Below are 273,268 nucleotides of genomic sequence, written 5' to 3' on the forward strand. Positions count from 1 at the left end.
CCGGCCCCACATCCTGGGTGGTATCACTGAACCGAGGTCTCCCACATTGCAGGTGGAATCTCTACCCTCTGAGCCACCAGGGAAGCCTGCAGCTGAAGCAAGAGCGGCTCCGTTGTCTCCCTCCCACCCTGCAGTTCTGAGCTGGCTCAGGGAAGGGAGATTCAGACAACTGAACGGGCTCCTAAGGGGCAGGGGATGCCAGCTGGAGTCTGGTGGACCCAAGAGAGACTTTCCCTGAGAGGTGGGATTTGTAGGTTTGTGCCCATGGGGTGCACACAGGTGGCCCATCAGGAGGCCGGTTCCTCTTCAAGAATATGAGACACTGAATCGTGTTGTCCTAAATTCACACAGTGAAGTCCTAACCACCAGCATCTGGAGGTGGTCTTTACAGGGAATCAAGTTAGCATGAGGGGCTTAGGGTGGGCCCTAATCCATTATGACTGGTGACCTGATGAAAATGGGGAATTAGGAGACAGATACTTGTCTAGGGAGGGTGCCATGTAGAACTGGAGACAGCCATCTACACGCCTAGGAGAGAAGCCTGGGACACATGCTTCCCTCAGGGCTCTCAGAGCAACCACTACCTGCTGACGCCTTGATTTCAATTTCTAGGCTCCACTGTGAGAATAAACGTGTGTGGCTGAGACCCGGGTCTGTGGCTCTTTGTTATGGCAGCCCTGGGTCTCTAAGACGGAGGCAAGGCCATGGCTGTGTTGGGCTGTGAGGGGCTGTGGTCTCAGGGGAGGTGGGCCAGGCTGTGAGAGTCAGGCCCTGTGGGGATGGCCAGGGCCAGGGAGGCCCCTGCCATGGTGCCTGAGGACTGGGGGCCCGAGCAGGGCTCAGGAGACCCTGGTCAGCGGGGCCCAGACGGTCAGCAAGGCTCGCTTCAGCCCCTTCAGAGGGGACACATCCTGTGTGTCAGGCACACAGGCCCGGCCCCTGCCCTGGGTGCCGGGGCCCCGTGGAGGGTCTCCAGCTCAGGCTCCCTGCAGGTCCTGTGACTTCCTGAGGGCAGGGCGGCTACAGCAGCTTCTCTGGATGTGGAGTGGGGTGCAGTCTGATCCAGGGCCATGGTTGGCTCCCCCTGAAGCTTCCTCAAACTATGGTCCCAAGTCTGGACTTTCCCCTGTCCCTCCCTGCGCTCGAGCTGATGGTGGAGGGACGCGGCCCAAACTGGGCTCAGGGATCCTGATCCAGCTCAGGGAGGGGGGCCCTGACCTGGGACCCCGAGCGTAAGGGACACGCCCTCCCCGCCCCGGCCCCTCAGACCTCTGGCTCCATGTCTTCCCCTCCTTCTGTCTCCCCCGCCCCCGTATCTGCTTCTATTTCTGTCTCAGTTTCTGTTTCAAACACATACAACCTGTTTCCCAGCAGGGATCCACCCTCTCCGCCCCTCTGTGGCCAGTTCTTAAATTGCTGGTCTCAAGGGCAGCAGGGCAGTGCTCAGCCAGAGCTCTGGGTGCACGATCTCTGGTAAGGGGCTCTGGGGAGCGGGGCGTGGGGGTGCGGGAGACCTGCAGGCGGAGGACCGTCCAGGGTGGTGGGCGATCCTGCTTCTCTGAAGCACTATTCCTCCCACTCTTTCTCCACCAGGTCCCAGCGGGAGGACCCTAAACCACCATGAGCTTGGCTAGGGTGAGTGACTACGAGGGATGAGGGGAGAGTGGGCCTGGGGTCTCATTTGCAGTCTGTCCCTGCTCCCAGCAGCTCAGCCCCAGCCCTGCTGACTGCTCTGCGCACAGCAGATCTATACCACCCTCCCTGGGTGCTGGGGTGGCCTCTGGGGTTGTCGCTGTGGTGGCCACTGTGGAAGGTGAAAGGGTGAGTCCAACTCTTTGCGAACCAGGGACTGTAGCCCACCAGGATCCCCGGTGCATGGGATTCTCCAGGCAGACATACTGGAGCGGGTTGCCATTTCCTTCCCACTGGGGAAGCAGAGGGTCAACACATGGGACCTGTGCCATCAAACCGCCCAGTCTCACAATGACCCTGGTCGAACACTCTGCTGTCACCATCCTGAAATTCTGGATAATCGTTGGCACACATGCTATGGTTTCCTGTTGCTCTGAGCCCTTTCCTTCTGAAGCAGGTCCTGGCTGTGGGGCTGGGGCTCCTGCTGGGAGGTCGGTTTGGGGGGCAGCTCAGTATGGGGGCCTCTGTTGGGACTGAGGAAGGAGCGATGGACCAGGGTGAGTGTAGGAAGTAGAGTCGTCATGCTCCTGGGGGAGTCAGACATGGAGCATCTGCGGTGTCAGAGGAATCAGCCACCCACGGGGCTCCTTCTAATGCTTATTCGTATTTATTGAATTTCTTTTGTCTCAGGGATCTTAGTTGCAGCATGTGGGGTCTAGTTCCCTGGCCAGGGTTCCAACCGAACCCCCTACACTGAGTACTGGGAGCCTTGGCCCCTGGACCACAAGGGAAGATCCCCCAACCCCACCCCGATCCTTAGGATAGCCTGGAAACCCCCGAGTGGTGGGGCCTGACCACATGTTCCTGGAAACTGAAAGCATTTCAGAGTCTATTCTTTCCCTTTGGGGTGCCCTCCGCCCTCTGTACCAATCCCCCGTCTCAATTCTGAGGGTGACCAGATGCTCAGGGGCTCTGGGCCATGGAACACTGGGATCTGGGAGTGGTCATCAGGGGTGACCCAGGCTGAGTGCTCTGACCCAGTGAGAGGACGATGCAGGCAGCTGAGCGTCCCCCAGACCCGCGAGGTGTTTCCCTGCCCAGTCACATGTGATGCGGGGCTGACAGGATGGGCCCCCGGACACAGGGTGTGCAGCGGGAGCCCTGCACACGCTGGGAGCCGCACTGACCCCCAGGGCCAGGACGGCAGCGGGGACAGGCCAGATTCCCGCCGTTATGTGGAGTCTCCCGAGGGGTCAGTGGGGCACCTCCATGACGCATCAAGTGTCTGTAGGGGAAGGGGCTGGGGCCGGGGGTCTGCAGGCTCAGAGGTCGGGAAGACTGGCCGCTGTCACCGTCAGCGGCTCAGACAGGACAGGACAGCGCCAGTTCCTCCCTGGTCAGCTCTCAGCGGGGCCACGGAGGGCTGGGCATCTGGGCACCATGCTGACCCGCCTACTCCAGGGCAAGGGGCATCCTTGGGTGAGTGTGTGTGCGTGTAAAACAGGTTCGGTGGTTACAAGGGCAGAAGCCTGAGTTTCACTGTTTCCTCCACAGAGAGTCCTAAGTCACCTGGCTTTACTCAGGGTCCAAATGGTAAGAAGCTCATCTCCACGTATAGCTGGGGGCTTGGGAGGCCTGGGTGCTGCTGGGTAAAGCCAAGAACATCTCGCCCACTTGGGACCCAGCAGGGAGAAGAATCAAGCTTCTTTTACTCAAGTCCCTCTCTGTTCACAGCACAGGTGTGTGGATTATTTCTGTAATAAGACGGGAAATCAACGAGAAGAAGCATAGGTGGGTCAGTGTGGCCCACCCCCGAACCCTCCCCAGGTTGAGGGAGGTGGGGTGGGGTCACAGTCACGGTGATGATGAGGGTCACAGCTCAGCGCCCAGTCCTTACACTGGACAAACGCACACCTGTGTGGCAGGTGAGTTCACAGGAAGGGATACGGAGGCCCGGGGATGCTGAGGGAGGTGTCCGGACCACAGGGCAACGAGGGCAGGGCAGGCATGCCAGACGCATGGTCCCCGGGTTGAAGGTTAGTTATTGGGGTGACTGGGCAGAGATGAGAACTAGCTGGAACTTGGAGTTCAGGTGAAAGTGAGAGAGGGTGGGGGTGTTTCAAACAGAGTGCTTTTATCTCAACAGGTGGAGGCAGCCCAAGGAGAGATGGAGGTGAGTTTGGCCCTTGACCCCTGCTAAGGGTAGTCCTCAGAGTTGGATCAGCCAGAGGATGGGGTCTGGGGCCCTGGCCCCCTTCAGACTCAGCTGGATGCACGGGGGGCGGCAGTGGGGACCCCTGACCTCAGCAGCGAGGCGGGAGTGCAGACCGCACACCTCCTCTCCCCAGGGCGCACTCATCGAGGACATCGTGGAATACCTGGATGTTCGCATTCAAGAGAACCTTCCAGTGAGTTGGAGCCACTGTCTCAGCGCCTTCCTTCCTCTCCCTCTGGCCTCTCTTGTCGTTGGTGCTGGCACGTGTGCACAGAGCTCCCTGGGGTGGGGGATATAGGGGGTCCCTGAAATCTCAGGTGGTGCAGCCTTGCTGACATCGGCCTCCCCACTCAGCACACGGGGGCCAGAGTCCTGGACTCAGCTTCCTGCCTGATGAGCCCCGTGGGCCTGGTGCTGGGTTCAGAGGCCAACCACCTACAGGCAGGTACAACCAAGCATCAGGGTTTGTTCTTCAAGGGGAACTGAGGGGCCAGGCCCAGTCTCTGGGAGGAGTCCTTGTGTCTGCGGAGCTGTTGGCCGGAAGGCAGGCAGTTTCCTTTCGTGGGTTTCTGAGTCCCAGCGTCTCCCAAGGGCTGGGAGGCCTCGGTCAGGGCAGGATCAGAGTCTGCCTTCCCCGGGGTGGGTCCCTGAACAGCGCCCCATCCCTGCAGGAATCCCAGCAGGAGTCCAGCCCCTTCCTTCTGGAAGTGCAGCAAGGACTATGCCATATATTCCACAGACCCTCGGTCTCCGCCTGTCTGGAGGTTCTGAATCTGGAAGACAGCATCTGGGTCAGCGCCGCGTGCCCGTTCCTGGGCGTGTGGCAGCGTTGTCGCTCACAGCGATCCGGGGCAGAGGGGGGTGCTCTGCTGTCTCTAACCCGACATTCCGAACAGTTACTGACACAGACCATATAGACGCCTGTTGCTCTGAGCCCTCTCGTTTATTTCTTTTGGAAAGTTCTCAGCTGGACTTCAACTATTTATTGTCTCTCCATTTCTAAAAGGGTTTGTGCACAAAGATTTCTCTCTCTCTGTCTGGTTCTCTCTCGCTCTCTCTATTTTAACTTTTAATTTTGTGTGGGAATAGAGACGATTAACACAGCTGTGATAGTCTCAGCTGGACAGCGACGGGACTCAGCCATACATACACATGTACCCATTCTCCCCCACACTCCCCCCGTCCTAGATCCCGTTCCTTACGCAGCAGGTCCTGGCTCTGGGGCGGCGTTCCTGCTGGAGGACAGGTATGGCAGCAGCTCTGTGGAGGTCCCAGGGGGCCGTTCTGGGCTGAGAGGACTGAGGAACCAGAGTCAAGGGACAGAGGAGTCACTTTAGGAATTACAGTCGACATTCTGGTGAGGGAGCTGCACATGGAGGGTCTCAGGGTCAGAGGAATCAGTCGTCCCTGGGGACCCTTTCTACAGCCTGGGGACCCAGAGGTAGAGGCGTGTGGTGTTTTTCTGGAAACTGAAGGCATTGCTCTCAGGGCCTGGATCAGGAGCTGAAGCCACGCTGAGCTGAGTCTATTCATTCCCTTTGGGGAGCCCTTCGCCCTCTGTCCCACTCCCCCACCTGAGTTCTGAGGGTGACCAGATGCTCAGGGGCTCTGGGCCATGGAACACCGGAATCTGGGAGTGGTCATCAGGGGTGACCCAGGCTGAGCGCTCAGGCCCAGTGAGAGGACGATGAGGGCAGCCGAGTGTTCCCAGGACCCGCGAGGTGTCTCCTTGCCCAGTCGTGTGTGATGCGGGGCTGACAGGATGGGCCCCCGGACACAGGGTGTGCAGACGGGATCCCTGCACGCGCTGTGAGCCACACTGACCCCCCAGGGCCAGGAGGGCAGCGGGGACACGCCAGATTCCCGCCGTTATGTGGAGTCTCGGGAGGATTCGGTGGGGCACCTCCCACCTTTGAGATAGAGTCAAGTGTCTGAAGGGGAAGGGGCTAGGGTCCGCGGGTCTGCAGGGTCAGTGGTCAGGAAGACACCCAAGGGCCACTGTCACCGTCAGCGCCTGAGACAGGTGAAGACAGCGCCAGTTCCTCCCTGGTCAGCTTTCAGCGGGACCACGGAGGGCTGGGCATCTGGGAACCAGGTTGGCATCTGGGAACCTGGACCTGCCACTCCAGGGCAATCGTCCTCCTTGTGTGAGTGTGTGAGTGTGTAACAGATCCGCAATGGTTGGTGAGGTCTCATCAGCCTCGTTGTCGCTGTCATCTCCACAGGACTTCGAAGATTCCATCGATATCCTGCAAGGCAGAATGGTAAGAAGTTCATCCCCATGGATGGTTGGGAGGATCGGTAGCTGAACCTGAGGGTGTCCTGACCCACCTGGGCCCCAGGAGGGAAAGGACCAGGCCTCTTCGTCCCAACTCTGTCTCTCTTCACAGCACCAACTTGTCGACAACTTCTGTGAAACCCTTCTATGGAAATCTAAAGATGAGGTGGGTCAGTGAACTCCCCCATCTCCAGTGTAAGTGGAAGGGGGTGGCTTTGTGGCAGGAAGGAAGAACATTTCCAGTGCCTGAGAGTGGGCTCTTGTCTAACACTTGGAAATAATTCTCTGTGGAGACGGCATGCTGACAAAGCAAGAGAGTTTATTGAGAAAGGGCGCCCTGGTGGAGAGCAGGAGGGTAAGGGAAGCCAGGAGGACTGCTCTGCCTGCTGGCTCGCAGTCTTGGGCTTTATGGTGATGGGATTAGTTTCTGGGTTGTCTTTGGCCAGTCGGTCTGACTCGGGGTCCTTCCTGGTGGTGCATGCCTTGCTCAGCCAAGATGGATGCCAGTGAGAAGGATCCTGGGAGGTGGTCAGACACGTCGCGTCTCCTTTTGACCTTTCCCCAACTCTTCCAGTTACTGGTGGCTTGTTAGTTGCCTGTTCCTCACTAGGACCTCCTGTCCTAAAGTTACTCATGCAGATGGCTATGGTGGTGCCTGGCCAGGGTGTGCAGTTTCAGTCACTGTGCCTCCCCTAACAATTTCATGATGATGGTGATGATGAAGGTGATAGCTCAGAGCCCAGTCCTTACACTGCACAAAATTCACCTGTGTATCCAGTGACCGCACAGGTGGGGGATACGGAGGCCCAGGGCTGCTGGGGAGGTGTGCAAGTCACAGGGCAGAACGACAGAACAGCAGTGTCAGATGCGTGGTCCCCAGCCACCGGGGGAAGAGGGGACACCAATGAGCACAGACTCGGGCTTGGGATTGAGACTCAAAGTGAGAAAGGGCAGGGGAATTTTAAACTGAGTGATATTTTCCCAATAGGTCTGCTCGGATCTTACTGAATTGGAGGTGAGTTTGGGTCTTGCCCTTCCCCTGAAGTTGAGTCCCCACAGTTGGGATCAGCCAGGGTACTGGGTCTGGATGTCTGTCTTCCTTCTGACTCCTCTGGACCTGTGGGAGGCCCAGTGGGGCCCACAGACCTCAGCTGCAAGCCCCGTGGGCATTCTCCACATTCTCTTTCCCCAGAGCACATGCAGCGCAGATGTGGCTGACGCTGTGGATGCTCAAGTTAACAACAACTCCGTGAGTTTGAGCTGACATCTCAGCTCCTCTTGATTCCCTTCCCCACTGGTCTGTCTTGTCATTGGTCCTGCCACAAATGCACAGAGCTCCCCGGAGCGGGGGTTGGGGGGGCCCTGAGAGCTCCAGAGGGGCAGCTTTGGGGCATCAGCCTCCCCACTCAGTGCTCGGTGACCAGAGCCCTACTCCAGGGCAAGGGTCCTCCTTGGGTGTGTGAGTGTGTGTGTGTATGTGTGTGAAACAGGTCTCGGTGGCTACAAGGTCAGAAGACCGACTTTCACTGTTTCCTCCACAGGGAGTCCCACGTAACCTGGATTCTCTCAGGGCCCAAATTGTAAGAAGCTCATCTCCATGTATAGCTGGGGGCTTGGGAGGCCTGGGTTCTGCTGGGTGAAGCCGAGAACATCTGGCCCACTTGGGACCCAGCAGGGAGAAGGATCGAGCTTCTTTTACTCAAGTCCCTCTCTGTTCACAGCACAGCCGTGTGGATTATTTCTGTGATATGATGGGAGATCAACCAGAGAAAGCACAGGTGGGTCAGTGTGGCCCACCCCTGAACCCTCCCCAGGTTGAGGGAGGTGGGGTGGGGTCACAGTCACGGGGATGATGGTCACAGCTCAGCGTCTAGTCCTTTCACTGGACAAACGCACACCTGTGTGGCAGGTGAGTGCACAGGAAGGGATACAGAGGCCCAGGGATGCTGAGGGAGGTGTTAGGACCACAGGGCAACGAGGGCAGGGCAGGCATGCCAGATGCATGGTCCCCGGGTTGAGGGTTAGTTATTGGGGTGACTGGGCAGAGATGAGAACTAGCTGGGGCTTGGGGTTCAGGGTGAAAGTGAGAGAGGGTGGGGGTGTTTTAAACAGAGTGTTTTTTTCCCAACAGATGGAGGCAGCCCTAGCCGAGATGGAGGTGAGTTTGGCCCTTGTCCCCTGCTAAGGGTAGTCCTCAGAGTTTGATCAGCCAGGGTATGGGGTCTGGGGCCCTGGCCCCCTTCAGACTCAGCTGGATGCACGGGGGGCGGCAGTGGGGACCCCTGACCTCAGCAGCAGGGCAGGAGTACAGACCGCACACTTCCTCTCCCCAGGAGGCACTCATGAGGGACATCCTTGAATTCGTTGAAGATTCCATTCAAGAGAACCTTCCAGTGAGTTGGAGCCACTGTCTCAGTGCCTTCCTTCCCCTCCCCTCTGGCCTCTCTTGTCCTTGGTGCTGGCACCTGTGCACAGAGCTCGCTAGAGTGGGGGATGTAGGGGGTCCCTGAAATCTCAAGTGGTGCAGCCTTGCTGGCATCGGCCTCCCCACTCAGCGCATGGGGGCCAGAGCCCTGGACTCAGCTTCCTGCCTGATGAGCCCCGTGGGCCTGGTGCTGGGTTCAGAGGCCAACCACCTACAGGCAGGTACAATCAAGCATCAGGGTTCGTTTGAGCTGACATCTCAGCTCCTCTTGATTCCCTTCCCCACTGGTCTGTCTTGTCATTGGTCCTGCCACAAATGCACAGAGCTCCCTGGAGCGGGGGTGGGGGGGCCCTGAGAGCTCCGGAGGGGCAGCCTTGGGGCATCAGCCTCCCCACTCAGTGCTCCGGGACCAGAGCCCTGCCTTCAGCTCCCTCCCTGGGAGCCCCGCAGGCCTCCCGCAGGGTTCAGAGGTCAGTCCACCTTCAGGTACAATAAACCACCAGGGTTTATTATTTGAGGGGAACCAAGGGGCCAGGCTCAGGTTTTGGGAAAAGTCTTTGTGTCTGTGGAGCTGTTGGCAGGAAGGCAGGCAGTTTTCATTCATGGGCTTCTGGGTTCCAGAGTCTCCTAAAGGTTGGGAGGCCTCGGCTGGGTCAGGACATTGTCCCATTGCTTCCCATCCCTGCAGGAATCCAGTCCCTTGCTTTGTGAAACACAGCAAGAGTTTCGTCGCAGAGTCTGTGAGCCCTCCGGCTCCTACAGTCCCCCATCTGGCTCCTACAGTCCCCCAGGCCCGAACCAGCCCTTTGACTCCTCCACTTCAAGGAGTTGGTACGACTGGATACTTGAGCGATTTTATTATTTTAATTTTTTTTAGTTTTACTAATTTATTGCTGCCAACCCCTCTCCCTCCACCCTCGTGCACACATGCTCAGTCATATAACCCCATGGACTGCAGCCCGCCAGGCTCCTCTGTCCATGGACGTTTCCAGGCAAGAGTACTGGAGTGGGCTGCCATTTCCTTCTTCAAGTGGGTTGCCATTTTCTTCTCCATACTTGAGCGATTTAAAGAGCTCCTGCAGTGACTGCAGCAGACGTTTCGGAAAGCCCTGAACTGGATTAAGCGGATAGCAGCTGCCTGCCTACCAGGCTTGCGCAAAGCGGCTGAGGCCATCTGGAGAGTGTTAAAGGGTTTTTGTTCCTCTCTGGAGCAGTTCTTCAAGAGCCTCATCCAGGTCTAGAAGCCCCAAGGGGTCCCCAGGGAGCTTGGCCTCATCTAGAAGCCTCGATTTTCCCTTCTCACAGGGCATCCTCTGATGCACCCTTTACCCTCCTGCTCAGCCTTGACCCATCCTCACAGGCTGCCTCACCTCCTCCCCTTTAGGGAGGAGTGCTGCCTCACCTCCTCCCCTTCAGGGAGGGCCCCACCCAGCCCGTCTAACTCTCCCCGCCTGGATTCTCCTGCACCAGGTCTGACCTGCCTGCCACTGTAGTGCTGACGTCCTAATAAAAGTCAGTTGACCGAAATGGAGTGTCTGTAGGGATGGGAGGCTGGGGGTCCGATGGCTACAGGCAGAGGTGGTGAGTCAGATGGACCCAGGTGGGGGTCCTGGTGCTGGGTGAACAACACAAGCCACTGGACCCTCTGATCTGTAACTGGGAATGAAGGAGGAAACAGACAGAACAGGCTCTGTCTTGAAAGCAGGACTCCGTCTTGGGCCAGACTGAGCTGTGCCCAGTATCTATGGAATCAACATACCAACTGGAAAGCCAGACCCCCCTCCCCCATGGAACAGCCCAGGACTCATACCTAGACTCTCCAGTCACCTAAAAGAATACCCTAATTATCTGTATAACCAAATAGAATCGTAAATTCTATTATGCTTACTGGGGTGTGACCACAGGCCTATTGATAATTGTCCACTGTTAACTGCCTGGGCTTAAGGCATATGGGTTTAAGGCATACGAATCACAGGTTAACTTTGATTGTATCTTTCTTTTCCTTTGTTCAGACTAGTTTCAGAGAATTTGGGGAGGTGGGTTTGAGCACGTACATTTAGGGTATATAAGGTTTTCACAAAAACTGGTCGGGGTCCTTGGCTAAGGGGAGACTCTGCCTTGGGCCCGCCGGTGTAATAGGCTGCACTCCACTATCTGCATCGTCCTGAGTGAGTTTGTTTCCTGGAACGCGTGTCTACAACAGGAACGCTGGTCGTGGACTGACTGGTGGGGAGGACTGGACCATCACACTCCTAGGGCTCAGAGAGCTCGGGGGAGGGGCTTTGACCCCTCTTGTCTTCTCCTGACCTCTCTCTCCTGGCCTTCAGCACCCCAGCTGGGGCCTCGGGAGCTCTTTGGTCTTTTTCCAAGATCAGAGCCCCAGGAGCCAGGGGAGGGGAAGGGAGGGCGCCCAAACCTGGGCCAGGAGGGAAAGCAGGGTAGGAGGGTGGGAGTGGGCCTCTGGGCCTGTGGTCTCCCTCACCTGGGCCTCAAGGCAGAGACTGGGGGGCCCAGGAGCAAGGCCTGAGGGCCAGCCTGGCTCACATCCCCCTCCCCCAGGACACTACCCCACCTCCCCAGCCCTGACTTCCTGCCTCAGGGAGGTACACACAGAGCAGCTTTCAGGGGTTCTCTTTAGCCCAGTCTTCCTCCCAACCCCAAAGGGCTGCACCCCCCCTCCAGGCTCAGAGCTCTCCCTCCCAGCTGTGCCCAGGAATCACCTCCACTTTCCCCAGATTCGGGACTGGTTCTCCTTCAGCCACTTGAGCTCTGGTTGATGAGTTCACTTCCTTTCCACAAGTATTTGCTAAGGAACAGTTACTTGTCAGGTTGATGGAGGGGCAGTAATTTACCAGAAGTCATGTGATTTGAAATCTGTGCACCAGAGGAAGAGGCCAACCAAGTGGGCCTGATAGGCAGGAAGGTGAGGAAATTTAGAGCAGCTTTGCTTTTTAAAGATTATGGGTGGTTGTGCTGTTCTGTGTTTAGTCACTCAGTCATGTCTGACTCTTTGCGACCCCATGGACTGTAGCCCGCCAAGCCCCTCTGTCCATGGAGATTCTCCAGTCAAGAATAATGGAGTGGGTTGCCACGTTCTCCTCCAGGGGATCAAACCCAGGTCTCCTGCATTGCAGGTGGATCCTTCACCGCCTAAGCCACCAGGAAAGCCCAAGAATACTGGAGTGGGTAGCCTATCCCATCTCCAGAGGGTCTTCCTGACCCAGGAATCCAACCCGGGTCTCCTGCATTGCAGGCAGATTCTTTACCAGTTGAGCTACAAGGGAAGCCCCTATGCGTGGCTAGGGGCCCCCCAACAGTCAACCCAACTTACCTGCAGGCAGGTTTAGTTTTTCAGTTTGAATTAATCACCCGCTAAGTGCTAGCATTTTGTTTGAATTAGTTACCAACCTTCCACAAGAACAGGTTTCCCGTATTAATCTAACACCTGGGGTTTTAAGTTTTATTCAATTTTAATTAAACAGCCAAATACACTGGAGGATATTGTACTGAACATGGGGGTTAGTGGTGGACTCCAGAGAAGAAATCACTCCAGGGTGAGACTGGTTGGCTTTGCCCACAGTTGGCTCTAAGAGCTGTCTTCTCCCCCTCCCCACCAATGCACACACACACACACACACCCTGACAGACATACACACAGTCACAGTGAGCCTTTTCAAGGGGGAGGAACTCTCCCTGGATCTGCTCCCACTCAGCCTACTCTTGAAGGGGTGGGGGAAGCAGAGGGCATCACCACAGACCCAGTGGAGAGGGTAACAGGTGGCACTTAAGAAAAACATAAAGAGGGGCCATGTTCAGAAGGCTGTTTTAGTTTGGGTATTTTAAAATACATTCCTGAGGTCTGGACGAGATGCTTCTGTGCAAGGGAAGAATTACCATGCAGGGTCAGTGGAGCCAGAGGGAGGTGACTGGGTGGGGTGGGGGTGGGGTGGGAGCAGGGCGCATGCGCGGCAGCCGGGAGCAGCCCAGGGAGATGCGCCGGGATCGGCCCCGCCGAAGCGGGAGGAGCTAGTACAGAGTCTCTCGGGCGTGGGTTCTCAGGTGCCGCAGCAGGTGGGAGTTGCGGCTGAAGCTGCGGCCGCACTGTGCGCACGAGTAGGGCCGGGCCCCGGTGTGCACCAGCATGTGCCGCAGCAGGTTGCAGCTGCGGCTGAAGACCTTGCCACACTCCGGGCACTCCTGGGGGGGCTCCGCCGGCCCAGATGCGGCCTCGTCCCCCGCCCCGGCGTGGGTGGCCAGGTGCCGCTGCAGGTGGGCGTTGCGCCGGAAGCTCCGGCCGCACTGCTCGCAGCCGTAGGGCCGCTCGCCCGTGTGGCTGCGGCGGTGGCGGGCCAGGTTGGAGCTGTTCCGGAAGCGGTGCCCGCAGGTGTCGCAGACGTGGGGTTTCTCCCCGGTGTGGATGCGCTGGTGGCGGGCCAGGTGGGCGCTCTGGCTGAAGCCCTCGCCGCACTCACTGCAGCGGCAGGGCTTCTCGCCGGTGTGGCTGCGCCGGTGGCGGGTGAGGTCCTGGGTCTGGCTGAAGCTCTTGCCACACTGGGCACAGTGGTGGGGCCTCGGGCCGCCGTGGGTCAGGAGGTGGCGGGCGAGGCCGGCGCGCCGCATGAAGCGCTTCCCGCAGTGGGGGCATCCGTAGGGCTTCTCGCCCGTGTGCACCCGCTGGTGACAGACCAGCTGGGAGCTCTGACTGAAGCTGCGGCCGCACACCTGGCAAGAGAAGGGCCGCTCGCCCGTGTGCACGCGCCAGTGGGCCCCCAGGTGCTCGCTGCGCCGGAAAGCCTTGCCGCACTCGCTGCACACATAGGGCCGGCGCTCGGGCCCGGGGCGCAGGCTGCCGGAGCACTCGGAGCACTGGTGGCCCTTGTCCTTGGCGTGGATCCGCAGGTGGCGCTTGAGGCTGGAGCGGCGCTGGAAGGTCTGGCCGCAGTGGGAGCACAGAACCACGGTCAGCTCGGGGGGTGCCGGCGGCTTGGTCTCCGGGGCGCCGCCGGGGGCCTTCTGGTCCTGGGCGTGCGCCAGCAGGTGCTGCGTGAGGCGCGCGCGGCGCTGGAAGCCCTGGCCACACTCGGCGCACAGGAAGGCGGGCTCGGAGGAGTGCGTCTGCAGGTGTTTGTTCAGGTGCGAGCTCTGGCGGAAGCGGTGGCCGCACAAGTGGCAGGTGTGCGGCCGCTCGTCCGTGTGCGTGCGCATGTGCAGCTTGAGGATGGAGCTGCGGCCGAAGCCCTTCCCGCAGCACAGACACAGGAAGGACCGCGCGCCCGGGTGCGAGTGCAGCTGGTGCGCCTCCAGGCGGGCCAACTGCGGGAAGCTGACGCCACAGTCTGTGCAGATGAACTTGACCTCCGGCTCTGACTTGGGGACGCCTTCGGCTACTTTGACCTTGAGAACGTCACTCCTGCCGGGAGGGGACATTTCTCCTCCGGGGCCGCTCGTCTCGGGGCCAGACCCTAGCGACTGGGCGTGGGGCTCTTCAGCCACCCTGGGGCTCTCTGCCTGAGCGTTTGCTGAGGCGGTCGAGGGCCAAGACACCCCTTTCGGCTCTTCTGCCTTAAACGCCTCTTCCAGGGTTCTGCCTCCAGTTCCTAAAAAAAGAAACAGAAAACTGGACAGGTCAGGCGTTCTCAGAGGGCCTTCTGGGAATCTCTAGAACCTCAGTGCCGGGAAGTGCAAAGAAACCCAGAATTCTGCAAAGTTTGTAGGTGGGCAGAGGGTGGGTAAAAAACCAAATAACATACAGTTTACCAGTTGTAAGGTGTATAATTCTGGTCCTTTAGGCCTGTTTATAATGTCAGGCAACCATACCACTATGTCATTCTCCCAAATGGAGACCCATATCGGTTAGTAAGCCTTCACATGACCACTGATTTTATTTAATTAATTAAAATATTTATTTATGTATTTGGCTGTGTGGGGTCTTAATTGCGACACACAGAATCTTCATTGCAGCACATGAACTCTTATTAATAGTTGCCACCTTGTGGGATCTAGTTCCCTGACCCAGGCCCTCTGTATTGGGAGTGCAGAGTCTTAGCCAGCAGACCACCAGAGAAGTCCCTTATTTTATTTAACTTTAGCTGTTGTAATTAATTTTATTGAAGTATAGTTGATTTACCATGTTGTGTTAATTTCTGTTGTACAGCAAACTCGTTCAGTTATATATATATATATATATTCTTTTCTCTTATGTTTTATTACAGGAGATCCAGTAGGACATTGCTGTTTCTCCATTCTATTAATATATGTAATAATTTGTATCTGCTAATCCCAAACTTGCAATCTACTCCTCCCTCCCTCTTGGCAACCATGAGACTTCTCTCTCTGTGTATTTCATAGATCAGTTGATATGTGTCATAGTTTAGATTCCACATATAAGTAATACCATATAGTATTTGCCATGACCACCTTTTTTTTTCTTGGCCATGTCAAATAGCTTGGGGGATCTTAGTTCCTTGACAAGGAATTGAAGCAGGGCCCGTGGCAGTGAAAGCCCGGAGCCCAAACCACTGGACCACCAGGGAATTCCTGACCACTTATTATAAAAGTTCAGAGTTGGGGGGGTTGATGCTTAGATGCAAAGAGCCTTAAAATTATATCTATATAGATACAGACATATCAATATAGATCTATATCAATATATATCACCTCATCAAAATAGCTCATTTTTAGCCAAAGAGGCCAAAAAGTCAGGGGCCACCTTGGACATACAAAAAAGCCTTCAGTGGTCATAAACCCAGGAAAAAGCTGTCTCACCCAGAGGATGCACAGGCCAAGCCTTCTTTGCTGGGACGTCTTCAAAGGTCAGGGACTCCTGTGACAAAGGGATGGCAGAGATTGTCAGTGAGTGAGGAACGGGGCTCGGGGACCTAAGAGAGATGAAGAGCTCTCCAGGTTTAAATTAAGGAAGACAGGGGTGTGCTGAAACCACGGAGTTGGAGAATGTTCCAGGCCATGAGACAGACCTGGAGTGAGGGGACCCATCCAGCTCACCAGCACTGCTGCCAGCTCCTGGTCTCCCGAGTTCTCCTCCGGCCACAGATCGGGGCCCTGGAGGGCTGACGGCAGTGAGGGAGAGAGAGAGAGAGCTGTGAGAAGGCAGTTCTGCCGCCATGTGGCCTCGGGGTTGTGCACCCATGGCCAGGGCCCTGGGATGCTCCGCCATTCCCATCAGCTAGGAAGGCTGCCCCCTTTCCCTCCCTGCCCCCAGCCACCTGGCCCCGCAGCTGCCCCCAAACTCCAGGCCTCCATCTCCCTAGGGCCCCGGCTCCTCACCGCTCTCTTGCAGGGCCTGCAAAGTCCTCTTGGGACCTGGGCTCAGTGGCTGCCTTGAACTCAGGGAACGTCTCCAGTCCCCCATCTCAGCAGGCTTGGAGGGTCCTGACTGGGACGGTGGGAGTGCCTGCGATGGCTCCAGGGCTGGAGACCCTTCTGAGGGCGCTTCCTTCTTGGGACTGTGGCTGGAGACTTGGAAAGAGGCCCCCTGTTCCTCCAAGGTGCTGTCTGCATGGGGACAATTCTTGCCAGCATTAAAACTGAAATCCTGTTCAGAACACACCATGTCAGGGCACAGGCAGGACAGTAATCCACGTCCTACTAACTCCCAAGGGCAGTGGCACAGTGTAAAGGTGACGGTCAGACAGAGAGGGAGGGAGTTAGGAGGTCAAGAAGGAACTGGCAGAGGAAGACAAGTGGGACCTTGGTCCCCCAACCAGGGGTCGAACTCCCTGCTGTGGAAGCACAGAGTCTTAACCACTGGACCACCAGCAAAGTCTCAGCTCAGTGATTTCTTAACAGGGTGATAAAGTCCCCACCTTTCCGCCTGCTGTCCAGCCCACCAGGCAGCCCCTCTTACCAGTGGCCCCACGTTGCTAGACTCCCTCCGGACACCCTCTAGCAGCAGTACCACCTCTTCACCATCCCTGAGCGGCTGTCCCTGCAGCCGGGCCAGGAGGTGTGGGGGCAGCACACTCAGGAACTGCTCGAGCACCAGCAGCTCCAGGATCTGCTTCTTGGTGTGCAGAGCCGGCCGCAGCCAGTGGTTACAGAGCTCCCGGAGCCGGCTCAGGGACGCCCTCGGCCCCATGTCCTCCTGGTACTGGAAGCACCTGAAGAGCTGATGAGCCACCTCGGGCCGGGGCCTGGCCTCTGGCCGCCCGGGGTCCTCCTGGATGGCAGCCTCCTCCTCTTCCTCCAGCTTGACTGCTCCGAGCTGCTCCGGCTCCCCCGCAGCTGGGCCGGGTTCTGCAAGCATCCTTCACCTTGGGGACTCCTCACCACGGTTGCTCTCGTGTTCAAGTCTCTCCCTCCCAGCTCCCACACCCGGGGTGTTAAGGGATGCCTGCAGATGTGGTCTCCAGAGGAATCTCTTCTCGAACGGGTCACAGGTAGTGCCTCAGCCTGACCAAACAAGGCAGAGAAATCGAATTGTTCAGTACTATCCATTCCTTCCTGAAGCACTTAGAACTTTACCCAGGGACCAAAGTTGGCAACCCCGAAACCGGACAGTCTGGCTGTCCCTGCCTCTTGATATGGTGCCACAGGGAGTACCTGGCACCACTGAAGAGGGAGTCCTTGCCAAAAATGTTCCATCACAATCCAATCCAGCCTTTAGACCCAACTTCCGGTTAAAGGGCATTGCAGGGAATAAGAACAAGTTGGCGGAAAGGCTAAGTGGGATAGTGTTCAAAGGTACAAACTTGGGGAGGGAGGAGGAGAAAAAAATTAATAAATAAATAAAGGTACAAATTTGTAACGTGTAGTAAATAAGCCATAGTGATCTAATGCACAGTATAGTGAGAGGGTAACAGGCAGGAAGGCCAGGGGTCTCCAAACAGAGGAAATAGGCTGCAAGTGTCAAACATTTTTATCTCTCTTAAGCGGCAGGAGGAAACAAACTGGCGATATTTTTTTTTTCCTTCTCTATACAAATTTAAAAGGAGGTTTCTCTTAAAATGCTGTGTTGCCATGACACCTGGTTTCACCTGAAGCTAACTATTCTCAAACTTATTTGAGAGCTATTATTATTGGATCTCATCTCTGGCCCCAGATTAAATTCGTCTCCTCCGGAGGCCAAAAATCCCGGCATCTTATCGTTCAGCAACAACCTTTCGATAGCAAATACAGATAATAATGTTGTACTGTAATACATTATGTAATATGATACACATTACTACATCAGTCATATTATAATATATAAATGAAATGCTGTTTAAAAGTTACTCAATGTTACATGTCACATTTATAAAACAGGGCCTTCCCTGGTCTAGGAACTAAGAGCCCACAGGCCACACAGCAACTAAGTCCCGGCTCTACAGCTAGACAGAAGCTTGCGCTCAGCAACTACTGAGCCCATGTGCCGCTACTAAGACCCAACACAGCCAAAAATAAATAAATAAAATATTTTAAAAACAATTATAAAACAAACAAGTCAAATGATCCATTGAGTAAAGGACCAAACAGGTCCGAAAGACCGGACATGCCCAGAAACAACTGGTCCAAGTTCTTCTAAGTCTGTTATAAAAAAATAAGTGCCTGTAGGCACATTGCTGTAGAGAAGACTAACAGCTGATGTAAGGAAATGTGTGAACCTTGACTGGATCCTGACCTTCAAGAAAGGGGGTGGTGGTGCTAAAAGTTATTCTGGGGAAATAGCTTTGGGGAAATAGTTGGGGAAGTCTGAATCTGGTGGAGCCCTGGGGGATAAGGGAAAAGACTAGCAACTTTTGAGATGGGATTCCAGCCTTGCGCTATGTTGGAAGTGTCTTCATTCTTAGAAATTGTTAAGGATTTGGAAGTGAAGAGGCATGAGGTTTCAGCCACACTTATGGATCAACAAGGCAAAAGTGGCAAAATTATAGCAATTGTCTAATCCGGGAGGTGGGTGTATGGATGTTCATTGCATTGCTCTTTCAACTTCTCTGGAAGTTTGAGAATTTTAAAGATAAAAGGGTGGGCGGTGGGTGTAGTTCATATATATGATCACTCCTTAACCAGACGTCCTGATTCTCACTTTCTGGTGCTGGAGGTGGCTCTCAGTGGTCAAGGCCAAGGTCACCCAGCTGACCAGGGCAGGGCTGAGCTCCCACCTAGTGTCCCAGTCTCCTTCCCTGGGTTCCATCCCGGGAGACAGGCCAGGATAAGCCAGGGAGATGGGGTTGGTGGGTGGGTTTCCACATGAGAGACTGAGCTGACTGCCCGCAGAGGTTTGTGACACATGTGTCCCCGAGGTAGGCCAAAGCAGAGAGGCATCCAGTGGGTGCAGCCTGGGGAGCTGGGTGATGAGTGGAAGACACAGACGTTTCCCTTTCTTCCCTAGTTTTTTTTTTAGATCCTGGATTCTTCCTTTGTCCACTGGGAAGTATCCATCACAACACCCCTGTGAGTCTAGCTAACAACAAAAAAAAGTGCTTCTAACTTGGCAACAGGGGGCACTGGTTCTGTAAGACTCTTCCTTCCTTTGGGGCTAGTGGAGACCTACCTAGGGGGAGCTGACCCAAGTTCAGCCCCACCCCCAGAGGACTCAGTTCAGTCCTTCAGCACAACGCAGCCAGGAGGCTTACACTTCCAAACAAGCTTGTTCTTTTGTTCCAGAGCTTTGAGGCACTTTTATTTTATGTTTTGGCTCAGCCATGTGGCTTGCAGGAACCTAGTTTCCTGACCAGGGATTGAACCTGCGCCCTTGGCAGTGAAAACGTGGAATCCTAAGTCACTGGACCACCCTGGAACTCCTGAGTCACTTTTATGTTTCAATCCAGGCAGGGATTACTTTATGGATATGGAAACCCAAGTTCCAACATCTCTCTGCCCTCCCTGTTCTCCAGCCTCAGGGCTGCGAAAGAGCCTTTTCCTGTTCCCCTACCCTCACATGAACATCCAAGGCAGAGAGTTGGGCAGAAGCCCTCTTGTATCACTTCCCACCAGGTAAAGGCAGCAGAGCGGTGCCCCCACCTGCAGACAGTACACGCTGAGCACACGTCTAAGTGCTGGCTGTTCTCATTGAGTAAAAACACAAACAACCATGGCTAACAGCTCATCCTATCATGACCATGTTACAGCCCAGGACACCTAGACACAGAGGTACAGACATTCTTTCAAGAAGGCAACCCAGCCTTGGTGATGGAGACAGAGAGAGGTCGGCCTGGCCAAGAGCTTTGATAGTTTAAGCCTTCTTCATTAGGGGCTGAGGGATCTCTGAACCTCCTTTTCTGGTGGGAGGAGTCGGGGCTGAATGTGGTTAAAGAGCACAGGAAACTGAGCCTAGCACTTCCCAGCTCAGAGGAGACGGTCGTGATGCTAAAGCACAGACCCAGGCCCGTGTCCTGGCCACCTGACCAGCCCCCAAGCCTCAGCCTCCCTCCACCCCCTCCAGCATCTTCCCAGCTTCCCTTCCTCTGCCTCATCTTACCCACTCCTTCCTGCCACTCTCCAGGCTCCCTCAACCACTCCAGAATCTCCCAGCTTTCCCCACTTCCATCCTCTCCCCCAGAGCCTTGTTCAACCTCCGTTTTTTCCTGCACGTTGGCACACAGGGTTCCTTCCACTCATTGACACCTCTCTTCTGGGATGCCACATATACCTTGCAGTTGTAATTATTAGGAAGGCACGCAAACATGTCTGGGGCAGAAGAGGTCTTTACCTTTCAAGAAAATGGGTTTTTGTTTTGGTAGCATGAGCAAAAAAGTGATACAGCACCCGTCACATGTGATCAGGAACACAGTATTAACAGATGGCGTGTACCGAGAGCTTCTCCGCATGGGTTCTCTGCTTAGGGTCACTTCATCTCACTCCATCCCAAGGGTAAACTATAATTTCTCCATTCGACAGAAGCGAAGAACACGCTCCGAGAGGATGGGTGACTTGCTCAAGGTCACACCAGGGGAAGCGAAGATTTGCTTTAAGAAGAGAACACTGATCTTACGGTGCAAAAGCTTAGAAACAGAAAAGGACCCAATTCCCCTCCTGCCGTGTGCAATCTGCCGAGCCTTAATCAGAATATTACAGCACAAATCTGAAAAACTAAGGGCATTCAAATTTCCAACCCTCAGGGCTTAACTCCTGGGACGCCACAAGCTTCAGGTGAGGTCTCACCAAAAGGTTTGAAAGAGATGGAATTCAAGGGACTTTGGCCTGAAGAGTCTCTCCCGCCCCCAAGTCTGCAGGACAAAAGCTCTGTGAATATGCGCATCTGTGGGGGGTGAGCTGGGTTGCTGGAGGCGGGGTGTGGGGCTCTTCAGCCATCCTCTGGTATTTGACCAACTTAACTTGGAGCCTAGAGTAGCGGAGAGGCTTAAGGTAGACCAGCTCGGGTGGAGGTGCAGTCACAAGACCCACCCAGACAATGGGGGTGCCCAGAGCCGGAGTCCTTGGCCAGAAACTTTCCCTTGCTCCCTGGATCCCTAGTCTTTATTGGCTGCGCTCCCCTCTAGTGCTGAGCTGAGGTGAGGAGCCCAGTCAGTCCACCTGAGGGAACGTGGAGCCTGCCTTCCGCTCCCCAGAAGGCATAGCAAGCCCACGTCACAGGAAGTCCTGTGACCCTCCCAAATGCCCCCACTGACACAGGCCCCCCGGTCTTCCCAGCCCTGGACTCCCCAGCACTGGGCTCCCCAGTACAGACCAACCACATCCTCCCAAGACTCTTCCAGCACTCTAATGCCTCACCCCACCACCCCTCCAGAGGCCTGGAGCCCCCTTTCTCTCTCCAAGCTACAAGGAACCCCTTAAATCTGTCCTTGGCAGCCTGCACCCCAGGCCTCCCTGCAACTCACCACTCGTGGGGGTGTTCTCTGAGGGCCCCTAGGGCCAGAGTCAGCCTCAGCCAACCTGGAGAAGGACTCCGGGAAAATGGAACAGGAAGTTCCCTGCCCCAATCCCATCCAGGTGGTGAGGGGGGCTTCCTTGAGTTAACCCTTAACCTCCCAGTTTGGGAGTGGGGTGGGGAAAGGGCGGGGCCAGGGAAATAGACAAAGCAACCAGTTAGGATTCCAACCCTGGCCTGCATTTGAGAGTCTAACTACCCCTCCCAGTAAGAGCTGAGCCCCACCTAGTCAGGACTGGCTCTGTGCCCCTTGAGGGTCTGTCAGCCTGTATGTTTGGTGGCGAACAAGAGCTGCCATTTAAAAATGCCTGCTGGGGTTTCCGTGGCCGTCCAGTGGTTAAGACCATGTGCTTCCACTGCAGGTCGGGCAGGTTCAAGCCTTAGTCTGGGAGGTTCCCCTTATCTCCAGGTATGGCCAGAAAAAAAAGCCTGCTGTGTGCGTGGTTCTTTGGTCGGCATTTCATTCATGCAGCAAATATTTGCCAAAGGCCTGCTGTGGGTGTTGAGGATACTGAGCTAAATGTGAGGGACAGTTCCAGATTTCAGGGGGTTTACGTGCCAGGGCACAGGAGCAAACCACAGGTACTAAGAAGAAAACAGAGCAGGACCATGTGTTGGGGAAGAGAGGTCACAGGTGGACATTGCCACCTAAAACTCTCCCAAGAATCTTTAGGGGTGGCTTGTGTCCCCTCTTTATCAGTGACTAAGTGGGGCTCCCAGGAGCGCAAGAGGCCTCACCAACAGCCTTGAGTCCAACTCCAAAGTGAAGCCTTTCCCTTTGCTCTAGAGGGCCTTTTTGGGTCACGTCCTTGGCCCCAGCGGGACGGGCGCCTCCTTCTGGGGAGTCCGCGGTGTCCGGCTGGGCGTTCAGGGCGCCTCCTGTTTGGGGGGTGCTGGGCCACGTTCTCAGTGGCCGACGCTGCGCTCGCTCTGGTTCCCCGGGTCGGGTCTAGTCTCCTGCACTTGCCAGCACCCGGACTTCGTTCCTTTAACTGTCTAGTGTGGATCTCACAGGACGGCGGGCGGTATCCCTTCTCTGCTCCGCGCCTAGCGCCTGGCACAAGTGAGGATGGACGGAATGCCTGAGGAACGGCCGGGCAGAGCCCCCGGTCCTGCGAGGTTTACTGGCACCGCGCACCTGGCGCCCCGCGAGGCTAACTCCCCGCACCTCGCGGGTGGGCGGGGGTTGTCGCTCCCCCACCCGGGGCGGGGCCGTGAACCTCACCCGGGGCGGGACTATGAAAACCCACCCCGGACGTGGAAAGGAGGCCCCGCCCCTGGGCGTGGCCGGGCGGTGGGGCGGAGGTGTGTCCTGCACCCCTCCCACCTCGGCCGGGCCGCCACGCCCCCACCCGGCCCCGCCGCCCCGGCCCCGCCGCCCCGGCCCCGCCGCCCCGGCCCCGCCGCCCCGGCCCCGCCGCCCCGGCCCCGCCGCCCCGGCCCCGCCTCCAGGACCGACCCGCGCGCCGAGCGCTGCGGCCCTCGCTGACTAGGCCAGGTCCGAGCCCTGCGACCGGGAGCAGCGGGCCCCGTCCGGACGCGATGGGGCAGAGCTGCAGGAAGGACGTGGCCTCCTCGGGTAACGATCCCACGTGGTGGTCTCCGTGCCTGGAGCCTGGGTGAGAACCTCGGGGAACTGGCCGGGAGCGCAGAGGCCAGACTCGGTGATCGCTGCTGACAGTGACTTCCAGGCGCTCGACTCAGGTGCACACCTTCCCTGGAAATCTGTCAGAAAAGCAGAAATCGAGTTGACCCAACCACCAGAAACAGCGTCCCAGCAGCAAGGCAAGTGAGACAAGATCAACACTAGCTTTTGGCCTCCTCCACCCCTAACTCGCCGCCCAGGGATGGGCTCTGGCTAATATCCGTGCTCCTGGCCCACCTCGCGCGCGCGTCATTCATTCGGGAAAAATTTGCTTCCCTGAGTGCGTCCAGGCATGGTCCCTGACCTCAGGGACCCACTGCTGAATACAGACACGAGTGCTGCCCCCTTGAGGCTTACAATCCGGGCAGGACCAGATCACTGAGGCCAGGATTCCTTTTGACTTTTATTAGTTCAAATTACTTTGCAGGAAAAAAATAGGGGGGGGGGGGGCGGTGGTGCTTAGGGGAACTCTCTGGCTGTCCAGTGGTTAAGACTCCGCTTTCACTGCGGGGCGGAAATTCAGTCCCCAGTGGGGGAACTAAGATGCCGCAAGCCAAAAAAAAGAGGCTTAATGCACATTTAAGTCCCTTCAAATTCATCCTCATCTTTGAAAATACACTCTCCTGTCCCAGAATGTTAGCCGCTAAGAGAGGAAAACTCTTGTGAAGTTGCTGGCTTGTTACTTTACTCCATTTAGTAAACGATAAACGCATCCCGAAAGGATTTTTAATATACGTCTACCTGTTTAGTGTATATATCAATATCTTCTAAAATTATCTTGAAAGTGAACACAAACTATTCTAGTTGTTACCTTAGATTTGGGGGGAAAGTAAATGGTGTCTAAAAACAAACAAAACACAAGCCCCAACTTATCATTTATTTATAAAATATGAAAAAAAAATGTCTAGTATTATCCAGGCCAACAAAAGTCCTCGAAAATACTGACTGATGCGGTCTTCATCTTTTCTGTTATCTCTTCAGAGATTGCAAAAGAAAAACAAATTTCTTGTATTTTCGGTTTCCATAGGATTCCTCCATTTAGAATAATTCAGGGTAAAAGGAGAAAATCCTTCTCCAGCTCTGGGAAGAGCTACTGTTAAAAACACTATGATCCCTTGATTAGGCCCTGGCTTATCCAGGGGCTTGAGCTTCCCTTGTGGCTCAGCTGGTAAAGAATCCACCTGCAATGCAGGAGACCTAGGTTTGATCCCTAGGCTGAGAAGATCCCCTGGAGAAGGGAAAGGTTACCCACTCCAGTATTCTGGCTTGGAGAACTCCATGGCCTGTATGGGGTTGCAAAGAGTAGGAAACGGCTGAGTGACACTCACTATACAGTGGCTTAAGTATGTTTCTAAACTGCATTAGTAACATCTTAGCATTTTCCTCTGGGCAGCTGCGATCTTGAAGGAGTAATTAGGAATGTTTAAGGCACAGTCAGACCCCTCACTAAGGACCAGCCCTGGACAAAGGCACTGGGCATTCTGATGAGAGCAGGAGTGAGCCCTGCCTGTTCAGGTCTGTCTTGAGTGTCTGTAAACTAAAGCGTCCCCCAGGCTTTTCAGCTTGTGTCTTTGGCAGGAGCCAGCCGTTGGCTCTGCGAGCTCCAGCTGCAGTCAGCTCTGCCGATTGCTGCCGTGTGACTTGGGCAGGTCATTTAATTGCATCCCTGCACTGTGCTGCTCAAAGCTCTTCCGTGGCTTTCTGTGGCGCTCAGAACTAAGTCCAGACAGCTCGGCCTGGGGTTCAGCCCAAAGCCCCTTCCTGCCCGGATCTCATCTTCTGTCCTCTTCTCCTTTGCCTTTCAGCTTCTGAACACGCCAAACTGATCCCACCTCACTACCCTGGCCTCATTATTTTTATATATATATAAGAAATTTTGAGATACATCCTTTTATTTATTCTGGCCGTGCTGGGTCTTCCTCGTGGCATTCGGACTTCTTTTGTTGGGGCACACTGGCTCTTGAGAGGGGAGGGGTTGGGGAGGGGAGCAGTGCTCAGCAGGGCAGGCTCAGTTGCCCTGGGGCATGTGGAATCTTAGTTTCCTCACCGAGGATTAAACTCCACGTCCCCTGCATGGGAAGGTGGATTCTTAACCACTTGGACCAGCAGGGAAGTCCTCCTCTTCATTCTTTTTTTTTTTTTTTTTAATGAGTTGGTTTAATTTCAGGTAGTACAGAAATCAGGACAGAACAAAGACTTTAGAACACACTTTGGCAGGAATCTGGGCTAGGTTTACTATGATCTCACAGCTAAAGCAGAAAAAACGGAGAAGAACTAAAGAGAAGGTGAGCCACTGTATGATTTATTTATTTTTAACAAGACTATTCTCTTAAAGGTACAATAGGTTCCAAGACAACATTTCATCCTAGCTATGTGTGTATTAGTCGCTCAATCGTGTCCAACTCTGCAACCCCATAGACTGTAACCTGCCAGGCTCCTCTGTCCATGGAGTTTTTCAGGCAAGAATATTGGAGTGGGTAACCATCCCCTTCTCCAGGGAATCTTCCTGACCCAGGGATCAAACCTTGGCCTTCTGTATTGCAGGCAGATTCTTTACCATCTGAGCCACCAGGGAAGCCTCTTCATTCTAGGTGGTGACAGATGTTATGGCAGGGAATCCAGATGTTTAAACGTGCATGGGATTAAGGATCGTCATTGCCTCAGACACTACTTTTTCCCAGATTTCTAAATTCCACCTGTGCCCAGGGGGCCCTTAGCTTTTAGCTCCTCAAGTTTCTTCTGCTTTTTCTGTATCAGTCTGAATGCTTTATTTTCCTCATCTATCTTCTTGGCTTGCCTTTGTGGCTGCTACCCCTCCCCAATTTTATTTTAATTAATTAATTTACTTTGACCACAACATGCAGCTTGTGGGATCTTAGTTCCTTGACCAGGGATCGAACCTGTGCCCCCTGCAATGGAAGCATGGAGCCTTAGCCATCTCATCAGTCTCCGAGTTCCATAGGGCTGATAGCCTGAACATTGCTTACATCTGTGTTTCTCTACCTCCGTGCCACTACCAAGTCCAGGTCACCATCATCTCTTGCCTGGATCATAGCAATGGCCTAACTGGCTTCTTTTCATTCACTTCCTTTTTTCATCTCCCCCACCCCATACACTGCACAGCATGTGGGATCTTAGTTCCCCAACCAAACCCTCACCCCCTGCACTGGAAGTGCAATCTTAACCACTGAACCACCTGGGAAGTCTCCCTCCTTTTTTCTTTCAAAGTGAACTTTTAGGTGAACTGCACAAACCTGTGCGCAAACACAAAATGAATCGCGTGATGAAATTCCACCAACTGCACACAGCCCTTGAGCCAGCATCCCAATCGAATCAGAATTCACTGGCACTCTGGTGCCCCCTTGTGGTCACTTCCCTTCCCCCATAATCTCGACCTTGACTTCCAATCACAGCAGATTTGTTTGGTCTCTTCCGGAACTCCGTGTAAATGAAGTCGCACAAGAGGAACTCTCCTCTGACCTTACTCCACAGTGGGGGACTCATCCACGTGTTGCTGATTCCCTGAAGATATCCCCCCGCCGTGGTGTTTATTCATTCTGTCGCTACGCGAGGGGAGGGGGGGTTCAGTTTGGGGCCACACTTAATAGTTCTTGTGGGTCTCTGGGAACCATACAGGTGTGTGACTGTGGGGCGTGTGCCCAGGAGGGAGTCGCTGTGTCACAGGACCTGTGGATGTTCAGGTTCAGGAGGTCCTGTCCCACCTGTGCAGGGGGCTGGTACCGTGTCCTCTCCCGCTGTCTGCAGATTCATCTCGTGCGTTTCTCCTCCCAGTCCTAGGACCAGCCATTTCTCCATGGAGCCCTGACTCCTATCGTTACTGATTCTTTTCACATAATAAAGCATTCACAAAAATAGGATTTTTAAAAGAAGTAAAACTAATGGAAGTTCTACATTTCTTTTCACATCCAGTCAAGTTAAAAAAAAAAAGAAATAGAAGAGATATTTGTGAAAGCACACGACATGTAGAGGAAGGAGTCTGCCAGCGGAGGGTAGGGGGCAGAGACTGCATGCAGCAGGAAGAAGGGCTGGAAACATTAGCTGAAAAGGACATCAAGGGCGGGCGTCTGCGTGCCATTGTCATCTGCTCCCAGGAGTGGCCTCCAGGAGGGTCCTCTGATGCGTAGCCAGTCACAGCACCTCCTAAGTGCCCCCATCCCTGCTTCAGTGTCTGTCACTTTTGTGAGTGAATGTGGGCTGAAACTCTACCCAAGACTGGGGGGCACTTTAGGGTATCTGACAGCAGGATGTAGCCACAGCAACAGCGAAGGGTATTTGGGGATAATGACAGTGACCTGGTTTCCTAAAAATGCAGCAACTTCTAAGGAGAAAGTAAGTTAATTTACTCTAATATCTACCTGCAAAGAGCCAGGTGGAGTGACTAGTGAGCTCAGTCTCAGTAGACAGTCCCCTTCCTACCTGTACTGTAAGCTGTCTTTAGCACCCAGGTAGAGACAATGTTCTGGAAGGTGGGATGTGGGTGTTTGGGAAACATCCAGTCAACTCTACTTTTCTGGGGGATTTTCTGGCCCTGGTGTTCATGGGTTGCCTGGCTGAAGCTGAAGCTGCCAGACTTGACAATCATGGTAAGAAATGCTTGGAGCTGCTGCCTAGGGAGGAGCCTCCTTGTCCTCCTGGAGCTTGCCCGGGGCAGGAGAGGGCCACATGTGCCAACTGTGATGGGCAGGCTTCTGAGCCAGCATCACAGCTAAGATCCAGGAGCCAGGTTTGGGGTTGGCAGTCTCTCTGCCTGCCTTGTTTGCAAGATCAGAGGTTAGGGCTTCCTTGGTGTTCCCATGGTTAAGAATCCATTTTGCAGTGCAGGGGACACGGGTTCAACCCCTGGTCCAGGGAGATCCACAAACCTCAGGGCTAAGCCCAGTGCCACAACTACTGAGCCCATATGCAGCAGCTACCGAAGCCCACAAGCCCTAGAGCCCATGCTCCATAAGAAGAGAAGCCACCACAATGAGAAACCCACACACCACAACTAGGGAGTAGCCCCCGCTCTCCACAACTGGAGAAAGCCCCTGCACAGCAAGGAAGACCCAGCACAGCCAATACTAAAGTATTTTTAAAAAACCAGATGTTAGTCTGTTCACTCCCTGGGAAGAAGCAAAGGTCCCACTGTAAGAGCTGCTGGGTAGTTTCAGTTGCTGCAAGGCCAGGGCATCAAGGAGCGGGTGGTGAGTAGACTGTGATGAAGCCACACAACAGAATGCGCCACAGTTACAAAACAGCAAGGCACTGCTTGAGAACGGCAGAACTCTTGGCACATAACCATCTGTCCAAATCTGCACCAAGACTTAACCGAACTCTAGCATGGCTTCCAGAAGCATAAGGCTATGATGACTCCAGCCCCCCTTTCGAATGCCTGCCAGAGAAAGCTCCACGCTGTAGAATTTACTATTTGTTCGAGCCAACACCTGACGATGGGCCCCTCACCTCACTTTCTGAGAGCATTTACTAAACAAGGCTTATAATGTGAACATATGTCTCTTTCAACCCAGAAGCATCCCTCACAGCCCTGAGAGTCATACCTTTGAAATGTATGCATCAGAAAGAACAGGGCCTGTCTCCCTTCCCCTTGGGAGGATGGACTCCGGACTCCCACATCTGCCAGCTGGCAGACACACATCCCCCAAATGCATCTTCACTGACCGGTTCTTTGTGATTTTTCACTTTTCTGACTCTACTGACCTCCCCCCTACACCCCAGTTCTCCCTTTGAAACACCCGGTCACCTCTGCACATAGGATGGAGCTCAGCTGTTTGCCCTGCTGTCTGTAGATACCGCATAAAACCTCTTTTCACCACTTACTAATGTCTGGTTGTGTTTGTCTTTGACAGACTGCATGCTTTGCTTTCTCTTTCTATGTTTTTCATAGAAAACTGAACATCTCTTAGATATATGTCACCTACGTAGAGGGGGCAAGTCAGCAGCATACACTCTCATTTTTGGAACAAAACCCATCAGACGTGGAGGGGCGGAGATCCGTGACCCGGGAGGCTGGACTGAGCGCTGGGCGGGAATTCGCGCTCGTGGGTCCCCGGAGCCGGCGCTCTCGGGCAGAGGGCCCTCGCGCAGCCAGCCCCATTCTCCCCACGGGGAACGCGAGGGCTCCCGGGCGTCCGCCCCTCGGTCCTTACCGCCCCAGTTGCCCACCTGCCCCTGGTCCACAGGCGGGCTCCACGAGAGACCCAGGAAAACCGGAAGTTGAAATGGGCAGCCAGACGGGAAACGCGGGCACAACTAACCAAGGTCAGATAGCAACAGGGTAACCCTCCAGCCCCGGCGCTGCCTTCGGGGGCGCGGACGAGAGCGCGCAGGTAAGGGCGACTAGGTTGCGCTCTGTGGGCGGGACCATGCGGAAGATAGCCAATCACAGTGTCTCCCGCGGGGCGGGGCGGGGCAGAATCGTTGCCTGAGCGACGCGATCCCCGCGTCGGTATTCCGCTGGCAGCGCAGCTGGGTTGCGCCGACTTGTGAGCGTTCTGGGCCTCGCGTGGCTCCGAACGCGTTCTCCAGCGGCCACCTCGCAGCCAGGGGATGGAGTCGCGGGTTCCCTCTACGCCTCCGGGGGTCAGCGGACCGCCGGCCGCCTGAATACTCACGACCTGGTCTCCAGCTACCCTGAGAGTTCTTATTTTTTTTTTCTTAAAAACTTTTTTTTTTTTTTAATTTATGGCTCCACCTACCTAATACTTATCTGTTCAGTTCAGTCGCTCAGTAGTGTCTGACTCTTTGCGGCCCCATGGACTGCAGCACGCCCGACTTCCCTGTCCTTCACCAACTCCCGGAGCTTGCTCAAACTCGTTTCCATCTAGTCGGTGATGCCATCCAACCATCTGATCCTCTGACGTCCCCTTCTCCGCCTGCCTTCAGTCTTTCCCAGCATCAGGGTCTTTTCCAATGAGTCAGTTCTTCGCATCTGGTGGCCAAAGTATTGGGTTCAGCTTCAGCATTAGTCCTTCCAATGAATATTCAGAACTGATTTTCTTTAGGATGGACTGGTTTGATCTCCTTGCAGTCCAAGGGACTCTCAAGAGTCTTCTCCAACACCACAGTTCAAAAGTATCAATTCTTCGGCGCTCAGAGTTCTTTATAGTCCAGCTCTCACATCCATACATGACTACTGGAAAAACCATAGCTTTGACTAGACAGACCTTTGTTGGCAAAGTAATGTCTCTGCTTTTTAATATGCTGTCTAGGTTGGTTATAGCTTTTCTTCCAAGGAGCAAGTGTCTTCTTTTTTTTCTTTTACAGTGGTTAACATTTGATCTGATATTACTCGATTATTCCTGTTTTTCTTGACTTCTCTCACATCCCTTTATTTGCCTTATCATCTCTCTTCCCTAAGGCTAAATAAATCTCTGCAGCGCCCTGTCTCCAGCCTGGTTTAACCATCTTAATGAGTACATGTTTGTTTTTGTTTTTCTTATATCGAATGATTTTTTTCCCCCTAGTTTTTATTATCCTGGCTGTTTTTGTAAGGTCCTCTTTAAGACCCGAATCAGCTCGCAGGCCAGTCTGGAGGGAATTCACAGAGTTATTGGCTTGACCAAAAATCCATTTTGCCCAACCCAGTATTTACTAAAGATGGCATTTTCTTACTCAAGCTCACTGAAGTCACAGGATACCGGAATTGGCATTTGTTGAACATTTCCCACGCCTGAAGTTCCAAAAAGCCCCTTCATCCATGATAATTATCTTATAAACAGGCTCCTGAGATAAGTATACCCCTAACCTGAGTGGCCTGTAATGAGACAGCAGATGTTTTCTGCTGGAATTGTATACAGTTCTTAAACTGCTTGTTGGTTTTAGTCATCTACATCCAAACATCAGGATATTTCGCATAAAAATCTAATTCTTTCTTGGCTTTTCTTGAAAAACCCTCAAGTTTTTGGCATTATCGAACCCCAACCACCCCCTTTAAACAAAATGTGGTTTTTTGAGACCCTTGAAGTCCCTCTCACTCCAGTCTTATACCTCAAGCACTGATCGTTCATTGTACTACCTGGTTGTGAAGTGAAAGTCGCTCAGTCGTGTCCGACTTGGTGACCGCATGGACTATACAGTCCATGGAATTCTCCAGGCCAGAATACTGGAGTGGGTAGCCTTTCCCTTCTCCAGGGCATCTTCAATACTACCTGGTTACTGAAGGCATTTAGGTTTTTGACTGCTTTACTTATTGACTCATTCTGCCCTGGTGCTTTTCTGAAGTCTTTCAGGGACTGCAATTCTTACACAGCAAATATTGATAATCCTTCCTCCCAGACCTGCTCAGGCCTAGCAAGCCCTGGAATGGTTTCCTTTCATTTCCAAGGAGTTAATGTCTGTCATATAGTACGTACTCAATAAATATTTTCTGAACAGTTAAATAAATGCTGAGACTTCATTTGGTCTAGTTTAGGTGATCCCATAGTGGCATCCAAACCTCTGGGCTTTCCCAGTATCCCTGAAGTAGCCCCTTTTGCCTGATAGAGAAACATTTGCCCAGGAATCAGGACACACACACTCTCTCTGCCCTGGGTATACTCCTGGGTCTGCCATATGTGAGACGGTCCACCTCAGGGTGAATTCCTTTACTCTGGACACTGACATGATGAAGAAACACTCCCAGACTGCACAGTTCATCTTTTACAAGGCCCACTGTGCCTTTTCCCTCAGTTTATAACCATCTCTGGCTTGAAAACAGTATTGACTCTTGATACAACTTTGTTCTCTTCTCTTTACCTTGAGGATTAAAACACCTGAAAATACTGACCAGAACCAAACTCCGGGGGTAATTTTTCTTTCATTAAAGTGATTGTAGAATCCCTCAGAATTCTAGGACTCCTAAAACAAGTTGAACTCCACAAGCAGAATTGCAAACCCAAAATGCTGCAAGGGCCAAGTGGGGAACCAAAGGTGGTAAACTGATAGCAGACCCCTAATGGGAGGACTGTGGGTATAGGGTTGCTCTGGTTCTGCTTTCTCAAGACAGTCAATCTTATGGGGACTCTCCAAGGGGGTGATACAGGGGCCAGTGGTGTCTGTCTTCCTGGGTGACGTGGATGCATCTCGGAGGACTCTGATGGGCAGAAGGCAGGGGGCCTGGGAACGTTTCCAGGAGGAATCTTCCTGGTATTTGACTACAGGGCTGACCCTCACCCCTTTCCTGACACCCGGTCTCCTGCGCCCTGTTAAGGAGGGATGGGTGCTTTGCCCCAGAAGGTGAAGCATAGTCTCTGCTCTCCATTTTGGGAAACTTAGTTCTCAGGGTCCGAAGGAAAGACAGAGGCGGAGGGGTGAACTATGAAGCCACCAGGATTGTCTGAGGGTTTGGGACCCCGTACTGGGTCAGGGGTGGCTGGCTCAGGCCCCTGTGTCACTTCTATCCCTAGCCTTGAGAGGGAGCTGGGGGTGGGGGGAAGGTGTCTTAAAAAAAAATCAGATTAATCCCACATCTTTCCAAGGTGTAAGGTATGTGGGGTAGGAGTGGGTAGAGAGTTGTTCCCAGGTCTCTCTGTTTCCTAGGATTGCTCTTAGGCAGCGAGACCTCCATGCCAGCCTTGAGGTGAACTCAGGACCTGCTGACCACTCTGGGAGCCTTAAATGAAATCCAAGGATGCCTCCACGGAGACACCGATAAGATCTTCAGAAACTGTGTACTGAAAAGGACCACCGTGTCCCTCCACTGGGCAGTGTCCGTCCTGTAAGGACAGCTGCAAATTTGAAACGCTCTCAAATATCAAAATCCTTTGACAAAATCTGTTTCCGCTTTGGCGCCCCTGCTTGGCTGGTTTCACGAGTACAGGCAAGGTAAAGCGGTCGTGAGCCAGCAAGGAGAATCTGGGGAGTCATCTCCCGGCCGGCCGAGAGCAGGTGCAGCCGGCCTCGGGACCCCAGACCCGGAACCCTCCAGGCTGGGAACCCTATAGGGCTGCAGCTGCGCGGGGAACGGGATCTGGGAGGGACTTCCTGTCGTTCCTAATCCCAGTCTCCACCCGGCTCCCTGCGCCCGGTGTAGGCTGCGGAGACTCCCTTCCCCGGGGGCGGGGGCCCCGCCGCCCGTAGCGCCCCCTCCGCCTCCAAGTCGGTGAGAGCGGGGCTGGGAGGGCGCCTGGATCCCGAGAGCCGCGCGGGTGGCCGGCTGGCAGGAGGGGCCGGGGTCAAAGGTGGAAGGCTACGGGCTGGCGGGGAGAGGAGGAGGCCTGGACCGGGTTCGGAGAGAGGAAGGACATCATTCGTGCGGGACCGTGAGCAGGATGGACGCCCGGCCCGGGCGGGTGGTTGCAGCCGCAGGGAGGGCTGCTGAGAGCGGGCGGCTCAATTTCGGGATCCCAGGTGGGACCGAGTCAGGTCGAGCGCAGGGTGTGTGTGTGTGTGTGTGTCCGGGGCCGGGAGACGCTGGGGCCTCGATTCCTCCGCCGAGCTGGCTACGGCGGGCGGGGCCCCATTCAGCACCTGTTTGGTAGCATCTCTGCAGATCTTTTCGCTCCTGGTGACGGGAGATACAGATTCCAAATTCCCCCAGCTTTCCCTAACCCAGCTGCTCTGAGATTCGGAGTTGTTGCTTCAGCGATAAAGGGGATCACAGAAAACAGCATTCAGTCAGAGCGAGGAACCAAAAACAGCTTAGAGAGGGAGGCCGTTGGAGGGCGTCCGGGGGGCTTTATGTCCGTTTGGGGCCAAGGATGGGTCTGGGGCCGAGAATGGGTCTGGTCCCGCGTGGGGATTTCGGGGCTTTCAGGGGGTGTCCAAGAGAGACTGGCTGATTTCCTTCTGCTCCTCCAGGCTCCTGGCCAGAAGCTGGAGGGGGCTTGGCCAACACGAGCACCAAACGACTCAACGGTGCTTTCTGGCTCTGAGATTTAAAAAATGTCTGCAGACGACAGAGGCATCCGAGCTACCCAGGACAAGGAGAGAGGCCGAGAGGTACCAACCGGGTGTTGGGAGGGGAAGGCATGCACTGGAAGGATTGGAGTGGGAGGGGATTTTCAGGGCGGGGCATTTGAAAGAGTTATCTCTGAGGGAGCAAGGCTGGTAGATGGGTTCTGGGGTATTGAAGAGAAGGAATGATGGGAAATACCTTCCACCTGGGAATGGCCTTCTATGGGACTGATTTGCTTTGCCTGGTGAAATCATAGTCAGCAGACCAAAAGCTACATAAGATGGTAAGGGAGTTGCAGGGGGGGTCCTACAGGTGGGATTTGCTCCGGGCAAATGAGCACATGGCAAGCCTCACCCCTCTGCCTGGGTCCCCAGCTCCTCTCATTCTGGGCCTGAGCACTTAGTCCTTCCTGTACCTGTGTGTGTGTGATGAACAACCTGAGGGAGGACCAGGGTCACCAGCCATGGTGGAACCTGAGTCAGCTGCAGCCGAGTGTGTGACCTTGCACAGGGCCCTTGGCCTCTGGGAACCAGATGTGTCATCTGTAAAGTGCGGATCATGTGCCTGTGGGGAGGCTGGGAGAAGTTAATAGGCAGGGGAGTCATCTGTGTACAGCTCGTCAGCCTGTAGGAGCTCATTACTGCAGCTTGTAAACCAGCACCACCCATAGCAACTAGATCCTGGGTCAGAGAAATGTGTCACTCCTCAACTAGGATTCCAGTGGCTGCAAGTGCAAAGACAAATCAAGTGTTTTTTTTTTCCTGTGTTCATATCATAGAAGCACAAAGAATTTTTTTCTGCTGCTCAGTATCCCTTCCGTCATGCCTTTGTAACACCCATAGGTGGGCCTCATAGGTCCATAGCATTCTCTGCTGATGTTGGATTCTGTCGGCTCCTACTAGAGAGTGATAATAATAATTACCAGCACCGGTCTTTGTTCATCCAGAACTTTCTGGAGAAGGTAGCTCTTGTGTGTTACCAGTGTGGAGGCAGAGCAGCTGGGTCTCAGAGGTTGCCTGGCCCAGGCATTTTGACTCCGGGCTTGAGGTGTTTCTTGTCCAGATCCTAACCTATACCCAGGTGGGCGGGGAGGTGGAGGGATAGACTTAAGTTCCCAGCAGGAGCCTGGCTGGTGCCCAGTGCTGTAGGTGAGATGAGGCCTCACAGGACCTCCCAGTGCAAGCCAAGTGACTTTCCCCAGTGCTCTGCTCTGCTTTGGGCTGAAAGGCTAGTGACCAGAGGTTATGAATTTCAGCCCCGGCAGCCTGACTCCAAAGCCTGCCCCTCAGCCTCCCAGAGGGCTGGGCCCTGAGGCTGCTGTGAAGGGGGCAGAGAGGGCCCTGGAAGTCCCACCGTGGGAGGCAGTGCTGAAGGGGACGAGCCTGGGAGTTTTCTTTCCATCAGACCTAGGTGGATGCAGGGACTCAACACATTTAGAGGTACCCCTGGACTTTTTCCAGATTAGAAACTCCAGCTTCTCTGACCAATTGAGTAAGGTCTGAAATGGGCCAAGGCCACAGGCCTTCCTGTCACTTTCAAGAAGTGGTTGCCCTGGAGGTGACTTGTGGGTCAGCTCCACTTGAGTTTCAGTCTCAGTCAAGTCACTCCCAGCTCTGTGACCTTGGACCATTGTCTGATCTCGGTGCCTGGGTGTGTTAGGTTCCTGTGTTTGCTGTAACAGGGGACCACAAAGTGGGTGGCTTAAAACAACCAGAATTTATTCTCTCACACATATGAAGGCCAGAACTCCAAAATTAAGGTGTCGGCAGGACCCCTCCCAAGGCTCTCGGGGAGGATCCTCCCTGCCTGTCAGCTTCTGCTGGCTGCAGGTGTCCCTGGGCTTCTGACAGCATCGTTCCAGTCTCTACTAACAACTTCACGTGGCTTTGCCTCTGTTTCTATGCTCTCTTTTTTTCTTGTTTTGTTTTGACTTGTGGGGTCCTAGTTCCACGACCAGAGATGAAACCCTGGCCCTTGGCAGTGAAAGCTTGGAGTCCTAACCACTGGACCACTGGGAAATCCTTGTGTCCTCTCCTTATATACGGACACCAGTCACTGGATTTAGGGTCCAACTGATTCCAGGATGATTTCATTTCAAGATCCTTAACTCATTACATCTGTGCCGAGTTGCTTCAGTTGTGTCCGACTCTTTATGACTCTAAGGACTGTAGACTCCATTACACCTGAAAGACCTTTAATCCAAATAAGGTTCCAAGTCGACATGAATTTTGAGGGAACACTATTCACCAGACCCAACCACGCTGTTTCTTCATATATTCAGTTCAGTTCAGTTCATTCGCTCAGTTGTGTCCTACTCTTTGCAACCCCATGAATTGCAGCATGCCAGGCCTCCCTGTCCATCACCAACTCCTGGAGTCCACCCAAACCCATGTCCATTGAGTCCGTGATGCCATCCAACCATCTCATCCTCTGTCGTCCCCTTCTCCTCCTGCCCTCAGTCCCTCCCAGCATCAGGGTCTTTTCCAATGAGTCAGCTCTTCGCATCAGGTGGCCAAAGTATTGGAGTCTCAGCTTCAAAATCAGTCCTACCAATGAACACCCAGGACTGATCTCCTGTAGGATGGACTGGTTGGATCTTCTTGCAGTCCAAGGGACTCTCAAGAGTCTTCTCCAGCACCACAGTTCAAAAGCATCAATTCTTTGGTGCTCAGCTTTCTTCACAGTCCAACTCTCACATCCATACATGACCACTGGAAAAACCATAGCCTTGACCAGACGGACCTTTGTTGGCAAAGTAATGTCTCTGCTTTTTACTATGCTGTCTAGGTTGGTCATAACTTTCCTTCCAAGGAGTAAGCGTCTTAATTTCATGGCTGCAATCACCATCTGCAGTGATTTTGGAGCCCAGAAAAATAAAGTCAGCCACTGTTTCCACTGTTTCCCCATCTACTTGCCATGAAGTGATGGGACCGGATGCCGTGATCTTCGGTTTCTGAATGTTGAGCTTTAAGCCAACTTTTTCACTCTCCTCTTTGACTTTCATCAAGAGGCTCTTTAGTTTTTCTTCACTTTCTGCCATAAGGGTGGTGTCATCTGCATATCTGAGGTTATTGATATTTCTCCCGGCAATCTTGATTCCAGCCTGTGCTTCATCCAGCCCAGCGTTTCTCATGATGCATATAAGTTAAATAAGCAGGTGACAACATATGGACTTGATGTACTCCTTTTCCTATTTGGAACCAGTCTGTTGTTCCATGTCCAGTTCTGTCACTTCCTGATCTGCATATAGGTTTTTCAAGAGGCAGGTCAGGTGGTCTGGTATTCCCATCTCTTTCAGAATTTTCCACAGTTTATTGTGATCCACACAGTCAAAGGCTTTGGCATAGTCAATAAAGCAGAAATAGATGTTTTTCTGGAACGCTCTTGCTTTTTCTTAGAGAATAACAATCCACACTGCTCTGGGAGGTGTGAGGCTCACGTTGGGAAGAGGTGTCTGCCCCGTGGGCACCTGCAGGGCCATGCCCAGCCTCCCTTCCTTCCCCCACGGTCCTGCCCGCTGATGGGTGTGAATCAGGGTGTGCAGGTCTCAGGGACAGAGAGGGGAGCAGGGCAGCCTTGCACTTGGGCGTACGCTCCGCCACCGCGGGGTCTGCCTCTGTGTCTCCCATCCTCCGTCCCAGTGCTGATGCAGCTGTCATTCCTAGACTCCAGGTCATGGGCATTCTTGTCAAGAAATGCTCTCTGAGTCAGAGGGGACAGTGCCTCTGGGAGAGGCCCGGGAGTCACCCCACATCAAGATGGAGCCAGAGGAGCTGCACCATGAAGGGATGTCGCAGGAGGCCAGAGCTCAAGGAGCGCGGGGCTGGATGCCCCTAAGCCAGGGCGCTAAGGAGAAAGTGTGTTTCCTGCCTGGAGGAGGTGAGACAGAGAACAGGGAGAGGGGCCCCTTCCCTGCTCCTAGCCCAGGTAGGGAGACCCAGGGCTCTGCCCCACAGAGGCTGCCCCACTCACCCTGAGCCCACTGACCCGCCTCTCGGGTCAGGTTGGGGGTGGAGTTGGAGGCCGCGGGGGGGGCCCTGGTGGACCTGGCATTCGCTCACTCCCGGGAGCAGGAGGGCCAAGCAGGGCCAGGTGGCCGCCTAAGGACCTCTCTCCCCTCTCAGCCCTCCCAGCCCCCCAGATCCCTCTGCTCTCCCGCGAGGGGAGGACCAGAGACCGGCAGATGGCCGCGGCACTCCTCACCGCCTGGTCCCAGGTAAGTGTCCACGTCCAGGGCTGGAGGAAGAGCCAAAGGACGTGGAGGGACAGCGTCTGTGACGGAGCTGTGCTTCGGATCCGAGCGCTGAACCTGAGGGTGGGGGCCAGAGATCCTGAACTTTGGAAGTGGTGCCGGAAGGGAGTCTTGTTTTTGTCCTTTGCTGTCCACAGTCGCATGGTTCTTGCCCCCAAAAGTCTTCCTTAGGCAGCTGCCCTGCTTCACCAGCAGACCCAGGTCGGGCCTCACCCCAGTCAGCAGGATGGGGGTCCAGGTCCATCCTTGTCCTGGCACCACTGAGCGCCTCCACCACATCCCAGTGAGTCCCGGAGAGGGGGCATGTCCTGGAGAGGGGGCCTTCTGTGTTGTTTCAGATGCCGGTGACCTTTGATGACGTGGCTCTGTACCTCTCCCGGGAGGAATGGGGGCGGCTGGACCACACCCAGCAGAGCTACAGGGAGGTCCTGCAGAAGAGGAGCGGGCTATCCTTGGGTAAGGGCTGGGGAATCAGAGCTGGGCCCGTCTACCACCACCTCCTCCCCCTTTTCCAGGTCTTGAATCCCCTCTTGTAGTTCATCCGGACCCTGCTGTCCTGTAGAACCTTTCTAGTGGTGGATGTGTTCTTTCTGTGCCGATGTGGTAGCCACAAGCCAGATGTAGCTAGTGAGTCCTTGAAATGCAGCTGGAGCCACTGAGCTCTTTTATTTTAATCAGCTCAGATTTGAGTTGAAGTAGCCACACATGGCCAGCGGCTGCCATGCTGGACAATGCCCACCTAGAGACTGCTTCTCTCTAGTTCTTCCCTAGCTCCTTCCAGTAGCTCCCCTTCCTCTCCTCTCCAAGCCCAGCTTCAGAGGTGTCTGAGCAGAAGCTTGGTTCTGGGCTGGGCTGCAGGCCCAGGGAATGGGGAACTGTGCCAACTGGTCCCTCCAGGCCTTTGATTCTGAGCTGTCACATCCCCCTCCCAGGCAGCATCCTCTTCTCAGAGGGGCCTTGGTTCCCTCGGTTTTTCTCATGGTGAGTAATTAAGTCCCAGGGCTTTGACTCCTCAGTTTCAGGCTGTAGTTTTCATGACAGAATTTTATGAGGGTTTATGGGAAAATCAGAGCATTCATTCATTCATTTGGTCAGTCAGTCTGTCTGCCAGTGCATGCGTGTCTGTTACACACCTGCTGGTCCTGGTGGAGCCACAGACTGGGTGATTCCACCCTCTGACTTTAGTGGTGGGCCTCAGGATCACAGCAGTGGCTCTGCTTACGCCTGTAATTATCTCAGGTTTGCTCGCCACCCGATGTTGGGACTCTCCAGGGCCTCGGCCAGCAGGTCCAGGCAAGTCCTGGGAGATCAGAGGGAACCAACCTCCACTTGCAGCCCCATGGTGGGCCTCATGAATGCCCTAAACCACCCATTGGTCCACATATTCCTTCCCTCCCATGGGGCTTGGATCAGGTCATGAAGCCCAGGGCCCCCTCTGCTGTCTTCCTGACTTGACCAGAATTCCTAGGCCCTCAAACCTGGAGGACTTGACAAATAGGCCGTTGGTCCCTGATTTCTGGGTGGTCGGTGTCCCTGTCTCTCTCACCCCAGCCCTCCTACCAGCCTCTCTCTGCCCACTGCCCCTCCCCCAGGAGCCCTGTTTGTGGTCCTGGGAAGGTGCAGGAGAGGAAGACTGCATCTGGATTCTCACTGAGGGGGCCACTGCTGGGGGCTGTGTGACACATGGGTGGCCAGCCCTGAGAAGAGTGGATGATGCCTGGGAAACTGCGTCCTGAGAGGGTGTGGCCATCTGGTTTTGCCCTGCGTTTGCAGAGCTGCACCCCCTCTTTCACTCCATCATCTCTCTGGGGGGTGGGTGCTGGTATCTCCCACTGTGCAGCCCAAAGGGCCCTGACTGAACGCAGCATCTCTTTCCAAGCAGGGTTTCCCTTCAGCAGACCTTTCTGGGCCTCTCAAGTGCAGGGCAAGGGCGAGGCCCCCGGCTCCAGCAGGCAGTTAGGACATGAGGAGGAGGAGAAAAGAGGTGCGTGCAAAGGGGAGAGGTGGGCAGGGCAGTGGGGTCTTGGCTATCACTCTCCGATGCTCCAGGTCAGCACGGGCTGTTTCCTGTGGGGTGCAGACACACAGCCCCTCTTGGGGTGGGGCCACCTGCCTCCCCTCCAGTGTGGAGGTGGCTCTTGCTTCCAGGGTGCCCCGCAGGTGCTTGCCCTCATCTCCATCTCCAGGACTCCCCTGGGGCCCTCATGAAAGCCTCTCTCTTGCTGGAAACCCTGTTTATCCAGGAGCGGTGGAGGCAGACAAGGAGGAGCTGGCTGTGTCCCTGGGAGCCCTTGGCGATGTCAAGTCCTTCAAAAGCAGAGTGGGAAGAGCCCAGGTAGAGGCCCCGCGGTGCGGGCAGCGAGCAGCCAGCGGCCAGAACTCAGGGCCAGCCAAGGACGATGTGCAGCCCCGTCCCGTGGAGGAGGCACAGCCAGAATCAGCCCCGCCTGACACCGACCTCCCGAAAACCCAGGAGGGCCACTTCCCAGAGCAACCCAGAGAGGGGGGCACGGCCGCCCCCAAGAGCGGCGAGGAGGGCCTGGCGCTGGACAGCGAGGCTGGCAAGAAGACCTACAAGTGTGAGCAGTGTGGCAAGGCCTTCAGCTGGCACTCACACCTGGTGACGCACCGGCGCACGCACACGGGCGAGAAGCCCTACGCCTGCACGGACTGCGGCAAGCGCTTCGGCCGCAGCTCGCACCTCATCCAGCACCAGATCATCCACACGGGCGAGAAGCCCTACACCTGCCCGTCCTGCTGGAAGAGCTTCAGCCACCACTCAACGCTGATCCAGCACCAGCGCATCCACACGGGCGAGAAGCCCTACGTGTGCGACCGCTGCGCCAAGCGCTTCACCCGCCGCTCGGACCTGGTCACCCACCAGGGCACCCACACGGGCGCCAAGCCGCACAAGTGTCCCATCTGCGGCAAGTGCTTCACGCAGAGCTCGGCCCTGGTCACCCACCAGCGCACCCACACCGGGGTCAAGCCCTACCCGTGCCCCGAGTGCGGTAAGTGCTTCAGCCAGCGATCCAACCTCATTGCGCATAACCGCACGCACACCGGCGAGAAGCCCTACCACTGCCTCGACTGCGGCAAGAGCTTCAGCCACAGCTCGCACCTCACCGCCCACCAGCGCACCCACCGCGGCGTCCGGCCCTACTCCTGCCCGCTGTGCGGCAAGAGCTTCAGCCGGCGTTCCAACCTGCACCGGCACGAGAAGATCCACACGGCGGGGCCGAAGGCCCTGGCCATGCTGATGCTGGGCGCGGCCGGGACTCTGGCGGCACCCCCGCCTGCCCCTACCTAGGAGGCTGGGAGGGAGGGGCCGGGGCATCTGCTGTGGGGGTGTGACCTGGGAGACCCAGGAAGGGAGGCGGGGAGGTGCTGGCATGGGGGTGGCAACACGGAGGAGCTCGGATAAGGACCAGGCATGCTCGCCGCAAATTAAAGGCCTTGGAATTCAAGCGACAGCCTATAGCTTCCTTTCATGGGGCCCTGGAAGCTGATCCTGGACTCGTGGGGGAAAGTGGAGACTCCCAGGGCAACTATGCATTCTTACTCAGTCCTCTGAGAAGGCACCTTCCTCCCCAGCCTTCATCTGGCTTGGGAACCATTCCAGAATCTAGAGGTTTTCAACCTGAAGCCAGCCGGCCACTTCTGCTGCTGTTGTCATTAGGTATTCCTACTGAGCCCTGGACCCTCCCATGGCTCTTTTCCTAGGGAGTCGGGAGCAGGGCAGAGTCAGCATGGGAATTCTATGCTCAGTGTCTTCTGCCTACCTTGTCTCCTGTCTCAGGCACTGGGGCCTGCATTTTGTGGCTGCACATTTTCACCTGCATCCTGGGGTCCCAGCTTCAATCCAGTGAGGATTTCTCACTTACCAGGGACCCCCTACCTCTCCTGGTCCTTTCTGAGGCTGATGCCATCTCCCTCTCCTACTTCTCACCTCCTTGGCCTCTGCACAGTTCAGTCCAGTCTCTCAGTTGTGTCTGACTCTTTACGACCCCATGGACTGCAGCACGCCCGGCTTCCCTGTCCATCACCAACTCCCGGAGTTTACTCAAACTCATGTCCATCAAGTCCGTGATGCCATCCAACCATCTCATCCTCTGTCATCCCCTTCTCCCACCTTCAATCTTTCCCAGCATCAGGGTCTTTTCAGATGAGTTGGTTCTTCACATCAGGTGGCCAAAATATTGGAGTTTTAGCTTCAGCATCAGTCTTTCCAATGAATACAGGACTGATTTCCTTTACGACTGACCGGTTTAATCTCCTTGCAGTCCAAGGGACTCTCAGAAGTCTTCTCCAACACCACAGTTCAAAAGCATCAATTCTTCGGCACTCAGCTTTCATTATAGTACATGTCCTTTGTAATTTGTCCTGCCTGAGTCTGCCTGACTGTTTTACCCTTCAGTTCAGTTGCTCAGTTGTGTCCGACTCTTTGCCCTTGGCCTTGATAAAATGACAGAGTGCCTGATGAACTATGGACGGAGATTCGTGACATTGTACAGGAGACAGGGATCAAGACCATCCCCAAGAAAAATGCAAAAAAGCAAAATGGCAGTCTGAGGAGGCTTTACAAAATAGCTGTGAAAAAAAGGGAAGCGAAAGGCAAAGAAAAAAGGAAAGATATACCCATTTGAATGCAGAGTTCCAAAGAATAGCCAGGAGAGAGAAGAAAGCCTTCTTCAGTGATCAGTGCAAAGAAATAGAGGAAAACAATAGAATGGGAAAGACTAGAGATCTCTTCAAGAAAATTAGAGATACCAAGGGAACATTTCATGCAAAGATGGGCACAATAAAGGACAGAAACTGTATGGACCTAACAGAAGCAGAAGATATTAAGAAGAGGTGGCCAGAATACACAGAAGAACTGTACAAAAAAGATCTTCATACCCAGATAATCACAATGGTGTGATCACTCACCTAGAGCCAGTCATCCTGGAATGTGAAGTCAAGTGGGCCTTAGGAAGCATCACTACAAACAAAGCTAGTGGAGGTGATGGAATTCCAGTTGAGCTATTTCAAATCCTGGAAGATGATGCTGTGAAGGTGCTGCACTCAATATGCCAGCAAATATGGAAAACTCAGCAGTGGCCACAGGACTGGAAAAGGTCAATTTTCATTCCAATCCCTAAGAAAGGCAATCCGAAAGAATGCTCAAACTACTGCACAATTGCACTCATCTCACGCTAGTAAAGTAATGCTCAAAATTCTCCAAGCCAGGCTTCAGCAACATGTGAACCGTGAACTTCTGGATGTTCAAACTGGTTTTAGAAAAGGCAGAGGAACCAGAGATCAAATTGCCAACATCTGCTGGATCATTGAAAAAGCAAGAGAGTTCCAGAAAAACATCTATTTCTGCTTTATTGACTATGCCAAAGCCTTTAACTGTGTGGATCACAATAAACTGGAAAATTCTGAAAGAGATGGGAATACCAGACCACCTGACCTGCCTCTTGAAAAACCTATATGCAGATCAGGAAGTGACAGAACTGGACATGGAACAACAGACTGGTTCCAAATAGGAAAAGGAGTACATCAAGTCCATATGTTGTCACCTGCTTATTTAACTTATATGCATCATGAGAAACGCTGGGCTGGATGAAGCACAGGCTGGAATCAAGATTGCCGGGAGAAATATCAATAACCTCAGATATGCAGATGACACCACCCTTATGGCAGAAAGTGAAGAAAAACTAAAGAGCCTCTTGATGAAAGTCAAAGAGGAGAGTGAAAAAGTTGGCTTAAAGCTCAACATTCAGAAACCGAAGATCACGGCATCCGGTCCCATCACTTCATGGCAAGTAGATGGGGAAACAGTGGAAACAGTGGCTGACTTTATTTTTCTGGGTTCCAAAATCACTGCAGATGGTGACTGCAGCCATGGAATTAAGACGCTTACTCCTTGGAAGGAAAGTTATGACCAACCTAGACAGCATAGTAAAAAGCAGAGACATTACTTTGCCAACAAAGGTCCGTCTGGTCAAGGCTGTGGTTTTTCCAGTGGTCATGTATGGATGTGAGAGTTGGACTGTGAAGAAAGCTGAGCGCCAAAGAATTGATGCTTTTGAACTGTGGTGCTGGAGAAGACTCTTGAGAGTCCCTTGGACTGCAAGGAAATCCAACCAGTCCATCTTAAAGGAGATCAGTCCTGGGTATTCATTGGTAGGACTGATTTTGAAGCTGAGACTCCAATACTTTGGCCACCTGATGCGAAGAGCTGACTGACTTATTGGAAAAAACCCTGATGCTGGGAAAGATTGAGGGCAGGAGGAGAAGGGGACGACAGAGGATGAGATGGTTGGATGGCATCACCGACTCAATGGACATGGGTTTGGGTGGACTCCAGGAGTTGGTGATGGACAGGGAGGCCTGGCGTGCTGTAGTTCATGGGGTCGCAAAGTGTCAGACACAACTGAGCGACTGAACTGAGCTTGATGAAATTATATGAAAACTTCAATCCCTAACCACTGGACCGCCAGGGAATTCCCTGGCCCACGTCCTTGCTAAAGGCATAATGCCTTCCCCGGGCCGGGCCGAGGACTTCGGCTGATTCAGCACTGCGATAGCCTGAGAATCTCCTCCGAAACTCGTGTGACCTCGCGGAGTCCGCGGTCTGGAGGTCGCCTCATATCCAGGAGGACCGGTTCCGTAAGGTCCCGCCCTTCCCACGTTGGCCTTTGCCAATCAAGTGTTGAGGCGGAGCTAAGGGGTGGGCTCCAGCAAAAGTGACCAATCACGACCGAGGTTTGTTCTCTAGGCACTCCCTCCCCTTCACGCCCCCAAGCCGCACGGTTGCCTGGCAACTGGTCGACGTTTTGGGCTTTGGAACTTTGCCTTTTCCGCTCGGCACAGGCTCCAGGCTACCACCGAGACCCGAAACCTCCTTCCGTCCTAGAGAGGGGGCGGATAGAAGGCGAGGCCCGGGCCACAGCAGCTTCCAGCTTAGCTTCTCGCGCAGAGCTGAGACTTGCTGCTGCCCAGAGACCACATGAGGCCCTGGTAATGGCTGGCCTGTGCACGGTACCCGGCGAGTCGTGGCCCCGGCACAGAAGCTCAGCTAGAGCCCAGACGCCTCCAGCCGGCATTCTAACACCTTCTGAGCCTTAGAGCAGGGCCTAACTGGGCTGCCTGAAGAGTCGGGCGTGGAAACGGCCTGAAGGAGACCTTGATTATTTTGCTTGGGAGCCGGGAAAAGTGAGGCAGTCCATGCTGGAGGGGGGACGTGGTGATGAGTGGCGCGAAGGGGTGGATGGTAAAGGGCGAGGAAACGTTAAATAGGGGCTTTGCTGCATTCACTCCTTCATTTTTCAAATACGAAATGAAAACGTGCCTTCCAGGTCCTTTGCTAAATATCGAAGAATAAGCGATGAAAAAGCCAGACAAGATCCGTGCCCTCAAGGGGTTCCACTCTAGTAAGGGGGACCAGCAAGCAGTGTAAACGTATAAATGACATATGCATTACTTGCAAGTAGTGACAGATGCCAGAAAGAAAGGAACCGGGTGAAGTAAGGGAGGATGTTAGGTACTGGTTGTCGGAGACGGCCTCTCCCAGGAGGGAACGTTCAGGCTTTGGGGTTAGGACCTTCCAAGCTAGGGGAAAAGAATGAATAAAAGCCCTGCCCTGAGGAAAAGATTGATGTTCCAGGAGTTGAAATGACACCAGTGGTGGAAGGGAGGGGTGGGGGTTGGTTAGAAAGGTGAGACTTGCGAGAAGCTGTGGCCTGAGATTTCTCCCTGGTGTCTTGTGTGAAGGGTGGAGGACCGGCAGTTATGAAGATGGTCCGACCGTCCGCATTCTTATGCTCCTCGGCCATCCTGAGATGTGTGATCAGGCGGCAGGTTTCCTGCCTGGGTTGCAGAGGCAGGATTCTGTGGCTTGTGCCTGTCACCGCCTGGAGCTAATGCCAGTTTTTCTGTTCTCAACTAACAAAGCTCCAGGTGAGCCATAATGATTAATCTCCAACAGGCCACTGATCAGAACAAGCTGGGCTCAAATCTTCCAGGGAAAGTGGAAAAGTTGCCTGGGAGGTCCTTAACTCTTGCTATCTCTCAGGCATGAGTCCTCTTTCCTGTGGCATGACCGTTTGACAGGCTCTTAGTGATGCATAATTCCCTGAGAATAACCATTCTTTATTGAATGTTTCCTTGTGTTAAAAGTTAGTATTGGACTAAGTGGTCTATGTGTATTCTCTCATTTATTTAATCTTTATAACAACCCTATGAGGTAATGAATCAGGATTCAGTTCAACTGCAAATAATAGAGACCCAAAATAAAGATGATCTTAAAAAAGACCGAAGTGAATTTCTTTTTCTTTTTTTTTCGAAGTGAATTCCTTAAGACAACACCTGGAGGTGGGCTGGAGATAGCTTATGGCAGGACTGGCATGGCAACCCTAATCCACAAAGTCAGTAGAGACCTAGACTCCTCCAAGCCTGCTGCCCCACCACCATTAAAGTCTCACCTCACCGACCCCAAACAAGCAGTGGGACTTAACCGTATGTGCCAATTTTAAAAATTTTAACCAAATGGGAATATTATGTACAACTTCATGTTAATAAATCTGAAATTGTTGATGAAAGGGATGACTTTCTAGAAAAATCATAATAACAAGATTTTGTCAAGATCACATAGAAATTCTGAATATCCAGTATCCCATAGAGAAATTATAAAAGTAAAAAATATGTATTTTTACCATTTTTTTTTAAGACTGAAAGAAAATCTGATTTTAGCTTGGGTTTAGATTTGACAGGAAAGGCACTAGGACCATTGTCAATTTTCCAGTACGCTGTGTGAGAAGACAGACTCAGGTCAAAGGATTTGAACATTATTTGCTTGAGACGGGGAAATTAGCTACCCCTGCATAAAGTGCACACTATGTGTGCATGCATGTACTTAGTTGTGTTCGACTCTTTGAGACCCCATGGACAGTAGCCTGCCAGGCTCCTCTGTGCATGCAATCTCCCAGGCAAGAATAAACTCTTAGCAGGCAGTAATGCTAGTTAGGGTTTACATTCTGGTTAAAATAGAGATCCAAAATAAGAGTGGCTTAATCTCAGTATCTATTTCTCTCTTACACCATCATCTAGGCCTAAATCCACCCACAATAATCAGGAATCCAGGCACTTCCATCTTCTTGCTTTGACACCTCTAGCATCAGTGTCATCTGCATGGGTCCATGCCCCCATGTCCAAATTCCTGCTAGCAGTTGGGAAAAAGAGAGTAGGAAGACAGAACCCCTTTCTAGTAAGATAGATACAGCACATCTGCTCATGTATCATTGTCTTCAATATAACTACATGGTCATACTTCAATTCAGGAGACTGGGAAATATATATTCAATATTCTTAAGGGGCATATGCCCACTGAAAACTTACTATTGAAAGGGAAAACTCATACTGAGGAACCACTAGAGGTCTTTCTTCTTCAAATGAGAATAGATGCTCCATAATACAAGCATGGAAATATATATCAGCGACAAAAAGTATTTTCATTACCCAAGCCAATGATGCCTGTTGTGCTGAATTTTTTCAATACTTATTTCTTTTTATTCATTCATTTATTATTTTTAGCTGCACCAGGATCTTAGTTGTGGCACGTGGGATCTAGTTCCCTGACCAGGGATCGAACATGGGCTCGCTGCACTGGAAGTCCAGAGTCTTAGCCATTGGACCAGAGGGAAGTCTCTGTCCTGATTTTTATCACTTTGGGAGTTCTGGACAATGCTCTAAGACAAAGAAAAATAACGAGTATAGATTTTAGAAATGAATATAACTTTTGTGCAAAGAAAAATTTACTCTTTACATATTTTCTAACTAGAAAAATAAACTAAAACTATCAGAAGGAAAAGAAAATGCAATAAGATGGGTCAGCTTCAATATATATATATACGAATAATTTAGCAACTACAAGCAATGCCGAATAGAATATTTGGTAGGTGTGCCGGCTATTAATTTATTGTCTCTCAGACCCCCCAGTAAACCCTTTTGGTCCTGCTTTGTGATAACGGAGCCGGATTCTTAGACGTTTCTTCTTTGCCAGCCAACTAGATGTTAGTCTTTGTCAGTAGAGGGCGTTGAAAGAACACTAAGGCCACAATGGAAAAAAATGTCCTGTGCCGTTTTCCACTGGGGCCAGTAGGGGGCGGCGAGGGAGCCCAATGACATCCACATCACCAGTCTTAATAGAACAGCCTGGGCTCATGCCGTCCAGTAAGTTGCTCAAACAAATACAGAAAGATGTATGCAGTAAAGATCTACAAATACAGAAAAATGGACACAACCTAAGTGTCCACGAGTAAGAGACTTTAACTGGAATATGGAAATTTCATGCTTTGGAATACTGTGCAGCTTGCAAGATGCGTTTTATTCATAAATGCTGATTTGGAAACATACCTTCGATAGACTTTTGAGCCAACGAAACATTACTTAAATAGAACGGTTCCAGATTTATATTAGAAATATTCATAGAAGTAGAACACTGAAATATTAATAGTGCTTATTTCTGAATGACCTTACTAGAGATCCTTTCAATTATTTTTATCTTCAGTTATTCAACAAATATTGTGCCGGGCACAATATTTTAGGTGATGGAAGTAAAGCAGTGAAAAGTCTGATCTCATGAAAATTATAGTCGAGTAGTGGATTCAAATACTATACAAATACATCAGGTAATGATAAAAGTTAGGAAGAAAAATAAGGCAGGTCAGAGGCATAGCAGCGAGGGGAGGTAGGGGGCAGGAGCTGTTTACATAGGGTTAGGAAAAACCACTTTGATGGAGTGCCACGTGAGCTAAGTAAGGAAGCTAGCTTTGTGGATATGGACACCTTGACAAGTTTATTTTCTTGCCTACACTAAGGATGCAATTCATGCATAATCAAACAACAACCAGACAAGAAAGGATTTACCACTTCAGAAAAATATTTTGGAGCCTCAAGCCGAGTAAGAGGGTGGGAGCACGACAGATGTACAGTTTTTCCGATGCGGTCCCCCTGCTTCAGATTCTCCCCAGCGCGGAGAGCCCCGCTGTCCTTCAGTCAAATCTATCGGTGGCCGAGGGCGGGGCTCCTTTGGGGTGATCGTCGCCGACGGCCGCGTCCGGCTGAGAGACCCTGGCCGACTCTCAGGAACAAAGAACCGCCGCCGGAGGTCCCCCGGCCCTCACTGAACTGCTTCCCCAGCAAGCTCCACGTTCCACTAAGAGCGGATGAAGACTTGGGCGGGACCCTAAAAGCTATAAAGGAGTTTCCGAGCGCCGAGCTTCAGCTCCTGGACCACCGTCCCCTCAGTCCTCGACCCACTCTGGAGCGGGAAATGCCGAGGACGGAAGGAAGAGTCCGCGTCGGAGTATCCCTTCCGGCGGAGCTGGCGTCCCACTCGTAGCTGGGATAAGCCATGTATCTGCCCGCCAGGCCAGTCTTGGCTTCCCCTTTACGCCCTTCACGGGCCAGAGGAGCACAGAAAAACTGAAAAACTGAAACGGAAGACAGTGCGAGTCTCCTCAGCCTGGGGGAATGGGTGTGGCTGCGCTTGGGTCACTGTCTTCTGATTGGCCATCCTTGGGAATTCTGCCCATTCATTGGCCACCCGTCAGAAAGAAGGCGGGTAGAGTGGGAGAACGGCCTCCTGGGAGTGTAGTGCTTAGTGCGTGCCTCGACGCGTGCGCTCTGTCGCTTCCCGGCGGGCCCCGCACGAACTTCCGGCGCCCGGAGCAGGCGGCGGAAACTGGGATCGCCTGGGCGGCTGTGGGCGGTGTGTGTCTAGAGAGGGGCGGGACCGGCGACGCGGCCCCGGGCTCCTTAGGTTTAGTACGGGTCTGTGGGCGGCCCGGCCCGGCCCCCATAGGAGGCATAGGCCGAAGGGGTCGGTGGAGGGGCCGCTTGGAGGTGCGGAGGGGAAAGCCTGGGGCGTCGCTTCTGCCGCCCGCCCCTCCGCCTCTCATCTCCGGGCAGGCAAGGCTCCTGGGACCCTGGCGGGGCTCCGGCCGGGTCCGCGCTCCCGACTGCCGAGTCCTGCTCAGCGACTCTGGTGAGTCCCTGGCTCTCTCCGAGCGGAGCCTCCTCCTCGGTCACCGGAGGATGAGCGTGGAGAGCGTACCTTTCAGGGGTGTTGTAAGCAGTAGGAGAATAAAGTAAAGGACGTGCTTCGCGTGTAGTAGAAAAGAATTGGAAACGATCTGAGTGCCTCGCTCAGCTGGGGTGGGTACTCATTGAGAAACAAGTATATCCGTACTGCAGGAGCTCCTGGAGTGGCTGATGAAGAAGCATTGTTAGGTAGAAAGGCAGATTACTAAATCGTGTTGCAGTAAGAACTGATTTCTGTAAAAACACGCACAAAGCACTCCCCTCCCCCCCCCCCCCCCCATTTCTGTGAATACATTTCCAGTAATTGCCCCGGGAAATATTTGGGAGGTCAGCTCTCAAGACTGTTAATGGGGGAGCAGCTGCATGTGGAAGGGAAGAATTTCTCTTTGATGTATTACTGTATTGTTTAAACCCCCCCCCCTTTTATTACAGTGGTTCATAATCACTTTTTTTCTTGAAACGAAAAGCAATTAAAGGGCTTCCCTGGTGGCTCAGTGGCGAAGAGTCCGCCTGCCAGTGCAGGAGACAGGGGTTGGATCCCGGATCCAGGAAGACCCCACAGGCCCCAGAGCAATTAAGCCTGTGCGCCACAACTCCTGAGCCCACATGCCACGACACATATAGCCCCTGTGCCCTAGAGCCTGTGCTGGGCAACAAGAGAAGCTAGTTCAATGAGAAGCCTGCTTAGGGCAACTAGAGAGTAGCCCCACCAATCTCCACAACTAGAGAAAAGCCGGCGCAGCCAAAAGTAAAATAAATAATTAAAAATAAAAGCAATTGTAAAAACCCAAAATACACACGTTTCAGGACTGTCGTGTAGAGTTGCAATAAGGTGTAAGTATGTGTCATGTTCATGTGTATCTATGGATAATGGATGGCTCCAGGTGGTGTCTGTCTTATGGAATTAAGTTTTCAGATTGAGAAAGATAATACAGCACATATATTGTATAACAATAACACTACCAGGAGAATCTGGGACAACACTCAGTAATCAAAACATTAGTTTAAAAAAAAATTTTTTTTTTTGGGAAGCACCACCAAGTTTGCAGAATCTTAGTTCCTCAACCAGCGATTGAACTCAAGTCCCTGGCAGTGAAAGCATCAAGTCTTAACCACTGAACCACCACAGAATTGCCAGTTAAAAGAATTTTTTTTTAATTAAAGAATAATATACAGAAAATACATCAGAAGTTCAGCTTGAGAGAAGGAAATGGCAACCCACTCCAATATTCTTGCCTGGAAAGGTCCATGGACAGAGGAGCCTGGCGGGCTGCAGTCCATGGGGTTGCATGACTGAGCATGTGTGCATGAGGGTGGAGGGAGATGGGTTGGTAGCAATAAACTGGTAGAACGAAAAAAAAAGTTCAGCTTGATGAATTTTTATGAACTGAACAAATAGATTAATATTTCTGCCATACAACATATGAACATTTACATTACCTGGGATAAAAGGAGATTATAAATATGCTCGTCTCACGTCAGTATACCAGGTGGTGAAAACCTGGGAGTTTGGGATTTTGGAACTGAGGATAAGGGGCCATGGGCCTGTATAGGTAGAAGAGAGAGAGAAGTGTGAGCTAAAGATCAGAGGAGTGCCTAGAAAAGACTTCAGGGTCAGGTGGAATTGGAGCTAGAGCCCCTGGACGTCCTTCCAGGCTGGTGCTTGCTCATATTCCACCCCACCCCCACTTTCTTGCTCTTTCCCCAGGAGTGCCCGTCCAGATGCCAGCCCCACTGGGGAACCCTCTGGGAGACTGAAGACCCAGGCTGAGGCTGACTGGCCCTGAGCCCTAGGCCAGGGCGATGGCAGCCCCCCCAGAGCCTCAGGACCAAGCCCCTGAGGAGGGAGAAGGGCTTCTGATCGTGAAGGTAGAAGATTGCTCTTGGGAGCAGGACCCTGCCCGGCCAGAGGACTGCGGGGACCCAGAGGTGTGCCGCCGGCGCTTTCGGCAGTTCTGCTACGGGGATGTGGGCGGGCCCCACGAGGCCTTCAGCCAGCTCTGGGAGCTCTGCTGCCGCTGGCTGCGGCCCGAGCTGCGCACCAAGGAGCAGATCCTGGAGCTGCTGGTGCTGGAGCAGTTCCTGAATGTGCTGCCCGTGGGCGTCCAGGACTGGGTGTGCCAGCGGTGCCCGGGCAGTGGCGAGGAAGCTGTCGCCCTGGTGGAGGACCTGCAGAAGCAGCCAGTGAAAGCTTGGTCACAGGTGAGAGGCCCTGTCCCACATCCTGGGGGCACCTGGATGGCACGTGAACCGAGGAGAGCTAGCTGTCTCCCTAGAGATGAGTCCTCGACGGGTCAGAGGCGGGGGTGGGGGAGGACACGGAGAGCCGAGGGAGTGTCCACGGGAACTTGTCATAATGTGTGGCCTTTCTGAAAGACACCGTCCAAGTGAATCTGGTTTCTTTTTGGTGACTTTGGAGGGTAGCAGCAGGACCAGAGGGGGCATGTTCCAAGAAAGCAGCTTTTAGCTCCACAGGATCTGCAAACGTTTATTTGTGTTCTTGGGAAGCATCTGGGGAGATGCTTATGTGTTGCCGGGGAGTGGGGTCCTGCCCTTGACAGGAAGGTCTCCCACCACAGCCCCTTGCTAAGTGGCTCTGTGATTCTGGCCTTTGGAGGCTGGTCCTTGCCTCGTGCTTGGTTGGGGACATAGCACTGCCTGGTCTGTCTTCTGGTCTTCCCGGGGGGGCCCTGTGCTGACCACCTTGCCCACCCCCAGCCTCCTGAGGAATGTGTCCTATGTCTCCTTCCCAGGGATTAAACTCTGTCTCCCCGGTCTGGTCTCGATGCTGATGAGCGTGTTGTGGTTCCTGCACAGGATATGCCCTCAGAGCGGGTGGAACCCAAGGCTGCAGTCCAGGGGTCCCAGGCCCAGGGGCCTCCCCGGAGGGCGGGGACACGAAGCCAGCCACCTGTACCCTGGGAGCCGCACAGCCGTGGTGGTGAGTAAGCTTGAAGGTGGCAGAATGGCTGGTCAGGGGCCTGAGTCCTTCCCAGGCGTTGCCCTAAGGGAGCAGGTAGGGTGTTTCTGTTCCAGGAAGGCAAGGGGTTTGTGTGTGTGTGTGGTGTATGTGTATGCAAGGCATGTGTGGTGTGTGTGCAAGGCGTGTGTGTGTGTGCAAAGTATGTTGTGCATGCAAGGCATTTGTGTGTGGTGTGTGTGTGTGTGCAAGGCGTGTGTGTGGTGTATTGTGTATATGTGTGTGTGTGTGTGGCATGTGTCCTGTGTGTGTGTCTGTGTGGTGTGTGCATAGCATGTGTGTGTGTGGCGTGGGTGTCTGTGTGTGTGTGGAGTGGGTGTCTGTGTGGTATGTGTCTGTGTAGAGTGTGTGTGGCATGTGGGGTGTGTGGTGTGTGTGTGTGGCGTGTGGGGTGTGTGTGTGTGGTGTGTGCATGGTGTGTGTGTGTGGCGTGGGTGTCTGTGTGTGTGTGTGGCATGGGTGTGTGTGTGTGGTGTGTGCATGGTGTATGTGTGTGGCGTGGGTGTCTCTGTGTGTGACATGGGTGTCTGTGTGTGGCATGGGTGTGTGTGTGGTATGTGTCTGTGGAGTGTGTGTGGCATGGGTGTGTGTGTGGTATGTGTCTGTGGAGTGTGTGTGGCATGTGTGTGTGTGTGTGTGGTGTATGTGTGTATCTGTGTGTGGCGTGGGTGTGTGTGGCTTGCATGTCTGTGTGTGTGTGTGTGTGAGAAGGACAGCATGTGAGAGCCCTTGCTGCTGGCCTGGGCTGGGCTCTCTGAGGCTCCCTTCTTCCCTGCAGCCCAGCTTCCAGCTCTTAAACAGGGGAACACCAGAGAGACGACAGATACCTGCTTTGCCTCTGGGGTGAGTTACCCGTCCCTTTGTCCCTCTGACACTGATGAGTCCCTGAAATGGGTCTCTCCTTCTCACCAAGGCCTCCTCCATCCATCCTTTTCCTGCCAGGACCCATCCTGTTCCCATCCCAGCGCCCTTCCTATCTCCACCCATACCTGCCTGGGGAGTCCTGAGCAAGGCAACTCTGAGCTGGGCTTCCTCACCTCATTCTAGGGACCTGTGACACTTGGAGACATTCCCTTTTATTTCTCCCGGGAAGAATGGGGGTCTCTGGACCCTGCCCAGAGGGATCTCTTCTGGGACATAAAAAGGGAGAACTCTCGGAACGTTGCCCTGGGTAAGCATTGGGCACAGCAGGGGCCCGGGTGGGATCCCAGGCATAGATTGTTTAGGCCTGTAGTTTGTAAGTGGAAGGTGAGGTAGATCGGTCAGGTCTGTAGTTAGTAAATACCTCTGCTGCGGAAGCCTGGCAAACCCCTTGGGTGCTCCAAACGGCTTCTCTGCCGTCATTTTCTCATGTCCCCGTTGCACGGAGGCTGGTCTGCTGGAGCGCAGGGCTGTCAGCCTGAGCGCCCAGGCGCTAGCCCAGAGCCCGGTTCCCGCTCCGCTGTGGCCCCGGAACCACGTGGCACTTAAGAGGCTGCCTACTACCCGCTTGCAGGTTTGGGGCGCAGGAGCCACAGTGAGAGGTCCCAGCTGGAGGAGGTGGTGACGGCGCTCCCGGACCAGGCTGCTGGCGACGAGACCACAGCCTGGAGGCCAGAGGAGGCCGAGGCCTGGGAGGGCGGAGCCCGGCCGGGGGCGCTCCGGGGGCGGGGGGCAGGGGCGCGGCGGGGCCGGCCGCCCACACGCCGGCGGCAGCTCCGGGACCTGGCGGCCGAGAAGCCGCACAGCTGCGGCCAGTGCGGCAAGCGCTTCCGCTGGGGCTCCGACCTGGCGCGCCACCAGCGCACGCACACGGGCGAGAAGCCACACAAGTGCCAGGAGTGCGACAAGAGTTTCCGCAGCTCCTCGGACCTGGCGCGCCACCAGGGAGTGCACACCGGCCAGAAGCCCTTCTCCTGCGCCCAGTGCGGCAAGAGCTTCAGCCGCAGCGCCTACCTGGCTGACCACCAGCGCATCCACACGGGCGAGAAGCCCTTCGGCTGCAGTGACTGCGGCAAGAGCTTTTCGCTGCGGTCCTACCTGCTGGACCACCGGCGCGTGCACACGGGCGAGCGGCCCTTCGGCTGCGGCGAGTGCGACAAGAGCTTCAAGCAGCGCGCCCACCTCATCGCCCACCAGAGCCTGCACGCCAAGATGGCCCAGCCTGTGGGCTGAGGGCGGGAGCGGCACCCCCCCATCCGAATCCACCATCTCAGCGGCGGGCTCCCCACTCACAGAACCCGCCGGCCCTGCCCTCCTGGGACCCTGGCTGACGCCCAGGGCATGCAGTCCCCTGTGACCTCGCTGCCAGACTTCTAATGCTCTGAGGTTTTTCTTGCCCCTGGTTTTCTGGAGCCCCAGCACATTGCAGGCGGGTGGGCTGAGAACAGGGGAGAGGGAAGTCTGAGGACTCAGGCAGGGCCTGGAGCCCCATTGCAGAGCCCCCCTCAGCCCTGCTTGGCCCCGTGGCTCTTTGTTCCCAGCCTCTGGGCTGGGTCCATGGGCCAGGCCTTCGGTCCTGCCATCCTGTGCCTTCCGGTGGGAGGGAGGCTAAGCCTCAGGGTGCTGCTGGGGTTGGGTGAGGGATCAGCCCACACCTGTGATGTGGATCCTGGGCTCCACCCCTTTCCATCGCCAGGCTCTGGCCTGTCCCAGCAGCCCAGAAGCTGCCCGCCTCTGCTCTCAGCCAACCTGCCTCCGGCTGAGTTCCCGAGAGTCACCCTCCACCAGCTGGGGAGGGCGGTGTGGGCTGTAGGGACAGAGGCCCACTGTGCAGACTAAGAACAGGCTGGCCTAGGCCCGCTGCCCCACTGCCCCCCGCTCCCCTGGGGTCTCGAGGTTTACGGTACTTCACGCTGCTCTGTCCACACGTTGTTGTTGACTCCTGAGGCACTGCAGTCCCTGCAGAAGGGCATTCACAGGGACTGACCACAGGCCCTCCCAAGGAGCTGGCCCAGCTGGCCTTAGAAGGGCAGCAGAAAGGTGAGAATAAACATGAAAACTTCCTCCGAGCTGCTCTTGTTCTTTAGGTGGCCGCTGGGAGTGGGGTGGGGGTGGGGGGGGCCTGGGCCTCCTGACCTGGTGGTCCTGGTAGCCCGTGGTGCTGGACAGTCATCGGGTGGGGCCACCGTTTCAGCTTCCAGGCGGCCTGGGCCCCAGGGGCATCCCCGTGTCAGCCAGTGCCTGCCCCGTCTGAGGATAGCTCGGTGGGACAGCTGGCACACCCCTCCTTACCCACAGGAGAGTGGGCGGCTAACTGGGAGCTAGGGTTTTCACTGGGGCCCTCCCTCTGTCCCTTGATGAAATCAGACAGCTCGGACCCCGTGACTAGTCAGGGCAGGGGCTTGTGCTGCCCACGGGGGCCCCGGAGCTCTCAGCTGGACCCTGTGCTCAGACCCCTAGGGAGGGAGTGCTGCTGAGATGGAGCAGGCCCCATGCATCCTTTCACATCTGACCCTCCCCTGCCTGGCCCGGGCCCGGGCCCCTGTGGAGCTGGTGGGTGTGTGCCGAGATCACCTTCTACCCCGCCAAGGCCTTTGCAGTTCAGCAGGTGGTGGCCTCGGGGCCACCTGCGAGACTGGGGGTGAGCCGAGGAGGCAAGATGTGTTGTCCCCCAGTCTGTGTGCCTGCTTCTCTGGCCCCCATGTAACCCAGGCTTCAACCCGAGGTCGCTGGATGGACCCCATTTCCCTGATGAAGCCATGGGGCTCTCCCTAGAGAGCAGGGTTCAGCCAGGGGTTCCTGTCTCTGGGGCGGTGCCCTTCGCTGCTCCCCATGCCCCCAGGCTGGCAGTTGCTGTGTGGGCAGGCTCCCATACGTGCCCTGGATGAGTGAGTAGGGGTTGGGGGTGGCGGGGGCAGGGAATGAATTTTTTTGGTGCTGGAGGCGGCTCAGAAGGGAGACACCAGAGTGTAACGAGATCAGATAGCAGGTGGGCCAGAAGCTAAGAATAGACTGGGCACAGGCTCCTGGCGCAGGTGGGGGTGTGTTAGTGCCAGGCAGGAAGTAGCCCATGGGAGCCAGGGAACAGCAGGGCCTGGGGGTGTCCAGGACCCAGGGTTCCAGGGCAGGGGTCAGAGTCCAGCTCCTCTCATAAACAGAGCTGATGGGATAAGACTCGGAGAGAGGCCGGGCCTTGGGACCCAGAGCATTGGCACTGGAGCTGTTTGAAGGAAGCCCCCACGTCACCCCCATGGCTTTCTTGGTGGCTGGGATGCTGCAGGTGGCCTCGCAGGTGGCTGATGCTCGGGAGAGCCTGGGAAGAAAGGTAGGCACTGGCTGGCCTAGCCCATCGCTGGCTCCCAGTTGAAGCCCACCCTGGCCCAATTCTGGCCTTGCCTTCCCAGGGTAAGTATAGCGTGAAGGGCCCAAGGGTGGCCCTGGCCCTCTGCAGCCCTGAGGTGTCAGCCTCTACGGTCGCTCTCCTGGAGGGCGTGTTCCAGACCCTGGGCTTTGAGAGCTGCCAGAGGCAGGAGTCCTCCATCCAGGTGAGCCCTCCCCTGCCCCCTCCCCCTCCCCCGACCTCTGCCCTCAGCCCCGCCTGGGGCCTCCTTGCACTCAGACTGGCACTCACTTCTGCCCTAGGGCTTCCGTGGGGAGCTGACGAGCTTCCGGGAGCGGCTGGATGCCCACGGGGGCCCGGTGGGCTGTGCTTTCGTGGCCTTGGTGGCCCCCCGCCGGCAGCTGAGGCAGTCGCAGCAGCTGGTCCGGGAGCTGAGCTGCTGCAAGGCCCTGTGGGGCCACCCCAAGGTCTTCCTGCTGCTCTCCAGTGCTCCCGGGGGTGAGCTGGCCAGCCGGGGCTCCTGGTGGGGGCCGGACAGCGTGGGGGTGGGGGTGGGCAAGAGGGCCGAGACCTTCCCTCCAGGCCCGTGTACTGCTGCTTCTCCACCCAGCTGTCCCTGAGCCTGGGGCCTTCCTCGCCAGCCTGGGCGAGCTCTGCGGCCGCCATCCTCACTGGTCACTGCTGCAGCTGCTAACAGAGGTGAAGGCCCAAGAGGGGCGTCCTGGAAGGGGGGACGACGGCGCCGATGTGTTCTCTAAGGGGCCAGAGAAACCACCCAGAGGGAGGGCCGCCAGGAACTGGGGAGGCCGTGACCCTGGCCCAGGTCCGGTCTCATCCCCACCTGAACCCATTACCCCCCATTCATGCCACAATAAGGCTTGTTGTCTACACACAGCCTCTAAGCCTCGCCTCCCACCTCCTCCCATGCCTGTCCTAACCCACTGAGGGCACCCCAGGTTTTCCAGCATCTGCTCTGCTCCGTGCCTGTGCCCAGGCTGCTCGCTCTGCTTGGAGTCCTGCCCCCACCCGCCCCTGGTCATCCCAGCCTGGTACAGACCCTCCATGCGTCGGCTGTGCCCCTCATCACCCAAGGGCGGATGCTTGAATTCCCATCCACCCCTGTTCATGCTCACCCGGCTGTGATGGTCCCATCAGACCTGTGGGTCCCTGGGGATCAGGTCTGGTCTTGAGGCCCTAAGTTCTCACTGGGCAGCAGGTGGTCATTGGCTGACCCCAGAGGTGAGGGTGGGCCCCAGCTCTGCTCCACAGTTCTCCCTAGGTGGTGCCCACCCCATGGGCCTTCCCGGATGGGCCCTGACCCGCTCTGGGAGCACCCTGCCTCTGTGCTGGGCCAGGGGGCAGAGTGGCTAATGGCTCAGCCACTGTCTCCCTGCGGCCACCAACGTTCTGGAATTCTGTGACCCTGAGCTTGACTAGGACCTCCCTCGAGCCTTCCCTTTCTTTCATGTCTCCTCCTCCCTCCATTCTGGCAGGGAATCCCAAAGAGCCTGGCCAAGCTGTGCCCTGGAGCCAGGGCGCCCCCATAGCCCACCCCCACAGAGCAGCCGCCTGAAGAGTCCTCTGCCCCTAGGTCTTCTCCAGGACAGCTCAAGAGTCGGCAGGGGCTGCCTACTGCCCGGTGCTTCGGAGCTCCTTGCGGGGGGCACTGTACCTAGGGAACGTGGAGCCCTGGGGGCCTGAGGTGAGGGGGCAGGGCGGGGGTCCAACCACATGGAAGCAGTTTTGAGTGGGATGGAGGCGTGGGGAGACCCGGGCAGGGACAAGGAGCTGGGAGGTCCTCCGACTGCGTTGAACCCACTTAATCCTGTCTGCAGCCAGAGCCCGGCCCCAGCGCTCAGTATGACATGTCCGGGGCCAGGGCCGCCCTCCTGCTGGCTGTGACCCAGGGCCGGCCGGGGGCCCAGCATGATGTGGAGGCACTGGGGGGCCTGTGCCAGGCCCTGGGCTTCAAGACTGCCCTGCGGACAGACCCTGCAGCCCAGGTGAGGGGAGCCCAGAACCACTGGAGGAAGGGTGCCCCCACGGGGCCCTGGGGACTCTCTCCTGGGCCTCGTACCAACCGTGGGCAGGAAACGCACCCCCATCCTTCCTGTTGTATGCACGCATCTGTGCAAACCCCCTTCCCTAGCCCCTGGAAGTCCAGTCTCTCGGGCCCCTGCCGCCTCCCACACTGGCCCCTGCTCAAGGCTCTAGCTGGACCCTCAGGCTTTTCCTAGGAGGGTCTCTGGTTCCTTCCTAGACAGCTGTCAGCTCACTGCTCTCCCCTCACGGCTCTTAACTTTTTGGTGCAACTTCTCCGTGGCGATCCGAGAACCAGCTGCAAGAAGCTGGACCCACATCTCCTCCAATGAGTCCATGATAGGCTTTGCAGCAGGGGGGTTGGTTAGAAAAAGGTCTTGCTCCCCCCCGGCCTGAGGCTGGCAGGAGGTGGGAGGTAGTGTGGGCCGAGGACTACAGAAACCACCCAGAGGCGGGGAGCCAGGTACTAGGGAGGCCGTGACACTGGCTCAGGCCCAATCTCATCCCGTCCCCAGGCTTTCCAGGAGGAGATGGCCCAGTTCCGGAAGTGGCTGGATGCCCACAGGGGCCCCGTGAGCTGTGCCCTTGTGGCCCTCATGGCCCACGGGGGCCCTCAGGGGCAGCTTCTGGGGGCTGACGGGCAAGAGGGGCATCTGGAGGCACTTGTGCAGGAGCTGAGCTGCTGTGGGGCACTGCAGGGCCGCCCCAAGATCTTCCTGCTTCAGGCTTGCCGTGGGGGTGAGCAGGCCCCCGGCCCACCCTGGAGGCCCGCCTCCTACTGCCCTACCTCCCCTCATCCCGCGCTCAGCCTCCCAGGACTTGCTGTTCACCTCCTCCAGAAAGCCTGAGCACTGCCCTTCTCCTGCCCGCCTCCCAGCCTCTCCTAGAGGTCATGTCCGTGAGCCTGAGCCTTCACCCTCAACATGTGTCAGTCAGTGCTCTGAGTATTTCCAGCCTGGCAGGCCGGCCCAGAAGCTCTGGGGGGTGGGGGCTGGGGCCCTGGAAGCACCCCGGGGTGTCTTCAGAGTGAAAGGACCCGACTGTCCCCTCTGTCCCCAGGGCACAGGGATGCGGGAGTGGGACCTGCAGCTCTCCCCTGGTTCAGACGCTGGCTGCGGGCACCTCCAGCCACCCCCTCCCAGGCCGATGTCCTCCATGTCTGTGCTGATGAGCAAGGTGGGTCTGCCTACCTGAGGGCTTGGGTAGGGCTGGTGGGGAAGCTGCCAGGAGGGCATTTCCGGGGCTCTGAGCTGGGATCCTGCTGCCACCTCCCTCCTCTCTTTGCCAAGAGGACAGAAAGGGAAACCTTCCTAAAGGGTAAGGACCTTTGAAAATTGAGAGTTTTTTCCCCTACTTGAGCCCGAAACAGCCCTGGAGACAGGAAGGGAAAATAGCTCTTCTCAGGTCACACAGCTGGTAAGTGGCAGGGCTGAGATTTGAAATCAGATCTGTCTTTTCTGCCCTGCCCTCTTTCTACTGCCTTGTATGCCCTTGAGCCAGACTTGAGGGGGCCCTCCGGGCAGATGGAGTCCCAGGATGCTGGGTAAAAGGCGTTGCTCCCTCTTACAGGCAACTCCTCCAGGGGCCCCACTCCAGGGAGCCCTAACCAAGCAGATGTGCTGATGGTCTATGCAGCCGCTGAAGGTAAGGTCATCACGAAACCCAGTTACACAGAGCCCAACCTCCTGGCCAGAGATCTGAAGTGGCGTTAGGGACATCTGGGGCTTGGCTGTTGGGGTGCAGCCACATTGCAGTTAAACCATCTTCCTTCCATATTTATTATTTGTGACAATAGTAACATGGAGCGCACAAACCGAGGGCTGGCTCTGCTAAGCACTCGACTTGACTCCTCTCCTCTAGGTTGTAAGGTCCATGCGGGCAGGACAGTTCTGTCTGCCTCAGGGCCTGGCACGTAGTGGGTTCACAGTGAATGTTTGTTCCACATTGAATCCATGGTATATCCACTCCACAAACATTGAGCAACAACTTGATCCAGAAGCAAGAAGGTGCTGCTCCCTACCCCAAGCCCTGGGGTCCTGTGTACTTGCCCCCACTTCCACTGACAATAGGCCCCTGGGGACTGGAAGGCAACTGGGAGGGGACCAGTTGTGACCTTCTGGCCCTGGTCCCCTGACCTAGGCTGTGTAGCCTATCGGGATGAGAAGGGCTCAGACTTTATCCAGACGCTGGTGGAGGTCCTCAGAGCCGACCCCAAGGCAGACCTCCTGGAGCTGATGACTGAGGTGAGTTGCAGGGTAGGGAGGGTAGCCTGGGGAGAGGGGCTGGATTCAACCTTCTTCTCAACTCCAGTGTTCTGATCACCTCCTATCATCCTTTTGCTGAGGGAGGAATTCCTTTGCCCTCAGAAACATGAGATGTTGAACATAGAACACCTGACACCAGACAGAGACACGGCCAGCAGTTATTAGCCACATATGCTCACAGCTGGGGGCAAGGACACCTCTGGCCATGCAGGCCACTCGGGGTTGCTTTGGGGAGCAGAGAGAAGCAGCAGGGGCTGTAGACTCAGGCCTTGTAGACACAGGACGTGGGGTACTTGTTGCAATAATTTCACAGGTTGGCAGGGAACTGAAGCCCTTCAGGATGATAGCGGGGGTGGAGTGTATCTGGTCTGGTTGGTGGGGGAACTAGCCGCGAGGAGGACCTTCCCTGATGGGTGGGGGGCACATCTGACAAGAGCAGAGGAAACCGCCAGGGCCTATGAGCCCCAAAGATGTCAAGGCAGCACTTGAAACTTCAGGCCTCACAATACACTGGGTGCCAGGCTGGGCGCGGGCGTGGGGAACCTGGCCGTCCCAGGCACAGGATGAGTGTGGTCCACACAGGTCAATCGGCAGGTGTGTGAGCTGGACGTGCTGGGTCCGGACTGTGATGAGCGCCGCAAGGTCTGTCTGGAGATCCGCAGCTCCCTGAGGCGCCGGCTCTGCCTGCAGATCTGACCGCCCCCGCGGCCACCCAGGGGTGCTGACAGTGGGGGGCCGCACACCAGCACCACCAGTAACCCCGTCCATCGCTCGGTTCCTCTCCCAAAAACGGCGCGATAGCACAGGAAGCTCGGCTGGCATGGAATAAACGTGGTGATCGCTGGACACGTGAATAGCGCTCGCATGCAGGGAACTAGGACAATAAGCGAGATGATGTATGGAGCGCCGGGCACTTCGGAGGCCGGGCCCATCGAGGGAAGAAGGGGCGGACTAAGAAACCCCCACGTGGGCTAGGCAGCGCTGGATGACCTGGGAAGGGGCAGCCCCGGGTCCACAGCACTCTCCCAGCACCCCCACCCCACCTGCACCGCACGCTGGAGCCGCGGACGGGGTCGGATGGCAGGTTTAGTGGTGCTGCGATAGGGGAAGCAAAGGGGCTGCGGGAGCAACGGACAGCCCCGCCCCAGCGTGGGCCTGGGGCTCGTGGGAGAAGAGATCAGGAGTCCTCGGGACAGGAGGGGCTTGGGCAGCTTCACGCGGGCTCGAACTCTAAGTTGCATGGCCACCTCAGCGGCGCTCAGTTGCGCTGCTCAGCTGCGGGCTCAGAGCCCGGCTCACCGGGAGTCCCGGGGGGCGGGGCGCCAGACCAGTGTGCGCATGCTCATTCGGGGGCGGCATTGCGCAGGCGCCTGCAAAAGGTTTATGAGAAAAGCTGAGCGACTGTCCTGCGCAAGGCCGCGTGGCCTAATGGATAAGGCGTCTGATTCCGGATCAGAAGATTGAGGGTTCGAGTCCCTTCGTGGTCGTTGCAGGGTTCAGTTTTCTTCCTTAGACTTAAAAAATTTTCCTTGTCTCCCAACTGCTCCTTACGCAAGCCTAGGACCCTCTGGTTGTCAGCCACACTCCCTCCTGCCCCTGAGATGCACCCCTGATGCTAAGGGGCTCGGGACCCATGGTGAACCCTTGGGCACTGTGGGGAGACCTACGCTGATCAAACCCGGGCGGACTGCTGACCCTGGAACCCCGGCCAGGAGTCCCAGGAGCCCAGGGGCGACTGGCTGCATGAATATAGTTCAGATGACTAGAACTGCGACAGATGAGGGGTTGGACTTCTGCGGGGTGGCCCACCCTCAACGGGTCAGGGGCATTTAAAAATATAAAAGAAAGAAAGAAAAAAAAATACAAAAGAGTATTGTGATGAAAAAGTTTTGGAAATAGATAGTAATGATGATGGTTGCGCAATACTGTAAATGTAACTGATGCCACTAAAGTGTACACTAAAAATGGTCAAAATGGCAAATTTAATGTTATGCATATATTTAAACACTAAAAAATGTTTTAAAATTAAATAGATTATTTCGATTTCTTGCAGTGAATATACCCTTAAATGATTAGTGTGAATGTATATTTAAAATTTAAATGTAAAGAATATGCCCAGGATTGAGCCATCATTTTACCCAGAAAAAATGACTGTCCCTGCGGAACCAAGTTCTCGCCAAGGACTTTCTGGCTAAGTGGAATGACCAAGGCGATGGGACCTTCTCCCCCCAGGGAAGACGCTGGGGGAATGGCAGCTGAGCCTGTACTCCAATGGAGGGCGCAGGTAATCTTGAGGTCATGGGGAGTGTCACTGTCTCCTTTTTCAGTTCCGTGATGTTTCAGTGGTTTGCTAAGGACTCATAAACAAAAGAGAAGTTTCACTAAGATAAACATTTTAATTATTTCCCCCACTTTTACTGAGATGTAATTGACATACAGCCCTGTATAAGTTTAAGGTGTACAACATAATGATTCAATTTACATACATCACAATCATTATCACAATCATGGTTTAGTGACCATTCATCATCCTTGTGATGAGAATTCGGGATTTACTCTCTTAACTCTAAAGATGAGCTGTTCTAACACAGCAGTGTTAATTGTCTTTAGTATGTTGTATACTGCGTCTCTGGTACTTCTTTTTGCTGGAAGTTTGTACCTTTTGACTACCTTCATCTAATTCAGCTCGCGCTTCCCCCGACCCCACTTCTGGTAACCACAATGTCAAATATCTTCGAGAGGGGAAAGAATGCCCATCTTCTGATAGGAGAGTAAACGCCGGGCTCTCTGATATTACAGTTCCACACTCCACACACTGAGCTAGCTGGCCATACACAGAGCCATCACGGAGGGTCCTTAGGACCAAGACCTAAGGCCACTGGGCTCTGCTAAAAACCGCCTAGACTTGGGACTAGGAAACACTCTCGGTCTAAGAGGCAAGGTGGGGAGAAGGATGAAGGTCATGACCGACGCTTTTCCCAAGCTCCCGGCTGTTCCCTCTCTCCCCTTCAAGCCCACATTTTGCCTTAGCGAACTCCTTCTTGATGCTAGTTCTCACGGGACGTAGATTCTCCTAAAAGAAGGGGGAAAGAGCTCGTCCGGGATTTGATGCCTAGACTTTCTTCACCCTAAGCGAGGATAGTATCCCAGTCAAGACAGCGGAGCTAACTGCTACCCTACGTCTTTGAGCAGCTTCCTTCGCGTATGCGCGGTCTCCCCGGGGTCCCGCGATGCTCGGGGGCGCGCAGGATCTGAGCGGATATACCGGTAGCATACAGTTGTCAGGAGGACCAAAATCAGGCCAAACTGGAGCGGGGACGCTGTACGGAACCGCTGGGAGGTACCAGAGAGACTGGTCTAAGACTGTCGAACAAAGCCCTTCATCAGCCCCGGTGGCCTAATGGATAAGGCATTGGCCTCCTAAGCCAGGGATTGTGGGTTCGAGTCCCACCCGGGGTAGAAGGGGTTGTATTTTAAACCTTCTAGAGGAGGGGGGGAAAAGTTAAAAGAAGTCGGCTGTCTACTTACCCGAATCGGAAATTAAGCGCCCCCCGGGGGGCTACTCAACCAGCCGTCTCCCTGAACTGAAGTCTAGCAAGCTTTAATTTTCCCATGAAGACATGCACATTTTCAGATGTCAAAGGAGGGCTTGCATTCTTTACGTTTTAACAACCATCCATTCTACTTGATATAGAAATATTCATTTTTCTAGATGTATTAATTGCATTGTGGTTACTTATATTTTTTTAAAGTCTTTATTTTTTATAAACCTAGCCAGTTATTTAGAGATTAAATTATGTGACAGCCAATGTGCTTTAAAATAGTGGGCTGGGTAGTGACTGCAGTTAATAGTATTGTACTGTATACATGACATTTGCTAAGAGAGATCTTAAGCATTTTTATCACACACATCAGGTAATATGTGAGGTGATGGATGTGTTGAGTAACTTCACTGTGGTAAATATTTTACAATGTAAATGTATATATCAAACCGTCATTATATACCTTCAATATACATCATTTTTATTTGTCAGTTGTATCTCAGTAAAGGTGGAAAAAAAGATAATGGACTGGATCGAGGTATACACAAAACAAGTTTTTCTATGAGGTGATGTCTTAACTGAACATATTATATTATTTTTCTCTGCTTTAGTTCTTGCTTGAAATAGTCCATAATGAAGTTTTCTCTTTTTTTAATCCATGCAATCTATGTGTTCATCCTCAAGGTAATAATCTCCCAAACTTCAGGGCATGGTGGAGAGTAAAATTAGAAACCTCTTCTCCTACATACCCACAGAGGAAATGATCGCTGAGGCTTTGTCATATGTGTATATGCAGAGATATTACTTTGCCGTCAAAGGTCCATCTAGTCAAAGCTATGGTTTTTCCAGTAGTCATTTATGGATGTGAGAGTTGGACCATAAAGAAAGCTGAGCACTGAAGAACTGATGCTTTTGAACTGTGGTGTTGGAGAAGACTCTTGAGAGTCCCTTGGACTGCAAGGAGATCAAACCAGTCCATCCTAAAGGAAATCAATCCTGAATATTCATTGGAAGGACTGATGCTGAAGCTGAAGCTCCAATACTTTGGCCACCTGATACAAAGAACTAACTCATTGGAAAAGACCCTGATGCTGGGTAAGACTGAAGACAGGAGAAGGGGACGACAGAGGATGAGATCATTGGATGGCATCACCACCTTGATGGACATGAGTTTGAGCAAGCTCCGGGAGATGATGATGGATAAGGAAGCCTGGTGTGCTGCAGTCTATGGGGCTGCAAAGTGTTGGACACGACTGAGCAGCTGAAATGAATTGATATATCTCGTGGGCTTCCACAGTGACCTAGTAGTAAAGAATCTGCCTGCAATGCAGAAGCTACAGGAAATGCAGATTCGATCCCTAGGTTGGGAAGATCCCCTGGAGACAGGAATGGCAACCCACTCCAGTATTCTTGCCTGGAGAATCCCATGGCGGTCCATAGCATCACATAACTGAAGCGACTATATATATAGTATATATGCACATAGTTCTCTTTTCCTTTTAAAAACCATGAACGAGACTCTTCTGATCCTCCAGCTCTGGGCTTACTTTTCCTACTTTCCCAGGTACCTGGGGTCCCGTCATCCCTTCTCCAATCAGGAATTTCATCTCATTGCAGCATCTCTCACCATCATATGTGGCCCGCAGAGAACAGTGACCACAGAGAGATCCAGCTGCCAGTGTTTCCCTCACTGACGTCTCTCCCTGCCTTATGAAAGGGAGTGTCCTCGGGGCACTCTCAGTGGGGCGGTGGGTGTGCTCATCAAATATGACAGACTCACTGCAGCATTTCTATCTTGCAGAGTCTGAGTTCATTTCTTTACATGATGCCAGGGACATTCTTGAATCTTAATCCCCCTAAACATAGGCCACCACTGAGTTCAGTGCTTAGCCAACCAACCAAGAAACATTCAGCTGCATGAATAACATTTAAACACAGGTTTTAGCCACTCCTTTGCAGTCAGCCTGCTCCCACGTTTCAGGAGTGTATTATCCTCTGCCATTTAATAAAAGATCTGTCTGCTAAATAAAATTAAGAAATAAACACAGGCTTGCTGGGAAGTGTGCCCAGAGTAATAACTTCACTAGATCCAAAAATCCCATCCCATCCTCTTTATTCTAACATCCTCAGATCCATTCCCACACACATTCCCTAGTTTTCTGCTGGCATAATTCTTTTGGCATATGAATGAGTTCCTCCCAGGCCAGCCTTTGTACTTGCTCCTGCAGTGTGCTGATCTAACTGTAGTTATGGGACAACCAGTGTTAGAGGGTAGCAAGGCTGGCTGGTGTGGGCTTTGAGGAGAACTCTCCTCCCCTTGCAAGACAACTGCTCCAGATGCAATTATTATGGGATATTCAAACACAGGAAGGCTACTGTCCCCAGATATCAGAGAATAGTCTGCTTTCACTGGCAAGGGAAACTCCAAGTGACTCAGGGGTTCAAGATCTCAACTTGGTCCAAGACGACCTAAACTTCCCCAGGCTTTGGCTCCACTCCTTCATAATCAATGCCATGTCTTTCACAGAAAAGATCTCTCGAGGCTGTGAACTCAACTTACAGTGTCATCCCACAATATACATCATTCACTTATGTGTTTGATTTTCAGCATTGTCAGCTTTGCAGCTATATGATTATTTTAATGGCTGACAGAAAATATCCCTGGATCTCTGGGCATGACTTAGGCTGAAAGTTTAAAGGCCTGATCTTGTCATTTTCTTTCTTCAAACAAACAGGCGCACCCAGGGGAGTCCTTCTCATGTCACAGTCCTTGTGGTCATCTCTACTGCTGCAACAGTCAAGTGCAGAAACCACGTGGTCCCCCAGGGCACCTGCTTCTGTCGGCACTTCATCGTAATCAACCAAGTGATAGGCGGCTTGCTCAGGTGCTGCTCCATGTCAGGAGTTACCAGTATACCATTTCCCACTGGCAAGGAGCTCAAGTCCAAATTCATTACTGAACCACAGCCCAGGAAGCAGTCAATAAACCCATTTGTTGGTGGGAGGAGGGTGGGAGTAATGGGAAGAGGTCGTTAAAAGGATACAAAGTTTTAATTATAAGATGAATAAGTTGGGGAGATCTAATGTACGGCATGGCAACTGTAGTTAATAATACCCTATTGTATACCTGAAATTGTTAAATGTAGACCTTAAGTGTTCTCAACACATACACACATACACAAAAGGAAATTTTGTGAAGTGATGGGTGTCCGGCTCGGCGTGTGGGATCTTAGTTCCCCACAATGTTCATGAGCTGAACACACACCCCACGACTCCCATCCCTCACCTTGTCTTTAAAACCTTTCCCTGAAAGCCATGTCTGGAGTTTGAACCTTCTGAGCACTAGCTGCCTAGACTTCTTGCTTGGAGTCTGTAATAAACTCCTTAACCATGACTCAGCATCAGTAGATTGGATTTACTGCACGAGGCTGAGCCGACACAAGTTTGGTTCCGTAACAATCTCATTCTTAGAGTGTTTCCAACCATTTTAGGACATATTTCCTAGAAAAGCTGAGACAGGGATTTTTGTGTCATCAGTTCGACAAGGGAACACTCTGAGGAGGCATCTGTAAGGGAGAGGAGGACGCAGGATAGACAAATGGGCTCGTTCTTAAATTTATCTCTCCGGCTTCATTGTGGGAGCCAGTTCTTTACAATCAATCATAATCTGTCCCTAACTTCCCCCAGAAAGACAGACTATAACAGAACTCTGATAAGTATAGTCGGGTCCCTCTCTTTTGGATGAATAGGGTACCCCAATCCAGCCACCAAGAAAGACATGACCTGGCAAGTGGGGACACACGGGGTGGGGGGTGGGGCTCCTGGCTGGGGCTCACCCCTGGATACAGACGGAGCACCACATAGGTCCCCACGCAGGGCCAGAGTTAGCTGAAAATCCATCTCCAAGTCTCCTCTTGTTGCTGTCGTTCAGTATGTAGAACTGAGGCTGATCTCATAAGAAAGTGGGTTCAAGTCCTAGTTTGGGGGACAATTCTTGGCCTTGCCGGGATCTCAGGAATTTGAAGAAAATTCCTAGAGGAAGATCCCACGTGCGGTAACTAAGACCTACTGCAGCCAAATAATTTTTTTTTTAAGTTCCTAGAAAAGGATCTCTCTGTATCACACTTCCAAATTCCAAAACACAAATAATGAAACAAGATGCTATGCTGAGACAGCGTGCCAGTCTCCCTGGTCTGGCAACTTCGAACTCAGGAAGAAGCCCCGTGGAAAGAGGATTAGTTTATACGGACCTTCCTGTTCTCTAAAATCACTTTTGTTTAGCTGTAATGCCCTAGGGGCAAAAGCTGCGCCCAACGTGGGGCTCGAACCCACGACCCTGAGATTAAGAGTCTCATGCTCTACCGACTGAGCTAGCCGGGCTGATGCAAAGTGAAAGCTACAGTTCTCCTGAACTTCGCTGAACCTAAAACTGGTAGGCACACGCTCTGAATCCCGCGCACACCGTCTCCCTCGGTTAGGGTGTGGGAGGTGCCGGGTTCCAATCACGCACGATTTCTCATTTTCAAACTCTCAGCCCCTTTCAGGAGAGGTAGCATTAAGCCGGTCAGGAAGGCTTGATGGCCTCGCCGCCGGGACAAGCCGGGAGACCTTCCCTCCCCGGAGGGTGGGGGTGGGGTGCGGGGATGTGGACCCCTTGCTCGTGCAAAAATTTGGAGCAGCTGCCCTTCCGGGGGAAGTGAGCACCACCCCCCAGTTCGGACCCCTACATCAGGTTACAGATCCGTGAGGGTTTCCTGCGGCCGAGCCCAGACCAGGAAGGACCCGGAGAAGCTCGAGGGTCACCCGGGACCGGCCGGCTGGGAGGTGACCGAGTCTCATTCTCCTTGTGTCGCATGTTGGGTGAAATTTCTGCCCTGGGGTCCACCATGAGAGACCACATTCGCCGGGCCGCACGGTCTCTGCCCCCTGCTCCTTGTCACCTGCCCCCTCCTCTAGCTGCCGCGGACTGGGTGGCCTTCCTGCAAGCCGGCGAGGAGGGGCGGAGTTCTGGCTCCGCCGCCCGGGGGCCCCAGCGCGCGGGAGCCCCCTCACCCGGAGGTTCGGCCGCGCTGCGCCGCCTCCTCTCCTTCTCCAATCGAAACCGAAACCATCCCCAGGATCTGGCTGCGATTCTCAGCCCGGGATCCGAAGGCGGAGCCGCGGTCTCAGGCCTCCAAGGACAGACAGCAGAAGTCGCTACAGCACCGGCTCGTTGGTCTAGGGGTATGATTCTCGCTTTGGGTGCGAGAGGTCCCGGGTTCAAATCCCGGACGAGCCCAGTTTTGTTTCTTTTTTGTTTTGTTTTTTTCCCGCCCCCTCAGACATCGGCTAGTTTTCGGTTTGAAGACTCCGGATCTCTGCGGAGTCCTGAGCAACGGAATCGCGGTTCCCGCCGGCCGCGATCCGATCGTCCGCGCTGGGTCCTGTTCCGCCAAGCGGCCGTCGCTGCGCTGGGTCGCAGCAGCGGCGGCGGCCTCCTCGAGCCCTGGGCCTGGCCCTGGGGGAGGACACCGAGGTGGCTCAGTCTCGGCTCTCGGGAGGCCAGACGGCCACTGGGCTGGGTGATGATCGGGCTGGGCGATGATGTGACTTGCTGCGTGTGTTTATAGTCTGGGTAATAAACTCAAATTTTATGACCCAAGTAAAGGACAAGCCCACGTTTCAATGTCTTTCCTATTTGAGGGGCTGCCCAAAGGGTCTTCCACGACCCAGGGAAGGAAGGAAAGGCAGAGGAGACTGCCCATGGGGCTGCGGCAGACCACTAGTCTCCACGGGGTCCCGGGGGCGGGGTCCAGACACGGGGTCTCCTCTCCCCCTAGAAGAACCGCGGTGTTTTCATAGGTTTTATTATTATTTTCTGAGGCCAACTGGTCCAGCCACTGAGAAGATGGCTTATTACAGTTTCCAAGAGGAGGTGGCACGGCTCCGTGTGGGGAGGAGGGACGGGACGCACCAGCGTCGGAAGGGAGAAGAAAATGAAGGCAAGAGACTTTCTCGTGGTTTCAGGGAAGGTGAAACAGGGAAGGCAGGGAAGACAGGCTGAAATGGCTGGCTGAAATAAGTTCAGTGGGCTCGGGGGTACAGGTGCTGTCCCTGGTTGTCTGCCTCCTGGCCTTGAGGTGATTCTGCAGGTGGATTGTGGCCCAGAGGGTGAGAGTTTGATAAAAACAGGTGATCGTCGGCTGTGGACCCTGGATTGGTTGGTTTATCTTTGAAAAATGCCTGCTGGCAGAGAAATTGCTTGCTATCTCGAACAATTGACCAGATCCATGGGTCTGGAAGACCCCCTGGAGTAGGAAATGGGAACCCACTCCAATATTCTTGCCTGGAAAATTTCCATGGGCAGAGGAGCCTGGCGAACTACAGTCCATGCGGTCGCAAAGAGTCTGACAGGACTGCAAAACCGAGCACCATTGACCAGGAGGAAGGTTCAAGAGGGAGGGGACATATTCACTTACGGCCGATTCACGTTGATGAATGGCAGAAACCAACACAATACTGTAAATCAATTATCCTCTAATTAAAAATTCAAAAATAAAATTTTAAAATGTTAAAAAAAAAAAAAATGAATTGACCAACCTTGGGAGAGGCGTCTGCTGCAGAGTCAGCAAGGCTCCAGGTAGCTAAACAACAGAATACAGAAAAGACATGGCTGATACAGGAAGGGACTGAGACTTTGGTTGGAATCTGAGGGCCCCCAATCTAGGAGGCTTTCTGATCCCAGGCCCAGAGTCGGACCTCCCCAGGGTATTAAGGCACAGAGCCCCTGCCAGGAAAGCTGCCACAGGGCCAGAGCTGCCCAGCACATGCAGAGGGGGCAGGGGGCTGGTGAACCCCTTCTCTGATTTAATTGCCCTGGTTTCTCTGGTTAAGCCTGGAGTCTTGCATGCTCGGTGCCCCGTTCACGCCTCCTGACTCTCAAGTCCCCTAGTGAGTACGTTTCCTGAACAGAACTCCAGTTCAAAGGCCTCTTTGGCCTTTGACGCCTAGTGGGCATCAACCAGGGTAACCAGGCTCCCTAACCAGCACTTTCTTCCCCTACAGACAGAACCTTTCAAGACTCCCATTCCTTGACGGGAAACCACTACTGCCTCCACCAGCAGGTCCGCTCCTCTTTGTATCAGGGTGCCCCTCCCTCCGACCTGCCTCAACCCCCTCCCCACTTGGGCACCCTAGGTCTGCTGTCCTCTACAGCGAGCCCCAAGTCTAGGTCCTGCCTGCAGCTGGGATCTGACTGTCATCTGTCCAGGGAATGGGAAGTGGGCACTGCAGAGGAAGCTCCCTATGGAGCTTTTTGGCATCAGATTTGGCATCAAATCTCCAAGGAGCCCCGTTTGCTTTTTCTGACCACTTTAGGGCTGAAACAGAACCCCTGGCAGAGCGGGTGTGGGTCCTGGGCCTGTGAGAATGGATCATGGGGCAGGTGCAGTTGGTGGTGGACCCAGACCCGCTGGATGTGAGTGGCCAGAACAGGCTTGGGCCCTGAGGTCAGGGGTCCGTGTGTGTTCAGTGGACAGGGAGGCACCATGACCCAGGTCACACCAGTGGCAACAGCATCTTGGGGCATCTTTTCTGAGCAACTTCCTCCCTTATCCTTTTACTTCCTACTTAAACCACCACCCATCGCTGGGGCCTCTTCCTGGCTGCGGTCTGCGCTGGGATTTGAGTCTGGGACTCCGGCGGTGGTTCTCCGGGCCGGACCAGCTGTGAGATTGGCGACCCCTCGGCAGGTGTTTCCAGTGGGTGCTGGGGGAGCCAGGTGGTCCCGGAGGCGTCTAGGAGCCGGCGACGTCGAGGACGGGATCCAAACTCTGCTCCCAGCTTCGCTTTGCAGCCCAGGCCTCAGCCCGGTGACAGAAGGCGAACTGGGGGCGTTCTGCTGAGCTGACCGCCTCAGTTTTCCTTGTACAGAGAATGAGAGGGGAGGAGCCGAACCCTCCAAAACCTGCATCGGGACGCGCCAACTTAGAGCCTCAGCATGGGGCAATGCGGAACGTCCCATGTCCCACCCACCCCCACCCTACCCCTGTCCACGGAATCAAATCCTTCTACTCATGACACTCATGGGGAAAAGGGAACCATCCATGGACGAGGCAACAGGGACAGTCCCGGACCAGGGAGGACAGAGCCACGTTGAGCTCAGCAGGAGGGGATAAGGTTCCTGTCGTGTGGCTCGTTGGTCTAGGGGTATGATTCTCGCTTAGGGTGCGAGAGGTCCCGGGTTCAAATCCCGGACGAGCCCTGCTTTTAATAAATGGCTGTGTCCCAGGGACACACTGTTGTCACATTCACCGGATATGGATATTCCCACCTCAGCTGTCATCCTCATCCTTCCAAACAGTGGTCTGGGTTGCTCAGAACTACAGGGCCACTCCTGGTAGAGAGAACATGGAACTCGGTTCTCCCCTGACTCCCAAAGGAGCATCCTAGTGTAACTTGAGCTTTTTATGACCGTGGACATGTTGTCCTGCAGATGCAGAGATGATAGTAGCTGGCTCGCTTGCTCCCCTAAATAAACCAAAGGAAAAAGTGTGGTGGGTGGGTTTGGTCTAGAAGCCAGGTTCAAATCTTTAATGGACCTATTTCTAGGGTTCCTTTGGTTAAAGAAGTTGAGGAATCTGGTGAGTTAGCAGATCCACTGTAAGGAGTGGACACTTTGGGCTGGGCTTATGAGAGCTTGGGCAGGCGACACGGTGCAAAGTCACAGGCTGCGTGACTTCACCTTTGGTGCATTTTGTTCCTAAACAGAATGGCAGGAATTGCTTAGAGATCCTGTCAAAAAGACGCCCAACGTGGGGCTCGAACCCACGACCCTGAGATTAAGAGTCTCATGCTCTACCGACTGAGCTAGCCGGGCACATGTGATTGGGAGGCTACAGCCAAGCTTCAGAACCTGACTGGCTGTGGATCTCCCCAAATGACTGGGTAGGGTACGTGCATGGGTCAGCAGGGATGCGGGGTCCTCTCAGGGCCTTCTGTGTGTTTAGACTGCCCAGAATTCTCCACATCCCCAGCAGGAGAGCAGCCTTGCAGGGGCGTGAGAGTGGGGGGAAGCGGGAGGGGTGGGGGGAGTGGGGGAAACGGGGGGAGTCAGGAAAAGTGGGGGGAGTCGAAGGGAGTAGGGGGACTGGGATAGAGTGGGGGACATGTGGGGTGAGATGCCACTCTGACAGAGGGACGGACAAACAGCTGCTCAGCAGCTGCCAGGAGCCCTGCAACTGGGACAGAACCGAGGGTGGACTTGCCCAAGCTGATCCCAGCACTCCTGGACGAGGGGACCGATCGAAATCAGGCAATGACAAGGGACCCACCACTGTATTTGCACAAGCAAACCCATGAACTGAAAAAAATTGTTAGACCTGCTGGGTTCTACTGGGTTCTATGTTCATATAACACCATCCATGCTTCCTGCGCATTATCTAAAATAAACTTTTTTTTATTTAAAGTTTTATTTTGCCCCAACCCTTCTCAGTCTGTCCTTTTGGTGATCTTGAATTGTTGGAACCAGGGACCTAGTGGTGGATTGCTGGAAGGGGTTGGAGACCCCAGGGTGCCGGGACACCTACCCTGTTCACTCCTGTTTCGGCCAATCTCCCAGGATTCAGAATCAGAAGTGAGGTGGCCCTGGAGGAAGAAAGCGGATCCTTGCCCCACATTCCTGAGACCTGGGTAGGTTGAGGATGAGGCCACCCTGCCACATCCCCCTCCCAGTTTGCCCCTCTAGAGCAGAAAGCAACTTCAGATACACAGTGGACTGGGATGAGGGCAGAGGTCATCTGCTCCTTCCCTGCCCCAAATTCTGGAGACAGGGTGCCTCAGAGAATCTTCTAAGGATCCCCTGAGATTTCAGACTCCACCAGTCCCCATGTGCAGAGCTGCCCTGCATCCTGAAATGCAAAGGGAGATTAGGAGGCAGCAGGAGCCTGCAGGCAGGGAGCACCATAGAATACTGTGGGGCCATCCTTAATGTTGTTGGATGTGCACATGGCATTAGATTATTTTAAAAGAGAGGACTTTATTTGTAGAGTTAAGGCCAAAAACTTTTATGGGTGAAACAATGTCGTACACAGGTTTCAAATATACACAGAAATAGGGGAGGCTCCGGTGTGTGTGGGGGGCAGTGAGGGGTTATGTGATTCTGCTCCATTTTTTCCCCAAAACTTTACAAGTAAGGTTTATTTTGAAAACTTTATTCTTTGATCAAAGAATGGAGAGGTGAAAGTACATCCTCTTCTAAACTTTATTATTATTATTTTTAATCCACCAGAAACTTTCAGCAATTTCTTTTCTCTTTTTCTTTTTTCAGTTACTATTTCTTCTAACACTATTTAGCCCCATCTTTCTCCTCTCTTAGGTCTTCAAGACTCCAATATTATATATTTTGTTAAAGCCCCACAAAGTCTTGAGGTTCTGTTACTTGGTTTATTTTCTTAAGTTTATATTCTCTGTTCTTCACATTGGGTAACATTTATTGTTCTATCTTCAACTGATTCTTCTGTCCTGTTGATCCTGCCATTGCCTATCAATTAAGTTTTTTGATTATTGTATGTTTCAGTTCTAAGGTTCTCAGTTGGTTATTCTTTATCTATTTTATTTATTTGAGACTTTCACTTTTTAAATTTGTTTTAAGTGGCTTGTAATTGCTCTCTGAAGCATTTTTACACGACTATTTAACCACTTTAACCCTCCTTGGCCGATGGTTTCAACATCTGAGTCAGCTTCTCTTGATTGCCATTTCTCCTTCAAGTTGACATTTTCCTGGTTCTCAGTTTGATCAGTGATTTTCAACTGTATCTTGGATAGTTTCGGTATTATGTTATGAGACTCTGCTGCTGCTACTGCTGCTAAGTCACTTCAGTCGTGTCCGACTCTGTGTGACCCCATAGACGGCAGCCCACCAGGCTCCCCCGACCCTGGGATTCTCCAGGCAAGAACACTGAAGTGGGTTGCCATTTCCTCCTCCAGTGCATGAAAGTGAAAAGTGAAAGTGAAGTAGCTCAGTCGTGTCCGACACTGTGACCCCATGGACCGCAGCCTACCAGGCTCTTCCATCCATGGGATTTTCCAGGCAAGGGTACTGGAGTGGGGTGCCATTGCCTTCTCTATGAGATTCTAGATCTCATTTAAATCTTCTGGGTTAGCAGCCTTCTTTGACAAGGCGCCCCCCGGTAGGGAAAGAGGGGGCCACCCTGTTGCTGTCTGGTGAGGGCAATTCCCACAGGATGGGACCTGCTGGGTCCCACACTGCTGGGCTGGAGTGAGGGTTCATACTGTCCACTAGGCTTCCGCCGATGGCCCCTGGCAGGAGGCAGGAGGGGCGCCTCCTATTGCTACCCCCGTGGACAAAGAGAAGGTTGGGGGGAACGTTCATGTCCGTCATTAGAAGCTGGATTAAAGCAGGGCGGGGGAGCGGGGGACGCTGCTACTAGGTGCTGGGCCGACGGCCCTGACGTCTCAGGTCCCAGGAGGGGAAAGGGGGCGGGGGTGAGGAGACACTTCGGCCAAAGTTAAGGGGTCCATTTCCTCAGGTGGATGCTCAGGGCAGTTCTGCCCAGCCTCCCTACTATCTCCTTTCACCCCGTGGGAAGGGGGGCGGTCCAGGGGGGCTCCCCGACCCCGCACCGGTCATTAACAACAGCAGCAGCACAGCTGGGAGGCCAGAGGTTCTCCCGGCCGGAACGCACCCGGGAGCCTGCCCAGACCCGGGCCGGGAGGAAGCGCCGCTCTTCACCCGCGGCAGCGTTGGCGCCGCGCGCCCCCTGGCGGCAAGGCGGGGGAAAGCACCTGCCAATTCCGCGGCACAGGGCCGCGCGCGGGGCTCGGCGTCCCAGGCAGGAGCGGTGGCCGCCGGCTGTGCCTGGGGATCTCTCTTCATAATTCCCACCCGCTAGGCTATTTAACGTGGAGCCCAAGTTCAGGACTCAGATTCTGGACCTCTAGCCCTTCCGCTCAGGCTAGCGGGCTGAGTGGATGGGACGGGCGGGTGATGGTACATCAGACCACACTTGGTGTCCACAGGAGGCCCTGGAATAGGTACACTGGGAGTTCTGGGGATAAAAAGATGGGCTCGTCCGGGATTTGAACCCGGGACCTCTCGCACCCTAAGCGAGAATCATACCCCTAGACCAACGAGCCACGGTAACCCTTCTCTTGCTCATTCCATGTTATCGTCACATCACTTCCCTGTCCAGCCTCAGGGCCAGGGCTTCCCCCTTCCGAGCCGCTTCACAAAGGGCTCCGGTGAGTTCAGTTCTCTGCCGTCTAGAAGAGGAGAGCGCAGTCCCGCTGCCCCTGTGCGCACCAGGCGCCGGAGCCTGACCCTCTGTGCATCCGGGACTCCTTTCTGCCTCCCCGAGTCCTGGCTCGACTGGCGACGCAGGCCACCATCACTGAGGCCTCCACCCAGAGGAACTTGAGGGTCCTTTCCTCTCTCTATAACCAAAGGCTGGGGACTGGGGACAGAGCTGGAGCCGCGGTGCCCGGATTCCTCTGGTCCCCATGAGGCCTCGAACGACACAACTGTCACTCTCCTCCGTGGATGAGAATTTAGATTCAGGGAAATGTGGGCCTTGTGAGGCTCAGGGGCCAGGCACACCGGTCACCCCAGAGGAGCAACTAACGCGGCCTGGGCCTTTCCCAGGGCCCTCCCGCGGGAGCCTCCATCCCTGAGCGGGTGGCCTTGTCCACAGGCCACCCGCCACCACCACCATTCCTGGCCCCCTGCCGCGGAGGCTCTGCCCTCGTCAGAGCTCAGCAGAGGGCCCACTCTTCCCTATACACCCAAGCCCAGGCCCTAAAACGTTCAGAAGAGCTCACGGCTAGATTCTGCTGGGACTTGTCAGACCTGAGATACCACTCTCACGTGTCCCTGTTGACCCTGCAACCTCAGTGACCCTCCTCCCCACTGTGCATTCTGACTCATCCCACACACTCCATGCACCAGGCCGTGTGCTGAGAACTCTGCAGGGACCAGCTCTGAGGGCACCAGCCCCAGTGGGAGAGGCCATGACCTTTGAGCAGAGAGACACACACCTGAAAAGGCAGGGAGGCTGGTTCAAGTGCTGACCCGAGGGGCGGAGAGAGGAGGGGGAGACTTGGGACAGAGCAGAGGGGGTGGGGTTGGCTGGAGTGGGTGCTGGAAGAGGGGCTGATGCAGGGGCCAACGGTGGAAGGAGGGCAAGACCCCTTCCCTTGTTGTGGGGGAAGGCCCAGGGCCTGCTGGGTCTCGCTGGCCTTTTAAGCCAGGGATCGTGGGCCCAGGCTCCACTGGGAGCGGGGACAGTGTGTTGGGTCTTGCAGAAGGTTTCTATTGCCCGGGTTTGGGGCAAATGGAGCTTCAGCTTTGGGCGTTAGCATTTCTGACCTCCTCCAACGGACCTTCAAAGCTAGAGCTGTCTCTTGGTACTGTGGGGTGGGGGGGGAGGCAGAGAAGGGGTCCCTGGAATGTCCCAGGCTTCCTATTCAGTCTAGTCCTTCTGACTTTTCAGTGGCAGCAGCTTTTCTAGATTCTGGGACTTTGGAGGGAAGAAGAGAGAGGTCAGGAACAGAATCCCACCCAGGATGGGTTTTCCAAGCTGAGCAGGAATGGTAAACAATGTACCCCCCATCCGAGAGACTTTCTGGACAGACAAACCATCATGGGAGGGACCCAGGATCGGTTTCCGATTCTTCCAAGATATTCCCAAGACACCGGTGGTCGTGGGCAGAGCAGTGGCTCCCTGGAGTCACAGATTCGAGGACCCTACACAGGGACAAACAGAAGCAGCCCACGAGCCCTCCCCTCTGCCAGGAGCCAGCACACAAGATCCCACCCATAGCAAGGTCATGAGGAGGAAACCTGACAAGCAAGGCGGATCAGGATTCCAGGGATTTCGAAAAGCTGCGCTCACCTTAAAGATGGTATCTGTCTTTCTGATGCTTGCTTTAATAGACTACTCCCTAATTTCTGTGGCACAGGCAGAAGGCCTTCCCCAATCTCTTTTCAAATAAGAATCAACTTAGAACTTTAATCAATATGTCTCCTGGGTGGTGGTATCTTATGAGATTATCCAGGATGAAAGGAGTGTTTCAATTTAAACTCCTTTGCTGGCATTTTAGTTTGTTTGGCAAATGCGTTTATGCTCTTGGCACTAATATACATGATTGCTCATAATACCCTAATCATAAAACAGCATAAAGAACGTGATCACACAAAGGCCCTAATAGGCATAGAGCCCTTCAGGGGGTGAGGAAACCCTATTAGAAAACACAAGAAAAATTATTCTAAAAGTGGTTATTGGGTCAACGTTTGCTTGCTGTGTTTTTGCTCTTAATGTGCTAAGGTTATGCAGTGGAAACCATTGTTAATATAGTTAAAGATTTAGAAAAATAAGAGCTTAGCCCTAGTGTGGTAACAATGAGATGGTTGTTAATTATTAGCCAGGAGTGCTAGGCAGGGGCTGCCTCACCGAAGCCAGCCACAGAGTCTGTGTGGGGTAAACCTCTTAGATAAATTCAACTGACAACTTCTGCAGAATTGACCTTTGTGTTGACAAGGTTATATTTCTACTATGTTGTGACATGCTGTACTGTTGCCCTATGAGACTGCAACTTTTCTGTTAAGATCACCACAGAAATGGAAAATAGGTTTACAGTCACCTGACTTGCATAAAATGTCAATAGGCCCCAAGGCCAGAAGATAATTTGCAAAGACCTACTATAGAAATAGAATGCAGAAAACATCCTGTTCTTCCTAAAGGACAAACTGATGTAATGTTAAACTAACCCTGTGTAAGCATGAGTAATCATCTCATACCTTGGATACATTCTGAGTGAGGGTATATAAACTGTAGTCAAAAAGTAAAAGATAGACTTGGCTTCACAGAGGCTGGTCTCACGCGTCTTCTCTCGCCGACGCCGTTCATCCTGAGGGTACCCCTGGATCCTACCGAGGCTGGACCCCGGCAAGTGGTGCCACGAACAGGGACCCGAAGGTAAGACCCCAATTGTTCAGTCTCGGAACGGCTAGGACCCCACTAGGGCGTCGCGGGTCCCCCTGCTTAAGAAAGGTAGGGTTAGGAAGGTGGGTAGGGTTAAGATTTCTTTTCAGAAAAAGCTAAGATGGGCAACAATGAATCAAAGGAAAGGCAACTTTTTATTGGGGTGATATTACAACTATTAAACAAGAGAGGTATTAAAGTAAAAAAGGCCAGCATTCAATCTTTTTTCACATTCGTTCAGGAGCAGTGCCCTTGGTTTTCAGAAGAGGGCACTGTTAACTTAGATACATGGGAAAAAGTGGGAAAACGGTTAAGAGATTATTATACTTTACATGGACCGGAGAAGGTGCCCATCGATACCTTCTCCCTGTGGAGTATGATCAGAGATACCTTAGATCCGACTCACGAATTCGAAAGAGTAAAAGTTAAGGGAAATGAAGACGATGATGAGTCCAAACCGAGCTATCAACAGTTAAGAGAAATGTTAGCTGCTATGAACACCAATAGTCATCCAGAATGTGGGGACGAAAAGGAGAAACAACTTTCACCCCAAGATGAGGAAGATTTAGAGGAAGCAGCAGCTTGCTATCATTCTGACGAGGATTGGTCCTTTTTTGCCAAAGACGCTCCTAAAAGTTTAAGAGATACATCTCCAATTAGGCCTTCTGTAAAATTCAATCCTAAAATCCCTAAAGTATCCTTAAAACAGGGAAAAAGAAGCATGAGGCCATTTCGACCCCCCATGCCTCCCCCTCCATATAGGAGTAAAAGTCCTCCCTTAGGCTTTTCACAAAGAAGGGTGCTTTCAAGGCCTGAGGATGATTTTGACCCCTATCTTGAGGCTTGCTTTCCTGTATTACTTGATTCAGAGGATGAAGAAAGCCCCTCTTGGGAACCCCTTCCAATAAAACTGATTAAGGAACTCAAACAGGCTTGTACCTCATATGGAGCTACAGCCCCATATACTTTGACATTATTGAACGCTTTGGCAGCTAGATGGATGACCCCATATGATTGGGAGACAGTTGCCAAGGCTTGTTATCTGGAGGTCAATACCTACTTTGGAGAACTGAATATGAGGACTTAGCCCGTAAGCAAGCTAGGGACAACCGCAAGCATGGTCCAAAATATATTGTGCAAGAAATGCTGGCAGGAACAGATGAATTTGAATCAGTCAGGGGCCAAATGAATTTAGATAAAAAAGCCCTAGAGCAGGTGACAGCTTGTGCTCTCGGGGCCTGGCGTTCCTTGCCTCAAGGAAAAGAATTAACCTCTTCCCTATCCAACATAAAACAAAAACCAGAAGAGCCATATGAAGATTTTATATCTAGACTTATTGAAGGAATCCACAGGGTTATTCCTAGCGAACAAGCAGCTGAGATCTTGATAAAACAGCTAGCATTTGAAAATGCCAATTCTACCTGCCAGGCTATACATCGTCCTATAAAAAAGTCTGGAGATATAGGGGATTATATTAAGCAGTGTTCAGATGTAGGACCAGCAATGATGCAGGGCATAGCCATAGCTGCAGCTATAAAGGGTAGCTTTTATCAACAAGCAATACAGTCCTTCTTTACCGGCAAAGGCAATCCTCAAAAAGGTCACTCAAATAGTCAGGGACAAAATGCTAATTTGGCTAAAGCCTGTTTTTCTTGTGGTCAGATGGGACATTTCAGCCGTGCCTGCCCTCATAAGGCCACCAATACTCCTTTGCTAAATTCTACCTCCACGGTTATGGCCCCCAATCTTCCTAAGACTCCCTGCCCTCGCTGTCAGAAGGGATACCACTGGGCCAAAGACTGTAAATCCAAGTTCCATAAAAACGGAACCTTGTTAGTCTCTGGCCAACAGCCGGGAAACGGATTGAGGCGCCAGTCTCAGGTCCCGACAACGATTGTGGCAACGACATTAAACCCGTTTATACCCTCCGTCCCGCCACAGAACTCATCAGAGCAACCCCAGGCAGTGCAGGACTGGACCTCTCTTCCACCACCACAACAAAAAGGGAGACATAAAAGCATTAAAATGTTTGGGAAAGAACCATCTAAAATCATAGTGCCTTATAATAAAGAGCAATTAAATGCCCTTCTATTACTAAATGAAGATTGGCAGATTGCCATTGGTAATTACCCGGGACAAATTTTACACCATTTACCTGCTAGTCCCTTATTAAATTTCTTCTCGAGACATCCAGTAATATTCCAAGAAAGGTGTCAAGTTTCCCCTATTGAGGGGGCAATGTTGGTGTTCACGATAGGATGGGTCTTCTAACGGAAAAGCTGCTATTGTCACCCAGACTTCAAAAAGGGTCTTGAATACTGGGGAAACATCAGCTCAAAAAGCAGAATTAACAGCTGTGATAGAGGCGTTCAAAGAGTTCTCAGACCAGGTTTTCAATTTATTTTCTGACTCACAGTATGTAGTTAGGTTTTTTCCTCGAATTGAAATGGCTGTTTTGCCGGAAAATAAAACCACAATCTTTAGATTATTATCTACCCTTCAACAGCAAATTGGAAAAGGTCAAAACAATTTTATGTTGGCCATATAAGAGCTCATTCTAATTTACCTGGACCCCTCCATACGTTTAACCAAGAGGCAGCCTTGCTAACCCAGACCATAGTGGCCAGTGCTTTCGAGGATGCTAAAGCCTCACATGCTATGCATCATCAAAATGCAACTGCCCTTCAGTATCAGTTCCACATTCCTAGGGAATCTGCACGCAAGATTGTTAGGACATGTCAACTTTGCCCTACTTCAGTTCCCGCTTTGCCTTTTGGGGTAAATCCCCGTGGCTTACTACCTAATGTGCTTTGGCAGATGGATGTAACACATGTTCCTTCCTTTGGAAAACTATCCTTTGTGCATGTTACTGTAGATACCTTCTCCCATGTCATTGTGGCTACTGCCAGATGGGAGAAGCCTACAAAGATGTAGTTGAACATCTTTTTGCCTGTTTTTCTTACTTAGGGATGCCTAAATCACTTAAGACAGACAATGCACCAGCTTATACATCTAAGCCCTTTAAAAAATTCTGTGCCCAATTCGGTATATCCCACTCTACAGGAATTCCTTACAATCCCCAGGGACAAGCAATTGTAGAAAGGGCACATCAGACACTTAAGACACAAATTTCTAAATTACAGGAAGGGCAATTCAAATACAGTTCTCCACACCACATTTTGCATCATGCCCTCTTTGTGCTCAATAACCTTAATGCTGATCAAGCCAGTTTAACAGCTGTGTTTCGTCACTGGAACCCGGAACAGAAAGATATAAAACCTTTAGTAAAATGGAAAGACCTCCTTTCTGGACAATGGAAGGGACCTGATCCCTTGCTAACCAGTGGGCGAGGGTATGCTTGTATTTTTCCACAGGGTGCTGACTCGCCAATTTGGATCCCGGACAGACAGATTCGCCATGTTGCAATCCCCCAGACATCGGGTTCCCCCATTGCTTTGACCACAAAAGACGAAGGGCACTCCTCTGCCCCTGCCTCCGCCACCCACCGGCAGCGGAGATCCTGGAAGAACAAACGGTAGATCCACCCACTAAACAGATGTCACGGCTTTGCATAAAAGACCGTGATCCTCCTACTCCTTTACGTAGTAGAAAACCACCAAGACGTCCTGCGCAGGCAACTCAACAAGCCTCCATACCCACATGGGGGCAAATTAAGTTGCTTTGCCATCAAGCACAGGGAATAGCTTCTCTACAGGGATCTTCAGCCTGTCCCGAAAGAGTTTTTATTGCTATGCTTTCTTTACCTTCTTGCCAGTTAAGTGGTACCTCTTCCACATCAGAAAAATACTGAGAATATTTCCGTGATCCCCCGACCTTCCAAGTAGTTACTTGGAACAAAGACCCTATACGGGTCAACACAAACCAGCCTCATCTCTTGGGAGGATCCTATGCGTCCTATGATAAAGATCACCATCCCATTAATTTTAACTATACTTTTAGGGGATTAACGGATGACCTTCCCATTTGCTTTAACTTCCCCCATAGTTATACAAGAGATCTTATCACCCCCTCTAAAGAGGGGTGTGTCGGAGCCTCCAAAAAAACAATTCTGACAGATTCTCCAGCATCAAAATTTTCAGATAAAACAGGAGATCGGCTGGTTTGGATATTACAGGCCCATAGGCCTGGGGTCCTTGACCCCTATAAATCCTTGTTCCTCAACATTCCACCAAAATATCCAAATTGTATTGATGTTGCTCCTTCAGACGTCGTTTGGAAAACTTTAGACAACCTCCTGGGATATCCGGTATGGAAATCTTGTACTTATAATTTGAAAATAGATTATAGAATACCGGGAGGCGGAAACTATTCGGTACAAGACTGGAGCAATCCAGACCCAAGTCAGGATCTAGGATCTGTTCCTGACTATGCCAATAGGTTTAGCAATTGGAAAGATGATTCCATCCCTTGGCTGTTGGCGGCCAGCAAATGGCATTATGATCAATTTGTTCCCCCCATGTTGTCCTATACAACTAAGGGCAAAAGTTTTTGGCAACCAGAAATTTGGAGAGCCCTTGCTGCCACCTCCATTGTTACTCTATCCGGCCAGAAAACGATTCCACCTATTCTGTGCTGGCTTGTTTACCCTCCCCTTACGTTTTTTTGTTCACTGATGACTCTAAAAGGCTTCATATACAGATGAACTATTCAGGTGGACCAAATATAGCCTACTGTGAACAATGCATGCTCTCGTCCTGCCTAACCTCTCAATATAATATTTGTTCCTTTGTGGTGCTGCAACGTCCACCTTACCTTATGGTGCCTGTCACAGTGAGTACCTATTGGTATGACAATTATGGTTTAGCCGTTCTGCAACAACTGCAAGATTTAATGTGATCCCGACGGTTTGTAGGACTACTTATCTTAGGGATTTCAGCTTTGATAACAGCAATTACCTCTGTCACTGTGGCGGCGATATCATTGACTCAACAGGTACATACTGCTCGATATATCAATGATATGTCAAAAAAATGTTTCTTTAGCTTTAGCTACGCAAGAGATTACAGATAGGAAATTAGAAGTAAAAATAGACGCCCTAGAAGAAGTGGTCATACATATTGGAACTGAGTTGCAGGCTTTAAGGGTAAAGTTAGCATTATCCTGTCACTCAGACTATCGGTGAATCTGTGTAACACCCCTAAAAGTAAATGATACCGATTACAATTGGGAAAAGATTAAAAATCATATTTTGGGTGTATGGAATAGCTCCAGCATTAGTTTAGATCTTGGAAAGCTTCACGGTCAGATAAAAATCTTAGAACATCCCTGTCTGGACTTTACTGCTGCAGGGGCTGCTAATGATTTTTTTGTACTTTTTCTAACTTTATTACTGGAAAAAATATCCTATCAACTATCTTCAGTTATGCTGCTGTAGCAGCCCTAGTCCTACTTCTCATTATAATCCTTCCTTGTATTGTCAGAACTCCCCGGCAAAACACTCAAAAGCTCGAGACTGAGATCCATCTGGCTGTCTTAAAAAATAAAAAAGGGGGAGATGCCGGGAGCCAGCCCACGAGATCCCACCCATGACAAGGTCACGAGGAGGAAACCTGACAGGCAAGGCGGATCAGGATTCCAGGGATTTCGAAAAGCTGCCCCCGGTGCTCACCTTAAAGATGGTATCTGTCTTTTTGATGCTTGCTTTAATAGACTACTCCCTAATTTCTGTGGCACAGGCAGAAGGCCTTCCCCAATCTCTTTTCAAATAAGAATCAACTTAGAACTTTAATCAATATGTCTCCCGGGTGGTGGTATCTTATGAGATTATCCAGGATGAAAGAAGTGTTTCAATTTAAACTCCTTTGCTGGCATTTTAGTTTGTTTGGCAAATGCGTTTATGCCCTTAGTACTAATATGCATGACTGCTCATAATACCCTAATCATAAAACAGCATAAAGAACGTGATCACACAAAGGCCCTAATAGGCATAGAGCCCTTCGGGGGGTGAGGAAATCCTATTAGAAAACACAAGAAAAATTATTCTAAAAGTGGTTATTGGGTCAACGTTTGCTTGCTGTGTTTTTGCTCTTAATGTGCTAAGGTTATGCAGTGGAAACCATTGTTAATATAGTTAAAGATTTAGAAAAATAAGAGCTTAGCCCTAGTGTGGTAACAATGAGACGGTTGTTAATTGTTAGCCAGGAGTGCTAGGCAGGGGCTGCCTCACCCAAGCCAGCCACAGAGTCTGTGTGGGGTAAACCTCTTAGATAAATTCAACTGACAGCTTCTGCAGAAGAATTGACCTTTGTGTTGACAAGGTTATATTTCTACTATGTTGTGACATGCTGTACTGTTGCCCTATGAGACTGCAACTGCCGGGAGCTGGCACACGAGATCCCACCCATGACAAGGTCATGAGGGAGAAAACCTGACGGGCAAGGCGGATCAGGTTTTCAGGGATTCCGAAAAACTGCCCCGGCGCTCACCTTAAAGATGATATCTGTCTTTTTGATGCTTGCTTCAATAGACTACTCCCTAATTTCTGTGTCACAGGCAGAAGGCCTTCCCCGATCTCTTTTCGAATAAGAATCAGTTTAGAACTTTAATCAATAAGTTTCCTGGGTGGTGGTATTTTATGAGATTATCCAGGGTGAAAGGAGTGTTTTAATTTAAACTCCTTTGCTGGTAGTTTGTTAGCCAAATGCATTTATGCCCTTGGTACTAATATGCATGATTGCTTATAATATCCTAATCATAAAATAGCATAAAGAACCTGATTATATAAAAGCCCTAATAGACATAGAGCATTTTTGAGGGGTGAAGGAGTCCTATTAGAAAACATTAAAAAATTATTTTAAAGGTGGTTATTGGGTTGACGTTTGTTTGCTGTGTTTTTGCTTTTAATGTGCTAAGGTTATGTTATAGAAACCATTGTTAATATAGTTAAAGATCTAGAGAAATAAGAACTTAGCCCTAGTGTGGTAACAATGAAATGGTTGTTAATTGTCAGCCAGGAGTGCTAGGCAGAAGCTGCCTCACCAAAGTCGCAGAGTCAGTGTGGGGTAAACTTCTTAGATAAACGCAACCGACAACTTCTGCAGAAGGATTAATTTTTGTGTTAACAAGGTTATACTTCTACTCTGTACTGTTGCCCTATGAGACTGCTACCTTTCAGTTAAGGTCACCTTAGAAACAGAAAATAGGTTTATATTCACCTGACTTGCAAAAAATGTTAATAGGCCCCAAGGCCAGAAGATAATGTACAAGACCCTCATAAACAAAGAAGTACGCAGAAAACACCCTGGTTTCGTGAAGAACAAGCTGATGTAATGTTAAACTATCTTCCCCTTAGAAATGTACTAACTTAGGGTATAAAAGCTATGGTAAAAAATAAAGGATTGCCAGACTCTTCCAGACTCTGCCAGACCCTGCAAACACCCCCGTCTGGTCATTCTCTCTCTCTCTCTTTCTTTCTCTCTCCCTCGCAGACTTGGCCCTATCAAGGCTGGTCTCACGTGTCTTCTCTCTCTCACCGACGCCGTTCATCCTGAGGGTATCCCCTGGATCCTGCCGAGGCTGGACCCCGGCATGCAACTTTTCTGTTAAGATCACCACAGAAACGGAAAATAGGTTTACATTCACCTGACTTGCATAAAATGTCAATAGGCCCCAAGGCCAGAAGATAATTTGCAAAGACCTACTATAGAAATAGAATGCAGAAAACATCCTGTTCTTCCTAAAGGACAAACTGATGTAATGTTAAACTAACCCTGTGTAAGCATGAGTAATCATCTCATACCTTGGATACATTCTGAGTGAGGGTATATAAACTGTTGTCAAAAAGTAAAAGATAGACTTGGCTTCACAGAGGCTGGTCTCACGCGTCTTCTCTCGCCGACGCCGTTCATCCTGAGGGTACCCCTGGATCCTGCTGAGGCTGGACCCCGGCACCCCTCTGTGGGTCTCTTCGTGGTCCTGCCCATAGATCAGAAGAGGAGTGCAAGAAGCTGATTCTTTTTTTTTTTTTTTTCCATTTATTTTTATTCGTTGGAGGCTAATTACTTTACAATATTGTAGTGGTTTTTGCCATACATTGACATGAATCAGCCATGGATTTACATGTAGAAGCTGATTCTTAAGGTCATTTTAAACAACTGAAGCCATAAATAGGTGAGAGCTCAGTCATGAGTTAGATTCTGGATTACATAGGCAGAGGGAGCAACGACCCAGGCTTCTCTGAGCCATACTGGGACTCAGGCAAGGAGAAGTTCCTTGCCCCCACCCTCAACCCCCCAGGACTACCCTGAGAGACCCTGACCCAGGGCTGTGGCTAATGGCCCCAGGCCAAAAAGTTCACTTTAACAGTAAGAGGAAGAATCCCTGTCAGCAGACAACTGCATGAGAATGGGGATGAGGGGAGGCGGAGGGCGCGGCGAGGGGGGCGGGGGGATGATGTCCAGCTGGACGTCCAGGGGCTGTGCCAACCGCCTGAATGCCCAGAGGGTGGGCTCCAGGACGCCCGCACCTGTGCCAATTTTTTTTTTTTTTTTTCCCCTTCCTTTGATGTAGGACCCGCCTTTGAGACTCAGCTGCAGGGAGTCAAAGACGGCCCTCGTCTAAGCCCGGCTAGCTCAGTCGGTAGAGCATGAGACTCTTAATCTCAGGGTCGTGGGTTCGAGCCCCACGTTGGGCGTGTGCTTTTGGATGATGAAGAGGCCACACGGGCGGCACACCACCAGAAATAAAATATTAAGAATTAATCATTTCCAGAGGTTTTTAGCGATACAGGCAGCCAGGAGACCTATGCTGCCAGCAGCAACCTGATCGGTTCCCTGGGTCTTCACACATTTCAGTCGCAGACTTCCGTCTCCGCCTTGAGCAAGCGGTTCAGACCTTTGGCCCGCCAGCCAGCTTTGGAATACCTGGCCTGAGAAGACGCCCAGCCCCTGGATTTCAGATTTAGCAAACCCCGAGCGACCGGCGCCGCTGCGCTTGACTAGGGGCTCACAGAGCCCCGGACTCCGCGAACCCCAGGGCGCCCGCCGCCCGCAGTGTGGGTGCCGGCGGCGAGGGTGGGGAGGGCGGGGTTGGAGAGCGACTCTCCGGCCCGGAGCGCCCCGGCCAGTTCCAGGCACCGAGGTTTGGGGAGCCCCATCAGGAGACTCCTCCAAAGCAGGGCTCCCCGCGTGCCTGAGGAGGGGCTGCTCAGAACTCCCCCCGCCCACCCCCGGCCCCGGCAATCGGTGGTCTCTTATTTGGTGGTGGGGGGGGACTCTCAACTTTGCTCCACTCTCCCCCAGTCAAAAGGACATGGACACGGGGCGTTTCGCTTCCCGATTTGGGGGAAAGCGAGGAGGACGCGACACAGTTTCCATCAGCGGATTTTCTTGTTTTCTCTCAAGGATCCAGCCTTCTAAAAGGCCCGGCTGGGTGTTTGACGGGAGCAGGTTTGCTTTCTTTTTCGGTAGGAACCCAGGCTTCTCTTGGCGTGACATCAGCGAGGCTGCCCCTGTCTCTCCCCCGGACCCTTGGAACTCCAGGTCCCAGGACCCAGGCTGCTACTCCAGCCAGAAGCTGCCCTCCCGTCAAGGCACACTTAATCTCAGGAATTTCTCCTGGTGTCCTTAGGGGAGAAGAAAGAACGGTCTGGGGTACAGAATAGTTAGGTCCTGAAGTAATTAGCCTCCAACTAATTTAAAAAAATTAAATTAAAAAAAAAAATAGTTAGGTCCATACACCTTAGTAGCTTTATGCGCGCAGGGGTGGGGGGTGGGGGTGGGGGGAGTCTTACCTTCAGCTGTGGCTGCCCGAACAAATAACCACAACCTGGGAAACCTGTGTGTGCGTGCTAAGTCGTCTCAGTCGTATCTGACTATGCAACCCTTTGTCCATGGGACTCTCCCGGCAAGAACACTGGAGTGGGTTGCCATTCAGAGGATCTTCCTGACACAAGGATCGAAACTGCGTCTCTTTGTCTCCTGCATTGGCAGGCGGATTCAGCAGATGGGTGTGGCTAGGGTTCTGTGAATGCTTGCTCCGCTTGGAAGAATCTGAACTCCCTTACCAGCTTAACAAAAGCTGCGCCCAGCGTGGGGCTCGAACCCACGACCCTGAGATTAAGAGTCTCATGCTCTACCGACTGAGCTAGCCGGGCTGCTTGCTTACCCTGTCTCTCCTTTGACAGATCGACCCCTGTCCATAGGTCCCTGCTGTTCACAGCTTGGCTTCTCCCAGTTTTCTCAAAAAACTGCCAGGGAGCCTCAGGTTTGAAGGCTGCAAGGGGGCGGGACAGCCTTGACCGAAATATAGAGACTTGCTTGGCGGGGCAGGGTGGGGGCGCGGAGGCTGACCCAGACGGACAGGCATAAGGAGGCCGCGGAGCGCGCGGCGCTGAACCTGTGCCTGGGCCCCTGAATCCCATGCACGTCCCGGGACTCCGCAGGCAGGAGACGGCCCCACGAAACTGTCTTCTTGCTTCCCAGATATGGGATCAGAACCCAAGCTTCCCCCAACCGTCCCTCCCTCCCGTGGGGGCGGGGGAGGGGGGGGGAATCAGGACCCTCTTGCAGACTGGGGGGCAAGGTCGCTAAGATAGGTGGCACAGGCTTTCTTCTCTACAGTGGTCTTGGGGGTGAGTCCTCAGGGCCTTCAAGAGCTCCTAGGGCCAAACCACGGTCCCCCTGACCCCTGCTCCGAATACTCACCACTTACCTTGCCCCACCCCCATCCCCGCCCTACCCCTTCCCGCTTTAGGCGGGCCTTCTATGTTATCCAGAAGGACCTAGGGGACCCGCTGCAAGCCTGGGAGAGAGAACCCGGTACCCAGGGGGTGTGACGCAGTGTCCAGCCAGGGCCACCTTCTTCCTTCCCAGTCAGTTTCTGGAATAAGGAAGGAAAGGCACCTAGAGCCACACGGGGGCTTTGGGAGCCCAGTCCAGGAGCCCCAGGGTCTGCCCTGGACCCTAGTCCCCCTTCCTGTAGAGTGAGACTTGGCTTTGATCCAAGGTCAGTGGCTGGGGCTGATCAGTTGGTCTCGAGTTGGGTCTCACAGGGAACCCCCATGCAGTCCCTGAGCCTGGGCCTGGGCCAGAGGGAGGGTCCAACGGCAGTGGGTCGGTGGAGGGGCGACCACCTCCATACCCCCACCCCCCGCCACGGCCGGTCTCTGAGACACACAGTGTCGGTCTCATTTCTCTCTGGAGAGTAAAGCAGATCCTCCAGCCACAAGCCCCTCTTCCCTTGGGGAAGGGAGGATCTAGGGGACCACCTAAACTGAGTGAGAGTGAGGGAGAGGAGAGAGAAGGAAGTGGATGACACCAAGGACAGTCAGTATGGTTATGGTGGCTTGTTGGTCTAGGGGTATGATTCTTGCTTTGGGTGCAAGAGGTCCCAGGTTCAAGTCCCAGACAAGCCCACTTGTTTAAAGCAGTTTGGTTTCAAGATGCTCTACATATTTGATTCTGGAGATATATATATAGCATCTAATAAATATACTACTGTGTAGGCACGCTACCTTCTGAGATTCTGGATGGCCATGAGTGTTAGGAGGACACCATTCAACCCAGCACAGTGCATTTTTGAGAAGAATACTATTAATACTATTTTTATATTCCTTTAAAATGGAGTATGTGCTCTTGATGGGCCCTGTACAGCTTCTCCAACCTTGGAATCGGATTGAACACTGCTACTCTCAGTTCCTACTCCACCTTGATTTTCCAGCAGTGCTTGCTTTTTTTCACAGAAACCACAGAAAACCTAACTTTGCAAAAAAAAAAAAAAAAAATATATATATATATATATATGTATATATACACACACACACACATATATATATACCATCATAAAACTTGAAACTGAACTGCCTCGAACCAGTGGTTCACATGGAATGGTGTTTGATGGATGTTGACTATTGCTGTTTCCGTCAAAACTTTAAAACATCCCTGGAAAATTAAAAATGCCATAAAGGTGCCTCCACACACAGTTTGGGGACGGCAGAAGAGTTGCCCTGAGTACAGGAGTCACCTGGTTTAGGCACAGAAGTGGCCAGCATCAGAAGGAGCTCCTGCAGGTGGCCCCTTGGGCTGGGTTTGGGGTGACCACTATGGAAGGGGCTGCCCTTTGAGCCCAGTCCCTCCCCCACCCCAGGGGGCACTGTCTGCCTCAGCGACGCCCTGGGCCAGCAGCCCCAGGCTCCCAGCCGGCTCCAACGCCCACCCGCCCGGCGGCCCTCTCTCTTGGTGCACAGACAGCCAGGCCCTGCCTGCTGGGTTCTGAAGAGAACCCTTGGGGTTGGATTCGGGAGCTCTCACATCTAAAGCAAGAAAAGCACCCTCAGGACAGCAAAGTCCCTCTGGCTGGTGGTCCTTGGTGGCTGCTCTCCCTCACAGTCTGCCATGTACCCTCATCTCTGTGGTCTGGAATGTGTCTGTGGTGCTGAAAGACCATTCACAGACCATTGACACATTTTCCTAAAAACAAAACAAACAAACAAAAAAACCCAAAACCCAGGTAACCATAGGGGTTCATTTGGGATTTGAACCCAGGACCTCCCACGCCCAAAGCAAAAACCATACCCCTAGACCAACAAGCCACCATAACCTTACTGACTGTCCTTGGTGTCAACCACTTCCTCCTCTCTCCTCTCCCTCACGCAATTTGGGTGGTCCCCCCAGATCCTCCCTCCCCTGAGGGAAGGGGGCCTTGTGGCTGGAGGATCTGCCTTACTCTCCAGAGAGGAATGAGATCGACACTGTGGGTTTCAGAAGCTGGGGGGGGGGGTCACCTCTCCACCAACCCACTGCCTCTGGGCCCTCCCTCTGGCCCAGCCCAGTTACAGGGACCGCATGGGGGTTCCCTGTGAGACCCAAACTTGAGACCAACTGGCCAAGTCTCACCCTACAGGAAGGGGGACTAGGGTCCAGGGCAGACCCTGGGTCTCCTGGACTGGGCTCCCAAAGCCCCCGTGTGGCTCTAGGTGCCTTTCCTTCCTTATTCCAGAAACTGACTGGGAAGGAAGAAGGTGGCCCTGGCTGGACACTGTGTCACACCACCTGGGTACCAGGTTTCCCCTCCAGGCTTGCAGCAGGTCTCCTGGGTCATTCTGGTTCAGGCCACATGGTCTGCCCTAAAGCAGGGTGTAGGATAGGGTGGGGTGGGTGGTGTATATGAGGGGCAGGGGTCACGGGGCCAAGATTCATCCTCAAGAGCTCTCACAGGCCCTGGGGACTCACCCCAAGACCACTGTAGATAAGAACGCCTTGTGCCACCCATCTCTAGTGAGCGTGATCCTCAGGACACTGTCCTCAGTCTGCAGGAGGGTCCCGATCTTCCCGCCCCACAGGAGGAGGGACGGTTGGGAGAAACTTGGGTTCTGATCCCATATCTGGGAAGCAAGAAGGCAATTTCATGGGGCCGCCTCCTGTGTGCGGGGTCCCAGGATCATGCATGGGGCTTCAGGAGCCCACGCACTGACCTCCCAGCGCTGCACGCGCCCACCTTGCCTCCGTCTGTCCGTCTGGGTCAGCCTCCCCTTTCCCCCCTTCCCTCGCCACCCTAGGCAAGTATCTGCATTTCAGTCAAGGCCGTCCTGCCTTCTCACAGCCTTCAAACCTGAGGCTCCTTGGCAGTTTCTCAAGTAAACTGGAAGGGGCCAAGCTGTGCACAGCGGGGACCTACACAGGGGTGGTTCCTTCAAAGATAAAAGATGAAAGAGCCGCCCGGCTAGCTCAGTCGGTAGAGCATGAGACTCTTAATCTCAGGGTCGTGGGTTCGAGCCCCACGTTGGGCGTAGCTTTTGTTAAGCTGTGGTGAGGGAGTTCAGAGTCTTCTGTGGCAAGCAAGCATTCACAGAATCCTAGCCACACCAATCACAAGACCCTGGGACCAAATTTCAAGACCTCAACCTAGGAAAAGGAAAGGGCAACTCACTCCAGTATTCTTGCCTAGGAAACCCACGGCCCAAGGCGCCTGGCCGGCTACAGTCCAGAGTCAGAAAGAGTCCCACACGACTGAGCAGCTAAGCAACAATGACGACCTAGGGTCGGGGAGAAAGCATGGAACTTTCATAAAGAAGGAGACGGGAAAGATCTTCATTTTGTGATGGTTTGATCTTTTGGAGGTACCTGCTGGCTGGGGACAGACTCCCAACCCCAGGGCCAGCTCATTCCTAGAGGGAATAAACAGTTTGCAAACCAACAAATTTCTAGTCCACACACTGAGTCATCTCTTTATATAACTTTCACACACCAGGCCAATATTTCCCCTGGCCCGAATCACCCAGGGCTTGATCACCCAGCCTCCACACCCTAAAACCCACTGAACTGTTCAAATGAGCCAGCCACTGTTGACCCCATCCTGCCTTACTTTTCCCATGGAAGGGATTTGCCCAGAACCGCAGGAGGCTCCCAAGGTGGTCATCTCCCACCCTGCGGGGCTTTGGGGATCAGCAGCGGGATCCGCCACCCTTCTCCCGTGCCCAGGCTGGCAGCCCTGGGGCCAGGTGCATAAGGCCCAACTGTCCCCTCCTTCCCCTGATCCTCCTCTTCTGGAGGTTCTAGGGCACAGGCCCCACCTTAGCGGGTCGGCGCCTGCTTGATGCCAGCCCCCTGTGTCTGCCTGCTTCTTAGCCACAATCCACAGCCCCACGATGTCAGCCTGAGGCTCGGGGTCCCCTGGACAGTGGGTGCTCGTCCTGTAAAATGCCCTCCCGCTCATCCAAGCCTCTGGTTCCCACCCCCCACGCCCCCATGTTTCTGCTGCTCACTCTCCTAGGGCGGGGATCAATCCCCCTGTGGTCCAGGAATCAGTCCTTCCTGATCCTGGCTTAGCGGACCTCTCTTTCTACCCCTGCTGGCCTGGGTTTCCTGGGTCTCCCCGCCGCAATTCCAGTGCCCCTCTGCCAGTCTACTTCGAAATAAACCTGACTCTAGCAAGGATGGGAATAGTTGTGCAGTGTTGAAAGGTCTCTCTTAGGGGTGGCTCGTTGGTCTAGGGGTATGATTCTCGCTTCGGGTGCGAGAGGTCCCGGGTTCAAATCCCGGACGAGCCCATTTCCAGTTTACCCATTGTTTTAGATCGGAGAGTCCGGGAGATCTTTCCCAACTGGACATGGATTTCTTCCGGCTGGGAAGACTCGATCCAAACAAAATAAGAGGTCTGATAACTTGTTGAAATGATACTTTAGATATATTGGTTTAGTTAAAATATACTATACTTAATTTTACCTTTTTATTACTATTTTTAAAATCTGTGGGAATTCCCTGGTGGTCCAGTGGTTAATCAAGATTCGCCGTTTTCATTGCTGGAGTCTCGGGTTGATCCCCAATAGAGTAGCTAAGATCCGACATGTTAAATAGAAATTTGATAGAAGGCATTCTTCTTTTGATCCAGAATTCAAAATTCTTCCACTGCATACGTTGGCCATTGGAAGGGAGGCGTGTGTGTGTGTTTTAGTTGCTTGGTCGCGTCCAACTCTTTGCAACCCCATGGACCATAGCCTACTAGGTTCCTCCATCCATGGAATTTTCCAGGCAAGAGTACTGGAGTGGGTTGCCATTTCATATATATATATATATATGAAGTATTTACATTGTTGTAGGGCAGAAACCAACACAACATTGTTAAGCAGATATCCTCCAATCAAAAAATAAAGAAAAAATATATTTGCCAACTTTTGGTTTAGCTGATTGAATTTCTTACCTGGCAACTTGGAACCCCATGTATGTGTTCTACTGGACAAGATGGAAGCTGCAGCCGTTTATAATCCAACCTTGAAGGTTCTACAGTGTCACTTAGGCCCCACATTATTATATGAAGAAGTCACAGTCACAGTTCACTGAGATTCAAGTGGGGTCAGTCCAAAGACCCCCACTCCTCATTGCAAAGTGTCGAATAATTTGTGGTCATTAAAAAAGAAAAAGAAAAAAGCTTTATTCAGACTCACAGATACTTAGAGAAAAAGCCAGTGGCTACCAGTGGGGAGATGCAACGGGGTAAGTGGCACATGGCGTAAGGGATTAATAGGTAGAAACAATTATGTACAAAATAAGCTACAATGACATACTGTACCACACAGGGAATAAAGCCAATTTTTCTAGTAACTATGAATGAAGTATAATCTTTAAAATTGTGAATATTGTACACCTGTAACATATAATATTGTACATCAATTATACTTCAATTTTTAAGTTTTGATATAATAGAGTGTAACACATTTAAAGTACACAATTTCATACATTTTGACCTTTGTGTACTCCCAAACCATCACCAGAGTCAAAATAATGAACAAATTCATCATCCTCAACATTTTTCTCATGGCTTTGTTATCTCTTCCTTCTACCCCTCAAACACCAGTTTGCTGAGAGTTTTTAAAATCAGGAATGGAGGTTGGACTTATCAAGTGCCTTTACTGCATGTATTGAGATGATCATATGGTCTTTTTCAGTCTATAAAAAGTACATTGATTTTTAAATGTAAACATTCTAGATAGCTTGAAGACATATCAGAGCATTAAAGATCTTGCTCCTCTGTAACGTCCCTTACCCCCTAGCCAGCTCCCTTCCTTCCTCACTTTTACCGGTGTAAAGAAATACCGTCCTCCAACTTTGGGGGTCCTAGAAGGTGCAGCTCTCAGGGATGTGGTCGACAACGGTTTTTGCTGACAGAAGCCACCCCAGCATACAGATGCCAAAATGTAACCGATTACCCCGGGTGGGACTCGAACCCACAATCCCTGGCTTAGGAGGCCAGTGCCTTCTCCATTAGGCCACCGGGGCGTGCTCCCTAGGCGCTCACTTCCTGTCCAGGACCCGCCCCTTCTACATTTCCTGCGCGAGACTTCTGTTCCAGCATTTTGCTGCGCTGGGTCCTTTGTTTAGGGCCAAGCACAGGCTTAGGATACAGGCATCCTTGTGCCCGGTCCCCTAGGGTCCCAGGGCCGCCCAAGTCCCCTCGTGCCTGGTGAGGATGGAGGAGGGAGTCGGGGTGGAGGTGGAAGCCTCCCTGCGCCTGTATCGCCGAACCCCGGACCCTAGAACACCAAGCCTAACCTCACCCTCCCCTTCGGGGTATCGGCACAGAAACTTCCCCCAGGTCCCCTCTCTCGGAGCAGAGAATTCCGCCTCTGCCCTAGATTGGGGAGTGGGGGGAACGGAGGAGGGGAGAGGGGGCGGTGTCAGGGCGACTGAGGACCAGAATGCGTCATCTTCCTTCTGGCTCTTTGGTTTAAGGGTACGGTGCTGGCCTTGGGGGCGACCGTCACGCCAGCCTTGGGCAGGAGGGGTAAGCCAGGAAAGCGCCAGGAGGAGGGGATCCATCGCCTCTCCCCCTTTTTAGTGCCCGGCACAGGGAAGGCGGTGGCTACAGAGTTTTCCTGCCGGAAGAAGTGTCCCTCACCCTCTGCTCCCCTCACCTGGAGGCTTAGGGGGACCGCGGGACCCGGATGGGACCTGTGGACTAGGACCGAGTTGGGGAAGGAGATGAGGGAGTCCAGAACCTCTGCATTCGTCCTCTGAGCCGCGTGCGGCACCTTATCCCACAACAACGCCCTTGGGGCATGGACCCGGGACCGATCTGGGATGATGCTAAGGAAGAAAGGAGGTCGCAGCTTCTTGCACTCCGGGCGTCCAGGCTGCGGGCTCTGCGACCCCAGACCACAAATCGCCCCCACCGGAGCAAAGGGGACCAGGTTTGTCTGCTGTCTGCTGTGGACTGGGGACCCGACTTTCCTTTGCGGACCTAGAACTTGTGCCACGAGTGGGAGACAGCAGTCCGCGATTCAGGGCCTGTAACCTCGGCGGGAGGTAGAAGATGGGGAAAAAAGGCGGGTAGGAGCAGCTGGCCAGTCACCTGGGCTCCGCCCATCCTCGCAACGCCCGGCTAGCTCAGTCGGTAGAGCATGAGACTCTTAATCTCAGGGTCGTGGGTTCGAGCCCCACGTTGGGCGGGTTTCCTATTTTGGGGGGCCCCTGTCGCTTGCATAGGCTTTTCAATAACTCCGAATCCGGTTTGGAGAGATCTTCCTGAGAAAGGGCTTCCCTGGTGGCTCAGCTGGTAAAGAATCCACCTGTAATGTGGGTAGACCTGAGTTCTATCCCTGGGTTGGGAAGATCCCCTGGAGAAGGGGACAGTTTATGGCTCCAGTATTCTTGCCGGAGAATTCCAAGGACTGTATAGTCCATGGAGGGTCCCAAAGAGTCAGACAGGACTAAGCAACTTTCACTTTTCTGAGAAAACAAACACAAAGTCCTAGTCACCTTATCCTATGAGGAGGAAGAGAGAACCCTGATTTGGGGTGTGATTTTCCCCTCAGGAGACATCCTTGGCGGAGGGAGCAGGGAGGGTGTGTCTTAAACAAGAAAAGACAGAGCCAGGCCTGGAGGGGTGCCCACCCTATGGCTGGGGTGTACGTTCTGCTCCCCTGCTGACTGGGGGGTCTCCGTGCCTCAGTTATACTCTTTGTTGGCTTTGGGTGGGTCCTTAGGGCCCCTGGCCACCTCACACCAAGTGAGACTCACATCCTACCCTTCTCTACAGGACAGATTCAAATCCTGGACAAGCCCTTCCCTTGCCCTCAGGACACTTTTGCGGTGTGCCTGGAATGATAGACTCTGATTCCACATGCTTTTACTTTATGATGGAGAGCAAAGGGGTTGAGACAGGAGGGGGTAAGTAGTGACAGGGGGTCCTGGGGTCTGAGCCCTGCCCTCCTGCCTTGTCCTGGGTATCACTTTGGGACACTGGACTGATCCATATCCGTTACACACACACATCCGTACTTACCTGCACAGACTCTGTCCCTGAACCTCAGTTTCAGGAGAACTCTAATAACCTTGTAGAGATCTAGGAAATCTCCACAGCCAAGTGGCTGGTGGTCTGGGGTTTTGAGCCTCCCTCTAGGTGTGAGTGGTCCAGGATACAAATCCCAGGCATTTCTTCTAGGGTTGGGGAAGGGCTATAGGACCAGGCTCTTCTATTCCCCATCTGGACTTCACAGATCTGGACCCACCAAGCCAGGGCTCTCAAGGGCCTCTCAAGGGCCCCATCTGTAGAGTGGGGATAATAGCAGCTCATGCCTCAAAGATTTGTTTGGGATATTAAGTTACTTAATTTTTTGGTAAAGCATTTAGAACAGTGTCTGAAGACTGCAGAACTAACTCTTGCCTGAGCTTCCATCCTGTCTGCCCACCCCAGGCCACATCCCTGAGCCAGGCAACTCTGGGCTGCTGGAAGCACTGGTTTTCTCCCTGAGGCCCCTCCCAGTTCCCTGCGCCCCCTCTTGCCCCTGTACCTCACACTCTTCCACCCCACTTTGGGCAGAAACCTGGAGTCTTGTCCCAGATGGCAGCCTCTAGCTATGGATCCTGAGAGTTTCTATCAGTGATCCGACTGGACTCAGAGTCAGTCAGGGCCCAGCAAAATATTTTGGCAGAAGGAACCCATGGGTCAGGCCTACTTTCCATCGCCCTGAGGCAGGAGATGTGTCCTCATATTCCTGGCGCCACCTCAAGCTGATGCACCCATGTCCTCTGGCCTCATGGTGGGGACCGGAGTCAACATGTGGGCCTCAGGCTGTGTCAAGGCCCAGAGAAAGACTGGATTCAACTCAGCACCAGGCAACATCCGGGATCTCAGGCTGCATCTGACGTTGGGGGTTCGGGTTGAGGGCTATGTGTGCAACTGAAAATACCCATGATCTGAAGCAGACCCTGGCCATCATCCTGAGCCCAGACGTGGCTTTAACAGATAGTTGGTAACAGCGACTAGGGGGGCCATCCTCATTTGGGGCCGAGTGTCCATCTACACATTGGGAGACCATCATCCCCCGCGGGTCTGCCCTGAGTTCTGTCCGTGCGGCAGGGCTTCTGGGGACCACTGAACCACCAGCCAACCAACCATCCATCCGTCAGTGCCGAGCCTCACCCCAACCCCGCACAGCTCCTCCCGTGCCTGAGAACACCACAGATTCTAGGCAGTCTAGACACTCAGAATGCCCAGAGAGGACTCCATGTCCCCGCTGACCCCGAGCCTGCCCCCTCCTGTCATTTGGAGTGGTCCATAGCCAGTCACGTTCAGAAATTTGGTGGCAGGTAGCAAAGTGCAGCTGCCCAGCTAGCTTAATCTCAGGGTCCTCATAAGTTTGAGTCCCACGTTGGGCGATTTTCTCATTGCCTTTTTTTTTTTTTTTGCTGTCTGTTGTGGGTTCCTGTCACACGTGAGCTAGTTTTCTACTCCCAGCTGTCCACTCCCGACTAAAAAGGGCCCTGTTCGAGGCTCAGTGAGCAGAAACACATAAATTCCTGATCACCATAGGCAGCTATGCTGGGTCCTGCCCTCAATGTCATCCTCTCCTTTGAGCATTTGGGCCTCTCCTGGGGGCTTGTAGACTCCCATTTGTGGAAGGCGAGGGGAGTAGGGAGCTCAGGACAAAGCCAGAACCAATGCCTGTTAAGGGTGACAAGCCCCCAAAATTAAGAAGTGTGAAGTGTGAATAAAAAGTGTGAATTCCCTAGGCTGCTCCGGGAATTTGACCTTTTTCTCCTAATGGAGACTCCTAGTGGCTCATCTGGTAAAGAATCCGCCTGCTATGCAGGAGACCTAGGTTCGTCTCCCTGGGTTGGGAAGATCCCTTGGAGAAGGGAATGGCTTATGGATCCAGTATTCTGGCCTGGAGAATTCCACGGATTGTATAGTCCATGGGGGTCACAAAGAGTCGGACACACCTGAGCGACTTTCACTCACGCCTGGACCAGTGAGCCTTCCCAGGGAACCTCCTCCTCCTCTTGTTTAGAGATAGTGCTCTGTTTGGGGGAGAATTTGGTTCAGGTGTCATCAAATAGAGGGATAAAGGGTTGTTCCGGTAGTTTCAGAGTCTGCTTTGCCTCAGGCCCAAGCACCCCTGATAGGTCCTGGAGAGAGCCGCCTGTGGGCGAGGTGTAGGGCTGGAGTCAACGGCAGCCACTTGAGGCCAGGTGGGTGGGTGGCTTCAGGGACCTCCCAAGAATGGAGAGCTACAGCTTGCCAGTCTCCCTCCATCTCCCACAGCAGGAGGAGCCAATGAACTAACCCTCCGTCTGAGGCCGGAGTTCGGCTGCGAACCTGCGACCTCGCGAACCCACAGAGCCGGTTTCGCAGGTGCGCACGCTGACAACTGAGCTACAGCGGCAAGCTTCCCGGGAGTCACCTGCAGAGGGTCGGGGGGAGGGGTGAGAGGTGTGTGTCGGCTCGTTGGTCTAGGGGTATGATTCTCGCTTTGGGTGCGAGAGGTCCCGGGTTCAAATCCCGGACGAGCCCGTCCTTTTTCTTTAAGAGGAGGACTGAAGACCGACCTGGTGGAAGCGTCGGGGAGACGCAAGTCGCGCCTAGGGTATCTGAGGTCAGGACTGCTGCTGTCCGGCCGGATCAGCCAGTAAAACAAAGCGACTCTCACAGTCAGCCTCGGGGGTTGGGGGCTACACGTCCGAAAAGCACTTTCTTGATTTTGATCTGCGGGGGCGGGAGCGGGGAGCCGAGCCAGGAGAAGCGAGAGCAGCGCCGGAGGCCGAGGCGGAGGCGGTGTCCCCTCCGTGCACTCCGCCGGCCATGGGGCCACGTCTTGGGGGTTCTGTCGCCCCCAAAGCGAGCGTCCCAGAGATAGCGGCTCCGGGACCCTCCGCGCCCCCGCCCGCTCTCGAGCGCTCCCCACCTGCCCGCGCGCCCCGGAGTCCCTCGCCGGCTTCGTCCGGCGGGTCCCCTGCGCTCGCGGCTGCGAGGAGGTCTGCGAAGTGACTGATGAGCGGCGCGGGGACGGAGGCCGGCCGCCCTTCCTGGTCCGCGGCTCTCTGTCGTCCGAGGGCGGAGGGGAGGCGGCGCGGACCCCGGACTGTCGGAGCGCAGGGGCTTCTGTACGTTTTGCTGCCCGGGAGCGCTGGGTTTTCTCCGCGCGCATCATTCCTGGAACCCCGCAGTTCCCCGTAGGTCTGAAATTGAGGTCTCCCTTCTGCACCACCTCACTGGCGTCGCCGGTCCAGCTCCAAGACACCGCGGCATCAGAGAGGAGAGCCAAAAAACCGTAGTACGTGCGGCTCGTTGGTCTAGGGGTATGATTCTCGCTTAGGGTGCGAGAGGTCCCGGGTTCAAATCCCGGACGAGCCCTGTTTTTCTTCCCCACTTGCGAGTCTAAGGGCCCACTCTGTGCCTCCCCTTGTCGTCCTTTAAAAATTTTCATTGTGGCCCAGTAGCCAAATTGTCTCCACGAGTACCCTAACGAGCTACATTTTCAGTCCGAGTCCCAGGCACGGAAGACTGAGAGGTGTTCCCTTCGTCTGCATCAAGAGCCGGTTGCATTGTTCGCCGGTTGCAGGTCTCTGAACCGTCAAGCCTGGGCCCCACAGTCCCAGGTCAGGAGGCCAGGATATCCGCGTGCGGAGAGGTGATACGCTGCTGGCGTTTGCCTCTGGAGTCCAGCCCCGCCTCAAATCCCCATGTCCCCGTTGACCCCGGGACTTGCTCCATCCTGTCATTTGGGGCGGTCCACAGCCGTCAAGTTCCGACACCTGTCCGCAGATCGCTCCGTGCAGCCGCCCGGCTAGCTCAGTCGGTAGAGCATGAGACTCTTAATCTCAGGGTCGTGGGTTCGAGCCCCACGTTGGGCGTGGTTTTTGCTGCCTATTGTGGATTCTTGCCTCACGTGGGTTGGTCATCTGCTCCCAGCTGTCCATTCCCGATTAAAAAGTGCCCTGTTGGAGGCACAGGGTGCAGACACACACAGATTCCTGCTCAACGTAGGAAGCCAGACTGGGTCCTACCCTCGGAGTTGTCTGGTCTTTGTAGAAGATGGGCGTTTATTCGGGATAGCTAGACTCCCATTTCTGGAAGGTCAAGGGAGTAAGCAGGTCAGGACAAAGCAAGAACCAACGCCCTTTTAAGGGTCACAAGTGTTTTCCTCCTCAGGGAACACTGGTCCTAATCAAAATACAAGAAAGTGTAAAAACCTGAGCCCCTGCTCCTTCCCCTGGACCAGGGAGCCATGGCTGGAAACCGCCTTCCCCTCCTCTCGCTCAGACACGCTGCTCCGTTGGGACAGAATTGGATTCAGAAATCTAGGGTTCTTCCAGAATCTGTTTTCCTCACTTTCTCAGGAGGCCCAGGCACCCCCGTACCCCCGCCCCCTACCCCATCGGTCCCCGTGTGAGACCGACTGCAGGAGAGGTGTTCTGGGCGGCGACTCTCCTGCCTTAATTTGAGGCCAGAACTGAGCAGAGCTGCAGCTGCGGGGTCTCCCTCCAGCTCCGGCCGCAAGAGGAGCGGATAATCCAATCGTCTGTCTGCAACCGGAATTCGGCTGCGAACCCTCGACCTCACGAACGCCCAAGAGCCGGTTTCGCAGGTGCGCACGCTGACAACTGAGCTACAGCGGCAAGCTTCCCAGGAGTCACCTGCAGAGGGACGGGGGGAGGGGTAGGAGGTGTGTGTCGGCTCGTTGGTCTAGGGGTATGATTCTCGCTTTGGGTGCGAGAGGTCCCGGGTTCAAATCCCGGACGAGCCCGTTCTTTTTCTTTAAGAGGACTGAAGACCGACCTGGTGGAAGCGTCAAGGAGACGCAAGGCGCGCCTTAGGCCATCTGAGGCCAGGACCGCTGCTGTCCGGCCGGATCAGTCGGTAGAAAAAAACGACTCTCACAGTCAGCTTCGGGGGTTGGGGGCTACACGTCCGAAAGGCGCCTTCTAGGTTTTGATATGCGATCTGCGAGGGCGGGAGCGGGGAGCCGAGCCGGGAGAAGCGCGAGCAGTGCCGGAGGCCGAGGCGGAGGCGGTGTCCCCTCCCTGCACTCCTCCGGCCACGGGGGCCACGTCTTGGGGGTTCTGTCGCCCCCAAAGCGAGCGTCCCAGAGATAGCGGCTCCGGGACCCTCCGCGCCCCCGCCCGCTCTCGAGCGCTCCCCACCTGCCCGCGCACCCCGGAGTCCCTCGCCGGCTTTGTCCAGCGGGTCCCCTGCGCTCGCGGCTGCGAGGAGGTCTGCGAAGTGACTGATGAGCGGCGCGGGGACGGAGGCCGGCCGCCCTTCCTGGTCCGCGGCTCTCTGTCGTCCGAGGGCGGAGGGGAGGCGGCGCGGACCCCGGACTGTCGGAGCGCAGGGGCTTCTGTACGTTTTGCTGCCCGGGAGCGCTGGGTTTTCTCCGCGCGCATCATTCCTGGAACCCCGCAGTTCCCCGTGGGTCTGAAATTGGGGTCTCCCTTCTGCACCACCTCACTGGCGTCGCCGGTCCAGCTCCAAGACACCGCGGCATCAGAGAGGAGAGCCAAAAACCCTAGTGTGTGCGGCTCGTTGGTCTAGGGGTATGATTCTCGCTTAGGGTGCGAGAGGTCCCGGGTTCAAATCCCGGACGAGCCCTGTTTTTCTTCCCCACTTGCGAGTCTAAGGGCCCACTCTGTGCCTCCCCTTGTCGTCCTTTAAAAATTTTCATTGTGGCCCAGTAGCCAAATTGTCTCCACGAGTACCCTAACGAGCTACATTTTCAGTCCGAGTCCCAGGCACGGAAGACTGAGAGGTGTTCCCTTCGTCTGCATCAAGAGCCGGTTGCATTGTTCGCCGGTTGCAGGTCTCTGAACCGTCAAGCCTGGGCCCCACAGTCCCAGGTCAGGAGGCCAGGATGTCCGCTTGCCGAGAGGTGATGCGCTGCTGGCGTTTGCTTCCGGAGTCCAGCCCCGCCTCAAATCCAGTCACTCCATGTTCCCGCTGACCCCGTGACTTGCTCCATCCTGTCATTTGGGGCGGTCCACAGCCGTCAAATTCCGACACCTGTCCGCAGATCGCTCCGTGCAGCCGCCCGGCTAGCTCAGTCGGTAGAGCATGAGACTCTTAATCTCAGGGTCGTGGGTTCGAGCCCCACGTTGGGCGATGCTTTTGCAGCCTATTGTGGATTCCAATCCACTTGGGTTTGTCTTCTGCTCCCAGCTGTCCATTCCCAGCTAAAAAGTCCCCTGTTGGAGACACAAACAAATTCCTGCTCACTATTGATGTTTTCAAAATGTGTTGTTGGAGAAGACTCTTGAGAGTCCCTTGCACAACGAGATCAAACCAGTCCATCCTAAAGGAAATCAAACCGGAATATTCATTGAAAGGACTGATGCTGAAGCTCTAATACTTTGGCCACCAAGAGGCAACTCATTGGAAAAGACTCTGATGTTGGGAAAGATTGAGGGCAGGAGGAGAAGGGGGTGGCAGAGGATGATGGTTAGATGGCATCATTGACTCCATTACCATGAGTTTGAGCAAACTCTGGGAGTTGGTGATGGACAGGGAGGCCTGGTGTGCTGAAGTCTATGGGGTCGCAATGAGTCAGACACGACTGATTGAACAACAGTGGAAGCCACACTGGGTCCTGCCCTCCTCGTTGTCCGCTTGTCTGCTTCTTGTAGCGGTTGGGTCTCTCACCGGGGCTTGTAGACTCCTGTTCCTGGAAGGTCAAGGAAGTAAGCAGGTCAGGACAAGTAAAGAATCAACGTCCTTTAAGGGTCACAAGGGTTTTCCTCCTCAGGGAACACTGGTCCCAATTAAAATACAAGAAAGTGTAAAAACCTGAGCATTTCCTCCTTCTCCAGGCACCAAATGGAGACTCCGCCCCCTGGACCAGGGAGCCATCGTCGGAAACCGCCCCCTCCTCCTCCTCCCGCTCAGACACCGTGCTCCATTGGGGCAGATTTGGATTCAGGTGTCGATCAAGTAGAGGAATATACGGTTCTTCCAGAATCTGTTTTGCCCGTTTCCCTCACTCAGGCCCAGGTACCCCCGGGTCGGTTACTAGGTGAGGCCTCTTGCCGGCGAGGTGTTCTGGGCGCGGAGTCTCCTGCCTCCATTTGAGGCCAGAACTGAGCAGAGCTGCAGTTGCGGGGTCTCCTCCAGTTCCCGCCCCACGAGGAGCAGATAATCCAACCGTCCCTCTGAAACTGGACTGCAGCTACGAACCTGTGACCTGGGGTTTGCAAGTGAGGACACGGACAACTGAACTTTGGCGGCGAGCTTCACCGGAATCACCTGCGGAAGGACCGGGGGAAGAGAAGGAACGAGGTATGTGTGGCTCGTTGGTCTAGGGGTATGATTCTCGCTTTGGGTGCGAGAGGTCCCGGGTTCAAATCCCGGACGAGCCCTGTTTTTCTTCCCCAGTTGGAGGTCTCAGGGCCCACTCTGCGCCTCCCACTGTCGTTTTAAAATTTTCATTGAGACCCAGTAGCCAAAGTGTCTCCCTGAATCTCCTAACAAGCTACTTTGTCAATCTGTGCTGGAGGAAGGAAAACGCAAGACAGAGATGTTCCCTTCCTCCGCAACGGGAGCCTGTTCTTCGCCGGTGGCAGGTCTCAGAACCGTCAAGCCTGGATCCGAGGTCCTCGGTCAGGAGGCCAAAGCATCGGCGTGGGGAGAGGCGACGAGCTGCTGGCGTTTGCAGCCTGAGCCCACCCCCACCTCAAATCCAGGCACTCCACTTACCCACTAACCCTGGTACCTGCTCCATCCTGTCGTTTAGGGCGGTCCACAGCCCGTCAACTTCGGAAACCTGGCCACAGTCGCCTGCCCCCAGCCGCCCGGCTAGCTCAGTCGGTAGAGCATGAGACTCTTAATCTCAGGGTCGTGGGTTCGAGCCCCACGCTGGGCGTGGATTTTTGCTGCCTGTTGTGAATTCCAGTGCCACGTGTGTTGGTTTTCTGCTCCCAGCTGTCCATTCCCGACTAAAAAGTGCCCTGTTGGAGGCACAGGGTGCAGACACACACAGATTCCTGCTTACCGTGGGAAACCACGCTGAGCCCTGCCCTCGCGCTGTCTGCTCCTTGTAAGGGTTGGGCCTCTCACGGGGACTTCTAGACTCCCAATTCTGGAAGGCCAGGAGAGTAAGTTCAGGACAAGTCAAGAACCAGCACCCTTAAAGGTAAGACTGACAAGTCCCCAAAGGTGTGAAGACCTAGGCTGCTCTGGGAATTTGACCCTCTTGCACCTAATGGAGGCTCCTACCCCTGGACGGAGCAGTCCTGCGGAACCTCCTCCTCTCGCTCAGAGACTGCTCTGTTGGGAGAGAAATTTGGTTCAGGTGTCGATTAAGTACAGGGATATAGGGTTGGTTGGTTGGTAGTTCCAGAGCCTGTTTTCCCTCAGGCCGAGGCACCCCTGAGCAAAGCTGCAGCTGGGGAGGTGGGGGGGAGGAGGGGGGATGTCTCCCTCCAGTTCCCGCCGCACGAGGAGCAAGATAATCGAAAAGTCCCTCTGAAACCAGACTGCGGCCGCGAACCCGGGACCCGGCGATCCCACAGAGCCGGATTCGCAGGTGCTCACGCTGACAACTGAGCTATAACAGCGAACTTCACTGGAGTCACCTGCAGGAGGACTGGAGACCCGAGAAGGAGTGATGTAGTGGCTCGTTGGTCTAGGGGTATGATTCTCGCTTTGGGTGCGAGAGGTCCCGGGTTCAAATCCCGGACGAGCCCGTCCCTTTTCTTTAGGCGGAGGACTGAGGTTTGGTCTGGTGGAAGCGTCGGGGAGACACAGACTAGACAGCGTCCTCAGAGAGCGGGACCCGCGGTAACCGCTCCTGCAAGCAGAGCAAAGGAAAGTGCCTCGAAGGATACCCTAGGGCTCCAGGTGTCTGACGATTCGGGAGGATCACTGCTCCAGCCCCCGATCAGCCCTACTGTAACTTAAACTTGCATTTTAGTGGCGGGGAGGCGGGTAGAGAGAAAGAAACTCCTGGGCTTCCCTGGGCACAACTTCACTCTTGGGTCGGGGGGGTCTCGTCCCGGGGCTTTCCCTGATGAGAGAGCGAAGAAATGGGGCCAAGTATCCGGAGCGGTTGGGGAGTGGCTGGACGTCGAGGGAGGACATACCGACTGCAGACTCTGCCCCGACCTGACCCCCGACTCCTGGACGCGGGCTCTCACTGCTCCGAGGGCGGCCTCTTCCAACTCCCAAGCCCGACCGCAGGGCCCGCCTCCTCCCCCGGCTGGACTGGGAGGGGCATCGTGACCCGCCCTGGTGCGCGGTCTGGTTGGTGGGCTAACCCGCCCCCCTCTAGGGACCACCCCCAGGTCAGGCCATCCTAGGGCATCTGAGGCCGGGACCTTTGCTGGATCAGTCGGTAGAACAAAGCGACTCTCACAGTCAACCTCGTGGGTTGGGGGCCCCGCGTCGGAAACGCGCTGTCTCGGTTTTGACCTGCGGGGGCGGGAGCGGGGAGCTGAGCCGGAGAAGCGCGAGCAGCGCGGGAGGCCGAGGCGGAGGCGGTGTCCCCTCCGTGCACTCCGCCGGCGTTTGAGGAGCGACCACCGGGGTCCACATCTTGGGGATTCGGTCGCCCCCAAAGCGAGCGTCCCAGAGATCGCAGCTCCGGGACCCTCCGCGCCCCCGCCCGCTCTCGAGCGCTCCCGCGCGCCTCGGAGCTCCTCCCCGGCTTTGTCCGGCGGGTCCCCTGAGCTCGCGGCTGCGAGGAGGCCTGCGAAGTGACCGATGAGCGGCGCGGGGACAGAGGCCGGCCGCCCTTCCTGGTCCGGGGCTCTCTGTCGTCCGAGGGCGGAGGGGAGGCGACGCGGGGACCCGAATTGGGGGAGCGCTCAGTTTTCTCCGCGACCGTCAGTCCTGGGTCCCTACACTTCCCAGTGGGCTTGAAATTGGAGTCTCCATTCCGCGTCAGTTCCCTGGCATGGCTGGTCCAGCCGCGATCCCACCGGTGGAAGAGGAGATCCAAAAGCCGGAAGCAACGTGGCTCGTTGGTCTAGGGGTATGATTCTCGCTTAGGGTGCGAGAGGTCCCGGGTTCAAATCCCGGACGAGCCCTATTTTTCCTCCCCAGTTGCGGGTCTCAGGATCCACTCTGTGCTTCCCCTTGTCATTTTAAAACTTTTTTTGAGGCCCAGTAGCCAAAGTGTCTCCACGAGTCTGGCAACAAGCTACTTTGTTAGTCCAAGCTCCGGGCAGGGAAGACCGGAGAGGTGTTTCCTTCCTCTGTGCATCAGGAGCCAGTTCTTCCTCGGTTGGAGGCCTCTGAACCGTCAAGCCTGGGCCCCACAGTCCCTGGTCAGGAGGGCAGGGCATCCACTTGGGGAGAGGCAATGGGCTGTAGGCATTCGCATCACTCCAAATGCAGTCACTCTACCTGGTGGGAACTCATGCGTCTTCCCTCCTTCCCCGATGGAAGTCAGCAGGAGTCCCGGGATCTCGGACACCGCTGGGTACCCAAGGTCCTGGGGCCCAGCGCCTGACAGGAGCCAAATCCCCTCTGCCCTGTTCTGCGGAGGCCGCCTTTGAGGCGCAAGAGGTGGACACCAGGACCCCCACCCCACTGTGGGGTCTCAGGTGCTTGCCAGGATGTCTTCAGCATGTGCTGGAAAGAGTGCCATGGGATGCCACAATGAAAAATAACAAGGAAACTGGGCATCATGAGCAACAACCAGTGAACAATAGATATGAAAATAAAGTTGGAAAGATACTAAGATTATCAGATACAGATTATAACACAACTATCCTTACTATGTACAAAGACATGAATGACAAAAATGAAAATATATTTGAGAACAGAAGCTATGGAAAATGCTCTAGAAGAATGAAACAGGACTATATTTGTCTAAAAATACGCAAAAAGTGAAACAAATCTCAATAGATGTATGCAATGGTTTAGAAAGATGAAAGAAATGGTAAACTAAAAATACATCAAAACAAATAATATAAAGTAAAAAAAACCTAAAATATCCTAATATGATTACAAATTAAACAATACACTTCTAGAAGTTATATGAGTTAAGGAAGAAATTACAGTGGGATTTAAAATACTTTGAAATAAATGATGATGAAAAATACTCCATACCAAAACCTTTAAGACACAGCTAAAGCAGTAGTCAGAGGAAAATTGATAGCCTTAGATGTGTATAAAAAAGAAGCTAATGACAAGAAGTTAGAAAAAGTACAGCAAAAAAGAAACCCAGATAAATTAGAACAAGGGGAGAAATGATTAAGAGCTGAAAATAATGATGTTGATGGAGAAGGAAATGGCAACCCACTCTAGTACTCTTGCCTGGAAAAGTCCATGGACAGAGGAGCCTGGCGGGCTGCAGCCCATGGAGTTACATGACTGAGCACGCGTGCATGAGGATGGAGGGAGACGGTTGATGACAATAAACTGGTAGAACTAAAAAAAAAAAAAAAGAAAAGAAAATAATGATGTGAGTGCTCGGGCCTGGTGCACTGGGAAGACCCAGAGGAATCAGGTGGAGAGGGAGGTGGGGGGGTGGGGGTATCGGGATGGGGAATACATGTAACTCCATGGCTGATTCATGTCAATGTATGACAAAGCCCACTGCAATGTTGTGAAGTAATTAGCCTCCAACTAATAAAAATAAATGCCAAAAAAAAGTCTTATAAAAAAAAAGAAAAGAATGATGTGGAAAACAAGCATACAATAGAGATTAATGACAAAAAGTTAATGCTATTGATGAACTCTGCAAAAACTGTTTAAGAAATAATGACAGAAGATACACATAATGCTTGTCAGAGAATGACTTTACAGTTATTGCATAAATTAAGAAGATAATAAAAGTATATTCTAAATAACTTTGTGAAAGCTGTTAGTACCCATAACTTGCCCAAATTATCTACAAAATACTGCAGCAAATTTCAAGTTTGTGGTGAAACCTTGAAAATATTCTATTTGAGGTTAGAAATGCAACAAGGATGCTGACACTCTCTATTTCTGTTGAACATTTTGTCAGAGACAGTGAGTCACCCCTTACATTGCTGGTGGGAATGTAAAATCGTACACTTATGCTGGAAAACACTGCGGCATTTTCTTTAAAAACTAAACTTATAACCACCATATGACCCAGCAATTTGGGTATTTATCTCAGAAAAATGAAGGCTTCTGTTCACACAAAAATCTGTACACAAGTCTATAGTTGTTTTATTTGAAACAGCCAAGAAACTGGAAATAACCCAGATATCCCCCCAGGCGTCAATTGTGCATTTTGCCCTAGGTTTGTGCTGCTCTCTCCGCGCGACTTCGCCCAGCTGCTCCTCCCTAAGCCCAGGGTCAGGTGGGCTGGGTGGGCACAGGAGCCAGGCTGGGTTCCCCAGCTACGGGGTGGTGAGGGAAGTCCAGGACTAGAGGAACTGTTGTCGTAGAAGGGGCCGTAGGTGGAGAGGGGAGCTTGCAGCGGGGACTCCTTGTTAGGACCAGGAACCTTTGGCTACTGACCCCCCACCCCACCCCGGTGTCCACATATAAGTCACTACCTGTCACCTAGGTCCCATCACCTTCACATTACCCCATCAATATAAGCAAGGATAGGGTTTCCTCATGGTTGCCCGGCTAGCTCAGTCGGTAGAGCATGAGACTCTTAATCTCAGGGTCGTGGGTTCGAGCCCCACGTTGGGCGTTGCCTTTTCTTGGTTTGGACCTTTTGGAGTCTGGAGAAACTCGGCAGGTGAGCATCAGTGAGCATCAGATGGATACCAGGAAACTACACCTGCGGGAGCACTTTTTCCAAGCAAGGCGATCCTGTGACCTGCCATCAAAGGGCACTCAACTGCCCAGTCGGACCCACAGCTCCTTGCTGGCTTTACTCCAGCTCCTCCTCAAGCATGTTCCTGGCTGCACGAAGTGTCAGCAAAGTGACCTAAAGGCCAAGCTGGGATGCTAGGAGAGCCCGCCTTTCCTGGCGTTGGGCTCACTGTAATCTGAGCACAGGGACGGTCAGACTTGGTTGGGAGGGGGGGTCCGGTAGGCTGCAGGGGCTGCTTCCCAACTTGCCAGCACGGGGAGCTCTGGGGTCCTCCCCTTGCCCACTAATCTATGAGCTCAACACTTTCCCGTGGCTCTGAAATTGGAGTCTCCTCCCCACGCCACCTCACTGGTCTCCCGAATTCCATATCCGCGATGCCACGGAGTCACAGAAGAGACCCAGAGGGTATAATTTGTGTGGCTCGTTGGTCTAGGGGTATGATTCTCGCTTAGGGTGCGAGAGGTCCCGGGTTCAAATCCCGGACGAGCCCATTTATTTCCCCTTTTACATGACAACAGCTCTTCTCTAGAGATTTGAGAACTACCCCCAAGTCCCCAGATCTTGTACTTCAAAGCTCCACACTTCGAGAGAATTAGAGGAAACATTTAAAAGCTTCAAGCTGTTTCCAGATACTTTGAAACTTTTAGTAGGAGTCTTGGGGATTCAGGGGTGTGGACGTCATAGTGCAGGGCAATGCCTGCGGGGCTTCGGTCAGGTTAAGGCCGGCAGGGGAGAAAATCTGGAACAGTCTCCCCAGATCACCTACCTTTCAGGCTTCAAGTCCAGCAATTAATTACCCCATTGAGACTCAAACATCCCTGCCAAGTGTCCGGTAATGTATCGGGCCTGACTCTGGCACCCAAGGCCCTCCTCCTCTTTCTTGATTCCCTTCTCTTCCTCCTTCTCTCCATCTCCTGTCACCCCTCACCTGGGCACTCCCAGGTCTGCTCTGGTTCTGCAGCCCCAGGTCAGGGAACGGTTCCGGGAGCCCGGGTTGGGCAGGGAAACCTGGGGTCCATGCTGTCAGGATAGGGGTCCTGTCCCCCGCTCTGAACTCAGGCTGTGTTGGGCCCCATTTTTGGTGGCTGGGGGTCCAGGTGGAGTTTGAGTTTGACCCTTAAGGAGTTCCAAATCCAGAGAGCTGCTTTCAGTAAAACACAGAGATTCTCCACTTCCAGGGTCAACCACATGCCAGGATCACCACAGACGGAGACCAGGGCCCCCCTCAGGCCAAATCTCCTCTTTTTCCAGAGTCCGTTGCAGAACTCCAAGGCTGATTTGACTGTTGGATTTGATTTCCTGGAGGGAGTGGGGGAACCATCTCTCTCCAAATTCGTGAAAAACAAACAAACAAAAACACTTTAACTTATTGGTTAAAAAACGATAAACAGTTTTAAAGAAGTCATAAAGAAAAACACTCAGGCAGAGTCGAGGTTTCTAGTAACACAAATGGGTTTTGGAGACCAACCCTCTTTCTAAAAACAACGGAAAATGTTGGATATAAAAAACAAACAAACCTCAAAGCAGTGAAGAGGTTGCTTTTGGAAAAGTCAAGAAATTCCGGGCCCAATTTAAACGGATGTGACAAACCAGAGGGATGATGGAGGCCCGAAGTTGCCGTGGAACCACGGACACCTGCCCATCTCGGCAAACGTGACCGCCTTGGGTTCCGCGAGACCAAGGCAGAGCCCAGGATCTGCTCCTGGGTTCCCCCTGGAATCTGTGACCCCCAAAGATGAGTATGAACAGGAATACACCCGTCCCGCCCCAACGCCGCCAGCTGCTTCTGCAATGCGTGTTTCCCGGCGTCTCCTCCTCCCGGCCCCTTTTGCTGAATAAAATACAATCGCTTTAAAAGGCGAGCCTGTGCGGAGACCGCGCGCATCCGTGGGACGAAGGACACCCGAGGCACAAGGGGCCACGTCTACAGCGTCCTAGCTCCTCTGTGTCCGCCGTGTTGTTCCCATGCTGGTTTCTCCCCAGTCTCCGGCCTGGGGGCTCCAGCGCCCCCCACCCCTAGCCCGCCGCTTCATCCGGGCGGGTGGCCAGACTGCCGGGACCAACAGGACAGAGGAGATTAGAAGCCGCGGCAACTGAATCAAAGTTTGTCCTCTGATTCTGTCCTGGATTTTTGTTTGCTTGTTTATTTGTTTGTTTTAGCCATAAAGGACTTATTGGAGGAGACTGAAGGAGATTGGAATCTGGACTGCGCATTAGATAATCCTGTTGCTCGAGTGACAAAGGATGAAATCGGGATGGGGGTGACGAGAGGAGAATCTACGGTCCCGGGAGCTCTCCTGAGGGGATGCGGTGGGGGTGGGATCTTGAGCGGCTCTGGATTCTGCTGACTTTTTACCCTTCGGATTAATTAGGAACTTCAGTGAAGAAAGAAAGGAGGGTGGCGAGGGAAATTGCAGGGGGTGTGTCCCGATCCCGCGGATTTCGGCTTTGGGCAGCTCCAAGGGTGTGGTTTGGCCTGGAAAAGCGAGGTCGGGCGGGGAGTATTCTGCGGGCGGGCGGTCTCCCGGACGTTGCCAAGCCCTGGGTGACGATGCCCAACGCAGGGGGCTGTGGGGGACGTTCTGACCGTCGCCTGCGTCTGAGCCTCGGCGGGAGCGGAGGGGTCGCCTCCCCGGCTCGCGGTGTTGGCCCCGCACGCCTTCTTCCAGCCCCGCGCTCCCCCGGGGCTTCTGTCCAGCCGCGTCTCCCGAGGACCGAATGTTTATCACACACGCCGCAGGGTGGGCCTGCCCAACGCGCCGCGGACTGATGCAATCAGGGACCCTCACTGCTCGCTGCATCTGTCATCCGCAGGACAACCCAGGGCGTTCCGGAGCCTGGAACTCCCGCTGGAGGAAGCCGACGAACCGGACTCCGCGGAGCGCGCGGGAGGAGCCGCGGGAATCCAGGGAGAGGAGGGCGCGGCGGGCGGCGAGGGCGCGGCGCGCACGGGAGCTCTGCCGCGCGAGCCGCGGTTGTCTGTTTCGCTCACGACTCTGTTCCTTGGCGACTTGAACAGAGACTGGGACTTTGTAGGGACTCAACCAGGTTTCTAATAAGCACCCAAACCAATTCCTGGATCACTTTCTAACTACTGGCGACGAGTTATTCCTTCTTCTCAAGTTCTTGGGAACAGCCTTGGCAGCAGCCCCAGTGGCCTAATGGATAAGGCACTGGCCTCCTAAGCCAGGGATTGTGGGTTCGAGTCCCACCTGGGGTAGTATGAGGAACGGTCTACCTTTCCTTAGATGGAGAGATGCATTTTGGGTCATTAGATAACAAGATACAGATTGCCCACAATCTTTAATAAGGAAGGACAAAGACGGTGTTCCTGTACATCTAAATGGGAAAAAATGTGTGATTACACATACATCTTAATGTGGGAATATGTGTTGTTTCATTCAAATTTTGCAAAGCAGTCTATTCTTTTGATCCTCTAATTCCAATTCTTTGACTCTGTCTCAGAGATAAAACTACTGATGTAAGTACAAAGATGTTTATTGCAGCAGAGTTTGGTAAATAACAAATAAAAGGGAGACGGGAGTGGCCATCTGTGGGAGACAGATGGAATACATTTTCCTTCATTAATACTGTTCAACCTCAGAAAAGAATGTTCAGTCGTCTATCCCAGTAGACTTGGAAGTTCTTGCTCTGAAAGGCATGCTCGGTGCATTTCTTACATAACAAACAGCAACTCTCAAGCCGCAGCTGTCCCTGCATGACTGTACAGAAAAAATCAGGTGTGGAAGGACCCAGGAAGGAAGGCGAGGAAAAAAGAGACTCTAGCAAAATGCATAAATACACAGATCAATAAGTAAACAGAAAGTGTGGAGAGCATAACTTGCCCCTTTGAAATGTGGGTGTAAGAAGTGAAAGGGCGCTTAGGGGAGAATTGGAAGTAGTGGGGTGGGGAGCAATGATAACGTTGACTTGATCTGGGTTAGGATTGTGGGTGACTTTCTGCCTGGACTTCAGTTATTTCAGTATAGCTACTTTTGTGACTTTTTATAATCACAGGTCAGGAGAAAGCGCCCTGTGTCCTCAGAAAATCTCTTTTCTTTTCTCTTTCTTTCTTCTTTTAATAACTGAAGAGGGCAGGGCAAGTTTCAGAACAGGGAAGAGAGAATCACCCCTTAAAAGACTCTACTGCACTTCCTGCTTGCCTGTTGTGTTAAAAACTGCAGGTGTGAAGCCTGGTGAGGAAGGAAACAAAAATGAACAGCAGCAATTTCCTTTGATCTGGAGTCTGGCCCCCTTTCTTCCTCTTTCTTAAAAATCTAATTTGTCAACTGCGGTATCCTCGGTGCTTGGCATACATTAAGCGTTCAATCGACACTTGAGTGAATGGATGACTCTCTTAGGCGCATGACCGCTGGTATGTTGGGACACGTTTGGGGTCCAGAGCTTATGGGAAGATGCATGCTCCCCGCCAGGCAGCACAGCCCCAGCTCAGCGGGTTTCGCTGGCTCCCGGCCCAAGGAGTCCCCGCTCTGATGGAACTCTTCGTCCTCCTGCAGCCGCTGTCGGTGATGCTCCCACTTCATCTTCAGAGTTTTGTCAGGTAGTAGGTGCACACTTTCTCCTGAAGGGAGATAAAGTCACTGTGAGCCCGGCTAGCTCAGTCGGTAGAGCATGAGACTCTTAATCTCAGGGTCGTGGGTTCGAGCCCCACGTTGGGCGTACAGTCTTTTTTCTTTTTTTCCCCTTTTTGTCGGGGAAGGCGCGAAAGCCAGGATTCTCTTAAATACATACCAGAAGTAGTCTTTGAATAAAAGTTTTTAAATTTAGCAAGACTTAGAAAGATGGCATCTATAGTACCATATCAATTTTTAAAAAGGGCAACCAAGAAAACAATTACAAAAAAGAAAACAGAATAAAAAAAGTACAGCCAGATATAATGCCTCCTGAGGGAATCCTGGAAGCAGCAAATGTCACATTTGTAATGAACAATTTTCTAGTAGGGGCTTCCCTCATGGTTCAGGGGCTAAGACTCTGTGCTCACAATGCAAGTGGCCAGGTTGTGCACTAGATCCCACATGCCTCAACTAAAGACCCCCGCATGCCTCTACTAGACCTGGTGCCGCCAAATAAATAAATATTTTAGAAAATTTTTTCTAGTAGCCTCATTAAATTCTTAAAAATGAAGTCAATTTTAATAATATATTTTATCTTATCTGTGCTCAGTTGCCCAGTCATGTCCAACTATTTGCGACCCCTTGGACTGTAGCCCACCAGGCTCCTCTGTCCATGGGATTTTCCAGGCAAGGATAACTGGAGTGGGCTGCCATCTTCCTCCTCCAGGGGATCTTGCCCACCAAGGGACTGAACCCAGGTCTGCTTGTCTCCTGCACTGCAGGCAGATTCTTCACCTGCTGAGCCATAACCAAGTTATTATAATTTCCCACATAATAATATACAAATTATCAGTGAGATGTATTGTGATCTCAACCTCAGTACTTTTGAAATTTTGAATCAGATGATTCTATGGGGGGTGGGGGGAAGGAGGGTTGCCTGTTCATGGCAGAATGTTTAGTAGCATCCTTGGCCTCTAGATGTCAGTAGCCTCCTTGTGACAACCAACGATGGCTCCATACACTGTCCAAAGGCCTCTGGGAGGCAAAGTTGTTTCTGGTTGGAGTCATTTGTCTAGAGAATTGAGGGCAAATATATTGGTACGAACAGTTCACATGTGGAATCTTACAGGAGGGCTAACTGGACAAGGGCCAGATGGCAGGGTCATTTCATCCTGAGACAGCCAACTCAGAAGGCAGCCTGGTAAGGTCAGGAAATAGGCTGTGTACAGGGGACTTTGCTGACAATGGTCTGTCTAGTCAAAACTATGGTTCTTCCAGTAATCATGTTTGGATGTGACAGTTGGACCATAAAGAAGGCTGAGTGCCAAAGAATTGATGTTTTTGAACTGCGGTGCTGGAGAAGGCTTGAGAGTCCCTTTACTACAAGAAGACCAAAGCAGTCAATCTTAAAGAAAATCAACCTTGAATATTCATTGGAAGGACAGATGCTGAAGCTGAAGCTCCAGTACTTTGGCCACCTGAAGTGGCCACCTGACTCATTGGAAAAGATCTTGATGCTGGGAAAGATTGATGGCAGGAGGAGAAGGGGACGACAGAAGATGAGATGGTTGGATGGTATCACCAACTCAATGGACATGAGTTTGAGCAAACTCCAGGAGACAGTGAAGGACAGGGAATCCTGGTGTGCTGCAGTCCATGGGATCGCAAAGAGTCTGGAAAGAGTTAGCGACTGAACAACAAAACAATAAAAGGACTTCACAAATACGTTAATATATTGAGATTAGCAGGAGCCAGATTTCTTGCTGGTGAAGTTGGAAAGAGAAGGCTTCAACAAATCCTATGGTGTTGCACTGGAGTTGGAGGTATTACTAACTTTTTCTGGTAACTTGGTAACTGTTGTTTCACTGGTAAAGAGGGTTGGTGGTAGTGACTTCATAAAAGCAGGTCTTAAATGGTATATTTTCCTGCCTGCAATCAACATCTTTTCTAGTTCTATCAGTTTTCTGTATTTCTTAACTGGCATAGTCTGTATAATGAACTTTTCGCTTTTTCCAGTGTCTCTCCGTCGCAAGGAGAGGAGCTGCCGCCCTGTAAGCTCATAAGCAAGGGATGGACGGGTGGAACCGCTCCAGCTTCTAGGTCAGGAGGAACAAGCAGACTCAGCACCGAACCTAATAGGCCGAAGGCCCCCAACGCCTTCTGTTAAGACGGGCTCATTCAACCCAAGATTGCGAGCTTGGAGCCGCCGCTGACTGCAAACGGGTCATGGTGTCATGAAGCAGAGATCCGGTCCGCGAAAGCCGGCCCCTTCCTACGTGCTGACCACCAGCCCCACGACCGCCCGGGCCATCCGTCGCAGCCGCCCGCACTTGATCCGAAAGAACAAGTACCGCCGGAGTTGCGCGCGGCCGCCATCCGCCCTGCGCATCGCGCCGTCCTGCGTAGCCTGTGATGGTGAAGGAGAGGCGGACCTGCCCCACCCAGAGCCCCTGGACGACCCCCTTCCCCGAAGCAATGACGTTATCGCCGACTCTCCTAAAGAAGAGAAAGAGGGAGGGGAGGGGGAGAAGGAGAAGGAAGAAGAAAAAGAGTAAATGCTAAGTTCATTCCTTCAATTGTTCATTTTCACCTTCTGTTATTCAGGAGATCCGGCTCGATCCCTGGGTCGGGAAGATTCCCTGAAGGAGGGCATGGCAACCCACTCCGGTGTTCTTGCCTGGAAAATCCCATGGACAGAGGAGTCTGGGGGGCTACAGTCCATGGGATCGCACAGAGTCGGACAGGTCTGAGTGACTAACAAACTTATTTATGGCAAATTACCTTAAATTTTTCTCTTTTAAAAATAGCGTTAATATTGATTCACAAACTTTAAAATATTTAATCTTTTATAATCACTTATAGGGCTTCCTTGGTGTAGGGAATATGCTATGCACAGGCCGGTACTATAACGGGGCTTCTTTGAAAAATAAGAATGACTTTCTCATCACCCCCAGGCAAAGGGCTGGGAGCAGTAAAAAGTACATCATGGAAAAACATCTTGAAAACAAGATGTTGAAGTACTGATGTGACTGATGGAAAGCCATTAGTGACTGTTCTCGTAACCAGAGTCTTGAGGGAGTTGCTGAGAAAGGTTTCACTAGCTGAAGGGCTAAACGGAGTCATGAAAGGCCTGAAGGTTTGACTTTGAGGACTGTGCATTGTAATTCTTTATCCCTGATCTGAGACTGTAAAAAACAGATATCTCTAGAGCATGTACAAGGAAGTAGATGTTAGCAATAAAAGGCATGCAAGGATTAGGATCTGGGCTTTTGCCTGCGAGCGGCTCAGCCCCCTGATCCCCACCTTATTTCTGAGTCTTATTTATCCGTATTCTTCTGCGGCAATGCTCCCTCAGGTTGGTTCGTTGTTGCGCTGGTCCCAACACTTGGTAGGACTCTGTGGTAAAGAATCCGCCTCCCAGTGCAGGAGACAAGGGTTTGATCACTGGGCTGGGAGGATAGAAAACGCAGGAGAGCAATTAAGCCTGGGAACCACCGCTACTGAGCCTGAGCTCTAGACCCATCACAATGAGAGGCCCTTGCACAGGCAACTCTGGAGAGTTGCACAGAAACAGAAGCCTGCACAGCAGTAAAGACCCAGCACAGCCAGAGATATATAAATAAATAAAAGGAGTAGTTTATAATCACTTATAGGTTTTTGTTTTGTTTTGTTTGGCTGCGCTATGCAGCTTATGGGATCTTAGTTCTCACACCCGGGGTGGAAAACTGCCCCCTCCACAGTGAAAGCCCAGAGTCCTAACCATTGGCCATCCAAGGAATTCCCTATTGTTCTCTTTGATGCTTAAATTATTCCAGATTCAACCAGGGGGAGAGCCCTTTCAAGCTAGCATCTTTGTTTATTTTCAAAAATCTATGTTTATCACAAATCTTCAATTTGAAAATTTTCAATCCTGAAGAAAATTGAAAGTTGAAAGAATAGTACAGGGAATTCTCTGGTGATCCAGTGGTTTATGATGGCATGCTCTCACTGCCCAGGGCATGGGTTGAATCTCTGGTCAGGGAATTAAGACCCCACAAGCCTCACGGCTGGGCAAAATGAAATAAAATAGTCCATTAAGCATCACATATGGATATGGTGATCCATTTGAAAGTCATTTGCAGTTCATATATGTCCACATTGGACTTTTGAGCATTTCCTTACTTTTTGGCACACACATAATGTCCTAGACTCACTCACCTTACTTTTTTTCTGTCCACATCTGGAAGCAGCCCTTTCTGTAAGAAATCCTGTTTCCTTTTAGTACAGAGTGGTATTTAGAAACCAAGATCTGGGTGCTAGGTATGATGAATGCTACTGGATTGTCATTAATTATGGTTTTTGGTTTTTTTAGTTCACTCTAACTTTTAAAATAGCTTACTAATTTACTCTTGTGTCTTGAGTATTCCTTCTCCAATCCTTTGCTTAACTCAGGTCAGTTGATGCAGTGACTCTAGTGGATTATAGTAACTGATATTTATATATTTTGTTTTGCTTATATATATATATAAAACATGTGTTTGTGTTCTGTGTACATATATATGGAACATATATATATATATGTTCCATAGCATTCCTTCCCATTTCTTTCCTTTCTTTTTTCTTTTGAATATATTTGGGAAACTCCTCCTCTCCTCCATTTAGTCCTGGTGGTAAATTTCCATCACTGAATTCCCATATGGAATGGGCTGGGTTTATGACCCACGTTGACCAGAATACCTCACTTTCCCATCGGGCATGGTTAATTCTGATCTGGGCATATGATTCAGGAAGGATTGATCATAGTCTTGCCTTACAACAGTGCCAATAAACTCAGAGAAGCACCCTTCGATGGTTAGTCTGGGAAGATGTGAGGGAGGTACTGGTGGCTACCTTCTTGCCACATGGAGAGAGTCTGCAGAGTGAAGACAAACAGAAGCAAACAGAGTAGGGGATAGAGAAAGACAGGTCCCCCTGTCTGAAACACACAGGTTTTGCAAGAATAACTTTGGACTTTGCAGTTACATCAACCAATAGAGTCTATTTCTCCTTAAGCTGATAATCCAGTCACCATCCTCCTCCCCCTCCCCAGATCTTTGATAATTAATTTTGTATGTGGGGACATTCGCCTATTTTTGGAGATGGAATGCAGAGAACTTGATGTCATAGTATGTATCTGATGGAGACATGAAGGCATATTACAGTCCTGAGATTCTTATTTTGAGTTACTGCATGCGTGCTGGGTCACTTCAACCATGTCTGACTCTTTGCAACCACATGGTTAGTAGCCTGCCAGGCTCCTCTGTCCATGGGACTCCCCAAACAAGAATACTGGAGTGGGTTGCATGCCCTCCTCCAGGGCATCCTCCCAACCCATGAACTGAACCCACGTTTGTCTCCTGCATTGGCAGTTGCATCCTTTACCACTAGCACCACCTGGGAAACCCTTTGACTTACTGGGAGCAGGTTAAAGATGTTTATTAACACGCCATAGTTAGCATGGGAAATATATTGATGACCAATAACCCAAGTAGTGGATGACTAACTAGAAAGTGAAAGTGAAGTCGCTCAATCATGTCCGACTCTGTGCAACCCCATGGACTGTAGCCTACCAGGCTTCTCTGTCCATGGGATTTTCCAGGCAAGAGTATCAGAGTGGCTTGCCGTTTCCTTCTCCAGGGGATCTTCCCGACCCAAGGATAGAACCCAGGTCCCCCGCATTGCGGGCAGATGCTTTACCTCTGAGCCACCAGGGAAGCAGAAACACTCTGTTGTCTAAAGGACTTTTTTTTTTTTTTTTTTTCCAACCCGGAATGGCAGCTGTCACTTATGATGCAGGTGTATGGTTTTTATGAGTAATTCTTTAATACTATCAACTCAGGAAAGTAAATTGCAATGCATAAGATTAAAGGCTTTATTGGGCATCTTAAAGCCAGATTTTGCCCTCAGAACAAATAGAGCACTATGTATTGGACTCAGGAATTCTCTGTTCCTCATTAACACCCATGTTCTACCAATTTATAAATGAACTCAGCAATGTTTCCTGTTTCTACCTCATTTACTCCCAAATTAAAATATAGAATGAAAAATTTTTCCACTGACCCATTGTAAAAATAACTATTGACATATGAAGATAAATATGTGACACTATTTCCAAATGTTATTTATCCAAATCACAGGTGATTAAGCAGAAAACAAAGGGTATAAATATCACAAATACCTTTAACTTCCACCTTGTGGACATGGTCCTAGCCTAGTGCATTGATGAAGTTAGAGGTCATGGGTGTTTAACATAAATTACCTCATTTAATCTCACAATTCTACAAGGTGATTATTATTCCTCCTTTCTACAGAGAGTGAATATTTGTAAATCTCTGAAGATTGGTAGCTTTCTCAAGGTCATACAACTGATGATGTGGGTCTGGAATTCAGTACCAATCTAGGTGATCCAAAGTTTAACCCTTATCCAGCTTCATGTGTATTTCCCAGCAAGGCTAGGTGGGGGATAAAATATAGAACTGGGAGTTTTCTCTTGCAGAAGGGTTGCGGCTACTGACAGTCCCCAAGATTGCATCATTTCCAGTGTTGCCAAGTCCTGAAGCAGCAATTATATAACTCAGATGACAGGTCTTTATTATTAGTGTTGGATCCAAAAAAAAACCCACAGAGGAGAGGAGAGAGTGACTATCGGCTTGTCTCTAATGAGGCCCTCAGGGCACGAGGCCCTAGTGGCCATCTAATCTCCTGTAAAGAGATGGCCGCGTGATACCCAAACATCCTTCCTACACAAAGGGCTATGTCTGTGCACCCCAGCCCCTTGTTCATGCAAACTCAGCCTGAAAAACCCAAAGATGAGTCCCTCTCCTTCAGAAAAAAAATCTCTCACCCGGTCTAGAAAAAAGAAGCAAACATGGAGATTCTGGGGACCGTGAAGACTACCATTCTTCCTGGGTAAGGGTCAGATGGGTGGGACTTCCTCAATCATTTATTTATTTATGTAAATTTATTTATTTATATCCCTAAGGTGTAAAGCCTTAAGGGGGCACCCCTCATTACATCTTCCTTTTAGTGGCTCGGTAGAAACAGTTCTGAGCTCATCTGCAGTTCCTGCCCAGGCATAGCCAGTATGTTTTGTCTGTTTATGAGACCCTGAACTGTGGGGAAAACAAACAGACCAAGTTTCTGCCAATCCTCTGGGTTGTTTCCATTTTAATTTTACGAATTTGTGTTTGGGAGCTCAGCACACATAGCCAAAAAGGCTGGCTCAGAACTCTGTGAATTGCTCCAGAAATTTGAGCCCAGGAAGGAGTAGCAGCGATACTATCATATCTGTGATACCACCTTGGGAGCAGTTTTTGATTGATCATGATATCCTACACTTGATTTTAGCCAAAAGGCCGAGAAGCGATTGATCATGATATCCTCAGAGCAGGTGTGCTAGGAATGTGTAACAGCTACAGATTAGAGATAAGGGAACTAAAAAATATTCTCTAAGGCAACATCACTAATGATATTAATATAAATGACATCAGTACTCTGTTTCAGGGTATATGCTTACTATATGTCAGTCTCAATGTTAACCATTTACACTTGTGTTATCCAGTACTCATCATAAATAATAAAGTCTCCATTAATATTCCTGTATCTGTAGTGTTTCTGATACTTACATTAAAAAATACATGATTATGGTAGAAAGTTTAAACATACACAAAAATTATGGACAAAACCACTGTCACATTCTCTCGGTGTCCTTCTAGAGGTACAGCACGAGCATAAGGAAACTGCCCTCATTTTGCTAATACGAGAGGCACAAAACAGGAGAAAAGTGCTAATGCCTCAGCAAGGTGTTAATACCATGGCCTTTCTCCTTGCATTCTTCTTAATTGCCCCATTTTGACCATCATTTTCCCGGCTTTTGAATTTTTCCTGCTGCTGTCTGCTTCTGGCTCCCGGCCCCATGGGAGAGGCGAACCAGTCGCGAGTCTCTGAGTTCCTCCTCCTGGGGCTCTCCAGGCAGCCCCAGCAGCAGCAGCTCCTCTTCCTGCTCTTCCTCACCATGTACCTGGCCACGGTCCTGGGAAACCTGCTCATCCTCCTGGCCATCAGCGTGGACTCCCGCCTGCACATCCCCATGTACTTCTTCCTTTGCAACCTGTCCTTCGTGGACACCTGCTTCTCCTCCACCACTGTCCCCAAGGTGCTGGCCAACCACGTACTCGGGAGCCAGACCATCTCTTTCTCTGGGTGTCTCACGCAGATGTACTTTGTTTTCATGTTCGTGGACATAGACAATTTCCTCCTGGCTGTGATGGCCTATGACCGATTTGTGGCTGTATGCCACCCCTTACACTATTCAGCAAAGATGACCCACCAGCTCTGTGCCCTGCTGGTCACTGGGTCGTGGATCATCGCCAACTTGAATGTCCTGTTGCACACCCTGCTGATGGCTCGACTCTCCTTTTGTGCAGACAATGCCATCCCCCACTTCTTCTGTGATGTGACTCCCCTCCTCAAACTCTCCTGCTCTGACACACACCTCAATGAGGTGATGATTCTGACTGAGGGTGCCCTGATCATGATCACCCCGTTCGTTTGCATCCTGGCTTCATATGTCCTTATCACCTGTGCCATCCTGAGGATCCCATCCACAAAGGGGAGATGGAAAGCCTTCTCCACCTGTGGCTCCCACCTGGCTGTGGTTTCCCTCTTCTACGGCACCATCATTGCTGTGTATTTCAACCCTTTGTCCCCCCACTCGTCAGAGAAGGACACTGCAGCTACTGTGATGTATACAGTGGTGACCCCCATGCTGAATCCTTTCATCTACAGCCTGAGGAACAGGGACTTGAAAAGGGCTCTTGGAAAAGTGGTTGGCAGGAAAATGTTTTCTGTCTCAGGAGAGAATCAAAAGTGAGCCTCCTCCCCAGGCAGATTTATTTTCTTATCAGCTGAGTATCTGTTGAGCCGTTTTGCCAAGGGCAGTCTGGAAGGAAACATTTTTATGTCTGTGCTAGGGGCATGTAGAAGACAATCATTATTTATTTGTTGACCTGATTCACCCATAACCCTGCTGCATCTACCAAGTAAAGACATGGTTTTTCTTAATGACTAACTTTTGAATTATTTTACAGCCACATCCAATTTTTTATTTTTAAGTGGTATGTTTAGAAAGATACATGTTCCACATATTTTTTAATATTAAAGACACCTGGATGTTACGGCCCACTGATGTCCAGGTCCCAGCACAGACATCAAATAGATCAAAATCTCTGGAAGTGGGGCCCCAACACTGAGATTTTGGAAATCTCGAGGTTCCACTGTGCACTCAGGATGAAGAATCACTGGTCTCCATCATCTTATATGCTCTCTGTCATGGTGAGTCATAAAGATTGGGTCACAAAAACACTCTCAAGAGTAGTTATGAGATGCAGATAAAGAAGCAACCGAGTGAAATAGGAGGACCAAAGTCGATAGTAATATTTCAGGTGAGACTCAGAGGCTCAGATGGACTTTTGGTTCAGAGCACGGACAGGCGAAGCGGCGCAGAATGCGGAACCCCCCTGTGAGCATCCTGATTGGCTGTCTGGCCTTAGGGGGCAGGGTCATCTGGGCAATTTTTGATACCAGGACTCCAAATCAACATTTGCTCTTCCTTCTGCTGGGACCCACGCCCGCTGCTTTCCTCCCTGGCTAGCAACCCTCTGCCACACCTTCAAACCAAGTCAAGTACCACCTCGTCCTCCACGAGCCCTTCTGATTCTCGAGCTGTTTTTTCTTTGGTTATTCTTCTGGTCCACAAGGATTTCCGACATATTATGAGACAGTCCATACCCAAATTCACATGCTATTCACCTTATTCTCCAGTGTCTGGCACTGCTCTTAGACCAAAGGCAATACTCAGATCTAGCTGAAAGAAAAAAAAAAGGATGAATGAATGTCACCTAAACTTTTATTTATTTTGGCTGTGCGGGGTCTTTGTTGCAGTGAAGGGGCTGCGTTACCCAGAGGCATATACCATCTTAGGTCCCCAACCAGGGATGGAACATGCATCTCCCACATTGGAAGGCAAGTTCTTTACCCCTAGATCACCAGGGAAATCCTTGCCTTAACTTTTTTTTTCCATTTATTTTTATTAGTTGGAGGCTAATTGCTTTACAATATTGTAGTGGTTTTTGTCATACATTGACTTGAATTAGCCATGGATTTACATGTATTCCCCATCCCGATCCCTCCTCCCACCTCCCTCTCTACCCAATCCCTCTGGGTCTTCCCAGTGCACCAGACCCGAGCACTTGTCTCATGCATCCATCCTGGGCTGGTGATCTGTTTCACCATAGATAATACACATGTTTCGATGCTGTTCTCTCGAAACATCCCACCCTCGCCTTCTCCCACAGAGTCCAAAAGTCTGTTCTGTACATCTGTGTCTCTTTTTGTTTTGCGTATAGGGTTATTGTTACCATCTTTCTAAATTCCATATATATGTATTAGTATACTGTAATGGTCTTTATCTTTCTGGCTTACTTCACTCTGTATAATGGGCTCCAGTTTCATCCATCTCATTAGAACTGATTCAAATGAATTCTTTCTAATGGCTGAGTAATATTCCATGGTGTATATGTACCACAGCTTCCTTATCCATTCATCTGCTGATGGGCATCTAGGTTGCTTCCATGTCCTGGCTATTATAAACAGTGCTGCGATGAACATTGGGGTGCACGTGACTCTTTCAGATCTGGTTTCCTCAGTGTGTATGCCCAGAAGTGGGATTGCTGGGTCATATGGCAATTCTATTTCCAGTTTTTTAAGAAATCTCCACACTGTTCTCCATAGCGGCTGTACTAGTTTGCATTCCCACCAACAGTGTAAGAGGGTTCCCTTTTCTCCACACCATCTCCAGCATTTATTGCTTGTAGACTTCTGGATAGCAGCCATCCTGACTGGCATGTAATGGTACCTCATTGTGGTTTTGATTTGCATTTCTCTGCTAATGAGTGATGTTGAGCATCTTTTCATGTGTTTGTTAGCCATCTGTACGTCTTCTTTGGAGAAATGTCTGTTTAGTTCTTTGGCCCATTTTTTTATTGGGTCGTTTATTTTTCTGGAATTGAGCTGCAGGAGTTGCTTGTATATTTTTGAGATTAATCCTTTGTCTGTTGCTTCATTTGCTATTATATTCTCCCAATCTGAGGGCTGTCTTTTCACCTTGCTTATAGTTTTCTTTGTTGTGCAAAAGCTTTTAAGTTTCATTAGGTCCCATTTGCTTATTTTTGCTTTTGTTTCTAATATTCTGGGACGTGGATCATAGAGGATCCTGCTGTGATTTATGTCAGAGAGTGTTTTGCCTATGTTCTCCTCCAGGAGTTTTATAGTTTCTGGTCTTACATTTAGATCCTTAATCCATTTTGAGTTTATTTTTTGTGTATGGTGCTAGAAAGTGTTCTAGTTTCATTCTTTTACAAGTGGTTGACCAGTTTTCCCAGCATCACTTGTTAAAGAGGTTGTCTTTTTTCCATTGTATATCCTTGCTTCCTTTGTCGAAGATAAGGTATCCGTAGGTTCATGGATTCATCTCTGGGCTTTCTATTCTGTTCCATTGATCTATATTTCTATCTTTGTGCCAGTACCATACTGTCTTGATAACTGTGGCTTTGTAGTATAGTCTGAAGTCAGGCAGGTTGATTCCTCCAGTTCCATTCTTCATTCTCAAGATTACTTTGACTATTCGAGGTTTTTTGTATTTCCATACAAATTGTGAAATTATTTGCTCGAGTTCTGTGAAAAATACCGTTGGTAGCTTGATAGGGATTGCATTGAATCTATAGATTGCTTTGGGTATTATAGCCATTTTGACAATATTGATTCTTCCAATCCATGAACACGGTATATTTCTCCATTTGTTTGTGTCCTCTTTGATTTCTTTCATCAGTGTTTTATAGTTTTCTATGTATAGGTCTTTTGTTTCTTTAGGAAGATATACTCCTAAATATTTTATTCTTTTTGTTGCAATGGTGAATGGTATTGTTTCCTTAATTTCTCTTTCTGTTTTCTCATTGTTAGTGTATAGGAATGCAAGGGATTTCTGTGTGTTAATTTTATATCCTGCAACTTTACTATATTTATTGATTAGCTCTAGTAATTTTCTGGTAGAGTCTTTAGGGTTTTCTATGTAGAGGATCATGTCATCTACAAACAGAGAGTTTCACTTCTTCTTTTCCTATCTGGATTCCTTTTACTTCTTTTTCTGCTCTGATTGCTGTGGCCAAAACTTCCAAAACTATGTTGAATAGTAGTGGTGAGAGTGGGCACCCTTGTCTTGTTCCTGATTTTAAGGGAAACGCTTTCAATTTTTCACCATTGAGGGTAATGCTTGCTGTGGGTTTGTTGTATATAGCTTTTATTATGTTGAGGTATGTTCCTTCTATTCCTGCTTTCTGAAGAGTTTTAATCATAAATAGATGTTGAATTTTGTCAAAGGCTTTCTCAGCATCTATTGAGATAATCATATGGTTTTTATCTTTCAATTTGTTAATGTGGTGTATTACATTGATTGATTTGCAGATATTAAAGAATCCTTGCATTCCTGGGATAAAGCCCACTTGGTCATGGTGTATGAGTTTTTTAATATGTTGTTGGATTCTGTTTGCTAGAATTTTGTTAAGGATTTTTGCATCTATGTTCATCAGTGATATTGGCCTGTAGTTTTCTTTTTTTGTGGCATCTTTGTCTGGTTTTGGAATTAGGGTGATGGTGGCCTCATAGAATGAGTTTGGAAGTTTACCTTCTTCTGCAATTTTCTGGAAGAGTTTGAGTAAGATAGGTGTTAGCTCTTCTCTAAATTTTTGGTAGAATTCAGCAGTGAAGCCATCTGGTCCTGGGCTTTTGTTTGCTGGAAGATTTCTGATTACAGTTTCGATTTCCTTGCTTGTGATGGGTCTGTTAAAATCTTCTATTTCTTCCTGGTTCAGTTTTGGAAAGTTATACTTTTCTAAGAACTTGTCCATTTCTTCCAAGTTGTCCATTTTATTGGCATAGAGCTGCTGGTAGTAGTCTCTTATGATCCTTTGTATTTCAGTGTTGTCTGTTGTGATCTCTCCATTTTAGTTTCTAATTTTGTTAATTTGGTTCTCCCTTTGTTTCTTAATGAGTCTTGCTAATGGTTTGTCAATTTTGTTTATTTTTTCAAAAAAACAGCTTTTAGCTTTGTTGATTTTTGTTATGGTCTCTTTAGTTCCTTTTGCATTTATTTCTGCCCTAATTTTTAAGATTTCTTTCTTTCTACTAACCCTGGGGTTCTTCATTTCTTCCTTCTCTAGTTGCTTTAGGTGTAGAGTTAGGTTATTTATTTGACTTTTTTCTTGTTTCTTGAGGTAGGCCTGTAATGCTATGAACCTTCCCCTTAGCACTGCTTTTACAGTGTCCCATAGGTTTTGGGTTGTTGTGTTTTCATTTTCATTCATTTCTATGCATATTTTGATTTCTTTTTTGATTTCTTCTATGATTTGTTGGTTATTCAGAAGCGTGTTATTTAGCCTCCATATGTTTGAATTTTTAATAGTTTTCTTCCTGTAATTGAGATCTAATCTTACTGCACTGTGGTCAGAAAAGATGACTGGAATGATTTCTTTTTTTTTTAATTTACCAAGACTAGATTTATGGCCCAGGATGTGATCTATTCTGGAGAAGGTTCTGTGTGCACTTGAGAAAAAGGTGAAGTTGATTGTTTTGGGGTGAAACATCCTATAGATGTCAATTAGGTCTAGCTGGTCCATTGTGTCATTTAAAGTTTGTGTTTCCTTGTTGATTTTCTGTTTAGTTGATCTATCCATAGTTGTGAGTGGGGTATTAAAGTCTCCCACTATTACTGTGTTACTGTTAATTTCCTCTTTCATACTCGTTAGCGTTTGCCTTACATATTGCGGTGCTCCTATGTTGGGTGCATATATATTTATAATTGTTTATCTTCTTCTTGGACTGATCCTTTGATCATTATGTAGTGTCCTTCTTTGTCTCTTTTCACAGCCTTTATTTGAAAGTCTATTTTATCTGATATGAGTATTGTGACTCTTGCTTTCTTTTGGTCTCCATTTGCGTGAAATATTTTTTTCCAGCCCTTCACTTTTAGTCTGTATGTGTCCCTTGTTTTGAGGTGGGTCTCTTGTAGACAGCATATATAGGGGTCTTGTTTCTGTATCCATTCAGCCAGTCTTTATCTTTTGGTTGGGGCATTCAACCCATTTACATTTAAGGTAATTATTGATAGGTATGGTCCCGTTGCCATTTACTTTGTTGTTTTGGGTTCACGTTTATACAACCTTTCTGTGTTTCCTATCTAGAGAAGATCCTTTAGCATTTGTTGAAGAGCTGGTTTGGTGGTGCTGAATTCTCTCAGCTTTTGCTTGTCTGTAAAGCTTTTGAATTCTCCTTCATATCTGAATGAGATCCTTGCTGGGTACAGTAATCCAGGTTGTAGGTTATTCTCTTTCATTACTTTAAGTATGTCCTGCCATTCCCTTCTTGCCTGAAGGGTTTCTATTGATAGATCAGCTGTTATCCTTATGGGAATCCCTTTGTGTGTTATTTGTTGTTTCTCCCTTGCTGATTTTAATATTTGTTCTTTGTGTTTGATCTTTGTTAATTTGATTAATATGTGTCTTGGGGTGTTTCGCCTTGGGTTTATCCTGTTTGGGACTCTCTGGGTTTCTTGGACTTGGGTGGCTATTTCCTTCCCCATTTTAGGGAAGTTTTCAGCTATTATCTCATCGAGTATCTTCTCATGGCCTTTCTTTTTGTCTTCTTCTTCTGGGACTCCTATGATTCGAATGTTGGGACGTTTCACATTGTCCCAGAGGTCCCTGAGGTTGTCCTCATTTCTTTTGATCCTTTCTTTCTTTTTTCCTCTCTGCTTCATTTATTTCCACCATTTTATCTTCTACCTCACTTATCCTATCTTCTGCCTCCGTTATTCTACTCTTGGTTCCCTCCAGAGTGTTTTTGATCTCATTTATTGCATTATTCATTTTTAATTGACTCTTTTTTATTTCTTCTAGGTCCTTGTTAAACATTTCTTGCATCTTCTCAATCTTTGTCTCCAGGCTATTTATCTGTAACTCCATTTTGTTTTCAAGATTTTGGATCATTTTTATTATCATTATTCCAAATTCTTTTTCAGATAGATTCCCTATCTCCTCCTCTTTTGTTTGACTTGGTGGGCATTTTTCATGTTCCTTTACCTGTTGGGTATTTCTCTGCCTTTTCATCTTGTTTAGATTGCTGTGTCTGGAGTGGGCTTTCTGTATTCTGGTGGTCTGTGGTTCCTTTTTATTGTGGAGGTTTCACCCAGTGGGTGGGGTTGGACAATTGGTTTGTCAAGGTTTCCTGGTTAGGGAAGCTTGAGTCAGTGTTCTGGTGCGTGGAACTGGATTTCTTCTCTCTGAAGTGCAATGGAGTGTCCAGTAATGAGTTTTGAGATGGGTCTATGTGTTAGGTGTGACTTTGGGCAGCCTGTATGTTGACACTCAGGTCTATCTTCCTGCGTTGCTAAAGAATTTGCGTGGTATGTCTTGTTCTGGAGCTTATTGGCTCTTGGGTGGTGGTTGGTTTCAGTGTAGGTATGGAGGCTTTTGGATGGTCTCTTATTACTTAATGTTTTGTTTAGTCAGGATTTTCCTGGTGTTCTCAGGATTTGGGCTTAAGTCTCCTGCCTCTGGATTTCAGTTTTATTCTTCCAGTAGTCTCAAGACTTCTTCAACTATACAGCACTGATAATAAAACTTCTAGGTTAATGGTGAAAAGATTCTCCACCGTGAGGGGTTCCTCCAGCCAGAGAGGTTCACAGGGTTACATGAAAAAGAGGAGAGGGAGGAGGGAGATAGAGATGAGCAGGAGGAGAAAAAGGGGGACTCAAGAGGAGAGAGACAGATCTACACAGTTATCTGTTCCCAAAGTGTTCTCTGTAGCCCAGACACCCACAAAGATTCACAGAATTGGATTGGGAAGAGAAGGGGAAAGGAGGAAATAGAGGTGTTCTGAGGTAGAAAATGGAGAGTCAAAAGTGGGAGAGAGTAATCAACACACTCCTGAATAAAAATGGGAACTGAATATTGGATTCTTAAATGTCCAAAATTTATATCACATACTGAAAACCAAAGATTAAAAATCTAGCATAGATGTTAGACTCTTTAAAATACAATATTTAAAAACAAAAACACAAAAAAATTAGAAATATATATGAAGCTTGGTTTAAAAATAGGGCTTCTCTTTTTTTGCAAGGTTATAGTGAAATGAAAATGAAAATTAAGGAATAATAGAGGAGTAATAGAAGACTTTATAAGGAAATAAGAGAGAAAAACAAGAAAAAGAAAAAAACAAACAAAAAAATAAAAAAAATTTTTTTCTCTAATAAAAAAATTATAAAAATATATGAAAATGAAAGTTAAGGAGTAATGGGGGCATAATAGGGAATTTTAAAAGAAAATAAAAGAAAAAATAGAGAAGAAAAGAATTTTTTTTAATTAAAAAAAAAAAAGTAAAAATATATCTAGGAATTTCTCTGGAGCTGTTGTGGTCAGTGTGGGTTCAGTTCACTTTCAGATAGCTCCTCGTTCCAGCTTACACTTCTCAATATCTATAGGCCCCTTCCGGTGTAGTCGGTGTTACCTACAGGGATTTTAATCTGTTGCACCGGTCCGTTCTGAAGCAGTTCCCTTTGTTTATTTGGCTTCTGTTTGCAGTCTCTTCAGTGTCTAATTTCCACCCTGACACAGGCAGGCAGAGGTGATCTCTTATTTAGGTTCGCTAGTTCAGTCCTGCTACGGGGAGGGCGGGGCGCTGCAGACAGATATCGCTGTGTGTGGGGAGCACTCACCGTGTTCCGGCCACACTGGGTTTGTCCCCACTCATGGGTGTCTGTGCTTTCCCCGTCTACGCTGCTCAGGCTCCCAGCTGCTCTATATGGAGCGTGCCCTGCACTGCGTGCGGCTCCAGTCTTCGGGCACCCCACAAAGCGTTGACTCCGTAGCGCCTGCATTTTGTGCCTTCCCTGGTCCGAGCAGCTCAGGCAGCCAGGAGCTTGACGAGCGCACTCTCCCTGGGTGCGGCGCGCCCTCTCCCCTCGGCCCCAGCCTCAGTTTCTGCAAGCGCTGGTCGTGTGCGTGCGCCCTGTGTTTAGCCTCGACCCTCCCGGCGGATGTCGACCATCCAGAATCTCAGGAAGTCTTTAGATAGAAACTGGAGGCCTGTTTGCAGTGTGGGGAGGGGATGCCATCTCCGGGCCGAGTTTGCCCCTTTCCCGTCCCCCCTGCCTCCTACCTCCGGCGGGGATGGGCCGGTCCACCGCAGGCTAGCTCTTCTCTGGAGTTTCTTAGTCCCTTTGTTTTGTGAACGGCTGGCAGTGTGTTCGGTTAATTTTCTCTCTCTCTCTTGCTATTGCACAGTTTTAAACTCCCTCCGATTGCTCTCAGGGACTTCGGCCTGGTCCTTACCCTAACAATGCCGCCCACTCCTCTCCGTTCCCCCCCACTTGCTGGTGGTGGATGCGGGCGTCTGGGGTACTGTTCTGCTGGGAGTTGCTTTTAGGCACGTAATCTGTGGATTTTATTTAATTTTTCCTCCCAGTTAAGTTGCCCTCCGAGATTCGAAAACTTCCCCCAGGCCCGCCAGTGCGAGGGTTTCCTGGTGTTTGGAAACTTTCTCTATTAAGACTCCCTTCCTGGGTGGGGTCTCCATCCCTAACTCTTCTGTCTCTCTCTCTCTCTCTCTTTTTTTTTTTTTTCTGTCTCTCTTTTTATCTTTTATATTTTGTCCTACCTCCTTTTGAAGACAATGGGCTGCTTTTCTGGGCGCCTGATGTCCTCTGCTAGCGATCAGAAGTTGTTTTGTGAAATTTGCTCAGCGTTCAATTGTTCTTTCGATGAATTTGTAGGGGAGAAAGTGGTCTCCCCGCCCCATCTTAGAAACCCTCTTGCCTTAACTTTTAATTTAAACATTCTTGCTTGAGAAGGAGTTTAAAATTTTCCCCATTTAAAAATCACTTTTGTTACTTGACAGGTAATACCTACATACTATGGAACATAAAAAAAATCACTAAGAAGAAGATCAAAATAACTTGTAAATTTGCTGCTCCAAGATAACGTTTTTACACATAAATGTATTACATAAATGTAGCTTTATGTTTTTTTATTACACATAAATGTATTATTTATGTATTACACATAAATGTAGCTTTAGAAAAGTTGGCTGCACTTTTCTCATTTGTGTTCTCATTTTTCACCTCCTTCTTCCCATGTCAGTAAAAGTCTTAGAAATTTGATTTTAATGGCCATATAATATTTTGTCCACTCGTGGATGCAATTTATTTATTCCTTGACTCTGGACAACGTAAAGTGTCTCTGTGCTATAAATAACTGTATACTTCCTGGTGTAGAAATCTTTGTGTTCCTTAGTGTCAGTCAGCATACATACATATTGCCCCAGCTTGGAGTAAAAATTAAGTTCATCATTCCTTTATTTCTTCATTATTTCTGCCCCACCCCACCTGATAAAACTATCAGGAAGTCCAGTACCTCTCTCTTGGTGTCAGAGCATCTCAGAAATTCACTCAAAGGAGTCAGTCAGTCTTGCTTTCTGCTGCCAGGTGGAGAGAGAGAACCGGAAGTTGGACCCACCCAAGGCAATGATTGTGTAAGATGCTAGAACCCAGTGTAGCTACTGAACCTTGATCTTGTTTGATCTCCAGGAGGCCTGTTTTGCTGCAGCATTGATGCTCAAGACTCACTTCCCTTTGGGGGTCCACCTCTGGCCTCGGGTCATAGCTATTGGAGGTCAAGTTTATTTTATCCTCCATAAAATTCTAACTCTGCTCCATGGTGGCTCCATACACGGCAGCTCCCAGCTCCACAGTGTCAAACCAGCTCTGCCCGTGAACACCCAGCTCAGATTTACCCTTCTACCTTTGAGATTCCTGCTGGATCCTTGGAGTCTTTTTTATGTGGAATGGACTTCAATCAGGTTTCTTCTACATCATAGCTGTATCTGTGAAACAGGATTCAAATAAGTGTATATGAAGATGATAATATTTGGATATTGATTGATTTGTAAAGTAATGAACATTTTAACTATTGTCTCTATAATATTTGGATGTTGATTGATCTGTAAAGTAATAAACATTTCAACTATTTTCTCTCTGTACCTTAATAGATTTTACCTTTTGATTTGATGCTGGGTTATGGAGGGCATGGAACTTCATGAATGTTATACATTCATCATAGATTGTATCTGTTAGTAACCGAAAGATCTTTATTCTCTTTAATCCTTTTTTCATCTTAAAGCGGGCTTTAGTTAATATTAAAATCACATCTCTACTTCCTTTTAGCTTGTGTTGATTCATTCTCTCAGGCTTTCTAAAATAGTTGACTTGATGAAGGGTTCTTTCCCTGTGTCAGTATCTTTTTTTTTTTTTTAAGCTTCTAGTACACTAGAGAAAATTAGAATATAATTCTCTACTTAGAAAGAATAGTCAATGCTGAATGTCTCCATCTCCCATTCACTGTTAAAAATAAAGGAAACAGACTTCCCTGGTAATCCAGCAGTTAAAAATCCACCTGCCAATGCGGGGGACATGGGTTCCATCCCTGGTCCAGGAAGATTCCACACCTTCCGCAGGGCAACTAAGCCTGTTGCCACAACCCCTGATGCCTGCGCTCTGGAGCCCAGACTCTGAAACAAGAGAAGCCATAGCGATGAGAAGCCTCGCAACTAGGGAGTAGCTCCTGCTCTCCACAGCTAGAGAAAGTCCCCGTGCAGCAAGGAAGACCCAGTTCAGTGAAAAATACATAAATAAATTTATTAAAAAGAAACATGAGTATAAAATTAATACATGCTTTGTAAGACACAGTTCTCCATGTGTTTATTGCTTTTCTGCAGATTTTGTGACCAGAGACATTCACTTCTTTTGTTCTAGACCATTTCTTCAAGGATGTTTCTATAACGAACAGCACTGGAAGATAGAAACAGTGTGTCTTTCCAGAGCAAAGGGCAGATTTTTCACCATCCAGGGTAATAAATGTATTCTTCTGGGGCAAAGTTCAGCCAGGCTTATTCCCAATGACAAGATCTGATTTCTTAAGCTTGAGGAATCCTCTCCTGTAACACATCCATTGTGTATGCAGGTGCTACTTGTCCTTATTCACATCATTCTGTGAGAATCAGGGCTTAGGAACTGCTGTAAATCCAGGTACTCTGGAGAGCTGCTCCGGCCGCGGCCCTGAGAACTGGAGGAGCCGCGACTCAGCAGGCATGACTGGAGAGGGAAGTCCTAATGGTGCAAGAATGGTGCTGCAGTGGCAGAAGACGGCTCACGAGTGAGGTCTGGAAGAACAACAGGGAAGACATCCATCATTTGCTCCAAAGTGTGCAAGTCAAATCCGGGGGAGAATCATGATAACCCTGATCACTGAGCAGCTACAGAAGCAGACTCTGGATGAGCTGAAATGCACATGCCTCAGCATCAGTCTGCCTTTGCCTGATCATGCAGACATCTCCGACTGTGGGAACCCTCTTCAGCGTGTGTCTGAAGGTGCTTCCTGGAGGGGCCTGCCCCACCGTTCCCGAGCCGAGTTCCAGGGTAGCCTCACAACCTCAGCTACCACCCCTCAGGCTTGAGCCTGCCCCTCAGACCACCCAGCCCGGGAAGTTCCCCACAGGAGCAGTCCCTCTCCCAAGTCCTAAGCCCTGAGCCCCCAGGCCCACAAAAGCTTCCCGTGCCCCCTCCCCTCCATCTGAGAGGCACTGCCGCTCATTCTCAGAGCCCGTGGACCTGTCTCGCTGGCAGCCAGCATGGCGGCCCGCCCCCTCCAAGCTGTGGACTCCCATCAAGCACCCGGGCAGTGGTGGAGGGCGTGGGCCGCAGGTGCCTCACCAGAGCCCCCCGAAGCGGGTCTCCAGCCTCAGGCTCCTCCAAGCTCCCAGTGCCTCTTCTCAATGTGCCCCGGCCCACAGACCCTTCAGCCCCCCTTTTTTCAGCCTGGCCCTAGCCCAAGATTCCTCTCATCCCTCTGCCGCCTCCCCGCAAAGTGGCTCCTGGGAGAGTGACGCTGAGTCCCTGTCACCTTGCCCACCCCAACGCCGTGTCTCCCTGTCACCCAGCCTGGGCCCACAGGAAAGCCGCTTCTTGCCCTCTGCCCGGAGCTCCCCTGCATCCTCCCCAGAGCTGCCCTGGCGACCTCGAGGCCTGCGCAATCTTCCCCGAAGCCGCTCACAGCCTTGTGATCTTGATGCCCGCAAAGCTGGGGTCAAGCGGCGCCACAAGGAGGACCCTCGGCGGCTGCGGCCTTCCTTGGACTTCAACAAGATGAATCAGAAACCATACTCAGGAGGTCTCTGTCTCCAAGAAACAGCCGGGAAGGCAGCAGTATCTCTCCACCATGGTTCATGGCCTGCAGCCCCCCACCCCTCTCTGCTTCCTGCAGCCCCACTGGGGGTTCCTCCCAGGTGCTGAGTGAAAGCGAAGAGGAAGAGGAGGGGGCCATGCGGTGGGGGCGGCAGGCGCTGAGCAAGCGGACACTGTGCCAGCAGGACTTTGGGGACCTGGACTTGAATGTGATTGAGGAGAACTAAAACTGAGAGGCTACTTCCTGGGGCTACTACTAACAAGTGTCGAGGTCCCAAGGCCAGAGGCCAAGCCTGGGAATGGGGGTGAATGGAGGGCTCCGACTCAGGGCAGCTGGAAATCTTCTCGCTCCAGGAAGCTCGACCATGCTGAGAGACTGGCCGGGACAAGATAAACGGAGCTGATGGCGGGAGGGACAGCACCAGAGCAGACCCTTCCCATGGCGGCCTTGAGTGTGAGTATCCCTGCCACCGAGAAAGCAATGGGCAGGGACAGAAGGGGTCTACCGACCCCAGCTCGGGGAATTTCACTAGCCCCTTTGCTTCAAAGGGCACTTGTGTCTTAGAATTTGGCCAGGGTGGGGGGTTCATTCAGCCTCCTTGGAGAAATTGTGTGAGAGTGTGTGAGTGCATGAGAGTGCTTGAGGAAAGGTGCGTTTGGGGAGCCTTAGGGAAGGAAGGCAGTTGCTCCCTAACAGCAGAGCACCACAGTACTCCCAGGATCTTGGGTTTTCACGGGACAGCAGGCTTGTTATAGGGGTCGGGGTTCTGAGGAGCTCTGGAAGCAAGCTTGTAATCTGTTAGCAACAGTGGCTCTGCAAAGGATTCTATTTGGGGGTCCTCAACTAATGGTCTTTTCCTCAGGCCCGCACCTCCTCCAGATAGATCCACTATTGGCTGGAGAGAGTGCTGCATATTGATTCTGAGCTGGGTTTTGTTTTCTCATCAGATTGCCAAGGCTGGATACAACTTGCCTGTCTCTCTCACTAAGTAGATGCAAGCACATGTGGGCAATTAAGGCAGGACTGAAGGGCTCCATCTCTTTCTTTCCCTCCCTACTGATGGAACCTCTTTTCCCTCTTACTTTCTGCCCTTTGAGGGTCAAGAAGAAGGAAGGAAGCCCCTGTATGGAGGCTGACCTGAAGCAGAAGTAGTGTTCAGTCCCCAGCAGGCATAGGTGAGTGCACCCCAGCACTGCCCTTTGGAAGCAGACTGTAGAGAAACTTGTTATAAGATCCAGGCCTAGCCATTTTTTCTGAGTTGGTTGACAAAGAGGAAGGGGATGTCAGCATTTACTAGTTTGCTTGTCTTCCACTCCTGCCAGGAAATGTTTATTTGCCTCTAATTGGCTCTTAGAGACCTCAGAGAGGTTGAGGCTCACTGAGGGATTGGCTGAAGATGTGTAAAGCAGACTGTGAAAAGCAGCTGGGAGTTTGCTGTTGCTGGATTGAATTTCTTTTATTGTTTCACACCCACAACTTGGGCCCAGGCAACAGGTCTCAGTGGCCACACTGATGGGTTTAAGGATTTCAGAAGCTCTATAGAGCTGGCTCCAGGGGAGATACATACTGAAGCTGCTGCCATAATGGCTTTTGAGGCTTTGTCCAGCTTTGCTTAGACCCTGCAGGACCAAATTGGACCTGCCCGTCCTGTTTATTGGAAGAAGGGCATTTTCCCAGGATTTTGTAGGAACCAACTGCTCATGTTAGGGAAGAGGACCTGTGTGTTTTCTTCCTTATGGAATTGAACCTATGGTTTTCTGGGTCTCCCACAGGTTGGATAGGAGCATCAGTGAGGCCCTAGCATCCTTGCCTCCACTCCCGAGGAGATGGTTATGTCTTCTTCAGCCTCCTGCCTTTAGAGGTTCTACCCCTCCAGGACTCCTTCCCTTCACCTGCTAGTTAGCATGAGTTACCAGTGAGCTACCAGGTCTGTAGGGGCCTGAGAGAGGTTCTCTGGAGAATCCAAGGAAACTGTGAGCCCAAGAGTTGCCCCTCCTTGGTTTTATCCCTCCCTTGGCTGTTCTCCCTCTTTAGGCCATAATTTCCCTGGTGCCAGCTTCTTTTCCTCCTGGGGCATCCTCATCCCTGGGCTCTCTGCTGCAGATTGTGCCAGCTTACAATAGGCCACTGGTAATGTCAGGGGGTTCTCTGCAGGCCCAAAGCTGAAGAAGTGAGGGCAATAATTTCTGCCTCCACCCTGGCTTCCTCAAAGCCCTAGGGCACCATCCCTAAGGGAGAAGGTCTATAGATGCCATATTTGAATTCCATTACTTTAAGATTTGGAAAGTTAAACTAGCTGGAGCTATTGTTTTGCTTCCTAATCTAAGTACCTGTGGTCCTTGGACAAGCCTTTTCGAGAAGTGGTTTATTTTGCTTTACATGGTAGATCTGTTCCAACAGTTCTGTATAAACCAAATGCTATTTTTCAAAGCATTTGGACTGCTGACCATTTAAAAGCAGCCTGTGATTGCTTCTTTTGTAAAGCAAGCAACCTCCCTCTACTTTAGCTGTTTTGACAATTTGGATTTTCACATATTGGGCTTACCCAGAGTGGGACACACCTCTGCAGTGGTTGACCCTGGGTAGACATCTGCATCTGTGTTGTGCGTGTGGTGTGGCTGATCAGTAGGTGAGCATTCCTGCGGGTGTGAGTGAAGCCACTCCTAGGCTGGCGCTCTCCTCCTGTGCCCGGTGATGCCCACTGGCAGCTCCAGCTGCCCTTCACCCCCACCTGCTGCCAAAGTCCCTGTGCTAATGGGATTACAAATATAAGAAGTGGAAAAAAATTTTTTGTAAACTTTGTTTTATATTAAAAAAAATTCCATAAGTCTGTGTGTGTTCAACATGAGGTCCTGCCTCTGTGGCTGTGTTTGAAAAAATAAAGTTTTATTAGAATAAAAAAAAAAATGCAGGTACTCTGGCTCCTGCTCCTGCTGGGAGTAACACAGGCATGCTTCATTCTGTTGTGCCACATAGTTACTGCACTTTTTTTTCTTTTTTTTTTTTTTACAAATTGAAAGTTGGTGGCAACTCTATGTCAAACTGCCATCTCCCCACAAACATGTGCTCACTTTGTGTCTCTGTCCTACTTTGGTAATTCTTGCAATATGTGAAACTTTTTCATTATTATGATGGTTTTATAGTGACATATCATCAGTAATCTTTGATGTTACTACTGCAAAAGATTCTGACTCTCTGAAGACTCAGATAATGGTTAGCACTTCTTTGGCAAAAATAAAAAGTATTTTTAAAGTAAGGTATGGGGCTTCCCTGGTGGTTCAGTGGTAAAGAATCTGCCTGCCAATGAAGGAGACACAGTTTGATCCCTGGACTGGGAAGATCCCACATGCTGCGGAGCAACTAAGCCTGTGTGTCGCGACTACTGAGCCTCTGCTCTAGAGCGCATGCTCTGCAACAAGAGAAGCCGCCGCAGTGAGAAGCTGCACACCGCAACTAGAGAGTGGCCCCCACTTGCTCCAACTAGAAAAAAGCCCACACAGCAACGAAGACCAAGCACAGTCGAAAATTAATAAATGTATAAATTTTTTTTAATAAAGTAAGGTATGTACATTTTTTTAAAGACACAATGGCACTGCATACTTAATAACCGTCTTGCCTACTATTTGGCCCCTTTGTACCAAACAATGATGGTAAAAAGTATTATCTAAGGTTTAGATGTCACTCTTGAGTCAAAACTTGAAGATATTAGAAATGAAGCCAGCACTATGGCGATAAATCCCAGACAAAATTCCCTGGGACCTCAAACCTGGGACCTGGCTGATCTGGGCCTCTGCCTGTAGATGGAGAGATTCAGTTATTAAGTCCTTGTTCTTCTCTCTAATGAGGCTCTTCGGGAATTTGGTCCCAATGGCTGTGAAGTTCTTACAAACACCTGCTCCGTGATTGCCCCAAATATTTTTCCTGCCCAGGGGACTAGGACCATGAACCCCTGCTCCTCACTCACAGTACCTGCCTGTGTTTCCAAGACATTCTAACCCTCACAATGGATAGAAGCACTGATGACCACTTATCCAGACGTGAAGAACGCTTGATGGCAATAAGCACCAACCTCCCCCAGGTAAGAATACAGCAGTGAAGACATTGATATCTATTAAGACAGGGAATTTTTAAAGGAACCTCCTCTGCTATTTCTTCCAGATAGAGGAAGTTAATAGTAGGAGGTGATGAGTCCATCAGGTGTCACTCAAGATGAATCCAGTAATGATCAACCGTTCCTCTTGTTTCTTTAAGAGCCATGTATGAGTTAGGTGGGTAGGGGAAGAACTGAAGCATTTATGCAGAGACCACATAGTCAGAGAGTCATGCTGTGTAGAAGCTTGCCCGTTTTTCAGATTTTTAAATAAAAATTTCGTCAATTATGCCTCAATAAATCCTCAATAAAGTGCAGGGGAGAAAGCAATGGTATTTTCATGATAGTAATACACCATCAGCTGATTGCTCATCAGCTTCCCTGGTGCCTCAGTGGTAAAGAATCTGCCTGGCAATGCCTGCCAATGCAGGAGATGCGGGTTGGATCCCTGGTTCGGGGAAGATCCCCTGGAGGAGGAAATGGCAATCCACTCAAGTATTCTTGCCTAGAGAATTCCATGGATTGAGGAGCCTGGCGAGCGATAGTCCATGGGGTCGCAAAGAGCTGGGCATGGCTTAGCGGCTAAACAAGCAGCTGGTTGTTCTATTCACGGCTCTTCAGACCAGTCAGCAAAGACTGTCATTCCCCAAAGCAGCCACACGAGGGCGACCCTAAAGTTTTAGGCGCTCAGTCGTGTCCGACTCTTTGCGACCCCGTGGACTGTAGCCCGTCAGGCTCCTCTGTCCATGGGATTCTAATAACATAAGAATCAGTGAGTCCAAAAAAAAAAAAAAAATCAGTGAGTCCAATATGGAAGACATCAGAACTGAGTGTTGGAGATCGGGAGCGTAGGTGGGGTGGACACAACGGGAGTAGCAAATCTATTAACTGATTTGCAAATGTGATCCTGCCTGGAGCCTGATTTCGCAGCTATTGACCTTCCTTGTCTGGGTTTCTGATCTCGCTGTTCTCTGTTCACCCAGATTCAGCCTATAAGAGGGGCAAACCAGTCGCGAGTCTCTGAGTTCCTCCTCCTGGGGCTCTCCAGGCAGCCCCAGCAGCAGCAGCTCCTCTTCCTGCTCTTCCTCACCATGTACCTGGCCACGGTCCTGGGAAACCTGCTCATCCTCCTGGCCATCAGCGTGGACTCCCGTCTCCACGTCCCCATGTACTTCTTCCTCTGCAACCTGTCCTTCGTGGACACCTGCTTCTCCTCCACTACTGTCCCCAAGGTGCTGGCCAACCACGTACTCGGGAGCCAGACCATCTCCTTCTCTGGCTGCCTCACGCAGATGTATTTTCTCTTTGAGTTTGCTGACATGGACAATTTCCTCCTGGCTGTGATGGCCTATGACCGCTTTGTGGCTGTATGCCATCCCTTACACTATTCAGCAAAGATGACCCACCAGCTCTGTGCCCTGCTGGTCACTGGATCATGGGTCACTGCCAGCTTGAATGCCCTGTTGCACACCCTGCTGATGGCTCGACTCTCCTTCTGTGCAGACAATGCCATCCCCCACTTCTTCTGTGATGTGACTCCCCTCCTCAAACTCTCCTGCTCTGACACACACCTCAATGAGGTGATGATTCTGACTGAGGGTGCCCTGATCATGATCACCCCGTTCGTTTGCATCCTGGCTTCATATGTCCTTATCACCTGTGCTGTCCTGAGAGTCCCATCCACAAAGGGGAGATGGAAAGCCTTCTCCACCTGTGGCTCCCACCTGGCTGTGGTTTCCCTCTTCTATGGCACCATCATTGCTGTGTATTTCAACCCTTCATCCTCACATTCTTCTGAGAAGGACACTGCAGCTACTGTGATGTACACAGTGGTGACCCCCATGCTGAATCCTTTCATCTACAGCCTGAGGAACAGGGACTTGAAAGGGGCCTTGCAAAAAGTGATTGGCAGGAAAGCATGCTCTTCTTGATGATGGTACCATAGATCTTTCATTGGCAGTTGTGTAAATCTTTGCCAATTCACTGAAATGTAGCAATCTGTCAGTGCCTACAAAGAACTCAGAATAAAGAAATACTCTCAGCCGATACTTATCAATGACCTGGGACTTAAGTACAACCCTTTGAACAGGTTATTTGCATTTACTTCTAGTTACTGTATTTTAAATTACTTTGCATAAAGGTCAAGTTTTCCTTTCTAAGTGATTACTTTAAAAAGTTACACATAACAAATATTTTTGCATTTCCCTTCTGGAAATGTTCTCAGAAACCACTATTGGTTTTCAATCTTGGATGTATGATATTATCAGCTGTGAAGTTTTGAAAGTATGTATACTAATGCTGGACTAAACCTTTACCAATTAAATTAATATCTTTGTGCTTGGACTTGGGCATTAGTAATTCCCCCACCTAAAGTTTCCCTAGGGGTTCTAATGCACTTAAAAAAAAAGTTTTATTTATTTAGTTTTTGGCTGTGGTTGGTCTTCCTTACTGCGGTTGGGCTTTCTCTAGTTGTGGCGAGCAGGGGCTACTCTTTATTGTGGTGTGTGGACTTCTCACTGCAGTGGCTTCTCTTGCTGCAGAGCTGAGGCTCTAGGTGTGCTGGCTCAGTAGTTGTGGCACATGAGCTTTGTTTCTCTGTGGCATGTGGGATCTTTCTGGACCAGCAATCAAACCATTGTCCCTTGCTTGAAGGTGTATTCTTAACCACTAGACCGCCAGGGAACCCCAATGTACTTTCTCAGTTGGCAATCAGCTATAGTGACTGGAGTGATGCATTTACCAAGCACCATCTGGATTGCTGGCAATAAGCAACCTAAGGATCCCCAGGATTGCTGCAGCCACAGAAGGTAGAATGAATTCTCCCTCAGAACCTCCAGAAGGAATCAACCTTGCCAGCACCTGGATTTTGGACTTCTAGGCTCCAGAGCTGTGAGATAAATTTCTGTTGTTTAAAGCCATCTAGTTTGTGGCACTTTGTTACGGCAGCCCTTGGAATCTAATATGGTATCCCCACAGAATTGCTTGCCTTTTCCAGTACAACCGTCTTCTGCAGTTTTTTGCATTCTTCTTGGGTCTTCCATTCTGGCAGTAAGGATTGGGTCATCTTTTTTTGAAATTGTGAAGAGGTAAGAAATTTATGCAAGTTTTGGTGTTGCACTCCAAAGTGCAAAAATTGCAGCCATTGTGTATAATGAGTGCTTAGTGAAGACAGAATGGCATTTCATTTGTACACTCAGCATTGGGCACTGGCTCTGGTTCATGTAAAGTGTAGCACGTTTCATGAAGAATGAGTAAGTAGCTTAAATCAATTTCCTTGAAGTAATTATTTTGTGTTTTTCTTCTCATGCTCCCTACCTCAGTTAGACTGTATCTCCATGAGTGCAAGGACCAGTTTTTTTTTCCAATTGGCATGTAGTGGTTGCTCTACAATTATTATTTGCCTGAATAAATGATTATATGACTGAATCAGTATGGGGAAGTCACTGGAGAGGTAGATGAGAAAGTTTCCTGAAGGAGTTGATGGGCTTGACTCAGACTGCCACCACCTTTCAAGCATTATGGAAGCCTATAAACATGTTTTATTGTAGTTTTTAATGGTTAATTTTTTCCAAAACATTTTTACAAAAGTTAAGCCTCTTGTCCTGTTTCTGTAATTTTTCACTTCTCTCTCCTGGAGCCCCCACCATCCTCTCTCCTGACTCCCTCATTTCCCTTCAAAAGGCCCAAGAACTTCTGCAGAAACTGTGCTTAGCCTCTTCCCTTGCTGTCAGTACACTACTGCCTTCTCCCCCCCTTATTCACAGTTTCACTTTCTGCAGTTTTAGTTACTCATGGTCAACTGTGATTTGAAAAATATTAAATGAAAAATTCCAGAAATAAACAATTCATACATTCTCAGTTTCACACGATTATGAGTAGCCTGATGGAATTTAATGCCCCCTCTGCTCTGTCCAGCTCAGGACATGAATTATCTTTTCCTCCAGCACATCCGGAGAAGGAAATGGCAACCCACTCCAGTACTCTTGCTTGGAAACTTCCATGGAAGGAGGAGCCTGGTAGGCTCCGGTCCATGGGGTCGCTAAGGGTCGGACACAACTGAGCGACTTCATTTTCACTTTTCACTTTCATGCATTGGAGAAGGAAATGGCAACCCGCTCCAGTGTTCTTGCCTGGAGAATCCCAGGGACGGGGGAGCCTGGTGGGCTGCCATCTATGGGGTCGCACAGAGTCGAACACGACTGAAGTGACTTAGCAGCAGCAGCAGCAGCAGCCAGCACATCGTGACCGTTAGTCACTTAGCAGTTCTCTGGGTTTTCAGGTCAACTGTCATGGTATTGCAGTGCTTGTGTTCAAATCACCCCTTATTTTACTTATTAACAGCCTCAAAGCACAAGAGTAGTGATTCTGGAAATTCAGATTCGCCAAAGAGAAGCCATAAAGTGCTTCTTTTAAGTAAAAAGATGGAAGTTTTCAACCTGATAAGGAAAGGATGAAAAAGGATGCTGAGATTGCTAAGATCTATGGTAACAATCTTTTTTGAAATTGTGAAGAAGAAATTTGTGCAAGTTTTGCTGTTGCACTCCAAAGTGCAAAAATTACAGCCATTGTGTGTAATGAGTGCTTAGTTAAGACGGAATGGCATTTCATTTGTACATGATATTTTGAGAGAGGCAATATTCACGTAATTTTACTACAGTGTGTGGTTAGTTGCTCAGGCATGTTGGACTCTTTGCAACCCGGTGGACTATAGACTGCCAGGTTCCTCTGTCAATGGAATTTTTCAGGCAACAATACTGGAGTGGGTTGCCATTTCCTTCTCCATTTATTACAGTATATCATAATAATTGTTCTATTTTATTAATTTTTATTGTTAATGTCTTATTGTGCCTACTTTATAAGTTAAACTGTATCACAATTATGTTAGTACAAGAAAAAACACTATATATAGGGTTCGGTAGATCCATAGTTTCAGGTATTCACTGGGGGTCTTGGCTCATACCCCCCCTAAGGACAAGGGGTAGATCACTGTACTGAACAGCATCAGCTTCACCACTTTAACTAATGTCTGGTTGGTGTGTATATTTGACACTAAGTTTAGTGGACTCAAACATCAATAATATTTTCAAAATCTAGTTCATTTCCTATTTCGGTTTCAAGAGAGAATTGCCATCTTAGATAGTTTCTCTTGATCAACGGAAGCTCTAAAGTATTTACTGATCTTGTCTTTAAACTTTGATATTTTGTTCCAAGACTTTTTTGCATTAATTTTGCTTTGAAAAAACACTGCATCGATACTCTGGTTTCTTTTCAGATCATATAACTCTTTCGCCTTTTATTAAAGATTTCTGTGGAGAAGAACAATTCTGGGTTTTTACCCAACTTTTTGAGGCCCTGCACTTGCAAGGCTAAAAAAACACAAGAAAACAACAAAAACTCCACTGCACTGAAATACGCTTTAAGGACGTTAAGCTTTGGGGGGGTCCCGGGAGCTTTGTCTCTCCAGCCCCCCACCCCGCCTTGGTGTAAGGCGGCTGCGGCCCTTTAGAGGACGGCCCTTTAGAGGACGTCCCTACGCGCGACCCTCAGGCGCATGCGCAGCGCAGGAAGCGCGGACAAGGCGGGACTTCTTCCCGGAAGCACTGAACAGGCCCTCGACTGGGCCCGTCAGAGGCTGCGTGGACCGGCTAGCCTTGCCCCGCCCCTTGCCGCTCCGCACCCAAATGTTCCTGCCCAATTAGAAAGGCGGGAGGCGGAGTCTCAGCTCTGCGCGGTCTCCTTGGGAAAGTGCGACCGATTCTTTCACCGGAAGTACCGCGGGCTGGAACCTCCGGTGTGGAGTGGATGTTCAGCGATGTAGTAAGTGGTTCTGCCTTGACCCCAAAATGCTGTAAAGAGGCCCTCTGGGGTTGGTGCCTGCCAAATCTGGGCAACTGGCGGATCCCATGATCCTTCCACATGTCACCTAGTCCCGGTCCTGCTCTATGTCTCTGGCGTTCCCGGTTAGGATGTGGGTCACGAGGTGTTCAGGATTCCTGTCTCCTGCTGCCAGAGCCCGAAACTGTAGGAAGTCAACGCCTGAGTTCCAATCTGGATGTCCTTTCAAAAGGCGAGGTGGACTGGGAAGCCAGCATCGCAAAAACCAGTGTACCCTATTGAGGGTAAGGGCTCCTTTTACTCCATTGCTGAGGGCTTGCTACTGCCCAGTGTGATTCGAGGACCCGGCGTCACTGCCTGGGTGATTGTGAGGAATGCCTAAGCTCAGGCTCCATCCCAGACTTCCTGTCAGAAGCTTCACTTTATAAACATTCTAGATGATTTCTGTGCACGTTAATGCTTGAGAATCGCTGCCCTCGGCTTCCCGAGATTTCTAGTCTAGGAGGCAGTGTTGATGTATACAATTGCTTCTGCAGTCGATGGCCTCTACTGCAGATCTAAAGGAGATGTTAAGATTTGAGCCTGGTAAGTCAGCCTCAGGATCTTTATGACATCCCAGGCATCACCTACTACTTAATTAAGATGACATAAGGAAAGTGATGGTGAGGGGTGATATAAATAGACAACTTATGGTGAGCATGCTTATTTGGGAATGTGCAGAAGCACTCAGGAAAGGGAAACATATGTACAGGAGAACATGCTTAATCAGCCTGAGGTCGAAAGACTGATAGCATATGTGTTAGGGATGAATGAATGTATTCATCAACTTGGCATCCCACCAACATCGTTTCTAACCAAGGAACTCACTTTATAATAATAAAAGGAATGTGGTAGCCAGTTTTCAGGATAGTCCTGGGCAATCCTAGTCTTGTGTAATCTCTTCACACAGTGAATTGGGCTGATTTATCTCTAAATGTATTTGGGCTTCTGTAACAAAATACCATGGACTGGGTAGCTTGTACATAACAGAAATTTATTTGGGGAACTTCCCTGGTGGTTCAGTGGTTAAGACTCCACAAGCTCTCAATGCAGGGTGCTGGGGTTCAATCCCTGGTCAGGGAACTAGATCCCACATGCTGCAACTAAGAGTTCAAATGCCTCAACCGACCCCACATAATGCAGTTAAGATCTGGTGCAACCAATACATTTCTTTTAAACAAAATTTATTTTTCACAGTTCTGGAGGCTAAAAAGTCTAAAATCAAGATGCTGGCACATTTGTTGTGTGGTGAGAGCACACTTCCTGGGTCACAGATGGCAGTTCTACCACTTATGGTGGAAGGGACAAGGGAGCCGTCTCAGGCCTCTTAGAAGGGTACTGATCCCCTTGGGAAGCCTTGCCCTCATGAGCTAATCACCTTCCAAAGGCTCCATCACCTGGGGATTAGGATTTCACTATACAAATTTTGCTGGGACACAAACATTTGGTCTGTAGCACTGTGTGAGTTATAGGGTATTATGGAAATGATGCTGGGTGACTTCTAGAGCTCAGTCATTAAAGATACTGTGGCTTCTATGCTGCTGTCTTGAATCACTTGCTCAGGGGGAAACGAGCTTCTCTGTTGCAAGGACATACCAAGTTATTTCCCTAGAGAACTCCACAGGAGGAACTGAGGCTTCCTGCCAATAGCAATGTATGAGCAAGCCATCTTGGACACTTATCCTCCACCATAGTCAAGCTTTCGGATGACTGAGCGCCTGCAGGTAACTGCAGTCTCACGAGAGGCCCTGCTCCTGAACCATTCCGCTAAACCATTACTGGATTCATGACCTATAGAAACTGTGTGATATAAATGTTTATTGTTTTAAGTTGCAAAGTTTTGGTATAACTTGTTACTTGACAACAGATAACTAACACAAAGGATAAGGCTGGTGTCCATGGGATTCTTTGGTGTTTACTTCTACACCATTACCAGGAACAGTTGACCTTAGGAATAGAGAAATGGTCTTTTAAAGACTCAGTTTTGATCCCAGTTGAGGTGACCAGGTGGCTTGGTGGTAAAGAACCTGCCTGCCAGTGCAGGAGACATGGGTTCAATTCCTGGGTTGGGGAGATTTTTTGGAAGAGGAAATGGCAACCCACTCCAGTATTCTTGCCTGGAAAATTCTATGGACAGAGGAGCCGGGCAGGCTGCAGCCCATGGGGATGTAAAGTCGTGTCCAATTCGACTGAGCACACAGATTACCCTGTAAGATTAGGGTGCTATTTTATAGAATACAGTATAAGTTTCATACCAGTGGACAATATATGCTAAACTTTCTCCCAGGTAGCAATTTATGGGGCAAGGAAACAAGAGGTAGAAGTAGGCAGCACTTTTTGTAATACCTCATGATGTACTTGCAACAATTTGCTTTTTACCCCAGCAGTACTGGGCTCTGAAGAGACTTCCTGCTGGCCAATTTGGGCTCCTTTTGCTACTGGATAAACTGAACAAAAGGAGATTCTAATATTGTTATGAGTTTGACTATCTATGGAAAGTAGTTTTTCTGCTGCATAGTGGTAGCAGAGAGGATTATGGGTGGAAAGATCTCCCTGAGAGATTCTGGAATTGCCATGTCTTGTGATGGGAGTTAATAAAAGACTAGGAGAGTCTTATATGGGCAAGATCATAAGAAGGTCAGATCTCTCAGACATGAGAATTTAGGCTACTATTCAGATTTTTTTTTTAAACTTTGAGTAGCTGAGATGCTGGCTAAAGATAAAGGGAACATGAATTCGATTGTGGATAAGGGAGACTTCCCAGGTGGGTCACTGGTTAAGAATCCCCCTGCCAATGCAGGAGGCATGAGTTCAATCCCTGGACCGGGGAGACTTCATTTGCCACGGAACAACTAAGCTGGTTTGCCACGACTACTGAAGCCCACACTTTAGAACCTGTGCTCCATAACAAGAGAAGCCACCACAGCAGGAAGCCAGTGCACTGCAACTAGAGAGTAGTCCCCGCTTGCAGCAATGAAGACCCAGCCCAGTCAAAAAAATAAACATAAATAAATAAAAAATAATAAATAAATAAATAAATAAATTTTAAAGATTGTGGATAAAGGAAACTATTGATATCAATTAATCATTCAAGGCTACTTATGGAAATGAATATTATATCATTCAGTCATATTTCTTTCTGTTTATATTTTATCTCTTGAGCTAGTTAGCTTTCTTCTTTTCTCTCCCTCCTTCTGTTTTACATGTATGTAGGACATGTAGATATTGCTTAGCTTTCAAATTTGATTCAGAAGTTATAGAAAGTCATAATGGGATCAGATTGGAGGAGGGAAGATCTTAGTTTGGCTCCTGGATACAGTAACTCATGTTCTTCTGTGGTGAGAAGGATACTTTTATTATGTTAGACCAGAGAATTTCTCTATTGAAGGTAAGTAGATGAGAGGAGTGTGTGTTAATATACAGCTGGGAGGATGGATTCCGATGGGAGTTTATCTTACTTCTTTGGCTTCCCAACTTCTGTGACCCCTTCCAAAGCTTAGGTAATAATACCTACTGTGTCATTCTGGTGGGGAAGAAAAGCCTACTTCTTCCTGTGTCACAGGAAATTCTGAATCACTTCTATCCCAGCCCTCTAGGAGCTAAGCTGTGGGCACGTGCGGACCCATTAGATATCCTGAGTCAGCCTTTGACACAAAGGGAGCAAGGAGGAGATTTTTCTAGCAGTGGCAGCTATTGCAGCAAAGAGGGATTGCTGGGCAACCGCGCTTCTGGTGGCAACTTGTGCCCAGGGCTAGCTGTGTCAGAGTCATGAGCTGTGAGGTTTATGCTGGGATAAACCCGCTAATCCAGCCTGTGCTATGGATGATCTGGGCCACTCTAGCTGCCATGTGACCTCCTGAGCCTGCTTTTCCAGTTGCTCTGTGTTTTTAAATAAGAATTATCAGTTTCAAGAGATCTTTTTCTGCTTAATTGCCGAGACTCTGTTATTTTCACCTAAGAACTGTGAGTGAGGCCACAGTACTCAACCATCAGAAAAGGACTTGAGGGACTTCCCTGGTGGTTCAGTGGCTAAGACTTCAAATGCAGGGGGCTCAGGTCAGGGAACTAGATCCCACATGCTGCAACTAAGACTGGGCATAGCCACATAAACAAATATTAGGGGCTTCCTGGGTAGCGCTACTGGTAAAGAACCTGCCTGCCAAGGGAGGTTTGACCCCTGGGTCCGGAAGATGCCCTGGAATGTGCTGTGTTTAGTCACTCAGTCTTGTCCGACTCTTTGCAACCTCATGGACTGTAGGCTGCCAGGATCCTCTGCCATGGGGATTCTCCAGGAAAGAATACTGCAGTGGGTTGCCATGCCCTCCTCCAGGGGATCTTCCCAACCCAGGGATCAGACCCAGGTCTCCCTCACTGGAGGCAGATTCTTTACCATCTGAGCCACCAGGGAATTCCCTGGAGTAGGGAATGGCAACCTGCTGTAGTTGTATTGCCTGGAGAATCCCATGGACAGAGGAGCCTGATGGGCTACAGTCCATGAGGTCACAAAGAGTTGGACACAACTGAGCACGCACAAAGAAAGACATATTTAAACAAAGAAATATAAAAAAAAAAAAAAGGAAAGGTCTTGAACTCTGAACAGGGTGGCCACTAATATTCTCTCCAGCTCATTGCTGTTCCTGTGTGCTTTTTTAGTTTTTTGTTTTTTTGCTTTTCTGCATAGATTGTTGCTTCTCCATCTATGAGGCAGACAGGAGAGAGTTGCAAGCTTCTGGATTTCTCCATCCAGACCAAGTCATGCTGGGAATGACCCACAGGTCCTTAGCATCAGTGCAAAATTCCCAAATCCATCACGAATCCTCACTGGGAGGAGATGGTGGACTCTAAATTAGGCTGCTGGAGCCCACGCTCCTGTGAGTATGGATTGATGACCATCCCCAGCAAAGGGTGGTCCACTGGGAAGACATCCCCACAGAAGTCTGTTCTAGGAGCCTGGGGTTTCTCCATCATGGGACGTTGTGCTCTCTGCTACATCTCTCCCTCCAGGCTGATCCTTTACATCAGATGCTTTATGGGAAGAAGCACAACTCTCCCCTACCTCAGCTTCCCTATCTGCAAATACATCACTAGCTCTACACAGTAAATGACCTGATATTAGATGAAGAAGAGGCTCACTCAGATAACACTGCAATAACCCCACTTGCTGAGCTAAGAAGAAGACCTTTTAATAGCTGAATTGTCAAATACATAAGCATGAGCCCAGATCAGCAAGGTGATGAAATTGGAAATTACAGAGGATTTTCCCTGGGACTCCTCTCCACCCAGACAGTTCTGATCTTCCAGTTCTGATCCTGAGGTTAGATCATATACTTTGTTTTCATTGTGGGCTCATAGGGACCAGGAAACAGGTGGGACAATTACTTTCTGCTTGTCTCTAATAAGGCTCTCAGGGAATCTGGTCCCAGTGGCCATGGAGGCTACTGTAAAAAACCATCTCTGACCAACCCTTCCCCGTTCCAAACAACATCCTTCCTGCACAGAAAGCTGAGGTCATGAACACTCTGCTCCTCACCTGCTCAGGACCTACCTATCCTTCCAAGCCTTTCCAAACCTTGTAATAAAGAGGAACCCTGGCCAGTTCCTCAGAGGTGAAGCACACTTGATGGCAACAGCACAAGCTTCTCCAGGTAAGATGGTAACAGTCAACATTTCTTTCTCTTTTGGGTTGCGCTGTGTAGCATGTGGGATCTTAGTCCCCTGAGCAGGGGTTGAACCCATACCCCTGTAGTGGGAGCTCAGAATCTTAACCAATGGACCATCAGGCAAGTCTAAATATTTCTTTATTAATGGGTGAAGTTTTTGGAAGGACCTCCTTCGTTAAATCTTCCAAATCCAGGGAATAGTAGCTGTCCTCAGCTGGAGCTTGAGATAAACCCAATACCAACCGTTTCTCTTCTCTCTACGAACTACTAAGTAGGAGAAAGACTGGGAATCTTAATAGAGACACACATAACGGCAGGGGAGGGCTGTGCATTATTTTTATGTTATATTTGATATAATTAAAAAAATGAATCCAATGGGACCAGTATCATCTATGACTGGGAGTTGGAAGTTGAGGGTGTGGCAGGTAGGGGCAGATTCTGACTGAGCAACTCTGCGTGCATGGAGTCACTTCAGTCATGCCCGACTCTTTGTGACCCCATGGACAATAGCCCAGGCTTCTCTGTCCATTGTATTCTCCAGGCAAGAATACTGGAGTGGGTTGCCGTTTCCTCCTCCAGGGGATCTTGCCAACCCAGGGATTGAACCTGCTTCTCTTATGTCTCCTGCATTGGCAGGTGGGTTCTTTACCACTAGTGCCACTTGGGAAGCCTTTGAGCAACCTTAGAGGGTTTATTAGCATAACTATGGCTGGAGCTTTGATTATTGCACCCAAAGCATTAGCTTCTAGGTTTCTGACCTCTGCTTCTCATCTCTGCATCTTAGTCCGGCCCCATGGGAGAGGCGAACCAGTCGAGAGTCTCTGAGTTCCTCCTCCTGGGGCTCTCCAGGCAGCCCCAGCAGCAGCAGCTCCTCTTCCTGCTCTTCCTCACCATGTACCTGGCCACGGTCCTGGGAAACCTGCTCATCCTCCTGGCCATCAGCGTGGACTCCCGCCTCCACGTCCCCATGTACTTCTTCCTCTGCAACCTGTCCTTCGTGGACACCTGCTTCTCCTCCACCACTGTCCCCAAGGTGCTGGCCAACCACGTACTCGGGAGCCAGACCATCTCTTTCTCTGGGTGTCTCACGCAGATGTACTTTGTTTTCATGTTCATGGACATAGACAATTTCCTCCTGGCTGTGATGGCCTATGACCGATTTGTGGCTGTATGCCACCCCTTACACTACTCAGCGAAGATGACCCCCCAGCTCTGTGCCCTGCTGGTCACTGGATCATGGGTCACTGCCAGTCTGGATATGCTCTTGCACACCCTGCTGATGGCTCGACTCTCCTTTTGTGCAGACAATGCCATCCCCCACTTCTTCTGTGATGTGACTCCTCTCCTCAAACTCTCCTGCTCTGACACACACCTCAATGAGCTGATGATTCTAATTGAAGCAGGGCCAATAATGATCGCTCCATTTATTTGCATCCTGGTATCATATGTCCTTATCACCTGTGCTGTCCTGAGAGTCCCATCCGCAAAGGGGAGATGGAAAGCCTTCTCCACCTGTGGCTCCCACCTGGCTGTGGTATTCCTCTTCTATAGCACCATCATATTTCTGTATTTCAACCCTTTGTCCTCCCACGCAGCTGAGACAGATGTAGCAGCTGCTGTGATGTTCTCTGTGGTGACGCCCATGCTGAACCCCTTCATCTACAGCCTGAGAAACCAGGACATAAAAAAGGCTCTTGGAAAAGTGGTTGCTATTAAATTTTTTTCTGTTTAGTAATCAAATGGGCTAAGAAAATCACAGAGGGAACTAATTTCTAAGAAATTTGTATTCTTGTTTTTTTATTATGCAAAACTTAAAATTTGTCTTTTAATCTTGATGTTAGAAACCTATATCCTGATCTTCCACTTATATTTTTTAATAGTCTTTCTAAGTTTCTGAATAGTCTCCACAAATTTTATTTTCCTTTCCTTTTGTATTTTCATCAGGTTGCTCTAGCAAAATAAACATGCTAATCACCCTGTTACTGAATTAAAACATAAAGTAAGTTTTACTATTTAAAAGTACAACTTTATATTTTGAAAATGATTGCAGAAAATAAAACATTGAGAAATAGATGAAACTGGTTAAAACATCACTGAGAAGGATGCTCTCGATTGTGAGGGACAAAGACAAAAAATAGGGCAGTTCCCCTTAATTTCACAGAGCTAAGATGATATCTTTTATGAAAATGGACAGAAGTTGAATCCAAGGCAATTTTTGTTTATAATAATGATTTTTGTATATACTTTGTAATTGTGTATTGGTATTTTTGCCTAAAGGGATAAGTGGTAGCATTTTCCATTTTTAGTCTATATATCCAAGAATTATTTGTAATAAGAGGGACAATACCTGTTCTTCCAAAGTCTGAAAGAAATCCCCAACCTTTGCTCCATGTATTTTTGTGCTCTATTAGATAGTCATATTTATCTGTTTTATATGTTTGTTTTATCCTTTTATCATTATAAGATATCCCTTTTATCTAGAGTAACATTTTGTCTAATATTGTAACCATTCAGGTCTTCTGTGGTTTCTGTTTGCATGACATCTTTGCAACCTTCTTTGAATTCAATGTGTCTTTAAATCCAGAGTGTGTACCCTGTAGACAACATATACTTTGATCATGTTTTTTAATCCAGTTTAATGATCTCTGACTTTTGGTTGAATTTTTAACCCACTCACTTTTTTTTTTTATGGCTGTACTGGGAAGCATGTGGGATCTGTTTCCTGACTAGGGATCGAACTCGTGCCACCTGCGTTGAAAGCACAGTTTTAATCACTTGACTGCCAGCGAAGTCCTCCATTCACTTTTAACACTAATATCTACCACTTAACTTTGTTTTCTTGTGCCTTTTTTGTCTTTCCTGCTCTTTTGCATTTATTCTGTATTTTCTAATGTAGCATTTTAACACCAGTAATTCTTTTTACTATATTTTTTGGGGTGTTTTTTTAGTGGTTGCTCCAGGTTTAACTGATCATCAGTGTCAGATTTATTTTAGCTTCAGTTTCAGTTCAGTCGCCCAGTCGTGTCCGACTCTTTGCGACCCCATGAATCGCAGCACGCCAGGCCTCCCTGTCCATCACAAACTCCCGGAGTTTACTCAAACTCATGCCCATCAAGTCGGTGATGCCATCCAGCCATCTCATCCTCTGTCGTCCCCTTCTCCTCCTGCCCCCAATCCCTCCCAGCATCAGGGTCTTTTCCAATGAGTCAACTCTTCACATGAGGTGGCCAAAGTATTGGAGTTTCAGCTTCAGCATCAGTCCTTCCAATGAACACCCAGGACTGATCTCCTTTAGGATGGACTGATTGTATCTCCTTGCAGTCCAAGGGACTCTCAAGAGTCTTCTCCAACACCACAGTTCAAAAGCATCAATTTTTCGGCACTCAGCTTTCCTCACAATCCAACTCTCACATCCATACATGACCACTGGAAAAACCATAGCCTTGACCAGACGGACCTTTGTTGGCAAAGGAATGTCTCTGCTTTTTAATATGCTATCTAGGTTGGTCATAACTTTCCTTCCAAGGAGTAAGCGTCTTTTAATTTCATGGCTGCAGTCACCATCTGCAGTGATTTTGGAGCCCAAAAAAATAAAGTCTGACACTGTTTCCACTGTCTCCCCATCTATTTCCCATGGAGTGATGGGACCAGATGCCATGATCTTAGTTTTCTGAATGTTGAGCTTTAAGCCAACTTTTTGGCTCTCCTCTTTCACTTTCATCAAGAGGCTCTTTAGTTCCTCTTCAGTTTCTGCCATAAAGGTGGTGTCATCTGCATATCTGAGGTTATTGATATTTCTCCCGGCAATCTTAATTCCAGTTTGTGCTTCTTGCAGCCCAGCGTGTCTCATGATGTACTCTGCATATAAGTTAAATAAGCAGGGTGACAATATACAGCCTTGATGTACTCCTTTTCCTATTTGGAACCAGTCTGTTGTTCCATGTCCAGTTCTAACTGTTGCTTCCTGACCTGCACACAGGTTTCTCAAGAGGCAGGTCAGGTGGTCTGGTATTCCCATCTTCAGAATTTTCCACAGTTTATTGTGATCCACACAGTCGAAGGCTTTGGCGTAGTCAATAAAGCAGAAATAGATGTTTTTCTGGAACTCTCTTGCTTTTTCGATGATCCAGCAGATATTAGCAATTTGATCTCTGGTTCCTCTGCCTTTTCTAAAACCACCTTAAACATCTGGAAGTTCTTGGTTCACGTATTGCTGAAGCCTGGCTTGGAGAATTTTGAGCATTACTTTACTAGCATGTGAGATGAGTGCAATTGTGCGGTAGTTTGAGCATTCTTTGGGATTGCCTTTCTTGGGGATTGGAATGAAAATTGACCTTTTCCAGTCCTGTGGCCACTGCTGAGTTTTCCAAATTTGCTGGCATATTGAGTACAGCACTTTCACAGAATCATCTTTCAGGATTTGAAATAGCTCAACTGGAATTCCATCACATCTACTAGCTTTGTTCGTAGTGATGCTCTCTAAGGCCCACTTGACTTCACATTCCAGCATGTCTGGCTCTAGGTGAGTGATCACACCATTGTGATTATCTGGGTCATGAAGATCTTTTTTGTACAGTTCTTCTGTGTATTCTTGCCACCTCTTCTTAATACCTTCTGCTTCTGTTAGGTCCATACCATTTCTGTCCTTTATTGAGCCCATTTTTGCATGAAATGTTCCCTTGGTATCTCTAATTTTCTTGAAGAGATCTCTAGTCTTTCCCATTCTATTGTTTTTCTCTATTTCTTTGCATTGATCGCTGACGAAGGCTTTCTTATCTCTCCTGGCTATTCTTTGGAACTCTGCATTCAAATGGGAGTATCTTTCCCTTTCTCCTTTGCTTTTTGCTTCTCTTCTTTTCACAGCTATTTGTAAGGCCTCCTCAGACAACCATTTTGCCTTTTTGCATTTCTTTTCCATGGGGATGGTCTTGATCCCTGTCTCCTGTACAATGTCATGAACCTCCATCCATAGTTCATCAGGCTCTCTATCAGATCTAGTCCCTTAAATCTATTTCTCACTTCCACTGTATATTCATAAGGGATTTGATTTAGGTCATACCTGAATGGTCTAATGGTTATCCCTACTTTCTTCAGTTTAAGTCTGAATTTGGCAATACGGAGTTCATGATCTGAGCCACAGTCAGTTCCAGGTCTTGTTTTTGCTGACTGTATAGAGCTTCTCCATCTTTGGCTGCAAAGATTTTGGCTGATTTTCGGTGTTGGCCATCTGGTGATGTTTATTCCTGTTATATACAAAAATGCTTCTTCTATATGGTTTTATTCCCTTTCCACATTTTAAGCATTGTTATGTATTATTGGTTTACATATTGTATCAATGTTACAAACTAAATACATCTTATAATTATTACCTTACTGTGTCTGGTCATTTCCTTAGTCCTGTAAAGCTTTACTCACACCCAGCTTCTTTGCTGTTACTGTTAACTGTATTGCTACACAGATGTTACATTTCTATGTGCTACAGGCCCAACAATACATTACCTATATACTATTTTATCCAATTGCTTTTAAAATTACTAACAGCTTCTCGGGGTGTACTGGTAACTTGACTTTGCACACTCTACATGTGGGGCACAGAAGGCATTTGCTGGGTGTGGAGAAGGAGTTTGGGTCCTGAGAGTGTCACCCACCCAAATGTCTTGGGCCCAACCCTTGGGCAGGGGACAGGACCCACTCACCCCTGGGACCTCATCTCCCTTTTCTGTCTGACAGTCATTTAGCCTTTTAAGTTTTCTGGGCATGCACGTGGGTCCCTCTGCATGATAACTGGGTAAACCTGGGCCAGAATTGCAAATGAGTAAGAGAATAACGCTGACAGCCAGTTTTGTCCCTTATTTTAAAGGGTACAGTAGGCTTGAAATACACAACATGGATAAAGGCCTGTTTTGATGTGGCTTTTAAGTGTTGGGGTTTCTTCTATTTTTGACTACGACTCAAGACAACTGTATCATAAAACATCCTTCTCTTAGTATGCTTTGCACAACAACAAAGTTTAGAACAACTTATTTTAAATGTAACAACAACAAAAAAGAGCAACAGGCAGAAAGGAAGAAACAAAACTATTACTTATAGATAGTATAATTTTTAATCACAAATTTTAACAGAACTGAGAAATTACTGAAAATTACATTCAGAGAAGTAGCTAGTTTTGCAAATATATAATTAAAAATAACTTTCCTATGCAAGAGCAATAACCAACTAGAAAAATACAATGAAAAAAAAAAAAAACTATTTACAAAAACAAAATTTTGTTTTGTGTAGAACTTACCGCAAGAAAATTAGGAAAAACCGTACTCAGAATACTCTAATCAATGGAAGGTAGGTTTCTGGATGGGAACAAAACGTGTAAAGGTAATTTTCCACCATAAGTGTACAGGATTTAGCCTGTTCCAATACAGATACCAATTTAAAACCTAAGGAAATCTAAGAGGAGCAAGACTGATGGAGAATCTGAAAATGACACACCACAGGATTGGTCCTGTGAAGGCACCACTGGCCTTGCTTCTGGCAGACAAGTCAGGAACTGTGGGTACCAGGAAGCCACAGAGAACAAATGTCCACTACAGTGAGGACGCTGGAACCCTATCTCCTGAGGGGTAATGTGAGTGAGCCACTGGAGAGATAATTTCTAAAAGTAAAACACTATGCTTGTGAGGTAGTGACCACCCATTGCCAACGGTCTGATGGGAACTACACACATGGCAAGGTTATTGACCAGCCACAGATCCAAGCCAATGTCCTCCTCCCCCTCTGCAGGATCCTGGGGTTTCCTCCTGGCAGGTTTTCCTGACTCAACAGAGGGACAAAATTCATAAGTTTTTCCAGAAGCGGGGCTGGGTGGCCAGGCTTGAGTGACCCAAACTTCTTCCGGCAAGGCAAAGGCATGAGAGAGCTGTTTGAGCAATTAACAGCTGGACAAAATACAGTAAGAACAGCAGACACTTTTAAATTACACTGTGAAGAGGATTTCTGTAAACGTCTCTTTTCACCACAAACTGCAAGAGTTATTGAAATTGATCATTAGTTTTTAGATCACATACAAATGATGGAATAAGTCTTTGACATTCAGTTGCTGTGTTTTCCTATATTCCAAAGTAAACAATCCCTTTCATCTCTCAAGCTTTCAGGGTATCTTTAGATGGTGATATGAATGGCTGATAGAATCTGTTCTTATTAACAAGTCAGTAGTTTGGTTCTTTTAGGGGAACAGTTTCAGATAAGGATCTTTACATTATTTCTCAGGTGTGAATTCCTATGTAGGGGGGGGAATGGAATATCCTGATACTTTCAGTACACTTGTCAGTCTTCACCTTAAGGTAAGCAGCCCCCAGACTCCTATTTCAAAGCCTTTTTTGGGAAAGGGATCTGTGAGCTGTACATCGTTGCATAAGTTCACAAAAGAAAGCTCTTTAGTCTAAAAAGCCTGGTTGCTAACTGAGGTATAGCCCTTGAGGATGTTTTGTTTCCCCTGCGAATTTTCTAAAAACTTGAGGTTTCGGCAAACTTGAATATTTATCTGATTTTGGCTATAACGAGGTTTTATCTGTATCTTTTCAGACAGCCTGGCAATTCAGAATTATTTATGGAATATTTCAGTTTGAGGTGGTACCATCAGACCTTTCCCTGATGTCACTTCTGTTTTCGGGTTTTACATGCTGAGTGGGTTTTTTCATGCCGGGTGCAGTTCGACAGCCGACCAAATCTTCTCCCACACTTTTTACAACCATATGGCCTCTTGGTCTTGTGACTCTGCAAGTGAACAACAAACTCTCTGTTTTCTGGGAAGGTTTTCCCACATTCTGGACACTTAAATATCTTTTCCCTTATATGGATTCCTTCATGGCGACTTCGATGAGAATTCTGACGGAAGTTTTTCCCACACTGAGAACATGAATAAGGTTTCTCTCCTGTGTGGATTCTCTCATGCTTATTAAGGTTTGTTTTATGATTAAAGCTTTTCCCACAGTGACTGCAGTCATAGGGCTTTTCTCCAGTGTGAGTCCTCTGGTGGGAAATAAGGTAAGAACTCTCATTAAACTGTTTCCCACACAGCGGACAAGTATACCATCTTCTTGTCCTACGATTTCGGGTAAGTGCGATAACATTAATATCCACATATTTTGAGAGTTCCTCTAAAGGAGTATCATTTTCAATGGTAACTAAAAGATTTCTCATTTTCCTTTCCTTTGGAATAGATGTATTTAATCTTTCTTCTTTTTGGCAATCTGGAGACTGCTTAGGGACCATGGCACAATCCATTTCATCACAATCTGAAGACTCTTCTCTATGATCTTCATCCTCTACAGGTTCCGTCTGAAGCTCTTCACCCTCAGGATTATTGCCACTGACTGCTGAAACAGAGAGAAAATCTAATCATTTTTGAGGGACATGATACCACGCAGGAAAACCCAAGTTAGATTTCTCATGAGACCATAACCTCGAAAGTCAGAAATCTGACTGGCAGGCAGTTGCCATCTACACTTCCTCACCCTTATTGAGGGTGGGATACATGACTGATAAATCTTCCCTTACCCATAATGCAAGCACATAGTCCTCTTTTTCTCTTTTTTTTTAAATGAAATGTGTGGAACTAGACTGAAAGATTTCCATGTTTGTTTTCTGAATAGGCACCAATTACTCAACAAGTTCATACTGATCTTATATTATGTGTAAATCACTGAGCTAATAAGGACCAGGGGGTGAAGGACATAAATATTAAAAGGTACTACTTGCAATCTTTAGGAGACTAGTAAGTAAATGGTTAGATGAGTTACTTCCAGGTTTTCACTATATTATAGTATTAGCTAATATTATAACATCTAATATAGTGAACAACTGCAAACAATTCAAACGACCACAACTAAAGGAGGCAAAGTATTTTCACACAGTGTATTATTTTTTTGGACATGAAAGCATTACTACAATAAACTTTCCTGGCAATCCAGTGGTTAAGAAGCTGTGCTTCCACTGAGTTTGATCCCTGGTCAGGGGATTAAAGATCCTGCATACTGCACAGTGTAGCCAAAAAGAAAAAATGATCTACATTAAAAAAAAAAACTACTACAATTGATAAAATGAAAACTATGGTAGAAGTCAATGGTTGTCATTTTTTTTTTTTAATTTTTTTATTAGTTGGAGGCTAATTACTTCACAACATTTCAGTGGGTTTTGTCATACATTGATATGAATCAGCCATAGATTTACACGTATTCCCCATCCCAATCCCCCCCTCCCACCTCCCAATGGTTGTCATTTTTGGGGGGAGAATGGAAACTAATGACTGAGCAGGACCACAAGAGGGATATCTGGGGTATTAGTTGATTTTAGATAAATTTTAGACAAATGTGTTCATTTTGTGGAAATCTGAGCTGTATACTTAGGACTTGTATTTCCCAAAAAAGTCTGTGTAAAATAACAGATTACAGCGCTTGCTCCGGCAGCACATATACTAAAATGGGAACGATACAGAGAAGACTAGCATGGCCCCTGCGCAAGGATGACACGCAAATTTGTGAAGGGTTCCATAGGAAAAAAAAAAAACCCACCAGATCACAAAGACTAGGTAACAAAGCAAAAAAAAAAAAAAGTATGCTATGAACAGATGGAATGACAAGGGACTTTGTCTGACTCTGGGCAACTTATGAAATTAAAGGATGAAATCAACCACTTTAAATAATGTGACTGATCCTAAAGCCAGAATCTGAATCTCTGCTGGATTTAGCACTTTCACGCCAATAGATTTCTTTCTTTTAAAATTATTCATTTAATGATTCCCTTAGGATAATGAAAATGTTGGGCTAAAGCACAGGACAAATTTTTTTTATCACAGCTCTTGATATGAACTGACATACTGCTTTCCAAAGGAACTCTACAGATTTCAATATAGCCATCAACATGTGGCTAGGTATCAATTTTAACTAATCTTGCTGGTAGTAGATATAATTTTCAAATATTTATTTAATAGGTATAGAATGGCTTCTCATTGTAGCTTTATTTTGCACTTTGATTATTGCAAACTAATAATTTATATATTGGCTGTCACTTTTATAAATTTAAATAAATTTTATAGGACTTCCCTGGTGATCCAGGGATTGAGAATCTACCTGCCAATGCAGGGGACATGGGTTCAATCCCTAGTCCAGGAAGATCTCACATGCCAAGGAGCAACTAAGCCTATGCACCACAACTACTGAGCCCAAGCACCCTACAGTCCATGCTCTGCAACAAGAGAAGAAGACGCTGCATTGGGAAGTCTGAGCACTGCAACCAGAGAAAGCCTGCCTGCAGCAACCAAGACCCAGTGGAGCCAAAAATAAAATAAATACAAATAATACATAAATTGCATATATTTTAAATCTCTTTATCACTGATATATTTTTTAAATTAAAGTCTTTCTCTATAATAACCCCACAACTTAAAACAAGAAAATCAGTCTTTTAAAATCCAATAAATTTCTATTGTTTTCTGGCCATTCTTTTATAACTTATTTTTATTTAACTCTGATACTGTTGAAGTTTAGTATCACACGGTTTGTTGTTCGTAACATGTCTAATATTGGTAGGGTTAGTCAGAACATTCACTTCTTTCACCAATTTGACAGAGTACATTTACAGTATAAGTCTGGAGAACACTGATATCTTTACATGATTTTAGTTTTCCCATTTAGACCTGTTTCTCTCCAATATTCAAAAAATCTCTTCTATTTACCATATAAAACATCTATTTTACTCCTATTTTATAGTCATTCTGAAGGAGCGCTCTCATTATTTTGTTTAAGAATGCTGCTGATAGTTAAATATTTATTCCTACTGACCTACTGTAAAACTATTAAATATCATAATGTTTTAATTGATCCTTTAAAATTTTCTAAATACAAATCATATTTTGGTTCACCCTTTTTTCCAATATTCATTCTCCCTAACCCTTTTCATAAAAACATTAGGTTAAATTAAAGAACTAATTGTTTTGAGAACAATTAACTGAAACTCAACTGCATTTAACATTCCTTTATTGTACTAACTTTAAAAATAGAGAATTTTAGTAGCTGATATATTTATATGGCTCTAAATCAAAATACGAAAATTACACTGAAAAGCCTTACTCTAATCCCTGTCTCATTCCAATCCCAAAGAAAGAAAGGCAATGCCAAAGAATGTTCAACTCCACAGTTGTATTCATCTCACATGCTAGCAAAGTAATGCTCAAAATTCTCTAAGCTAGGCTTCAACAGTATGTGAACTGAGAACTTCCAGATGTTCAAGTTGGATTTAGAAAAAACAGAGAAATCAGAGATCAAATTGCCAACATCTGGTGGACCATAGAAAAACCAAGAGAATTCCAGAAAAACATTTACTTCTGCTTTATTGACTATGCTGAAGCCTTTGACTGTGTGGCTCACAACAAACTGGAAAATTCTTAAAAGAGATGGGAATACCAGACCACTTAAATGCCTCCTGAGAAATCTGTATGCAGGTCAAGAAGCAACAGTTAGAACCAGACATGGAACAACAGACTGGTTCCAAATTGGGAAAGGAGTATGTCGAGGCTGTATATTGTCACCCTGCTTATTTAACTTATATGCAGAGTACATCATGCGAAATGCTGGTCTGGATGAAGCACAAGTCGAAATTAAGACTGCCAGGAGAAATATCAATAACCTCAGATATGCAGATGGCACCACCCTTACGGCAGAAAGCAAAGAAGAACTAAAGAGCCTCTTGATGAAAGTGAAAAAGGAGAGTGAAAAAGTTGGCTTAAAACTCAACATTCAAAAAACTTAAGATCATGGCATCTGGTCCCATCACTTCATGGCAAACAGATGGGGAAACAATGACAGACTTCATTTTCTTGGGCTCCAAAATCACTGCAGACGGTGACAGTGGCCATGAAATTAAAAGACACTTACTCCTTGGAAGAAAAGCTATGACCAACCTAGACAGCATATTAAAAAGCAGAGACGTTACTTTGTTGACAAAGGTCCATCTAGTCAAAGCTATGGTTTTTCCAGTAGTCATGTATGTACCTAAAATTTACTGCACTTTGTTTAAATATTTATTTTGTCATAAAAAGTTTTAAAATTTTTACACATGATCTTAGCCAAAAGGCCAAGAAGCGATAAAAAGTTTTTAAATTTTTATGTATTTACCTTATTGATCTTTTCTTTAAAAGACTTCTGGATTTTTGAGTCTTTATTAGAAAAGTCATCTTATCCCATGGTTATAAAGGAATTCACCTACATGCTCTAATTGTTTTTAAAAAAACATGTAAAATCTTTGACCCACCTGGTGTTCTTGATGTGCAAAGTAAGATATGACTCACCAAGAGGCTAAGTTTTCACTGGACCTTTTATCAAAAAGTCCCTCTTTACCTTGCTGACAGGGGATTCCAACTTTATCACAAACTAAATCCCCATGTGTATTTGAAGCTATTTCTGCACTTCTTATTCCATCCCATTGGTCCAGCTACTCACATGCCCAAACTCTATATTGTTTTCATGACAGGTTTTAGAGGCTGCTTAAACATCTGGTACGCTATAACTCTCCTGCCCCACTGCTCTTCTTTCCAATTTTCCTGGTTACTTGCAGTTATTTTTCCACTTGAATTTGAAATCAGACTGTCCAGTTCCAGGGGGAAAAATCCTATTGGTTTTAGTAAAGGGACTACATTGAATTCATAAATTAATTTGGGGAGAACTGACCTTTTTAATATTAAATCTTTCCAACCAAGAACATGATATTTCTTTCCATTCATTCAAATTTACTTTTGTGACCTTTAGAAGTGTTTCATTTTCCTCATCATTTTTGCACATTTCTTAAGTTTATTTCTAGACGCTTGATCTTTTTTTGTTCCTAATGCATATCTTCTAAATCACTTGTCTCCAACCTTTCTGGAACCAGGGACCAGGTTCATGGGAAGATAATTTTTCCATGTACCCTTTGGGTAGGAGGGTGGGGTTTCAGGATGATTCAAGCACATTACATTTATTGTGCACTTTACATCAGCCCCATCTCAGATCATCAGGCATTAGATCCTGGAGGTTGGGGACCTCTGTTCTAAATGACTGTGTTTCCATAAATGATTTCTGTATAAAAATTTTACATCTCATTGCCTTACTGAATACACCTATTATATGTAATAAGTTTTCATACATTCTCTAGAATTTTCCAGCTACACATTTATATCATATGTAAATAGATGTAGTTTTATCTTTCTCTTAAATTCTTGTATGTTTAGTTTCTTTCTCATTTAACTGTACTAGCTAACACCTGAAAAGAAAGGGAAAGTATCAGTTGCTCAGTCGTGTCCGACTCTTTGCAACCCCATAGACTATAGCCTGCTAGACTCCTCTATCCATGGGATTCTCCAGGCAAGAATACTAGAGTGGGTAGCCATTCCCTTCTCCAGGGGATCTTCCCAACCCAGGGGTTGAACCCAGGACTCCTGCATTGCAGGCAGACTCTTTACCGTCTGAGCCACCAGGGAGGCCACCCAAAACACAATGTTAAATAGTGGTAGTGACAGTGGGCTTCGTTGTTGTATCCCAATTCTAGTGGGAATGCCTCTCAGTGTTTCCCATTAAAGATGATAATGGTGGGACTTCCCTGGTGGTTTAGTGGCTAAGAGTTTGTCCTCCCAATACAGGGGGCCCTTGTCAAGGATTCAGTCCTTGTCAGGGAACTAGATACCACATGCGGCAACTAAGAGTTCACATGCTGCAAGACTTGATGCAGCCAAATAAATAAACATTAAAAAAAAAAAAATCCCTTCTCTACTACTTACTGCTGTGTGACCTTCAGCAAATTTAACTTTTCTCTACTTCAGTTCCATCATCTATTAACATAATAATGATTCCTATACCCCACAGTGCTATCATGAGAATTACATGCGATAATAAATGCATGTAAAGTACTTAGAATAGTGTCTAGCACATACTAGCATACATGTGTTTAACAAATGCTAGATAATACTTCCATCAAAAATGGGGTATATTTTCTCTTACACTAGTAGGCTTAACAGCTATTGAACACCAATGACAAAATAAGACTTAAAATAGAATTAGTCAAGGGTCCAATGAAAACAGTGATGTAAAATGTATCTGTTGAGAGAATACCACTAGATGCAGAAGGTGGATTCAGAAACAGTATGCATGTGCTTTCTGTTTAAATGTGTGATGTTAGCACATCAGCCGCAGGTCTTGATTACCAGGAGAGATGCCCTCCACCCTTGCTGCCCCAAAGATACAGGAAAAAATGGCCACTCTCAGCTGGAGAAGGCTCTGCCACATAGAATAAAACATAAATATGCATGTAAGAACATGTACTTAGCTGGTGTGACCAGTGTCTCAAAAAAAAAAAATTGAGATGAAACAGAATCATGCTTTTCCCATAGCCTTCAATCTAAACATACAAGGGACTTGATTTCTTACCCAGTAACATCATCTCCCCAATGCTGTCTTCTTCCATCTCTGAGGTGGGCTGCTGAACAGGATCCAGGCTTACACATTCTTCTTGGGAGTGAAATACATTCAAATCCTCAAAGACCACCAGTTTCTGAAAGAACAACAGGCCCCCTTCCTCTTAGTAACAAAGGTTCCTTGACAGCCTCGCTGTTAAGAAAGACTGAGACCAAAAGATTGGGGAAGGGATGGTGAAAGGGATCTACAAGTCTCATGCAGACTGGAAAGCCAGGGTCAGAGAGAAGCCAGGGGAAAAACAGAACACAACTGTCTAAGAAGGCAGTGAAGAATGAGCCCAGTCTCCCTGCTGACTCCCTAGAGTGTGTTTTTATATGTGGGAGGACTGTGAGAGCAGAGAGGGCAATGCACCCAAACAGTGAACAGGAAAGCTGAACCCACCTCAGATTCAGATTTCAGACACAGAGATACTGTCTCCTGTTTCTGTTGGGTTCCTTCTCTAGGTAGAAGCGTCACTAAGGGACGAGGTTGCACTGGGGAAAGAGGAAGCTGCAGTTAAAAGAAAAGTCAGTGACTCAAATACAAAGATTCTACCCACATTTTGAAGCTAGATCATTCCTTCGGTAGGTAACTCATAGCTTTTTTCTGCTCCTACGAGCCCAGTCAGAGGTCAAGCCTCAAGCCACAGGGTCTTGAACCTACATGGTGTCTTTTCATTAAAAACAAGACGATTCTCCTACGCACCTTTTAAATTTCCATTACCACTAAGGGGAAGGTTGGGGTATGGTAAAGTCTGAAGATGTCCACAGCAAGCACAAAAGTTAACAAGATTCCACATAAGCTGAAGCCAATTCAGTAATTCATTGACATTTCTTTATCCTAAAAACATATTCCCCAGGCTTCCCTGGCAGTTCAGTGTATAAGACTCCATCTTTCTAATGCAGGAGGTGCAGATTCGATCCCTCGTTGGGGAACTAAGATCCCACATGCTGCATGTCATGGCAAAAGAAAAAAAAGATTCCCCCTCCCAAAATGTATCAGTAAAAGTCACACTACAAAAAACGTTAGTCTATTCTATAGCTTTACACACACTTAGCAAATCACTCAAACCCAGCTTGAGGAAAAAAAAATACTCCCTTCCTCTTTCTGGCATGTTGACTTACTGGAATCAACTCCTTTTTTCAACACCCACCTTCCTAACTTCAATTCACTATTACTATGGAAGCCTAGCTCAATCCCCAGTACCACCCTCTTTCTTCTAGTGAAACAGTATGTGCTTCTTACCTCTATTCTGAAGGTCTGAACTCACATCCTTCACAATAACCAAGGTCTCCTTGATTTTCTGACTGGGTTGGACTAAGCTTGGCTTGGGCAAGAAGGTGAGGAAGTGCTCCAGAACCAGTTGGTGGATGGTCTTGGGTCCACTAGTAGCATCTCGAAGTAGGTCTTGGCCCAGCTTGGAGTTGGGAGGGACTCTCAGTATAAAGGACCGCTTTGGCTTGGGGGGCATAGGGACCACTTTTGCAGCCATCGTGCCTTGAAATAACACACCACACTTGTTTCTGCAGAGCTTCAAGAGCCACCTCTTACTGGAGAAAACCTGTCAGTCAGCTGTAGATGAGAGAAACCATGGGTCAGGCTGAGCATGCCTCTACTCCAATATGTTTCTTGGGCAGTGAGGCCACATGAAATCTAAATCAGTAAGGAAAGATAAGCTGGGGTAGGGAACTCACAACTGAAAGGAAGACCCCTGAACCTGATACTCTCAGTAAGACCCGAAAGGAATATCCTGCGAATGGAGGAAGTAGATGTCCAAACCTCAAGGGCCAAACAGAAGGGAGCAAAGACAACCGGCAGAAGGCCAAGGGTCGTCCTCACGATAATGTGAAGCGCAAACTCCATTAGGAAAAGTGGTTCCACTCACGCTGGGAAAAAAAAAAAAGCAACGGGCCAAAAGACAGGAAATCCGAGGTTCAATAACGAGGGCATCTGGTTAGAGGTCAGCTTGGCCACTGAATCTGGCCTCACCGCAGCCCTTGGACAGCCCTAGGATGTCCTTCAGGGGGCAGTTGGCCCAAGGAGCAACCGCAATGCCGCATGAGGGGTCTACATGTGGCCTGCCGACTCTTTTCCGCCCTCAAAGTCTTGTAAGAGGGACAGGGGGCATTCCAGTAGGGCCCACTGGGCCAGGCCCACTCTGCAGCCTCTCCCACTGGCCAAGCAGCACCTTCACTGCAAAGCCCAGTTGGCGGCATTGGCTGGGGTGCGCTCCAGCAATGGCCCCTGTTTCGCTCCCTAGAGGCCGCCTCAGTCTGGTTCCCGCCCTCCCGGAGCCCCTCACCTTCTGGGGTTCTGCTGTGCCTGGGCGCACGCTGGGGACAACCCCGGACCCAGACTCAGGGAGAGTCTGGGAAACCAGGCGCGAGAGGCCCAGCCCAACCCTCGCCCTTCGGGGTGTCCTCACTGGCAGCCAGCTATTATTTGTGTGAGCTGCGGTTAGTTGGGGAGGACGACCGGGACGCGGTGCCTTCTGGGAGACCGGGTGCCTAGGCGGCCGTGATGTCACGCCCGGTGCCTCGTTTCCGGTGCGGAAGCCTGGTCTCCTCGCTTGGAGCGGGCAGTCTGCGCTTCAGAAGGCGAGGCTCGAGGCCGACCAGCAGGACTTTCAGGACCGCAGGGAGGCTAGGTTGGCAGCATCCGCTTTCTCTGCGGCTGTACCTGGGAGACGGAAAGCTAAAGGCTAGCTCCAGCCCGCCAAACCTGGTTGGCACCACTCGAAGTACGGAAGGGCTAACTACAGGGGATGCTGGGAAATGTAGTTCGGTGCCACACAGCCAATGGGAGATCGTCAGGCTCAGCGGTTGGGGCGGAGCAGGATCAGGGCTCGACCGGAAGCGGGCTGTCGGGAGGACCGGAAGGTCTGTGCTAGGCCGCCGCAGTTTCCGCCGCAGCACCTGGGGTCTATCAAAAAACTGAGGTGGCGGTGAGTTGGTGGTGGGTTCTGGCCTCTGTCGGGTCTAGGGTTCTGTTACAGCCGTCTGTTTCGGTAGGGGCGGCCCGTTGGCCAGAGCCGGGCGACGCGCCCCTCCCCTGTATGCCAACTCCTACACTGCGGTCTGGACCGGCCATCTTACTTCCTGAGGAATCCTAATTGTCCATTCCGCTTCCGTTCTCCGTTTATCTTTTCTTTCTGCCTTGTTCACATACTCCGTTCTTTCTCCAGGGAGGTATTGGTCAAAATTTTGGGCCACACAAGAGGAGAGATTGCCTCATTTCTCTGTGTAAAGTCATTGTCAGTCAGGATGACTAAAATGAAAATATAAAGGAATCCCGTTTCTTAACGGAAACTGGGTGATTCAGCCATGGTCTAAAATGTGTTATGAAGAGACTACTGTCAAAACTGTGTGGCAAGAAAAAAAAAGAAAAAACACAAACAAAAAACTGTATAGCAACAAGTTAAAGAATATCTGTCTTTCCAGACATAAATATTACGAAACAAAAACCTTCTTTAATCAAAGCTGTATAGTTTGAACTACGAGTTCATAAATAGAACAATAAATGCTAAAATTGATCTGAATATATGTCGACCTGTATGAAAGGGTGGCTTTTAAGCTTGGTACTAGCAATAGTTGTCTGTTCTTCCTGCAAAAAGGAAGACTTCTATCTTTACATACCCTCAAATTGGGATTTAATAGCCAATGAAAGAATATTTACGAGAACGCTAAGTTTAATATTGAGGCAGAGTAGGAAACTGAGGTGCCTTAGAGTAGAATATAAACTTGTGAGAATGCATTAAAAAAGGAAATTTTAGAAAATAATATTGATAAAGTCAAACAAGTGGTAGACTGGAATGTAATTGTGCAAGATAAGTTGAGTAAAGAATAAGGCATTCCCAGCATACAGAGTTCCTGCCAACTGACCGAAGACTGAGGCAAAGGCCATGGAACCATTCCATAGAGGAGGAAAGCTAAATGATATTGACATTTGAAAAGATGTTTAGTGGGAATTCCCTGGCAGCCCATTGGTTTCATTCCTGGTCGGGGAACTGAGACATTGCATGCATGACAGTGTGGTGAAAGAAAGAAAGAAAAGATGGTTAGCCACAGTTTGGCAGCCTTTCAAAATAGAATTGTTATCAGTTCAGTTCAGTTGCTCAGTCATTTCCGACTCCGCAGCCCCATGGACTGCAGAATGCCAGGCCTCCCTGTCCATCATCAACTCCCAGAGCTTGCTCAAACTCATGTCCATCCAGTCTGTAATGTCATCCAACCATCTTATCCTCTGTTATCCCCTTCTCCTCCTGCCCTCAATCTTTCCCAGCATCAGGGTCTCTTTCATGAGTCAGTTTTTTTCATCAGGTGACCAAATTATTGGAGATTCATCTTCAGCATCAGTCCTTCCAGTGAATATTCAGGGCTGATTTCCTTTAGGATTGACTGGTTTGATCTCCTTGCAGTCCAAGGGACTCTGAAGAGTCTTCTCCAACACAATAGTTCAAAAGCATCAAGAATTACTATAGGATCAAATAATTCCATTCCTAGGTATAAACCCAAGAGAAACGAAAACCTATACACAAATAGCATTGTTCATACTGGCTGAAAAGTAAAAACCACCCACTTGTCTGTGGAACAGATTAACAAGATGTATATCCATATAATCAGTTGTTTAACAGTAAAAAAGGAACAAAGCAGTGATACATGCAGCAACATGGATGAACTTTTGACACACTGTACTGAGCCAAAGAAACCAGTCACACAAGACCATATGTTGTAATTCTTATGTGAAATGTCCAGAACAGTCAAATCCGTAGAGATAAAAAATATGTTAGTCATAGCCAGGGCCTGAGAGCAGAGGGGAAAGACCAGTGACTGCTAATGGGTGCAAGCTTGTTTGGGGGGTCATGAAAATGTTGTGGAATTAGTGTTGATCCACACATTGTGGATATACTAAAACCCATTTAGTTGTGTATTTAAAAGCATGCATTTTATGGTATGTGAATTATATCTCAATTTTAAAAAACCACCTGACAGGGAAGGTTACATCCTACAAATACAAATATTTAATATTTAAAATATTTATGTAAAAGTACTACAAAAACTTGTTCAACATCTGGATCCCACATAGCAAGTAGTTAAAGGAACTGTACCATTTTTATAGACTTGATGCAAGCAGTTTTTCACATGTTGAGGTATGGGGAAGTCATTCTTGCTTGTAAATGATTTGGCTTGAACTTTATGCTAATTAGAATAGCCTGTTTATGGCTTGTCTAACTTACATTGTACATATGCTTTAACCATTAAAAAAAAAAAAAAGAATACAGCTACCATATTGTTGAAAATGTCATCTTTGAGTATAGGGATAAATGTTCCCCTCCCACCCCCATAATGCCAATGCTAGTACTCCATTAAAGATGAGGTTCTCAAAAAAAAAAAAAAAGGTTCTCTTTCCAGACACCAGGGTCATGCTAACTAGTTGTGTGCATGCTAATCTGCCTCGTTTGAAACCTCTCATGTTTGATGTTTTTTGTTCTTTTTTATTAATATTACTTTTTGGCCATGCTGGGCCTTTGTTGCTGTGCGTGGGCTTTTCTGTAATTGCTGGGAGTGAGGATTACTCTCTTGTTACAGTGTTTGAGCTTCTCATTGTGGCTTTTCTTGCTGTGTCTTGGGCTTGAATATTTGCAGCCCGTGGGCTCAGTAGTTACAGCTCTCCGGCTCTAGAGCACACAGGCTCAATAGTTGTGGAGCATAGGCTTAGTTGCCCCACGGCATGTGGAATCTTCCTGGCCAGGGATCGAACCCATGTCCCCTGCATTGCAAGGCAAATTCTTAATCACTGGACCACCAGGGAAGCCCAGTGTTCCTTGTTCTGCTGAGATATAAAACTGTGATTCAGGCATCCAAAATAGAGAGGATAGTGATTGTGATTTAATTTCAGACTTGTGCTTGCATCATTGAGAACCTTGATTTTCTGAACTGTATCAAACTCAAGGATAGCACAAACTGTTCTCAGAACAATATCTACTAGTAGCTGCCAGCTGCAACCTAATGGGCCAAGGTCTCCCCTTGTAACTTTGCAACCATTTTGGACCCCAACCAGTCCTTACTTAATAAGCACTCTTATTCTTGCCAGCTTCAATTATAATTCTTGACAAACAACTTAGATAGCTTTGAGGTTTTGCGTATATGAGCCTCCCCCCATTTTGAGGTTCTATGGGACACAATTCAAGTATTTCTTAAGTCTGTGTCTCCCAGGCTATAGTCCTCAGTTTGGCTTGAATTAAAACTATTACTATTATGAATTGTTTATCAAATATGTGTGTTGACAGAATGAAGCAAAAAAGTAGAAATTCATGTGGAAAAATTTATATCCTTAATTTCAGGTAATGAAATAAAACACAGGTAAAATCTCATTACATTTCTATCATATCAGCACAAATTTTGTAAGTGATCAACACTGCTTCAGGCATGAAACATTTAAAATCTTTCTGAAGGATTGTATGGCCAACCACTGCAAGTGTTGTCAAATAGTTCACATTCTGAAACAGTTTTAGGAATAATTGGAGGGAAGAACATGTGTATGGGAAGGTGGCAGAAGATATACACCAAGCTGTTCATGGAAGGATAGCAAGGGAGAATTGGTAACAACAAACACAGGGTAAATGCCAAACACAGGGAACAGCTGAGCAAACAGGGCACGTGAGCTGTGTCAGCATGTTGATTATGCATGTAGAACAAAGCTCCATGAAGAAAGGAAAGCATGTGTTTTGTGCTCTGGTCACAACCACAGAGAATCTAGGCTCCACTGTGAAGATGGGAAGAGAAGTTGGAGTAGTAGAAGTTTGTGGTTCAATCTTCATTTGATCCTTGTTTTTTCTTACATCCCTCTTTATATGTCATTTTATTCTTTGGGTGTGTTAATTTTTTTCTTTTGAAGTATAGTTGATTTACAATGTTGCGCTAATCTCTGCCATACAGCAGTGTGACTCGGTTATACACATACAGACATTCTTTTTTTTTATTCCTTTTCATTTGGTCTATCCCAGGAGACTGGATATATTTCCCTGTGCTATACAGTAGGACCTTGTTGTTTATTCATTCTCAACATAATAGTTTGCATCTACTATCCCTAAACTCCAAGTCTGTCCCTCTCCTTCCCCCTCTCTCTTTATGTCTCTTTATTTATTTATGTCTCTTTAAATGGAGAATGAACTAGAACCTAACATTCCACAGACCTACAGATTTGCCAGTAGAGCTCAGGAAGAATAGTAACAGCAGCCCCATCTCCTTCATGGTCTTCTGTATGCAAACAGCATCTCACAGTAATCAACTGAGTGACAACAAATGCAATTACAACTACATTTTCTAAGTGATTTATTTATGAGGTCCAGTCACAGTTCATTAATCCAAGTACAAAAGTGATTTGTAATGATCCAATCTGCTTGTTTTTCTTCAGGCTTCCTAAGTCTCAAGACAGGGGTAGGTAGAATGAAGGAACACATCCTTGCCAAGGGTTCTGAGGGAAAATGAGGGTAGGTTCTGTCTCAGGAGCATCTTAGGTGCTAATTCTTAACAAGGATTTATTAAGCAACAGCGATGTACTCTGAAAGCCTTGTATCATCTGTATGTGTGTTCTCTTTACCCTTGGTTTACCAGTATTTGTGACCCAGCCTACTTCTGCTTCTGTCCCGTAAACTCCTTGGGCACGGGGACTATTTTTTTATTGATTGTATTCCCCACAGCACTGGAACCCAGTAATGACTGTCAGGTGTATGGATTCAAGATTCAAGACCAGGAGCCTGAAGGGAGATGCAAAGTGTCAGGTATTCAGGGAGGCCGTGGCCGCCCCCACTAGACAGATGGTCAGAGGATCCATGTTCTTGTCTCCATCATGTGTCCTGGGGCTAAGGATAGGTTGAAGGGTCCCCAGGGGAAAGTAGCCAGTGGCTGTGAGGGATGTGGGATTTGGCTGTCACTTTGTAAAAGGAGATGTCCCCGTCTTGTAGTCCAGGGAGATAACCCCATGCCAGCAGGGCTCCTCCATCTGGATCTGGAGAAAGGTGCACGCCTGGCATTCATTTTACTGCCTCATTGTTTCTACCAAATGCCCATTCTCTGGTGACAGAGTCATGTTCTCCTTGCTGCTCGTGGCTGCCTTGCAAACGCCCAGGACCCATCCTGGCTTGTCTCCCACCTTCACTTCTCAGTCATGGTGGCTAGAGAGCAGGCTTAGAGAGCCCAGCACCACGATTCAGCTATAGAATCTTCCTGGACTAGCAGGCAGATGGTCCCACTTTTTTTCTCCAAGGCTCACTCTCTTCACGTCATCAGAGAAGATGAAAGATGAGGTTGGAGTGGATAGTTTCTGCTTCCAGAATCACATTAACTGCAGAGAGAATTAGAATTCCTGACTTCAGGTCCATGGACAACATCCCCACAGGGTTTTCCCCACATCCAGGAAACGTGGACAGGGTTGTTCTTCGGGATCGCACTGGGGGACCGAGCAGGGACCCGGCAGGCCAAGGCTACTCGCCTCAGGGTGCCTGACCACCAATCAGTTCTGCAACTACAGAGAAAAAGGAGATAGGGGCAATGCTGAGCATCCCCAGTCAGAGGGACTACATCCACCCTGGTCCCCACAACAAGGTAAGACAAGGAGCCCTCCTCCCTGCTCAGGACCTGCCCAGCTTCCTCTGATTTCGTAGGCCCCTGTTCCTCCCTGGCACCCAAGCCAGCCTTGGATATTCTGTGATCTGGCAGTGACCCTGGCTCAGAGACTATGAGGACTTGTCATGACTTTTCTCCCACCTTTGTTACAGGTGTTTTTTTTTTCTCTTCTAAATAATGCCTAGAAATCACAAGGGACCCCTGGCCAGCACAAACTACCACCACCATACTCACCATTGAACATTTCCACTTCTGAGCGCAGGGTCTCTAAAAGGAGAGAAGGAGTTCAAGTTAGGTTCCCCAGATGGGGACAGATCTGGGAGAGGCTGAAGGCAAAACAGAAAGGACAAGAGAGATGGAGAAGAAATGCCAGGGGGCCCAGGCTACACGGCTCCTGAGGGCAGGTGAGGGGGCTCCTCCCATTCTCCCGCAAGCCCACCTACCCAAGAAGTGCTTCATGCGCTTCTCAACAAACTCTGATTTCTGGTAGAGCAGGTGGATCTTCTCTTTCACCTCTGGTGGCGTGGCCCACAGCTCAGGGACAGTCACCATCTTGGCCCTAGGGACAAAAAGACCATTGGCAAAAGAGGGCTGGAGCATGGGGGTGGCCCAAGGTCTCATGAACTGAAAGGGAGGTGCAGCTTCCACCAGGCACACCCACCCCAGACCCACTTCACAAAGAAAACTTCCTTCCTGGGCTTCAAGTTCTAAACACTGGTCCTCAACGCTGGCCATGGAGTGTGCTCTCCAGGGGAGTTTCAAAAACCACAGACACCAGGGGACTTTCCTGGCGGTCCAGTGGTTAACACTCTGAGCTTCCAGTGGAGAGGGTGAGGCTTGATCCCTGGTTGGGGGACTAAGGTCCTGCATGCTGCAGGGCAATTAAACTCACACAAGAAGCACCCAGCGCAGCCAAAGTTAAAACAAGGAATGGGGGGTTTCCCTGGTTGATTCACTTGTTAAGACTCCACTGCAGGGGCCACAGGTTTGATTCCTGATTGGGGAACTAAGATCTAGGGTGCAGCCCAGCCATAAAATAAATGTTTAAAAAAAAAAAGGAATGGAATTCTGGCACATTCTACAACATGAATGAAGCTTGAAGATATGCTAAGTGAGATAAATCAGACACAAAAACACAAATATTGCATAATTCCACTTACATGATGTAGCTAGAGTAGTGGAATACATAAAGACAGTAAAATGGTGGTTGCCAGGGGTTGGGGGAGGGGAGATTGGGAAGTTGTATAATAGTACGGAGTTTCCGTTTGGGAAGATGAGAGAGTTCTAGGGTTGGATCATGGTGATGTTCAGTACTGTGATGTACAATGATATGAAGGTACTCACTGAACTGTACATTTTTAAATGCTTAAAATGGCAAATTTTGTGTTACATGTATTTTACCACCAAAAAAAATTCTTCAAAAAATTAATGCTTGGGTTACCCCTGAAGATTCAGATTTAATTTGTCAGCCGGGGCCTGAACTTCAGGATCTCGTAAAGTTCCCCTGGATGATTGTAGGTTCCAGCCTCCTTCCCCTTCCCTTCCCCTTCTCTTGCCCACCCCCTCCACCGCTGCCTGCGGGGATTAGCAGATCCACTTCTGGAAAGTGCCTCTCTCCCTGTGCCTGCAAGCAGGCAGTCCTGCAGGAACAGTTTTCACAAGGTGAATTGCACAGGACACGGGCTGTTAGGGGAGGTTTCCTAGGAAGCCACCACCACGCGACAGGCGTGTTCATTGGGTTCCGTCTTCAGTCCCGCACTCCCCTCCTAATCATGCTCCCATTCTCCCTACACAAATCCAGAAAGGCCTTTGGAAGCTGCAGGAGATGGGAGAAGGCACATCCCTGGGTTGGGAGCATCTCCCTCCTAGGGCTGCCTCCCCAGATGCTGCCTGCAGGACCCCCTCACCAAGGGATCATCAGGGGACCTCTTGGTACCTGTGCAAGGTGACTCCAATGTCCTAGGAGAGAAAAGAGGGAAGTTCTCCATCACCAGTGTTGTAAGGGCTATGATGACTCCTGGCCTCCCTGCCCCAGAGTGTCAGCAAAAACAGGGCCCCTCCCCCCAGTTCTAATCAGCAAGGTGGCAACTCAGCTGGGGCCTGCCCATAACCGTACCCAAAGTCTGCTGACATGTGGGAGATGCCAGGGGATCCCCTAGATTCTAGGCCACCATGGGTTCCTGATACTGCATTGCAGAAGCCTGGGCACAAGAGGCATTATGGATCACCAAGGACAAGTCCCACCCCAGCCCCAAGGGCCTCACCACTGGGTTGGGGAGAGCAGATGGCAGTACTGGGAGCCCCTGTCATCCTGCTGGGCACAGTGGACAGAGGAAGGCCAGGTCCAGACACGCTCACCTTCATAAACTCCCACTCTGGCTGGCACTGCTTGGCCTCCAGCTCCCCAATCAGCTTGTCGAGAACGGCAATGTCTCTCGTCCCTCGGGTGCCGTACGTCTCCCTAACCTGGCCGATGGTCTGGCCCAGTTCCTCTAGCCAGGCCACAAAGAGCCGCTCCTGCTGCTCTAAAAACTGGCACAGCTGCTCCAACTGGCACTGGATTCTCTGCTTCTGGGTTTCAGCTTGTTTCTGGGGAACAGAAGTCAGGGAGGTTTAGGGGCCTGTGCACTCAGGGAGTACCCAGGAGCCCACCTTCCAAAGGGAGAGTCCCCTCTCCTCCCCCTGAATTGGGGCAAGTCAGTCCATCTATTTGGATGCAAGTGAACTTGACTTCCAGTACTCTTGCACACTGGCCACCCATGACTTTCTCATCACTAGAAAGTTGCGGTGGACACTTGAAGTTGCTCTAGGGTAACTTTCCTTCATCCAAGGAGGGAGAGGACCCTTCACATAGACTGTACAGAAGAAATCTCATTTTTGGCTCAAAAGGACAGGACTAAATCTCTTAAGTTCTTTTGAACCAAAAATGTCTCTGCACCTTTTGTTGTTGATTTTAATATGGGCACATTCATTTATTAGCTAAACTGCTAGACACAACGAAGAGAACTCTGGTGTAAATTCCAAACAGCCCAGGGCCTCCCAGGACGCTTTGTGGATGTTTGCTTGGCCCCTGTTCCCCTGCCACCTGTGGTCCCCTAGTTGACATATGATAGTGGTTCTAACACTGCCTGGTATTTTTCTGTAATTAAGGAGTAAGACTATGTGGAGTAGGAAATGGCAACCCACTCCAGTATTCTTGCCTGGAAATTCCCATGGACAGAGGAACCTGGTGGGCTGCAGTCCCTGGAGTTGCAAAGAGTTGGACACAACTGAGCACGCACATACAAAACAGACTCACAGACGTAGAGAACAGACTTGGGATTACCAAGGAGAAGAGGGAAAGAGGAGGGATGGACTGGGAGTTTGGGGTTAGTAGATGCAAGCTATTACATTTAGCATGGATAAACAACAAGGTCCAACTTTATAGCACAGGGAACTATATTCAATATCCTGTAATAAACCACGACTGAAAAGAATATGAAAAAGAATATATACATGTATGTATAACTGAATCACTTAGCTATGCAGAAATTAACACAATATTGTAAATCAATTAAACTTCAATAAAACTAAAAAACAAAAGAGAAAAAAGGAGTAAGACTATGAACTCGATGTGTGCGGAACCTCACACCTTCCCCTGTAACGTCAGCAGCCTCTGCTGAGTCACATGCTGGGTTTTGAATGCGGAAGAGTGTTCTCCCGGTCTTTACAGCACAGCACCGCAGACACACACCCGTGCCTCTGGTCTGCACAAGTCACTTTCCTCATCACTCACTGTCTAAGTCTAGACTATCAACAAAAAACCAAGACTGGGTTGTGGCATTTGCTGTTTCTGTGGCGTAGATGGGCTTCTCTGGTGCCTCAGACGGTAGAGAATCTGTCTGCAGTACGGGAGACCTGGGTTTGTTCCCTGGATTAGGAAGATCCCCTGGAGGAGGGCATGGCAACCCACTCCAGTATTCTTGCCTGGAGAATCCCCATGGATAGAGGAGCCTGGCGGGCTACAATCCCAGGGGTTGCAGAGTCAGACACGACTAAGCAACTAAGCACTAAACATGTGGGTGTAGATACTCCCACATGTGTCTAACTTGAGACGTGGCCAGTCTCAGGCTTCCAATGTGATGTTCCTAAACATGGAATCTGGGACACTTTTTGTTGTTGATAGCAGTAATGTGGACTTTCCTTTTTTTTTTAAGAGGACAGGTCAACCATCCTGTTCAATGGCCTATATTCTAAAATTCTCTGATAATTTTGCTCATGATTAAATTCAGGAGAAACATGGGGTGGGGGGTGAGAGTGCCATAGACCTAAGGCCGTGCTCTTTCTAGACCATCCCATTGGGAGGCAAAGACTAACCAGTTTGCCATCATCAGTATAGGGATTCTAGAGTTGGTAATTGGTTAAGGAGGGGTCTACCAGTCACTACTGTAAATATATATTATTTCCTTTATAATTATTAAGTAATTTGGGGAGTGGTATTTGAGAGTGTGTAAGTACGCTGTTCTCTGCCATTTTTTCCCCAAAAATTTTAGCTTCTGTTGCTGATCCCTGTCAGTGTCAACTGTATAGTGGAAATCTTCTAATTCAATTATTATTCTGTATTTGTTTTAGCTGGCTTTCTGCTGTAAAAAGGAGCTTTCCCTACCCTCTTTCCTATGATTAAAAATTTTTTTTTCATTATTTGAAAAAGGAGGAGGAGGTGAAGGCCTGGAAACAGCATTCCTTTCCATAAGGGCCTATGTCACTGCGTCTGAAGGGAAGGCTGGACACTTTTGTCTCCCTGGGTTTCCCTGAGCAGCCCAGGCTCCTGCCTCACCGTCCTCTGCCCCACCTGGAGCACCCCTGACCTCTGCTTCATCCACAAGTTCAAGCCGCCTGGGGTTATAGGAAAGGGTTTTCATTTGACTACCATTCAGCAGTTTCCCAAAAGTCAGACACCTGGACAGCTGCCACCTGCCTCCCTCTCATCCTGCCCTTTGTTATCTTTGCCTGTTTCTCACTGCCGTGTGGTGGGTCCTGACAAGTTTGGAACTCAGGGAGATGAAATCCAACCAACAGAAATGCATCAGACAAATCATCAAGGCTCTGTGGGTTAGTTAGGCACCTTCGCACGAAGGGAAAACAGAAGCAACTAAAGCATCCAAGAGTCTGGACAACACCTTAACAGGAAGGCTACTAAGTGGTACTTATTGGAATCTGCAGTGTTGCAGAACCACAGTTTTAAAAGGAAATGTTCACTTTAACCATTTGAATTTTACAAATAAATATGGCTTTTGTAAAAAAAAAAAAAAATGATAACAGCAATTATAAAAACAACTCGGAGCAGTATTTAGAAAGTCTCTCCTCCCCTTTCCTCAATCCCATTCCTCACTTACAGCATCCATTTCTCTAAACCATTTTGTGGTGAGTCTAAGAAAGTGTGACTGGGTCCTGGGAGATACCCCTTCTTGCTGGAGGTGGACTCCATCCCCAGGGACAAGCTCATCTCTGGACACCTGTTATTCCCTGCCCCCCCAGGAGCAGGTGACTCTAAATAGGTGATCAGCTCTGTTTCCCTGTGAGCTAGTACAGGACTTGAGGGACCCCTGCTCACTCTGGGTTCTCTGCTTCCTTCTACAGGGTGAACCCAGTCAATGACAGGCCACAGACCACCCCTAACCTTACCAGGGAGTTCACTGTTTTCTTATCCCCCTGAGATATCTGCTCCTCTCCAGATTTTCTCAACTCCTTCAGATGTTCCAACTGCTTCTGAATTTGCTCCTGGGGAAAAAAAAACAACACTTGTTGAAGCTCAAACTTGGCCCCTGCCATCTTTAGTTGGTGCCAACCCTAGATGGGAAAATTTGCTACAGGGAATAAAGCTGAGGGTGCTGCAGCCAGGAGCATGGGGAGAGGTAACCAGAGGAAGAAATGACCTCATCACACCAAAGGAAGCAGAGCCGAGGTGGTGAGAAAGATTTCTTGTGAGCACCTGGATTCAGCCATACCTGAAGCTAGATTCCCACAGACCTCTGAGCTACATGCAGCATCCCTCTTTGCTGGCTCAATTTGTATGTGTTTGCCATTTACAGCCCACAGATGCTCCCTAATGCACCAGTGCCTAGCGTTCCAGGGAAACCCCCCGATGTGTTCAGGCACCCAGCAGAGAAGGGTCCCAATGCAGGAAGCCCCACCTTGTATTCCAGGGCAGCCTCCTCAATGGGGCGCACCCGGTGGCCCCGGTGCTCCTGGCTCAGCCGGCAGATAAGGCAAATGAGCTCCCCATGGTCCTCGCAGAAGAGCAGCTGCACCTGCTTCATGTGACGCTCACACTGTGGCAGGTTCTTGGGGTTCAGGCTGGCCATCTGCAGGCCCTCCTGCCACTCACGGCTTCCGTGGCTCTTCCCTGGGAGCAAGTCCTGGCACCGGGGGCAGCTGGATGAGCGGCTGAGTGAGGCCTCAGGGTTCCTGGAAGCCGCAGAGCAGCTGCAGGAGATGTGCACACAGCTGCCACCAACCGGGTCTCCTTCCTGGGCACGGCAGAGAGGACACACAGCCTTGTCCTGCAGCCTCCCTGAGGACACAGCAATGGAAAAACCTCCTGAGTGACAAACCCAAGGTGCTTCCAGGGGATGCTGCAAATCAGCGTAGCGGGAATCTGTGCCTGGGACGTGAATGTTCTCTGTTAGACTGAGGCCTTTTCCTAGCTTGTCCTCCCCCAACTTCCTTCCAGCGAGAACACTCGGACTGAGGGCTAAGGCCTGGATCTCATGCCAGTCCCGAGACTTGGAATTCTCGGGCATTTATCCTAAAGAAAGGCATTTTGCTATAAATTCTATGCCTTTCTCCTGCACATACACTGACACAGGTGATGTAAAGATGGGAAGACATTCTACTGGTGTTGGCTTTACCACGTGCCACCACTGAGAGGGTGCATAACTTGAGTAGAGTTGCCAGGGGATGGTTACTCACTTGTGGCTGAACCCACAGACCCTAGCAGAACCCCTGGCACCTGGTAAACATTTGGGAAGTGTGTGTTGAATGAAGGAACGAATGAGCCACTGCTCACATACAGATTCAGAACACATGATGTGAAAGTAAAGAAGTAACTTTACAAGGCTGAAGGGTGTAACCCACTTTGATGACCTACAGCTATGACCAGCTCTGCTCCAAGACCAGCACAGCTTCATAAAGCAGAAATAACAGGAGACACAAGAGGAAATAGAAACACACTCAATCCATGAGTCCCCTGCCACCTCCTCCTCTCTCAGGGTCCCAGGAACTCATATCACATCTGTAAGTGAGACTGCGAGCTCCCCAGTGAGAGTTGCCCCTTCCCTTATGATGACATTGTTTGCGGTCCATATGACTGCTTCCCCACCCCTGCTCCCCCAAAACTACATTTCCCAGTCTCCCTAGCAGTTAGGTGTGGTCATGTGACTCCAGACACACCTCATTTCATTGCACTTCCCTTTATTGGGACACTTCATTTTTTACAAAATAAAGGTTTGTGACATCCCTGTGCTGCCAGATGATGGTGAACGTTCTTTAGCAATAAAGTATTTTTAAATTAAGGTGTGGATGTTCCCTGGTGGTCTGGTGATTAGATTCAACCCTTTCACTGACATGGCCCAGGTTCAGTCCCTGGTGGAGGAATGGAGATCCCACAAGCCACACAGTGAGGACAAAAATAAAAGGTATATTCATTGTTTTTTTAGACATAATTGTACACTTGATACAGACTACAATATAGTGTAAACATATGTACTGGAAAACCAAACTTTCTTGTGACTGGCTTTCTGCAATATTTGCATTATTGCAGTGGTCTGGAACAAAACCCACATTATCACGGAAGTTATGTCTGTACATTCTGGCCAAGAGGATGTAAACAAAGGCATCATGGGCAGAATCTAGAAACTTCTGAAAACCTTCCCTAAGTGATACCATTCTCCTTTGTCCCTCCGTCCTGTTGCCTGGAATGAGGATACTAGCATGAGCTTCAAACTCTGTGGAGCAGAAAAGCAGCAGGAGCTGGGGTTCCTAGCCAGAGGGTACCACATTCATCCCAGACTATGTGTGTCATTTTTGTGAAAGGGGAATAAGTGTCTATCTTGTTTCAGTTGTTAACTTTGGTGTTTCTGTCATTTACAACCCATCATAATCCTAAATTCTGCCTCTTTAGTAAAAGAGACCTATGATTTTGGCCACCAGCTTCCTCTCTGCTCAGAGAGGCAGACTGGCAGAATCTCAGCCCCTTGACATACTGCCGTGGAGTATTACAAAAAGGTGGTATTTACCTAGTCTTTCCCAGATGAGCAACCTGAGGTTCAGAAGCCCTTGCGGATTCTACAGAAGTGTCTAAGAGCTAACCAGCTGAAATGTATGCAACACTGCAACATTTTGTGAAGATGTGCAGATATGCCTTTTTTTTAGGATTCAGAGCCTACAATCAGATTTTCAAAGGATTGAGGCCCTCAAGGTGGACCCAAGGGTCCAGTGAAATGGATAGAGTAGAGATAAAAGCAGGCTTGTGCATCTTCCCAGGTGATGCAGTGGCAAAGAATCTGTCTGTCAGCACAGGAAACACAAAGAGACACAAATTTGATCCCTGGATTGGGAAGATGCCCTGGAGTAGGAAATGGTCACCCACTCCAGTATTCTTGTCCGGGGAATTCCATAGACAGAGGAGTCTGGCGAGCTACAGTCCACAGGGCCACAAAGAGTTGACTCTGCACACACAGGGGAAAACCTGCAGCAGTCATCATTCCTAAGGATACCAGGTCTTCTGGACTCTGAGGTCCTTTCTTACCTGCAGACGGAGAGACTTCTGGATCTGACGGCTCATGGGGCACACTGGAGGCCTTCAGGGCCCCAGTTCCACTCCTCTCTGCAGGAGCTGTGGGTTCTAGATGCTCCCCAATCCTCGTCTTTCCAGCCAGCGGTACACTGAGAGGTGTATTCCTGAGTGCTGTCCCCTCCAGGGTCGTGGCATGCTCTGGATTCCTGGAGCCCTTCTCCAGAGTCGCGGCTGGCCCTGTTTTCAGAGTGGCCACTTCGCTGGCAGTGGTTGCTGAGCTTGGATTCTCAGTGTTCATCTTCTCCTGAAGCAGAAGAGTTTCTGGATGGAGGGGTCCTGTCTCTTCTGGAGAAATGGTAAATTCAAGACTTTTGGGTCGCTTCTTTCCTGAAGGTAAACATACTTCTGATGTCTTTGTTTCTCTCCTTCCTGGGGACCCAGCGAATGACCCGCTGGTGAGTCCCTGGAGCCTTCCTGCAGAGCTGGCGTTCCTCCGCAGCCTGACACCTGGATAGCTCCCTTTCTCCTTCTCCCGTGGCACCTTGGGGAGGACGGGGCTTCTCTTGGAAGACAGAGTCGTGGTCCTGGCCCCCAGCTTGCCCTGCACCTCCAGGCCCTCAGAGCCTTTCTGATCTCGCTGCTTGCCCAGAGGCTTCTTCTGGGGCCCCCTGCCAGCCTCAGGCTGGCTGGAGGGTGGGCAGCCAGCCCCATCAGCACTTTGTCGCTGCTTGTCACCTTCCAGGCCATCTGAGGTCTTTAGGCTCTTGGGCTTCATCTCCCCAGAGGAACCTGACGTTGCTGAGCTGTCTGTGTCACTTTCTTGTATCCAACACTCTGAAAAGACAATGAGATGAAAAGGCATGGGAATGCCCAGTGCTCAGAGTCAAGATTTGGGGAAAGGGAGAGAAGAGAGAACCCCCTCAGAAATTAGGGAAGTTCAGGACGTTCTAGACAACGGCAGTCAATTAGCATTAAATAAGATCATATTCATTATCTGCTGTCTTATTTCTGAAGTAGTACTTTTCAAACTTTTTTAGGCAGGAGAAGTTGTTTCCAACATAAGATTTTACATAGAATTCTTAACATATAAGTGAAAACTCTAGTTTATTGGTATACAATAATTGGTATACTTTTGTGTGTGACTTACAAATCTACAAAACTCAGTTATCAGTCAATCAAGATAGGCGCAAAAGTTTGAAATCAAGGGGGACAGTTAAAACTTTAGAAGCTAATTTTTTGCTATAACTTTGGTTTTATGAAATGAAAATCCTGACTGATTCAGTTCAGTGTAAACAGTTTAAAAAACAAGTTTGCCTGGAAATTTCAGGGTAATATTTACATAAACAGAAATGACAGAAAGGGCTGAATTTCAAGGTCTCCATAAAAAGGAGTTCAAGTATAGCATGAACTATCACACTGATGTGTCGGGAGCCGCCGGGATGTGCCCAGTCCGTGACAAGGTCACGGGACAGAGAGGAACCTGCAAGGCAGTCTTCCTCACACGGGGCTGCCCCAGGAGCCCAACATGTTCTCTCGGGAATCACCAGGACGTACCCAGACCTTGACAAGGTCACGGGATGAGAGAGGAACCTGCAAGGCAGCTCTTCCCCTCGGGGTTGTCCCGGGGGCCCGATATGTATCTTTCCTCTTTCTGTCTTACTGTTTTTGGGCTTTCTATTAATTTTTGGAAATATAATATATAGTAATAAGGCCTCCCTGGAAAAGTCCAAGCCTTTTTGGAAATGCTCATGATTGCTCTGGCTCAGGACATGACCATAAACATCAAGTTAAAGAAGAAAAGGCCACAGGCATAGTTTGGCTGCATTAAAAGATTATAATGTTCTAGAATAGAAAAGAGTAGAGGCATTTAGATTTAGAAGTAGATATACTGCTTTAGTTTACTTGCTCCTTGGTTGAGAGGGTTTTCATTATTGCTATTTCCTTGCTGCTATTTGTCCATTGTTTCCCTTTCTTTAAACAACATAGAATATTATGGGTATTTTTGTAGAATTAGAAAATGGGGTACATAGGATTTCAATAGAAGATTTATATTTACCAGCTTCACTGCCATTATCTCACTATTAATAGAGGTGTTTTGCTGCTTTAGAGGTGTTTTTGCTGTTTAATAGTTAATCATTGTAAATTCAGATTTTGTGGTTTCAGGTAAAGAAAAATATCAGGGTTTTCACATGGTACTATTCTCAGAAATGTCAAACATGTTACTGTGACCCTTCCCATGTATTGTTTTATTGTCCAAAGAATTTACACTATATCTGAAATTTGTAGAACATTGTTTTGTTAGAATGAAAATGTTAGGCCATTGAGGCAAGAAGACTATGTACAGGACATTTAAGAATAAACCCTGTAATCAGAAATGTTATATATATATATATATATATATATGGGAAAAACATGGGAAAGAAAAATATTGACAGGAGCACGAAACCAATATCTGATGTAATATGTGGTGACTTAAGGGGGAGGTAACGTTGAGTCTATAAAGTCTGAGCTGTCCTAAAAATTAAAAAAAGGCTACCTCTTCTACGCAACCTTCTGTGTGTGTCTGTCTTCTTCCTCGCCAACGCCACTCATCCCTTGGGTATTCTTGGACCCGCTGGGGCTGGACCCCAACACTGATGGCCTCCAATATTTTAAAATTTGGTTAATGACTTATTTTAATATGAATTTGTTAGTTTTGTAGGTTAAACAATTCATAAATTTTGAATCAAGTATTTGCCAACTTGCTAAAGAATCCCTGAAATGTCTTCCTGGGATACAATTTGAAAACCACTACTAAAGAAAATAACCTATAATTAGCACCTTAATTTTTGGTTTGAAAAAGCCCATAGTAAAATTAAGATTGCTTAAAACACTTTGTTGTTGGCTTTCCAGGAAAACATATTTTACAAAAACTGCCTCAGGAACTGGTGAAAAACCCTGAAGAAGCTCATAACCAAGTTTAAAAATACAAAAAAATTAATTTAAAAATTATCCTCATTAAATTATACCAGGTTCAGATTACAGTTTAGCTTTATCATGCTTTCAAAGAGCAGAGAAATTTTGTTATGTAAACTCTTCTACCTCATAGAAGGACATGAAAAGCATTCCTGATATATTCTTAAAATCTAGAAATAGAAGAAAATTTTAGACATCAAAGAATAGTTTTTTAAACTGGTCCCAGAGTAGTGCCCCTGCCCCCACCAAATCTCAAAAAAAAAAAAAAAAAAAAAAGACTTGAAAAGCAGAAGTCCGATAGACCGCATTCTTTGATCACAGTGTAATAAAATCAGAAAGTGACAGCAAAGGGGTAGACAAAGAAGGAAGGAAAAGAGGAAAGAAAGAAAAGATGAAAGAGAAATAAGGAGGGAAAGAAAGAGAAGGAAGGAAGGAGAAAGCCCTTTTGAGAATTTTAGAATACTTTTGTGACATGTGTTAGAGGAGAACTCAAAACTGAAAAGAGATAACAATATCACCCATCAACCCAGCTGATAGGAGTGGTTAGTTTCTTGCTCGACCGAAGATACTCGTCTGTAGGTGTTAATGACAAATGAAGTGAAGAACTCTACTGGCAAGCACCCAGCCCCTGCCTCTTCTGATCTGGCCTCATAATCAGAATCTCAGCCTCCTGGGTTTGTTTGTTTTTTTAAAGCCACTGGGAGCCTTAGCTTTGCTCCAGCTGCAAAGACCAGAGAAGGGGACAGAACTTGATCGGCTGAAGAAGTCACAGGAGTGGTCGCAGACCTGGGACTCCTGACCCCCAAGTCAGTATGCACTGGTCTGAACACAAGTTCCCTCTTGTACCTTCCACCCGACTCCACGAACAGCCAGCAGCTGCACTGAGAGAGGAGGGTGCTTGGGGCTGCTTACCTGGGCTGATCACCCGGTGAAGCTCCTCTGCCAGGAGGTGCTGGTTGATGGCCCTCAGGACCTGCAGGGTCAGTTGCACCGCGTACTCCTCCCCGTAGTGGTTGACCAGCAGAGAGGCCAGCTTCACCGGCTCAGCTGTCTGCAGTTGGCCCCGGGGGATCCGGGTGTGCTCCTTCTCCAGGCTGGTGTTCTGCAGCTTGAACTTGAACTTCTCGAAGTCATAGGGCAAAAGCTCTTCCAGGGAGTACAGGAGATGGTCACTCCGCGTCCTGGCCATGGTGTTGACCAGAAGAGACTGGAGGCAGTTGTCCTGCTTCTGAGGGAAAAAACTACTGTCTGTCTTGGTGCCCGGAGAATAGAAGATGCAGCTTGTGAAATAACGGAAAAGGCACAGGAAATGCTCTGTGTTTTGGTGGGAACTGAGACTAAGGCTGTTACTGTGTCATTGCTGGCTTGCGTCCTCTTCCTCCAAGAATCAGAGGCTTTTCCAGGTAGGAGGGCTCAATGCCTTGTCAGCTACATGGTGGTCCTGCACGCCAGCTCTCGCTGACCCAGGCTGCACTTCGGAGTGGTAGCTTAGTCTTTGAGGGAGGGTCTGGGATTGGATTCCAGATTCTTGATCTTTGGAAGCCTCTCAGATGCTTCCCTCCTTCCTCCCAGGAAGGTGGGAGTGGGGGAAACAGCATCCCCGTGCTGGAGAGAATCACGATGAGGGTCAGTCCCTCTGGTCAGCTTCTCTCCTCCAGACTCTTGGGGTTTTATTGACCCTCTGGAGCAAATGGCAGGAGGATGGGGAGCAGCAGATAGAGCCCTGCAAGCTCTGCCCTTCCCTGCCGGAGGAGACAGGTGAGGTCTGGAGGCACGCCAGGAGAAAAGCCCTGGGATCACTCCTGTGGACGTAGTTCCAGTTGTCTTGTTCTTCCAGCAACATAAAGGCCTAGGAAGGCCACGCCTGGGACCACCATCCTGACTCGTTTGTCCCAGTGTTGACTCTGCCATGACTTCCTAGGAGCAGACCCCGGAGGGAGGGCATCATACACATACGGTTACTGAATACATGTTCTGGACCAGGATGCTGGAGAAACAAGGGTGACAAATGTGTCCTTAGGGCTCACAGCCCAGTGTGGGGCCCGAGCCATGGCTCTGAAGCTAATGGAGGTGGTATGGGCGAAGTGACTTCTTCCTCTCTTAACTGCTCTCCCTGCTACAATGATTTATATCTTCAATTTTGTTTTTGAAAAATTTCAAATCCACAGAAAAGTTAGAGCATAGTACAATGAACACTATATACTCTCAACCCCTGTTCATGAGTTGTTTACATATTATGTTTGGTGATTCTCTCCCTCTGTGCACACTTCTGTTTTTTCTTTTTTGAAGCATTTAGTAGGAAGTTGAAAACATATCAGGTATCATTCCAAATACCCTGACCATCCTAAATACTAAGAACAAGAATATGAGGATAATTACTTATGTATTTATTTATGGCCACACCTCAGGGCTTGTGGAATGGAATCTAAATTCCCTGACCGGAGATTGAACCTGGGCCACAGCAGCAAAAGCACCAAGTCCCAACCACTGGACCGCCAGGGAACTCCCAAGGATATATATATATTTTTCCCAAGGATATTATTTTAAATAATCACAATACTATTATCACACTCAGGGAATCTAATATTGTTACAATACTACAACCAGTCTGTAATCAAATGCCCTGGTTATCCTTATAATGTCTTTGATAGCTCATTTTTTAAAAAATTTTTTTCCAATCTAGGATCCAATCGGAGATCATGCATTGCTTTTAGTTGTCATATCATATTTGTAGTCTCCTTTTATCTAGAACACTTTCACATCCCCCCACCTTTTATTTTAAAAATTTTTGTTATTAATTTTTTTTTTTTTTTTGGCCTTGCTGTGCAGCATTCGGGATCTTAGTTCACCGACCAGGGATCAGTCCTGTGCCTCCTGCACTGGGAGCAGAGTCTTAATCACTGAACCACCAGGGAATTTTCTCCCCTCACCTTTTAAATTAATTTACTTATTGTTTATTTTTGGCTGTGCTGGATCCTTATTGCTGAGTGTGGGCTTTTCTCTAGCTGCAGAGAGCAGGGGCTACTCTCTGGTTATGGCACAGGTTTCTCATTGCAGTGGCTTCTCTTGCTGCAGAACATGGGCTCTAGGGTGCTCAGGCTTCAGCAGTTGCAGCACGTGGGCTCAGCTGCTCTGAAGTACGTGGGATCTTCCCAGGCCAGGGATTGAGTCTGTGACTCAAGGTGGATTCTCATCCACTGAGCCACTAGGGAAACCCACCCCTCACCTTTTGAAATTCTTCCTTTCAAGACATTAATGTTTTTGAAAAGTCTGTTCCAAGTACAATGTCCCTCAGTGTAGATTTGTGTGATTGTTTCCTCATTATTAGATTCAGTATATAGCCTACTTATCCTTGAGATCTCTCCATTGTAAAAGGTCTTTTTTTTCCCTTTGTTATTAACATGTAACCTGGGCGTGTGGAAAGGTCTCGCGCTCTCAGTCTTTCACCCCATGATGTTAGCCTTCATTGATGATCCCTTCCTAAATCAGTTGCTAGAGTGGTGGTTGCAAAATAGTGGCATTTCTATCACTGAGTTGGCAAATGGTGCCATATCCTGATTGAAACTTGCTGTCTTTGTCATGAAATTTTTGGCTTACAGATATTTTTTCCAAATGTTTTGTTGGTGATACAGTTACCCCTGAATGATGCTTATTCTGTGCTTTTTTTTTTTTTTTTAACTCTGTGCTTTATATCCATTGTTCTCTAAAATCTCTGCAGCATCCCTTCAGAGCAGGATTCATCACCCACATTTACAGCTGGGATTAGTGGATTAGAGACCTGCCCCAGAGTCAGGGTTCAAACTCACTCTATTAACCACTTTGTAATACTGTCTCCCTCCAATATTGATACTTTATTTTACTGTTCATCACTAACCCTGGATGTCACCTTTTCGGCTGACCAGTGAGGCTCAAAATGGGCCATGCTGACCATTCCAGCAGGTCAGCGACAGAATTCTGATGTCTGGCTGAACAAACAGCCCTGAGTATGACCAACCTGGAATCAAGGCTTCCTTGAGTTCCGATTGGTTGAATTAATTTTGTTGTCCGGATGGTCCATGTGCTTTGTATTTTACAGATTATTCAGTGTTTGGGATTTAACAACTGATAACATCCAGTTTTCTGGATCCTGGTGAGAAAATAAGATCCAAACCCAACATCTTCCCTTAAAAAAATGGATGAACTCAAACGCACCTTTATGGTGCAAATATCAGATGTGTGAAATTCTCAGGTTGGGCCAGAGGGGTTTTAACTGGGATTTTTCTGGGACCAGGACCTGCACAAGATTCTGGAAAGCAGTCTCCCACAGCTTCCACAGACGTGATGAAATTGTGTGATGCCACAAAGCATCCTTCCGGTTCCTGGGAGCTCTGACGCTGATCTGACTGGCCAGGAAACTCCTCTAAGCTAAGACTAAGGCACCTATGACTGAATCGCGTAGGAAGTGGGACTTTCCACTCTACAGCAGGATGTTTTGCAATTTCAGTGACAGTTTTTGCAACAGGAGCAATTCTGAGGCAGAGAGATATTGAGAGACAGTGTTTTGTTGCTGCTGAGGCTTTTCTAGGTCAAGAGAGGCTCACAATGCTTTCATATTTGCGGTTCCAGTGATTTTTTTTTTCCTTTTTAATATTTATTTCTTTGAACACCCCGGGTCCTAGGTGAGGCACGCAGGATCTTCGTTGCCAAGTGCGGGATCCCCAATTGCGGCATGTAGGATCTAGTTCCCTGACCAGGGATCGAACTCAGGCACCCTGCATTGGGAGCTCAGAGTCCCAGCCACTGGACCACCAGGGAAGTCCCATCCAATGATATATTTTTAAAATTTTACTTATTTATTTACTTTTGCCTGTGCTCGGTCTTTGGTGCTGCTCAGGCTTTTCTCTAGTTGCCAAGAGCGGGGGCTCGCTCACTAGTTGTGACATGCTGACTTTTCAGCACAGTGGCTTCTCTTGTCAAGGAGCACGGGCTCTAGGCACCCAGGCTTCATAGCTGCAGCACATGGACTCCGTATCTGCGGCTCCCGGGCTCTAGAGCACAGGCTCAATAGTTGTGGCCCACGGGCTTAGTTGCTCTGCAGTATGTGGGAGTTTTCCTGGATCAGGAATTGAACTCGTGTCTCCAGGATCATTAGGCAGATTCTTTACCACTGAGCCACCAGGGAAGTCCCCAGTGATTTTTTTTTTCATTTTAATGAAGAAATTTGAAAATAGCATTATAGGCTTCAGAATGCATTTTAGATGTTTGATTAACAAATGGAGTGTTGATGAGCTCTTCTTTCTGTACATCTGTGACTATACATGTGTGTGCGCTTATTTGGGGATATGACAAATCTAGATCCAGTAGAACTGCTGCCAAGGGTCCAACGTGTGCTGTCAGCTCTGACACCCTGACCTTTTCTCCATTCCCGGTCATCAGGGGTATCACATTCGACAACATTCAGGTTTGCATCATTTGGGGCCTTTAAAATCAATATGTGTTATCTTTATAATAAGAAAAAAAATAAGTTAAAAAATCATTTCATAATTAGTTTAGCTTCAAAGCACATATCAATCCCGTCTCCCCAACCCTCATGATAAAAGAGGTTTACAGTGTTGAATATAATTAAGTGACAGTGTTAGTCACTAAGTCATGCCTGACTCTTTGTGACACCATGGACTGTGGCCCACCAGGCTCTTCTGCCCATGGAATTCTCCATTCGAGAATACTGGAGTGGGTAGCCATTCCCTTTTCCAGGGGATCTTGAACATAATACATATCTATTATTAAGAGAATGGAAAGCCCTGTTGTGAAGATTGTGGAAGAGTTCCTGTGTTAATCTGAAGTTGAAAATAATGGATCCCACTGTGACCCAAACTGTCCCTCATCCACCAGTATATTGAATTTTAAGGGAGAAATCTGAGACTTTGAGAGGCTAACCATTCAAGTTCAAAGTGAGTTTCCAGGTAATGAACTTCCCTCTGAGAAACATATTGTAGCTGTTGTCTCTGAGGGTGAACCAACTTCTGAGACAACCTCTGACTCCCTCAGCGGTGGAAAAAGCGGGAGAGGACGCCGACTCTCCAAAGTGGGGTGTGATGGGTAGCTTTGACCTGTCCCAGGTAATGCATTAAGGGTGTCCAGTCACCAAATGAGAGCTTCATTTGCATTATGGTAACCTTAAACCAGAGGCTTTATACGTTATAAAGTGCTGTGTTTGCTGTTTAGTTGCTAAGTCGTGTCTGACTCTTCTGTGACCCCATGGACTGTAGCCTTGCAGGCTCCTCTGTCCATGGGATTCTCCAGGCAAGAATACTGGAGTGGGTAGCTATTCCCTTCTCCAGGGGGTCTTCCAGACTCCAGGATCAAACCCGGGTATCTAAACCACAGGGAAGCCCTTTAAAGTGCGATACACATTGTTTATTCTGATTGTTAAATCTAGATGGAGAGTAAGTGGGTATTCCTTTTACTCTTTAAATCTCCCTATGTATTTAAACATTTTACATGCCCCCCCCCCCACCCTTGTGGGGGGCATATGGAATGGAGGATCTTAGTTCTGCCACTAGGAATGGAACTCGTGAACCCAGCAGTGGAAGCGTGGAGTCTTAACCACTGGACCACCAGGGAGGTCCAAACATTTTACAATTTAAAAAATTGGAAAAAATTTTGTTTGTTCTACCAGTATTTATATGGCCCCTATAAGGAGGCTGGCCTTGAGCACACAGTCCCTAATGGCCGAAGGCAACTGCTTTCCCTTCCATGCATCCTTTGAGATAAGGTTTACCTAATTTTGTCTCCACTTCCACCTCCCACTTCTCATCACTGGCAGAGCTGACCCCTCCTTCCTGGTGCTCTGGTCATTTCATTCCTGCTCATCACCTTGCACTGAAACTGTTGACGAGTTTGGAAGCTGCAAAGAGTGGTGAGGAAATATGGGACTCCAAGTTCTAGGACCTGTGTGACCTGGGCAAATTATTCCACTTCTCCGAAATTGTTTTCCTATCTGTCAAATGGGTTGCTAATGGAAGTCAACCAGATAGTGTTTGCAAGCGCCGCCGGCAACGTGGAAGAAATCCTAACTTCATTCTTTGGTGTCCCAACGCCTGGCACGTCATGGGCCGTGTCCACGGATGTGGACAGGAGATTCCTGCTCCAGCAAGGTCATCACCTTCAGGACCCCTTCGGTCCAAACTCCGTGTCTGCAGGAAGAACGGCCCGAGGATAAAGGGGAAGTGTCAGCGCAGGGCAACAGCAGGCGGGCAGGCGCTGAGGTGGAAATCCGCTGAGCACACCATCTCTGCCAGGCGCCCGGAGGGCCTGCTGGAGGCAGAGGAAGGCCCGACAGGCGCGACTCACCGCTGGGTCTGCCCTCGCAGCGCCCCCATTTGTGCGCAAGACGCTCGGAACTACATCCCCCAGGAGGCCCCGGGAGTATGCGGCGTCAATAGGAAGGCGGGTGGGCGGCCCCTCCGGCGCCGTGTCTCTTAGCAGGTGCTGGGCCGCCGTGGTGAAGATTGGCGGCCGCGTTGGCCTGTAGCTGCTTCCCGCCCGAGCGGCCGCTCGCCGGTCGCAGAGGAGGCGCGGTCGTAGTGGCTGGTATCCCGGGAGCTACGGGGGCAAGTGGAATTCGCTCGGCCCGCGGCGGCCGGGGGCTCGCGGGCTTCGGCGCCACGGGGCTGCGCTGGTTCTGTAGGTCCCCAGTCTTTTCGCCCCTGCTGGTGCTGTAGATCACTCATGTTTACGGCAAGTATTTACTGAGTCCCTGCTGTGTGCCTATTCCAGTGTCAGGGGCGAGGTGGTCACGGGCAGGCAGGGTCCCTGCCTCGAGGAACTTCTCACCTGCGGAGGAGAGAGGTGTGTAAACGCTAATTTCCAATCCTAGGAAGAGGTGTGAAATAGATTGTTCAGCCCAACACCAGCATTGCCGTCTTCTCGGTTTTCAAATGCTGCACCTACTAATCCTGATTAGTACAGCTCTTTAAACTTGTCTGTATCGTGATTCCTTCTGAAAAATCTAGTGATATGGCTATGGACCATTAGGGCAGTGGTTTTTTTGGCCGTGCCGCGCGGCTTGCGGCATCTTAATTCCCCGACTGGGAACTGAACCCGGGTCTGGTAGTGAAAGCGCAGAGTCCCAACCAGTGGATTGCCCGGGAATTCCCTTTCGTTTTTCTTGTTTGTGTGTGTGTTTTTCAGGGGGAAAAAAAAAAGAAAAAGGCACATGCATCTACAGTTACGTATATCACTTCAGGGGCTTCATGGACTTTCCGAAGTCCACCTGCAGAAATCTGTCAGGGGGCTCTAGATATAGACATCCCCTCCCCAATGTCAGCTAGAGCAGCCCCTACGTTTTAACTGTTTTACCTTCAAGAAAGATTTCCTTTGATCCAAATCTACTGCAGGAGGAAAGTCAAAAAGAGGGAACACCCAGGTTGATGGTCTAGCCGTAATTCTAGATCCAACATTCTCTTTTGAAGTCCTTGCCAGCAAGACTACTTTCTAGTCTCAGATAAACGTGACTAGATTGAATTCTAGTTAACTAGACTAGCATGGTGGTGTGGGGGGCACCTTCTTATTCAGATCATTCTCATTCTTCTAGAACATTCCCCTGCCTGCTACACTTGCCAGTTAGAAACTGTAAACAATTTAGATGACTATCACTTGGGGGCTGGTTTAGTAATTTTGGAAAATCCGTTCTATGCGCTGTACTGCATCCCTTGAAAGGGAGTGGAGATTTCCAGGAATTGGGCCACTGCCCACTTTTTGACCTTTCTGGTGAGCCTTGGAACTGTCATGGTGCCTGTGGGTATCATGTAGTTTGCTGATGTGTTACAATGAGAACTTCCCAGGTGGTGCAGTGATAAAGAACTCCTGCCAATGCAGGAGATGCAGTTTCAGTCCCAGAGTCAGGAAGATACCCTCGAGGAAGAAATGGCAACAGACTCCAGTATTGCTGCCTGGAGAGAGGAGCCTGGAGGGCTACAGTCCATGGGGTCGCAAAGAGTTGAATATGACTTAGCCAGCAGGCATGCCTCCCTTGAAAAGTGTGATGGGTTTCCATGTGCTAATGTGCAAGGATGGTCAATATATTAATATATTAGTAAATGAAAAGAGCATGTTTACCATGCAGTGTGATAGTATAATCCCATGTTTGTAGATAACAGGGGAAAAATTTTTTTTCTTGCCCGTGTGGCATGCAGGATCTTAGTTCCCTGACCAGGGATCAACCCTTGCCCCCTGCAGGGGAAGTGTGGAGTATTAACCATTGGATCGCCAGGGAAGTTGTAGGAAAAATAATTTTTAAAATTTGAAAATCTGAAGATAGATTCAAGAAATAATATGGCAACCTCTAGAGAGTAGAATTGGGATTAGGAGGTTGTGCTTTTTACATTTTTTAAATGTTCTTTATGCACTTTTGTGGTTTTCAGTGAGTATGTAAACATGTTATGACACATGGAACATACTCCGTGGATATATTTCCAGTGTAAAACTTAAAAGGCAAAACAGAAGAAGCATGCTTAATCTTAAAGGAAGACTTTCATACTTTGCTCTTTATTTTTAGAGTAAAAACTGTAAAAAAAAAAATCTCATTAACTGAAATATTTTTTAACTGGAATGCAGAGGATTAGGAAAGTGGTTTTTAAAAAGCAGATTGTGCCCATAGAGAAACTAATGTGTGAAGTTTTCAAGTGCTCTGTGAAGTTTGCCAATAATGAAGGAAACACGTTGTTGCTTAGTGGCCAAGTCGTGTCTGACTCTCTGCGATCCTATGGACTGCAGCCCTCTAGGCTCCTCTGTCCATGGATTCTCCAGGCAAGAATACTGGAGTGGGTTGCCATTTCCTTCTCCAAGGGATCTTCCCAACCCAGGGGTTGAACTCAAGTCTCCTGCACTGGCAGGCGGATTCTTTACTGCTGAGCCACCAGGGAAGGAAGCACTGCACAGACCTCCCTGCAAAGTAAGCACACACACAGAAACACACACACCGCAGGTATCAAATTAACACAGACTTTTTAACGAGAACCTATAAAGTCTCATACCTTAACTCCCCCTGAAGATATAGAACTGAAGCTAAAATTTTAAAAATATAGTTGAAATAAGAAAAATGACTGAAAGGGTGTTTGCTCAGGAAAGCCTTAGGACAAGTCTCGTAACCCACAGATCAGTATCAAAAACCAGGTGGCATTTCACCTGTTCTGTAGAGGGCACCCTCAGGTGTGAACTCTGGGGCTGCAGCTGGAAGCACAGTGGACACCACCCCACTCCCATCCCCACCCCCAAGAACAGTCCTCCAGCAGCTTTCTTTTTTGCAGTGCAGGAGCTCTTTGTGTCTGCTTCAGTAATTGCAATGCACAGGCCTCAGTAGTTGTGACTTAGTTGCTCCTCCGCATGTGGGATCTTAGTTCCTGAACCAGAGAGTGAGCCCGTGTCCCCTGCGAAGATTCTTAACCTCTGGACCACCAGGGAGGTCCCTGGAAGCAGTTCCTAATGCTGCTGAGGGAGGATTTCAGGACGGGTACTCATTTCAGAATTAAAGATCATGAAGTTTCCTGGAGGGCCCCTAGGATGTATTTTTGGGAAACTGTGAAAGTGCCTGTAGGTAGAAGGTACCACGCCTCACTCCTTACCATACTGTGAGCCCCTTGAGGGTGGATTCAGCAGTCTGTTCCTTGAGTTCCTTGATTTTAGCCTAGACAACATTCTCAACACACTGTGAAAGAATTGCTGCAGATTCTGGAAAGTCACAATTGAAAAAAATTTTAAATGGCTTCTGCAGGATTTCTCTGCTTTCGGAAAACAACACGGCATCTTAAGGAGGACTGTCTCAGCTAGAGAAAGGGATGAGCCTCTCCTAGGTCTATTTGTCTGCTATCTTTACTGCCAGCTTTAATTAGGTAGGCTGCTATTAACAGTTGCTATACAAAATCCACACGGGGAATTCCGTGGCAGTCCAGTGGTTAGGACTCCGCACTTTGACTGATGAGGGCTTGGCTAGGCAACTAAGATCCCACAAGCCGCCTGGCCTGGCCTGGCCTAAAATAAAATCCATGTGATAGGTTTTGGTGTTTTTTTTTTTTTTTTTTGTTTTAAGCCTCTTTGTTTTGTTTTGTTTGCTTTTAAAACCTCTTAGTAAGGGAAGAGGAAGTAAAAAACAAAAGCCAACACCTAGGAGGCAGAATTGGGAAGCAGTTAAACTCCTCTATCTCACTTCCCCTTCACTCACCACCAAGGATGCTTCTCAAGACACAAGAACACTTGAGCGGTCCAAGACTGTTATAGATTTGGTCCTAAAGATGGAACCCTTGTTTTCTAGGGCTTTGAGTATAATTAACAAGTTTTATTAAATATAAGTCCGAAGAAAACTGAAATGAACTTTTTAAAGCAGAAATAGAATGGATCTCATTTTCTAATCAATGCAGTAAAAAAAAAATTTTTTTTTTTTTATAGAGAGAAATTTTCTGGAACAGTTTGAGCAGTTGGCCAACTCTTGGCTCAAAGAGGAAATAATAAAAATGGCAGTGATGGGAATTCCCTGGTGGTCCAATGGTTGGGGAACTGAGATTCCACACACCGCACAGCCAAAAATAGAATATGAAAACTGCAATGACTATTTTGAAATCATCAATAAAGACATTACTTTATACAGAAATTATGAAATACAACCAAAGCTGCACGTAGAGGAAATTGTTGTTCGGTCATTAAATCGTGTCCAACTCTTTGTGACTCCATGGACTGTAGCACGCCAGGCTTCCCTGTCCAGGCACCCCTGTCCTTCACTGTCTCCTAGAGCTTGCTCAAATTCATGTCGGTGATGCCATCAAACTGTCTCATCCTCTGCTGGCCCCATTCTCTTAGAAAAATATTTACGGCCTCAAATGCTTTTATCATCAAATAACAAAGGCAATAAAATACATTGATGTTCATTGAAAGTTTATTTTGTATAAAGCCTGCACTTAAATATATTTCATTGACCTTTATAGTACTTATGAGGTGGGCTCTGTTTTTTTTTTGTGGGGGAGGCTCTGTTTTTTGCCCTTATCTTTTCAGAATGCTTAGAAGCAATAAGATATATCCATGCAGTGTTCTATGTTCTTAGTTTCCAAGAGGTATTATTCGACATCTCTCTTGGTTCAAAGCTACAAACACTTAATGTTTAGCATGTATGGGGTACATTAAGGGATAAAGAAATGAGTTACTGCTGTTCTCTATCTTGTAAAACTCTAGTCATGTATGTGATGTTGATATACGTATATTAGAAGGGCAGGAGAAGATTGCAGTTAATCCTCCTAGTTAAGGAGAACTGTGTTAAGTGCTAAAAATGATCTCTAAACAAAGCACTGGAAAATAGAGGGGGAAAAGGTAGAAGTAGTGACAGATATCCTCTTCTTGGGTTCTAAAATCACTGCAGACGGTGACTGCAGCAGTGAAATGTGAAGACATTTGCTTCTTGGCAGGAAAGCTATGACAAACCTAGACAGTGTGTTGAAAAGCAGAGACATTGCTGAAAAAGGTTCATATAGTCAAGGCTATGGTCTTCCCAGTGGTCACGTACAGTTATGAGAGCTGGACCATAAAGAAGGTGGAGCACCAAAGAATTGATGCCTTCAAACTGTGGTGCTGGAGAAGACTCCTGAGAGTCCCTTGGATCACAAGGTGATCAAACCTGCGATCTTAAGGCAAATCAACCCTGGATACTCGTTGGAAGGACTGATGCTGAAGCTGAAACTCCAGTATTTTGCTCATCTGATGCGAACAGCTGACTCATTGGAAAAGTCACTGATGCTGGGAAAGATTGATGGCAGAAGGAGAAGAGGCGTCGGAGGATGAGTTGGCTGGATGGCATCACCAATACAACAGACATGAACTTGGGCAGACTTCGGGAGATGGTGAGGGACAGAGAGGCCTGGCATGCTTCAGTCTGTGGGCTCACACACGACTGGGTGACCAAACAACAGCAAAAATAAACAAAGCACTAACAGTTCGAGACGAGGCAACGAAGAAAGGAAGACGACCTCACCGGAGACAGGTCACCTTTATTCAGGCAAGGAGGGGTGACAGTCGGTCTTAACGACCAGGCGGAGCACGCGCAGGATCAGGGAGGCTTCATACTTAAGAGGGGGGTTGCGAAAGCCCTACGGGAAGATTTGGTCAGGCGGGGCCTTCTGGGTAATCCTTAGCTGATGGCAGTTCGCAGTTGAACGGGGGTGGGGGGTGGGGGGTCCCCGGGCGGGGTTTGAAAGTCTCAGGCTGATGCAATCTGCCCGGAGTATCAAGGTGAGACTTTAGGTTCAGTTTTGTTTTCCCCAAAGTCAGGTGGTCCAGTCAGGTGGCCTTTGAAGTGGTTATCTCCTTTCTCCAGGCCCGAGGACTCCTTCATTCCAGACCCTGAAATCATAAAAAGATGGGGGGAAAGGGCACCGTATCTCTCTGGCTACTTCCTGCTGGGTAGGGGTGACGGCTCTGGGTCTGGAACAGAGGACTGCCCTAGGGCCCAGGGTCTCCTTTTCCCGAGGTTGAGGCGAAGCTCTTGAGGAGAGTGGTCTTGACTTGGACTCGAGAGACAGCCCAAATCCGGTCTTGGAGAAACCTTTGAAAGAGACTGCAGAAACCGGGTCCAAATAAGAGGAGTAAAATGATAAGTACCAATGGTCCCAAGGAAAGGAAACCAAGGGAGGGCCAGTTTGGAATAGGCTTTGGGGAGTGGAAAGATTTTGTAACTCTTTTTTGCAGTGTTTGATTCTGTCTCTAAGTTCTCTGACCCTTCCCTGGACTGTGCCTATTTCATTAACAAAATAGCAGCAGTCCTCTCCTAGGAAAAGGCAAGTTCCTCCCTTTTCTGCAGTGAAAAGGTCCAGGGCTCGTCTGTTTTGTAGGGCCACAGAAGCTGATGAGTTAATTTGTCTTTGGACTGAAACAAAAGTCCAAGATTCCACCACCTGCTCCATGTCCTCATTTAGTTCTTGGAACAGCTTGTAGTAGAAACGGGCCGAGGTTGGGATGCCCCCATCCCTGTGCCCAGGGCTGCCGCTATGCTGGTCCCAATCAGGAGGGGGGCCATGATAGCTCGTTTTTCCTGTGGCCGTGTTCCACTTGGGGGTCAACTGTCTGTTGTATCTCTTCTTCTTTGAGGGTTGTTAGACCTGGGGTCAGGAAGACCAGGATGCAAGGTCCAGGGGGGTCAGGGGGGAGACATGAATATGCGTAGGTCCCGCAGAGAATGAAGATTCCCGGGTTGGTACAATTATTTGTGCTGTTCCAGAGAACCCAAGTGGAACCGAAGGAGGGAGTGGTTTGTGAGACGAGTGGAGCTGGAGCTGGAGTAGTTGGTACAGGTTAGGTTTGAAGGGGCTGAAAGAAGGATATTGTCAGAAACTGGCCCGATGAGTCATGTGGTGTTTTGCTGGGGAGGGGGGTCTAGCTGCCCTGAGGCAACCACGTGGAGGGTAGAGGGATCCCTGTGTGTGGAGATGGAGACGGTGACAGGCATATCCAGCACTGGGACGTGTGTTGTGTGTCCTGGAGGAATTGGGAGGAGGGGTTAAGAAGGCAGGTCAGGTGTCGGCTGTCAGAGGGAGGATTTAGGAGAGGCCGTAGTTGGGAAAGGAGGTCCAGGTGTCTATAGGGCTCGGGGGTCACCTGCACCTGGGAAATTAGGTCTTTTATGATCTGTTCTTGGTTCCTCTTACGTTGCTGACCTTGTGTCCCTCCCCCATCTGAGTACTCCCGGTGGGTCGTGGGATAGAAGCACATGTCTTTTCCATCTGGCATATAGCAGTTGCTCACGGAGCTCCCTGTCTTTTGTATTTTCACAGTGAGTAGGGATCTGGACTTACCCCCTGCCCCCGATGTTCATGGTGCCTGGTTTAGGGGGCCTCGTTATAACATGAGGAATGAACATAGGAATAAATGTCTAAGCAGGGGCAGGGACTAGCCAAAAGGCAGGGGAGTGTAACAAGGGTAAGGAACAGGGGTCATGGGTCTGTTAGTTATGCAGCGCGGAGGAAATAGCACCCTTGGAGTAGAGCACAGTAGGTGCTACCGACGAGGAGGCGAAGGATAGGTGACCAGTCCCGAGGGGAGGCGGTTGTTAGGCCTATAGCAAAGGCTAAGAGTGCGGTTATGGCCAGAAAGACGGGGAGAGGCCGATCAAGGCGAGAGGTGGAAGGCCTCGAGTTTGTGGTAGCCTGAATCTGAAAAGGAAGAATGTTTATAAGGATGTAGAATGATGTAGAGAATGAGAGTAAAGAAACAATCTCATCTGGACTTAGGTTGTAAAAGGTTCCTGAAGCCACACTTGAGACACCAGCGTGGTCAGGTCTTTGAAGGAGGTTCCTGTCGGGGCGCTGGTCCAGAGGTCTTGTAGTAGTTGGGTCACGAAAAATTGCAGGTTGAGGAGTGTCCATGTCATTCAGTGTCTTCTTGGATGGTCGACAGAGGTTGTCATCAGGTGATTTTTATGGAGGTAGGCCCTGTGAGGGAGACCTGATAGGCGTTAGTGGGGTCAGAAGTAACCCTTTTTAGGTGAGAGAGGTGTATCCAAGAGATGACCTTTTCAAGTTTAGCTGCTGTCGGGGTAAGAATGATTTTGAATGGCCCCTGCCACTTTGGGGTGAGGTCACTCTGGGGGTTGTCAGACAGATAGACAATGTTCCCAATCTGTAGAAGGGGCCAGGGGTCTTGGGGGTCAGGAGCGGGCAAGTTGTGGTTGATGTATTTCCAGAGGGCATCGCAGAGTTCTGCCATCAGAGGGGAGTGTAGGGAGCTTGATAGGGGAGGAGGTTCAGGGGGAAATCCGGGGGCAGGGGGTCATGGGCCTTCCGTACATCACTTCAAAGGGGCTCAACCCAAGGGATTTTCTGGGCAAAGCCCATATTTTGATGAGAGCAATCTGCAACATTTTGGTTCAGTCCAAATGTACCTTGAGAGATAATTTGGTGAGAGTTTCTTTGATTTTCCTGTTCATCCTTTCTACCTTCCCTGAGGATTGGGGATGGTATGGACTGTGAAATTCCCAGGGGATCTGTAAGAATTGGACAATTTGTTGGGTGACCCTGGACATGAATTCTGGGCCATTATCAGTCTGTAGGGATGAAAGTAGGCCAAACCTGGGCATAATTTCTGTGAGGAAGACCTGGACCACAGGGTGGGCTCTTTTGTTTGTTGTGGGAAATGCTTTTACCCATCCCGAAAAGGTGTCCACAAGGACCAGGAGGTATCAAACTCTCCGAACCGGGGACATATGAGTAAAGTCTATCTGCCAATCTTGTGCTGGGAGGCTGCCTGATATTTGATGGGTTGGGAAGGGTGTAGGTTTGAAGTTGGAATTGGGATTAGTACGTTGACATGTCTGACAGGAGCAGTAAGGTTATCTAAATAATGTTGGTCTGCAGTTGATATAGGGAAGTGGTTACAGATGAACTGTTGAAGTACCTTGGATAAAGGATGAGAGAACGAGTGTAGACGCCAGTCAGGATGGCTGCTATCCAAAAGTCTACAAGCAGTAAATGCTGGAGAGGGTGTGGAGAAAAGGCAACCCTCTTACACTGTTGGTGGGAATGCAAACTAGTACAGCCGCTATGGAGAAGAGTGTGGAGATTTCTTAAAAAACTGGAACTAGAACTGCCATATGACCCAGCAATCCCACCTCTGGGCATACACACTGAGGAAACCAAATCTGAAAGAGACACGTGCACCCCAATGTTCATCGCAGCACTGTTTATAATAGCCAGGACATGGAAGCAACCTAGATGCCCATCAGCAGATGAATGGATAAGGAAGCTGTGGTACATATACACCATGGAATATTACTCAGCCATTAAAAAGAATTCATTTGAATCAGTTCTAATGAGATGGATGAAACTGGAGCCCCTTATACAGAGTGAAGTAAGCCAGAAAGATAAAGACCATTACAGCATACTAACACATATATATGGAATTTAGAAAGATGGTAATGATAACCCTATATGCAAAACAGAAAAAGAGACACAGATATACAGAACAGACTTTTGGACTCTGTGGGAGAAGGTGAGGGTGGGATGTTGCGAGAGAACAGCATCGAAACATGTATATTATCCATGGTGAAACACATCACCAGCCCAGGTTGGATGCATGAGACAAGTGCTCGGGTCTGGTGCACTGGGAAGACCCAGAGGGATCGGGTAGAGAGGGAGGTGGGAGGAGGGGTCGGAATGGGGAATACATGTAAATCCATGGCTGATTCATGTCAATGTATGACAAAAACCACTACAATATTGTAAAGTAATTAGCCTCCAACTTAAAAAAAAAAAAAAGAACGAGTGTAGATAGGAGAGGATTTCTCTAGTGGTGGGAGGATCGGATGCAGTCAGGGCTAAGATGGTGGGGGACTGGAGAGTGGGATGGGACAGAGCTACCTCTTTTGCCTTCTGATCTGTGGCTTTGTTGTAGGTTGATATGAGACTTCCTTTTTGATGTCCCCTACAGTGGAGGATGGTGGCTTTGTTTGGTAAGAGTGTGGCCTCTAGAAGCTTGTGGTTAAGATCTGAATTAATAATGGGGGATCCCCTTTGGGTGAGGAACCCTCTTTCTCTCCATATCAGGATGTTTGAGTGGAGTATATTATAGGCATATTTGGAGTCTGTGTAGATGTTAACTCTTCCATTTTTAGCCAGGGTCAAAGCTCGGGTGAGAGCTATTAGTCCTGCCTGTTGGGAGGTGGTGTGAGGTGGCAGAGGTGAGGTTTCAATTATCTGTGTCCCGTGGTCGTGATGAAGATCTCCTTGAATGATGGCATATCCTGCCACGAAGGGTGGGGATTTTTGAGAGCTGCCATCAGTGAACCAGTGTGGGGTGTCAGGGTCTAAGATGGGCTGATCTGTTAAGTGTTGGAAGGGATTTGGGGTAAGATCCAGTGTTAGACTGCAGCTATGTAGGGGAGGGCCTGTTATAGAAGGTGTGGGTAATAAACTGGCAGGGTAAAAGGGAGTGCAGGGGGAGAATGAGAGTTGGGGGTCAAGGAAAAAGACGTGTAGAATTTGTACCCTGGAAGAGGGAAGGGAGAGAAAAGCCCGGTGTGATGGTTGGTCTCGGAGGGTGTGTGGAGAGCAGAGTGTTAAGGGGGCGTGCCTAGAGAGTTTGTTCGCTTCAGGCATCAGGGCTGTGATGGCAGCCATGGCTGGTATACAGGGAGACCACCCCTTGGTCACCGTGTCAGGCTGTTTTGATAAATAGGCTATGGGAGCCCAGGTGTCTCCAGCCCTCTGGCATAGAAGCCCCAGGGCCTGTCCTAGGTTGGAATGTGCAAAGAGGAAAATGGTCAGGTGTAACCTGGCAGGTGGAGAGTTGGCACTCGGAGGAGGCTCTGGGTGAGCTGGAGAATAGGATAGGCCAGCGAGGAGGGGTTCATCTAAGGACCCTTTGGTTGCCTCATAAAGCGGCTTTGCAATGAGGGAGAAATTGGGGATCCAGATACGGAAAAAGTTTAGAAGGCCGAGGAGAGACAGGAGTTCCTGTTTTGTTTTTGGAGGCAGACAGTCAGTTAAGGCCTGGCTTCTGCCTGGAGGAATGGCTCTTTGTTGGTGGGCTGAGAGCGCCAGGTAGGTGACTTCTGTCTGGGCTGTTTGGACCTTGGATCGGGATACCCGATAACCCCAGGACCCCAGGGCCTCAAGGAGTTTGGCAGTATGTTGGAGACAAAGTTTTTGGGTTGGGCTGTAAAGGAGGAGGTCATCTACATATTGGAGGAGGTAACTAGGGGCCAGGTCGAGGGTCTGTAGGTCCTTTTGTAAAGCCAAAAAAGTGGGTGCTGTCTCTGAACTCTTAGGGAAGAACTGTCCATGTTAGTTGTTGGGAGACATGAATCTCGGGGTCCTGCCAGTTGAAGGTGAAGAGGGCTTGGGAGAGGGGGTGGAGGGGGATGGTGAAGAAGGTGTCTTTAAGGTCTAATACTGTGAAGAAGGTTGTAGTCGGGGGAATGGCGGACAGAAAGATGTAAGGATTGGGGACTACTGGGAATGTTGGTGTGATGGCCTCATTGATTTTTCGTAGATGCTGGACCAATCTCCAAGAGTTTGGTCCCTTCTTTACTGCCAGAATGGGGGTGTTGTGTGGTGAATGGGTAGGAATTAAGATGGAGGCTTGAAGAAGATGGTCAATGATAGGCGTAAGTCCCTTGTGGGCCTCTGGGGTGAGAGTACTGTTGTTGGGTCATTAGAGCCGAGGGGCCCTTTAGGGTAATGTAGACCGGGGGATGATGTTTGGCTATAGATGGGTGGTCAGTATCCCAGACTCGGGGATCTATAGCGGGTAGATACAAGGGAAGGTCAGGAGTAGGGAATGGGGATGGTCCAGATGCCATCTGCATGTAGAACATAGAGACTGCCTCTAGAGGGGATATAGTAACAGAGACCCCTAATTTGGTTAACAAATCTCTCCCTAGGAGTGCCACTGGGCACTGAGGCATTATGAGGAATGAGTATATGAGGGTCGATTTTCCAAATTGACAGAGTAATGGAGGGCTGATTTGGGGGCTTAAGGGGACTCCAGAGACCCCCTTGATTGTGAGCTCTGAGTTTTGGGTTGGGCCAGAGTAGGAGGTTAAGAGAGAGAATGCAGCTTCAGTGTCTACTATGAAGGAGATCTTTTCCCCAGCCACTATCCCGTCTACCCTAAGTTCCGAGCCCATGTTCGGGACATGGGCTGGGGGGCTGGAACTTCGGTCCCGTCGTTGGAACAACTCTCGTAGAGTTGGGCTGGGGTTTGGGAGAGAAGTGGGGACCTCCGCAGGGGCACCAGAGCATCCTTGGGGACAATCCATCTTCCAGTGTCCCCACTGGCCACAGGTCGGGCACACCTTTGTGGGGGGCCTGTGGGTTTGGGCATACCTTTGCCCAGTGTCCCGACTTGTTGCATCAGAAGCAGGGTCCGGGGGGATCTTAAGCCCTGGTCTGGGATGACTTGGGCTGGGTTGATCTCTTCCCTTAATTGCTGCCACCAAAAAGGCAAATTTAACTTTTCTCTCATGGTCTTTTTCTCTCCTCAGTTCAGTTCAGTTCAGTCGCTCAGTCGTGTCCAACTCTTTGCAACCCCATGAATTGCAGCACGCCAGGCCTCCCTGTACAGTGCCTCCCAGCACACCAACTCCCAGAGTTTACTCAGACTCATGCCCATCAAGTCGGTGATGCCATCCAGCCATCTCATCCTCTGTCGTCCCCTTCTCCTCCTGCCCCCAATCCCTCCCAGCATCAGGGTCTTTTCCAGTGAGTCAACTCTTCGCATGAGGTGACCAAAGTATTGGAGTTTCAGCTTCAGCATCAGTCCTTCCAATGAACACCCAGGACTGATCTCCTTCAGGATGGACTGGTTGGATCTCCTTGCAGTCCAAGGGACTCTCAAGAGTCTTCTCCAACACCACAGTTCAAAAGCATCAATTTTTCGGCACTCAGCTTTCCTTACAGTCCAACTCTCACATCCATACATGACCACTGAAAAAACCATAGCCTTGACCAGACGGTCCTTTGTTGGCAAAGTAGTGTCTCTGCTTTTTAATATGCTATCTCGGTTGGTCATAACTTTCCTTCCAAGGAGTAAGTGTCTTTTAATTTCATGGCTGCAATCACCATCTGCAGTGATTTTGGAGCCCCCCAAAATAAAATCTGACACTGTTTCCGCTGTCTCCCCATCTATTTCCCATGAAGTGATGGGACCAGATGCCGTGATCTTAGTTTTCTGAATGTTGAGCTTTAAGTAAACTTTTTCACTCTCCTCTTTCACTTTCATCAAGAGGCTCTTTAGTTCAGCTTCACTTCCTGCCATAAGGATGGTGTCATTTGCATATCTGAGGTTATTGATATTTCTCCCGGCAATCTTCATTCCAGCTTGCGCTTCTTCCAGCCCAGTGTTTTCTATCCTAGCCTCCTCCTATTATTGAACACCTTGAAGGCTACTTCTAGAAGGTCTCTTCGGGAGGTCTCGGGCCCTTCTCTAGTTGTAGAAGCTTGCATCTAATGTCAGGGGCGGACTGGCTGATGAATTGAACATGAAGGTAGAGTAACCCAGCAGGGGTGGTGATATCTAGGTTGGTATATATGACCGCCTCAGTGAGGCGTGTCAAGAATAAGGCTGGATTTTCCTCCACCCCTTGGGTGACTTCCCTATCATAATTGACATGGATATGAGCATTTTTCTGCATGCCCTCTAGGAGGCAGGTGATCATGTGATTGAGTCTCCTAATGCCTGGATCACCAGGCTGGTATGTCCAGTGGGGTTCTAATTGAGGCACCACCTCATCAGCAACTGGGTTAACCTGGTCTTGGTTATTTAAGTGATCAGTGTGGGCTTTCGCCACTTGCCAGATATGATCTTTTTCATCTGAAGTGAGAGTGACACTTAGGATATAATATACATCACTCTGTGTGAGGTTATAGGCCTGGGTGAGCCTCAGGAATTATTTTTCTGTATCTGGTAGGGTTTTCAGAAAATGATCTGAACTTTTCTTCTATCTGGCTCATGTCTGACAATGAAAATGGCACATGGACTTCAGTGGGGCCCTCTGGTCCCGCCACCTCTCTTAGGGGAAACGTGTTTGGTATGTGATCACCTGGCAGCGGGGGAGGGAAGAGGGGAGGGGGAATTGGAGGAATGGGGTAGCGGGGTTGAGGAAGACTCAGGAGAGGTTTCAAAGTCAGTAGGTGAGTTCGGTGAGAGGGAAGCAGGGGTTTGATGGTGTGGCTGGTAGGGAGGGGACTTGTCCACAGGGTCGAACTCCTGGGGGTGCGGAAGGTCGCGATCCGCGTTTAGTTGAAGAAGAGGGGTCCTTTTGTTTGGGAAGCAGGGTGCATAGAAGGAATTCGTGGGTGGAGCAGGCCTTGCATAGGGAGGGCCTGCTCTGAAGGGCCCAAAAGGCTTGGGCATAGGGGACATCCGACCACTTGCCATTCCGTTTAAGGAAGTTGGTGAGATCTTGAAGAATGTACAAGTCAAATGTGCCGAATTCAGGCCAGTGGTTTTGATTGTCCAGTTGGTACTGAGGTCAGATCTGTATGCGGAGCTGTTCTAAGCAGCTAGCTTTGAGTTCAGTGAGTAAGAGTGGTTTGAGATTTTTGAGGACCCAGGCCAGAGGGGACTCTTTTGGGATAGATTGGCCAGACCGCATGATTGGGAGGCAAGCAGAGGCTCCTATTGTGAGTTTGGGTCGTCACCCGTAGTCACAATAGGAGTTATGAGAAGAGAACTCTGTATCGAGGCGCAGGGTCCCCCACTGTCGCTTACAGAGTGGCCTTAGGCTGGGGGTCCCCAAGACCCGGAGAGGATAGTATTCTAGGTACCTCTAGAACACTATCTGGATCTTACCTTCATCTAGGGGCCAGAGTGAGTGGAATGTTGGAAGCGGAGCGGTCGAATGGCAAGAGTTCCCTGTTCTGTAGGTCGTCAGAGAGAGGAGGGGGATAGAGCTGGAGGCCTGGGGGTACATAAGTTACCGATAAAAGGACAAGGCTTGCACCGCTCACAGTTCCAGGCTCTGGGATGGGGGAAAACAACAGAGAGAGAGAGAGAGGCGAGTGCCTCGCCCTCTCCCGGGTTTTGGCACCAAAAATGTGTAGTTTGAGACAAGGCAATGAAGAAAGGAAGACTACCTCAACCGAGACAGGTTACCTTTATTCAGGCAAGGAGAGGCGACAGTCGGTCTAACTACCAGGCTGAGCAGGCGCGAGATCAGGGAGGCTTCAGGTGTGGGCTCAGTCATGTCCGACTCTTTGCAACCCCAAGGACTATATAGCCCACCCGGCTCCTCTGTCCATGTATTTTTCCAGGCAAGAATACTGGAGTGGGTTACCATTTCCTTCTCCAGGGGATCTTCCTGCATTGGCAGGTGGATTCTTTACCACTGGCGCCACCTGGGAAGCCAAATGAAACAGGGAGCCCCAAGAAATATGACTTGGGGAAGGGGCAGGGTCAGCGGCAGTGCTTGTTGCCACAGTTCAGTGCCTGCACCTTGAAGGTCTTTACAGCTTTGTTGAGGAATCTGTGCTTTATTATCAGGGCAGTGGGGAACCACTGGAGGATCTGTGTGTGGGGGTGAATGTTTGTGTAACGACTGTATTTTTATTGCTGCAATTCTGTTTTTGTTTTCTCCCCTCAGAATTGTTTCTCAGATGTGGAACTGCTTGATAAAAGAGGTGAAATAGGGACTTCCCTGGTGGTCCAGTGGTTACAGGGCACATGGGTTTGATCCCTGGTTGGGGAACTAGGATCCCACATGCTGTGCGGGAGAAATATTTTCTAAAAGAAAAAAAAAAAAGGAAATATTTTAAATATTCTTAAAACACACTGTCAAATCACTTTTCATAAACTATAGTGCATTCATGGGGTCTCTTTCCTATGTGGAGATGTCGGTATCTATCAATGTCTGAATGAAGGAAGCTTCTCTAACAGCCAGGGCACTTGTGAGGCTCCTTTCCTGAATGAATCCTCTGGTGCTCAGTAGGTCTTACGATGTTGAGAGGTTCTTCCAGGTTGGAGCTCTTAGGGTTTTCTCTCTCTGTAGAGTGGTTATGATGATCTATAAGCTTTGGGGATTTCCATGCAAACTTTCTAAATGTTTTTAGTCTTTTTCTTTGTGTAAAATAGAACCATGGGACACATCCCCTTTTAAAGTAACAATGAATGAATGCAGAGTTCGCAGGTTGTTTTTTCTTTTTCTACTTTAAAGAAGCTTCTTCATTTTCTCTCCTTTCTCTCCTGATGTCAAAATCTGAGAGAAAAAATAGAAATTGAACATATCACCCTGATCCAAGGAGAAAGAGTTGTGTTAAACCAGTCATGGGATGATAAAAACTCCTCTAAGTAGATCCCAAAACTTTTTCTTCCAATTAAGACTGAAATTTTGTTTCTTTTTCTTTTTCTTTTTTTTTTCTTTCCTTGAACACCCAACTGTCTTGAAGTCAAATCACTGTTGCATTTCTTTGGAATCCTGCAATTTCTTCACCTGTAACTTCTCTCTGCTCCCTGGGGAAGCTCAGGCCAGTTTTGGTACTGGACGTCCTGGCCATGATAAAGACAGGAAGCAGGTTAGTTTAGGTCCCCATTGGTATTTCTGAATTCAGACTGAATTCTGTGGATGACCTCTATATCGATTTCTGTTTTCAGTTTGGATTATTTCACCTGGAACCTCTGTCAGGCAGTTTTTCAAAATTAGGACAAAACTAAAACAAGTGGAAGGCTCCTTTTGGACTTAAGGCTGTTGTCTTCCAGTCTATGGAAGAGCAGTTAGTTCTGTGTTAAAATCAATAAACTAAATTAGCTTTATATTATCTTCTGAATATTTTGATAATAGAATTATCTAAGTTAGGACTAAAATGTAAATTTTCCTGAAATTCTGAGTCTTTTTTTTTTTTTTTAAAATTCTGAGTCTTTTAAGGCTGAGAAGCATTGTCTTATTGAATCCCAAGGAAAGAGAGAGAGGTGAAAGTGGGAGTTTTGGAACTGTGTCCTGGACTAATTTCAGTTAAATGATTTTCAAATAAAAATTGGTATCTGAACTGGGTTGGTTGGTGACCAGCAAAAAATAAACTTTACATGTTTCCGCTCAATAAGTTTAGAAGTGGATTATCTTGAAATTAACCAAAACAACTATCTTAACAGTGTTTCTGGCAATCTAAGGACAACTAGTAAAATTTTCTCCAGCTCGGTTTCCTGCCATGTCTACCATTCCTTTTGTCACTGGAGCAGTTACGGTTTGCTCCCTCTTTCTGTGTCCCTTCTTCTCCCTCCTCACATCTTACAGTCTTTACTGTTCTGGAATAAAATGTAGGTTGATAAATAGTGATTTAAGATCTAAATAGAGGAAAATATTAAATATTAACATTACCAAACAATATTAGCAAGTTAGTTTGGTTAATGTTAACTCAAAAGAAAATTTAAATTTCAGAACATTTTATCAAAATGCCTTATTTTATATTTTCATGGAAAAAGGAAATATGATTAAGATTAATAAAAATAGTGTGTTTCAAATGAAATGCCATTTAAAGTCACTATTTTTCTGTTTGGATTTCAAAGCTAAGCATGGGATCAAAGAGTAATGTGTTACAGGTCAAGACAAGCCTGAAGTCATAGATCATAGGAAAGCTGTAGTTAAATGGGAAGAAATCAAAACTAGGGAGAGTGGCAAATAGCAAAGACTTAGGTGGTAGAAACCTACAGGCCAGGATATCCTAAGGTGAGAGTCAGGAAAAGCATTTCAGAATGACAGGAGCTGCTTATGTGCTCCTGCGCCAAAAAGCACAGACTTGAACATCTTAACATTTCTGTTGTTCAGTCGCTCAGTTGTGTCCAACTCTGTGACCCCATGGACTGCAGCACACTAGGCTTCCCTTTCCTTCAACATCTCCTGAAGTTTGCTCAAACTCATGTCCATTGAGTCCGTGATGCCATCCAACCATCTCGTCCTTTGTCATCCCCTCTCCTCCTGTATCAGTCTTTCCCAGTATCAGGGTCTCTTAATATTGTAGATTTCATCAGCTGTCAGTTTGAAAACCAGGCACAGACAACTACCACCCCCACCTTGAGTGCAAAGGAATTATGGGACCCAGGCAAGGACTGAAAGCAGCTCCAGAGACAGAATTCAGTACCCCTGAGAACTAAGACCAGGAGTGATAGGGCATTTTTTAATCTGAAATTCAAAATTGTTTTTTCCTCTACAAAATAGGGAGCCACTGATAGCGAAGGACAATAAAATATAGTTAACTCATCCAACACGGGTTTGAACTGCATGAATCCACTTACACACGGGAATTTTTCCCTAAATACGTGTTACAATACTATACAGTCCATGTGTCACAGTTGGCTGAATCCATGGATGCAGATATAGAAGGCCAACTGTAAAGTTATACATGAATTTTCCACTGTGCAGAGAGTTAGAGCCCCAAACCCTCACTGCATTGTTCAAGTATCAATTGTTTAAGAAAGTAAAATCAACAGTGGTTACTCAAGGGCATACTTCTCTTAATTTTCACCAAGCCTTAAAGTAGTGTTTTCTAATCTTTTTCATCATTTAGAGAACTTGATGAAAGTCATGGATCCACTTCCTAGAAAATACACACACACATGTAGTTTTGTGTACAATATCAAAAGATTTATAAAATCTCCAAATCCATCCACGTGACCCTCTAGAACTGTTGATGGGAGCCACTACCTAGTGGATCTTAGCAACATGAGCTGCATTTTAAGTGCTCAGCAGCCACCATCACAGGAAGTTCTGCTGTAGTTAGAACTGCTGCTCTAGAATTTCATGGACCCTATGTTGAGAACTCGTGCCCCAAATGAACCCTTGTAATTCTGTTGGCCTGTAACCCCACTCCCCATCAAATTGCTCTTTGACTATAAAATACCATCCATAAAAGCTATTTTTCTGTTGGACTATAGATAGACCTCAAAGAAATGGAGGAATACTATTAGTAATTGTGAATAACTGAAAATCTCTCTAGCTTTAAGTACCCATTAATAACCTAAAATCAAAGGGAACTTAGATAGCAAATGGTTCATCATTCTTTTTGCTTTGATTTGGGTTTTTTTTTTTTTTTTTTTTTTTGGCTGCACCATGAGGATTGCAGGATCTTATTTCCCTGATCAGGGATTGAACCTGTAAGAGTCTTAACAGTGGGTCACCAGAGAAGCCCCTCATCCTTCATTCTTACCATCTCAAGGTATGTGTAGTTTGCAAACATTACTATGCCCCACATCCTGTAATAATAATCCTAGTGGCTTTTCTATAACATAGGGTAAGCCTTCAGGAATTTGCTGTGCATTGCATGTGTGTGTTCAGTTGTGTGCAAGTCTTTGCAACTCCATGCACTGTAACCCTCTAGGTTCCTCTGTCCATGGAATTTTCCAGGCAAAAAATACTGTAGGGTTGCCATTTCCTATTCCAGGGGATCGTCCTGGCCAAGGGATTGAACCTGCGTCTCTTTTCTCTTCTGCATTGGCAGGTGGATTCTTTACCACTGTGCCACGTGGGAAGCTATGCATTAGTCACAGCTAATATTGAGTTCATAGTAAATGCCAGGTATGATTCTAAGCATCCCACATATTTTAGCCCATTTAATCCTCACCCAGTGTTATAAAGTGGGTATAGTATAGTATTATTCCCTCAAAACAGATGAAGGAACTGAGATTTGAGGCTTAATGAGATTGAATAAGAAATGGCAGCCCACTCCAGTATTCTTGCTTTGGAGAATCCCATGGATAGAGGAGCCTGGCGGACTACAGTCCATGAGGCTGCAGTCAGACACCACTTAGGGAGTGAGGATACACCCCCACGAGATTGAATACCTTGTCTGAGATGACAGAGTAAATGCCAGAGAAGTAGTTTTTAGGTTAGAATCTATTGTCTCCTGAAATGTGAATGTCTAAAACACGGGAGGAAGAAGTCTTAGAGTCTGACTCTGATTCTGAAAGGGACCTATACCAGCCTGTGTGCCAGGAGGCCTCTGGGTCTGCATCTGCCACAGCAGTTTGTGGATCTCTTCTCTGGAGTGGAACAACAAAACAAATTCTCTGGACTTTCTCCATCCTGTCGTTGAAAGCTGACCCTCTCCGTCCCCACATCCCCTTTCTGGTCACGGCAGCCTGAACTTTAACGACAGACTAAAGTGTGATTCTGGGCAACTGACACTGTACATGGGGATGATAATAATAGTGTCTAGTTCCTACAATTTTGTGTGCCATGAGAATACAGATGCATGTAGCACGGGCTCAATAAACGATTACTGTTTTTCACGATTCAACCCCACGACCCTTTAATCGGCGGAGACCACAAGCCTAACCCTCGCTGGAGGCAATGGACTAGCTGAGCCGGTTTGGGCCGTGGACACCTGCCTCACTGCTGGGCAGCCCTCCCCATCAGCAGCACAAAGCCTGGACTGCACCGGCCAAGAAATCAACCTTCCTTTCACCTCTCACTGTGAAAATTCACGGTGGACCTACAAGGGAGGTGAACAACGACCTGGCCCCGAAGGGCTGGACAATGAAAAAGGCAAGCCCCCGACAAGTTTAAAATGAGAAGCCAGTGCGGGCTGGTCCCGACCGGCCCTGAGGAACGTCCAGCCGCCAGCGGTGGGACCCTGGGCTGAGAGGAGAGCGCCATGGGACACAAGAACACTCCCCACGACTGCGCCCGCGCCGGGCTCCATAGCGCCAGCACCTCCAGGGCGCAGGCGCGGGCCCCGCCGCCCCGTCGACCTCGTCTCCCTGCGAGCTCTGCGGCGGCGCTGACCCGGCCGGGGCCACTCTTCCTCGCCTCTCCCAAGCGCCGAGCGGGCGGTCGAGTGAACCGTGGCTCAAATGGCCCCCGAGGCTACCTGGGCAGGTGAGCCCTCTCCTGCAGCTCCCATAAGTTAGGGGGTGAGGGCCGCCTTGAAATCCGTTTTGACCAGGGCAGTGATTCTCAAAACTTGTCTGTGGGGGAAGAATTTCTCCACAGATTTTCGGGCCCACCCCGACACTCAAAAGCAAGGGGTCTAGCGTGACTCGAAAGTCTGCACTTAGGCTTTCCGAGGAATTCTGACCGCGGTAGCCCGCCGGTGTACCCGTTGCACCCGATACAGGCTTAATTTCCACTAACCGACCTAGCGATCTCGCCCCTAAGGTTTCTGGGATCTCGGGCTCGCGCGACGGTCCCGCCTCCCTACCCCAATTGGCCCCTCCTTCGTCCCGCCCCCACAGGCAAATATTTTCTTCTGACTGGTCAGCGGTAAGTGTGTGGCGAAACCTGATCCAATCAATGGGCGCTAGAGTTCTCAGAACGTAATCCGGAAGTTGGTCCTGAGCAGTTCCGATTGGTTGTTGATGCCTAACGCGCGTTGAGACTTCCGGCGTGGGTGCGGAGCGCGGAGTCCTGTGAGGTGAAAGGAGAGGAGCTCAGGTCCTGTTCTAGGGAGGTCTTGGCGGGGGCGGGCCAAGGGGCGGTGCGGCGGCGCCCGCGAGCAACTGAGGCTGAGGCGCAGGAGCCGTTTGCGCCTGGGCTGGAGCCAGCTTTCTCGGTCAGGGTTTGGAGCTCTGGGCCACCTGGCTGTTGCGGACTTCAGCCATCCTTGCGCTGGGCGCGGGGCGTCTTCTTTGGCGTGCGCAGCTGGTTTCGCGGCCAAGGCGGTCTGGGGGCCTGAAGATGGCGTCGGGTCCGGGCTTCCAGGACCGGGAAGGGCTCCTCATAGTGAAACTGGAGGAGGACAGCGCCTGGAGCCAGGAGCTGCCCCAGCCAGACCCTGGTCCCAGCCCGGAGGCCTCTCACCTGCGCTTCAGACGGTTCCGCTTTCAAGAGGCCGCTGGGCCCCGGGAGGCCCTCAGCCGGCTCCAGGAGCTTTGCCACGGGTGGCTCCAGCCGGAGATGCGCACCAAGGAGCAGATCTTGGAGCTGTTGGTGCTGGAGCAGTTCCTGACTATCCTGCCCCAGGAGATCCAGAGCAGGGTGCAGGAGTTGCACCCGGAGAGCGGCGAGGAAGCGGTGACTCTCGTTGAAGATATGCAGAAAGAACTTGGGAGACTGAGACAGAAGGTAAGATAAAAGAGCTGTTTTATATGCGGTTTGTTTGACCCCAGTTGCCCATACGAGTTTACTTGGTTGCCCTGAGTAGATCTTAGATGGGCAAGAAGCCTTTTTGTAGATGAGTGAGGAACTTTCATTCTCCAGATTTGCCCCAAGTTGACAGACAGTGAAGAGTGCCCTGTTTCCACCTGCGTTAGAGTGAGCCCAGGAGTTAGCTTGCCAGGTTCAGATCCTCCCTCTGCTTCACACTAGCTTTGGGACTTTGGGCAAGTTACTTAATTTCTTCTGGCCTCAGATCTGCCGCTGGTAAAATGAAAATGTTAAAATACCTCTCTAAGGTGGTTTTGAGGTTTAGAGAGAGAGCAGCATGTAGTTTGATCACTCTCTTGGCTTAGAGTCAGTGCTTAATAGCTGTTAGCTATTGTTACATTACAGTCTGCAGTCTAATCTTTACAAAGCTGGGTGGCAGTTAATAGTGGAATTTAAAAAGTTTGCAGCTGAAGCTCTGAGGCCATATGCCCCATAGCCACCCAGATTTACCTTATCCAGTAGTGAGGAGTGGATGCATCTAGAAGAGGTGGGTGAAAGCGAGAGGGAGTGAGGTGGGTCAGGAGCTGAGTGGGGAAGGTGTGCCCTGGGAGTGAAATCCCCCCAAACCCCACCCCTCACACACATTTTCTCAGGTGTACACAGGATCAGAAGAGTTTGGTTTTAGTGTAACTCATTCTTCTCTCGCTGGGTCTAAAGGGTTTGCCTGTGGTTCTGTGTTGAAGGCTTGCCCTCAGAATTCTGTATTAATGTCCCTTCCTTTTGGGCCCTGTTGTGATGATGAGTGATGTGGGTTGGTTCCCAGGTCACAAACCGTGGGCAGGGAACAGAAGTGCTTTTGGAGGAGCCTTTGCCTCTGGAAACAGCACAAGAGTCACCGAGCTTCAAGCTGGAGCCCATGGAGACTGAGCGAAGCCCTGGCCGCAGGCTGCAGGAGCTGCTAGGCCCCGGCCCCAAAAGGGACCCTCAGACTGTAAAGGAGAGGGGTGAGGAACAGTTATCTGGGCAAGTGGGAGGGAGGAGGGGCTTTGGGGTTGCCCCTGACACTGGCAGGATGCAGCCTCACTGCCAAGGAGGGAGCATTTCTGACCTGAGGGTCCCCAGATGTGGAGTAAAAGATCTAGAAATGGTTTGGATTCCTCTTGGGGTGGGTGAAGGGAGGGGGATCTCTTAGGAAATCTTTTTGTATGCCGAAGAGAGACTTTTAGAGCTCAGTGAATGAGGGCTTGAATGCTTGGGCCAGCAGGAAAGACTGTTGGTACTCTGTTGTTTCGGATGTCGCGTTATTATCCCTCCGTTGCTTTCTGTTCAGTGTTGGGTCCTGCTAGCAGAGTCTGGGTGTCAGGGCACAGTGGACACTGTGTTGTGATAATCCTTGGGTTGCCAAGATTTAAGGATGCCATTCTCATCATCATTTCTGTCACCTTCAGCATTATCTGCTCCCTGGCTTTCTCTCTTTCCTCCCGAAGGAAACATGGAAGACAAGGAGCTGACTGGGCCCCAGGTGATGTGGAAGTTCTCATTGTCTCCCCCCAGTTGTTCTTGTGGGGTGGGGTCCTTTTGCCACTTAGAGAGGATCCTTACTACCTCACCACATGCACCTCCCCACCTTCTTTGTTTGTCTCCTCCACACTTCACTTGTAGGCCTAACACCCTTCTTCCCCGTGAAATGAGTCCTTGGCACCCCTGGGTTTTGCCCTTTAACCTGTGACTCTGCTTGAATTGTTCTTGGTGCCTTAGGGCCTAAAGGTGATCTTGTGCTATTTCAGTTGCCTGAGAGCTTAGAGGACGTGGCTATGTACATCTCCCAGGAGGAGTGGGGGCGTCAGCATCCTAGTAAGAGGGCCCTCTCCCGGGACACGGTGCAGGAGAGTTATGAGAATGTGGACTCACTGGGTAAGGACTTCTTTTCCAAGGATGAAGACTGAGCCATTTCTGACCAGGGTCCTGTCCCTTAGCCACTCGCCTCCTGGGTGTTAAGTTCTGAGTTTGGCCAGGAGACCTGCCTTTGCCTAAAGTCCCTTGGACTAAGATCAGTTAAATATTTGCCAGGTGCCACAGTCGGCACACTTAAGGGCCCCAGCTGCCAGAGATGAGGGCAGGGAGTCTGAGCCATGATGAACTTACCAGGGCAGAACAAGTCAAATCCAGTGATGCTCACCACCACCCCCATCCCCACTTCCCACGCATCACCCACAGAATACTGTGGGGCTCCAAGTTCCTGATGCCTTGCAATTTTTTTTTTTTTTGCCTTGCAATTTTAAAATGCTTATTCTTCCGACCTTATGTTTTCTGTGCTCCATTAGTATTTCTGGGCTCTTCCCCAAAGACACAGGTTTCAGGGCACTGGCATCAACATTCCAGCTTAGTGACTGTCCCAGTCCTTGAAAATTGAGGAAGGGGGGAAGCTTTGTAGAAATTTGGAAATGATACATATTCAAAACGGGTGTAAGTAATTTAAACATAAATTAAGATGCGTCTTCATATTGAACTATTATGCAGAGATTAAAAATGAGGTCTGTAGAACAGGGTCAAAAACTGATCGTTGGATTAAGTGGAGAGTGTGTGGGTATTGTATAATTCCTTCATCTTTTCTGCATGTATGGAAATTCTCATAATAAAAACTTGAAGGAATCTTAAAAAAAAAAAACCAACAAAAAACAGGACTCTATATGTTACCACTGTAGCTATCTTGATGCATACCTGGTAGAAAAGAAGTTTGGTTGCCTGCACGGGGGCCTTCTCCAGAGTCTCTGCCATTGTGCTGTGGCTTGGCACCCTAAGTTGAGCACAGTTCATTCAGTGAGTGCTAAATAAGAAGAGTTCAGATCATGATTTCTTGGGACTAACCTTTTTAAAGTCCATGTTTGATGGAGTTGGAGTGAGCATAACACAGGATGGCTCTTTTGGGTTTTAATCTCAGAGTCCCAGGTCCTTTTCTGATTGTCCATCATATTACATTTTTTACTTCTGGAATTGTCCCAACTTAGTTTCATAAGGGTCAAGACTCTTTCACAGTATTACACTTTGATTCCTCAAGGAACTGACCACTCTGACCATGTGCATTAGAGTGTTTTAATTACAAAAGTTTTACATTGTCATTGCAAAAAGTTTCAAGTACCACACAAGTGTAGGAAGAAAAAAGCCAGTCTCCCTCATCTAATTTCTTTATCTGGAGGTAACAGTGGGAATAGTTTAGTGTATGTTCCAAGTAATTGCTATCAGACTTACTGCACCTTCGTATCCATCCACTGAAGATAGGGAGCAAGACTATCTTTGTTTCTCTTGTCTAGTTGAAGAAAGTAGTGACATAGAAATCCGTTTCTTTCATTGTGGTCAGAGTCTCAGGTTCCCAGTCAGGAGGCCCTGAGCACCCAGGTGGAACATGGAGGAAGGCCCTGGCATCCAAGTGTCCAGACTTGCAAGGAAGGTCTGAGCTCCAGGACCCCCGCTCCAGGTAAGGAAAGCAGCTGAGCAGCCTGCCCAGCTAGTCTCCCGCTGTTGGGAATAAGGCATTCGAGGATCTTGGTGTAAAGCTAGCCTGTCCCCACTGCCCACTTCCATCCCAGTGATGGCAGGTGAGGTTCCCAGGGTGCAGAGTGTAAGAAGGCATTCATTCCTGGGTTCACTTGCCCACTTTTGTCCCAATCTTGCTCCATCATACACTTTTCCTGAAGGACAGAAGCCAGGGGCTCAGTTGGAGAGGGAGGTCAGGGCCCCCACAAGGGAATTCAAGACTGGTTTGAGCTCTCATTCCTGAGTGATGTCCCCACACCTCATATGGCTGCCTGTCTAGAGTGAGTTACCAATATGGGGAAGATGGGAAACTGAGGGAGAGCGAGGCCTTCTGGACTTTTGACATACCGGCAGTATCACGCATGGGATTTCCTTTTCTCCTGCATAGACATAACATGGGGGTTTGATTTCTTTTGCTTTTCCAGGGGAAGAGAAATTTGAGAACCAGGAAGAGTGTGCTCAGTCTGTTTCACCTGAGAGCATCCACCGCCAGGCGCTGCTGGCTGGTCAGGCCAGAGGGGAGGTGCCCTGGAGTCCTGAGCAGGGAAGGCCTCGGGATAGGGCAGAAAAGCTTTGGGAGCCTCCCACAGAGGATCGACTGGAGCAACCCTTAGTGGGGGCCACAAGTTGCAAAAAGCTGGGACGACCAAAGGAACTGCAGCCAAAGAAGCTCCACTTATGTCCCTTGTGTGGCAAAAATTTCTCTAACAACTCGAACCTGATTAGACACCAGAGAATACATGCAGCAGAAAGACTGTGCATGGGTGTGGAGTGCGCTGAAATCTTTGGTGGGAATCCACACTTTTTATCACTACACAGAGCACACCTGGGAGAGGAAGCCCATAAGTGCCTCGAGTGTGGAAAAAGCTTCAGTCAGAATACCCACCTGACTCGCCACCAGCGAACCCACACAGGTGAGAAGCCCTATCAGTGTAATGTGTGTGGAAAGAGCTTCTCTTGCAACTCCAACCTCCACAGGCACCAGAGAACACACACAGGTGAAAAGCCCTACAAGTGCCCTGAGTGTGGGGAGATCTTTGCTCACAGTTCCAACCTCCTCAGGCACCAGAGAATTCACACAGGAGAGAGACCTTATAAGTGTGCCGAGTGTGGGAAAAGTTTCTCTCGCAGTTCACACCTTGTTATTCACGAAAGAACTCATGAAAAAGAGAGGCTGTACCCCTTCTCTGAGTGTGGGGAAGCAGTGAGGGACAGCACGCTCTTTCTTACAAATCCCGGGACCCACCCCAAAGCCGAGAAGAAACTCTTCCAGTGTTTGACTTGTGGGAAAAGCTTCCGGCAGGGCATGCACCTCACCAGACACCAGAGAACCCACACAGGAGAGAAACCATATAAATGTAACCTCTGTGGGGAAAACTTTTCTCATAGATCCAACTTAATCAGGCACCAGAGAATTCACACAGGAGAGAAACCCTATACCTGTCACGAATGTGGGGACAGTTTCTCTCACAGCTCCAATCGGATTCGTCATCTGAGAACCCACACAGGAGAGAAACCTTATAAATGTTCTGAATGTGGAGAAAGCTTTTCTCGAAGTTCACGCCTTATGAGTCATCAGAGAACTCACACTGGATAGAAACGATGGGATTTCTTTTGGGCCCAGATAAGGTGGCCTGTTCAGAGGGGCCTGTTGTTCAGAGCTCATATTCCTTACCCATCGAGTAATTACCCTGCCCCCCCAGGGCAGCGTCCTTCTGAGGGAAGTACAGAGGCGGCTAATGATTAGCATAAAACTGAAAAGGAATTCTGTTGGAATTAGAGTAACAAGTCTTTGAGGTGACCCACTCAGGGTGGAATTCTCTATGAAGTACTTCCTGTCCCAGGGCACTCCTATTCCCCTCAGCATATTTAGCCAGCTTGTGATGTGGGCGCCTTATTCTGTCCTGTGTCCATCCCAACAACTTTGGGAATCCATGAACTTGCTGCTTCCTCACTTGGGACATTCATCAGGAATATTTGAGCTCCTGAGGCCCTTGAGAGCAAAGAAGAGTGATCAGGTCTCCTGGGAAAGCAGGAGGCACCAAAATACTGGTGGTGAGTTGCAGCTTTTCTGAAGGCCTGGCTGGGAAGCTCATAGGCAGCCCGGGGCACCCACCGTCCATGGCCTGACCGTATTGGTCATTGGCAGGTCCTAATGTAAGTGTCACCTCAAACAAAAAGGAATAAGAGACCTAAGGGAAACAGTAAGGCAGAATTTGCAGGTCTTCCCGGAAATAGGCAGAGGAAACTATATAAGTCTGAATTAGTTTACCCTTTTGCAGAGATCGAGTCTTCAAAAGGTTCACGAAAGATGGGTTCCTTGGGAGACTTTGAAAACATGGATCCTGGGGAAGTTAGGAATCATGCCCACCCCTGTTGAAAATATGTTTGGATGTTAATAAATATCTTCAGGAAACATGAATGTGTGTGACTCATCATTGAGGGCCTTTGTCTTATCTGCCATGTTGATCTGTCTGTCCACTTTGGGAGGAGGCCCTGCTTTCTCTTTCTGGTTTTGTTGCTAAGGAAGGTTCTGAAAAAGGTGACAACAGACAGGCGGAGGGAGGGAGGGTGTGGCCCTGGCTGGCTGCAGGCTGAGGTTGCTATGTGGAAACAAGGGTCAAGCCCAGTGGCTGCTTCGGGTGATGTCATAAAGGTGTGCATTAAGTTGTGTGTGTGTGTGTGTATGTGTTTATTTTCCTCCTCTAGCATATAGCAGTGAACTTGCCTTTTGATTATTTAAAATGTTTGCTTTCTTGCAAAGTAAAGATCTGGCTCTTCAAAAACAAGTTATTTTTGGTCTAGGAAATGGTTGCCGGGAAAAAATGCTGCTGGTATGACTGAGTTATTGCCCATGAGTGGAGAGAGACTTGGGGTAGAGGGCAAAATTGGGGTAGAGGGAAAGCATTACATTTTACAATGGGGAGTCAGGAATAGGAATTCAGGAGTGTGTTTCTGTGGGAAAGAGGATTCCAGAAAAATTATAGGAGTGGGAAATGCTGATGCCAGGAAAACATTGCAGGCTTTGACCCTAGAGGAAGATACCAAATTAGCTGTTCTTCAGGAGGAAAAGATGAAATATTCCATTGGCAACAGACTGTTAAATATAGCATATTAAGTGAGGGAGGTACCCCTGCATGCTCCTCACCCTTTCCTATATCTGTCTCATTCCTTGCCCCTTCTCTTGAGAGCAGCGGTAGTGTGGGGCTTGGGCACCAGGCGAGGGAGGTGAGGATTTAAAAGAGATTCATATGGGATGGAAAGTGGTGGGAGCAGGTCAGGCTGCTGTGGCTCTCGATGCCATGAAGTGGGTGGGTGGTATAAAGTTGATGTTACTAAGCACTCTGGTTAAGATGGTAACTTACGTGGGTTGAAACCTCATAAAAACGGAAAGCACCCCTTTAGAACCCCACTTACCCCTGAAGCCCCATAATATCACCCATACAGATCTCATGATGTGCTCTAACTGGCATTGCCCCTACTTGGAGTACTACAGCCAGAGCAAGAGGCCCCTCATGTGTTTACTCCTGGCACAAGAAGGCTTTCCAAGAGCAGACTTCACCCAGTCTGCAGTCCAGCTCCCCTTCTAACAAACTTAATATGCAGAGCTCTTCTTGCCTTGTTTTCATAAGATGATGTCACAAAGTATTGCATGTAAAACACTTAGCACAGAGCCTGGAACATAAAATACTCATCTATTTGTGCCACTTGTGGACATATAAAACTGGGAAATTGCTTTTCTTCTAAGTACCTGGTACTGAGATCAATATAAGACCAAGCCGGAGAATTCCCTGGCAGTCCAGTGGTTAGGACTCGGTGCTTTTACTGCCGTGGCCCGGGTTCAATCCTTGATTGGGGAACTAAGATCCCGCAAGCCACTTGGGTGCAACAGGGGCGGAAAAAAAAAAAAAACCACGCTGGCAGGAATATTTGGGTGGTAGTCTACTGTTACAGGCAGGATTGATGACTTTGTCCTTGAAGTCATATTTGTGTTTTGTTTTTTCTTGTAGTCATATTTGAAAAAGCAGGTCAGAGATCCTTACAGTAGGGTCCCATGAAGGCATTGCAAGGGAAGGTTAAGTATATATACTTTTACGTTACTCCTACTTTTACCCCACTAGTCTTCTTGGGAAAGAAACCAGAAGAGATTCCAGCTGGCTTTTTTGTCAAAAAGAACCTAACACTGGGGGCAATAAAGACCCCTGCCCCCGCAGTCCAGATGGGTACAGAGGAGACCTGGTAGATGTAGACTCACCCTGAGCAACAGTCCCATACCCTTGTAGCAAAGGTAGTGCCTGAAACCAGCAGAAAGTCTCCTGGTACCATGAATAAGCAATGTGAAAAAGCCTGGCAGAGGCCATCTAGAAGCATCAAGCCCAACAAAGGGGATAAAGGCCCATAACACCAGAGACCGGACAGAGTGATAAAACAGCACTAAGTTGTTTAGTTTTTATTTCCAGGAAGAGCCATCAGCAATCACTTGAGTTTTTACCGCATTCATGAAAGAACTGAACACGTTTCAGTGCAGTTAGGAGATGGAATGGTCCAGGTAAATTCAACGACACCCCCACGCCATCTCTGACAAACAAGTGAATGTCCTTAATTCATCACTGAAACACTTTGAACATCCCAGAAACTTCTGCGTTAAGAAACCAAAACTGATGGCTCACCAGGATCCAAACTTGCTTCAGGGAGACAGATTTCCCCAGGTGGAAAGGATGAGAAGAGAAAATGCTAAGTTTCTGAAATGTTAGGCAATGGTAACCCACTCCAGTATTTATGCCTGTAAAATTCCAGGGACAGAAGGGGTTGGGGCTGGCAGGTTACAGTCCATGGAGTCTCAGAGTCGACGAGACTGTGCACGCTGCACACCCCGTACGCACGCACGCCAGGGTGTGTTAAGGACCTAAAGAGGAAGCTGTCTTTGTCTCTCCACCCCAACTGCCCCTCTAGGCAGGAAAACGTTCTAAATCCTGGGTGTGGTTCCCCATCAGCGGGTGAAGCTTCTCTTGCTGTTTCCCATTCTCTTGGGAGGTGGTCCAGGTTAAGTCTGGGAACCCTGCCACAGCCACTGGAACAAGAGCGAGGAACCTGGGTTTCTCCGAGGAGCTCTAGTCTTCAGGAATGATTTCCAGCAGCCAAAACGTCAGTCCTTTCTCAGGTTTAGGCAAAAAAACAAACGAGGCTGTGGGCCCCACAGCTTAGCTTCTAGCGCCATCTGGGAGCGGGCGCAGCGCGCCTAGGACCACCTGTGAGCCCCACCAGCTGGTCCGTTCTAGGATGACTCCCGAGCCGGCCCGGGAGGAGCAAGGGCTAGGGTGTGTGTGGGGGCGTGCGGTGCTCCACGGCTGCGTTCCGGCAAACCTTTCCCCCTCCGCTAGAGCCTTGGGCCGCCTCGCGCAGGCAGCCCGCACCTGCCGCGCTCCGCTCGCGAGCCCTCCAGGGCCTTGCCGGGCCGCGCCCCTCCTCAGAACCGCCCTCCGCGCAGGCCCGGCCCCGGCTGCCCTGGACCTCGCCCAGTCTTCGGCTCCAACTCCTGGCGCGGGGCCGGGACGGCCGAGCAGCACAGTTTTCCTCTCCTTCCACCGCCAGCAGTTACTGGCGGCGCGACCACCCTATCCGAAGCTTCCTAGTCCGCAGGTGCGCGCGCTAACCCGCGGTCCTACCCTCCCTCCTGGTCCAGCAGGAGGCGAGCTGGTACGGATGGGCAGGTGGCAAGGGGCGTCTCAGGCAGGGAAGGGTGGGCTTAGGGGCCACGGTCCACTGGGAGCACCTCTTCAATTTTTAGTTCGCTGTCTCTGGCCACAGGATGGGGAACTGATGGGAGAGGAGACTAAGGAGGCAGGTGCAGTGTGCTGCAACCTGGACTAGGAAAGGAGCAGTAAGCAGGGAGAAGTGGAGACGAGGTCAGACCTTCAGGATGCAGAACCCACGCGACTTCAAGTGGGTCCAGGCGGAAGTCTAAACTCTTCGGATGACCTCCAGGGGCATTGAAAATCTGTCACTGGTTTGTCTTTGCTCCTGTCTCCACTAGTCGCCCCTACAGCAACCATCCAGGGACCTCGACGCTTCCCAGGGATATACATTCTGACACCAGAGAGCCTGTGCTCACTTCCCCTTTGCCCAGACTCCCTTTTCCCCTGCTTCCCCCACACTTTAAAGGTCAGCTCATAAGTCACACTTGCCTGCTCCCTATTATCCAAGCACTCACAAAGCCCTCTGTGGACTCATTTTGGCTCTCACACACCTAGCTGTCACTTGTTCCTATTCCTAAATACCCAGCACAACAACATGAAATTTGCAAAATCACTAGGCCACTACGGAACTCCCTCAATGAATACTTTTGAAAAGAGTATGACTGCAGGTCATATATTCTGAGACTTTATGAACATGGGTAAAAATGGATGTTAATGCAATGAACTTGAGAGTTATCCAGTATGCTCATCTGACATTCCCCCTCAACTTCTTCCACCATCCATTCTACCCTAAGGATTGAAAGGTGTCTCAACAAATGCTAATTTTATAAATAACAAAAATGTTAATAAGATATAAAACTCTATTTACAATGTAACTTACCTATTTTTTTTTTCATTCACTCACGAACAATCATTTAATTGGCAGGAAAAGTGGGTCAGGCGCTGTGGTAGGCACAGCAAAAACAGCAGCAAAAAAGTTAAAAAAAAAAAGAGTTTGATGTTACAAACATGATGATGTCAGTTTGACAAGCGCCATGAGAAACAGGGAAGGGCAGGGAAGGTCTGAGAGCAACATTTGTGCAGACTCTCCTGAAGTGAGGGAGTGAGGAAGGCCTGAAGACAGGCAGAGGGGATGGCCAGGGCCAAGGCCTGGCCCAGCCTGGAATCTGAGGCCTTTCTGGGACCACAGGAACCCAGAGCAGCTCAGTGGGGTGGGGCTGGGGCTGGAGTGGGTGGCTTGACAGGAGAGGATTGTCACCCTGAGACTGTGGCTCGGGGAGGGGCCTGACAGGCAGAGTCCACTGCCCTGGGCTGCCAACCTGTGCCAAGTCACTTGCAACACCAGGTGGTATTACCATATCACTTGCCAGTTTGGCACAGACCTTGGACCCAGGATTCCTCCTAATCTTGCAATATCATCACACACTTTAAACAGCAGATGGGTTGGTTGACACTTCCTAGGGTCAAGGCAGGGAGCCAGTTGGTGGAAAAGAGGCAGGGAGAGGCTGGGGAAACTCAGCCAAAAAAAAAGAGGAAATTTCAGCAGAAAACACCCAGAAGTGCCCAGGCCAGCATCTGAGTGGGAGCCACTTCCCGGTGGAGCAAGTGTACCTGCTGGACACACAAAAGAAGTTCCAGAAAAGCTGGCTCAGCACTCAGCAGATCAAATCCTACCTTGCTTCAGTTTAGATAAGCTCTTTCCTAGCAAGAAAGGCTTACCTCCCCGGCCACACATGTTGCCATCTATGGCAAGCAGCTACCCTCTGCCTGCCAGCCAGAGTGAGATTTGTGAGGTCTATGGCCAGCTGAGGAGCCACTTGGAGGCTCGGAGAGGGGGCCCAGTGTTGAGTGCTCGGGTCTGGGTGGCGAGAGGAAACCTTCACTCCCAGGTTGCCCAGGGCCAAGGCAGTGACCTTCTGCAATGGGTGCTCTGGCTTGCGGCTATCTCTTGACCTCCAGTTTCACTGCCAGTTCATAAGGGTCAAGGGATGGGGTATGAGAAGGTTCCTTGTCCCTCCCATCTCAGGACCCAAGCAGGAAGAGGCACGCTGAGTCACCAAGCCATAACTGCAACCAACCAGGCCCCACACAGGCCAGCGGAGGATGGAGCTGCAGTAGCTCCAGGTGTGGCAGCCTCCTGGGTTCTCCTCTCTGTTGCCACAGGAGAGGCAGGAGCATCATGGACCACCAGTAGCATCGCCAAGCCCCAGTCTAGTACCTACACTCTTCAGTGCCTGAGTCAGGCCTAGTTGGTAGATATTTTGAATATCATCTGAGCCTGGGGAGTCCATGGACCCAGTCTTTGAGAAATTTACCTGGCTCCCTTTCTCAGCTGCCACTAAGGTGCTCAGTCCCTCGGAGGAAGCTCGGATCGCGCTGCAGTGAGGTCCCTCACTTCACCCCGTGTGCAGCAGCTTGCCCAGCAGTGCCTGCTTCATGTTTGCTTGTATCACGGCCTCCATCTGGAAGCTCGCCTGCATCTAACTCACCCTGCACAACGGGGTGACGGTCACGGAGGAGCCAGGCCCTCATTAAGCGGCTGGTGTAAACATTGACCCTTTCTGGCCAGGACGGTTTGCCAAGGCTCTGGCCAGTGTTGACACTGTGAACCTCATGTGCAGGGCAGGGGCTGGTGGGCTTGCCCAGTGCCTGGGGCTCAGCTGCAGGAGTTCCTGCTGCCCCCACCAGCTGAGAAGACAGCTGAGAAAGAGGGGCCTGAGGAGTCTGATCATGACATGGGCTTTGGGCTTTTGACTGAACCTCTTTTGTAACACGTTCGCTAAAGAGCTGAACTCTTAAAAAATAAAAAAAGAATAAAGTACAAATTGACCAGTACCTCCTCCTCCTGTCTATTATGTCAGTGAAGTCGCTCAGTCATATCCGACTCTTTGTGACCCCCATGAACTGTAGCCTACCAGGCTCCTCCATCCATGGGATTTACCAGGCAAGAATACTGGAGTGGGTTGCCATTTCCTTCTCCAGTAACTTACCTATTTTAAAGATACATGCAATATACCAAAGTGTTGAGAGTCCATCATTAGTCAATAAAATTTGAGTGCTTTTATCTTTTTTATGTTATCTTTTATAATTGGCATGTTACTTCCACAATAAGAGAAAAACAAATACTAAGTAGGTGGTAACCCATTTATAAGAGCAGAGTGTGTCATACCATTAAATTGAAGTCTGTCCTTATCTTCTTAAATAACTAGTCAGCATAAATATAGCTGATTTTCTTTTTTTAGTTGCTTTGTTATATGCTGTGAATATATTTAGATTTTAATGCTTTCCATTCCACCCATAATCTGGGACAGTAATTCCTTATTAAAGCCTTTGCCTTAAATAGAAAAAAAAAAATTGGAAGAACATATTAAAACATAAAAAAAAACCCAAATTTATTCCATTAAAAATTTAAAAACAATATAAATGGGCATTGCTATGCAAAGTGAGGTCAGTTGATAAAAACAATGACAATCCACAACAGGTCTAGTTCATGTATCATCACAAAACTGCAGAAATCTTTAAACACAACATCTAATTATTACAACCAGAAGTTGAAGGCATACTGAAGGAATACTTAATATTATGAGACCTCGGTTTCAAAAAGCTACCAATTCTAGAATGGAATCTATTCTGGAACTGTTTCTTGATTATTTCTTGTTGCACCTCTTTCAGTGTAAAATGGAACCTTTGAAACTCATGTGTGACATCGACAAAGTCCAGTAGGTAGTCCAAACTCTTTCCTACAGCAGATAACTTAAATTCACCAGCCTCCTCTTTAGCTCCTTTTTGAACAACTTTCTTTGTAATTCCACCTTTTATTTTTGGGGGGCTACCCTTTTCTTCTTCACCCCCATTGAACCATACCCTATTGTCATCCAGCTTGGTTTCCAACTCCCTACATTTCTCAAAAATTTCTCTATAATCCCCATCTTCTAAGCCTTGAAGATCATATTCATGTTCCTTTTTGTAAAGAAGATTTCCCCATGCATTTGCTATCGTTATTTGCTTTACTTCATCCCAACTCTTTGCCCAGTTAAAAACTGCTCTTTTTGGGTTGTAGATTTTAATCTTGGAAGCTACTTTTTCTCCTTTTTCTTGTTCATCATCACTTTCTTCAAAAATTACAAGACTTTCCTCAAGTTGCTTCCACCTGTAAAGTCGTTTGCAGCTCAAGATCACACCTTGATTCATTGGTTGAATCAAGGTTGAAGTGTTATGGGGAAAGAATATGCATTTTATTCGACCATCCTCACTGGTTAGTAATTCAGTAGAAGGGTGAACTGGAGAACTGTCCAGAAGTAACAAGGCCTTGACATCCTCCTCATGGAATCTTAGAACATTAAGTTGGAAGTGCTTGACCTCAGGAACAAAGTTTTGAAAAAACCATTCTGAAAACAATTCCCTGGTGAACCAAACATCTTTACTAAGTTTGTATATCACAGGTAATGTACACGTGTCCTCTTTTACACTTTTGGGCAGCTTTGATTTTCCAATAATGATTGACTTCAACTTATGAGTACTATACGCGTTTGCACATAAAAGAGCAGACAATCGTTCTTTGTTTATTTTCCTCCCTGGCAGGCAAATAGCTTTTCTGCTTGCCTGAGTATTTTCTGTCATTGACTTCCAAAAGAGGTCCATCTCATCTCCACTGTACAGCTGAGCAAGACACAACTTCTCTTCTTTGATAAGCATGGACAGTTTTTGTCGAAATGACTCAACATTTTCTGAAGCTGAACTTAGGACTTGTTCCGCACATACTTTTCGGTTCCCAATTGCATGCCTATTTCGAAATCTAAAAAGCCAACCAGTGCTAGCTTTGAAGTCTGTTCGCCCAAGACACTGCGAATTTCTCGGCAGCAGCCTGAAGCTCCACACCTCTCACAGGGACACCAGCGGAGCATTTCTGTTGGTACCACATGTAGACGGCGTCGTCCAGGTCACCATATTTGGCTCCTGTTGTCCTCTTTCTCTTCTCAGCCCCTACTAATGGCATGTCCTGCTTCAGTACAAAGTCCAAAATCAATTTCTTATTCTTTTTAATGTCATAAAATGTTGACTTACTGATTCCAAATTCATCCATTACACTTTTAAGAGATCTTCCAGCTTCAATCCTACTTAGAACCTTCATTTTCTCCTCCAAATTCAGTGTTGTATATTTTCCTCTCTTATTCATACTGAATTTGGTTTCAAACAATCAACAGGGGTAAAAAGAAAGAAGCCTTACTTAATTAGAAAAAAAATTAAAAATGAAAAAAAAAAAAACCCATCCCCTCCAAAAACTAACACAAACTCCCAGAAGGCACAGGCATCTATACTGAAGGGTACACTTATCCCTAAAAGGGATAAAGGCTCATGTAGTGTTGGTCTATAGGTAAAGGTCTGAACTCAGAGAGTTACCACCGCCAAAGTCCTGTCTAGCTGTTGCTACCCCAAGACATAGATGATCGATCACTCTTCAGAACCCTGCTTCTGAATGCTGCTTCTTCTCTTCCTCTCCCCTTACAGTAGCACCAGTCAGGAATAACTGGAATACCTGCATACGCTCCCTAGCTGAACATAGGAAAACACACAAAAGGAAGAGAAAAGGAGAGATGTGCTCACAAGAACAGACTCAGGTAAGATAAATCTCAATAAAAAGTAGTGCTTCAGAAGGGAGTATGAAAGCCTCAAAGGCAAAGACAGAATGATATTGTGTAACAGATGCAGTGTGGCTTCTCCTCTCCTGAAACAAGCTGATTTTCCTCACTGCCAGAAAGGAAAGCAGTAATCATATTGCTTTGCCTGTAGTGTTCAATGGGCAGCAGTTCGTCCACCTGGATAAAGACTTTAAGCCACCCTGACAGAGATGTCTGGAGAGTTGGAATTCAGGAACAGCAGTATAGTATCTTTAGGCGAATAAGAAAGTTAGTAGGTTCTGTTGTCCATATGAATGAAATCCAACTTCTACTGCATTCAATACAGCATTCCCAAAGACTACACTTTAAATTGAGTGTTTATGTTTACCGAGGTAATCTGCTAAGTCTATAAGTAATTTATGTTATTGGCACTTTTCCACTCTCAGATATTCTTCCTTGTGTACATTTTGTGTATTTTCAAGTGTTATTTATAACTAAAATTCTTCCATATTTGGGATATTATCAAGTTTCAGCATCATGGCAGTTGTTAGAGATGAGCCCAAAAGTTTTATAAAAATTTTACAATAGTAAAAAATTATTTAAAAGATTTGTCCTTGAGATTGTTTTCCTAAATTTACATTGAGTGTTCAGTAACATATTTTCTCCATTTGAGATTTTATTTGATTTCTCTTCAGCATAGATTTTACTTAATTTGACCCAAGACTCAGTTTTTCCACTGCTTGAAGAAATTTAAATGGTTTCTCTTATTGATGATTCTTATCTCTGTTTCCCATAAATCCTTCTGTTGGTAAACTCTTTTATAGCTCTGTACCCTCAAATATTCTTTTTAAATTCTCCTGTTGTTGCCCAAAGCCATTCATTCCATGTCTTTAGAAATGTCCTACTCTAGGTTAATTTCATGGTTCTCCTTCCAGATACACAACCTCATGGGAAGTAACAAAACTGCCACTTTTATCCATTCCAGGTGCTATGAAGAAAGAAAAGTATGTCAGAGAAATGAGAAAAATGATTGGTATTTCAGTTATTTTTCTTCTCTTTTAGGGCAAAGCCTGACTGACTTTCATTCATTTCTTGACTACACAGGATTCTCAAAAGCCTCTCACCTAGAACCCAGACCATTAAGTTTTCCTCTAACATTTGTTGCAAGAAATGTCAACTGCTTTACAGAGTACTAACAGGCTCATGAAAGAATACAAAAATGAATAGGGTGTGAAGCCAATGACAGGCTAAGCTCAAGCAACCTTCTAACAAAAGGCAGCTCTAACTAAGGCGATTACCATTATAAACCAAAAAAGGAAAGAGTGTTTGTTAGCCAATAGCAGCACCGTTAAACACAGCCAGTCACCCAGCAAAAACATTCAGCCTGCTGTGGCAGTTGTATGGTGTCTTAGAATAAATGGCATGCTTTCGTTGCTTTACAGCTGTACATTCATCATTTCTCAAACTGTGCCCAGGCAGAGAAAGGTGACATCAAAAGGAAAGATTTTCAGGGGACTTTAGTGGGTTCCTCAGCAAGAATAAGGAACTGTGGCCCTTATCCTTAACATTCAAACAGCAACAGTCATCAGGGGCTCTCATTCACAATTCAGCGTTTTGTGGCTTGTTTCCTCTTCTTCCTTTCAGGGGGTCTCTTTTCCCACTTTCTTCTCCCTGTGTTCACTAACCAGCTCCCTATCTATGTTATGAATCAGGCCTGCCAGTGACACTCAGGGGCACTGCTGGCATAGATCCATTTATTCAGTTTAACAAAGTCCAATTTTATGCTCAGCTTGGTCGGGATGATGAGGATCTCAATGCTCTGAGCTACACGTGGCAGACTTATTGCCTACTGGTTCTGAGAGACTGGAAACTGCAACTACTTTGAAGAGACTAAGTCACAACCTGAAATTCTAAGGAAATGAACCTGCTTTGAAATATATTCAAGTGACTTAGGCAGATACTTTTTTTTTTTGCGATGCTGCATGGTTTGTGGGATCTTAGTTCCCCAACCAAGGACTGAACCCGTGCCCCCAACAGTGGACCCAAGGAGCCCTAACCACTGGACCGCCAGGAAATTCCCAGCAGATACTATTATCACCTCTGTTTAATCCTTTTCTCTCACTCAAAAAGTATCAAGATCTATGCTGTGGCATGTAACACCAGTCTACCTAAAAGCAAAAATAGCATAATGACCTGGTAGTGGTCTCCTATTTTTGTTCCCACCTTAAACTTAGCTCCACATGAGCTGCCCTGGAAAGAATCTCCCTCAAAAACCCTCAAATGATACTCATTATTACTTTATTTGATTAAATGCAATCTCTTCACTTCCATTCCAGGCGCCATAGTAGAAGTACAAGAACTCATTTTTTAACTTTTACTCTAAATATACCCCAATTACATTGAGTTAAAAAAAAGAAACTAAAGATTTTCTCACATGCTCATCTCTGAAGCTTTCAAGACTGCTCTTACCTTTCCCCCTGCCTGAATATGGCCCCACTCTCTGCTGCAGGGCAAATCCCTCAAGGACTTCTCTAAGTTTTCCCTACCCCCAAATTAACTTTCACTTCCTTGGAACTCTCACAGCGTTCAGCTTATGTGTTACTCTTTCCTACCTGTGTTACTGATATTTGTGAAACTGCCTCAGTCCTTTCCCCAGATTTCTTGAATCAAAGGCACCGTCCTACCTACTGTAACACTGGCTACACGTGGTAGACTTGGTAAGAATTCCCTTGACTAGACTAGGCTGATACTATGAAAACGCTGACAATTGAAAGCGGACAACCTGAAATACTCAGATTCCTATAAATATGACTCAGTAAATATTTATGGAATGCCTACATTACCCAGGAAACTCTATAAAGACATAAATAAAGTAAAGAAGGTCCTCATCCTCCGGGGAGTGCGCTGTGGTGGAAAAAACAGAAGATGGAAAAAGGGACCCTAAATTCCACTTGAACACCCGCCACTGGTGAATTATCTAACCTTGAACAAGTCACTCCTTAGCTCTCAATTCTCTGTCAAAGAGCTCTAAGAAAGGAAACTACTGCACAAGGGAAAACCTACCTCACAAGAAAAAACACAATTGTGTGAGCACGCACGCCCAGAAACGCCAGGGGCCGTTGATCCTGACCAGGACAAAACGGGCTTGTACTGGCGGAGATGCGACGAGCCCCGGGACCGCAGCTCGGACGCCCGCTAAGCCGCAGGAAGGTCGGGGGGCCCACGCGCGGAAGGGGACGGCGACCCTCAAGGACGGATTCGGGTCACTAGGCTCCGCCGGCAGCCCGAACGCGACACAGGGACGACCTGGACGCACGGGCCTCACAGAGCTGGGACGAGAGATAGCGACACCCGGGCGTCGAGTCGCGCGCTGGGCCCTCTAGGATGGACGGACTTGGAGACTCGGTGGTCGATAACCCTTCCTTGTCGCCAGGGCTGAATTCTGAACCGAAAGAGGTAGCCCAGCTGGGCCTGGAACCGCAGCTCTAGCGCCCCAAGCGGGGCTGCGAGGGCCCCTCCCCGGAAGTGCGTCCCTTCTACTTCCGGTTGGAGTGCTGATCTTGGCGCCAGGCGGACAGTAGAAGAGGTAGAGGGGCTGGGTGGGTCTAAGTGCTTCCAGACCTGCGGTACAGGACCAGCCTCTGAGTGGCGTGGAGCCGGGAGTTGTGCTCTTCAGAGCGGCGGTTAGACGCTTGGCGGCTTGCGGTTGAACCCCGGGAAGAGAGAACGGCTTCCACGAAGCCAGGCTGTCTGAGGTAACCTGGAAGCGGCTTCCCCTTCGGCGCCGGCTCCGGAGCCGCCGAGAGACGCCTGTCACTGCTCGCGGCCACTGCAAGGCAGCCGGGGGCGTTTCGGAGCCGGTCGGTCAGACTACCCCGGGCGAGGCCCGACGTGAGGCTCCTGAGACCCCTCTGCACCCTTTGCGCGGGTGGCGCCCGGGCCCGCGCGGCTGAAACCCGCTCGTACACTGCCTGCAGGCCCAGTGCTCACGGACGCGCCCCGAGTCGTGTCCACTTTCCCGCCTCCGCCGGCGTTTCCTTTACTGGCTGATGTGACCGAGGGAGAAACGAGAGTCCTAGCCTCAGAGATCAGCCTCTGTGATGCAAAAGTTCGTTAAGTGTCCCCCGTGCCCCCTGAGCCGAGTGGGCATAGCGAGCCGGCCTTTTATAGATACCGTGACTTCCCAGGCAGAATTTCTGTGCCATTTCTGCTGGGTCACCTCAGGGAAAGTGAGATTAACGAGGCCTGGCTCAGAGGTCTAAATGACCCTTGGAAAAGCTGAAAGTAATCATCACCACCTCACATGCTCTCCTTTTTTATCTGCTTGACATTTGGATAAACATTTGTGAACAAGGGTCACCTGTAATTTTTCCTAGATCAAATTCAAAATACACGTATAAATCTTCTGCATAGTTTTCTTTACACATCTTGCAAAGAAATGCCAAGATGAATGTTGGTCAGTTAGTTGATTTCTTGGGGGAGCCTTTTTTTTTTTTTTTTTGCTGTACTTTGGGGAATATGAGATCTGAATTCTCTGACCAGGGATCAAACCCTTGCCCCCTGCACTGGAAGTGCGGATTCTTAATCACTGGACCCCCAGGAGAGTCCCTTGGGAGATGCTTTTTTCAAGAAAATAAGGCTCCAGTTTTCCTAATTACTTTTCTTCTACTCTGGTCTCATAGTTTCAGCTCTCCTGGCAGTAATCACAATGGAAAGTAGCACCTCAAATGGTCCAGGAAGTAAAGGTTTCCATCTTAAGAGGATGAAGGGTATTAGAATTGTACCCACTTACCAAAGACAGAAGACTAGGATGATATGTTGACATTTTAAGAGGAACTCAGAATATTCTCCTAATCTTTCCTTGACATGGAGAGGATGGCGTAAGAAGTGCATGAGTTAAATATTTGGATAACCCCAAAACTCGTGGGAGCCAGTGGGTAATAGGTTTTTCACCTGCTAACCTTTCCTGATTTTTTTTTTTTTTTTGAGAAGAACTGACTTATTGGAATTTGTCTTTAATAAACTGTGCTGTATTCAGTTGGTTAATAGAAAAGGAGCAAAACACAGGCCTGGCAGTTGATTTTTAAAGTTAGTTTTTCTCATAATAAGTAGCAAGTAATAAAGTTCATGTGACAATATCTTACTGACGTGAGCTTGTTTCTGCTCTCAGTGCCTTAGGAAGAAGATCCTTTTATTGATTCTATTCCAAACCAGATCGGGCCTCAGTTGTCAGAGATAGCCGCTCGTGGGGTGTCTAATACAGGAGCAGAATTGTTCCTGGAGAAGAATGATGACAGTAGATCTGAAGGTGGCTGAGTTCTTGAACCCTCAAATCAGAGCTCTTTGGGAGACCAAGGGACCTGTGGCAGAGAACACCAGTCAGCATAAGAAACATGCCCCACAGACGGACAGTCTCAGTCCTGAGAGGTCTCACCAGCACTTCCGGAACTTCCTCTATCATGAAGCAGCTGGACCCCGGGAGGTTGTTGACCAGCTTCAAGAATTATGCCGTCGGTGGCTGAGGCCGGAGATTCATTCAAAAGAGCAGATCTTGGAACTTGTGGTGCTAGAGCAGTTCCTGACCATTCTGCCCGGGGACACCCAGACTCTCATAAAGAAGCACCATCCACAGAGCATTGAAGAGGCTGTGGTCCTGGTAGAACACTTGCAGAGCGAAACTGGCCAAACAAGGAATGGGGTGAGGAGAAAGATTCTTGATGTGCAGTGAAATAGAGTGAAGGTGCATATATTGGGGCAGTTAATTGGGATGAAAAATGGATTAGGTCACTATTGTATTGTTCCTTTAGCACTTGTGAAGCAGGACCTGAAAGCACAGACCTGCAGCCTTAGTCAGCCCATAGGATTCAGAGATCCTGGCAGAGACTCCCCTGGCCTTACGGACAGAGTTGAGTTTTGCTGTCTTTGGAGCCAGGCTGTGTTGAGGGTAATGAGCCTCGTCTGGCTTGGCCAAGGAGATGGACCTTAAATTCTTAGAAACAAACAAAAGGCACTAAGGAGCTGGAGAGTTCAGGGCAGATCAGAAAAGAAAGGACTCTGAGAGACCAAAGGAGAGCGAAGACGTGACAGAGAAGGAAGAAACTGAACAACTAGGGGACGACTGCCCAGGAAGGGGAAAAAGTAGAAAGAACACAGGGAAAGAAAGATTTGAAATGCCAGCAGAGTAGCTGAGAGAAGAAAGACCCTGAGGGATAGTGTCCTCTGTACCATAGGCGAGAGCCTCCACTGCCCTCTGTCAGTGGTTGTTCCTGGCTCTGCTCCGAGTGGGGATCCGGGACATGCCCCTGGGCAGGTGACAGCTCACCAGCTGGCCTCAGGCCCACTGTGAATACCGGGAGGGCACATGTTTTGTATCAAAATTATTTGGGGATAGGACAGAGCCATTACTCTTACCCGCTTTTTTCTCCATTTCATCCCCATTGTCTGTGAGAATCTTCCCTGACCATGTGGAAAATCTGGTTGACAGGACAACTTTTAAATTCAATTCCTTAATCTTTTGAGAGAATTAGAAGACAGGAAACCACTAAGGCAAGGATCTAAGTTGGGAGAGAAAGCCTGTCAAGGCAGCACGAGAACAGGTGGCCTGTGCAACCCTGTTAGTGGGCCGAACTGGGCTGAATTCAGAGGGTGGGACTGCTGTCTTGGAGAGCTGGCAGTAACCACCCTTTTCTGGTTTCTCCCAATTTCCCGTATTTTATGGATAGTTCTTGTGGAAAATTGGTAGCTGGTATCTCTAGGTCTTTGTGTCATTTCCTTCAGTGTCTCCCTTTTTCCCCACAGTCTTCACTCTGCTTTTTCCTCCCTCTCCCATCAAGCCCAAACCAAAAGTCAGTTCTGTGGTAACAAGTATGGGGGTTATTTCTAGGTTGCAGTCCAGGAGCTGGGAAAAGAGGCAGTGCTCTTGGGAGAAGCAGCAGAGGCCCCAGGCTTCCAGCTGAAGCCAGCAGAGTCCCAGCCAGTGGGCATGTCCTGGGAGGAAGAACTTTGGAGTATACACCAGGGTCTACAAGAGCCACTGAGCAGGAATACCCACAAAGAACCTGAGCCCGTATGTGAGAGGGGTAAGGATCTTCATGTTACTTTTCTTCTCCTGGGAGGTGGGATATAATTTAAGCCAGAATGTGTGAGCACTTTCTGGTTACCCTGCCCTGTGTATCTACTAATGGAGCTACATTAGCAATTAGGATGCCCCCCAGGTGGCGGTAGAATAGGTCGTGTGGGGTTGAGGGTGGGGGTTGGCCTAAGATACAGAAATCTCCCAACTGCAGAACCCTGGTAATAACACCAGCAATTGTTTTTAGATAAGTAAAGATGGTTTGGCTCACCTCATCTTGAAAATACAGAAGAAATATGCGTCAGAATGGGTGATTAGTGACAGAATGTTAGTGATAGAATGTGTATACTACTGTGTACCAAGGAAAAAGTAATAAATGATTTAAAAACTATCTCCTACTGTACACTGGAGTCCCTGAGTACTTCATTTGCAAATATGTTTAAACTTTGCCAAGGTGAACAATTTATGTCATCAGAGAAAAATAATAAAAAGAGTTTTCTTTTGTTAATTTTGCTTATGGAAACTGGGGTACCTGTTTTAGAGGCTGGTAGATACTTGGTTCTCATCAACATGGAGAAAGCCATTTCTGGGCACCACATGCTTATAAAGGCATCTCATCAATCCTGAAAAAATTGGAGTCTTCTGTCTTTTAGAATTGACCATAGTGTATTAGAAACATAAGCAAGAAATATTTACTATGGCTCCATTTCACCCACAGTGGTGCCTGCTCACCGGATCCTAGCCTTTCCTGAGCAGACAGACACCAAAGACTGGACAGTGGCACCTGAGGTTGTCTTGCCTGAGTCCCAGGTGAGCTGTGCTTTCCAGATTCTTCGGCTACCTCTCCCTGCTGCCCATGACCCACCCTGCCCAGCAGATGCTCAGAGGACTTAACCCAGATTTTCCCAGGACTTTGGGCACCTGTTTGCTGATCCCTTGCCTACTTCCTTTCTACCGTCTCACTTAAAAATAATTCATGTGCTGTTAGTTCCTTTAGTGACTGGCTTACCATGCAGTTCATGACTCAGAAGGTTGGGCCACTTTTGAAGTGGCAAGTACCTGGCTGAAGTCCGTTCTCTTCTTTAGAGCTTGTTGACATTTGAAGAAGTGGCCATGTATTTTTCCCAGGAAGAATGGGAGTTACTGGATCCCACTCAGAAGGCCCTCTACAATGACGTAATGCAAGAAAACTATGAGACTGTCATCTCTCTAGGTAAAGTTTCTTTTTCCCCTTTTCTTTGCACAGCAGTGGACTAATCTGTCCTGATTTGGGGGGCACTGAGAGTGCACCCTTGTGAGTCTCTGTTCTAGTAGCTAACTGGCTCTCAACTAAATGGTGTGGGCAGGGAAAAGGTACACCAGATCACCAGCAAGCTTTTAATACATGTACATGCTCATTCCTTATCCTAAATCTTGATCCTTCTCTTTTTCCCTCAGAATTGCTCTTCTCTTATCTTTCCTTCACCCAGTATTTTAGGCTAGAAAACTTGCACCAATCTAGTCCAACCCCTGTAGTACTAATGCATCACTAGTTCGCTTGGCTCCACCTTACCGTGTGGCCTGAGTCCAACCAAGTCTCAGCCTCCTGTGCTTTAGCATTGTGGTGTAAGCAGCAGCAATCTCTGATAAGGTCCACCTCCATACTTGGCACCCCCTGCCAGCATTCCTCCCTGCCTGCAGTCTGTTCTCCACACAGCAGCCAGAATCCTTTAAAAACCAGTTCACATCAGAACATGGCTCAATATCAAAACCTTACCGTGATTTTTCACACATTCAAAATAAATCCAAACTCCGTATAGAGGCACCCAGGAACCCCCAAGTTCTGGCCCCTCTTCACTTTCCTCCCCTCATCTGCCACTCCTGCCCTGCTCAGTCCTCTTTAGCCACACTGGTCTTCTTGCTGTTTCTTGAACTCACCAAACTCGTTCCGACCTTTGGATTTTCTGTACCTGGCACACTGGACTCAGTACTGCATTGTACAACACCTCTAATTTTTGTCCAACTCTGAAGAATTCATGTCATGTGAAGAACAAAACAAGATTTCCTTTTCTTAACTTCACTCCTGAAAACTGAAGAGAGTCAACTGGGAAACCTGTCTTAGGGGCTAGTAGATGCTTGTTTAAAATGAGATAGCTACTTCTCGGTACCATGTAACACTTGTAAAGTTGTTCTATCTCAACTGAAAGAATCAGGATCTTCTATACTTTTGAATTGAGCCTAGGATGTTCAAAGACGGGAGGGAGAGAAATTTTCTTGTTCTTCTACAGCTGTGCCAGCTCACCAGCTCCTAGCCTTTCCTGAGCAGACAAATACCAGTGAGTGGACAGTGGCACCTGAGCTCATTCTGCCTGAGTCCCAGGTGAGCTGTGCTTTCCAGCTTCTTAGGGCTGCCTCTCCCTGCTGCCCATGACCTGCCCTGCCCAGCAGGTGCTCAGAGGTGTGTTAACCCAAGAGTTCCCCCTGGGGAACTGAGTACTTCCTGGGCTGTTTGCTGATCCCTTGCCAACTTTCTACCATCTCACTTTAAAGTAATTCGTGTGCTATTCTTTTAGTGACTGGCTTACCTTGTAGTTCATGGCTTAGAAGATTGGGCTGCTTCTGTAGTGGCAAGTTCTGAGCTTAAGCCCGTTCTCTTCTTTAGAGTTTGTTGACATTTGAAGAAGTGGCCATGTATTTTTCCCAGGAAGAATGGGAGTTACTGAATCCCACTCAGAAGGCCCTCTACAATGATGTAATGCAAGAAAACTATGAGACTGTCATCTCTCTAGGTAAAGTTTCTCCCCTTCACTTTGCATAGGAGTGGACTAAACTGTCCTGTTGTTGGCATACTGAGAATACACCCTTGTGAAAGAATCTCTGTTCTAGTAGCTGACTGGTTCTCAATAAGATGGTGTGGGCAGGGATCACCAGAACACCAGGGAGCTTTTCCCTGCTACACATTCCTTATACTGTTGGAATTCTTGATCTTTTCTTCTGTCTAAACTTGCCCTTACATCTTTCTCATCTCTGTAAAAGGCATCCCCATTCATCCACTTGCTCAGAGCAAGCAATGTCCAGTCATCCTTTACCTTGATCTTGCCATAATACCCCACTAAGTCTAGCACTCTTGGTTCCACCTCACAGTGTAGCCTGAGTGTCACGTCTCTGCCTCTGTGCTCGTAGCATCCTGGTCTCAGGTAGCAGCATCTGTGTCGAGGTTCACCTCAGTACTTCTTGGCACCCACTGCCTGCCCTCTGACAGTCTGTTTCCTATATGGCAGCCTTTTAAAAACCTGACCAGATCATGACATTTTCTGCTTGAAACCTTAAGATAACTTCTCATAACATTCAGAATAAATCCAGGTTCCTTACCAAGACCCAGGACCCTCCAAGGTCTGGCCCTTCCTCACCAACCTGCTGTCGTCTCCTGCCACTTGTGTCCTTGTTCCTTGACTCTCTAGTCAGACTACTCATCCTATTTAATGGACTTAATGTGCTTATTTCTTCCCCTTCCCTCTGCCTGGCCCACATTTCTGCCTCATGACAAAATCCTCATTTTAGGGTTCTGCTCAGATGTTATTTTCTTAAGGAGACTTTTTATACAACTTTATATCTCAAGTAGCTTCACAGAAGCAGAATCTTAAAATGTTCTCTTACCCTCCCTTAGTTTTCTTCAAAACGTGTATCACTTCCTGACATTTTATTTGCTTGTCTGTTGATGTTAGATTGTTTCACTCTGCCAGAGAATACAAGCTTCGTGAGATCAGGGGACTTGGTTTATTTAGCACTATGTCCCTGGCACATAGAGGGTGCCTGGTGCACCATAGCCACTCATTACATATTTATGGAATGACTGAGTGATGAATACTTTCATACTTGGCAGTAAGATTTTGAGAAAGTCCACTAAGTAATTTTTGTCTGTTTCCTCCACCTGGATGTGAACCAGTGAGCTATGGGAGTGGTAGAAATCTTTTCTAGTCCTGTGTCTGGTGCTTGAGCACTAAATAAAAATTTAGTTTTATTTAGTATTTTATTTAATTTTTACTAAATAAAAGTAATGATGGCATGTATCATTTATGCCTGATACCCCACCCACTGACCTTTGCATTGACTCCCCTGAACCTGGACTTATCCAGTTTAAGTCTTCCTGAATAGTTAATAGGACTAGTGTGTGTATTTGCAGCCTTTGCAGTTTGGTTCTACCTTAATAGAATGTGGGATATTCTTGGTAGCAGAAGATGGGGATCATGCCACTGCATTCCCATGCCCTATATCTGTTTCACTGGTCCAGCTCAGGTTTATTTCTCAGTCTCTGCTTTGCATATCCATCCACAAATGAAGTGTCTTATAAACCTGATATGAGATTTGGTGTTGTAAACTATTCAAGCATCCTTTGCTGCTCCTGAAATAGTTTGAAATTAGTGAACTGCTGTTAAGTTACCAGTCTTTAACCTCAGTTTTTCTGTTTCATAGCATTATTTGTGCTTCCCAAACCTAAAGTGATCTCCTGTCTAGAGCAAGGAGAAGAGCCATGGGTTCAAAGACCCCTGGAGTTCAAGGACAGTTCTGAAGAGCTGCCTACAGGTAAGTAGACCATGGGAAGGGGGAAATGTGCCATGATAGGAATTTTTGCAAGGATTTCACATTTTACAGTTCTGCTTATCTATGTTTTTAAAAATTAGTGTTTGTCCAGTTTTTCTCTTCATTTACTGTGGCTTTCTTGCTCTGACATATAGTAAGCTGTTTCTTACGTTTATTCCAGCAGGGCTGGAGCTTAAAAATGACACTGAAAATATTCAGTCTCTATGTCTTTCTGACTTAGAAATACAAGCACCAGTAGCTATAGCATCAAGAAAGGCCAAATTGAAAGTTCCCCAGAAAACAATTGGCAAAGAAAATCATGGTGATGTGCATAGGGTGGGGAAATTGCACCGAGATTTTCCAGTGAAGAAAAAAAAGAAACTTTCAACTTGGAAACAAGAGCTGCTGAAACTTATGGATCTTCAGAAGAAAGAACGTGCAGCAGAGAGGCCTTTTAAATGCCAGGAATGTGGGAAAAGCTTCAGAGTTAGCTCTGACCTCATTAAGCACCAGAGAGTTCACACGGAAGAGAAACCATATAAATGTCAACAGTGTGATAAGAGGTTTAGGTGGAGCTCAGATCTTAATAAGCACTTAACAACACACCAAGGAATAAAACCATATAAATGCTCATGGTGTGGGAAAGGCTTCAGTCAAAAGACAAATCTTCACACACACCAAAGAACTCACACTGGAGAGAAGCCCTTTACTTGTCATGAATGTGGGAAAAAATTCAATCAAAATTGCCACCTTATTAAACATCGGAGAACTCACACAGGTGAGCAGCCTTACACCTGTAGCACATGCAGGAGAAACTTCAGCAGACGCTCAAGCCTTCTTAGACACCAGAAACTCCACCAGTAAAGGGAAGTTTGTTCAGTGTCCTCAGTCTGAAGAAATTTATCAAGTGGAGCTTGACTTTAAAGTTAAGAAAAATATAAAATTATGAAGCATGAAGAATTTTTCATCAGGAAACTTTGGGATATAAACATGTTTCATAGAAGGAATCAAGATTGACTCTTCAAAGGATTTGTTTGTAGTTGCACTACTTGCTATTTTTACTAAAAGCTTCCAGGGAATTCCTTAGCATGAGAGGTGTTCTAAGAACATTCTGAGTAAAGCCAAAAGCTGTTTGGAGATTGTATATAGCAAAACAGCAAATTCAGCTTTGTGTAGCAGATGCAGCTCTGAAATAGTCTTCTTTGGCCACAGAGGTAAATATTGTTGGTTTGCATTGATTTCCCAAGGCACTCAAACTTAATATGATGGAAACATTTGTATTATAGAATGGTCTTCCAAAACAAAAAGCAATAATATGCATGTTTAGTTGCATACCATTGTCTTCCAGGTTTGCCAGTTTCAATAATCTCATGGGCAGAAATGAATTCTAATGTAAAATTTTTGAAGAACCAAATTGGATTTTCTTAACTGTGCCATCATTGGGCGCTGTTCATAAATTTGGACATTGAGTTCCTTGTTTAACTTTTTAGCAAATTCAGCTCTTGAATCCTATTAGTATAATTATTACTCTGATGAAATATTTTCTTCAGCAACATCAGTTCTGTCCAAATGAACTAATCACTATTTTATGCCTCTCTGCCGGTGAATTAATCACTATTTTATGCCTCTTGAAAAGGGAGAGCACCTCTAAGAAGGAGATAAAATGGAAACAGGTTGGAATCTTTAGCCATGTAAAGAAGAACTTTCTGCAATAAAAGAAACTAGACTCTTTATATCACAATATCAATAGGATAAAACAGCCATGAAAATGAGCACTTTTTTTCAAGGTCTAAATGGAAATTAATGGGAATTCAGGATCATCTTCTCAGGTTTTTATCTGTTTGCATTTTAATTTGGTTTTTGTTTGTTGTTAAGAATTAGGAGAGAGTTACATTTGTCTGGGAACTAGAGTGTTTTCTGCACCAGGATCTTGTGCCTCCCTGGGCATATTATTCTGGGAATCCAGTGAACTGGAGACCAAGTTCCCAAAAGGGGAGCTAATGCTGGGTGGCAGGCAAGGATGGACAAATGCACCTCTACATTGGTTAACTTACACTGTAACTGTTAAGCAGGCAAGGGCATCCTACTTCTGTTTTCTCCATCCTTTCAGGTAACAGCCTTAGGTTACGAATTTGATAGACTGCTAAAATTCTCCTTAGGTTGTGAGTTTTCTTGTAACTCCCCCTTTTATCTGCTCAGTGATGCAGATATGTTCCTGGTAGAGCCTCTAGGTGTAATCAGGAAAGGAGTTAAATTATCTCTTCCAAATATCTGACTTTATAAAGTAAGGAAGTTAGGCTTAAAGAGATCCAAAGGCTTGCTACAACCACATAGTTAGTGGGTCTGTTGGCTGTCACTTAGCTGCATCAGTCAAGCCTGAAGACAGGATCAGCAGGACTGATCTATATGTTGTTTCTGTCCAGCAGCCTGGATGATACTGTTTCTAGCTAGTAAAACATGCCTGTTTCTTGGTTGGTTACTGAAATATTGTTAAATCTCCATTTTCTCTGTGAAATAGAGATAACGCTTAACTCAGGGTTCTCTGGAGATTAGAGGGATTGGTGAAGGAAAAGCACCTGATGATCTGACTGATAGTGGGGTCTCAGACACTGTACACATCCTTCTCTTTCCTCTGATCCTCAGTGGTGTGTTGAGTAGACTGACCACACTGAAGGAGCAGATCCATTTGTGGCTGTTGCAGCTTCTTCCAGGGGCTGAGCACTCATTGTGGTAGTTCGCTCAGTTGATTTGTTCCTTGGCTTCAGTGCTTTATGGCGTAAGTCACCTGACCTGTTGGTGTGTCTCTTTCAGCAGGATTTCATTATCTTCCCTAAGATGAACTCTAGCAAGTATTATTTCCTAAGCGCAGCTAGCTCTGCGGCTCTGGTCTGTATGGATCTTACTGAACATCCTTGGTCTTAAACCCCTGGGACTCTTGTCTCTTCTCCCAATATATACAGGTTTGGATTTCTTGCTGGTGCTACATTCATTCATTCGTTCATTGATTCATTCAAGTTATGATTATAACTTGATTATGATTATGATTATAAGAGATTCTGTTATGCGCCCAGGTACTCTTCTAAAGTAAGGATACACAGTAGTGGACAAGGATACAAAATACATATCCTCACGGACCTTGTATTCTAGTGAACAGTAAGAAGGGAATGGTTAGATGTTTTTGCTTCTTGCAGTTAGGGTCCAGAGATAGTTTTGAGCAGTAGGTTGTGTACAGCAGTCTCACTTCTTGGCTGAAACATTTATTTGTTGGTGCAGGACTCTAATGCTGTCTTTTCCTGCCTTAGCCATGTAAGCACATAGAGAGAAGAGACAAAATTCAGAACAGTCTGGAGTGCCGAGCACCCAACACTAGGGAGCAGTACCTGTTCTGGAGAGTTCCCTAGACCTGTAATGGACTTGGTAGGAAGGATTCATAAACTTCTGTTGTGTTAAATCACTGGGATGTTGGTGCTGTGTGTTTCTGCAGCATAACCTGCCCTGTCTTGTTGGAAACATTAGAACAGATCCAACACTTGCTGGATGGCACATGTAACCCAGTAGATGTTGACAGTCTTCTTGAAACGGGAGAGATGTGAGCCTTAGAATGAAGCCAACACCACAGCAGACAGAGCAGGGTGATAAATACTCAGGTTTTAGAGACACCATTGAGCTGTAGGATCAAGCATCACCTGACACCTAGAATTGCACTGGACTTTTCAGCTACATAAATCTATACATTTCTTATTATTTAAGCCAGTGTGATTGGCATTTCTGTTCATTGTAACTGAAATAATTCTAATATATAGAGCAATAACTGATTTAAGATAATATATGTAAGAGAGGAACAGTGTTCTTATATATATATATACCTATTTAACTCTTTCATTGTGGAAATTATCAAAATATCTAAAGTAGAGAAAATAATATGACCCTTATATAGGCTTTAAAAATTTTGCCAGTTTTTACATTTACCCACTCCAGTGTTTTGTTTTTATTTTGTTTGGGGTGGGTGGGTTTTGGAATATTTGGAATATTTTGTTTTGTACTATCTGAAGCCAATCTCAGACATTATGACATTTCATGCATAAATAGTTTCTTTGTTAGAGATAAAGAATCCTTGACAGTCTCTGCCCTAATGTGTCTATGAGAAAGAATTCCCATTCAACAGAGGCTGTCTCCACATGGCACAAGCTTAATTGAGAACGTGGGAGCGGCCTTTTCCTCCCTCAGAGGGCTACCAGAACTTGACCAACAGCTTCTCAATATGACTCTGTAAGAGGACCCTCTTAGTCTCCTCTGAACCCCATGGTATTCATTTATGAGAACCAACAGGCAGCCCTAATGCCTCATAATAAGGGTGGTCCACAAGGAATACTAGATGCCTGTAGTGATCACTTGAGCAACTTATTAAAAGTTGAAACTTCATGAAACTGCTAACTTTTTTTTTGAAATTGCTAACTTTTAACAAGCCCCAGGGTGATTTACTCATTAAGAGTTCAGTAGTAATAGTTAATTGTTGGTTTCCTAGAAGCCATCAAAGAACAAAATAATAATAGTAATTACTCTCTAACATTTTCATATGGGACATTTACCCTGAAGCTCAAAAACTGCCCTCATTTGCGTACTTGTCATTGGTTTTCTTTCTTTTTTTCTTGAAATAATGTGTAAATGAATGCTAAAAATACTATAGTAAAAATACTTTTTACTGTAATTTGTAATCCACTTCCTTCTAAGCATTCCTGTTTGATTGTATTTTTTACAATTAGCATTTAACCATCACATTTCAGTAATTGCTAAGATGAAAAATGAAGTGAATATTTAATATTCCTATTCTAGTTTCTTCCTTATTTAGTACCATACATTCTCTTAATGAAGTTTCTCTCCTTTTCTGTGGTTGGTGTCCACTTGTTCCCTTGATCCTCTTTCTGGTGTTGTTCTAAGGTTATTCTGTGCTTCAGCAGTCAGTGTTCTAATAGTCAAGAAGTGTGGTGCAAACTACTTTGACAGGTCCCTTCATGGCCAGTTCAACTTACCTTACTTTATAACTATTGACTTAGTCAACAAAGTGTTTTTTGCAACCAGTCCTGGAGCCATAAGCTAGGGTTTATCACCTTTAATTCCCAAATTGATGTATTAACCGTGCTGCCAAAAATGGATTCTGTCTTTATCTCTGCCTGTGGATGTTTGCTCCCTAAGACTGTTGGAGAGATATGTACTGTGAATGTTCATTTATTCATTCAACATTGGATATTGATATAGAGCACTTATGTGCCAGAAGCATTGTTTTAGGTGCTGAGATTTTATGTTCATGAACATTTTTGGTTTTGCATTTTTGCTTCTAAACAATGCTGGATTGGGAATAAAGTGGGCATTCTTTAGGCTCCTTCTCCGTGGTTTAAACAATTTGTATATTTGTTGTATTCATTTGTTTTACACTTTGGCTTTCCATGGTCAGTTTCCCACTCTGTCTTACCTTCAAAACTAACCACAGCTTCCCAAAAACAGAATAGGAAAAACACAACTCTACTGTCTTACATACCTTAATGTTTTTTGTTTTCTTTTTTTAATGTGGTTGGGTTGATTTAAGCTCTTTACATTTTGAGAGTGGATTTGCACAATTTGGAGAGCATCTCCAATAATTTTTAAGAAAATATTATAAGTACAGACATAATTAGAGCACTAGAGCAGAGACAAGGAGAAGGCGATGGCACCCCACTCCAGTACTCTCGCCTGGAAAATCGCATGGATGGAGGAGCCTGGTAGGCTGCAGTCCATGGGATCGCTGAGTGTTGGACACAACTGAGCGACTTCACTTTCACTTTTCACTTTCATGCATTGGAGAAGGAAATGGCACCCACTCCAGTGTTCTTGCCTGGAGAATCCCAGGGACGGGGGAGCCTGGTGGGCTGCCGTCTATGGGGTCGCACAGAGTCGGACACGACTGAAGTGACTTAGCAGCAGCAGCAGCAGAACAGAGCAAAGAAATCTAGATACATTCTCAGTAAGTCATGAGGACAGAAAGCCAACTCCTATGAAAAGTTGGGCACTTTAGTATATCAGTAATTATATCCTACTTGCCAAAAGAGTATTTTTAAAGCTTGTGTCAAGTTTTTATAACTACAACCCCCCAAATGATGAGAAACATCATCTCAGGGAGCATTACTTGACACTAAAGAAACTCAGTAGTAGAGAGATTATTATTGAAGAATTTGAGTAGACATTTCTCACAATAAGATATACAACTGGCCAGTCAGCATATAAACAGGCATTCAACATCATTAGCCTTCAGGGAAATTCAAATCAAAATCACACTGAGTGAGTTCCCTGGCAGTTCGGTGGTTAAGGCTCTGTGCCGTCACTACCAAGGGCCCAGGTTTGATCCCTAATTGGGAAAATAAAATCTCACAATTCACCAAGGAAACAAAAAAACATTGAGATACCACTTAACCTCCCCTAATGTGGCTATAATCAAGATTAATACATGTTATCAAGGATGTGAAGAAATTAGAACCTTCATACACTGCTTGTGGAAATTTATTTTTATTTGTGGAAATATAAATTGTACAGCCATTGAAGAAAACATTTGATCAGTAGCTTCAAAAGTTAAACATAGAATTTCCATTTGTCCCAGCAATTTGACTGCTAAGCATTGTATATACCCAAGAGAAATGAAATCTTATGTCCACAAAAAACCTTATATATGAATGTACATAGCAGCATTATTCACAATAGCCCTGAAGTAGAAAGGACCCCAAAATCTACCAACTGATAAATGAATTTAAAATGTTATAGTTGTACAATGGGATATTATTAGCTATATAAAAATAAAGGAAATTATGATACATGCTACGACATGAATGAACGTTGAAAACATGCTAAGTGAAAGTAGTTAGACATAAAAGGTCACATGTATTACTTATCAAGAATAGACAAATCAGAAAAAAAAAGAATAGACAAATCTTTAGAGAGCAAAAGTGAATTAGTATTTTCCAGGAACTGGAAGCTGCAGGGGGTCGAGTTTGCTAAAGATATGGGGCTTTTTTAGGGGATGATGAAAATGTTCTGAAATTAATGATGATGAAATGTAAATATACTAATAAACTGCTGAATTAAATACTTTAAATTGTGAATTTTATTATGTGTCATATCACAATTTAAAAAGTGACAAGGTATGTAAGTATGTATCATAATGCTGTTTTGATCTTCATTTCCCTAATGACAAGTATACTTCCAGTATTAATACTAGCAGGTGGGACAGGGAAGAAGATTGTGGACAACAAAAAAAGGAAGATAAAGTACAGGCTTTGAAAAGAAGTAAACTAATTTATTAAGATTTGCAGAGGCAGGGATTAGATGTCAGAGTGGAGAACCAGTAATACAAGAAAGAAAGAATATTGTATAAAGTTTGGAAAAGCACTAGAAAAACTAATGCTATCAGGGTTCCAGCTCTGGGTAAGTTGAAATAAGCATGCTTCACCTTTTTTCTCACATAGACAACAACCCTAAAACCTGGGTAGAATGCATGGAGCAGCTATTTGAGAACTTTACAGTATTAATCGAAGGTGAATTGGAGAACAACAGTAGAATCAAAGCATCACAGAACTGATAGTGAGTTTACAATTTATGTTCTCTGATATTCCTTTACCTCAGCACAACTAGCAGCCTGGAAATGAACACTGTAGTTAAGATGGAGAGAAAAATAAAACATTTATTTATGACAGAAATTCAGGGAACTGGGGAAAGAATGGAACTTCTTCAACCTATGAAAGAGCATCTATTTTTATAATTAATTTTCCCACAGCTTGTGGGATTCCAGTTTCCTGACCAGGGATTGGACCCAGGCCATGGCACTGAAAGCACCAAATCCTAATCACTAGGTCACCAGGGAACTCCCAAAGAGCATCTACTTTGAAAAAACTTATTGTTAGCACACCCCGCGCCCGGCAAATGGCGAGCGAGACTGCGGAGACGCGCTGAGGAGCGGAAGCGAGGGTGCAAAGCCGCTGCGCCCCTCATAGTCCGGAGCCCACCCGGGCCCTGCTACAGGGAATATGTACTTTTCCATTCCTGAAACCGAGTCACGCAGCGTGGGGAGCGGCGGCTCAGCCAACGTGGTTTATAAACATTTACAGGAATGGAGTCCTGCACTGTTGGGTGTGCTATAGCCAGCTCCTGGGACTGCACGAGCAGCTTCGGAAGGAATATGGGACCAATGTGCTTCCTGCATTTACCCCAAAGAAGCTTCTGTCTCTTGACACCTGCTGAGGTGAAACAGGAGAGAGCAGTTAGAGAAGTACACGCAAGCTGTTTGGCAAGACCCATTGCTTGGGAGCAGCGAGGCCTTCAATAGTTTCCTGCGTCGGGCACAGTAGGTCCCCACAAAAGAGCTCTCTTCGGAAGTGCTGCTCAACAACGGGCAGAAAGTTCAGGCCAACGTGCTAACTTCAGATCAGATTGAGTATGTCCTGGAGAGTGTGGCTGCAAAGCTGGATATTCCAGATGACTTGATCAGCTACTTCAGTCTCTTTCTAGTTCAAAATAGGATGAAGCCTTTTCCTTTGTACGGAAGTTGCAAGAGTTTGAGTTGCCTTGTGTGTCTGTTACCAGTCTTCAGAGTCAAGAGTATAAGACTGTGCTAAGGAAGAGTTATTTGGACTCTGCCTATGACAACGATGTCATGGAGAACCGGGTTGTCCTGAACCTGCTTTATGCTCAGATGGTAGCAGACATTGAGCGTGGGTGGATCCTGGTTGCCAAGGAGCAGTAGGAGGTCAAATCATTGCAGGAGAAGGTCTCCAAGAAGGAGTTCCGGCGGCTGGCCCAGACACTGCGGCACTATGGCTAATTGTGCTTCAATGTTTGTGTGGCTGACTTCCCAGAGAAGGACTGTCCATCTGGTGGTGGTGAGCACAGGCAACAACAGTGAGCTCAGCCTCCAGCTCCGCTTGCCTGGCCAGCAACTCCGTGAAGTCTCCTTCCGGGTCACCCGCATGCGATGCTGGTGGGTCATCTCCTCTGTGCCACTGCCCAACCGAGGCACAAGCAGCCTCGGCCGGGGTGAGGTGTGCCTGGAATTGGCTTTTGAATACCTCATGAGCAAGGACCAGCTACAGTGGGTCACCATCACCAGCCCCCAGGCTATCATGATGAGTATCTGCTTGCAGTGCATGGTAGAGGAACTGATGGTGAAGCAATCCGGCGGCAGTATCAGGAAGATGCTGCCCCGGCGGGGGAGGGGGGGGGCACAATGAGATGCACAGACAGCCAGTAATCTGTGAAGTCACCACCGCTGCTTGAGTCACCAGATGCCAGCTGGGAGTCCATGGTCAAACTCTTAAACAAGCTGTTTAAGTGTTTAAGCTGTTTAAGTGCTGTGAGTCTGCGGGTAATTGGCACTCCAGGTACAGATGCCAGTGCCAGTGACGTCCATGGCAGTTTCGCCTTGGAGGACATTGGAGACGAGTACCTGTGATCTCCAGCGCTCGGATGTCTGCCCTTTGCCCTGGGGGAATGTTCAGAAACTAGCCCTGTGCCTGTATCCCACCCTGCCTCCCAAACTGGGGGCATTTTCCTTTCTCTTGTCCCCTTTTCTCCTCTTGGCCAGGGACCTCCTAACCCACCTCTTTTCCCCCCATCCTCCCCCATCCTGGGGCTGGCTACACAAAGGATCGCCCAGAGCTGGCCCTCAGTGCCAAATTAGCATTTAGTATTTTGCACAAAGTTCACGGGACCATGGCTACCTGCCTGGGGAGGAACCACAGTTCCCTCCAGGCTGCTTCTGGCTTCTGGGGGCCATGAGCCAAAGGGATGGGCAGAGGTCTATGTATGGTCTTGGGCTTCTCTGGCGGCTCAGACGGTAAAGCGTCTGCCTGCAATGCGGGAGACCTGGGTTTGATCCCTGGGTTGGGAAGATCCCCTGGAGAAGGAACTGGCAATCCACTTTGGTACTCTTGCCTGGAAAATTCCATGGACTGAGGAGTCTGGTAGGCTAAGGTCCATGGGGTCGCAAAGAGTCGGACACGAATGATGGTCTGGCCCAGCTCCCCATCATTAAATTCAGCCTGATTGCTGCCTGAAAAACAAACAAACAAACAAAACCTATTGTACGTATCACACTTAATTGTCAGAGACTGAATGCTTTCCCTCTGAGATAAGGAACAAAACAAGAATACCCACTCCTGTCACTCCTGTTTAGCATTGTACTGGAAGGCTTGGCCAGCCCAATCAAGAAAGAAAAGGAAATACAAAACATCCAGATTGGAAAGGAAAAACAAAACGCTCTTATTCACAGGTGACGTGATTGTCAATGTAGAAAATCCTAAGAGCCTGCCAGAGTTTCTGGAGCAAGTACATTTAGTAAGATCACATGATGCAAAGTCCACATCCACAAACAAATTCTCTCTATATACACTGGAATTAATATAGTTTACAATAGCTTAAAAAAATTAAATAGTCAAACAAGTCCTAAATAAATGGGAGGACTTAACCATGTTCATCTATTTTGATCTTTACAGTGTTCCTGCCTGCTACTGTATTCATTTTATAGATGATGAAACAAAGTGCAAGAGCGATCCACTGGCTACCACAGCTAATTATTTGCAGACTGCCACAAGGTTCCCAAGTCTCTAGGTTCCCAACGTTCTAGGATATCTTCCTAGATATTTATTTGTTTGTTTAGCTGAGCAGGATCTTAGTTGCTGCACGTGAACTCTAAGTTTCAGCACGTGGGATCTTTTAGTTCCGGCATGTGGGATCTAGCTCCCCTGCCAAGGGTCGAACCCCAGACTCTGCATTGAGAGCGCAGAGTCTTTAGCCACTGGACCACCAGGGAATTCCCTGCCTCCCTATTTAGACAGCAAGGTAATTGGATGGCTATATTGACAGGAAAGAGAGGTGGGTGGGGGAGAGAGGGACAGAATTGTGTTTGATTGTGGGAAGACGTGAAGGAAGAGCAGTGATTCTCGGTAGCACTACTGTGGCCGTCTCGTCTGTAAACGGAGGAATAGATGAGATTGCTACAAGGACCCTTCAAAATAAGAGAAGCGGAAGCGCCCAGTCAAACTGAAAGGCAGTAACCAATAGGAGGGATTAACAAGTAATCGGCTTAAATAGGTTATGACGCAACGAGGATTTCGCCTTCTCATTGGGTAACACTGTGTCGATTAGCGAAGGGGCGGGACCAGGTGGGGGAGGGCTATTGGTGTTCCGCGGCGGTGTTTTCCGGCTTAGCCTTTGCGCATGCGCCAGGCCTTCTGTAAGTCCCGGCTTGCATAGCGGCCGCTTCCGGCTGCGCGCTGGGAAAGACCGCCTGGTGGTTGACTGACTGGCTTGAGGGCGGTTTTCCCGGTGGGCGGACCCGAGCTCCGCGGCTCCGGCTTCTCTGAGGCTCTAGTCATATCTCGGATCCTTGAACGGGAAGACACTCAGTGGCCGTGAGCTGCAACCTCCTCTGTTTGGAGAGGCCTGGGACCGCGGAAGCCTGGTGTGTGGGCCCTGTCGCCCTTCGCCCTGCCCCTCACTTTTCCCGTGAAGTCGCCTTTGAAAGGCCCTGAACCTCTTGTTGTGATTTACGCGAATAAAGCACTGGTTCACCAAGGCCTTATGGCACTCATGTGCTGTGTAGTGGAAACACGAAGACAGCTCAGAACTCCTTGTCCTCAGAGAGCGTCCAGACTATGGAGTAGATAACCCCGCAGAAACAAATTCTGGTGTTTAGGTCGGTAATGTAGCTGAGCAAGGGCTGTGTACCTGTGGCGCAGAAAGCCAAACTCGGACCGCAGGTGTTTGCAGTGTAATAGAGGCGGGGCGCGCAAGACGACAAACACCTGTCCGGCCCCCAATATTAATAGTGCTGAAGTTCAGAAATCCCATCTTAGAGCCATAGGAATGGAAACGAAGGGGAGACAGATCTCAGGAACATCTCAGCCGAGACCAATTTTCATTTTCGTTTGTACTCTTTATAATACTTAAGGATTGGACACCCGGTCAGTAAACCAGGTCTGAAGACCCTAGTCGTCTTTGTCTTTTTTCACCCATTTATTCATTTGCCAAATGTTTATTTTAGGACTAGATAACTTGAGGTGCTGTGATTCACCAATGAAACAGATTACCCACTCTCCAAGAACCTTACATTCTGTGGGGATGACAGACGCTAAATCTATTAATATATGTCAAATAGTGAGATATGCTTAAAATTCCTATAAGATGGTACTTCTCTCACACCAACCCAGACCATTTATTCTGCACCTTCTAAGTGCCAAGCACTGGGCCAGATGCTATGCAAATAGCATATCTAATCTTTTTCTCTGTGCTGCATGGTATTGTTATGCTCAGATGAGAAATAGAGGCACAGAGAAGTTCAGTATTTCCCCCCAACATCATTAGTATCGGTTGAGCTGGGACTGGAAACCGTATCTAGTGATGGTCAAGGCCTGTTTGATTTCTATTAGGTAATTCATATGTCAGCCTGATTATACCCACGTTGTGGGAATTGAATTTGGCAATTGGAGAGCTCCCACCAGCTCTTCAGACTCTCCCATTATCAGCAACTGCTGGGCCTCACAAGCTTCCAGCCAGTTCTGGGAGCCTTGGTCATGATGGTTGCACCCCAAGCTGCGTTAAGGTATAGGATCCGGGAGCTGAAAGTAAGTCCTGATGGTTCTGCACAGGGAGATCCAAACCTAGGTGAGAAGTGAAGCATTGAGATGGCAGTGAGCGTGGTGCAGCATCTGGAGTGAGAACCCAGCAGAGGAAGGCATGGTGAGAAAGGGAGCATGGAAAGAGAATGGAAGTCAGATTGGAGATGGCCTCGGTGAGGGGACAGGCAGTTGAAAAAAAGGTGGAGAAGCTTAATTTAGCTTCTGCTTAAGCACTTGTTTTCCTCAGTTTTTTTATTTTTGTTTCGTCACCCTGTGCAGCATGTGGGATCTTGATTCCCCAGCCAGGGAGCAAACCTGTGCCCCCTGCAGTGGAAGCGCAGAGTCCTAACCACTGGATTGCCAGGGAATTCTTGATTCCCGATTTTAGGAGAACAGATTTCCTTTTCCCCTTTGAAGGAAGGACGGAGAGTTCTCAATAGATCTTGGCTGCAGAGAACTAAGGAAGGGAGGTATCTGTCCCTGTAGAACTCAGGCTTTCTCCCCACACATTATAAAGATCCAAGCCATCTCTGTAAGTGAAAATCTTCTGGTTCTTGACGTATCTTGTAAAACTGAGGGACTGCAGTGCTCACTCAGCTGTGGGAACTTTGGTTGCATCTCAGCGTCTAGCTTGCACCTCTCACAAAGCAGATTAATAAGACAAAACTGCCTTTGTGAAAATTACTCTTATTTAAAATGGAATCAGAGCTCAAAAGAGCAGGTATCATGCCCCACCTCTAGACACGAACTGCATCAGCAACAGGAAGAAGGTTTACTTTTCTACCCACCAGAAGAATTTCTCCTGGCCCAGCAAAAGACCTGCCAATGTGAGATCGTCAAAATTCAGCCAATGAAAACCCACTACACTAACTCCCATTTTCCTCCTTTGGATTCTTGAGTTATGTTCGCCAGACTTGCTAACGGTTGCGACTTTACATATTCCAACCCTAAATTGTCCCCAAATTCATTTTTCTGACAAAGTAACAGGCTATTTTATTGTTTTAGGTAAACACCAGGTACTGGAGGAGGCTATGAGAAGCGGAGGGGGCCCAGCTCGGGTACCGGCAGGGACGGGGGCCGCACCCGGCGCACCGGCAGCGACGGAGGAAGAAATGGCCTTGAGAGGGCGGCGCCCACGCAGGGACACGAGGCTCCACGGGCCTGAGACTTCGCGGCGATAACTCTTTCCTGCCGACAGGCTGCCCTCTGAGTTGCGGCCGTGATAAAGCAAAGAGCGGTGCGGAGCCCTCTCCGGAAGTACGTCACGTCCCCTTCCGGTTGGGCGGGTTTTCCGGCGCCGGGGAACCAAAGTGGAATCCGGCTTTACTCTCTTCCGCCCGCTCCGAGCCTCTGAGTGGCGCGCTAGGCAGCGTAGCGGGGGCTGTCCACCTCAGAGCCGCTGTGAGACGGGAGACGACTTGCGGTTGAGCGCTGGGAAGTGGGAGCGACTTCCGGGAAGCCAGGCCGTCTGAGGTAACTTAGAGGCGGCTTCCAGTTCGGCACCGGCTCCGAAGCCGCCGAGAGACACCCGCCCCTGCTGTGCAGCCGGGGGCGTTTGCGAGCCGAGCAGAGGACTGACTCGGGCTAGGCCCGCCTTCAGGCTCCTGAGACTGCTTTCTGCACTCTTTGCGCGGGTGGCGCCCTGTGCCGCGCAGCTGGAGGCCTCGGATACTGCCCGTAGGCCCAGTGCTCGCGGGCGCGCCCCGAGTCGTGTCCACTTTGCCGCCTCCACCGGTGTTTCCTTTACTGGCTGATGTGACCGCGGGAGAAACGAGAGGCCCAGGCTCAGAGATCAGCTTCCGTGTTGCGAAAGCCTGTTTAGTGTCCCGTGCGTACCCTGAGCCGGCCGGCCATCGGGAGCCGGCCGTTTATGGATACCGAGGCTTCCTGGGCAGAATTTCTATGCCGTTTCTGCTGGTCATCTCAGGGAAAGTGAGACAGACAGCTCTTTCCCCCCCACCCCCACCAGCATCGCTTAGAAGTCTGAAGGACCCTGGGAGAATCTGAAAGGAATCAGTAGCAGTTGAATGTAATTACCACTCACGTGGGCTTCTTTTTTAAAATCTCTTGACTGTGCTGGGTCTTTGCAGCGTGCGGGCTCTTTGTAGCCGGTGGGCTTTCCCTAGTTACCTGCTAGACTCACTTGCCCTGGGTCGTGTGGTATCTTAGTTCCCTGAGCAGGGATCAAATCCACGTCCCCCGCAGTGGAGGGCGGATTCTTAACCCCTGGACCACAGGGAAGTCTCACCACTTGACATTTGAATAAACAGTTTGTGAACAAGGGTCAGCTGTAGTTTTTTCCTAGGTCAAGAGAAATTTAAAATACGGATATTATTCTTCTACATAGTGTTTTTTATATGTCTTGCAAAGAAATGCCAAAATAAATGTTGAACAACTAGTTACTGAGGGATGCTTTTTCAGAAGAATAAGGCTCCGTTTTCCTAATTACTTTTTTTTTTTTTCCCACTCTGGTCTCATTGTTGCAGCTCTCCTACCAGTTTTGATACAATGGAAAGGAGCACCTCAAAAGGTCCAGGAAGTGAAGGCTTTCATCTTCCCAGAAGGATAAAGGTTATAGAAGTTGTATCCTCTTACTAAAGACAGACTAGGACAATATGTGAAAATTTAAGACAAACTCAGAATATTCTCCTGATCTTTCCTTAACAATAGAGGATGACATAGGAAGTTTTCAGTTAAATCTTTGGATAATCCCCAAACTCCTTGCAGCCAGTGGGTATTAGTTTTCTCACCCATATACCTTTCCTGATTATTTTTTTTAAAGGCAAAGTGATTTATTGGAATTTGTCTTCAGTAAGCTATGCTGTATTAAGTTGAATAATAGAAAAACATAGCCCTGGAAGTTGGTTTTTAAAGTTCATCTTTCTCATTATAACTAGCAGATAGTAAAGTTCATGTGACAGCATCTTACTGACATGCACTTTTTTCTGCCCTGAATGCCTTAGGAAGAAGATTGTTTTATTGATTTTGTTCCAGACCAGACTGGGCCTCAGTTGTCAGACCTGGAGCTGGTGCTGTATCCAGCACAGGAGCAGAATTATTCCTAGATCAGAATGATGACAGTAGATCTGAAGGTGTGTAAGTACTTGAACGCTCATTCAGAGCTCTTTGGGAGACCAAGGGACCTGTGGTAGAGAACACCAGTCAGCATGAGAAACTTGGCCCACAGATGGACAGTATCAGTCCTGAGAGGTCTCACCAGCACTTCCGGAACTTCCTCTATCATGAAGCAGCTGGACCCCGGGAGGCTGGTGACCAGCTCCAGGAATTATGCCGTTGGTGGCTGAGGCCAGAGATTCATTCAACAGAGCAGATCTTGGAACTTGTGGTGCTAGAGCAGTTCCTGACCATTCTGCCCGGGGACACCCAGACTCTCATAAAGAAGCACCATCCACAGAGCATTGAGGAGGCTGTGGTCCTGGTAGAACACTTGCAGAGCGAAACTGGCCAAACAAGGAATGGGGTGAGGAGAAAGATTCTTGATGTGCAGTGAAATAGAGTGAAGGTGCATATATTGGGGCAGTTAATTGGGATGAAAAATGGATTAGGTCACTATTGTATTGTTCCTTTAGCACTTGTGAAGCAGGACCTGAAAGCACAGACCTGCAGCCTTAGTCAGCCCATAGGATTCAGAGATCCTGGCAGAGACTCCCCTGGCCTTACGGACAGAGTTGAGTTTTGCTGTCTTTGGAGCCAGGCTGTGTTGAGGGTAATGAGCCTCGTCTGGCTTGGCCAAGGAGATGGACCTTAAATTCTTAGAAACAAACAAAAGGCACTAAGGAGCTGGAGAGTTCAGGGCAGATCAGAAAAGAAAGGACTCTGAGAGACCAAAGGAGAGCGAAGACGTGACAGAGAAGGAAGAAACTGAACAACTAGGGGACGACTGCCCAGGAAGGGGAAAAAGTAGAAAGAACACAGGGAAAGAAAGATTTGAAATGCCAGCAGAGTAGCTGAGAGAAGAAAGACCCTGAGGGATAGTGTCCTCTGTACCATAGGCGAGAGCCTCCACTGCCCTCTGTCAGTGGTTGTTCCTGGCTCTGCTCCGAGTGGGGATCCGGGACATGCCCCTGGGCAGGTGACAGCTCACCAGCTGGCCTCAGGCCCACTGTGAATACTGGGAGGGCACATGTTTTGTATCAAAATTATTTGGGGATAGGACAGAGCCATTACTCTTACCCGCTTTTTTCTCCATTTCATCCCCATTGTCTGTGAGAATCTTCCCTGACCATGTGGAAAATCTGGTTGACAGGACAACTTTTAAATTCAATTCCTTAATCTTTTGAGAGAATTAGAAGACAGGAAACCACTAAGGCAAGGATCTAAGTTGGGAGAGAAAGCCTGTCAAGGCAGCACGAGAACAGGTGGCCTGTGCAACCCTGTTAGTGGGCCGAACTGGGCTGAATTCAGAGGGTGGGACTGCTGTCTTGGAGAGCTGGCAGTAACCACCCTTTTCTGGTTTCTCCCAATTTCCCGTATTTTATGGATAGTTCTTGTGGAAAATTGGTAGCTGGTATCTCTAGGTCTTTGTGTCATTTCCTTCAGTGTCTCCCTTTTTCCCCACAGTCTTCACTCTGCTTTTTCCTCCCTCTCCCATCAAGCCCAAACCAAAAGTCAGTTCTGTGGTAACAAGTATGGGGGTTATTTCTAGGTTGCAGTCCAGGAGCTGGGAAAAGAGGCAGTGCTCTTGGGAGAAGCAGCAGAGGCCCCAGGCTTCCAGCTGAAGCCAGCAGAGTCCCAGCCAGTGGGCATGTCCTGGGAGGAAGAACTTTGGAGTATACACCAGGGTCTACAAGAGCCACTGAGCAGGAATACCCACAAAGAACCTGAGCCCGTATGTGAGAGGGGTAAGGATCTTCATGTTACTTTTCTTCTCCTGGGAGGTGGGATATAATTTAAGCCAGAATGTGTGAGCACTTTCTGGTTACCCTGCCCTGTGTATCTACTAATGGAGCTACATTAGCAATTAGGATGCCCCCCAGGTGGCGGTAGAATAGGTCGTGTGGGGTTGAGGGTGGGGGTTGGCCTAAGATACAGAAATCTCCAAACCACAGAACTCTGGTAATGATACTGGGAACTCAGTTCTTTAGAAAAGTAGAGGTTGGGCTCACCTGTCCTTGTAAAAACGAAGGAATTAAGGGGTTATCAGTGACAAAATGTGAATAAAATTGTGTCCAGGCAAAAAGTCATAATTTTTTAAAAAAATGCTAAAGCAACATTTCTTACTGTACACTAGATTCCCTGAGTATTTTGTTCTCAGTTCATGTCATGACAGGATAACAGGTTTTTTCCTTTCATAAATTTGCTCAAGATTAGGGAACCTGTTTTAGGGGCTGGTAGTCAATGGTTTTTATATACAAGGAGAGAACCATTTCTAGACACCACACACACTTGTAAAGGTATCTCATCAATCCTGAAAACATGGGAATCTTTTACATTTTGGAAGTGAGCCTAGTATATTTAGAAACAGAAGTAAGAGAAATTTCCGTGGTACTTTTTCACCCACAGTGCTACCTACTTACCAGATCCTAGCCCTTCCTGAGCAAGCAAACACCAAAGACTGGACAGTGGCACCTGAGTTCATCTTGCCTGATTCCCAGGTGGGTTGTGCTTTTCAGCTTCTTGGGGCTGCTTTTCCCTGCTGTCCATGACCCACCCTGCCCAGCAGGTGTTCAAGAGCATGTTAACTCAGATGATCTCCCAGGGGAACTGGGTACCTTCTGGGCTGTTTACTGATCCCTTCCCTCTTTCTTTTCTGCCTCCTCACTTTAAAAAGTATCATGTGTTGTTCCTTTAATATCTGGCTAACAAATGGCCAGATGGTTGGACTGTCTTTGAAGTGGCAAGTTCTGAGTTAAAGCCATTCTCTTCTTTAGAGTTTGTTGACATTTGAGGAAGTGGCCATATACTTTTCCCAGGAAGAATGGGAACTACTGGATCCCACTCAGAAGGCCCTCTACAATGACGTAATGCATGAAAACTATGAGACTGTCGTCTCTCTAGGTAAAGATTCTCCTCTTCCCTTTGCATAGGAATGGACTAATCTGTCACATTCTTGGTTTACTTTTACCCCCATGAGAGAGTCTCTGTTTCAGTAGCTCGTTGATTCTCAGATAGTGGTTCATCACGGGATAGGTGTATCCAGATCCCGTGAGCTTCTGCCAAGTTCACATGTTCATTTCTTATCCAAAATTTTTGTTCCCTTCAAATCTGCTTTGCTCTAATCTCTCCTGTCTCCCTGAAAGATATAACCATTAACCTAAAGTTCAGGCCAGAAAACCCCTGGATCATGTTGCCATCACACCCCACTACTAACACATCACTGATCATTTTGGCTCCACAATCACAGTGTAGTTTGAATTGGATCATGTCTCACCCTCTTGCACTGTTCGCATCCTCATCTCAGCCACAAGGTTCACCTCAGTACTTTCTTACTGGCACCCATTGCCACCACTCCTGCTCTCCCACACTGTTTTCCGCACGGCAGCCAGTCTTTTAAAAACCTAATCATGGGGAATTTTCCTGGCTGTCCATTGGTTAGGGCTTCTCATTTTCAATGCCACAAGTGTGGATTCAGTCCCTGGTTATGGAATTAATATCCCCAAAGCTGCATGACCCGGCCAAAAAAAAAAAGCCTAATCAGATCATATTTTCTGCTTAAAAATCTGTCATAGGAGAAGGAAATGGCAACCCACTCCAGTATTCTTGCCTGGAAAAGTCCATGGACAGAGGAGCCTGGCAGGCTGCAATCCATGGGGTTATATGACTGAGTATGCGTGCATGAGGGTAGAGGGAGAGGGGTTGGTAGCAATAAACTGGTAGAACTTTTAACAACAACAAAAGAACAACCTATGATAACTTCTCAATATATTCAGTATTAGAACCAAATTCCTTACCACGGCCCCCAGGATCCTCCAAGGTGTGACTTCTCATCTTCCTGCTGTCATCTCTTGCCACTCATGCTCTTGCTCTGGCCTCTTTGTGTGTGTGTGTGTGTGTGTGTGTGTGTGTGTGTGTATGTAATAAAGTTTTATTAAAATATAAAGGAGATAGAGAAAGCTTCTGACATAGACATCAGAAGGAGGCAGAAGGAGTACCCCCTTGCTAGTGTTAGCAATGGAGTTATATACTCCCCATTGAATCCAAAGAATGTCTCAGAGGTTGTAAAGACCTCACCAGACCTACTCCCATAATTTACATTTTAAGTTAACAGGATTAGCCAGAAGGTTTAATCCAGAGACTGTCCTCAGGCAGGATACATTACTGTTATATAATCCTAAGGAATGTAGAGGGAAAAAAGTTTGTCCTTTCTTCCTCCTTGAGAATTCCAGACCCCTGTCTCCTTGGGGACCCCTAGACTTCTTATCAACCTGCCTAGGAAATGACTCTCATTCCCCCCTTTTCTTATATGAGAATTATGTTGCCAAGGGAAAGGGGCGTTGTTTTCATTCCATAACTACTTCCTGCTGTTTAGGAGCATGGTCCCTAAATTGTTGAGGCAACATATTCTCCTTACCCTCATATTGAGGGTCTCTGATCCAGGGGCCCCAAGTAATAGTTGAAGGAGGCTGTGGCACTCATAGGAGCTTAGACAACCATTTGTAAATTTAAAGCTTTTAGACGGTAAGAAAACCCCATTATACAGTTACAGAAGTAAGGCTAAATAGTCATTAAACCAAGTTAAAATCAAAATGAAAAGTCACATTATGTCCATAGTTACATCAGTCCATCTTAAGGTTGTTAGATGTCATTGGTTTAAGAAGCATCACATGCGATTGTTGTTGAAGGTATTTGCAGACTTGGAGAAAGTTTTTTCCTTGAAGTGGAGATGTCCACCACGGGAAGCCTTCCACTGATGAAGAGGGGAGCGCTCCGCAGACCCAGCAGTTAGACCGATTATGAAATGCAGTGTAGGAGTGAGCCTTGTCCTGAAGAATCCTGGACGAGCTCCCAAGATGGAAGGTTGTTGTTGAATCACACAAAGACGCTGGGATTCTTGGCCTCCGGAGGAGAAGAATTCAATTCGGGGCCAGAGACGAGGCTTGATCGCTCAGAGCTTTTGTGTAATAAATTTTTATTAAAGTATAAAGGAGATAGAGAAAGCTTCTGACATAGACATCAGACGGGGGCAGAAACAGTACACCTGGCCTCTTTCTTCACTCTTGTCACCTTGCTGTTTCATGGACTTCAAGTGCTCATTTCTTTCTCTTACCCTCTGCCTGGTACACTTTTCTGTCACGTGACAAAATTCACTTTAGGGTTCTGCTCAGATGTCATTTTCTAAAAGAAGCATTTCTCGCAGCCTTATCTAAAATAGCTTCACAGAAACAGAGTCTTAAATGTTCTCTTACCCTCCCTTAGTTTTCTTCAAAACACTTATCACTTCCTGACTTTTGTTTGTCTGTTGATGTTAGATTGTCTGACTCTGCATGAGAGGACAAGCTCCTTGGTATCAGGGGACTTGTCTTATTCTCCACTATGTCCCTGGCACATAGAGGGTGCCTGGTGTACCATAACCACTCAGTACGTATTTATGGAATGACTGAGTGATGAATACTTTCCATACTTGGCAGTACAATTTGGAATAAGTTCACTAAGTAATTCTTGTCTGTTTCCTCCACCTAGATGTGAACCAGTGAGCTATGGGAGTGGTGGAAATCTTTTCTAGTCCAGTGTTTGGTGCTTGAGAACTAAATAAAAAGTTAGTATAATGATGGCATGTATCATTTGTGCCTGATACATGCCCACTGATCTTCACATCAACTCCCCTAAACTGGTCTTATCCAGTATAAGTCTTCCCGAAGATGTCATATGTTATAGCACAGTCTGTGTTTCCTGCAGGCTCTAGAATTAGGTTACACCTTAGCTGAATATGGAGAGTTGGTGTCAGAAGATGTGGAACTTGCACTGGATTCCCATCGATCTAGCTTAGGTTCATTTTTCAGTCTTGGCTTTTCATGCCCACTCACAAATGTAGTATAGTGTAAACTTAATATTGGATATGAGAGTATCCATTTAACCATTCAGGGTGACAGACTGTTAGAGTATCTTTTGCTTTTCCTGAAGTAGTCTGGAATTAGTGAACCATTATTAGTTCTAGTCGTTGACCTCAGTTTTTTATTTCACAGCATTATTTGTGCTCCCCAAACCTAAAGTGATCTCCTGTTTAGACCAAGGGGAAGAGCCATATATTCAAGGATCTCCAGTGTTCAAAGACAATCCTGGAGAGCTGCTTTCAGGTAAATAATACCATGGGAAGAGGAGAAATGTGCCTAGATTAGGAACCTTTCCAAGGGCTTAACATTTTAAGATTCTACTTCCCTATATATATATATTTTAAATCAGTGAATGTTGTGCTTTTCTTCTGTCCCCATCGTTATCTTGCTCTGACATACAGTAGACTGATTCTTATGTTTATTCCAACAGAGAGAAAGCTGAAAAATGACATGGAAAATCATCAACCTATGTGTCTTTCTGACTTAGAAATACAAGCACCAGGAGACATAGTATCAAAAAAAGCCAGTGTGAATGTTCATCAGAAAACAACAGGCAAAGAAAATCATGGTGATGTGCATAGGCTGGGGAAATGGCACCAAGATTTTCCAGTGAAGGAAAGAAAGAAATTTTGCAACTGGTGGGAGGAAGAGCTGCTGAAACTTATGGAGCTTCATAAGAAAGAACGTGCAACAGAGAAGCCTTTTAAATGTCAGGAATGTGGAAAAAGCTTCAGAGTAAGCTCTGACCTTATTAAGCACCAAAGAATTCACACTGAAGAGAAACCTTATAAATGTCAACAGTGTGATAAGAGGTTTAGATGGAGGTCAGATCTTAATAAGCACTTAACAACACACCAAGGAATAAAACCATATAAATGCTCCTGGTGTGGGAAAAGCTTCAGTCAAAATTCACATCTCCACACACATCAAAGAACTCACACAGGAGAGAAGCCCTTTACATGTCATGAATGTGGAAAAAAATTCAGTCAAAATTCCCACCTTATTAAACACCGGAGAACCCATCTATAACACATGCAAGCTTCAGTAGATGCTCAAGACTTTGACACCAGAATTGACACCAATGAAGAAAAGCTTATCCAGTGTTCTTAGTCTAAAAAATTTACCAACCAGAGTTTAACCCTAAAGTTCATGAAAAATTTCAAAATTAAGAAGCATGAAGAATTTTTTACCAGGGGAAAATTTGGTGATATAAACATCATGTTTCATAGAAAGAAATTAGGGTTGACTGTGAGAGGAAACAGTAGTAGTTAGTTGTACTACTTACTGTTTTTACTTAGAACCATCACTGAATTCCTTAGGAAAACAGGTGTTCTAGAACCTGAGTAAGGAAAAAAGCTTTGGGGATTTTAGCTGACAAAATAGCAACACCAGCTTCAAATAGCAGATGCAGTCATGAGTCACCAGTCTTCTGTGGTCACAGAGGTAAATATTGTTATTCATTGATCTTCCAGCCACTGTTAAGCACATAAGATAGAAACATTTATAGCATAGTTTTCCAAAATAAAAAGCAGTAATATACATGTTTCATTACATACATTGTCTTTCAGGTAGCCGACTTGGCAGTTTCAATAGTCTTTTGGGGCAGAAATGAATTTTAATATTAAGTTTTCCAGAAACCAAGTTGAATTTTCTTACTCTTGTCTTTGGACAGTGTTTGCCAAATTGACATGGTTTTGACTTCCTTTATGAACCTTTTAACTTCTATACCTCTGGAATCCTGTTAGCACAATTTTTACTGTGATGAAATAATTTACTTTACTGGTGGAGAATCTGCTGGATGAACTGATGCACCATCATGCCTCTCATTGGTAATGTTTGAAAAAAGGAGACTATCTAATGAGGTCATGTGGACATGAATTTGAATTTTTACCATTCAGTCTATATTAGATGGCAGGCTACAGTCCATGGGGTCGCAAAGAGTTGGACACAACTTAGCAACTGAACAAAAACAACATATTAGATGAAAATAGTTTTCTGTAATAAACTAGACTCCTTACCTCACAATGCCAATAGGATAAAACAGCCATCAACATGAGTACTTTTCTGAGGCCTAAATGGATATTAATGGGAATTCAGGAACAATTTCTCAGTTTTTTGTCTGTTTGCATTTTAACTTGGCTTTTGTTTGTTATTAAGAACAAGGGGAGGGTTATGCTTGTCTGGGAACTGGAGTATGTGCAGTAGGGAGGATCCTGTGGGTCACTGGGCATGGTGCTCTGAATCCAGGGAGCAGGAGACCAAGTTCAAAGGTTTGGGAGCTGATGCTAAGTGGTAGATGAAGGTGGGTGAACCCGCACCTCCCTTGGCTGACAATAAACTGTTAAGCAAATGGGATCTTCTATTTCTGTTTTCTCCAGCACAGCATAGACTGCTGAGAATCTCTCTGGACTCTGGGTTTTCTTATAACACCTTTTTATCTACAGCCCTGATTCAGATGTGTTCCCGATAGAGCTTTCAGGTAGTGTTGGGAAAGGAGTTAAATAATGTCTTTAACATATCTCTTAGAAACAAGGAAGTTAAGGCTCAGAGAGATTTAGGGACTTGTTAAGACCCCACAACTAGTGGATCCGCTGGCTGTCACTTAGCTGTAACTAGTCAGGTCTGAAGACAGGATCAGTTGGCCTGATCTGTATGTTGTCCCTGCCCAGTCAGCCTGGATGACATTGGATCTGTTTCAAGCTTGTAGAACTGTAATTTCTTGATTACTGAAACATGCTTAAGTCTTCATTTTCTCTATGAAATAGAGATAAAGCTCAACTCAGGGTTTTCTGAGGATTAGAGGGATTGATGAAGAAAAAGTACCTAATGGCCACGCTGGTAGTGGGATCTCAGACGGTGTCCACGTCCTTTCCTCTCCTCTGATCCGCAGTGGTGTGTTGGGTGGACTGACCACACTGAAGGAGCCAATGCATCTGTGGCTGTTGGAGCTCCTTCCAGGAGCTGAGCACTAGTGGTGGTTTGCTCTGTTGATTTGTCCCTTGGCTTCAGTGCTTTATGGTGTAAGTCACCTGGTCTGTGTTGCTGTCAGCAAGATTTCATTTCCTTCCCCAAGATGAACTCTGTCAAGGATTATTTCCTAAGCACAGCCAGCTCTGCATAGATCTTACCCAACACCCTCGGTCTTAACACCCCTGGAACTCTTGTCTCTTCTCCCAGGGTACACCTATGGATTAGTTTCTGGCACTGCATTCATGCATTTGATTTAATGAGGTCCTATTATGTGTCCAGGTACTTGTTTTTTGAAGAGCAGACTTTCAACAAGGCTTTATTTTTTTCCTGTGGTGGGTCTTTGTTGCAGTGTGCAGGCTTCTCTTGTGGCAAGCAGGCTTAGTTGCCCCAAAGCATATGGGATCTTGTTTCCCCAACCAGGGATTGGTTGCATTTGAAGGCACATTCTTGTCCCTTGCATTTGAAGGCACATTCTTAACCACTGGACCACCGGGGAAGTTCCCACGTACTCTTCTAAGCTAAGGATATGATAGTGGACAAGGAGAAAAAATGCTCATTGTTGTGGAGCTTTTATCCCAGTGAACAGTAAGAGTGGGGTGCTTGGGACTTCCTGGCGGTCCAGTGGTTAGGACGCATCACTTTCACTGCTGAGGGCCTGGGTCCAGTCCTTGGTTGGGGAACTGGAATCCCGTAAGCTAATGTGGGACAGCCAAAAAGAAAGAAAAAAAGGGGGAGTGGTTATCCCTTTTTGCTCCTTTTGGTTAGACAGGGTCCTGAGATAGTTTTGAGCAGTGGGTTATATAGAAGTCTCACTTCTTGGCTGAAGCACTTATTTGTTGGTACAGGACTCTTATGCTGTCTTCTGCCTCAGTCATGTAAGCACATAGGAGCCACAAGATCAGAGCAGTCTGGAATGCTGACCTCCCACACTGGGGAGAGGTATTTGTTCTAGACGGTCTATCAGACCTGTAATGAATTTTGTAGGAACAAGAAATAAACTTCTGTTGTGTTAAATCACTGGGATGTTGGTGCTGTGTGTTTCTATAGCATAACCTGACCTGTCTTAATTGAGCTGGCTGTTTTGGTAGAGCTCAGAAACCTTTGTCATTCAGCCTGGGCTTTGGTCCTCAGAAGAGACCTAGTTTCCTCTCAATGCTCCACTGAGATGATGTAACTGTAACACCAGTGGGAACACTTAGGAGCTTTCAAGATTTTAGGTGATGGGAAAGAAAGACTGGATTGCTTACCCAAAACAAATAAGAGGTCAGTTGTTGAAGTGGATGAGGCACTTCAATCCTCTGACCTCATTCCACTTTGTCTTTGTCTTCCACTGCACCATTAGCCCCTCATGCACTGGGAGGGTTTCTGTCCATCAGTGGGCTTGAGGGGGGGTAGGGATTTCCTTCCATTCTTCACAAGAATGGATTTCCTTCCATTCACATTTCCTTCCATTCTTCACCATTACCTTCAAGTAATGGTTTGTTAAATACCTCTTGTGCCTTTTGTGGGTTGTGCCTCAGAATACACAGGACACAAGCCACCAAATTTCCCCACAGTATAAAGAGGAATGTGGCTTCTCTCCCTGGACTGAAAGGTAACAGTTGAGAAGAAACTTGGACAGGAACACGGGAGCAGTACAATCCAGTTGGGGAATGAGAAACCTCCACTGGGAAAGTCTTAGCCACTAGTTAGCAGCACAGTGTCTTATTCCTTGTGTTTGGAATTCGGGTTGGATGTGTGCAAGTTGGAAGAAGGCATTTCTATACCTCATCACAGGAATGAGAGCTGATTACTAAAACAACAATATAAAACTAAAACTATTGAACCTTGGTTCAAAAATGAATTCAGACTTGACCCTGGGTTCAGTCTTGCTAATGTGACCTTTGTAATCATATGATTTCTAGGACAACAAAGGTGCTTTATTTTTTGTGTGTTCAGTTAACAGCCTTACAAGTGGCTCCAGGGTTGCTTCTGGGAAGTAGATCGCTGATCTAGTCTAGCCCCCAGATCTTCGACACCTTCTCTGCACTGGTCCATCCCAGTGGCCACAGTCTTGGGACCATTGCATACCCAGAGTTCTGGCCATTAAGCTGACTGTAACCTCAAGCTGATCTTGAGAACTTCCACTCTATTTTGACTGGAGGGGAAGTACAGGAGGAGAGCTTGGAAACTAAAACTCTGGTGTTTCGATCCGCTTTTGAAACTATGAGAACAGTGTTTAATTCTGCTGGAGAACTTGAGACAAAAAATCCTAAGCAGCCTTTTCGATTCTTCAGGACAATGCTTGGAGCTCTAGTTCTTTGTTCTTTGTTCTCCTAGTGAACATGTTTTCTGCTGTACTTTAAACTCTACGGTGTGCTTCTGTGAATGAATGACACGCCCTGTGAGGCACCCTGCTCTGTGGGTCTGCAGTGACCGCTTACGACTTAGGGCAGAAACCCTGTCAGGGCTTTATACCACCTGGCAGTGGACTTCCCTGGTGTGCCTACAATGCTGGAGACTCAGGTTCAATCCCTGGGTGGGGAAGATCTGGAGAAGGAAATGGCAACCCACTCCAGTATTCTTGCCTGGAAAATCCCATGGACGGAGGAGCCTGGTAGGCTACAGTCCGTGGGGTCGCAAAGAGTTGGACACGACTGAGGGACTTCACTTTTCTTTCTTTTCTATCCATCTGGACAGTTGGGAGTAATGCAGAAGATTTGAACACTGTAAAGGGTTTTCCAGACATTCACTGAACCATTTCACACCACAGACCAGTGATAACTGAGCACCTTGTGCATTCTCTGACTCATTCCCACTCACGTGTAACGGATCAAGGCTGCCCATTGCTTTTGTCTCAGGAGCGTTCCCTCCAGGGCTCACAGTGATTATTTGCTGAAGGCCTCCTCAACATTCTTTCCGGGGTTCTCCTGTGTAGTCTCTAAAGTGCCCTCAGTAGAAAGTGTTGAAGCTTTAGCCACACTATTTCTAAGTTTCTTTTCAAACAAGTTACAAAAGCAAATTGTTGCTGAATCTCTTCCACACTTGGCACTTTTATAGTTTCTTCCCTGTGTGGGTTCAGTGGGGAGCAAGGCTGGATCATTGTTCAAAGCATCAACCAAACCCAGTGTACACGTAGAGTTTCTTTGTGTATGAATTCTCCAGCGGACAAGGGTACTGGGCTGCACCGAATTTCTTTCCACACTCAAGCATCTTGTCAGGAGTTCCTCCTGTATAATTTAATTCATCCATAATGATAGTGCCTGCACTTCACTTAAAGCTGTTTTCCCATCTGGCTCTTGTGAGAGGAATTGTGCAAGCCAGCTCTTGTTTTTCACTCAGTTTCAGATGTAGGAAAGCTATCAGAATCACTTCTCATTTTCACCACTGTAGGATGATGAATCTCGAACTGCTCAGGTCTAAGCACTAGTACAAAAATGTAAAGGTTTATTGTATTCGAATACCCTGCACCTTCAAGGAAGAACTTAGTAAGAAGTCTTTCTGTTGAGTTTTTAAGCCAATAAATGTAACATTTCCAACATCATGATTTTCACACTAAGTATTTGTCTATGACTTGGACAGAGAAGCCTGGTGTGCTGCAGTTCATGGGGTTGGAAAGAGTTGGACACGACTTAACGACTGAATACCAACAATGACTTGTATACCGAACAGTTTCAGAACATCTGAAAAAAATGTAAAAGTGATGGATATTTAATGTTCATGAAGAGAAGAGTTAGATATTTTAAGCTTTAAAACAATCTTTTAAAAAAAGTAGATTGGGACTTCCCTGGTAATTCAGTGAGGACTCTGAATTACCTCACGCAGAGGTGAGGACTCTGCACTCGCAAGGCAGGGGGCCTGAGTTCAACCTCTGATCAGGGAACTCGATCACACATGCCAAAACTGAGTTCGCATGCTGCAACTGAAAGATCCAACTGCTGCAACTAAGACTCAGCTCAGCCGAATAAGTAAATATTCATATTTTCAATGTTAGTAGAGTAAGAAACAATAGTTTGTTTTTTGACTGCATTGTGCAGCTTGCAGGATCTTAGTTCCCCAACCCAGGATCAAACTTGTCTCCCCACCCCCTGCAGTAGAAGCAAGGACTCTCAACCCATGGACTCTCAGGAAGTACCTTTTTTTTTCTTTTCTGGTTTTTTAAAATTTAGTTTCTTATGTGGAGTTAGGGAAATGTTTTTTAAATGTTTCCTTCATCCTGTAACTATGATAAGTAAGCATTACCCAACATCAAAGCTATTTATCCTCCTTAAAGGAGAAGCTCATATTTCCTATCTTTTATCTTTTCGACTGCACCATGCGGCTTGTGGGATATTAATTCCCCAACCAGGGATCGAGCCTGCGCCCTTGGCAGTGAAAGCCTGGAGTTCTAACCACTGGACTGCCAGGGAGTTCCTGAGTGTTACTCTTTGAGTTAAGAGGCACTTGTACAATATTCTCCTCTTGGATCTCTCCACAGCTCCCACATTT

General features: G+C 48.5%; 15 protein-coding genes, 2 long non-coding RNA genes, 29 other non-coding genes and 4 pseudogenes across 67 annotated transcripts; 39 read left to right on the top strand and 11 right to left on the bottom strand.

Moving 5' to 3' along the window:
• Nucleotides 1-1,364: 1,364 nt before the first annotated feature.
• Nucleotides 1,365-10,077, top strand: LOC133063376 (uncharacterized). Of its 3 annotated transcripts, XM_061152672.1 has the most exons (16): nucleotides 1,416-1,473; nucleotides 1,594-1,635; nucleotides 3,187-3,225; nucleotides 3,367-3,423; nucleotides 3,779-3,805; nucleotides 3,981-4,040; nucleotides 5,036-5,093; nucleotides 6,073-6,111; nucleotides 6,238-6,291; nucleotides 7,114-7,140; nucleotides 7,318-7,374; nucleotides 7,667-7,705; nucleotides 7,847-7,903; nucleotides 8,257-8,283; nucleotides 8,459-8,518; nucleotides 9,239-10,077. In XM_061152672.1, exons 6-16 carry the CDS (start codon nucleotides 4,015-4,017, stop codon nucleotides 9,425-9,427), a joined length of 633 nt encoding a protein of 210 aa, XP_061008655.1. In that variant the 5' UTR covers nucleotides 1,416-1,473; nucleotides 1,594-1,635; nucleotides 3,187-3,225; nucleotides 3,367-3,423; nucleotides 3,779-3,805; nucleotides 3,981-4,014; the 3' UTR covers nucleotides 9,428-10,077. The 3 variants fall into 3 exon arrangements, with proteins under 3 accessions (XP_061008654.1, XP_061008655.1, XP_061008656.1); XM_061152671.1 differs by lacking the exon at nucleotides 5,036-5,093 and having other exon boundaries at nucleotides 1,365-1,473; nucleotides 3,318-3,371; XM_061152673.1 differs by lacking the exon at nucleotides 5,036-5,093.
• A 2,499-nt stretch (nucleotides 10,078-12,576) lies between these two features.
• Nucleotides 12,577-16,645, bottom strand: ZSCAN10 (zinc finger and SCAN domain containing 10). The gene is made up of 5 exons (XM_061153936.1): nucleotides 16,415-16,645; nucleotides 15,835-16,102; nucleotides 15,553-15,617; nucleotides 15,316-15,373; nucleotides 12,577-14,147 (listed from the first exon to the last, which is right to left on the bottom strand). Exons 1-5 carry the CDS (start codon nucleotides 16,643-16,645, stop codon nucleotides 12,577-12,579), a joined length of 2,193 nt encoding a protein of 730 aa, XP_061009919.1.
• A 16,356-nt stretch (nucleotides 16,646-33,001) lies between these two features.
• ZNF205 (zinc finger protein 205) lies at nucleotides 33,002-41,629 on the top strand. 3 transcript variants are annotated; one of them, XM_061152675.1, is made up of 7 exons: nucleotides 33,002-33,120; nucleotides 33,819-33,959; nucleotides 37,581-37,794; nucleotides 38,040-38,131; nucleotides 38,506-38,623; nucleotides 40,047-40,151; nucleotides 40,411-41,629. In XM_061152675.1, the coding sequence occupies exons 2-7, from the start codon at nucleotides 33,903-33,905 to the stop codon at nucleotides 41,475-41,477; spliced, it is 1,653 nt and encodes a 550-aa protein (XP_061008658.1). In that variant the 5' UTR covers nucleotides 33,002-33,120; nucleotides 33,819-33,902; the 3' UTR covers nucleotides 41,478-41,629. The 3 variants fall into 3 exon arrangements, with proteins under 3 accessions (XP_061008658.1, XP_061008657.1, XP_061008659.1); XM_061152674.1 differs by lacking the exon at nucleotides 33,002-33,120 and adding an exon at nucleotides 33,131-33,368; XM_061152676.1 differs by lacking the exon at nucleotides 33,002-33,120 and adding an exon at nucleotides 33,131-33,368 and having other exon boundaries at nucleotides 40,050-40,151.
• An 8,196-nt stretch (nucleotides 41,630-49,825) lies between these two features.
• On the top strand, nucleotides 49,826-56,216 carry ZNF213 (zinc finger protein 213). Of its 2 annotated transcripts, none has more exons than XM_061153938.1 (6): nucleotides 49,826-49,925; nucleotides 51,966-52,459; nucleotides 53,075-53,198; nucleotides 54,016-54,080; nucleotides 54,285-54,408; nucleotides 54,733-56,216. In XM_061153938.1, the coding sequence occupies exons 2-6, from the start codon at nucleotides 52,061-52,063 to the stop codon at nucleotides 55,389-55,391; spliced, it is 1,371 nt and encodes a 456-aa protein (XP_061009921.1). In that variant the 5' UTR covers nucleotides 49,826-49,925; nucleotides 51,966-52,060; the 3' UTR covers nucleotides 55,392-56,216. The 2 variants fall into 2 exon arrangements, with proteins under 2 accessions (XP_061009921.1, XP_061009920.1); XM_061153937.1 differs by having other exon boundaries at nucleotides 49,871-50,201.
• A 1,098-nt stretch (nucleotides 56,217-57,314) lies between these two features.
• Nucleotides 57,315-63,776, top strand: LOC133063996 (caspase-14-like). 3 transcript variants are annotated; one of them, XM_061153940.1, is made up of 11 exons: nucleotides 57,315-57,483; nucleotides 57,563-57,703; nucleotides 57,801-57,996; nucleotides 58,109-58,197; nucleotides 59,090-59,200; nucleotides 59,334-59,501; nucleotides 60,054-60,276; nucleotides 60,598-60,714; nucleotides 61,108-61,182; nucleotides 61,678-61,781; nucleotides 62,385-63,776. In XM_061153940.1, the coding sequence occupies exons 1-11, from the start codon at nucleotides 57,409-57,411 to the stop codon at nucleotides 62,496-62,498; spliced, it is 1,413 nt and encodes a 470-aa protein (XP_061009923.1). In that variant the 5' UTR covers nucleotides 57,315-57,408; the 3' UTR covers nucleotides 62,499-63,776. The 3 variants fall into 3 exon arrangements, with proteins under 3 accessions (XP_061009923.1, XP_061009924.1, XP_061009925.1); XM_061153941.1 differs by having other exon boundaries at nucleotides 62,397-63,776; XM_061153942.1 differs by lacking the exon at nucleotides 57,563-57,703.
• Nucleotides 63,217-63,289, top strand: TRNAR-CCG (transfer RNA arginine (anticodon CCG)). Its single transcript has one exon. It is a non-coding gene; the product is annotated as a tRNA-Arg (tRNA).
• Nucleotides 63,777-64,073: 297 nt separating the features above from the next.
• On the top strand, nucleotides 64,074-70,972 carry LOC133063948 (uncharacterized). Its single transcript, XM_061153881.1, has 6 exons — nucleotides 64,074-64,086; nucleotides 64,995-65,069; nucleotides 69,735-69,776; nucleotides 70,077-70,168; nucleotides 70,301-70,567; nucleotides 70,666-70,972. Exons 1-6 carry the CDS (start codon nucleotides 64,074-64,076, stop codon nucleotides 70,951-70,953), a joined length of 777 nt encoding a protein of 258 aa, XP_061009864.1. The 3' UTR covers nucleotides 70,954-70,972.
• Nucleotides 65,189-65,261, top strand: TRNAR-CCU (transfer RNA arginine (anticodon CCU)). Its single transcript has one exon. It is a non-coding gene; the product is annotated as a tRNA-Arg (tRNA).
• On the bottom strand, nucleotides 69,652-69,724 carry TRNAK-CUU (transfer RNA lysine (anticodon CUU)). Its single transcript has one exon. It is a non-coding gene; the product is annotated as a tRNA-Lys (tRNA).
• On the top strand, nucleotides 70,551-70,622 carry TRNAP-UGG (transfer RNA proline (anticodon UGG)). Its single transcript has one exon. It is a non-coding gene; the product is annotated as a tRNA-Pro (tRNA).
• A 2,542-nt stretch (nucleotides 70,973-73,514) lies between the features above and the next one.
• TRNAP-AGG (transfer RNA proline (anticodon AGG)) lies at nucleotides 73,515-73,586 on the top strand. Its single transcript has one exon. It is a non-coding gene; the product is annotated as a tRNA-Pro (tRNA).
• Nucleotides 73,587-74,128: 542 nt separating this feature from the next.
• On the bottom strand, nucleotides 74,129-74,201 carry TRNAK-CUU (transfer RNA lysine (anticodon CUU)). Its single transcript has one exon. It is a non-coding gene; the product is annotated as a tRNA-Lys (tRNA).
• A 3,206-nt stretch (nucleotides 74,202-77,407) lies between these two features.
• Nucleotides 77,408-77,479, bottom strand: TRNAP-AGG (transfer RNA proline (anticodon AGG)). Its single transcript has one exon. It is a non-coding gene; the product is annotated as a tRNA-Pro (tRNA).
• A 2,017-nt stretch (nucleotides 77,480-79,496) lies between these two features.
• On the bottom strand, nucleotides 79,497-90,414 carry LOC133063380 (uncharacterized). Of its 2 annotated transcripts, none has more exons than XR_009694390.1 (3): nucleotides 90,074-90,414; nucleotides 88,082-88,257; nucleotides 79,497-80,378 (listed from the first exon to the last, which is right to left on the bottom strand). It is a non-coding gene; the product is annotated as an uncharacterized LOC133063380 (long non-coding RNA). The 2 variants fall into 2 exon arrangements; XR_009694389.1 differs by lacking the exon at nucleotides 79,497-80,378 and adding an exon at nucleotides 80,489-80,951.
• Nucleotides 80,944-88,069, top strand: LOC133063379 (endogenous retrovirus group K member 6 Gag polyprotein-like). Of its 2 annotated transcripts, none has more exons than XM_061152679.1 (2): nucleotides 80,944-83,857; nucleotides 85,764-88,069. In XM_061152679.1, the coding sequence occupies exon 1, from the start codon at nucleotides 81,466-81,468 to the stop codon at nucleotides 82,591-82,593; it is 1,128 nt and encodes a 375-aa protein (XP_061008662.1). In that variant the 5' UTR covers nucleotides 80,944-81,465; the 3' UTR covers nucleotides 82,594-83,857; nucleotides 85,764-88,069. The 2 variants fall into 2 exon arrangements, with proteins under 2 accessions (XP_061008662.1, XP_061008661.1); XM_061152678.1 differs by having other exon boundaries at nucleotides 80,944-85,961; nucleotides 87,771-88,066.
• Nucleotides 88,903-88,975, top strand: TRNAK-CUU (transfer RNA lysine (anticodon CUU)). Its single transcript has one exon. It is a non-coding gene; the product is annotated as a tRNA-Lys (tRNA).
• TRNAK-CUU (transfer RNA lysine (anticodon CUU)) lies at nucleotides 90,364-90,436 on the bottom strand. The gene has a single exon. It is a non-coding gene; the product is annotated as a tRNA-Lys (tRNA).
• A 3,560-nt stretch (nucleotides 90,437-93,996) lies between these two features.
• On the top strand, nucleotides 93,997-94,069 carry TRNAK-CUU (transfer RNA lysine (anticodon CUU)). The gene has a single exon. It is a non-coding gene; the product is annotated as a tRNA-Lys (tRNA).
• A 1,188-nt stretch (nucleotides 94,070-95,257) lies between these two features.
• TRNAP-CGG (transfer RNA proline (anticodon CGG)) lies at nucleotides 95,258-95,329 on the top strand. Its single transcript has one exon. It is a non-coding gene; the product is annotated as a tRNA-Pro (tRNA).
• A 1,653-nt stretch (nucleotides 95,330-96,982) lies between these two features.
• TRNAR-CCU (transfer RNA arginine (anticodon CCU)) lies at nucleotides 96,983-97,055 on the bottom strand. The gene has a single exon. It is a non-coding gene; the product is annotated as a tRNA-Arg (tRNA).
• A 1,096-nt stretch (nucleotides 97,056-98,151) lies between these two features.
• Nucleotides 98,152-98,224, top strand: TRNAK-CUU (transfer RNA lysine (anticodon CUU)). Its single transcript has one exon. It is a non-coding gene; the product is annotated as a tRNA-Lys (tRNA).
• A 3,275-nt stretch (nucleotides 98,225-101,499) lies between these two features.
• TRNAP-UGG (transfer RNA proline (anticodon UGG)) lies at nucleotides 101,500-101,571 on the top strand. The gene has a single exon. It is a non-coding gene; the product is annotated as a tRNA-Pro (tRNA).
• A 768-nt stretch (nucleotides 101,572-102,339) lies between these two features.
• On the top strand, nucleotides 102,340-102,411 carry TRNAP-AGG (transfer RNA proline (anticodon AGG)). The gene has a single exon. It is a non-coding gene; the product is annotated as a tRNA-Pro (tRNA).
• Nucleotides 102,412-102,838: 427 nt separating this feature from the next.
• TRNAK-CUU (transfer RNA lysine (anticodon CUU)) lies at nucleotides 102,839-102,911 on the top strand. Its single transcript has one exon. It is a non-coding gene; the product is annotated as a tRNA-Lys (tRNA).
• Nucleotides 102,912-103,732: 821 nt separating this feature from the next.
• Nucleotides 103,733-103,804, top strand: TRNAP-UGG (transfer RNA proline (anticodon UGG)). The gene has a single exon. It is a non-coding gene; the product is annotated as a tRNA-Pro (tRNA).
• Nucleotides 103,805-104,577: 773 nt separating this feature from the next.
• TRNAP-AGG (transfer RNA proline (anticodon AGG)) lies at nucleotides 104,578-104,649 on the top strand. Its single transcript has one exon. It is a non-coding gene; the product is annotated as a tRNA-Pro (tRNA).
• A 434-nt stretch (nucleotides 104,650-105,083) lies between these two features.
• Nucleotides 105,084-105,156, top strand: TRNAK-CUU (transfer RNA lysine (anticodon CUU)). Its single transcript has one exon. It is a non-coding gene; the product is annotated as a tRNA-Lys (tRNA).
• Nucleotides 105,157-106,334: 1,178 nt separating this feature from the next.
• TRNAP-UGG (transfer RNA proline (anticodon UGG)) lies at nucleotides 106,335-106,406 on the top strand. The gene has a single exon. It is a non-coding gene; the product is annotated as a tRNA-Pro (tRNA).
• A 430-nt stretch (nucleotides 106,407-106,836) lies between these two features.
• Nucleotides 106,837-106,909, top strand: TRNAK-CUU (transfer RNA lysine (anticodon CUU)). The gene has a single exon. It is a non-coding gene; the product is annotated as a tRNA-Lys (tRNA).
• A 751-nt stretch (nucleotides 106,910-107,660) lies between these two features.
• Nucleotides 107,661-107,732, top strand: TRNAP-UGG (transfer RNA proline (anticodon UGG)). The gene has a single exon. It is a non-coding gene; the product is annotated as a tRNA-Pro (tRNA).
• Nucleotides 107,733-109,001: 1,269 nt separating this feature from the next.
• On the top strand, nucleotides 109,002-109,073 carry TRNAP-AGG (transfer RNA proline (anticodon AGG)). Its single transcript has one exon. It is a non-coding gene; the product is annotated as a tRNA-Pro (tRNA).
• Nucleotides 109,074-111,591: 2,518 nt separating this feature from the next.
• Nucleotides 111,592-111,664, top strand: TRNAK-CUU (transfer RNA lysine (anticodon CUU)). The gene has a single exon. It is a non-coding gene; the product is annotated as a tRNA-Lys (tRNA).
• A 544-nt stretch (nucleotides 111,665-112,208) lies between these two features.
• Nucleotides 112,209-112,280, top strand: TRNAP-AGG (transfer RNA proline (anticodon AGG)). Its single transcript has one exon. It is a non-coding gene; the product is annotated as a tRNA-Pro (tRNA).
• Nucleotides 112,281-114,937: 2,657 nt separating this feature from the next.
• On the top strand, nucleotides 114,938-115,010 carry TRNAR-CCU (transfer RNA arginine (anticodon CCU)). Its single transcript has one exon. It is a non-coding gene; the product is annotated as a tRNA-Arg (tRNA).
• A 1,387-nt stretch (nucleotides 115,011-116,397) lies between these two features.
• On the top strand, nucleotides 116,398-116,470 carry TRNAK-CUU (transfer RNA lysine (anticodon CUU)). The gene has a single exon. It is a non-coding gene; the product is annotated as a tRNA-Lys (tRNA).
• Nucleotides 116,471-124,297: 7,827 nt separating this feature from the next.
• Nucleotides 124,298-125,254, top strand: LOC133063949 (olfactory receptor 1F1). Its single transcript, XM_061153882.1, has one exon. It carries the CDS (start codon nucleotides 124,298-124,300, stop codon nucleotides 125,252-125,254), a length of 957 nt encoding a protein of 318 aa, XP_061009865.1.
• Nucleotides 125,255-136,657: 11,403 nt separating this feature from the next.
• Nucleotides 136,658-137,955, top strand: LOC133063998 (protein FAM53C-like; annotated as a pseudogene).
• Nucleotides 137,956-141,780: 3,825 nt separating this feature from the next.
• LOC133063950 (olfactory receptor 1F1-like) lies at nucleotides 141,781-143,750 on the top strand. The gene is made up of 2 exons (XM_061153884.1): nucleotides 141,781-141,807; nucleotides 142,803-143,750. Exons 1-2 carry the CDS (start codon nucleotides 141,781-141,783, stop codon nucleotides 143,748-143,750), a joined length of 975 nt encoding a protein of 324 aa, XP_061009867.1.
• Nucleotides 143,751-147,071: 3,321 nt separating this feature from the next.
• Nucleotides 147,072-147,187, top strand: LOC133064090 (U5 spliceosomal RNA). Its single transcript, XR_009694566.1, has one exon. It is a non-coding gene; the product is annotated as a U5 spliceosomal RNA (small nuclear RNA).
• Nucleotides 147,188-147,444: 257 nt separating this feature from the next.
• LOC133063384 (olfactory receptor 1361-like) lies at nucleotides 147,445-158,672 on the top strand. Of its 3 annotated transcripts, XM_061152688.1 has the most exons (3): nucleotides 147,445-147,938; nucleotides 153,192-153,338; nucleotides 154,138-158,672. In XM_061152688.1, the coding sequence occupies exon 3, from the start codon at nucleotides 154,147-154,149 to the stop codon at nucleotides 155,083-155,085; it is 939 nt and encodes a 312-aa protein (XP_061008671.1). In that variant the 5' UTR covers nucleotides 147,445-147,938; nucleotides 153,192-153,338; nucleotides 154,138-154,146; the 3' UTR covers nucleotides 155,086-158,672. The 3 variants fall into 3 exon arrangements, with proteins under 3 accessions (XP_061008671.1, XP_061008669.1, XP_061008670.1); XM_061152686.1 differs by lacking the exon at nucleotides 153,192-153,338; XM_061152687.1 differs by lacking the exon at nucleotides 153,192-153,338 and having other exon boundaries at nucleotides 147,445-147,636.
• A 776-nt stretch (nucleotides 158,673-159,448) lies between these two features.
• Nucleotides 159,449-170,288, bottom strand: ZNF200 (zinc finger protein 200). Of its 2 annotated transcripts, none has more exons than XM_061152685.1 (5): nucleotides 170,126-170,288; nucleotides 169,069-169,395; nucleotides 168,226-168,317; nucleotides 167,797-167,920; nucleotides 159,449-161,719 (listed from the first exon to the last, which is right to left on the bottom strand). In XM_061152685.1, exons 2-5 carry the CDS (start codon nucleotides 169,313-169,315, stop codon nucleotides 161,001-161,003), a joined length of 1,182 nt encoding a protein of 393 aa, XP_061008668.1. In that variant the 5' UTR covers nucleotides 169,316-169,395; nucleotides 170,126-170,288; the 3' UTR covers nucleotides 159,449-161,000. The 2 variants fall into 2 exon arrangements, with proteins under 2 accessions (XP_061008668.1, XP_061008667.1); XM_061152684.1 differs by having other exon boundaries at nucleotides 159,450-161,722; nucleotides 170,126-170,286.
• Nucleotides 162,796-162,902, top strand: LOC133064112 (U6 spliceosomal RNA). The gene has a single exon (XR_009694586.1). It is a non-coding gene; the product is annotated as a U6 spliceosomal RNA (small nuclear RNA).
• Nucleotides 170,289-175,602: 5,314 nt separating the features above from the next.
• On the bottom strand, nucleotides 175,603-176,215 carry LOC133063385 (pyrin-like; annotated as a pseudogene).
• MEFV (MEFV innate immunity regulator, pyrin) lies at nucleotides 175,977-189,700 on the bottom strand. Of its 6 annotated transcripts, XM_061152682.1 has the most exons (9): nucleotides 189,094-189,697; nucleotides 185,239-186,060; nucleotides 182,624-183,003; nucleotides 182,115-182,210; nucleotides 178,809-179,039; nucleotides 178,387-178,409; nucleotides 176,894-177,009; nucleotides 176,685-176,717; nucleotides 176,246-176,349 (listed from the first exon to the last, which is right to left on the bottom strand). In XM_061152682.1, exons 1-9 carry the CDS (start codon nucleotides 189,368-189,370, stop codon nucleotides 176,318-176,320), a joined length of 2,010 nt encoding a protein of 669 aa, XP_061008665.1. In that variant the 5' UTR covers nucleotides 189,371-189,697; the 3' UTR covers nucleotides 176,246-176,317. The 6 variants fall into 6 exon arrangements, 4 of the variants coding, with proteins under 4 accessions (XP_061008665.1, XP_061008664.1, XP_061008663.1 ...); XR_009694391.1 differs by lacking the exon at nucleotides 176,246-176,349 and adding an exon at nucleotides 175,977-176,169 and having other exon boundaries at nucleotides 176,685-177,009; nucleotides 189,094-189,700; XR_009694392.1 differs by lacking the exons at nucleotides 176,246-176,349; nucleotides 178,387-178,409 and adding an exon at nucleotides 175,977-176,169 and having other exon boundaries at nucleotides 189,094-189,698.
• A 5,928-nt stretch (nucleotides 189,701-195,628) lies between these two features.
• LOC133063999 (uncharacterized) lies at nucleotides 195,629-200,092 on the top strand. The gene is made up of 2 exons (XR_009694548.1): nucleotides 195,629-196,011; nucleotides 199,606-200,092. It is a non-coding gene; the product is annotated as an uncharacterized LOC133063999 (long non-coding RNA).
• A 16,273-nt stretch (nucleotides 200,093-216,365) lies between these two features.
• Nucleotides 216,366-223,655, top strand: ZNF263 (zinc finger protein 263). Of its 3 annotated transcripts, XM_061152690.1 has the most exons (7): nucleotides 216,366-216,499; nucleotides 216,856-217,684; nucleotides 218,529-218,709; nucleotides 219,154-219,227; nucleotides 219,493-219,619; nucleotides 221,064-221,180; nucleotides 221,665-223,655. In XM_061152690.1, the coding sequence occupies exons 2-7, from the start codon at nucleotides 217,298-217,300 to the stop codon at nucleotides 222,834-222,836; spliced, it is 2,058 nt and encodes a 685-aa protein (XP_061008673.1). In that variant the 5' UTR covers nucleotides 216,366-216,499; nucleotides 216,856-217,297; the 3' UTR covers nucleotides 222,837-223,655. The 3 variants fall into 3 exon arrangements, with proteins under 3 accessions (XP_061008673.1, XP_061008674.1, XP_061008675.1); XM_061152691.1 differs by lacking the exons at nucleotides 219,154-219,227; nucleotides 219,493-219,619; XM_061152692.1 differs by lacking the exons at nucleotides 218,529-218,709; nucleotides 219,154-219,227.
• Nucleotides 223,656-230,302: 6,647 nt separating this feature from the next.
• Nucleotides 230,303-236,037, bottom strand: TIGD7 (tigger transposable element derived 7). The gene is given in 3 exon segments (XM_061152696.1): nucleotides 230,303-231,778; nucleotides 231,780-232,112; nucleotides 235,617-236,037. Coding segments are annotated over 2 exon segments (1,644 nt in total). The 5' UTR covers nucleotide 232,112; nucleotides 235,617-236,037; the 3' UTR covers nucleotides 230,303-230,466.
• Nucleotides 236,038-236,110: 73 nt separating this feature from the next.
• Nucleotides 236,111-251,305, top strand: LOC133063388 (zinc finger protein 75A-like). Of its 3 annotated transcripts, XM_061152693.1 has the most exons (9): nucleotides 236,112-236,308; nucleotides 237,724-238,251; nucleotides 239,437-239,632; nucleotides 240,344-240,435; nucleotides 240,712-240,838; nucleotides 241,893-241,984; nucleotides 242,267-242,393; nucleotides 244,078-244,188; nucleotides 244,367-251,305. In XM_061152693.1, exons 2-9 carry the CDS (start codon nucleotides 237,841-237,843, stop codon nucleotides 245,047-245,049), a joined length of 1,839 nt encoding a protein of 612 aa, XP_061008676.1. In that variant the 5' UTR covers nucleotides 236,112-236,308; nucleotides 237,724-237,840; the 3' UTR covers nucleotides 245,050-251,305. The 3 variants fall into 3 exon arrangements, with proteins under 3 accessions (XP_061008678.1, XP_061008676.1, XP_061008677.1); XM_061152695.1 differs by lacking the exons at nucleotides 244,078-244,188; nucleotides 244,367-251,305 and having other exon boundaries at nucleotides 236,111-236,308; nucleotides 242,267-244,070; XM_061152694.1 differs by lacking the exons at nucleotides 241,893-241,984; nucleotides 242,267-242,393 and having other exon boundaries at nucleotides 236,113-236,308; nucleotides 244,370-251,305.
• Nucleotides 251,306-252,233: 928 nt separating this feature from the next.
• LOC133064000 (sorting nexin-17-like) lies at nucleotides 252,234-253,654 on the top strand (annotated as a pseudogene).
• A 4,452-nt stretch (nucleotides 253,655-258,106) lies between these two features.
• LOC133063391 (zinc finger protein 75D-like) lies at nucleotides 258,107-266,398 on the top strand (annotated as a pseudogene).
• Nucleotides 266,399-273,268: the final 6,870 nt, after the last annotated feature.

This window comes from Dama dama, chromosome 10 (assembly GCF_033118175.1).
Source record: "Dama dama isolate Ldn47 chromosome 10, ASM3311817v1, whole genome shotgun sequence".
In the NCBI taxonomy this organism is placed as follows: Eukaryota; Metazoa; Chordata; class Mammalia; order Artiodactyla; family Cervidae; genus Dama; species Dama dama.

Coding starts and splice junctions, on each gene's coding strand:
- LOC133063379 (XM_061152679.1), top strand. CDS start 81,466: ATGCTGGCAGGAACAGATGAATTTGAATCAGTCAGGGGCCAAATGAAT.
- MEFV (XM_061152680.1), bottom strand. CDS start 189,370: ATGGCCAGGACGCGGAGTGACCATCTCCTGTACTCCCTGGAAGAGCTT. Junction 186,061..189,093: donor TCACCGGGTGATCAGCCCAG/GTAAGCAGCCCC, acceptor TTGTCTTTTCAG/AGTGTTGGATACAAGAAAGT. Junction 183,004..185,238: donor AGAAGTCTCTCCGTCTGCAG/GTAAGAAAGGAC, acceptor CTGTGTCCTCAG/GGAGGCTGCAGGACAAGGCT.
- LOC133063996 (XM_061153940.1), top strand. CDS start 57,409: ATGGCTTTCTTGGTGGCTGGGATGCTGCAGGTGGCCTCGCAGGTGGCT. Junction 57,704..57,800: donor GGCAGGAGTCCTCCATCCAG/GTGAGCCCTCCC, acceptor CTTCTGCCCTAG/GGCTTCCGTGGGGAGCTGAC. Junction 60,277..60,597: donor GCTTCAGGCTTGCCGTGGGG/GTGAGCAGGCCC, acceptor CTCTGTCCCCAG/GGCACAGGGATGCGGGAGTG.
- LOC133063384 (XM_061152686.1), top strand. CDS start 147,762: ATGTCTCTGGCGTTCCCGGTTAGGATGTGGGTCACGAGGTGTTCAGGA. Junction 147,939..154,137: donor ACCAGTGTACCCTATTGAGG/GTAAGGGCTCCT, acceptor TCTGCATCTTAG/TCCGGCCCCATGGGAGAGGC.
- LOC133063948 (XM_061153881.1), top strand. Junction 65,070..69,734: donor GGATCTGAGCGGATATACCG/GTAGCATACAGT, acceptor GCTGATGCAAAG/TGAAAGCTACAGTTCTCCTG. Junction 69,777..70,076: donor CTTCGCTGAACCTAAAACTG/GTAGGCACACGC, acceptor CCCCTACATCAG/GTTACAGATCCGTGAGGGTT.
- ZNF200 (XM_061152684.1), bottom strand. CDS start 169,315: ATGGCTGCAAAAGTGGTCCCTATGCCCCCCAAGCCAAAGCGGTCCTTT. Junction 168,318..169,068: donor TTCAGACCTTCAGAATAGAG/GTAAGAAGCACA, acceptor CTCTTTCCCCAG/TGCAACCTCGTCCCTTAGTG. Junction 161,723..167,796: donor TGGGGAGATGATGTTACTGG/GTAAGAAATCAA, acceptor TCTCTGTTTCAG/CAGTCAGTGGCAATAATCCT.
- ZNF263 (XM_061152690.1), top strand. CDS start 217,298: ATGGCGTCGGGTCCGGGCTTCCAGGACCGGGAAGGGCTCCTCATAGTG. Junction 217,685..218,528: donor TTGGGAGACTGAGACAGAAG/GTAAGATAAAAG, acceptor GTTGGTTCCCAG/GTCACAAACCGTGGGCAGGG. Junction 219,620..221,063: donor TGAGAATGTGGACTCACTGG/GTAAGGACTTCT, acceptor CATTGTGGTCAG/AGTCTCAGGTTCCCAGTCAG.
- LOC133063949 (XM_061153882.1), top strand. CDS start 124,298: ATGGGAGAGGCGAACCAGTCGCGAGTCTCTGAGTTCCTCCTCCTGGGG.
- LOC133063376 (XM_061152671.1), top strand. Junction 7,141..7,317: donor CGGATCTTACTGAATTGGAG/GTGAGTTTGGGT, acceptor CTCTTTCCCCAG/AGCACATGCAGCGCAGATGT. Junction 7,904..8,256: donor ATCAACCAGAGAAAGCACAG/GTGGGTCAGTGT, acceptor TTTTCCCAACAG/ATGGAGGCAGCCCTAGCCGA.
- ZNF213 (XM_061153938.1), top strand. CDS start 52,061: ATGGCAGCCCCCCCAGAGCCTCAGGACCAAGCCCCTGAGGAGGGAGAA. Junction 52,460..53,074: donor CAGTGAAAGCTTGGTCACAG/GTGAGAGGCCCT, acceptor GTTCCTGCACAG/GATATGCCCTCAGAGCGGGT. Junction 54,409..54,732: donor CTCTCGGAACGTTGCCCTGG/GTAAGCATTGGG, acceptor ACCCGCTTGCAG/GTTTGGGGCGCAGGAGCCAC.
- ZNF205 (XM_061152675.1), top strand. CDS start 33,903: ATGTCTGCAGACGACAGAGGCATCCGAGCTACCCAGGACAAGGAGAGA. Junction 38,624..40,046: donor GAGGAGCGGGCTATCCTTGG/GTAAGGGCTGGG, acceptor TCTCTTTCCAAG/CAGGGTTTCCCTTCAGCAGA. Junction 40,152..40,410: donor TGAGGAGGAGGAGAAAAGAG/GTGCGTGCAAAG, acceptor CTGTTTATCCAG/GAGCGGTGGAGGCAGACAAG.
- ZSCAN10 (XM_061153936.1), bottom strand. CDS start 16,645: ATGGGGCCGAGGGCGTCCCTGAGCCGGCTCCGGGAGCTCTGTAACCAC. Junction 16,103..16,414: donor CTAGCAACGTGGGGCCACTG/GTAAGAGGGGCT, acceptor TGTTCTGAACAG/GATTTCAGTTTTAATGCTGG. Junction 14,148..15,315: donor TTGGCCTGTGCATCCTCTGG/GTGAGACAGCTT, acceptor TTCTTTTTTTAG/GAACTGGAGGCAGAACCCTG.
- LOC133063950 (XM_061153884.1), top strand. CDS start 141,781: ATGGCAATAAGCACCAACCTCCCCCAG. Junction 141,808..142,802: donor TAAGCACCAACCTCCCCCAG/GTAAGAATACAG, acceptor CTGTTCACCCAG/ATTCAGCCTATAAGAGGGGC.
- LOC133063388 (XM_061152693.1), top strand. CDS start 237,841: ATGATGACAGTAGATCTGAAGGTGGCTGAGTTCTTGAACCCTCAAATC. Junction 240,436..240,711: donor TTGTCTTGCCTGAGTCCCAG/GTGAGCTGTGCT, acceptor TCTCTTCTTTAG/AGCTTGTTGACATTTGAAGA. Junction 240,839..241,892: donor TGAGACTGTCATCTCTCTAG/GTAAAGTTTCTT, acceptor GTTCTTCTACAG/CTGTGCCAGCTCACCAGCTC.